Raw genomic sequence first — 241,102 nt, forward strand, 5'->3', positions numbered from 1 at the left:
TGACAGTTACATGTAATGTACTCTGCGTTCTGGGTTCAGTGAAACACGTGCTCTGTTGTAATAGGTGTGTGTGCTGCTGTAGATGAGGGTCCTGTTGTAAAATGTGTGAACAGCCACAATAGAAGCAGGACAGGTTTATCTTTTGTGCTATCTAGTGTCAAGTCAGTGCATACAAAGTTGGATATAATCTTAACCAGTCCATACAGTTTTTCACAACTGTTGCATCCATGTATTAAAAGTTTTCCTAATACTGTTAGCATGAAGCCATAAAAACCGCACTGCAATGGCCCAAACATAAAATAACTGCAAATCATGCTATTATACATACAAACTTTGCCTTGCTACAACTCCCTAAACACAGTTCGTTCCAAAGAAGGCCCAACACAGTTAAAGAGTCCGGAGGATCCAAAGGATCCAAACCAATTTATTAACAAAACCAACAGCTACTAACAAAAGCTTATGGGCTGGCTAAAAATAACAAAAAGAAGGGAAGACACGCAGACCAACCCACAAAGGGTCATAGGATCTAGACTCTCCCCTCTAATCTAAATCCACATGAAAACTAAACCTAACAGAAATAAAGCTGAGAAAACAGGATTACCGGACCCACCAAACAAACAAAATGTGTATTCTGCAGGAGAAAAAAACAAAGTTAACACACAAACAAAAAATTTACACTTGTCAGGATACACTGTTCAGAAACCAAGTGTTTCCAGGCACGACAATGCATCAGCCAGAACATTATCCCTGCCACGGATATGTCTGACTTCCACATTGAAGGCCTGCAGTCACGAACTCCAACTCATTAGATGCCTATTCTTGTTCCACATTCTATGTAGAAAGACGAGTGGATTATGATCCTTATACACAACCAGGCGAGCCAACAAAAACCTTGAAATGTTCTAGAGCCATGACAAGCACCAATGCTTCTTTTTCAATGGTCGAGTACCATGTCTGACGGGAATCAAGTTTTTTTGAAAAATAAGAAACCGGGTGCTCTACCCCATGAGAACCATCCTGTAGAAGGACAGCGCTGACGCCAGTGTCGCTTGCATCCACAGCTAACTGAAACGGCTGATCAAACCGAGTTGCTGCAAGGATGGGTGCATTTAACAGGAGACTTTTGGTTTGTTCAAAAGCAGACTGGCAGGCATAAGACCACATAAAGTTCACTTTCCGACTCAGCAGGTCAGTTAAGGGTGAGGCTACAGCAGAGAATTTTTTACAGAATCCCCTGTAAACGCCAACCATAGCTAAATAACGGTGAAGCTCAGTTCGAGTGGTTGGAACAGGAAATGCCATAATACACTCCACCTTCGCCTAAACAGGACGAACCTGACCTCCCCCCACCACCTTTCCAAGATAGGTCACTGTGGCCTGCCCAAAGTCACATTTAGACAGGTTCACAGTCAACCCGCCTCCTTCAGACGGCAAAACACTGCACGCAGATGCTCCAGATGTTCAACCCACGACTCAGAACAGACAACCAAATCATTGAGGTATGCCTCACAGAAAGACAGACCAGCGAGAACGACATTCACCAAATGGCCATAACTGTGTGTTGGAGAAAGTCATCACGCGTAATAAATGCAGAGATCTCCTTCACCCGCTCAGTCAACGGGAATTGCCAATATCCCTTCATTAGCTATAATTTAGTAACAAACCTGGTTCCCGATCTACACAATCCTCCATCCTTGGAAGAGGATAACAGTCATAAACTACCAAATAAACATGAGACACAGATGAGAGAAAAAGACACCGCTCTAAATGTTGTTTATTAATCAATAAATATAATCAATTTCACATTGCTACATCATGCAAGGATACAAGTACTACTCCAAAATACATCATTTTGAGTAAAGCCAATATATAATTTTGACTTTTTTTCCAATTTAGTGTAAAGTGAATTTACAGATATGAAAGCGTGAATGATTATGTCTTTCTCCAGTTGTGATACAACATACCTGAATTTTTTTAATATTTCTTAGTTGCAAAAACATGTACGGGTCAGTGATTTAATATGGTGATCGACTTGCATCGCCTGATCAAATATACAACTGAGATTTCTTAAGTTAGAATGAACAGCTGAGGAAAGAGACCCAATACTCTGAACAACCTTGGGAGCTATACTGTCTGAGGCTATAATAAGAACCTCTGTCTTGTCTGTATTAAGCTGTAAAAAGTTGTTAGACATCCAGTCCTTAAATGGCAGTCAGACAGAAGAAGCCCTCACATCTTTAACCATGTTGTTAAACTCAGTTAAAACGTCTTTGCAGTAAAGGCGGTGAACATGGAGTTTAGTGGATTTCCACAGACACTCTGACTTCCAACATTTGCGCTGGAAACAACGAATGGTGTCATTTACCCAAGGGGATGAATTTACGGAGGGGACAAAACGCATTTTACAAGGAGCCACTATATCCAAAACTGAGGATTAATGTGCATTAAAGGATTGAACTGGACAATATACGTCTGCATAAGAACACAACACTGTGCTTGGGTCAATAGCTCTAGAAAACTTTTCAGCTGTGAGATGATTTAAGATGAGAGAGGGCTTTAAACTTTTGCTGGGAAGAGAATCTAAGTTAAAGGACAGGTTGAACAAACACAATTATGGTCAGTAACAGGCAGCACCTTAGAGCAAATGGAGTCAGTAGTTAAGCCATGTGTAAAAACAAGGTCCAGAGTATGCCCCCTAATGTGTGTGGGACCAGACACGTGTTGAATAAAATTAAAAGACTCAGTGACATTAAGAAAATCAGCAGCAAAGCTGTGGACGCCATCCACATGAATATTAAAATCACCAACTATAATAACTCTGTCTAGCCTTATGATGGAGGATAAAAAATCACTGAATTCAGATATAAAAGAACTGTTAAAACCAGGGTGTCAGTAGATTAAAATACAATAAAACGGATTAGAATGACCAACTTTGGTTAACTGCAGTTCAAAAGAGGAGAAGAATCCAGTGCTCACTGATCGACTCTGAAAACAGTTCCTGAAGACTGATAATTGTCTGTATCAGTGGCGGCTGGTGACTCAAAACATTGGGGAGGACAGGAGGAAAACCAACATGGAATCTTACAACAAACCGCATCAAACTATATCATTGTCCCCCACCTGATGAAATTGGAGGGGTGGGGCCCAATTTTATATGCCAATAAAAGAATTTGCTTTTAAAAACAAAAACCCCTGAGTAGTGTAAAGGCTGCTTCTTTAAAGACATTTAACATATACATATTGTTTCTAAACAGAGACGTGTTCATTTTAGCCGTGCAGTGGTTCAGATCTGTCATTTTACCAGATCTAGCCAGTGATAGTATAACCACACTGATCTGAAAATGCTATTGAATGCTTATTTATTAACAAATAAAGACAATCGACTGTTCTGGGCTGCTTATGTACTCTGTGCATGCGCACACTTCAAGCTTATTCCAGTCTGGATAGACTTAGTGTTGACTAAACACAGCTAAGCTGCGTTAGTGGAGCCTCAAGTGAAAGTTGACGTTCATTCTAGTCAGGCTTTTTCAAGTAAGTGCAGCTTTCTTTAGCTGCGTTGATGGAACATCCCTCTGGTCTCAGTGTTCTTCCCCTGTCTGCTTTTACCTTCACACCTGTCCTGTATCAATCTCGTCAGCCCTGCCCTGCTCCCAGTGTCTTCCCAGCCTGCCCCTGTGTCTTGCCACCTGTTTCTTGTTGTCTAATTAGTTTAGTTTGTATTTAAGTCCTAGTTTTAGTTCAGTCTCGTTGGATCATTTGTTTGGTTTAGTTGCCTGCACACACTTCTGTGTCCTGTTCCTGTGTTAGTTAGTTATATTCTTCAGTTCCTTCTGCCTACTGAGTCTCTGCATTTGGGTCCACCTGCTCCGCATATCATGACAGTGCAGCAGTTTTAATTATGACATACATTAGAGTGGTTCAACTAATGCATGCCGATTATTGTCATGTACATGTATGATATGTATGTACATATATGATGTAGCTTCCACAATCTCAATCACACACACAAACAAAATGAAACTGATAAATTCAGCTTTTTATTTCTCACCGAGGCCTTTCATAGTGTTTGTCCTCACGTAGAATTCCCAGCATACAGATGCAACCACAGTCAACCAGGAGCCGCAATCATTTCCTCACACTCAATCAAGACTGAACTGCACCATACAAATACCATTTATTACATCATTACATTGCATTAAATCACATTATATTTAAAATACAAAAACTAAACCCAGCTTCTTGTTGTTTTACACTCATTTAAAAGATGTTAAATCAAAAAAAGGACCACAATCCAAATGTATTTTTATTCACTGCCATGTAGACACCATTATCCCTTATCAACATCTCATCTTATAAGACACATCTTTGAGTCTTTAAAATAACATTTACTGGTAATGTAAGCATGCTTGATTGATGTAAGCATAATGAAGCTTAATGAACTTATTTTCAAGCAAAAACAGTTTTGTATTTCTTATGATTCATTGCATGATTTGAAATAGGGTTAAATATTGTCAACCTGCTTGTCTATTCACCTGATATATGCAGATATGTTTTTACTGTTCCACTTTTGTATGCCGAGATTCATTTATTAAATGTTCACTGTTAATATGATGATCTGACTGTCAGGAATACAGAAAGGCTCAAAGTCTTTAACCACCATCCATTTTTAGTTTACATGTATTCAGTATTTGGGAACATTAAACTAACAGGATTGGAAACTTTTGTGTTTATGAGAATATACTGGAAAAGTTATTATAAAAGAAATACAGCCAAAATGGTGTGCAACAGTTTTAAATATGACATACATTTGCGTGGTTCAACGAATACGTGTCAAGCATTTGTTAGTACATGCTGTAGCTTACACAATCTCAATCACACATACACACATTTCATGTGTCACTGAGGCCTTTCATAGTGTCTGTCCTCACGTAGAACTACCAGCAGACCACACAGATGCAACCACAGTCAACCAGGAGCTGTTAGACCACTGCTTGAGTCATGTTCTCACACTCCATCAACACTGAACTGCACCATACAAATACCATTTATTACATCATTATTACATTGTTTTAAATCACATTATACTTAAGATACAAAAACTAAATCCAACCTCTTATTTTACACCCACTTAAAAGATGTAAAATCAGAAAAGTCTGAACCACAATTGAAACGTATGTTTATTCACTGCTGTGTAGACACCCTTGCAATTTCATGCACACAGACACATGAGTATTCATGTTGATACAACAGTTACCACCATCACATCTTATGAGACACATCTTTGAATCTTTTCAATTACATTTACTGGTAATGTAAGCATGCTTGATTGATGTAAGCATATTGATCAAGTCAAGTCCATTTTTATTGTATAGCCCAATATCACAAATCACAAATTTGTGTCAGGAGGCTTTTACAGTCTGTACAGCAATACAACATCCTCTGTCCTTAAACCCTCGATTCGAATACGGAAAAACTCCCTAAAAAAACTCTTTAACAGGGAGAAAAAAATGGAAGAAACCTCAGGAAGAGCAACAGAGGAGGGACCCCTCACAAAACCAACATTTCATTCTTCAAAGGATGCTATTTTTCTCCCAATAAAAATCTATCATAACATTAAATGCTCTAAGCAATACTATTTACCAAAGCTGTGATGTCATCAGCAAAGAGGTAAACAAACCAGGACATTACTGTTAGGAGCAGATGATGGGCTCCTTTATGTTTATGTCATAGTCTGTCTAAAGCAATGCCTGTTCCAATGGTTTCATCAGCTGATTTCTGTGCAGCCTTAAGAGCCTCTGAATGTTTTCTCTCTTAGAGGAATTATAAATAACTGTTCATTGTAAAGATGAATAACCTGATAACAGCCAAAGACAAACAGACTTGAGTATCACATCTTTTATTGTACATGTTCAGTGTAATATCTGTGGAACATTAAAAGCTGAATCTTCCAGATATACAGTAGATATTAGCTCTCATATAGCATAATCCATAAACAGGACATGTCAAACATGGCCGTCATATTCATTTTTGTCACATAACAGTGCAAGATGAAGATGTCTGATTAACTTTCACTTTTAAACCACATGAGACCTTTTAGTCTAGACGCACGTAGATCTTGTCTGGGCTACGCTTGAACCATGTTTTGTTTGGCCAAGATCTAAACACAGAGGGTTACTGAGGACAAATAACAACGGAAAATGAAAGGAAACACCTAAACAAGTGAGCACTTAAAAACCACAATACAAAAGAAAGAAGCGGGAAGGAGAAAACATCCTCTTATAACACTGAGCAATTGAAAGAGTTTCACTTGAAGTGATCAGTCCTCAAGAGGAATATTTTTCTGTTTGAACTTAAAGGTTGGTACATCTTACGTTCATGTTTATTCTGAATGCACAATTAGAAACTGGGAGACAGTTATAACTAATTTATTCCAGCTTATGTTAAATGTATAGGTTTGTATTGTGCACTCTTTGTGTGATACATAAATGGTTGTGTATACTACATTTGAAAATCATTGCATTGCATGGACATTACATTTGAAAATGATTATATTTTAAAATCATTTCACAACAGATTTACTGACACATTTAATAAATGAAAGTCTTTCTACATTAAAATATGTTTTTAATGCCATCATTATATTTAAAAATGTCACAATTATCTTCTCGATGTAAAGCCAAATTGCATTCACAAGTGTTGTATTATTTTTTAAATTAACAATTTCATTTTTAGATATCGAAATGATAAAAATGAGTTCAACTTCTTTTCTTTTGTTTTCTTTTCTTTGGACATGCCAAGGAATTTGGCATCAGAAATCAAATCAAAAATTGAAATGAACTACATCATGCCATTCTGAAATTGTGTTTTTGGCTCATAATTTTTCAGTAATTTCTTTAAAACACTAACAGAGCTTTCTGCTGCCACCTGCTGCAAATGATGTGAAAACTGACATGTGCAAAACAGAAACTTTTTAATCACTTCCTGTTCCATCAAATGTGCCTTGAAAGCCAGTCGAACCCTAACATATCTCCCTCCACTTTATCATTCTTCCTCTGCAACCTCTCAGAGTTAAAAACGGCCTAATGCAAAAAGTGCTAAGTGAACCTATGAACAAAAACACAATTGAAAAATCAAACAAGATTCATAAAAATACATGCCTGAATCATCCATAAATGTGCACTTTTTTCTTTTTGTGTAGAATTCATGATGAGCGATCCAACACAGCTGATCACAACACTCAAGAGTGAGTTTGGAACAAACCCTGTTGTGTCAAATGTGATTTTTGCCTTCCTCCTCGCTGGTGTGGAGAAGATGTTTGAGGTGGAATTTGCTTGCCCTTGCAGTCCTGGATGGAACCGCATGTTTGTTTTTCCATTTTTTTAAATTCCTGCTGTTACAGCGTCTCTGCTGATGATGCTGAGTCAGGAAAACACAAATACAATATGCAAGAAAGTCCTTTGTAGCTGTCTCCCTCCTATAGTGTGGATGGCCCTGATGTTGCTTGATGGCCATTACATGGTCTGTGCAGAGACTGAGTGGCCAGGCATATTTGTAACGGATGACGATACCTATCTTAAGTGGTGTAAACCAACCAACGCGACGACTAATTTTGAGGAGGAACAACTGCGCCGTTCACACAGATTGTATATTTGGTCTCAGGTAAGAACAGTATGATTGTGTTTGTTTTGGCAAATATCAGAAATTGATCTGTAACATGAGAGCACCAGCCTGTGATTTTTATGTGACCGTGTTGATGAATATTTTGTTTCTGTGTCTTACTGAATTATCTGTCAATTGTCCACACTACAGGGGGCTGGAAATGCTATGATCACTGTTTTACTCTTTTTACTCATTGTATACATTGTATATACAACAAAGAGCAGATGTCGTCAAAATGACGAAGAAGACTCTGATGCTGCATCTATGTCACTTTAGGATCAGAAATAACGCAAAACACAGGAGACTGAAGAACATACTGCTGTGTGAACATTATGTATACTTCAATATGCAAGCAAGTCTTGTAGTTAAATTCAGTGCTCTACTTTTGTAATAAAAAACATCTGTTGATTTTCTCTGTAAATTGACGTGCTTGTTGCACCTGGATAAGATGGATAAGAACAGTCAAGAATCTTTCACTCTTGAGATGAGTTGTGAGCTTTTTTTTTTTTTTTAAATCTACTCACTAAATCTCAATTTAATACAAATATATCTCAAAACAGAGGTCTTTGGTGGGAGGTGTTTCTCAAGTTATATTCTGTTTCTCCTATATCTTAACTTTTTTACTTTTACTTTTTTTTTTAATTCTTAAAAAAAATAGTTAAACCAGTATATATTTTTGTTTATACTTAGTATAGTATTTTTTTTAATAAATAGTAATTTTTTAAATATACAAAATATTTTCTATTTGTGTTGTACTGTATATATTTGTATCTGTGTTTACTCAAGTAAATCTTGTTCATTATCAGTCTTGATAGCAGCATGGTTTTAGGGATGGTCAGTCAATCAGTCGGTTGAATACTTTGGTCCAGAAATACCTAAAGAACTATTTGATGGATTGGCACAGTTAATTTTGTACAGACATTCATGGTTTTCATTATGAATTATAGTGACTTTGGTGATCTTCTGGCTTTTTCTCTAGCACCACCATGAGGCTGATATTTGTGGTTTTGAGTGAGATATCTCAGCAACTATTAGATGGATTGCCATGAAATTTGGTCCAGACATTCATGTTCCCCGCAGGATGAACTGTAAAAATTGTTGTGACTTTTAATCTAGCATCATCATTACATCCCGGTTTCATTTGTCCAATACTTTGGTTTATTACCAGGTTCCTGAAAAACAAATGACATGTTGAATCAGCTTCAGCTGTACTTTGTGTTTGGTGGTAATTACATGATTATCATTATACTTAACATCCACATGTTGTCATTGTGAGCATGTTAGCATGCGGATCATAGCTTTTAGTTCATAACACCACTGTACAGCCTCACAGATGCACTAGCATTAATCTTACAATAAAGTGTGTAACAGGCAAGAATTATTGTTTGGTCTAATTCCCAACACAAGCAAGGGTTTTAATGCTTGTAACACTTTAGTAAACTGTCTTCTTTGATACTGGTTATATAATTTTGAGTAAAAACTGGATAAAGGTTTCATTTTGTGCTGCATTGTTTTTTTCAGCAAGTTGTAAATTATGAGCCTGACTTTTAAAAAAAAATAAAACTTCATCTTATTTCTCTATAAACCTCCTGATTGTTATATGTCTGTTATGGTCTTAAATATTATATATCACCAGGCAGTATTATGTGTGTTAGGTGGCAAATACGTACTAAGGTGAAATTAATCACACTTGCTGATGTGGCAGTTACCAAATTTCTAGGCTACAACAGTCTCATCTCATAAGACTCATCTCTGAGTCTTTTACAGTAAATAGGATTGTAGTGAATATAAGTATGACTGGTCACACAAATATTCACTCTTCATGAATACTGTTGGTATACTGGGGTTATAAGCTTCAATCATGTCAATCAAGTTTATTTTTCAAATTTTATGAAACAAAAAAAAACTCACATTTTTGGTAATGCTTGGCACTTGGTGCATGTAATTTCTTTTGTTGTAAAGCACTTTGAGCTGCATTTCCTGTATGAAAGGTGCTATACAAATAAAATTATTGTTATTATTATTACCAAAGTTGTGATATGTCATGATATCATTACTCTAAGAGGAGATGATGGGCTCCTTTATGTATATGTCATAGTCTGTCTAAAGCACTTCCTGTTCCAGTAGTTTCATCAGCTGATTTCAGTGCAGCTTTAAGAGCCTCTGCATATTTTTGTCTAAGAGGAATTATAAATAATTTTTCATTGTAAAGAAGTCTTTGCTCTAATTCTTGAGAGTAGGGTCGGCTCTAGCCATTTTATGATTCAATATACTTTATTGCACTATTGTTACCATAATAATGCAAGTATGTAAGAAACCATTTAATAATCGGTTGCATTGGTATTTGACTTGAAACTTTCTTAAATGGACCCATAGTTCAGTGTAGGTCTAGCTCATTAGAATTTTTTGTTTTTGAAATAGGTCCAGTAGGTGGCGATACTGCTTCAAAAATAAATGAAAAAATTAATGAATGAATGAAAATGAAAGAAATGAAATCTTTGTGTGCAAGCTGCAATTCCCATGTCTTTCTGTCATTGTGAAGGATTAGAAAATAGTTTAAGGTTTAGCCAAAATACTGGCATAATAAAAATAGATTCCCTCACATCCATTTGTGGACAAATGAACAAAACAGACAAGACATTCCAGATGTACAGGCTGAGTTATGTATGTTATATTTTTTCATTCACCACGCACAAGCTTAACTCAGAGTGAACACGGTCAGATTTGATTGAACTGATGCTGATCAGCTGCTCTGGAGTTTTCCATCTCAGGATTCATCAACCCAAAGTTCAGGTTAGACTCAGAGTTTGTTAAACCTGCTTTCTGGAATGGACTCCTGTTGCAGCTGCTTGTCTGTGATTTGTGATTGTTTGGGGCCTATGCAGAAGGTCTGCTGGTTGGTCCTGAAAAATGTCAATAGTGTTGTAAGCCTTGAAGGATATTTTTTGCATGTCAAGCATATAAATGAGGGTGTGTAAGTCATGTATCTGATACATGCATTGATACCTTTTATGTGAACATAAGGTTTTAGATCTGCAAATTTAGAGCTCACACCTGCATCAGAGTTTAAACTTTGTTGGTCTGTAGCCTATATATTTTTGTTTGCTAAGTAATAAGAGAATTGTGAAATAGCCTACTTATTTTATGTGGATTGCACACTTGGTTGAAAGAATTTTCTGGATGAGTTGGCTACTGCTTCCCTCCTAACAACCCATTCCCCCAAATTATGTATGTGTGTCTGCAAGCACATCAGATCTTTCAGAGACGAATTTCAACACTTGATGAGATGTTCCATCATGTTTTGCTATGGGATGAAACTTCAGCTCTGTAGAAAGCAGAAACAGAAAAATAACATTAATTTACATTCTAAGCTCAGTTAAATATAGTATCCACACTATCTGACGACATTTCTATTACTTTTGTGATATGCATGTCTTCGGATTTAAAGCAATATCAGTGCAAAGACAGACTGGACAGGCACGTTTGTAACAGCTGACCAAACCTATCTTAAGTGGTGTAAACCAACCAACAAGAAAATGTACTTTTCAGAGGAACTACTGCACCGTTCACACAGGTTTTATATTTTGTCTCAGGTAAGAACTTTGATTCTGTTTATTTTGGTAAATGTCAGAAATTGATCTGTAACATGAGAGCACCAGTCTGTGATTTTTTTATGTAACAGTTTTGATGAACATTTTGATTCTGTGTCTTACTTAATTATCTGTCAATTGTCCATCTACAGGGACTTCGAAATGTTATGCTACTGCTTTTGCTCTTTTTACTCATTGTATGCATTATGTGTACAACAAGGAGCAGATACTGTCAAAATGAAGAACTGGTCACTGTTTTACTCTTTTTACTCGTTGTATACATTGTATATACAACAAAGAGCAGATATCGTCAAAATGACGAAGAAGATCCTGATGCTGCGTCTATGCCACTTTAGGATCAGAAATAACGCAAAACACAGGAGACTGAAGAACATACTGCTGTGTGAATATTATGTATACTTCAATATGCAAGCAAGTCTAGTAGTTAAATTCAGCGCTCTACTTTTATAATAAAAAACATCTGTTGATTTTCTCTGTAATTTGATGTGCTTGTAGCACCCGGCTAAGATGGATAAGGACAGTCAACCATCTTTCACTCTTGAGACGAGTTTGTGAGCTTTTTTTTTTAAAACATCTACCCACTAATATCAATTAGATTTTCATACAACTATATCTCAAAACAGAGGTCTTTGGTGGGATGTGTTTACCTAGTTATATTGTGTTTCTCCTGTATCTTAACCTTTTTTTTATTCTTAAAGTTAATGTCAAGTAAAAGTAAAAATTTTTTAAAAAAAAAATGTTTATAATTAATTTTTTTGGAATAAATAGTAATTATTTAAATATACAAAATATTTTGGTGGTAATTACATGGTAAACATTATACTTACTTAACATCTGCATGTTGTCATTGTGAGCATGTTAACGTGCTGATGATTGCTTTTAGCTCATAACACCACTGTACAGCCTCACAGATACACTAGCATTAATCTTATAATAGGAAAGTGTATAAGAGCCAAGAATTATTTTCTGATCTAATTCTAAATGCAAGCAAGGGTTTTAAACTTGTAATGGTTATGTTTAGTGTGGTAAACTGTCTTCTTTGATATTATTTCCTATATAATTTTAAGTAAAAACTAGATAAAGGTTTTTTTCAGCAAGTTCTTGTTTTTTTTAATAAAGCTTCATCTTCTCACTCTATAAACCTGCTCATTGCTCTGTAATATGTCTTTTATGGTCTTAAATATTATATAAAACCAGGCAGTATTATGTGTGTTTGAGTTGACAAATACATACTGAAGGGAAATCAATTACACTTGCTGACGTGTCAGTTAACAAATTCCTAGGCTACAACAGTCTCATCTCATAAGACTCATCTCTGAGTCTTATGAGATGAGACTGTTGACCACAGATGAGACTTGCAGCTAATAGGATTGTAGTGAATATAAGTATGACAGATTGTACTTGAACACATTTGTCATACAAATATTCACTCTTTATGGATACTGTTTGGGGTTATAAGCCTTATACCTGTAACGCCAAGTGAATCATATTTGATACATGAGTTTTTGAGACCATCATCAATGGGATATTTGTCCTGAAAAACCTGATGTATACAATCAGATACATGCAGTGCACAGATAATCCACTAGGGTGCAAAAGGCATGCAACAGAGGACCTTCAATTGAGACATCCAAAACAGACGTCATCAATCAGTGACCCACATGTGGTTTTGCATGGATATTTTTGCCAGTTTTGAAAAGCTTAAGGTAAGAAAAACATTCAATTAACTTCTACTTCAAAAGGAATATTTACTGGACTGATGCAACATATAATGGCTTAATATTTTGTTACTTGTTCTATAGTAAAATCACATTGGAAATGTGTGTATCAAATTATATACAGCATGTATATAAGGTAATTTATCTGCAAATCCATCAATTGTCATTATATCACATTTCATGCATTATGTATACCATAAAGCAACATACACTCTTAGCACAGGAAATGTAAAGTCCATCTTTTCCAGAACAAGTACAGAAGCTGTTTTCTCACCCACTAAAATGCAGAAAAAGAGGTTGTGAAACAAGCAATGAACCAAAACAACTGAAAGGTTCCTCTTTCACACTGTTGGCCCCATTGGTGGGTTTATCATTGCTGCATGATGAAGCTTCAATGTAGCAACTACAGAATATGTATGACATTGTCGTAAATATGGAAAAAATGTTCTTTTCTAAGTTTGAAATTACTTAAGGAAAAATTTCAAGGAAATTCAGAGTTTAAGGGGTTAAAAAGTGTTGTGTTCTGTATGATTTTGTTTGATTTAAAAAAAATGCTGTAAGCAATAAATTACAAAAAATTCTGGATGTATCAAATATGATACAAAACAAAACTCAAATGCAAAGAGTTATTTGATTTCTTTTTTTAAAAAAAAAAACTTGTCAGGAGATCCAATAAACTCTCCATTTTCAAATAATTAGTATTTTATGGCAATTATTTGATGGTTCAGGCTTTACAGGGTTAATCATGTCAAGAGGCAAAGTTTATTTTTTATATTTTATGAACCAAAAAAAATCTCTAGCACATTTTTGGTAATGCTTGGCTTTCATACACAAAACCAACATTTTATTCATATTTAACTTTTTTCCCAACAAAAATCATTCTTCACCATAACCTTATAATTGAAATGTAGGTGAATGTCACAAGCAAAACAACTCTCAGCAAAGCTGCGATGACATCAACAGAGTTGTAAACAAACCAGGACATTTTGTTGGACTGTAGCTGCAGTTGACGGGCCCCTTTATGTCTTACAACATATTCTATCCAAAACCTAGCCTGGTCCAGTGGTTTCATTGGCTGATCTCTGTACGTATGGCACATTTGAAAATCTATCAATTTCAGAAATCTTTTTAACATGTTACTGAAATGTTTTCACTCTAAAAAGTTTCAATTCTTCAATTCATTCTTTTATTTTTTATTTTTATTAATTTGTTAAAACATTTTTATTATCTAATAAAAATATCAATTTATTTAATATAATTATTTAATAAATACACAAATACATTGTCATAATTAAACATAATAATATTAGATTTATTTAGTTTAATCCATTTTAGTTTATAGTGGGGGGGGATTCAATGTTGTTATGTAAAAAGATGGTTGTCTCAGGGTATTTAAATAAATAGAGGTAGATATTACAAGACAAGACAAAGCACTGAGAAAAGGCACAATGTACAAATAAATACCATATAAATCAACATTAATAAGTTACAACATTTCTGCATTCTCGCCTACTAAAATGCAGAAAAAGAGGTTGTGAAACAAGCAATGAACCAAAACAACTGAAAGGTTCCTCTTTCACACTGTTGGCCCCATTGGTGGGTTTATCACTGCTGCATGATGAAGCTTCAATGTAGCAACTACAGAATATGTATGACATTGTCGTAAATATGGAAAAAATGTTCTTTTCTAAGTTTGAAATTACTTAAGGAAAATTTTCAAGGAAACTCAGACTTTAAGGGGTTAAAAAGTGTTGTGTTCTGTATGATTTTGTTTGATTTAAAAAAAATGCTGTGAGCAATAAATTACAAAAAATTCTGGATGTATCAAATATGATACAAAACAAAACTCATATGCAAAGAGTTATTTGATTTCTTTTTTTTTAAACTTGTCAGGAGATCCAATAAACTCTCCATTTTCAAATAATTAGTATTTTATGGCAATTATTTGATGGTTCAGGATTTATAGGGTTAATCATGTCAAGAGGCAAAGTTTATTTTTTATATTTTATGAACCAAAAAAAATCTCTAGCACATTTTTGGTAATGCTTGGCTTTCATACACAAAACCAACATTTTATTCATATTTAACTTTTTTCCCAACAAAAATCATTCTTCACCATAACCTTATAATTGAAATGCAGGTGAATATCACAAGCAAAACAACTGTCAGCAAAGCTGCGATGACATCAACAGAGTTGTAAACAAACCAGGACATTTTGTTGGACTGTGACTGCAGATGACGTGCCCCTTTATGTCTTACAACATATTCTATCCAAAACCTAGCCTGGTCCAGTGGTTTCATTGGCTGATCTCTGTATGTATGGCACATTTGAAAATCTATCAATTTCAGAAATCTTTTTAACATGTTACTGAAATGTTTTCACTCTAAAAAGTTTCAATTCTTCAATTCATTCTTTTATTTTTTATTTTTATTAATTTGTTAAAACATTTTTATTATCTAATAAAAATATCAATTTATTTAATATTATTTTAATAATGATAAAAATAGTTAAGATCTATTCCTCCTATTATGTATAATTATGTCTATAATTAGTCCTAATGATAAGAATTTCATAAGATGCAATGTCCGTCATTGATCTTATTCAACAAAGTCAGGCTTTGTCAATGGTGGGGAACAATCCTTGTTTGGATTTGGATGAACCCGTCTCCTAATAAACACAGCTCGAGAGATTCTGGCAATAGTTAACACAGCCACTCTCCAATAATGGGAGCAGATTAGCTGATCTCAAGAAGGAGTTTGGACTCAGCCCGGTTGTGGCAAATGTGGTTTTTGCCTTCCTCATGGCTTTCTTAAAGGAGATACTAGAGTTGGAATTTGCTTGCCCTTGTGATCCTAAGTGAAACGGTTTATTTGCGGCTTGTGATGGCCCCTGCCTAACCTACTTTGAGTATATTGCTTGAGACCTTCAATTGAGACTTTCAAAACAGACGTCATCAATCAGTGACCCACATGTGGTTTTGCATGGATATTTTTGCCAGTTTTGAAAAGCTTAAGGTAAGAAAAACATTCAATTTTTAACTTCTACTTCAAAAGGAATATTTACTGGACTGATGCAACATATAATTACTTAATATTTTGTTACTTGTTCTATAGTAAAATCACATTGGAAGTGTGTGTATCAAATTATATACAGCATGTATATAAGGTAATTTATCTGCAAATCCATCAATTGTCATTATATCACATTTCATGCATTATGTATACCATAAAGCAACATACACTCTTAGCACAGGAAATGTAAAGTCCATCTTTTCCAGAACAAGTACAGCAGCTAAAATGCAGAAAAAGAGGTTGTGAAACAAGCAATGAACCAAAACAACTGAAAGGTTCCTCTTTCACACTGTTGGCCCCATTGGTGGGTTTATCATTGCTGCATGATGAAGCTTCAATGTAGCAACTACAGAATATGTATGATATTGTCGTAAATATGGAAAAAAATGTTCTTTTCTAAGTTTGAAATTACTTAAGGAAAAATTTCAAGGAAACTCAGAGTTTAAGGGGTTAAAAAGTGTTGTGTTCTGTATGATTTTGTTTGATTAAAAAAAAAATGCTGTAAGCAATAAATTACAAAAAATTCTGGATGTATCAAATATGATACAAAACAAAACTCATATGCAAAGAGTTATTTGATTTCTTTTTTTAAAGAAACTTGTCAGGAGATCCAATAAACTCTCCATTTTCAAATAATTAGTATTTTATGGCAATTATTTGATGGTCTATAATTTACTCCCATCCGTTGTGCCCACATTTGTCATGGCCTAGGAGCCGGGTTATGACATGTTACATTTTTTATCATTCCTGCTATTACAGCATTTCTGCTGATGATGGTGATCCATAGATGTAGGAATCAAAATGATTCCCACAAAAGCTGGTACAGCCTTTCACCTCCTGTGATGTGGCAGGCCATCATTTTCCTTGATGGTCAGTACTTTGTGCAATGATGGACTGGCGTATCTGAAATGGTGTGAACCAACCAACACAACAAAATCATCAGAGGAACTCATGGCTCATTCATGCAGTGATCATGTTCTGTCTCAAGAGAGAAAAATATATTTTGTTTGTGCACAATGTCAGTTATTGATTTGTAAAATTGGAGAATCAGCTTTCTGCCAAATATGATTGGTTATATGACAATGATGATGAACATTTTGGTTCTGTGTCTTACTAAATTATGTCAATTCTCCACTTTTAAGGGAATCAGATTTGGTCTGCTCTCTTTGTTAACCTTGCTTCTTGCTAGATGTGTGTTGATGAAGTGCTGAAAGGAACCTGAAACAACGGCATCCTAATTCTCCATACATTTAACTTCACAAAGATCCACAAGTAACACAAAACACCAAAGAATGGAGGATGTTGAAGAAGCATTCATTAAATGTTCACTGTGAATATGATGATCTGACTGATGTCAGGGATACAGAAAGGCTCAAAGTCTTTAAGCACCATCTTTTTTCAATTTACATGTAATTAGTATTTGGGAACATTAAAATAACAGGATTGGAAACTTTTATGTATATGAGAATATAATGGAAAAGCTATTATTAAAGAAATACAGCCACAATGGTGTGCAACAGTTTTAAGTATGATGTACATTAGCTTGGTTCAACTAATGCATGCTGATCACTATCATGTACATGCTGTAGCTTACACAATCTCAATCTGTCAAAGTGAAACTGATGAATTCAGCTTTTTATATCCCACTGAGGTATTTCATAGTGTTTGTCCTCACGTAGAACTCCTGGCAGAGCACATAGATGCAACCACAGTCGACCAGCTGTTAGACTACTGCTGCAATAATTTCCTCCACAGTCAATCAAGACTGAACTGCACCCTATAAATACATTTTTTACATCATTGTTACATTGCATTAAATCACATTATATTTAAAATACAAAAACTAAATCCAACTTCTTGTTATTTTACACCCACTTAAAAGATGTTAAATCAAAAGAAATTTGAAAAAGGACCAAAATCCAAATGTATGTTTATTCACTGCCATGTAGACACCATTATCCCATATTATCAACATCTCATCTTTTGAGACACATCTTTGAGTTTTTTAAATAAGATTTATTGGTAATGTAAGCATGCTTGATTGATGTAAGCATATTGATTAAGTCAAATCATTTTTTACTTGAAAAGCCCAATATCACAAATCACAAATGTGTCTCAGGGGGCTTTACAGTCTGTACAGCAATACAACATCTTCTGTCCCTAAACTCTAAATTCGAATATGGAAAAACTCACTAAAAAGACCCTTTAACAGGAAAAAAATGGAAGAAACCTCAGGAAGAGCAACAGAGGAGGGATCCCTCTCAAAGGACAGACAGATGTGTAATAGATGTGTGTACAGAATATAACAAGAAAGACAAATTACAGAAATATAGTATGGAAAAGGGTAACAAAATTACAAAGGATTTATAACGTATATGAAGAATGTGATGAAGAGGACACTTGATGACAGGTTAATGTGTATTTGATTTGTAATATGTCTTCTGCATGTTTTTGTTCTGAGAGGAATTATAAATAATTGTTCATTGTAAATATGTCTTTGTTCTAATTCTTGAGAGGTTGGAATTAAATGGAAAATATCAGTATTTTACAGCATTTGACATGTCAAACATGGCCACCATATTCATTTTTGTCTGATTAACTTTCACTTTTAAACCACGAGACTTTTAAGTGTAGACATCTATATGCACGAAGATCTTGTCGGGTCCAGGATTGAACTTCGTTTTTTTACAAGATCTAATTAAGAGGGGCCATACTGAGGACAAATGACAAAAAAACAAATAAGCACGGATAAAAACCACAATACAAAAGGAAGTGGGAGGGGAAAAATAATCTTATAACACTGAGCAGTTGAGAGAGTTTCACTTAAAGTTAATCAGTCTTCAAGAGGAATATTTTTCTGTTTCATCCTAAAGGTTGGTACATCTTACTTTTATGGTTATTCTTAATGCACAATTACAAACTGTGAGACAGTTATAATTAATTTATTCCAGCTTAAGTTGAATGTATAGGTTTGTATTGTGCACTCTTTGTGTGACATATTAATGGTTGTGTATTTTGTTCTTGTATTTTTTTAATTAAAAATTTCATTTTTAGATATCAAAACAATAAAAATGAGTTCAATTTTTATTCTTTTCTTTTCTTTGGCGTGTCCAAAATTCAAAAAATTGAATCAAAAATTGAAATGAGCTACATGCCATTCTGAAGCTTGTAATTTTTCAGTACTTTCTTTAAAACACTAACAGAACTTTCTGCTGCCACCTACTGCAAACGTTGTGAAAACTGATATGTGGAAACAGGTTTATATTACCTATTCCTCAAAAATCCAATGGTTCTTTTACTATTGTATTTTATTTCACTTAAAACCCAACAAAGTGGAGAACTTCCTGTTCCATCAAACATGCCTTGAAAGGCAGAAAACTTTAGCTTGCGTTCAGCTCAACTGCAGGATTTATTCTGCTTCCTCAACATCAGAATACTTAACACTTGACTCCCTGAGGTGATCAACAAAATGTTTGTAGCATCAGGTAAGTTACTGTATCCTCAGGTGTGAGAGATATCCACAATATCTTCAGAAAATACCAACCCAATCGCCAGAATAAAACATTGGCATTGAACATTTCTGCAAACCACAGAAACGTTGAATATCTACGTTTCAACACGTGTAACATGTAGCATATTAACATTTCAACAATATGTATCATATCAACATTTCTACAAAACGTGGCATATTAATATTTCTATCCGTTGAATAATGATGTTTTATGGTGTGACAACGCTGTGGTTAAGGTCTGGTTAGGTTTAGACACAAAGACCACTTGGTTAGAGAAAGATTATGGTTTGGGTTAAAATAAAATAAAAAAATAAAATAAAAACGCCTGCAAACATCGTCTCACTAAAAACACCCACCCGCTTTTGTCGGTTGAAACAGGAAGCAGGCATTGGTTTCGAGGTGGTCTCAAACTGCTGATTTCCAACTTTCAACTTTCTGCCAAGAAACTTCCTAACCATTATATATAAACTTAGCACAAAAACTAAGGACATTTGTGTTTGGTAGATTATTTCTTTGTTGTAACAATGTTTCTTGGCAATAAGTCTTATACCGTTGGAAAGTCTGTTTATTTCCCTTTTAAATGGTGCCACATTTGTTAGGAACACGCATTTGTGGGATGAGCAGCAGAGCTGAGTATGTGGGTTGTGCCCATGAAAAAATTGCCAAATCTTCTCTGCCAATGCCAAACAGCTTATTCTGCCATTGACTCTTGTTTGGTGTTTGGTGGAATGGATGATTGAAGTTTGAAGAAACAAGACATATTGGCAATTTAACAATTTATTCATTTAACAAACAGGAGCCTCAGTAGCATGTGGAAGAACCATACACAGCCACAACAGCCTGGCACCTCCTCCTCATGCTGGTCACCAGCCTGGTCACACGCTGCTGTGGGATGGCATCTCATTCTTCAACCAGCATTTGTCGCAAGTCAGCCAACGTGGTTGTGTTGGTCACTCTGGCATGAACAGCATGCCCAAGCTGATCCCACAGTGTTCAATGGGGTTGAGGTCAGGACTGCTGGCAGGCTATTCCATCCTCTCCACTCCCAAATTCTGGAGGTAGTCTCTGATAAACCCCGCTCTGTGGGGTGAGCATTGTCATCTTGAGTTCGGTCCCAGACTGTGAAGATATGGGATTGCCACTGGTTGCAGAATCTCATCTCGATATCCCTCTGCATTGAGATTGCCTCCAATGATGACAAGCTTTGTTTTTCCAGTGAGGGAGATGCCGCCCCACACCATCACACTGCCTCCACCAAAAGATGTTACTCTATTGGTGCAGCAATCAGCATAGCATTCTCTGCGTCTTCTCCATACTTTGACCCTATGATCCAACTGCCGTAGGCAGAATCTGGACTCATCGCTGAACATAACGTTCCTCTACATGTTCAGGTTCCAGTGCACGTGTTGCTGACATCAGTGCAAACAGGCCTGACAGTGAAGGGCAGTCATGGCAGGCCTCCTGGCAGCCCTATGAGACCAGAGATTGGCTGCGTGCAGTCTGTTCCGGATTGTCTGGGCAGGGAGCTGTCGGCCATATGGTCCTGCAAACCTTGACTGCAAATCTGTAGAAGACAGCCTACGGTACCTAAGTGCTGACAGGGTGAGGAAACGGTCTTCTTGGGGTGTCGTCTTCTTGGGACACCCACTTTGCGGCCTGTCTTTGACATCCCCCATTATATGGAACTTGGCTTTCATTTTGGAGATGGTACTAGCGCTCACTCCAAATAATGCCGCAACTTGGTTTTAGCTTGAAGTTGCCCTATTGCACGGGCCCTATCCAGATGAGTCAAACGTGGCATGCCGATTCTTGGAGCAGACACCTACTGACCACTGTAGCAGGACCCATGCTCACAGCACCTGGGGGTACCAGAAGCTCAAAACAAGAGTCAATAGCAACGGCAAAATAAGCTGTTTAGCATTGGCAGAGAAGATTTGGCAAATTTTTCATGGGCACAACCACACACTCAGCTCCGCTGCTCATCCCACAAATGCATGTTCCTACAAATGTGGCACCATTTAAAAGGGAAATAAACAGGCTTTCCAACGGTATAAGATTTATTGCCAAGAAGCATTGTTACAACAAATAATCTACCAAACACAAATTTCCTTACTTTTTGTGCTAAGTTTAGATCGCATGTGATCTAGAAATGTTGATAGGATTCGTATTGTTGAATGTTAATATGTTATATTTTGTAGAAATGTTGAGATGTCACGTATTGTTGAAATGTTAATATGCTACGTATTACACATGTTGACTTGTAGATATTCAACGTTTCAGTGGTTTGCAGAAACATACAATGCCAATCTTTTATCCTGGCAACCAGGCTGGAAAACACATACATAACCATAGCATAGGTAAATAAATACATTGAAAACTGAAGCACTGTGAAATAACCAAAATGAATGTCCTTAAGTGTCCTTGTTCTTCAGTTGTGCTTGAATCACATATTAACCAGTAGAACAACAAAAACTATTTGTTCTCATTTGGTCACTGCAACTAACATTTTCCCACATTCAACACTTTCATCACATTACACATAAAACAATATTATACAACCTCACAGTGGGTAACTATTGAATTTACACCTCATATTACTCCTACTCCATTGTCAAACATTCACAAATTATGGTATTTACACCTCCTTTCAAGTCAGTAACAAACACACATATACAGGAAAACAGTTTAATAGACTGTGCACTATACATGCACTAGCACTTTCAGTATCTTCAGATCGGTTAACAAGCCAAAACAAACCCCTTTTGCGTGTCTCATTAGCATTTCTATTGTACTGTGTACCCATTAGCAACAGGTCCGCTAGCCTAGCATGACAATGTATAGCCAAACATCCCTGTTTCGACACATTACTGCAAAACCACTTTACTCTAAACATTGTACGTCATCACAAATGATTCACATTGATTGACAATGATTTGGAGGAATATCAACTCGCCTTTATGTAAAAACAAAGAGGTAGAAAACTTTAGCTTGCGTTCAGCTTGACTGCAGGATTTATTCTGCAGTGCTTGCCTCTACGGGGTTTTAGGTTCCTCCCGAGCGCTAAGCGCCATCTAGCGATCTGTTGAGTATCACACTGACACAGTGACAAGAAAAGTACAATTAAATTTGGAAATTAATCACTATTTGACACAATAAAATAAAAAAATATAGGGTGTCTATTTTTGAAACACATTTTATTATTTTTGCAATGAACTGTACTATAGTCTCAATGACTTTTTAATATCTTTTTATGCCATTTTTAATTCCCGTATATACATTTTTAACCCTTTACACTCTGCATATTTATGTCTGGCATACACATTTTTTTAACCCTTTACAAGCCATGATTCAAACCCTAACATATCTCTCCTATCTCTCCCTCCACTTGATCTTTCTTCCTCTGCAACCTCTCAGTGTTAAAAATGGCCTAAATGCAAAAATGCTAAGTGAACTTATGAACAAAAACACAAATGAAAAATCAAAGCAGATTCATAAAAATACATGCCTGAATCATCCATAAATGTGCACTTTTTTCTTTTTGTGTAGAATTCATGATGGAAGCAGAGATACATCTGATTGCAAGACTCAAGGATGAGCTTCGAAACAACCCTGTTGTGTCAAATGTGTTTTTTTCCTTTCTCCTTGCTGCTGTGAAGAAGATGTTGGATGTGGAATTTGTTTGCCCTTGCAATCCTACATGGAACCGCATATTTGTGCTTCCATTTTATGTAATTCCTGCTGTTGCAGCGTCTCTGCTGATGCAGCTGATTCATGGACAGAGTCTTTGTTGCTTTGTGCCTCTCATGGTATGGCAGGCCCTGATGTTGCTTGATGGCCAATACTCGGTCTGTGCACAGTCAGACTGGCCAGGCACATTTGTAACAGCTGACCAAACCTATCTTAAGTGGTGTAAACCAACCAAAACAACAATTTACTCTTCAGAGGAACTACTGCACCTTTCACACAGGTTTTATATTTTGTCTCAGGTAAGAATAAGTATGATTGTGTTTCTTTTGGCAAATGTCAGAAATTGATCTGTAACATGAGAGCACCAGCCTGTGATTTTTATGTGACAGTGTTGATGAACATTTTGGTTCTGTGTGTTACTGAATTATCTGTCAATTGTCCACACTACAGGGGAGTGGAATCGCTATGGTCACTGTTTTACTCTGTTTACTCGTTGGATCCATTATATGTACAAGACTGAACAGACAAAACAATGAAAACCATGAAAGATGACGTCAAAATGAAGAAGAAGTTGTTGATGCTGCATCTATGCCACTTCACACCACAGGTCCTGAAATAACACAAAGCACAGGAGACTGAAGAACATACTGCTGTGTGAATATTATGTATACTTCAATATGCAAGCAAGTCTAGTAGTTAAATTCAGCGCTCTACTTTTATAATAAAAAACATCTGTTGATTTTCTCTGTAAATTGATGTGCTTGTAGCACCTGAATAAGATGGATAAGGACAGTGAGGAATCTTTCACTCTTGAGATGAATTTGTGAGCTTTTAATTTTAAACATCTACCCACTAAATTTCAATTAGATACATTTTAATACAACTATATCTCAAGACAGAGGTCTTTGGTGGGAGGTGTTTCTCTAGTCATTCTCTGTTTTTCCTGTATCTTAATCTTATAACATTTTACTTAATTACTTAATTACTTACTTAACATCTACATGTTGTCATTGTGAGCATGTTAGTGTGCTGATGATTGCTTTTAGTTCATAACACCACTGTACAGCCTCACAGATGCACTAGCATTAATCTTATAATAGGCAAGTGTGTAACAGGCAAGAATTATTTTCTGATCTAATTCCCAAATGCAAGCAAGAGTTTTAACACTTGTAACAGTTATGATTAGTGTGGTAAACTGATTTGATATAGTTTCATATTAAGTAAAAACAGGATAAAGGTTTCATTTTGTGCTGCATTGTTTTTTTTCGGCAAGTTGTAAAGTATGAACCTGACATTTTTTTAAAAAGTAAAGATTCATGTTATTTCTCTATAAACCTGCTCATTGCTCTGTTATATGTCTGTGATGATCTTAAATATTATATATCTCCAGGCAAATATGTACTGAGGTGAAATCAATCACACTTGATGTGGCAATTACCAAATTTCTAGCATACTACAGTTTCATCTCATAAGACTCATCTCTGAGTCTTTCACAGTAAATAGGATTGTAATGAATATAAGTCTGACTGATTGCACTTGAATACATTTGTCACAGAAATATTCACTCCTCATGGATACTCTTTGGGTTCATAAGCCTTAATCATGTCAAGAGGCAAAGTTTATTTTTCATATTTTATGAATGAACAGTTCTCGAGATATGCGAAGGACAAACTTACATACATACATACAGACAGACAGACAGACAGACAGAGATTCCTTGCTTTATAGAGAGAAATTATATAGAGAGATGACCCCTGGTCTCTTTGGAAGAATGGCTTGGAGGAAGAAATTTTTTTTTTTTTTTTTCTTTTTTTAGTCTCACCACTCTCATCAACCTTGTATCAACCCGCAGCAGGCAGCTGTTTTCAGTGATAATCCTACCACTCAGTACCCTGTATGACTGGCTGGTGACAATAGTGACCACTGTAGCCACTATAAAATGCCAGAATTTACCATAAGAATTTATAGAAGACCAAAACAGAGCTAGAGGGAAAGATAAATTGGGCTTTTTGTTTATTTGTTCTTTAGATCACCAGAAACACAAATCCAAAAGAATTCTAATGTTTGTCTATGTCTGCTGGATGTTTAAAAAGGCACGTTGTGTTTGATGTTCAAATTGTTGTGGAGTTCTGTCCCCATGTGGCCAAAACAAAAAAACCCAAAATAAAAAAATGGATTACTGCCACTATAAAACATAATTTTCCTGTTTTGTTTCATATATTTGTGTGTGTGTGTGTGTGTGTGTGTGTTGTTTTTTATTGACACATTATTCATAGCAACATATAAACCACACAAAAATTAACACCACACGCGTACCTACGCGCTTACACACATACTGTCACATCCTGCCTGGACTTTGTTTGTTTTTTGGACTTTTTGTGTTTTTGTTCTTTTGATTTTCTCTGTTTCCCTTGAGTGTTCCTCTTGTGTTCATGTGCTCCTCCTCCCACCTGCCCTGCTCCTAGTGTCTTCCCCAGTCTATCAGCTCCCAGTCTGCCCTTGTGTTGTGTCACCTGTTCCTTGTCTGATTACTTTAGTTCCTGTTTTATTTTGAAATGTTTTCTCCTTGTGTTTTGTTACCTTTACTTCCTGTGTTTTCCCGTCTGAGTTTATGGTCAGTGTTCCTGGTTCCTGTGTTTCAGTGTCTCCTGAGTTATTCAGTAAACAATTTCTGCATCTGATCCTGCCTGCCTGCCATATCCTGCCTTTGGGTTCACCTGCTCCACTCACTCCATGACACACACACACACACACACACACACACACACACACACACACACACACACACACACACAAACACACAGGGAAAGAGGTATACAAGTAAGATAAGTAAGAAAAGTTCATCTTAAAAAAACAAACAGAGAAAGCAAAAAGCCCAATCTATATATACATACAAACACAGTCAAACTGAGTCCAGAGGTTGCAAAAATGGACCCCAAGATTCTTATTTATGTTGACCCTTTAAGTTTCTTCATGTGGATAACCACAAGAGGTTCATGCAACTTCATCCATAAAGCTGTTTGAATGTGTGAAGGGAGAATTAAAGAGCCCTCTTAGCATCCAAAGATGTCAGAGGACTGTCCCTGTCAGGCGAGAGAGTCCTGTGGTAAACCCCAGAAAAAAAAGAAAAAAATCTTGACCAGAATGGATTAATTAGTGGACAGTCCCAAAATAAACACAATGTACCATCATTTGATTTACTTTTATTACAGATTGGAGACACAGAATTTATGTAACATGACCTTAGAGCAGTGGTTCTCAGTCTTTTTGGGCCAGCGCCCCCTGTATTCATTATACAGGTCCCTTACTGCCCCCATCAATTAAAATGTAAGCTAATTAATATCAATGTCAATTATTATTTTGTTTTATATCATTAAAAAGCATGTCATTGGATGCAGTGGAGGCTGGTCCATAGAGGCAGATGAGGTTGCTCCTCCTCTACTTTTTGAGAGGCAAGAGGGAGATCAAAATATAAAAAAGAATATTTGGTTGAAATAGACCATTACCAAATCTCAATATTATTCATAAAATATTTTTTCTCTCTTCTTTGGAAAAAACCATCATTCAAATTCCGACTAAAATGCTTCAAAAGCGACACCTGCAGGGCAAGAGGAGAAAGAGCAGCGTGTGTGAAGTGGTGGTGAGGGGGAGTGGGGGACAGCAGGGCGGGATCTCCTACATCAATTTAATGTACTTCATTTTTTTTCATGCTAATCTATGATTGGCCAAGACATGTAAAATGACGCTCCAAGGGAGGACGTCCTCTCCAACCAATCAACAACCAGAATGCAATATTGACATCGCGTTGGTCCAATGATAGTTTTCAGATTTCATCTTCAGTTCTCTCCACTGTAATATACAGGAGTGTGACAAACTGTTGAGAGAAGAAGACCAGTAAGATATAGATAAATTATGTTTCACCTCTTTTATCTAGCATTAGATAGCTCCTTGTGTTAGCCAACGCAACAGTTAGCTCATTGTAGCAGCCTGAAGGACTCTTTATACATCCATGGAATGACTGTTAAGGACTGTTGTTAAGCTAACGGGATAATGGATCTGGATTGTGCGGTGCAGCAGCAGCAGGACGCTGCCGGGAGGCTGGAGAGAGAAGCAACCGGAGAAACAACCAGGAGAGTTAGCTTGTTTGTCATTGTTGCTAATGATATCAGACTGGTTAGCCAGCAGCCACAACGTTCTGTTAACTAACAAACAAGATGACCAACAGCCACAAATGGACGTTATGACATGAATACTTCATCTTCATGACAGAAAGAAGAAGACATCAGATAACGTGAGTCAGATACAGCTTTTCTCTCTCTCTGTCTCTTTGGTCACTGATTTCATCTCTGATGGTTAAATGTCTCTGTGTGGCTGTTGTGTGAATTTATCTCCTTAACAAGAATGCAGCAGAGATCATATAATGTGCTGTAGGTAGTTTACTTGTTGAAGTTACAGTGAGCTGTCTGGACTCACTCATTCATTTGGAATTGATCCAGTTTTTAATTGAGTGGTTGTTCAGTCAGCTGTTGATGTTGTGTGATTGGTGAATGAGTGTGCAGGAGGTCTGGCTGCTTGTTGTGACAATTTCTTCAGTTGGTTTTTAAGCTGAGTCTATATTGAGTAATAAGCTTAAAGTAACTAGAATAACAAGTGTTAGCATGTCAGCTTTGTAGACTATATTTTGTATGTCGTGCATATAGATAAGAGTGTGTAAGTCATGTATTTGATACATGCATTAATACTTTCTGATGTGAACCTTCACTTTTAGATCTGTGAATGTTTTTAGTGTTCAATCTTTCTAGTATTCAGCACATCTGTACCTGTATCACATTATTAACTTTGTGGTACTTTATATATTTCTGTATACTAAGAAAATACACAAGAAACACGTGTAAATCATGTGATATCTTGTCTGTTTTTGATGAGAATATAAATCTGTTGTCACAATAGAACAATACTGTAGATTTGAATTTAACTTTGTTGGTAAAATGAGACATTGTGAACCACTGCACGGCTAAAATGAGCACTTCTTTGTTTGGAAACAATATGTATATGCTAAATGTCTTTAAAGAAGCAGCCTGTGTTCAATCTCAACACCAGCAAAGACACCGACACCTTATTCCCCATTTCCAAAGGAAGTTTAAGACTGGAGATGAGATTTAAAGTACCCCTACGTCATATGACCACCCTTATTGTTTGAGCTTGTTATGTATCTATTTTGGAAAGAGAGCTTTTCTGCTCTCCAGAAAACTTTTCTGCAAAGGAAAAATTTGTTGAGCTAATATATTTATCTGTAACCTGTCTTGAGGGTTTTTAACAAGACCAGGTAACTGCTGTTCAAACTGATGGTCCGACTATGTTTACCCTGGTGAAACACATTTTGCGTTAACATCATGACGCTCATGCTCTTGTGGTGCCTGTATTGTCTGAAAATCTTGACTACTTCAGGATGGTCGGAGGCCTGAAAAATGACATCGTCCAGGATAATCAAGTAATTCTGATCAGGCGGAAACAGGTTTTCATCTTCAAAAGAATCAGATAGTCCCTCAATAAATTTAATATTTTTATTCTTCTTATGCAGTTCAGCTTTCAAGGCTTGACAGTTTCTTGACAGTTTTCCAACACATTTTTTACAAAAAAAGTTTTTCCACAACCACTTGGTCCCACAATCTGGCATGAAAAAGGTAGTTGCAATCCAGGATCGAAGTCAATTTCTTCAGTAACACCCTGGTGTGACATTTTCAATAACCAAAAGGTTTTTGACCTGTGGAAAGCAACCATCTCTTATCAAACACGACTCGAAACTTTATCTGAAATGATGAGTTTTTTAGAAGAAAACCCTTTTGATCATGCACAGTGTTGTGCTGAGGGGTTTCAATGATGCCCTCCGCAGTGCAGTTTTGCATGTAGCCCTCCACAAGCTCTTTGACGCTATCAAGTTGACCCATTCACAACATTCACTCGCCTGAATAATACCTTTCACACGCAACAGTATTTGTTTGTTTTTAGTCTGATAGGCATAACTTTTAGGTCTGGCAGCTGCAAGTTCTGTATGCTATCGCCACCCAATTTGTCCGTCAAATCCCCCAAATAATTTCCCAATATGAGTCGAGGTTATCCCTCTTTTGTGACATAGATCAAGCTGTCCATTGAATGGGAGCCGTTGTGTCGTTGGGGAAGGAAAAGTATTTGATTTTGTATTTTTCTGAAAACGTGTAACTGACAAATTCTTCAGGGTCACTGATTAAAGAGGTCTGGTTCAGGTTACTCCTCTGCGCAAACTTTCCCCAAAAGCTATTAAGACAGAGTTCAGACACTTGTCTTTTAGCCGGGGTTGGTTTGATTTTGTCGGCATCCAGCAAAATTCCGTGATTGGTCTTGTAATCCCTAATGTACTTTTCTCTACTTTCCTGATCTGTGGCTTCAGGGGGGTACCCTGATGCTTCCTGTTTACCCTTCAGAAAAGTGTGCATGTACTTGACAAAGATGTGAAGTACATGCACTCTGATGATCGCTCTGTCGATCAAAGTGCCACACCTCCGTGATCTTACCTAATTGATACCCCATCTCCAAGGCCTTGTTAAATTCAGGAGTGACCCAAACCCCCATCAACACTCTGGCGTCCTTGTCATGTGTACATGCACCGTCCTGAAAAAAGCTCAGTGCACGTACGACAGAGAACGAACAACAGTTTACCTGCAGCTGTTCTGTCAGGTGAGATGAGAACTCCAGCAACATTTGTGGTATGAAGAACAACTTTATTAGTGTAATAATAAATAATAAATAAAGTTGTTCTTGATACTACAAGTGTTGCTGGAGTTCTCATCTCTCTAGACTTTTTTCCCTTCTCCGTGCACCTTGGAAGTAGGTGAAGTTGTGCCAGAGACCTTTATCTACAGCTGTTCTGTCAGGTAAAATGGGGAAAAACAACCCTGAGGTGGGTAGACAACAGCCCTGATTGTCCCAAAGTAGTTTTGAGGCTCTTGGAAATCTGTGTAGATCATTTTAGGGTGTCCTCGAGGGTAAGGAAATGCACAGTTGACAAAGGGATACAAGGATGTCACATGTACTTACTGTACCTCAGCCTCACAGCACTTGTTCTACTGCCGTACAGAGCATCGCAGGGTGAGAGAGGTTGAGGAGCTTTGTAATGTTCGAGAAACTCCTTTAACCCCTGATGGGATTTTTTCACCTCAGCCCAACGATGCTGTCTTGTGACAATCACTTTGATGCCATGGGCAGACTGTATCGTCTGTAATTTCTCTTCGCAGACCACATGCAACTCTTCAAACAGTCTTTCGGTCAGAGGACAGGTCTCGTGAGGCTGAAAACAGGATGGACAACCGTGGTAAGAACAATCCAGAAACTCCCATGTATATTTCACACCTTGCACCTCTGCATAACCGTCTACAAAGTATCGTTTTTCGCCCTCGTTCAAGGCATGTTGAAAGAAGATGTTCTCTGTATGCACTACCCACTCTAACCATTGGATGCTGGCGTTTGAATAGGATTTGAATTGCCTTTGATAATTGTCAGGTGATGGAACAGCCAGGGTATTAAGAGGTACGAAATTTGTGCAAAACACTTTCATGCAAGCTGAAGCAATGATGACACAGCTGAATGCGCCCACACCTGTTTTGTCGGTGTAACCTTTTCTGAAAATGCAGCAAGCCTCCAAGAGAATATCCACATCATTTTGACAGTAACTGATAGCTTCTTTTTCAAAATTGAATGTGCCTTGATGCACCGCCTCATACCGTATGTCAAATTCTCTCTTTCCCTCTCTAATCATTTGCTCAACGCCGTAAGCCTCAGGTGGGGGGTAGGGGCCTACATAATTCAAATATTCTATGAGTTAAACCCATGAGGAAAAAAACCCTTGGTTTTATCGGAAAAACCTAAAGCTGGCATGGCCGATAGATGCATGGTGAGAAAGCTGAGAGAATCAACGTACTTGTGTTCGTAATCTGTGTCTGTGGAACAAATAACTTTGCTGCCTTGCATGATGAGACTGGGCTGCATATTCAGAGCAACCATGGCATTGATCACAATGTAGCTGTCAAATCCTTTAGCATTCAGCGCAAACCACACCCTGTGCGTTCCATCTTATACCGTCAAGTGTTTTTGTGCATATCAAAAAAGGGACGTGTACGCCTGATGAATCTACATACGTATCAAAATCATAGAATATCAATTTCTCGGTATGTTCTGTTGCTGTCGACAAAGGTTGTATGTAATACTGGTGCACCTCGTTCTCTTTTTCATTATTTTAACATCTGACAGTTGACATTTTGCATTTCTGGCATTTTTTAAACAACTCGCAGTTACTGACATATTTTTGAGCCCTGACTCTCTCTGTTGCTCCTCGTGTTTGGTAAAACATGAAAGTGAACGACATGTCATATTACAGTCAGTGCAGACTACGGCTTGGAGCGCTTGTTCAGTACAGGAAAGGTCTAAGCAAACGTTGCAATGACCTCTGCATCGGTGACTCAATAAGTTGTCATAACTCATGTAAAAATAATCGCACACATCCTGGGTGCCTAGAAAGGCTTTCACATTTATTACACTGTTGTAGTGGTTTTCGAACAGAAACATAAACTGTGTTTTTTGTCTTCTAGGGGTATTGGTCGTTAATTTAGAGAGTGTACATTTAGCATCAGTCCTGAAAAAAATACAATTTTGCAGTTCAAAACTCTTTCAAATTTTGGTATATCATTAAATGTTACCACAGCCTGATCAACATCGGTTGGATGTGTGTCAAGATGTCTGTCAGTTGTAGAGGCATCACAGAATATCACAGGATATTGTTAGGTTTTCATTCGATATCTGGAGACTACGATTTGCTGGGTTTTGTTTCTGAATTAGGTAGTTTCAGTTGGTGGTATGTCTGTGAGAGGAAATTGATATGTGTGTATGTCAGGGTAGTTGTCTGCTGTATGTGCATCACCTCACACAATACTGTCACTGAGAGGGAGTTGATATGTGTGTGCGTGTGTTATCCCTAATAGTATACATTTGTAAACTTTTAAGAAAAGAGTTGGGCTGCAGCTGGTCATCTAACCTGAATTCACATACCAACAAACCATATGGTTCTCTCATTACTCCTCTATGGACATAGCTGATGATGAAGAAGCTACAAACCTGTGTTAATTCTGACACAGCGCCTTATTTGCTCTGTTTTTAACTTTATCACCAGCCACAAAAACCATATGGTTCTGTCATTACTCCTTTATGGATCCTTAGCTGATTACATGAGCTGTAAACCTGTATTTGTCCTGCACACAGACTCTTATTTGCTCTGTCTTTAACCTAACCCTATCATACATACCACATCATCAAGACCCTTGTCGTCTGTTCTCTCATCAGTCCTGTAGAGATGCAGCTGCTGACCTGCGTCACTGATCTGTGTTTATCCTGCACACAGACTGTTATGGATCCAATTCAACACCAACCCACTTTCTCCCTGACTGGTGCATAGAAGGGCTGGAAGTGTTTTTCTTGTAAGAAAAAGAAAGGTGTTAAAATCCCATGAAACGCTTTGTAAAACTCAGCTCCAAACCCATCTGGTCCAGGACATTTACCTATGGGCAATGAGTTAATTTCTTCTACTAACTTAGCAACAGAAAACATTCTTTCCAGAAAACACTGATTCCTCACATCAAAGCTATTAAACATCAAAGCTCCACCACGGTGCGCCCCTAGGTACGCAAAGGGAGAGAGGGAGGTTCATGTTATCCACGGCCAAGCTGCTCACACCTGGATCATACCTCGACCACAGGCAGGGCTAACTGCTGCTCCCCATCCTCTGCCACCCTCCCTCCAGACTCGTGCTCCTCCGTCTTTCACTCCTGGTTCCGTCGTGTATTTCTCTCTTTTCCTCCATGCCACCATGTTGGTTTTCCCGGCCTTTATTTGCATCCCAAGTGTTAAGTCCCTCCTCTTGGCACATCTTTGGCTGGATTGGCTGCAGTCTCTTTTCCCATTGGGTTATTTCAAAGTCTTTCAAATACAAGGGCTCAAACAGGTGTAAAGTTTTATCAATCAGTGGCAGGAGGTAAATATTCTCAACACGGCAGGATTCAAACTAAAAACATGCAAACAACAAACAAAAGTAAGCACAATAATAAAAACTATTCTAAACACAATCGAAAATCATGCAAAATCAAAGCACAGCATACAAAAAAAATGTAAGGAATCAAATAAAACCAATACTTCTGCCGTGTGACATCAGCGGCCATCTGTCTTGACCGGTTGGGTTGAAAGAGAAAGAAGGAGGGGTAGACGGGGAGAGAGGCACAGAGAAACATAATAACAACAATAACAACAATAATAACAGAGATATGACTATTAATAGTAATAGCAATAACAGCCAGGGAATTTATTATAAATAATAAATAATCAGACACAATTTGATAATTGATTAATAATCTAAGTTTTCAAGTAAATTAAGCCATTATTTTATGTTTCTAGCTTCCCAAATGTGAGATTTTTCTTGCTTTTCGTTGTCTAATAAGTAAATTGAATATTTTGGGTTTTGGTGTGTTGGTAGGACAAACAAGGCATCTGATGATACTGTATCACCAAACTTTTAATCAAAAAAAAAAAAAAGAATCGTCAGCTTTATCGAAAATAGTCATTAGTTGCCCACCTAAAGTTTATTCACTCTTCATTTGTATTTGGGCAACCCAGTTAGTTTCATCCTTCCCAGAATGTAAACAATGAACCTGCTGTTCACTGTGGTCTTTGTGCACGCGGCACTGGGAGAGAGTGTGTATGTTTGCTCTCACCACTGGCTTAACAGACAAGCTGCACCTGCTGCACTGGGGTCAGGACACATATATGGTTTTGTCTTCAACGTAAGGTAACTTTGTCCTGTTATTTTATTACTGTTTGCATAAGTTATTGTTTGTCTTGCTGTTTGAATTGTAAAAGTGCATTGTGTGAATGCTTTAACGTGTTAGCTTAACATTAACGTTACTGAGTTGTACAAACTTTAGCCATAAGTTAGCTTGCAAGCAGGCCAATTCATGCTGTAGTGGTTCAGCAATAAAAGTTTCATAACGTTAAGATACTTGATAGTATCTTTGTATAGATCACTTGATAGCTGATGCTGAGTAATATTAGTTTGTTAAAGTTTTATGTTAAAAATATAACTGTTAGCTCACTAGCTAATATGCCCATACCTCTCAAGAGCCACTCAGCCAGTGTACTTTTTTTTAAATTCATAATTGTAGGAATGCTTGATCTGGATAAAGAGCTTAAAATTGAGTAGTTTCATATGGTATGCCTATTTGTCTAAAAGATGTTTGTAAAATCCAGTTTTACAATCTCACATTGCTTTCGTTTTCCATGCATCTCAACAGTGGATTTCACAGGATCACTAATCAAAATCTACCGTTTTCCTTCTTTGCTGAACTTGATAAATATACACCTCAGCTGCTCTATAAAAAGAGGAAGACAAGGTATCCCTATATGGATACCTTGTCTTTGTTTGTGCAACAGGATGAGAACATCAGTGCAGCTAGAACAGCAGCCCTGGCCAGCCTACTGCTGTACTTAAAGGATTCATCAGAGGTCTCCAAAACTTGCAAGGTATTTTTGTGTTCTCCTTTTCTCATATCCATAGCTCAATACCTCACAGATGAATATATAAATTGCCTTCTACGTTCTACTGTGTACCCTGTTGGCTGCCTTTAGCACACTTCTGTGCGTTACTTAATTTGTTCTGTGTAGTGGGTGTCACATTATCTAGCCCAGAAAATGCCGTATTCCCCCTTGCTTAACTGAATGTTGACTGTTAAATGTTATAATATTGTTGTATTAATTGCAAGACTGGTGTGAAGATGGTGCTTGTCTTTATTCTTTATTTTCATCACTAGCCCTTTTATAAACTCAACAATTTGTAGAATAACACTCACATGCACTGAACATGTATTCCCTTTTCAAGATGAGTTGCAGGCAACCTAAGAGGGAGCAGTGGCTCTGTTGGCAGTGGTCAATGAGGAGGTGCCAGCAGGAGTCCCTTTGAAACTCACCACGTGTCAGTCGTCCTCGAGGATCAGGTTGTAATGTCTCACAGATCTGGACAGATTCACTGGTGATTTTGTTGGACTGCTCTATGCTCTCCATTTGTGAGCTTTCCTGAGAAGCCAAGTCCTCTTTGAGTTCATCCACGTATTCTTCCTCTAATCTTCATGATGGGAGAAAGCAGCTCAAACCCAAGTTACAGGCCTTGAGAAATGAGCTGGAGTAAAGTTGTCAGCAGGTTTTGTTGTTGAAAGTCAGAAATGTCTTAAAATTATCATTTGGCTTGCATTCCAAAAACTGTTTTTAGTTCTGATTTTGTTGAAACAGGTACTTCAGTCACAAGTCACTAGTCACAAGAGTTCTAGTTTGATTTAATAGTTTTTACTACAATGTGTGTTTGCACTGTTTCTGTGGTGTCTTCACACTTTCTGCATTACCACATGAAAATAATATTTATTTGTACATTGTGCATTTGTACGTGTACATGAATTTATACATTTATTATCATATTTTGTTTGGTTATTTTTTTATTCACCAGCGTCATGGTATAAAATTATGGATATTGTTACTCCAGTGCACAAGGTATCAAAACATCAAATTGAACAAAATTTTCTGAATCAGGTTTAGAAGTGAAAACTGTCTTATGCACAATCATTGTTTTATGTCAATTTTATGTCAATGTTTTTCTTTTTTAAAGAAAAACAAAAGTGGAGAGGCGTAAACTACCTTTCGAGAACTGTGAACACTGAAATGTTTTACATTGAAATGTTATGTGTTCAGTTATGAGTGTTCAGCATTCAACTAAATAAATTGTTTAAGTTGTGTATGACATGTGTGTTTACATTGTTTTAATCCAATTTAAAAGGTTTAAGGCAATCGGTTTCCTCAAATGAATTGAGTAGCTACAAAGTTGTCACAACTGGAATATAATTTGCTTTAGTGGAAGATAACTGGGTAAAGGAAACTTAAGTGGTAACATTTGTGTAAAGAAGATCCATTTAAGTTAGTCTTACTTAATTCAGATAAATTCTATTAACACATTTTTAAGAAGTTTGGAGAAATGCTACATATGAGTCTAAAATACTTCTTAGTTTTAAGTTCAATGAACTCAGTGGAATCAGTACTATTAACTTAATTTACAATAAATACTTTAGTTACTTGTATGCAAATGAAAGAATTTTTCATGCTTAAATTGTTTGGAATTGTTAATAAACTTAAATGATTCAAGGCAATCGGTTTCCTCAAACAGTTTGAGTTGAACTAACTCATCGGGTTTTACAGTGTAAGAACACACAATTAATACTTCACAAGAAAAGATGATCCTTACCTTGTTTATCTTTTACTATGGCATTTGTTCTGTGTCACTCAGAAGTGTGGGGCAGATGCATTTAGATGAAAAAATCATAAATAATCAGTAAACAAAAAAGTAAGGTAAATGTATATTAAACAGTTTCATTTGAAATAAATGAAAAAAAATGTCATATTGTAATTGAATTAGCTCATTTTATGTATCTCAAGTTTGAGACCACAGTTGTGGGACATGAACAAAAGTGGTGTTTGGACCCATAAAATTCTTCATAAATTTTATTAAATCACATTATTTAGTAATTATTCTCAAGATGTGTAATAATACTGTGTATATGTTTATCAAGCAACATAGGACAACCTAAATTTCACTGCTGGGACTTGAAAATGCCAGTAGTTGCAGAAACACAAAGTGTCAGAACAGAAGATAACAAGGAAACACCCACACAGAAACACGTACTCAAAACCCAAAGACGGTGTTGGAAGTTTCACTTTGGCTCAGCCTTCTTCAACAGTACATCTCTCAAGGTTTGCTCAAAATCAGTCTAAAGGTTGGTTATTTTTATTTTTCTTAATGCACAAATACATACTGAGAGACAGTTAAAGCAGATTGATTGAAGTTTTTATTAAGTCTTAATGTTTTATATTACATCGTGTACTGTTTATCTTACAAGAGTGTGGCATTGTTGTCCATAACGCCTGGGACACTTGAAAATCTTTAAATTTCAGAAACCTTTTTAACATGTTACTGAAATGTTTTCTTTCTAAAAAGTTTTGATTTTTAACATTCTTTATTTTGTGTGTGTGTTTTTATTCATTCATTAAAATATATTAATCTAATAAAAATATCAATTTATTTAATATTATTTAACAAATACATGAGAACATAATTGTTAAACACAATAATATTAAATTTAATTTGTTCAGTCCATTTTGATATGATGTGAAATGCAATAATTCCATCATATTTACACTTTGTAAGTAATGCTGAAGGTGTGTTCAAGCTTTGTCAGAGTTTTTGTTATTTCTTCAATCCCTGCAGAGCATTCTGCTGCCACCTACTGCACAACCCATGATCTGTGCAAAAAGATTGATTTCACATAATTCAAAGTGGTAGAAAAAATCAATTTTGTAATGTAAAAAGATGGTTGTCTCAGGGTATTTAAATACCTATGAACACATAAAAGTAGATATTACAAGACAAGATAAAAAAACTGGGAAAGGGGGCACAAAGTACAAATAAATACCACATAAATCAACATAAATAAGTTGCAACATTTTAGCTATGAAAATAGTCAAGATCTTCATATTATGTATAATTATGTCTATAAATAGTCTTAATGATTAGAGATTCATAAGATGCAATGTCTGTCATTAATTTGAACCATTCAACAAAGTCAGGCGTTGTCAATGGTGGAGAACAACACTTGTTTGGATTTGGATGAACCCGTCTCCTAATAAACACAGCTAGGGAGATTCTGGCAATGGTTAACACAGCCACTCTCCAATACTTCTGATTACTCGTTTGATCCTCATAAATATTTACCACATAGATGTTTTCTCTCTTTTTACATCTGCGTTTTTCTCTTTGTAGAATTCATAATGGATGTAAAGCGGCTGTTCTCAAGACTCAAGGAGGGGCTTGGACACAGCCCTGTTGTGGCAAATGTGATTTTTGCCTTCCTCATGGCTCTCATAGAGAAGATACTGGGGGCAGCATTTGCTTGCCCTTGCGATCCTAAATGGAACAGTTTTTTTGCTGCTGCGTTTTTCATTATTCCTGCTTGTACAGCATTTCTGCTGATGATGGTGATATATAGATTCGGGGATAGAGATGATGAAGATGATTCTGACAAATGGTGGTCCTGCCTTTTACCCCCCGTGGTGTGGCAGGTTATCATTTTCCTTGATGGTCAATACTTTGTCTGTGCAATGACAGACTGGCCAGGCAAATTTGTTTCTGTTGACAAAACGTATCTGAAATGGTGTGAACCAACCAACATGACAAGATCAGAGGAACTCATGGATCATTCACACAGATATTATATTCTGTCTCAGGTGAGAAAAATATCTTTTGTTTGTGCACAATGTCAAAAAGTGATCATTTAAAAACTGAAGAATCAGCTTTCTACCAAATATGGTTGGTTGACAGTGATGATGAACATCTTGGTTCTGTGTCTTACTAAATTATGTCAATTCTCCACTCTGTAGGGAATCGGACTTTGTCTGCTCCTTCTTTTGACCGTGCTTCTCCTTGTTTATGTGATCATTAAGTACATGAAGAAACCTGACAAAAAGACTAAAGGAACACAGAGATCATCAGCTTCCTCTGCCTCCTCTCATCTAGTGTCCAAACAATCAGTTACAACATAAAGACAGACAATGTACATAGAAACAACTATCTTAGCATGGCCCATCTATATTTAAACATTTTTTAGTAGCTAACAAGTAAAAGAAATGAAATCATTAAAATAAGGATCAATTTTATTGATCCTAATTACATTAATTGTATGAAATGTTAAACAAATATAGTGTTTAGTGTTTTATATATTTTGTTGGTGAGTAAGAATTAAAAGAATATATATTCTTAACATTTCTAGATATCATCATGTATTTTAGATTACATGGTATGTTTTTTTACAACATTGTCAAAATTTACCATAAACATAGAACTGTAAATGTAATGCTTAATGTTGTGAACTTACAACAGAAAGGCTCAAACCAAGTTAACCACCATCCATTTTCAGTTTACATGTATTCAGTATTTGGGAACATTAAAATAACAGGATTGGAAACGTTTGTGTTTATGAGAATATAATGGAAAAGATATTATGAAAGAAATACAGCCACGATGGTGTGAAACATTTTTAAGTGTGACATACATTAGAGTGGTTCAGCTTCCTCAATCTCAGACACACACACAAAATGAAACTGATGAATTCAGCTTTTTATTAGCTGTTAGACCACTGCTGCAATCATTTCCTCCACAGTCAATCAAGACTGAAATGCACCATACAAATACCATTTATTACATTGTTTTAAATCACATTATATTTCACAATCCAAATATATGTTTATTCACTGCCACATAGACACCATTATCCCTAATATATGTGAAGAATGTGATGAAGAGGATGCTTGATGACAGCTTAATGTGTGTTTGATTTGTAATACATCTTTAAAATTACAATCCTGTTGGTATAATTTATTGTGGTTGTAACAACTAATCAGATGAATGTGTGCTGAATGTTGTCAATTTTAACAATTGCATACAGAATTGTAGCATTGATGTATTACTTGATTTTCACATACAAAACCTACATTTCATTCTTCAAATGATGTTATTTTTCTCCCAATAAAAATCTATCATAACATTAAATGCTCTAAGCAATACTATTTACCAAAGTTGTGATGTCATCAGCAAACAGGTAAACAAACCAGGACATTACTGTTAGGAGCAGATGATGGGCTCCTTTATGTATATGTCATAGTCTGTCTAAAGCACTGCTTGTTCCAGTGGTTTCATCAGCTGATTTCTGTGCAGCCTTAAGAGCCTCTGCATGTTTTCTTTCTGAGAGGAATTATAAATAATTGTCCATTGTAAAGTATCTTCGTTCTTATTCTTCAGAGGTTGGAATTAAATGGAAAATATCAGTATTTTACAACATTTGTAGTAAAAATGGTGATTGCATTTTGGCTCAGTAAACTGGTTTACTTACCTGATAACAGCCAAAGACCAACAGACTTGAGTGTCACATCTTTTATTGTACATGTTCAGGGTAATATCTGCACAACAATCAAAGATGAATCCTTCAGATATACAGTAGATGTTCGCTCTCATATAGCATAATCCATAAACAGGACATGTCAAACATGCCATATTCATTTTTGTAACAGTGCAAGATGAAAATGTCTAATTAACTTTCACTCTTAAAACTCACGAGACCTTTTAGTCTAGACCTCTATATGCACGTAGATCTTGTCAGGTATAGGTTTTGCTTGACCAAGATCTAATTAAAAGTGGGCTATATTGAGGACAAGTGACAAAAGAACAAATAAGCACAGATCAAAACCACAATACAAAAGAAAGAAGCTGAAGGGGGAAAAAACATCTTATAACACTGAGCAGTTGAAAGAGTTTCACTTTAAGTAATCAGTCCTCAAGAAGAATATTTTTCTGTTTGAACTTAAAGGTTGGTACATCTTACTTTAATGTTTATTCTGAATGCACAATTACAAACTGGGAGACAGTTAACAACTAATTTAGTGTATACGTTTGAAAATCTTCAAATTATTATATTTTAAAATTATTTTACAACAAATTTACTGACATATTTAATAAATGAAAGTCTTTATGAATTAAAATATATGTTTTTTAAATGTCGTATTTAAAAATGTGCCAATTATCTACTCAGTGTTAAGACAAATTACATTCACTATTTTATGCACTTTTTGAATTAACAATTTCATTTTTAGATATCAAAATAATCTTTTTCCTTTGGCATCCCCAAAATTCAGAAAATTGAAACAAAAAGTGAGATGAGCTACAAGCCATTCTGAAGCTTGTATTTTTTCAGTACTTCCTTTAAAACACTATAAGAGCTTTCTGCTGCCACCCACTGCAAACGTTGTGAAAACTGACACATGCAAAACAGATTTATTTTACCTATTCCCCAAAAATCCAAATGTTCTTTTACTATAGCGCTTATTTCACTTAAACCCCATCAAAGTGGAGAACTGTTCCATCAAACGTGCCTTGAAAGCCATGAATCAAACCTTAATATATCTTCTCTATCTCTCCCTCGACTTTATCTTCCTTCCTCTGCAACCTCTCAGGGTTAAAAATGGCCTAAGTGCAAAAATGCTAAATGAACCTATGAACAAAAAAACAAATGAGAAATCAAAGCAGATCCATGAAATACATTTCTGAATCATCCATAAATGTGGACTTTTTTCTTTTTGTCTAGAATTCTTGATGGGAGCAGAGATACATCTGATCACAACACTCAGGGATGAGCTTAGAAACAACCCTGTTGTGTCAAAGGTGGTTTTTGCCTTCATCCTTGCTGTTGTGGAGATGTTAGAGGTGGAATTTGCTTGCCCTTGCAGACACATTTGTAACAGCTGAACAAACCTATCTTAAGTGGTGTAAACCAACAAACACAACACAACCATTTACTCTTCAGGAACTACTGACCCGTTCACACAGGTTTTATACAGGAGACAGGTTTCTTCTGTATCTCTATTACATTTTACTTAATTACTTACTTAACATCCACATGTCATTGTGAGCATCTTAGCATGCTGATGATAGCTTTTAACTCATAACACCACTGTAAAGCCTCACAGATACACTAGCATTAATCTTAAAACAGGCATATGTGTAACAGGCAAGAATTATTTTCTGATCTAATTCCCAATGAAAGCAAGAGTTTTAACACTTGTAATTGTTATGTTTAGTGTGGTAAACTGTTTTTATTCGATATTGTTTCCTATATAATTTTAAGTAAAAACTAGAAAGTTTCATTTTGTGCTGCATTGTTTTTTTTTCAGCAAGTTGTAAAGTATGAACCTGACTTTTTTTTTCATCCTCTCACTCTATAAACCTGCTCATAGCTCTGTTATATGTCTGTCATGGTCTTAAATATTATATATCTCCAGGCAGTACTATGTGTGTTTTAGTTAGATGGCAATACATATAAAGGTGAAATCAATCACACTTGCTGACATGGCAGTTATTCTAGGCTACAACAGTCTCATCTCATAAGACTCATCTCTGAGTCTTTTACACTAAATAGGATTATAATGAATATAAGTATACTGATTGCACTTGAATACATTTGTCACTGAAATATTCACTCTTCATGGATACTGTTTTCGGGTTATAAGCATGTTTGGGGTTAATCTTGTCAAGAGACAAAGTTTATTTTTCATATCTTATGCACTCAAAAAAACAACAACACAGAACTGACATTTTATTCATGTTTAACTTTTTTCCCAACAAAAATCATTCTCCACAATAACCTTACAATTGAAATGCAGGTGAATGTCACAAGCAAAACAATTGTCAACAAAGCTGCAATGACATCAGCAGAGTTGTAAACAAACCAGGACATTTTGTTGGACTGTGACTGCAGATGACGTGCCCCTTTATGTCTTATAACATATTCTATCCAAAACACAGCCTGGTCCAGTGGTTTCATTGGCTGATCTCTGTGCAGCCTTGAGAGCGCCTGCATGTTTTCACTGTAAGAGGAATTGTAAAGAACTGTCATCAGCGCATCCTCAAAGATGTGTCTATCAAGCACGGAGATATCCACGTTCACAGCTGCTCCTTTTGCTCTGATTCTGGAGAGATTATCAGGCTGATCAAAGAATAAGGGAAGTCCAACTATTGGAACTCCGTGGTAAATAGCCTCCTGAACCCCATTAGTACCTCCATGGGTCACAAACACTCTAGTTTTGGGATGTCCTAAGAGGTCGTTCTGTGGTAGCCATTTGACCAGTAATGTATTATTGCCCAGGTTGGCTGGCCTTTGTCCCATATACCTCCATACAACCTTCTGAGGCATTTGAGCAAAGGCTGCAGCAATCTCCTCTGCAATGTCTTCAGGAAGCTTCCCGACTAAAGTTCCTAATGTCATCATAATGATCCCATGATCTCCAGAACTCTGGACAAACTCCTCCAAATCGGCAGGGAGCGGCTTAGGGGGCTTGCACTGAAATCCACCCATGTAGACTATGTTTGGCATTGTAGGACGTGGAAATTCAAAGATAAAATCATTTCTCATAAGCCATATGTCAGCATCCAGGAAAAACGTTGAGTAATCCACACCAGGACCAAAGTACTTCAAAACTACTGGTTTGTAATGAGGTTCTGTGATAGATGATAGTGTGTACATCCCAAGCATATAGCTCAAAACATTCTTGATTCTTTGAGAGAAAGTCATCTTATCTGTCAACTCTGTTGCAGTAAAAGGAATGTATGCCAGAGGTGAGGGGGCAATAAGGAAATGAGCTTCACCTTGAATGGTCCATCTGACATTGAAAACAAGAGGAACTTGAAGCTGACGTGCCAGCATTGTCCCTCCGCCAATGCTGGGGTCAGTCAAAACCACATCATATTTGGCATTGTGGAAGGAACGCATCAGGTTTTCATCTTCAAACATCTGAACAATCATCTCACTCATTGTCTTGTGGAACTGAGAGACCTGTTCGAAAACCATCCGCTCCCTCTGAATCTGAGTCCAGATGTGAGACCAAAAAGATGAAGGCTTACTCTGAAGCCGCATTTCCAGCTGTGGAGACAAAAAGGTTGAAAGGTTTTCCTTAAATCCACTAGGGTTGGGAAGGTTGACAGAGGTGTAGAAGGGAGACTTTTCACTGATGTACCAGCTATCAGACGCCCGAACCACAGTGATCTCATGGCCTTTGTCATGCAGCTCCTCTATGAGTACTTTCATGTTTACCCAATGGCTCCCATCAAGTGGGAACACCAGGATTTTGCCCCCAGATGCATAGCCAGATAGTTGAATCAACAGTAGAGTAAAGGTGACCAGAGACAAATGAGGCACCTTCATATTGATGTCAGTGAGAGACCCTGAAAATGTACAAAAACAAGTTAATAAGAGTTCTGTCTGTCTAGTTTGCACAGTGTTTTTTGTGGAATGTAAATCTTATATTAACTAGGTACAATCCATGATCCAAATGTAAACTTGAAAGTCACACAAAAAGCACAAAAAGCAAAATTTAAAACAGATCAGAAACCTCTATCACTCCCAAATTTATTGGCAAGTCTTTAAATACAGGACAAACTCTAGACAACAACTAATGAAACTGTGTTTTAAGCACAAGTTGATTGCAATGACTGTTAAAAAGCATTATCTTCTGTTATACTTCACACTTACAAGACATGATAGTAAGTATTACATCTAAACAATTCAGAAATTAAGATTTGCACAGAAAACGTTCAACATATTTCATGGCTGTTTTTATGTGCATAACATGTTTCACAAAGTTTTTTTTATTTGTAGGTTTTGAGTAATATTAACACTTACCCAAGTCCACTTACACAGGAAAGGTAATCCAACTTCAAAGTGCCAGTTCAGCAACAGTATTAGTTATGCAATAAGATGGCATGATTTGTGTGCCGTTGGAAAGAAAGAGTGGTGAATGCGCCTCCTAACCTGACTTTCTACAAAGTCATGACTGGCTGACATGTAGTTACATGTAAAGTACTCTGCGTTCTGGGTTCAGTGAAACACATGCTCTGTTGTAATAGGTGTGTGTGCTGCTGTAGATAAGGGTACTTTTGTAAAATGTGTGGGTGGCTACAATAGTCAATGTTTAGCTGGAAGCAGAACAGGTTTATCTGTTGTGCCATCTAGTGTCAAGTCAGTGCATAAAAAGTTGGATGTATTCTTAAACAGTGCATAGTTTTTCACAACTGCTGCATCAATGTATTAAAACAAAAGCAGTTTTCCTAAAACTGTTAGCAAAAAGCCATAAAAACCACATTGCAATGGCCAAATCTTTACATAAAATTGAATGGCAAATCATGCTAATATACATAGAAACTTTGCCTTCACATACACAAACGACCAAATAAACATGAGACACAGATGAGAGAAAAAGACACCATTGTAAATGTTGTTTATTAATTAATAAATATAATCATTTTCACATTGCTACATTATGCAAGCATGCAAATACTTATCTAAAATACCTCATTTTGCATAAAGCCAATATATAATTTTTTATTTTTTTTCCAATTTAGTGTAAAGTAAATTTACATCACTTCATCTACAAACATGTTGGAGATCCACAATAGATAGATAGACAGATAGATACATTGATAGTTTTTTGTATAGTGTGCTGTTGTATTTATACAAAATACTACAGACACACTATAAAAATATTATAGAAAGCCATCACAGAAATATGAGATGAGGGTTATATTTTCTTAAAGTAGAGCTATTCTGCTGCTCTGATTTAAATTGCTTTCCACATTTTACTTTACTTAATCTAATCTGTAACACAAAGGTGGAGAGATAAAAACAATATTGGGTTGGAGTTGCTTGGCAGATATTCAATATTAAAATATTTCTCTCTCTCTATATATATATATAGATATCTAAAAAGATCTATCTTACCCGCTGGACACAGACAGGTAGGACCACATTACAATCAGTAGAGACATTTTATAGACAGGCTTTGAAAGCAAAAGTCAAATTCATAACATCTTTGTAAAATTTCAACTAAATATGATTTCTTAAACTGGAAAAACATGATCAAATTTGCAGATATTTTACTAGTGAATAAAAAATTTTCATGGTCTGGCCCCCCTCTGCTCCATGAATTCATTAAACAAAATCAAAACTCGTCTACCAGAGGGGATTGTAAAATACCACATAGAAAAAATACCTCTGAGCAGTCAGCCTTTTCCTATCAATCAGCACATACCTGGAACGCTATTCAGAACTAATGAACATCACATCTCTCAACTCTGCCTTCAAATCTACTGGACAATCAAGCTGGCTGTCATAATCTGAAGTAGTGGTCATGTCATTGTTGTGCTTATGTGCTCTTGTATGTTTTCTTTTAATGTTTTTTATATGCCATCAACCTGTCAGGGACTGCAGATGAAAATTAGACTTTATGGCTAAATCTGGCACATTTACATGCTGGACCCAGGTGCTCATGTTAATTAAAGTGCATTGTCCCTTCTTAGATAAAATATACATAAACATGAATGTTTTCATTTTGTTTTACAGGTTCACTGCAATGAGATTAGTGCAAAATAAAACAAGCCTTGTAAAACTAATTACTTGATAATACAAATAAGAAGAAAGGAATAAAACAATTGTTGTATGATAACACTACAGCTGCAACTCCCAGTTCTTTTAAATCAAGGCTAAAGACTTTTTTTGTTTTTGTTCTTCTGTTTTCAACCTTTTATTAAATCAAATTTGAAGCGTTTGTTTCATGTCTTGCACCGCACCGTAACTTTTATCCTCGTATTTTATGTCTTATTCTATTTTAGCTTATTCTTTTATTTTCTCTTAATTCTTTAATGGCTATTTTAATTGTATTTAATTATCCTTTAATAATGGATTTCTTTTGCATTTTGTCTTAATGCTTTGAATGTTTAATGTGAAGCACTTTGAGTTGCCTTGTTGATGAAATGTGCTGTATAAATAAACTTGCCTTGCAACCCTCCAGCCCTTTGTTGTTGTTCTCACGCTAACATGCGAGATGATCCGTAGACTCGACTCCACTGCGCGGTCGCATTCCGCCCCGACTTCCCCTCTGCCAGCGGCCTGCTGCTTTGAGATGAGTTGAAGATGTCGGTTTCGGGGCTGAAGGCCGAATTGAAGTTTTTGGAGTCAATTTTTGACCCAAACCACGAACGATTCAGAATAATAGACTGGAAACCCGACGAACTCAGTTGCCAGTTCAATGTAACAGGAGAGAAGCTGCTGATCATTCACTGCAACATCACGGTGAGTCCAGGCCAGCTCTGCGCACAAGCTAACCCAAGCCACTGACTATCGACTGAAACCCAATCATTCCGCGGAGGGTTCCGTGTTTACAAATTAACTACGAATAAAGTGATCGTTTTCATTTTCCTTTTAGTGTTTGGCCATCAAGATTTAATCAGCCCCGTGGATTTAATAAAACAACACCGCACAAGTGTTAAATTCACTTTCAGAAAGTGTACAATAAAACGTCGATTAGTAACGACGCTGCGGTAGCTTTTGCTAGCCTCCCAACTGAAAGTAACGTTAACGCTAGCTTGTCTTGTTAGCCAAAATAACTGCGTTACTGTTTGCGGTACTTTAGCGTAAGCTTACGGCGGCTAACTTTCTAACTACGGAACCGTGTCTGGTTTAATCTTAACGTTATTTAGCCATGGCATAGTGGAACTTTTACTACATCACAGTTTTTTTTAAACCATATCGCGGAGAACATGTTTTTCTGAACCGACTCTGCCCCGTACACATCTTAAACGTTACACAGAGGCGGTTTAACGGAATGTTGTTTTTTTGGCTTTTCAGTAAATAGACTGATCCCTGTTGCGAACTTACTGGCCGGTGACGTTAGTGGTTCTTTATCAGGGCACCAAAACATGCAGAGAGATATGATGTAGATATGACGGAGTTGTTTTTTTCAAGCAGTAATGTGAGCGAAGGTGTCTACATGTTTTGTTAACGCAGATTACCTTAGACGGGCCTGGTAACGTTATTTTAATGCATTGCAACACCGACTGCTTGTCATGTAAATAATGTTGAATCTTGAGTAAAGCACATAATATTAAAGGACGGGTTCACAATTTTTCCAAGTCTTAAAAGAACAGTCAGGTGCCCATATGAACACTGAAAGAGGTTTTCCTCGCTGTAATCATTCCTCCTGTTTATACTGGACATTAAAAGATCCCCTTCAAATGTGCTTTCAATGTAAATGATGGAGGCCAAAATCCACAGTGTGTCTACACAGTCATTGTGTGCCAAAATGCATTTAAAAGTTTATTTGAAGCTTGTATGAGGCTTCAGCAGTCTGAGTTAGTCATATCAAGTGGATATCTGCCACATTTACAGTCTTTTTAGCATCCAATTCCCTCTTTGTGTTTCCCTGCTGAGCTACAGTGGAAGTATAGTAACAAAAAGAAGACTTTTGGCGCTGAAAAGACTGTAATGTTGAAAGATAATTACTTGATCTCACTAATTTGGACGGCTGAAGCTTCATATCAGCTTCAGATAAACTTTTAGATACATTTTGTACATGAGGAGGCTTGTGGATTTTGGCCCCCGTCACTTACATTGTAAGTTCATTATGAAGGGATCTTCTAATGGTCAGTATGAAGATGAAGGATGATTACGGCAAGAAAAGTCAGTTTCAATGTTCATTTGTGAATCTGACTATTGTTTTAAGAAAGACTTGGAAAAATTGTGAACCCATCCTTTAATCCAGTGGTTCCCCCTCAAGTGACACAAATTAGACCATGGACCCCCATCTGATAAGATTTTTGCTTTTAGATGATTTATTACAGATAGTGTATGAAACCCATGATCAAAATAGTCACATATTCTGTCATTATGTTACTTATGGATGGAAATATAGTGGAAAAAAATGATTCCCCTTTTTGCTGGAGACCCACTGGAGCCCTCTCCACGACCCCTGGGGATCCCAAGACCCCACTTTGAGAACCACTGCTTTAATTTACACAAAATGTAGGTGTTGTCATTAACAACAGAGGCTCACTCATGTCATGTCACTCATCTGCCTGGTATCCTGACCACATCCTCTTCTCTAAGCAGAAACATCCGCACAGTTTCACTTATGCTCATTTTTGGGGGCACAGACAGGCTCGTTAAAATGTTTTGATAGCTGTGTCATGTTGAAACTCAAGCTGAGTCAGTCTGCAACCCATCTGAGTCAGCTGAATCTCGAAAAAACCAGGGTACATTCAGCATCACAATCTTTCTACTAGAAAATGAGAAGTTAAAGGTGGTCCCTCCCCTTCGTCAGTCAATCCTGCTGCCTGTTACGCCAAGTGGTGAATATTTTCAATTTCTCCCTCCTTTACCTACATCTGATTAGCTGAATCAGGTGTGTTCACTTGTTCTAACTGGGAGAAACAGAAATACAATGAGCAGCATTCAGAAACAGTTCCTTGGTTATCTATATCAGTGATGATACTCTGATTTGATCCACTGAGCATCTACTTCACAAAAAGTTATGAAGAGACTCAAAATGTTGAAAGGCAGCTGTCATGGTTTATGACATGGATTTATATAATATCAGAGTTAGCATAATTACCATTTTCTAACTAAATAGTGTTTAAATAAACATCCAGGTCGTTATTGTGACAGCTCTGATGTATCTGGTGCTTCATAACACAAAAATGCTTAAAAACCAAACAAAATGAATGTGGTCAGTTAAGTCTGTCATTCAGGGTGATTAAACCCAAGTTGAATTAATATCGAGCTATATTTTGTATTTTTAAACCATTATATGACCAACGATGCCATCACACAACCATCTTGAGTTGTGTGATGGCATCAAGGTCCACAAGTTGATTCTCATCCTAATCTATCTATTGTAACTTCATACCTAATGACTATTGCTGTATAAAAATGTATCTTCCTTTCTGGAAATTGGACTGCTGAAAAATGATCACCAATAAATTAAATAGTAGTACCAAACACGATTTTACCTTCTGAGTTTGTTTGCTGAACTACACAACAGTTTGGCTGTAGTTTTTTTTTTTACCCCTCTATGCTAAGAGCCAGCTTTTTATAATTCAAAGTTGTCTCTCGCATCTTCAGTCATGTAAACTGAAGTTCACACATGATTTAACAACTGTATTAAGGCCTAATTGAAAGTTCAACACAGCGCTCAGCTACTTGCCAGCATCGGTACCGGAGATATTCGTGCAGCTCTGCAGCTGACGGTAGACAAATCATTTTGTTCAGTGGGTGGCTGCGTGGGCTGAGACGTTTGGTTTTAAGATCATTTTTTTAGCTTTGGTACAGACTTTAATATGTTTTTTATGTAGATAAAATGTCTGTGGGCAACATCAGTCATGTTTTTGTTTTCTTAAAAGAAGCAGTGTTCTCTGTAGTCTATAAAGCCATCAACACACAAGCAGGACTAAAGGCTAAATTTCCATGTCCTATTGTGGCCTCTGTTGCAGGAATCCTATCCTTCAACGCCTCCGATATGGTTTGTTGACTCTGATGATCCTAGTCTGGCTGAAGTGTTGGAGCGCTTAGAGGATGTGAGAAAAGGCAGCACATTGGTAAGTTGGCTTATGTCACACAGGTTCAGTGCTATGACTGTGGAAGCTTGGTTGAATTGTTTAACGACAGTTTGGTTTTCCTTTTTGACGTTTAAATCTGTCGATTTTGCTGACAGCTTCTTCAGCAGTTGAAGCGCCTCATTTGTGACCTCTGTCGGCTTTACAACCTGCCTCAACATCCAGATGTAGAAATGCTCGACCAGCCTCTACCTGCTGGCCCGATTACCCAAGAGCGAAAGGTAGGCGCTACCAGCGTGAGAAAATTCAATGTCTTTTATTCCAAAACTCAGTTTTTTAACTCACAATATTTCACCGCACTACAGCACGGACCATCAGATGAGGTGACGTCTGAAGAGGAGGAGGAGGAAGAAATGGGAGAGGTGCCTATGTATATTTCTTCTACTTCCGGAGATATATATTATTTATGTCCTAATGGTTCAATTTGTATTACATCCTGTATCTGAACATGATTAATACACTGTGGCAGCAGGACATCGACCTGGACCAAGACCTGGACCATTACGACATGAAAGAAGAGGAGCCAGCAGAAGGAAAAAAGTCAGAAGATGACGGAATAGAGAAAGAAAATCTGGCCATCTTGGAGAAGATTCGTAAAAACCAGAGACAGGATCACTTGAATGTAAGTGTTCACTCAGTTTGTGTTTTTCTCTATTGAGCATTGGTGACTGTAATAGAGCAGAGAAGTGAAGGAGCTGCTTGTCCCTGTAAATTCTAATTTGAACGTTAACTTTTGGCAGCAACCTCAAAATACGGAGTCTCCTGGGTGATTTTTCATTGCTACAGGATTATATCATGGCCACCAGATACAAATCCTTCCATTTTATTCCTTCAGCCAAGTCACTTTTTTTTTTCTGTCAGTTCAGCTACATTCAGACCGACAATAGCACTGTGTGAAAAATGGCAGACTTCCCACTCTTTTCAATGAGACTACTGCATTGGCGTAGCAGGTTAAGGGGTTACACTGTGCCTAGGGTGAGGTACTACTATGATTGGTCAGATTTCTGATGCAGTAGAGATATTTCAGCATGAATACAACATGAAGCAAGTTGAAAAAAAACACTCTTTGTCCTTTCAGTGACACACCTAGTAAAGTCATTTCCACTACGCTACTTGAGGCCAATTCATGGTTGGTCTGAGTGATATACATTTTGGCATCCGCCCATGTCCACCAGGGTCCACGTGGATCCCTGTGGGGATGGCCGTTGTACACAATACAAGCGCCCCAACTGTGGATGCACTAGAAAAGCAAACCAGACGCTTGTTTTGTTACAGTTTATTGTCCTTTTAAGTGTTAGTAATGCTCAAATGGCTGGTCATGTAACATTATCTTTGGCCTCACGATCTCTGGTTTCCTTCATGTAGCTCCACCCGCCTCTCCACTCAATATACTTCTCATTTGTCCAGGTGTCCTAACATGTGTGTGTAATGCATCTTTGTGATCGTCTGTCTGTTTCAGGGAGCAGTCTCTGGCTCCGTGCAAGCTTCAGACCGCCTAATGAAGGAACTCAGGGAGATCTACAGATCACAGAGTTACAAGACAGGTGACTACAGGGACACATCTCTCTATTGTGGTGGCTTTTATTCTTTTGACATTTCTAAGTAAAGCGTGTTTGTGTTTCTGTCACTAATTTCACAGGTATTTATTCAGTCGAACTAGTCAGTGACAGCCTTTATGAATGGCATGTCAAGTTAAGGACGTAAGTTGTTACTTTCAGTTGCTTTTAATATTTTCCAACTTTACAAATATCGTGTGTGTGTGTGTTTGTTTAGATTTGACCCTGCCGTTCTTCATTACAGGGTAGACCCAGATAGTCCATTACATAGTGACTTGCAGGTCTTAAAAGAAAAGGAAGGAGTGGACTACATTCTGCTCAATTTCTCTTATAAAGTGAGTTCTGTGATTTTAAAAAAAAATGTCAGATGTTCTTTTGGGTAAAGGATTTTCTCATGACTTTTCTTCTCTTTTCTTCATATGACAGGATAATTTTCCTTTTGACCCACCTTTTGTACGGGTTGTCTCACCTGTGCTCTCCGGAGGGTGAGTGTGTCGTGATTTCCCTCTGCTCAGTTTGCATATGTAATCCTCTAAAGAAAGTATTCACTTGGTGGAACTTTGTCCACGTTTGTTGTGCACAAACTTTTGAGATGGATTTTGTTGGGAGAGATTTACTGACAATATTTATTTGTCCCATTGTGGATTTAAATTGAAATGATACAAATGTATGATAATGTAATCGCTGTGTGCTTCTAGAGGCAGGGTTGACTTTATTATGCCATGTTATTACTGCGTAATGGAGGACATGTAGTTTGCTTATTGCTGGCTGCAAATTATTGCCTCTGAACTGAATGCAAATAAAAGCATCACCCATACAAACAGCATAATTGTGATTTTAAAGACTCCTTGGTAATTAATGCAATGCATTAATACTGGGATACAATTTCATCATGCATCATAAATCATGCAGATTCTTTAAAGGGTCCTGATGATAGGCTTAAGCAAATTCATTTCAAAATTACTACATGAATTTCTTGGTACATCCAAAAGTTTAATTTACAGCAGTTTAAATTCAAATTGCCTTCTTGCAAAAATCAAAAACATTTCTCTCCAACAAGGCATATCTAGACTCTGTGAAATCAATTTGAAGCACAACAAATCTGCAAAAAGTCAAGTGAACGCTTTCTTGATCAAATGTGCATTTGCCTACTTTTGAATATTTAATAGACATTCCTAATACTGTGTATTATTTCTTATTTCAGTTATGTTCTTGGAGGAGGGGCCTTGTGCATGGAACTTCTCACAAAACAGGTGTGTAAATGAGTTTGATACGTCTTAGACTTAATCTTAGACTTAAATTTCCTTAATTTAAACAACACAATATATGTTTTGTGTGTGTGGTTTCAGGGCTGGAGCAGTGCCTATTCCATAGAATCTGTCATTATGCAGATAAATGCAACCCTGGTGAAAGGAAAAGCCAGGGTGCAGTTTGGAGCCAATAAGGTAACTAATGTCATCATGAATTGTTACAGTCCTAATCTTGTAGCAGCCATGTTGTGATTCAGTAGAACAGGAATAATCTACAGCCATGTTAGCAGCTCTGTGAGGCTGTATTTAGACACAGTGCTGCTTTGAGCTAAATGCTCACAGGTATAATGTTTACCATATTTACTATCTTACATTCGCCTGTTAGCATGCTAATGTTTTCAAAGTACCACAAAGTAGTGCTGTAAAGTCATTAATTTTACACCTGTTCAGAAACCAAAGTATGAATTTTGATGAAATGGTAGCACTAGATTGGCCAGTCAGAGGATCATCACAGTCAGAAGATTTTATCCTCTGAAGATCTTCAAGTCAAATTCATTTATAAAGCCCTTTTAAAAACAGCTCATGTTGACCAAAGCACTGTACAGACCAGAGCAGGTAGCTAAAATCACAAATAGAAGAAACACTGACATAAACAACAAGGCACACAGCTCGTAGGCACAAATGGGCAACACATGGGCACAAGCCAGAAATCAGCCACGTCAGGAGGATTCAAACGCTAGTGAATAAAAGTAAGAATTGAGCCTGGACTTAAGAGTCGATGGAGGGGGCAGATCTGATAGGGAAGGGAATGCTCTTCCACCATCTAGGGGCTGCAACTGCAAAGGTGCAGCCACCCCTGAGTTTAAGTTTAGATCGCGGGACAGCCAGGAGCCCAAAGTCAGCTGACCTGGAGGACCTGGAGGTAGAATAAGGGGTTAGAAGGTCTGCAACCTTGAATATCTGCAGCACATTTCACAGAAATCCATCCAATAGTTGTGAGGCTATTTCGCTCATTAAAGTCAGAAACCATGAATGTCAGTTGGTGTGATATTTTAGTCTGGACCAAAGTGGTTTCTTTCATTGCCATAGTAATTGTTTATATATTTCATACTGTATATTTATATATCTCTATGCATCTAACAGAATATTCTTTGTCTCTTAGAACCAGTACAATCTTGCCAGAGCACAACAGTCATACAAATCCCTTGTGCAGATTCATGAAAAGAACGGTAAGTAAATACTTCTGAATGATTGGGGCTCAGTAAACACACAGTGGTACGAATCCATTGGCAAAGGGGTTTTTCTTTCTGTTCTTACAGGCTGGTACACACCACCAAAAGAGGACGGATAAGGAGCCACCACCACTATGCACTGGGAACATGTCTTTGGGTCAAAGTATCTTGTTTTCTTTGGAATATTTCCCCCCCTCTGACTTACTGGGAATATATCATCTTTCTCGCGGAAACCATCTCGTTGGCTCATCTGACAAGTATTCCTTCGCCCCGCTTCGGGAAAAAGACTTTGTTCTGGTGTCACTTTGCTTCTCCCCTCAGTGTTTTAGTGAGGAGGAAGATGTGAGGGTATCACTAGCCCTGTTTTCTAAATATGCTCATTTGTCTTTAAAAAAAAAACTTTTCTCCCTTTAAATGTGGGGAAATGCTTTTTTTTCTTTAGCTGCTTTGACAAAGTGGGCTTCACAAACAGTCAGTTACCCCTCTTTAAATGGGAATTTTAAAAGAAGATTGATACAGAAGCTCTTGAAGTGGCACCTCACCGCACCTGTTTTTATTGACTGCAATTCTTTTTCTTTTGGAAATTAACTGGTACACGAATGCAAGTATTGTTTTAGAAATATTCTTTGGCTATTGTTTTTATTCTTTGAGCATCCACAACAATAAATGAAACAATTTTTCATATTTTGGAAGCTTATCTTTAAATTGAATCGACCCACCACTCCGCATCTTTTTAGTTATTACATTTTAAAATGTGTAAAGCATATTGGGCCAAGCAGAAACAAAATGCTGCAACTAAGATCAACCGTTGTTGGTGAACAAATCCACCCCGTGGTCAATATTAAAACAGAAATGTCTCAGAATCTGCACATTTTTAAAGAGGGCATGAAACATTCTGACAAGAAGACGATAAGATGAACGTCATGGCGTCTGTTTAGGAAGTTCCAACAGACTTAATGTTAAAGCTGAAAAGCTCTTTGTCCCTCAGTTTAGCTATTAATCTTTCTTTTGAGTACAGCTGTAGAGGTTGATGGCTAGTTTGATGCTGAAATTAGGCTTCGCTGTGGTTAAGATAATTGGATTTGATTACAGTCACTTTGTTAAGCAGAACCGTGCTGGAATGAGCTTCACAGAGTAAAGAGATGAAGGGTGTTAGGATGTGTGATTTTTCATCATTTCTGCACATTTTTGCAACAATTTTTTTTTTTTTTAAATGTCATATCGTCCTGACATACATCGATCGTAGTGGTTTGCCCTTTCTCAGTTTAGATTTGAACCTGTTACATGATGTTACTTTCAGCTGGATTTATCCCCTCAGACTTTATTTGCAGGGCTTCCCTTCCCACCATGGACGTGTTTCGGTGTCGCTTTCGGTGTGCAACAAGAAAGATCATTTGTAGTTTAATAAGAACTGACCTGAAACTCAGAATATCTACTGTAGATGAAACTAAGTTTTTAACGTGACCACACAATACATCCTCACTACTGCTGTTCCCTCCCCCCCGTGCTACAGGAGACACACTGTATCTATCAATCTGTCGGCTCTTTTGCAGTTTATTTGTTAACACTGTCTGCAAAAGTATGTTTGAATGGCAACTCAGGTAACAAACAATACTTAAGGAGGGGAGTCTGATTATTTTGGAGGGTGGGGGGGATTCATTAATGCTCCGTACCTCTGACATTTAGGCTTACTCACCCACTGATCTGATGTCAAAAACAGAAAATGGAATTTGCTTTTACGTCGTTATGGGTCACGTTACTTTGAATTGAAGCGAAGCAAGAGGGAGGACATTTACAGAAGGATCACGTTTTTAACAGGATTACAGTAGCATGCATCATCTATACCCACTGTAGTATGTGTACTACTCTTTAAATATTCCTGATTAAAATCTTTGCACAGCTGGCAGTAATTTGCCTGGAGAGGTCAATTGTACAATAAAGTGAGCTAAATATTTTCAAATCAGGAAAAAAAAAATTACTTCTCAGCACACTGCTCCATATCCTGTTGTTACACGTCTGATATATCTGAGGGGGCAGAAGTTATCAGGTATCATTAACAAGAAGTGTCCCCACCTCTGAAGGGGCTGTGTTGTCTGAAAAGTTGGACCATACACTTGTGCATCCTTTTTTTTTTTTTTTTTAAGGGTTTAAGTTCAGCCTCCCCCTGCTGCAGAGCCTTTATCCACTTGTATGATTGCCTCCTTCCGAATGCCAAAACTCCGGTCAGAGGGGATATTACGAGGCGATTCAAGTTTGATAGTCATGCCGTGGTGAATAGACTTGCACGCTTCTCTAACTGGACTGTGTGTTGAAAAGATTAATCTATCTCAACTGTCAATTCATTTTCTGGCACCAACGAACAGATGACCACGTCTGGCGCTGTTGGCTTGCTTTGGTTTTATTTTATTTTTCATTTTCCATTTGAAGAAATTTTGACCATGTACAGTAATTTGTAAACTTGCATCAAGTTTATGAATAAAGAATTTTAAGATTATTGCTGTTTCACTGTTTTTTTTTCTGGGTATTCCTCAATTTAAACAACAGATATAGATCGATAGATATACTGGAAATGCTGTTCTCCATCTGTGCTGAAGTGTATACTTGCATGTACACAAATTCCACATTTTTGCATGTTGAGCTGACCTGCTGTGCACAAACACAGACTATTACTATTGGAATTGATTAATTGGAAGTGTACAAATTGCACATTGTGTTTGTTTTCATCATAATTAGTACCAAATTACATAATTTCTTTCCAGGAAATTTACTGAACATTTTCAGAGCCACAGTGGAAATTATGGAGTCCATATACTGTCTTGGTATGAGAGTTGTTGATGAGGCACTAGTTGCAACTTAATTTTATCCAACAATCCATAAGATGTATTTTCAGTGATGAAGGGTGAAAAAATTGGCATAGAGGCCCTTGAAAATAAAAAGAATATGATCGAAATTGTATAAAATCAACTCCACAATCACAAGAACAAAAAGCTGACCATTTTATCCAGTATTCTGGGAAGCCTATTAGTATCCATACTGTCTCTCAAATCTGTTTTAATATCAGCTGGTTCCATTCAGAGACTGTAGACGACAGTAACTAGCATCCAGCCACATTAGTCTTATGTCTTCTGAAGCAAAGATCGGCACTTCATTTTTGGACTGTTCATCCTCACTTTGTGTAAAATAAAGTGACTCAATACAATAAGAGTCTGGCTGGAATGATACAACAAAGGAATTTTACTACAATATGCAATACGTTCATCTTGAAAAAGCTTGAATTTTATCACCTCTTCTGTGACGCATCATTTAGTGCTCAAATGCAAAATATAAGAGGTCTTGACTTGTTGAAGTGAATTAAAATTCAATGTGTTTCCAGCTTTTTCAACCAGTAAATGAGAATTGAGTCTTTCAGGTCGTCTAAAAGCTCACAAATCTAATATATGTAGATTCATAGTGTTCAATGGACAGCAACACATGAGAGATATTCTAGCTTGTGTGTGTAGAAGGCCTGTGTGAACTCATCAAATAACAAAACAGGATGCAACAAGAACTGTTTAATATCTATTAGGGTAAGACCAAATAATACAAAAGTAATAGACAAAAAAAAAGTATTCTTCATTTACGCCCCTCATGGAGACACAGCCTCCTCAAACGTTTCATCCACCTAATTAGAGCATGTTCCTATTGAATGTGTTTATCCATGGCAAATATTTACCTCACCTCAAGTAACTATATATTTATATCTACTTATGATATAGTACATGATAATACATATCAAACAACATACAGTACATGTGGCAACACGGGGAGGTTGGGTCAGTAATGTGAAATGGCTCTCAGAAGCTTTGATACAGCGATGTGAAATGCAGAGTATCAGCTGTCCAATGGGCTGCAGTTCCTGCTACACGATAAATATACAGTTGTAATTTCTATAATCACACTAACTGTACTGTATGTACAAATGGCAAAAACGTTTGGACGGATCCAAAAGTTCACCAAAGACGGTGATAACTTACAGAGAAAAGTAGCTTCTTTGTTCATCTTTGTGCATAACTTTACACTTTAAATAGAACTGATCAGCTCAACCATCAGATGAGCATGTGAATAGTCCGCTTTCCAGGGTCATACTTCACTGTATGTGCATCTGCTGGTGAAAATGTTATGCAATTGTAAAATAATAGTAGTGATGTCCAACTTGAGAGCATAACAGTTTATATCATTATTTGAAGCCTGCACAACAGGACCCCACTTTAGTTCAACTGTTTAATAGATTTATACGTTAGTATTGCTCCGCTGTGATTCACTGTGAATTTGGTTTGCATTTGACTCCACCAACAGGTAACCAAGTGCAAACATTCCTTAAAATTTTCAAAAAGTTAAAATTAAAAAAAACCCAAAAAACTTCAAAATCTGTTACCCACAGCCATGGAAAGACACAACGAACATGTGCTTCAAACTCACCCACACGTCATCCGAAATACACAAAAAATACAACAGAAAAATAAAACAACAAACACCCTATTGAATACCACATCATCACAATCAGACAAGACGACTCACAGGTTTTCAAATAACGAGCATTCAGATACGTTATCTTTACATTTGTTTCAAGTCTAATACTGTGTTACTGTATTAACCATCTACTGAATCTTGAAGACGTTTTCAAAGAAGACTTGTAAGTCATGTGACACGAAAGGTTAAACAACCTTTTCTCACTGACAACAATATGACACAGTCTCTGACTGAACACATCGGGCAGTCCTCACGAGGGCGACACACATATATTCTCTCTTTCAGTTTCACTTCATCAAGAAATGATTGGATTGAATTTATATTCAGTTTTCTTTATATAAATATCATATTACACCTACTCATGGAATAACACCAACAGCCACGAAATGACACACTAAGGCCTGAAATCCAGAGCTTCAGAAACAAGTAGTCATTTAAGCATTTACATGTATTTATGGGTTAAAGGGAGAATTTGCCAAAGGGGGAAAACATCCATCACTTCATACAATGGTATGATCACCAACAACAAATGATTATTTATATTTTTCTACGTCCAATCACTTTTAACCTGTACAACGTTGATTTGGAATGTTTTATCCAATGAACTGCAATCCTAAATACTGCATGTGCTTCACTTTGACACGTAATAGTAATGTGTTTAACTGAAGTCAGCCTACTCAACACATGACCAGTGTGTAATGACAAAACCAAAACACCCTGAAGGGTTGAATAACAGCGATAAAGGAGACAAAAGCCTGACATGTTGACACTTTACAGGTAGAGTTTAAAACTAGCTATCACACCTTTCCTGAGAATGTAAAAAAAAAATGCTGAATTAAAACTGAAAAGTTTCACTGATGCTTCTCATCAGTGCCAAAAAATCACCAGAACATGACCTGTAAAAGGTCTTTTTCTGGAAGTTAAACTCTCCGAAATTCTGCCTGATAAATTTAGTGGATATTGCTTCTTGCTGATTTTAATCATGTTGGAGACAAATTATTTAATACTTTTTTAATATCTTCCCATCGAGTTTTTCTCTCTTTTTTTCATCTTTTGAAATGCTGATTCAATTGTTGAAATTATTCAAGAAATAATCCATTATTATTAATCATTATTTGCTTTCTTGCAGAGAGTTAGATGAGAAAATTGATACAACCAGAGTGGTATCGATCTTCTCATCTAACTTTTTGCAAGAGTCAATATTTTCCAAAATGTTGAACTATTCCTTTAATAGGAAATCATCCTATAAGTTCTCTTAAACATTTTGCACTTATAATCTGTCACCTGATGTGAAAGCAGTCATTATATCAACTGAGGGGCTATTTATTTTAGTGTTTGGTGACTTTGTAGCTTCAAGGCAAATGAAAGTAATGAAAGAAAAACACTCATAGTCATTACAGTACCTTAAAAAACACATTAAAGGTCAGTGTTGATGTTTTAAACGTGTGACTCAGGCAGAGAAGTCACTCTGTGTTGACCACAGATGAACCAACCTGAATAAACTGATGAAGCTCAGGGGACTAGTTTTAGCTATATTATGTGTCTCCGTTAAAAAGTAACACAAACACATTGATGAGCTAAATTTCAGCAGCATAAGAGATAAAAAAACAGCTTTTTTATAACTTGCTGTTGATTTAAATGTGAACTGACTAAAATCATTAACTTCCATATGTGCCAAAATTCAATAAAAGTACATTTCCACCGAAAACATGACTTTTCTCTACATTGTTCTTTTTGATTTCAGCTTGTACAGCGTTATAATGAAGGGCACCTAATTCTGAATTGTGTTCTTAATTGATCCCTTTTTATCTCTCCCACTTGACAGCCTGGGCCCCTCCTCTGTCCTACATCGGGTCGTCGTAGTTGTAGGTGGGAGCTGCTGAGTACTGGTTCTGGTTCTGCTGCATGGCTCCCTGGGCGGCTCCCATAGCCGCCTGCTGAGCTGCCTGCTGGACGTGCGGGTTCTTCCACGCCCCGGTGGCCCACTCCTCCTGGGCCTTACCCAGACTGCCACCACTGCCACGGTAGAAGTTATGAACCTGCGGAAGACAGTTTGTAAGAGTTCTGTTACTGAGTGCGTTTCAAGAAAAAATGTTTTGAAGTCAGACTGAAATTAAAATGTAGTTTTGCAAGGAAATCAGTATATATGTATCCTTGGTGTTTGTTATGACGACTTATTTTTCTGCTGTGATAGCGCCCCCCACATTAGTGCTCTACACGCGCCATGAATTCTTGGTATTACCGATGATGTCTGAACAGTCATTTAATTGGTGCAATATCTGTGCAGACAGGCACTAAAAATGGCAGCTCGAGATCTGGTGTTGTCAGCAGTTGCTTAGTCCCATCTGTGATTTCAGCACTCCATACTTAATCCGTGACTCCATACATTAGTTACTGCATCTCGTGTCGGGGAATACTGAGGGCACTTTCCAAATGGAGTTGAGACTTAACAGCACAAAAGGACCTTCCAAGTGTTGAATGTTGTAAAGGAGACGTCTTAAATCACTTAGGAATATGGGTAAATAATATACTGGGTGTGTGATAAGGTTGGGGTCAGGTTAAGCATCTCAGAAGACAACTGGTTGGGGTTAAAGATGGTTGGGTTCAGGTTAAGATACAGGGAAACACATATCAACAGGGAAACAGTCTTCAACACAAAACAAGTCCAAAAATATCAGTCAAATGCTGCTATGCTATGCTGCTGCTATGGGAAACGCCTACACAGAGGTTTGAATCCCAGATGCTGTTTTTACAAATGTGTCCAAAACAGTTTTATCCTCTTTTGAAAATTGGGAAATCATGCACAATATCTGCAGTAACATTATAGTTTATATTTCCCTACAGAAAAATTGAGGAGAAATCAAATTTAAATTTGGCTTTAAAGAGTCTTTTTTTTTTAACCAAATGAAAACTGCAAAATGCTCATTTCTGCCAGGAAAAGAAGCTTAAACAAACAAGTAGAAATGGATAAGTCACCTTTGTGAGAGCGATGAAAGAGAGCACAGCCACTGCAGTAAACATGATGGTGGGAATCAGCATGACCACAGCTGAGCCAACGTTGGTGCTGAAGAAAGTGATGGTAGCCAGCCAGCCACTGATGGGAACAACAGAGGAGTTAACATAATTGCACACAATGCATGAATACATGATGCATTATTGGTCATTTTCCTGTATTCTCCCAGCATTGTTTAAGGTAATATGAGACACTTTTTGAGAGCTTTAAAAAGGTAAAAGTCTGGTTTCTGATAACTCTTCTTTATATTCATGACTTTCTCTCTGATATTTAAAAGTTTTATCTACATTCTGGGTTTGGTGCAATACACTGATGTGACTTAATATTTATATTAAATATACTGACAATTTAAAGAAAAAAATTAACTAAATGAGGGGAGAAACATAACAAATGCAGATGCCTTCACAGTCACTAGATCTCAACCAACATCTCAAGGAGATTTGGAGTGACATGTTAAGGTGCCAGTATACTCCATCAGAATTACTTATTGGATGGTCAAATAGCTTCCGAAAGCCCCTTTTCCCCCAAACCTTTCTGACGTTGGAATTTGGGGGTTGTTGTGTCCGACAATTTCTGTAACTTTCTGAAACCACAAATCTGCCACTCACTCCTGTTTCACGCCATGATTGGCCAGCTGAGCAGAGATGAGAAAGGAGCTCAAGCTTTCATTCTTTACACAACTATTTATGTCACTTTTCATGTTTACAGATGAATGCAACACTATGAACGCCTTCCAGGAGAGACTGTCTGAAAATGTGCACAGTTATTCCCATATTTAAACAACATTTCATCCCACACCCTCACTTTTCACTCTGCCTTGATTGTGGCCATTCGAACCAGCTAAATACATTTTTTTCCACACGTGGTTGTACAACACGTCATACAAACTAGTTCTCTTCTAGTATAATCCAGCCTTTAGACAGTGCTCTCCACCACCATCATCACTATGCAAAGGATCAGCAACAGCTGCTCCAGTCACACGAGATCTTACTAAGGCACTTTATGTTGTTTTTCTTTTAATTTGTCACCCATCTGTATTTGCACTTCATGCTAAATATGTTAGATATCTGCCTAAGATTTAATAATCAATTAAAATCTCTTACCACACTCCCCATCCAGGAATGCCAACTGTCTGGATAATACTGATCACGACCTGGGCCATGAATACGAAGAAGAAAGCCATAAAATTGAAAGAGCTGTCAGTCCTGAGGAGAGAGAAAAATCAACATCAGAAATGATCCGATTCAGCAGAACAGCAGGTACACATGTTTTATACAGACAGAAGGGGGAACCTGCTTACTTGAAGGCCTTGTAGATGGGCCTGAACCAGCACACATAGGAGCAGGGGGTGAAGAGGATGAGCCACAGGATGGCCATGCCGAAGTTGGTCGCTCCGCCACCACCGCACATCCACGCCAGACAGCCAATCAGATTTACAGCCAGCGTGGCACTATTCACTGTCGACATCACAGACAGAGAGCAAACATGACAAAAAAATTTTCAAGACTGAACACGAAACGCCTCTGTGGTGATGTTATCCTTAACGCAACTAGACTGAATCACTATGAATCTCAAGAACTACTCAACACCAAAACTTCCAATTCTATATATATTAAAGCTACAATAATGTAACATAGACTGAACCTACAATTTATTTACAACAGCACACGGTTTCTATTCTATACCAAACACTATGTGTAAACTAATCTACTTTTTCACCAAACTTACATGCTTGTTTTCAAATGGCAGAACCTATGTGGTGAAAAAGATACCGTGCTCAGGTGAATATTACAATATGTCACAAAACCACAGTCTAGGAAAAGTATAATCATGATCATTCTGAACTCTGAGCACCTGTTTTAGATTTAAGATCATTTTGCCGCTCAAAACACAGAGATATTTCAATCTATACATAAAACTGCACACGAAAATGGAAAAAATATTCATCTGTCTTCGTGCCAGACAGTGAAACCGGTCGATCTGGTCTCACAGCTATACTGTGTCTTTGATGTTTTGGGTAAAACAGTGACAGAGCATGACAAAACAAAAGAAGTCATGCAAGCAACATAAAATGCTTAAAACTTGTACATGTAGCATTTACTTTACCCTCACCAACACACAAACTTAAACCGCGGGACACTGCACTCACAGATCCATAAGTAGTACAGCCTCTTGCACATGGTGCGACGCTGGTCTGGGATCTCATTGAAGTCTTGGTAAAAACATGGCTTGAGGGGGATGAATCGAGGCAGGGGAGGGAAGTTGTTTTCTAGGGATACAAAGACACAGTTCAACGCAGCTGCCCACACACCAAATTCATAAAGAAATCAAGACAGCTGCAAAAAAAAAAAAAAGGATTAGGCTTTGGCATTTAGCAGTGCTTTATAAATGGGTTGATTTTGCTTTAGTAGACATATATTTGCCTGGAAGAAGGGTGTTTTCTTGGCAAGCTGAAAGCTTTTTAGTTAAACAGTATGATATAATTATGCTACTTAAAAAAGCTTTAGTTGTTTCCCATAGGTTTGAGGGATCTATATATTCATTATCACTCTCCTGGATGAACATCTGTAGTTCCCTTTGGGCCATGGAACAAAAATCTGTGTCAGATAATATAGATCTATTGCATTTCCAGCTGTAACTCTTTGAATTGTTATTTGAAATGGACATCACTAATAAGACAGGAGCATGGTCTGATAAGTGATTAGAACCATTAAAACATTTTTCAACTAGTTCAACAGAGATTCGTGTAACGAAGATAAAAATCAGACACATATTTGCCTGGAAAGAAGGTGTTTCCTTAGCCAAGCTGAAAGCTTACCTGCCATGATGAGCGTTCAGTGATTTTCCTCCACTTGCAAACAGGCACACACAGACTTCAACCTCAGCTGCCTTGAAAACCAAACTGAAAAGAAGAGAAGCTGTTTCAAATAAGTGCAAAATCACTCACTCACACTGCTCTCCTTGCAGGCAACAGGCCACAATCCTCCATAGGCCTTCCTGTAGATCACTCCATTGGAATAAAAGACTTTCCACCCCCATAGGATTTTATTAGAGGTGGTTCCCAGTCCTTTCCAGTACATCCACCCATAATGGAGCATCGTTCATTGTATCGGGTGAGGTAAACATGTTTTCTTAACCACACATAACAGCTGTGTAATGCGCGCGGTGGGAAACAGTGTGGCCTAAAACGTATTCATACCCTATGGGCGCATAAAAAAGGCGTGTTACAGGCCTACAGAGTTTACAGATTGGACTATATACAGTAGAGCTGTGTGTTTAGCTCCTTATCCATCCAATAGGCTATAATCAACCGCCTTCCACATTATATGGCTATGTTTGTAAACCACGATTCAATTATGGTGGATGTGGAGGATGAAGGACATCTTTCTACCACAAAATAAAGCAATCTCTGCATGCACAATAGACGGATCCTTGTTGATTTGATATGTATTATGATGCTAACACTGTCTTAAATGTGCATATCCTTCGGCGGATGGCAGTGATGCTGCAGTAGGACACAGTGCATCGTGATCACACAGGCGATGGAGAAGCGTCCTTCAGCCTGAGCATCGGCGCTTCTTCATCCGGACGCCGCCGAGTAGGTCAAGCCCAAACTCTTCACCACAAAAACCGAAAAACAGGCTTCAATGTTTTTTTTACTGAAGCCAGAATCCGGTTTATTTTAACATATTAATCCCCCTCCCCCCTCCACCTCCTCACCTCCCCGTATCTGGAGTATAATGAATGAAAATGCGGTGATTTAAAAACGCCTTACCTTCCGTTTAGTGACGAGTGTGTCGCTAGAATCCCTGCGTCCGTTTAAATTGCATCATATGGATTAATCTGCATTAGAAACACATGGGTGACAGCCAGATCTGAGGGCTGGTGACACACAAATATGCAGCGCTATTCCTCAAATGATGGGGTTAGGGAGTAAGAGGCGGTCACGTGACGTAAGGTCTTTTCTTTACGCGCATAGGCCGGTCATTCCGATGGTTTTACCCGCCCGGGTAGGAGGGAGGAGGACCAAGCAGGGCCCAGGAGGAAGGAAAAAAAACGAAAAAACGGGATTTGTTGCTGGCCTGAATCGACCAATCAGAAAGCAGATGTATTTCATCTGACCCCGCCTCTTCCCGATGCTGTCCACAGTGCTGAAAACCAAGAGGAGGCATTACACAATCTCCTCTGATTGGCTGCTTCAGTGCTTAAATATACTACTATAATGATAATATCACAGAAAAAAAGATATCAAGATGTAAGCACCACCCTGACAGAATATTATTATTGTGATACCAAATATTCTTGTTTCAGAGTAAGTGAGTGTGGTGTGAAGATATTAGAATCATAAATTGGTTTATTGCCAAGTAGGTTTACACATACAAGGTATTAGCTTTGGTGTTGCGGTGCGTAACGGTCAAAAAATAGAAAGTAAAGAGACAAATACTTCAGTACTACGGAAATAGCGCGTTCGTGGTCTGACGTGCGTCTGCGTGGTCTCCACTCTTGAGCGGTGAGCAGTCAAAAGTAAGAGCGCTGGGAGAAATGCTGCAATTATGTGCTGCAAACAGACGAAACATTCAAAACAGGCACTGCAGGATTACTTTTCACAAGTAAGTGGCAATTTATATTGTATTTAATTATGTGGTATACACTACCATTTATGTATCACACAAAGAGTGTATAATACAAACCTATACATTTAAATTAAATTGGAATAAATTAGTTGTAACTGTCTCCCAGTTTGTATTTGTGCATTAAGAATAAACATAAAAGTGAGATGTACCAACCTTTAGGTTGAAACAGTAAAATATTCCTCTTGAGGACTGATCACTTCAAGTGAAACTCTTTCAACTGCTCAGTGTTATAGGAGGATTTTTTCTCCTTCCCACTTCTTTGTTTTGTATTGTCGTTTTTATCTGTGCTCACTTGTTTACGTGTTTCCTTTCACTTTCCTTTGTAACTTGTCGACTGTAGCCCTCTGTGGCCAAACAAAACATACTTCAAGCCTAGACCTGACAAGATCTATGTGTGTCTAGACTAAAAGGTTTCATGTGGTTTAAAAGTGAAAGTTAATCAGACATCTTCATCTTGCACTGTTATGTAACAAAAATGAATATGGTGGCCATGTTTGACATGTCCTGTTTATGGATTATGCTATATGAGAGCTAACATCTACTGTATATCTGGAGGATTCTGCAGATATTACACTGAACATGTACAATAAAAGATGTGACACTCAAGTCTGTTAGTCTTGGTTGTTATCAGGTAAGTAAACCAGTTTACTGAGCCAAAATGCAATCACCATTTTCAGTACAAATGCTGTAAAATACTGATATTTTCCATTTACTTCCAACCTCTAAAGAATAAGAACAAAGACATCTTTACAATGAACAATTATTTATAATTCCTCTCAGAAAGAAAACATGCAGAGGCTCTTAAGGCTGCACAGAAATCAGCTGATGAAACCATTGGAACAGGCAGTGCTTTAGACAGACTATGACATAAACATAAAGGAGCCCATCATCTGCTCCTGACAGTAATGTCCTGGTTTGTTTACCTCTTTGCTGATGACATCACAACTTTGGTAAATAGTTTTGCTTAGAGCATTTAATGTTATGATAGATTTTTAGTGGGGGAAAAAAATAACATCCTTGTCATCACATTCTCCATATACATTATAAATCCATCATAATTTTGTTATCCTGCTGTATTTCTGTAATTTATCTTTCTTGTTCTAATCTGTCCGTCCTTTGAGAGGGATCCCTCTGATTGACTGTGGAGGAAATGATTGCAGCAGTGGTCTAACAGCTCCTGGTCGACTGCGGTTGCATCTGTGTGGTCTGCTGGTAGTTCTACGTGAGGACAAACACTATGAAAGTCCTGACCTGAATTCATTAGTTTCACTTTGTGTGTGTGTGGTTGTGATTGTGCACGCTACAGCATATACTTGACAATGCTCAGCATGCATTAGTTGAACCACTCTAATGTATGTCATATTTAAGACTGTTTCACACCATCTTGGCTGTATTTCTTTAATAATAACTTTTCCAGGATGTTCTTTTATACACAAAAGTTTCCAATCCTGTTATTTTAATATTCCCAAATATATATTCTGTATTCCTGACATCAGTCAGATCATCATATTCACAGTGAAATAATTTGTATATTTCAGGTGAATAGACAAGCAGATTGACAGAATTTAACCTTATTTCAAATCATGCAATGAATCATGATAAATTCAAAACTGTTTTTGCTTGGAAATAAGTTCACAACATTAAGCATTACATTTACAGTTCTGTGTTAATTGTAATTCTTGACAATTTTCTTGTAAAAAATCAGCTAACATACCATATAATATAAAATACATGACAATATCTAGAAGTGTTAAAAATAAATATTCTCCTTATTATTCTTACACACTGACAAAATAATAAAACACTAAACACTATATTTGTTCAACAATATGAACAACATAAAATTGATCTCTATTTTATTGATTTAATTTCTTTCACTTGTGTGTGCCTGTTCATCTCCAGTCCTTCAATGATGGTTTGAGCAATGACCTTCAGAACCTGATCGTGGCACCAGCGATATCTCCCGTCTGTTACGGCTTTTGGGCAGCGACTCAGTGGGCCCAGTGGGCATGTTAGTGACTCTGTTTTGTTTCACATATGGAGGTGAGCTGGGTAGGATACAGAACATCCAACATTGTAATATCATCCCATTTGAGTTGTGTTTCTGGCCTCCTGATGCATGGAAGTCCAAGATTTTTGCTTTGGTCTCCAACTCAGTTCACCAGCTAGCCACTAAATAAGTTTGCCTGTTGTTTGATGCTGGGATAGGTTGTATTCAGTGGGTTTCTCTAAGAAAAGTTCACAGCTGGCAGAGGAAAAAGAAGCAGCTGATGATCCATGTATCATGAAGGTAGGGACACGTCTGTCTGTAGCCATTCCCAGTCTGGCCCAGTGCATAGAGATTTAGGCTTTCCATATTGGGAAGAAATTTTGGCGGAAAGAAATTGGAATTGAAGGATACAAGAGTGATGTCTCTTGAAAGCCTGACTTTGTTGAATGGTTAAGATTAATGACGGACATTGCATCTTATGAATCTCTAATCATTAGGACTAATTATTGACATAATTATACATAATAGGAAGTAAAGATCTTAACTGTTTTTATAGTTAAATGTTGTAACTCATTTATGTTGATTTATGTGGTATTTATTTGTACTTTGTATCCCCTTTTTCAGTTTGACACGCCTTCAGCATTGCTTACAAAGTGTCTTTCATTCATTCAAAATGTAAATATGATCGAATTATTGGATTTCACATACACCCAAATGGATTGAACTAATTCAATTTAATTATATTATGTTTAATAATGATGATGTCCTTATGTATTTGTTGAATAATATTATATTGACATTTTTATTAGATAAAAAAGATGAAGAAATATTTTCATAAATAACAAAAAGAAAGAATAAAAGAATATGAAAAATTGAAACTTTTTAGAATGAAAATATTTCAGTAATATGTTAAAAATGTTTCTGAAATTTTGAACAAACAATGCTACACCCTTGTAAGTAAGACAGTACACAATGTAATATAAAACCTAAAACCTGGCACCAATGTGCTATAACTGTCTCTCAGTATGTATTTATGCATTAAGAAAAAGAAAATAACCAACCTTCAGACTGACGTAGAGAGAAGTATTCCTCCTCTTGAAGAATGCTTAGCCAAAGTGAAACTTTCAACTGTTCAGATTTTTTAAAGATGGTTTTTTCTTTCCCCCTGCCTTTGGGTTTTATGTGCCAGTTTCCACTGTGGGTGTTTCCTTTTGTTAACCTCTGAAACTTTCTATGCTTATAAATAAAATCGATAAATGAGTACTAAAATAAGGCTACATGGGGGTAAAAGTGAAATTAAGAGTCTACGTGACAAATCCTTTAAATTATGCTACATTGCAGCTAAAACGTAGAAACAATTGGGGGATGGTATCTAATGCTCAATGGGCAGCCTTTCCAGTGGAAATATTATTAATTACAATGCAAATATTTATTTAATGGTGTCTTAACTTCAAATTCTTATGATCAGATACTTAAACCACACCAATGAATTTGGGAAGATTACACAAGTGTCATTCTTCTCCAGCTTTAATTGTTTAGCAGTTGTTACACTAGAGATGTGCCATGGAGAGAGGTCACTCAGCTGGCACACGTGTTAAGCCTTTGGTGTTCACCATTTTATTGTTTTATATGAATATGTCATAAGACATAACGGAGCGCATCAACTTTAACAACCCATCAACATATAAATTAGCCTAGTTAAAGCTATCACCTTGAGCAGATACATTTAAATGCTGCCTGTTTTTGAAGGTGGTCTTCCTGTTTCTCTGAATCATAAGGGACCTTTTGTGATATTGATCCAGCCATTGATACTTTTTCAACATTCTCCAGTCTTTGGTGTTTTGTCTTACTTGTGGACCTTTGAATGTTGAAGTTAAATGCATGGAGCATTAGGGCGCCATATGGTGCCATGAATGATGGTCATTGCATCTTATGAATCTCTAATCATTAGGAATAATTATAGACATACTTATACATAATAGGAAGTAAAGATCTTAACTGTTTTTATAGTTAAATGTTGTAACTCATTTATGTTGATTTATGTGGTATTTATTTGTACTTTGTGCCCCCTTTCTCCGTTTATGTCCTGTCTTGTAATAGCTGCTTTTATGTGTTCATAGGTATTGAAATACCCTGAGAAAACCATATTTTTACATATTTTTCTCCCTCTTTGATCTATGTGAAATCAATCTTTTTGCACAGACCATGGGTTGTACAGTAGGTGGAAGCAGAATGCTATGCAGGGTTTGAAGAAATAACACAAAAACTCTGACAAAGCTTGAACACACCTTCAGCGTTACTTACAAAGTGTCTTTCATTTGTTCAAATTGTAAATATGATGGAATTATTGGATTTCACATCACACCAATGGATTGAACTAATTAAATTGAATATTTCTATGTTTAACAATGACGATGTTCTTACGTATTTGTTGAATAATATTAAATTGATATTTTTATTAGATAATAAAGATTAAGAAATATTTTAATTAATTAAAAAAAAACAAAGAATAAAAGAATATGAAAAATTGAAACTTTTTAGAATTAAAACATTTCAGTAACATGCTAAAAATGTCTCCGAAATTTAAAGATTTTCAAGTGTGCCAGACATGTTATGGGCAACAATGCCACAGCCCTGTACGGAAGACAGTACACAATGTAATATAAACCCAAAGACTTAATAAAATCCTAAAACCAATCTACTATAACTCTCTCTCAGTATGTATTTGTGCATTAAGAAGAAGAAAATAACCAACCTTCAGACTGACGTTGAGAGCTCTCCTCCTCTTGAAGAATGCTTAGCCAAAGTGAAACTTTCAACTGTTCAGTTTTTTTAAAGAGGTTTTTTTCTTTCCCGCTGCCTTTGGGTTTTTTGTGCCAGTTTCCACAGTGCCTGTTTCCTGTTGTTCACAGTAAAATGATTGTTCATTTTTTGAAAACTCGAATCTGACAAGTAATTTGACACAGAAAGGGATCCATGCTTATGAATAAAATGGCTAAACGAGGACTAAAATAAGGCCACATGGGGGTTGAAGAGTCTATGTGACAAATGTTATAAATTATGCTACATGGGAACTAAAATGTAGAAACAATTGGGGGATGGTATCTAATGCTCAATGGGCAGCCTTTCCAGTGGAAATATTATTGATTACTTTTCAAATATTAATTTAATGGTGTCTGAACTTCAAATTCTTATGATCAGATACTTCAACCACACCAATGAATTTGGGAAGATTACACAAGTGTCATTCTTCTCCAGCTTTAATTGTTTAGCAGTTGTTACACTAGAGATGTGCCATGGAGAGAGGTCACTCAGGTAGGCGCACGTGTTTAGCCTTTGGCGTTCACCATTTTATTGTTTTATATGAATATGGCATAAGACATAACGGAGCGCATCATCTTCAAATACTGTCTGGTTGATGGATATCTCTGTTGTTGTCGTCACAACTTTGGTAACAATTGTATTGCTCATAGTAGTGTAACATTATTGTGGAAGATTTTTAGTAGAAAAATGGGCAATCCACTGATTGTCACAAAGTTCAGTCCACTTGTCATGAAGAGTAACACTCAGCCTGTAAAACATTTATATGTTTTGTGTAGCTCTGGAGGGACCTTTCCAAAGTTTGAAAAAAAACCAACACTGATAATGTCACAAAACAATTCTGTGTCATGTTGCTAAAGTGGATTATATATGGCAATATAGCGTAAAGCTTACTGTTTACAGTGAATCTGTGCTGTGGCTTTGTCAAAATATCAAAATGCTACGGAGACATTAGAGCCAGCGGTAAATTACAGATGAGCTGCACTGATCAGAAAGCAGTTGCACCACGGAGATAAGTTACAACATAACACTAAGTAACAACGAAATAGTTACACATGTCTAATATTGTGGGGGTCCAGACCACTGCATAGCAGCTCATTTTTGCCCTGTGATCTCCCAGCAGGTTATAGGTCAAGCTTAGATGGTGGATTTAATCTAGTGGAGAACAGTAACTGAGTAGATTGACATAATGTAAGTATTGTCCTTAAGAATTGTACAGTACTGAGGCACCTATACTTTACTTTTTATATGTATTCCTATTTCACGCCACTTTATTCATCCACCTCTCCACATTTGTAGTGAAACTTTGTACTTTTACTTCACCACATTTATTTGAGAGCTTTAGTTACAAGTTACATTATATCATCAACAAATTAGATATGATGCACTGTTATAGATTTAACAACCCAACAACATATAAATTAGCCTGGTTAAAGTTATCACCTTGAGCAGATACATTTAAATGCTGCCTGCTTGCACCAAAAATTATAATCCACATATACTGTATAAACATTTGATACTCTGAAAGGTACAATTCTGCACTAAAGATGCATTTACTTACAGTATTGTAAATATATTTTGCTGATAATACTTCTGTACTTTTATTTCTGTCAAATTTTGAATGCAGGACCTTTACTTGTAGCAGAGCATTTTTACATATTACTACTTGTACTTGAGTAGATAATCTGAATACTTCTTCCACCACTCTTTTTTATGCTGATGACAGTGATTTATTGTGACAAAAAAAGAATAACAGATGAAGTGTCACCAGATATCAGTAATTTTTACGTAATATGTAGGTTATTCTCAGTGATCACCAGTGGAATAAAGTTAATCAGGCTTAGGAGTAGTAGGTATTGACCTTTTTTGATTTGGATGTAAACTGCGTGATTTTCACACACTACCTGTATCGACCACTTGGCTGGAAATGTTCTAATGATACAGATGTTTCCACAAAGACATAGATAGCCAGGTAGTTGTGGCCTGGTTGTCCATTCTGTCAGTGTTTTTTTACGTCCCTGTACCTGGTAAAGTCTGTATATGGTTATGAGCAGAAGCTGTCAGTGAAAATTGTGCTATGTTGTGTCCGCTGTCGAAACTTACATGACTGGAATGCTGCGTTCAATGTCTAATTCAGGGCTCAGAATGGAAAAGCAGATATAATGCACACTGAAAATGTACTGACGTTTTTCACCAAATGTAGTTGCCTATAATTTATTTATATGGCTTCCACACTTTCATATTCCCTTATATATATGCTCGTTTCGGCTGCTTTGGAAACATGAACATTATTGCGAGTTTTAAAGTTGTAATTCCTCCGTGTCCATTTGCTTACATTTCGTGATTCTGACAGCACTTGAAGGCAGCAGCGCCTGGAGGCACCGTTAGCTCTTCCTGTAGTGTTATGAGTTGAGCACAACTGAAGGTAAAGCCAAATAATCATATGAAACTTCTGCCTGTCATGTGAAATAGGCCCTTTTGCTACAGAACTGTAGTCCTAATACCTTCAGGGTCACACCGTGAGCCGACAGTGTTGCATTTATCATTAATAACTTGGCGATAGCTATGTTAGCAGCTGTTCGTTTGTTGTAGCTCAGTTAGCTAACGTTAGCTAATGTTAACGTAGCTTCCTGTCTTAGTCAACAGGATTTGCATTCGTAACTAACCAAATACAGGAACTAAACAGTAGCTTTAAATGAAATAACATTAGCTATTTGTGAGCACACAACGTTGCACACAAGTGGGACTTCTCGTGTTGGGGTGTCAGTTTTTGTTTTTGACGTTAACCATAGAAGATAAAATAACAGCAGTGGTGCTCAAGTATTCAGGTCGTTTACCTAAGGAAACAAAGCAATGTGAAAATACTCCATTACAAGTGAAAGTCCTGCATGAAAAATCGTAGTGTTAACAGTAAAATGTAGTTCAAGTATGAGTAAAAGTAGTGGTTTGTCCCTCTGACTGACATTATTAGATTATTAATACTGAAGCATCAGTGTGTAAGCAGCATGTTACTGTCATAGCTGCTGGAGGTGGAACTAGTTTGAACTACTTTATATACAGTTAGCTAGTTTAGTCTAGTGGTTCCCAACCTAGGGGTCGGGCCCCTCTAAAGGGTCACCAGATAAATCTGAGGGGTCGTGAGATGATTAATGGGAGAGAAAAGGAGAAAAAACAAATTTCTGATACACAAATCTGTTTTTAGTTTTTGGACTTTGGAGAACAGAAGAAGGGAATTTTCATTTCTTCTTAAAAAATGACTCAAAACAATTAATGGATTATCAAAATAGCAGATTAATTGATATTGAAAATACTCATTACTTTCAACCCTCAATGAAATGGTCTGGGAAATAGAGGGAAACTGATTCTGATGGAAGTACTCAGCTGTTTCACAACTGTCTAGAGGTGCCTGTCTTCTGTTAACACCTAACTTAATTTTTGGCTGTGCTTCACTTGTGTCTAATCTTATCACCTTTGTCTGCAGTGCTGGGAATGCAGCCACCGCTCCCACCTGAAGCGGTCAGAGAGCTGGTGTGCTCCTGTCTGCACAGAGACCCAGTAGCAGCAGACCTCCGCTGCAGCCTGTTTGTTGCTGCTGCACAGAACTACAAGAGGGACTCTTTGCTTCGACCTTTCCCTCCCAGATACATAAGTGGTGACACTAAAGACTTTGAGGAGCTGGTAAGATATACAGTATAGTGACAGTCAAAAGCTTTTCAATACCTTATGTTGTAGAATTTATGCTTACATGTCAAGCACTGAAGTCATTTTAAGTACTCTAATTTTTGATATTATAACTATACAACACAGGCAGTAAGTGAATTGAGAAAAAAATCGTGACTTTTTACGTCTTTAGAAAGTACACACATTCATTCATCATGAGCGTGCATGTACACATGATGTACATACACTTGGTGGCAGTAATGTGCTGTGAAAGGTAGCGTTGTGTCAGTAAAAGAGGTGAAGAACAAGACTGCATACCAGTGTAAATGATGCAGATTAAAAACAATAAACATGACTTTGCAAATGGTTTAAGAGGCAGAAAGTGTTCGAGAAAATATTAAAAATGCCTTTGGTGAGAGATGTTTCAAGCACATCAAACATAACAGTTTGTTTACAACCAAAATGCTACAGACACATTTAATAAAGCACATATAGGAGTCCTATAAAGATTTGAGATCTCTTCAGTTAGCAGGTACTTAAAGACATACTAGGCAGGATTTCCTAAAAAAAAACAATGTATAGACTCATACAAAAGTAATCCCTCTCAATCATCACTTATGACCCACTAGAAGTGTGAGGTGGTGTATTTATCTACAGAGATCATAGACTCACAAGTCAGTCACTAAACACTTCACTCATCTAGAGACTGAGAACAATCTCCCAGCTTTTGTTGTTAAAACTGAGTGGAAACAATTTGAGAGTTAAAAAAAAATAATCGTGCATTGCAGAACCAATCCAAAGTCTTCAGGGCAGCCCTTCATATTGGGGCAGTGACATGCAGTTCACTATGGAGGAGAATGAGGGGAGAGCATCATTTTTGGTAAGGTTTGCCCGTCACACAATGTAAGGGGCGTAGGTTTGTTAGCAGCCGTTCTCACCGCTGTACAAGCAATTACCATGCATTGAGAAATCCCCAGACAATCGATAGGCGGGGAGATCTCTGATTGTCTGGTATCACAAGACTACAGAGACTCTGCCCTCTGCCTGTATTTTCTTATTATTTTACTGTGTTCGGGATGCATCTGGGTGCGTGTTGGTCTGGGTGTCTCCTTGACCAAGGGCGGAGTTGAGCTACACACATGCAGAGTCCACAGTGGACAAGATGAAGCTCTGCATTCACACAAAATCCAGCGATGCAACACCTTCCAATAGGGTTGTGCAGAGGTGTGGGTGTGTTTATTTGTGCTTTAGAATGTAACCACCATGTCAGAAAATAATATTTTATTTATCTGATTCACGGCTTTGTTCTCACCAGCGCCGCTCACTGTCTTCATTCTCTCTCTCGCATGTCAAGCCAGAGGGGAGGGGCCAACTTGTGCTGTGTGCTTACAAACACCAACCAACAAATCCTGCATAGTATACCTTTTAAAAACAAAGATTTATGTCTTTGGTAGGACCTTTAAAGTCACTCATCATTTATCATGGGAAGCATCAGCTTTTATACATTTCTTACACATACAGTAAACTCTAATTGTAGGTTATTTACAATGTGTGTGTCTCTAATGTTTGATCAGAAATGATAAAATGGTGTAAGAAGGTGTTCAAAACATTTCATTTGGTCATGTAAATTACAGATTTGTATCTTGGTTTCTGTGAGTATGGACATGATGTAGAATAACTTATATGGTCAGTTGTAACACAAGAATCTGTGATGGTGGCATTGATGAAGAGATGATAAAAACTCAGTGTCAAACTGACACATGGTGCAAAGACAATAAGGTTTTACATACTTTGAAAGGGAAAACAACCTTTTTTTTGTCTAGCTGGCAGATGTGAACTCTTTTCCTGGTGTGAGAGAGTTGGTGAGACTGCGACCTGGAGAGGGAGATCATCATCTGGCTCTCGCACACTGGATTCTCTCTTCAAAGAGCTTTGCTGTGAAGACCCTACAGAAAGACGAGGTAGGTCATGACAAGTGTAAATATATAAACCACAGCGTCTTTAACCGCTTCCTTATTTGCTCACGCTGTGCTTCTCCGATCCTCACCAGTATGCCAAACTTTGTAACTTGATGGAAAATGAAGGAGTTTCTGCGCCTGTGCCAGACTTCCTGTTTGAGCTGGAGTACTGTGACCAGATGAATGCGAGGTTTGAGAGAACGAGAGCAGGCAGAGACGTCTTCTATGCATTCCACGGGAGCCGCCTGGAGAACTTTCACTCAATCATTCACAACGGGCTGCACTGTCACCTCAACAAGGTCGGTGCAGTCGTCACAGCTTCGTCTCTTCTGTGGCAATGACAGGCTGTTTCAATATTGTGGAAAATACTAGAATGCTCCCTTGTAGGCCTTTATTATACAATATATTTCATGAGATATTATCCAGTTTGTTAAAGATTGGTGATTCTTCTACTGTTTATACCAGTTGTTTCTAATTGATATGGAAACTTACATCTAGTCGATCTGGTTTCCTTTTTTTGCATGTCGTGTGCAGAACTCAGTGTTTGGAGAGGGGACCTACCTCACCAGTGACCTCAGCATGGCTGTTCTTTACAGTCCCCACAGCAGCGGTTGGCGAGAAAGTCTCCTGGGTCCACTGCTCAGCTGTGTTGCCTTATGTGAAGTCATTGATCACCCAGATGTAAAGTGCCAGGTGAAGAAAAAAGGTGCGTTAACCATGTGTCACCCTGTTCACGCAGAATATAAATCCAGTAACACTGATGTTTAAATCGCTGCATAATATAATCACCCACTTATATCCCATTTCAGACTCTGAAATCATTGACCGGCAGCGCTCGAGGGCAAAAAACAGTGAAGGAGGCGACGTACCGCAGAAGTACTTTGTGGTCACCAACAATCAGCTTTTGCGAGTCAAGTACCTGCTTGTTTACTCTCAGAGGAGGCACCTGTCCAGGTAAGAATCTCCACTTTGGGCGAATGATACAAATACACAGAAATTATGTACAAGTAAAAAGCAAAGTTTATATAAAAAAGAATATTTGTGTGAATGTTTATAACTCCGCACAAGCTTTACAAGGTATAACTTCACTTTCACTGGCGTGCTGAGCTTAGTGTGATATAGTGAAGTACAGGGATGCTTATACATATAGCAATAGTGCTTATTGATACAGATGCTTCCCGTTATTTTTGGGCATTTTCTGCCTTTATTGGATAAAAGGCAGTAGAGAGCTGACAGGAAATGAGGGAAGGGAGAGAGGCTGGATTACATGTAACAATTGTCCCCGTCCAGATTTGAACCAGGGACATTTAAATTGATTCTTTTATAGGTAATTATTCATAGTTTTATAAATAAGATGGTTTTTTGGCTTTTAGTAGAAAAAAACAGTCTGAAATTTTTGTTGCTGCTTTACAACAAATAGAGCGAAATGGAATAAGAAAATAGTAGAAGTATAGCTTCCTGGAAGCTTAAAGAAATAGATAAATAACTTTAAAAAACAAACTGTAATATTGCTAGAATATACCAGAAATCAGACTAAAATCTAGGCCTGTTGTGTTTCAGGAAGGTGAATGAGTTAGTTTGGGTTGGTCATCGTTCTGGTTTTGTGTTTTTCCTCTCCAGACATTCCCGCAGCACCTCCTGGCTCCTCAGACACCATTTTGCTCTCATGATGAGTCTCTACCTTCTGCTACTCATATTTATCGGTGCCTTCAACTCCACCACCTTCATATCCTTTTGGAACAGGCTATTCAGGTGACAAGACAACGGGACAGACGGCCTGGATGTTTATCCACTGTGCCTTCCTGATCAGAGACTGACTGGAGGCCTGAGCAGCGATTTTATGCACCTTTTTATACTGTTTTCTCTCGACTATCTTTCCTTTCTTAATTTGTACAAATAGTTATAATTACTGTTATATCAAGATAACATACAGTACCTTTTCAAATAGCAGCTATGTGTTAATTTCATTGAAATGTGCAATGAGACATTTTTCATTTTAAAGATGTAATGCAATCTTTCAACTGTAATTGTTATGGTTTAGTAAACATCGTCATCATTTTGTAGATAAACTCTGTTGCTGTGTGGTTTTAGTCGTCTGAGGACAGTTTTATTACCCAAAGGGGGAAAAGAAAGAACTTTACATTAAAAATAATCTTGTTTAAATAAGTATGAGTGGTTGGGACAACATTGAGACGTCTTTTTTTTTGTTTGTTTGTAATGTCTTTCTAGCACATTAACTGATCATGCTGGGTGATTAGTGTAACTGGTACCTGATGGACAGTCTGTTGATCAGGCAATAATGACAATGTTCCTCTTTAAATGCTTGCTTTTTAATGGTATACTTTTGTATTTCTCAGTTTTTGGGAAATTAACGAGTAAGGACTTTTTATAACTCGTGATTTAAGTGTAACTTTATGGTATTTAACATAAAAGTTAGGTTTGATGAAGGAGAAATACATGAGTTGGCCATTCTGGTGATTCTAATATAGAGTAAATGTGTTGTAGGAAGGACAACCTAATTTATGATAATTTAGGATATGCTTTTATACTATTATAGCAGTCGAGAAGGTGAGCTGAAGAACGTCACAAAAGCAACGAGTTCTTAAAATTTGTTATCATTTTTTGACACTAATAAAAATGATTCTTTGTTGATTTTAAATTTGGCTGAAAAATCTTTTATGGGTTTGAGTGAAGTTAGTTTGTCCTGAAGTTGACTTACAAATCTAAATAAACTAACGGTTGATTCATGATCCCTTCAACATCACACACTCTATTGTTCTCAGGTTTTGTGTTGTTCATGCACATATATTCAAACTTTAACATAGGTCTCCTCCACATTTATTACAGCTGGCATGCAGACAGTCCTTTGATATCCGCTGTTTTTATCAGTTAAAAAAAGTGAGAAGGATATATGGGATTGATAACAGAGGCGGCCTGCTTTGATGACACATCCTGCTGCTCTAATAGACACCCGATATGCTGATGTGTAGCCACAGTTGAAAGCACAAGAAATCTAGAAGTGAAAGAAAAAACATCTTTTTTGCAATTTGACCAACATTGTAAAAGGACTAATTATTACTGAAATGATGGAGTACTGAATTTAGAAGCTGTGACACAAGTTGTAGCATTCAGTAGATATTTTCTGGTATGTACATCTATATCCAAAGTGCATATTATAGCCAGATTTGGAAAAAAAGTAGTAAACCTTTTATTTAACAAGAGAAGTGAATGATTTAATTCACTTCTCTTGCTCTTAAGCATAACTGCTTGTACAAAACTGCTTGACACTGATTCTTATCGATCAGTTTTGCTCACTGCCTTTAGAAACAAGTTGAAAAGGGAGCTGCACAATCCTCTCTTGTGTCTCATTAAACACCAGATATTATTTAGATATCGCTCTTCTAAAGTGATGCAACTGACTGACAAGTTCAGAGAGAAGATGAAAGAAAACCCAGGCCTTTGTTTTGGTATAAAAACTGCCCCCATCTTGCGAAATCCTCCAGATAAACGGCTTCTTCTTCAGAAACGGCTCACATTTGAAGGACACAGAACAAACTGCCCATTGTTGGTCCACACTTTATTCCCTTTCTGTACAGGCTTCATTATTGCTGCCTCATAAACTGTCTGTTATTCAATAACCATCGACTGTCGGGGGCAGCGATGTCTGAGGGGACTCAAGACATTTTCATGTGAACCAGAAAAACTCCTGAAAGCAGAAACCAGAGAAGACACGTGGTACTGATTTGACTGTCATTCACGATATTGTTGTACTCCCATTATCCTACCTCCTTTTTTAAAAAAATTTAAAAATAGTTTCTTCTTATTCTTCAAGTGTTGTTTCCAAAGTGGTTCAGTCAGTCATAGTTTCAAATTCACTATATCAGGATTTCTTTGTAGAAGACTCAGACGACAGAAAAACAGTAAAGCAGTATCTGACACTGCAGATCATGTGCAAAGCATCATGGTAGTACGTGATTGATTAATTATAATCACCTGTTCACTACTCTTTATGTTACAATGTGGCATCAATTGAGTCCCACCACAAACAGTGTGATTATTGTCAGTAGAAAACCTCTATAATCTCCAGTGAAAAGCTGATGTTTTTAGCTGCGCTCGCTCTAACGATGGATATGTCCGTCCAACACTTTGGTCTAAACTGAAATATCTCAACAACTACTGGATGGATTCACATGAAAGTTTTTACATATATTCATGTTCCCCAGAGGACGAAGCCATCTCACTTTGGTACTCATCTGACTTTTTCTCAGGCACCACCATGAGGTTGAAACTTTTATTGTTTAGTGATATGACTTTACAACTATTCCTGAAACACCATCATCAGATCAAAGACTTCGCTTAATCTGTGAAATATCTCAACATCTACTTGATGGATTGGCACAAGATTTTGTACAAACGTTCATGGTTATTAGATGACTTTGATGATCACCTGACTTTTCCTTTAGCACCACCATGAGGCTCACAGCTAAGGTTTTGGGTAAAAATGACTCAATAACTATTGGACGTATTGCCATGAAATTTGCTTTAGACATTCAAGTCATTCTCCAAATGAATTGTAATATCTTTGATGCTCCCTTGACTTTTCTTCTAGCTCCATCATCAGGTCCAAAATGATGAACGAACTGGTTTATGACTAAATATGTACGTGTTTAGTGCTATTCTGCGAATGTTGGCACGCTAACACGATAAACATTATACCTGCAAAACATCAGCATGCTAGTATTGATACTGAGAGCATGTTGCCTTGATGTTTTTAGCATTTAGCTCAAAGTACAGACTCACAGAGCTGCTATCATGACTGTAGACTCTTAGTCTTGTTATCTTTTACCCTCAGGTTCATTGTGATGAAAGAATTCATCAGCATACATACTGTATGTTTACTTTTCAAAGCAAATGGATTTTGTGCACAATACTGATCACATCAACTTTATTAAAATGAAATACATTATGACATGAAATTGTACATCTCACAATTTAAATTTCACATTTTTATTCAGATTTACAATGTATACAAAATATGATTGCTGGATACAATATTTTCCAGGTATGCACAAAGTTAAGTGATAGCTGCCTTTCTCCATTTTCCTACATGACCTATTTAACATTTCCTCTGGGTTTTCTTCTCACAAGGAATCACTTCGTGGAGTTCGGACAGTCCGGGACCAAACACACATAATGCCCCTCAGGATGACTCTAAAGAGAAAAAGACACAGTGACAGATTAATGGATGAAGCATTTGAGGCAGTACAGTATAGTAAATACTTTAGAAATACTTTTCTAAAGCCCCTCTTACCTTCAGGTTTTGGTTGCACACAGGACTTGGAGGTGCTGACAGGTGATTGTGCACACATTTCCCAAAGCGGCGTAGACAGGCAGAATCCGAGGAGGCGCAGGTCTGAGGGCACGATGGAGGCCTCAGCAGCAAACAGCTTGAACAGGAGGTGTGCTGGCAGGAGCCCTGGCACGTTTTCTTCTCCAGAGACACAAACCTACAGATCAGAAAATTCAGATTCCTGTTAAAAATGCAGCATGAAAAGACACTAAGAAGGTTTTATCGAGGACATTTTCATTCAGTCACCTGGCAGAGCAGATTTCAGAGGGGTTGGCCTGACAGTATTCCTTGGTGCACTCTGGCTGACAGCTCTCTGGATCCAGGGGTTCAATCACTGCACAAAACACATTTTAACACTGAATGACAGTCCAAAAGAAGTGCATTTTACATATTGATATATTGGTATTGAATATATGTTAAATGTATTATTTACATTTTTTTCCTGAGCAGCAACAAAACATAAAATTCTCTAATCTCATACTACAACTGATACTGTATCAATAACAGTGACAAGTCTTTTCACCATAGAGATAAGAGGTGTAATTATGGCTTAACTCACAGCAGAAACCCTTTGAATCAAAGGAAGCCTTGACACACTATCAGTTCTCACAGCTCATAAACAAAATTTACTACATTGGCACCATATAACTAAGTACTGTTTTCAATTATAAGATGTGTTTATTTCAATTTTATGGAGGGAAATGTTGTACTTTTTACCCCAGTATATTTATTTCACATGTGTAGTTTCGGATCTTTTGATGCTTAAAGTACTTTTCTCTCACAATACGTATGTACTTTTATTTGAAACACATTTTGACTGCAGGACTTGTACTTGTAATGAGTATTTTCATATTGAGTATTGCTATTTCTTTGTAAGTAAAGGATATGAACACTTCTTCCACCTCTGATGACTTATATCAGGGCTCCGAACTCGCATTTTGAGTCTATATTATTGACTGTTATTTGATGCAAAATTCAGACTTTTTTTGAATTGATTTGAGAAGCTCACCTGCTCTGCAGATCCCTTTGCGCTCTGCGTCTGGTTTGTCATTTGCTGCGTCCTCGTAAACACACACCAGCCCCTCGTCACAGTTCCCCAGATAGTCCCACATCCCTCCACAGGTCTCCCCCTCTGTTTTGGCACATACAGGGCAGCAGCCACAGACACCTGTCGTGACACCACCTTTGCACTGGAGCTTCAGCGCCCGCCGGGAGGAACAATGTATCTGCTCACAGGGCGGGCAGTGAAGGGTCTGAAGCTGCTGAGCTGCTCTGGTGGGCTGTGTCACTGACCCCAACGCCCCCAGCACAGCACTCAAGAAGAACAACATCCACATCCTTGATACTTGAGTTGATCAACCTAATGTTATCATGGGGTGAGAGCACCTGTCAGCACCTTTTATACAAGTAAGCCCCCAGGATAACACACCAGCAAGGCTTGATGGTTTATGAGCCTCAACCTCCACCCCCACCAGCAGCCAATAGATAAGGGCAGGGGGGCGCCGCACTGGGTGGATTTAGTCTAAATACACAGTTAATTATCCCCACATCTTATCTTTACGCTATCAACAGTGTGATTTTTTTTTTTTTTTAATGAACACTGTTAGATAAGTCTGATGAAGGTGGAAAGACTGGCCCCCTTTGTATTTGGAGTCACATGACCTCTGGGAGGAGCAATTCAGTGCGCGCCTACAATCAGGTAATGACCTATTTCTTGAAAGAACAAAAGGATTAAGACATCAGCAGGTTATCTGATCAGGACATAAGTTGCATATCTGAATAAAAACTCTGATTGTGTACATAACAATAAAATATGCCACCTGTGGCTGGATATCTGAAGGTTTCAATGCCATTAATTTCTTTTGATCTGGCTTCTTTTTAATAAGGAGCCAAACAGCTGAAGAGTGCAACGAGTCAAACTAAAGTATTTGAATTATTTTCAATTGATTTTAAGGTAGTCACATTACAGTATTATTAGCTTATTCAAGATCACAAAACAAGGTAAAAAAAAAAAAAAAAAAGTCTACAGCAGCTGAGACAAAAATAATATTCCAAAGTGGCAGCACTTACAATTGGTAATATTACAGTATTAGGAAATGTCCTGCTTAAAAACACAGAAAACATGAAAGAGGTAAATACATCAGATAAATAAAATCTGGTTTATTACAGTCACTGACATCAGTGTACTGTATGTTGTGGGTTTTTACATTAGAGAGGCGTTAAATAGACGCATTCATATCTTCTCAAATGTATTTTACTCCTCAAAGTCTTAATCCGAGATTGCAGCGGTGCACATGAAAGAGGCAGTTGAGCCACATGTGCCTTTGTTTACATACTGACTTACTATAGGATTATTATTCAGTCCCACTTATAATGTTCATAAAAAATGGCAAAATATGCAGCTGTACTGTTCCAGGAAACAGTTTTGTGTAATACAAGTCAAACTGTAAAATAATTAAACTGATTTTACCTTTAACTTTAATCCTACCAACTTTTAAAAATACCAATGTACTTGGGTCCTGGGGGACCCCAATCAAAAGCACCCAGTTCTGCCTCTGCAGTTTTAATAGATGGAACTATGTATTGAGTTCATGTTTGCTATGGGTCCTAATTTAAAGTATCACACACTATCAGGGGGAGTAGGGGCACTCTGTCAGTCATTTTGAAGACTTTGTAGAAAGATCATACTTGGGCTAAAAGCTGCAATTTGTATTTAAGAAAAGTATATATTTTCATTTTACACAATATGCAAATTAACTGTAACTTTCCTAAACTTTAATAATAATAATCTGGGGGGTTTTCAGAAGACTTTAATTACTTAACTAATAATGTTTTGAGAAGAAATAAGTTAACATTTACTATGATGGTTGTTTCTTACAGTAGTTCATTCTTGGGGTCCCCAGTCAGTAGTCCTTGTATGTTAAATGTGTTGGTAGGATGAGAGTTAAATAGCTAATTTGGAGTAATAATAATTACATATTCAGTTACTTTATTAGGAAACAGCGTGTTTTTACTCAACTTTCAACACTACAGGCAATCATTACTTTGGTACTTTAAAATATCTAAATCATCTCAGTGTTTTTAAAGTATTCAGTGTATTTTACAGTTATGTGTGTGGTTACGGTTTTATATGTTTCTCCATCTGTCTATTTAATATATCAGTGCAACCATCACAGACACACTGAAGGCTCTGACACAGCAATTCATCCAGGATGTTTTTTTTTTTTTAACTGGGTCTCCAAAGGTAATGAGTTTCATGAAGGATGTTGCAGTCCTCTATATTATGTGTTTGTCATGGTTTTAAAGTGTAGCTACTATAAATAAAACTATATATACAGTATTCACTCTGCTGGTACATCATGAAAGAATTTTGTTCTCCAAAATGAGGCAGGAACAAAAAGTACTTTGAAATTATTCAGTTTGCACTCAGATGCAAATGAGAAGAGTGACTCAGTATTACCAGAGACACTGTAAAGCAACATTAACTTAATTTAACCTAACATAACTTTTTTCTCCCATCATATGTAATGTTTCAATTTGAAAAGAAACTTAGGACCCAAACAAAAAATAAAAAGGTTAAAATGCTTCTCTAGACTCACAAACATGGAAGAATCTTTGGCTCGTCCCAACAAGAGAAAACTCTCCAGTGATTAAGTGGAACCTCTGTGTCGTCTATCAGTGAAAATGCTTCTGCTGATCCTTAAGATAAAAACACTTATATAAAGGATGTTACTGGTGGATCCCTCAATACTCAGATCTCAGTGAAACCTCTCAGGGAGATCCACTAATATGCAGTTGTTCTCACTGTTAATCTTTATAGGTTTTGACAGCAACTTGATTATAAGACTCACTGGATGTTCACAGATTATTTCAGAAAATCTTTGATAAAAAAATTATATAGGGAGAGTTCATTTTTAATCTGTATTTGAGACCCTTTACCTTAAAATATGTTACAGCTTTTCGGAGATACTTATAAAAGAAACCAACAATAAATAATAATAAATTGTGTAATGGAGGGTAATGAAACACAGAGAAACTTTAAAGTAGGAAAATACATCAGCTGTCTATTATAGTGTAATATTCGCTTGATTACCTCTGTTGTACTACATTAAATCCTCTGAGAGGTTTCTCTTGTATGTGTGTGTACTACATTGTTTAAACTAGATGTTACAAACCACCAGTGACCAATATTACCATGAATTTTCACCATTAAATCTATAAAAAAAAACACATAAAATATCCAAGATGATGTATTTAAATTATTAGCAGGAAACTTTGAGTCGTATAAAATGTATTTATTTTCAAGGAAACCATTGAGTAACACTGAATACAACAGGAGTGATCATTCAATAGTCAATAAAACTTGTGACTCCTACATCATAAAGATCCCACATATAAGACGTCTTGGAAAACAAGATTTCAAAGCAAACATGTTGGCAATTTGCTGGTGCTACAATTTCTTTTTTTCCTTTCTTTTTTTTTTTTTTTTTTTACCCCCACATAACAAACCAAGGTGATACACACCTGTGTAGAAAAGTGACAAGATTTTACATCAACTTACAAAGGGCTGGATGTCAAAGTGCAAGATGCCTGAAACCCCCGCCCCGCCCCTCATCAAAGAGGACGATCAAGGTGTCGAAATGGACTCTCAAATACAAATCTCCAAAATTATTATTCGGCCATTATGGCTTTTGTATTCAGCTGAGACCCTATTCTAGCTTACATTACAGAGCTTTAAAATATCGTTTTAGAAACATTTTCCTCCCAAAGATACATTTTTAAAACCGCACCTTATTACAGACAACTGCATGTAATGGAGTAAAGCATCACAGGAATAATGCAGGCATACAACAGAAAAGCAGCTGTTTATCAGCAACTTCAAACAGAACACACTAACATTTTGTTGGTTTTTATAAAAGCAACTGAATCAAAAGAATACATACTAAAATCTGAAAATAAAATGACTTAAAAACCTCAAAGAGAAAAAAGAAAAAAAAAAACATTATGTACATATATTTACAAGTAAATAGAGTGAATATTATACAGGTTTGACTGGTCGTTCGAGGTCAGGCTGAAGCCAACAAGGTCCATATCATCCAACACTGCATGACATTCAGTTTTGTCAATCCAAAATTGTTGTTAAAAGACAAAATACCTTCCAGGAGGCCGTCTTCAAGGTCGCACTTAGAAGAAGCGAGCAAAGAGTGAAGACCCTGCTGCAGCGAGCAGCTCTGTTTGTTCTGAGTCTAGTTTGAGCGTGTATGCATAAAAACATCCAGGGCTTTTCACTCAAACGTAGCTTTCAAATTTTTTGCATGATTTAAAAAAATAATAACAATAATAACAATAATAATAATGGCAATGTTTGCAAAGAGAGATCCATTGAATATATCCTTCTGGGGGGGTCAGTATTTTTCCAATTTTGATACCATCTTGAACTGAAAGAACATGAGATCCTCAATCTGGAGGCAAGAGGTCGTGCAAACGAAACCGCTCTCGGATGTGCGGCCTGACATCTTCATTCTGTGATTAAAAAAAAGAAAGAGACAGAAAAGGTAGAATTATTTCAGAGCTGCCCAAAAACCGACTTTGTGATTCTGTGTCAAGAGGCAAACGTTTTCAGTTAAAATACCTACCAGCTCCACGAGCTTCTCGAGGAAAGGAACAAGCTTTAGAAGCTCATTGTCATTTCTGTCCACAAACCAGCTCTCGATTGGGATTCCATTGGAAAGCTGAAAACGACACAAAAAGCTTTGATGAGCATCACCGCAACACAGCAACATTAATATAAACGCTTGAGGTTTACTTTTGAATTTATGTTTTACCTGGTAGGCAAAGGCTTGGGGTGAGTTGTCAATTATTATCGTCTTGGAAAGATCCCGTCCGAGAATGTTGAGGTCTTTAATATAGTTTCCTTGAACACACACACAGTGCTCCCGAAATAGCCTGTGTCTGAAAAATACAGAAGGAACGAATGTTCCTCAATTAAAACATCTTCTCAAGTTCATGAGATATACCCCTGACAATTAAAACCACAAAGCAACTACAAACCTAAATTAACTGGCAAAACTAATAAGCCTTAGTGAGTGTAAAAACAAAACTAAACTAAAAAAAGTGCTGCTTTAAGCACCGGTGTCTAGTTTGAGTGACAAATCCTTGAGTGTGAAGGTGCCAAAACCCTGAACACCATTATACTATTACATAGAAGGAATTTACAATTCTGGAAAGTTATCACAACAGCAATTATTTTATCTTTTGTTGTGATGATCTCAAGAAAAATGGTAGAAATTCAGTCTCTGTACAAAGTTATCTGGCAGGAATGTTTTTTGAAAGCATCTCATTGGCCACCGCATCATCTTGCCAGATGTTGCTTTGTATTGCAGCAAAAGTTGAGCCTGTTTCATCTTTTTTTGTGGATGTTCCTGCATTTAATTGCCCACTGTGTTGGTACCTGTGCCTACACAACGGCTGCATTCAAATGAATGAGGGGGCTGCTTTTTGTTTTTATTTCCACAGCGTTGATGAACACATCAACAATCTGTCTGAACACAGCCTTACAGAAAGGGAAGTGTGGAAAGTTGCCTGGTTAAATCCCCACCCACAGGTTCAGTGATTCAATGAATATAGTGGAATAAAAACACAATAAACATTTTTGACTTAAAGCAGGAAAAGCACAGGTATTACTAACAACATTAACAATAGCGTCCACGTAAGTCCTGATGAAGCAGCACAATACCAGGACCCTGAAACTGAAGCTGCTAACTGAAATTCAGTCATCATTTATGTTATTACCTGTGCCTGTGACATAACAGATTTTTGCTTTAAATGTTAAAGTGCAGTTGCACAACAAAATATGTTAAGTGACCAGAAATTCAAGTACAAACATACTGACAGGAAAAATGTTCAAAGCGGCCTACGCAAGCAGATAAATAGTGAATGTTTGCTATTCATTAGCAAAGCGGGTTCTTCCTCTTGATCATTCCCATCACAAGAGGGAAGAGGAAGTTACTGCTGCGTCCAACCAGACCATTTTACATACTGTATCTGTGGCTGAAGATCTTAACAAAATAAATAAGTATGAGGTGCGGTGGACCGGATCAGAAATGATGGGTGTGGAAGGAGGAATTTATATCAAATTATCAAATTAACTGTTTCTAACCCACTAAAGAACAAACTCTGCATCCATTACACAAAATGCCACAAAGCATGCAGGAAATTTGGGCGGCATGTTGTTAAGTAGCGGAGGTGGTGTATTGACATTCACCATTTATCAGTGAGATGAATTAAAAAAGGAGGGCAGAGTCGAGCCAGAGCCCTTCGTCGCTTGGAAAATCTTCATACAGTACAGGTTACAGGCTGAGTGTTAAATAAGGCTACTGATCGACATGACTCCTTTCACCTATTTCATCCTTATCAGTACGTCTAACTCACTGCACACATACCATCCCACAGGCACACTGCAATAAACTTGTCATTTGTTATAAAAGCTTCCTCAGAGTCTCATGTTTTCACTGACCTGACCAACTGTTTTTTGGGATCCAGGATGTTGAGCAACTTGTCGGCGTACACTTTCTTCGAAGCCGTGAAGAGGATAATCTGAAATATTATAGGATAGCAATAGATGAGTAATATATAAACTGACAACAGGTCAAGATATAAACACTCACATGGAAATGAACATCTTACCTCATACATTTGAGACATGCGCTCAAGAAACTCTCGGAAAAAGGGCCTCAACCGAACATAAACCTTAAGATTAAACAAACAAACAGGAGAAATTTAATCACAGCAACAACAAGAGGAGACATTTCAATGAGATAATGATAATTAACAATTAGTACCTGGTAAATTACATCCTGAAAGAGTACAGGGAATGTCAGAGCGGCATCTTCTAGCTCATTCAAACTACAGTGAACCAGAGTTTCATCCTGAAAACAGAAGAAGAGGAAAATCAACATGAAAATTTACTTTACAATATAAGATACAACACAAGAGATGTTTCATTGCTCACCAGATCCAAGACGAGGGAAAACTCTGGCGTGCTGCGTGTTTTTAAAGGTAACGCTGGTTTGCGTGTTAACTGCTCTTCTGTCAGCGGAGGCACGTGCTTGATGAAGAAGTACCTTAAAGCAGAGAAGCCATAAAAATAATCTCATTTAAGAAAGAAACTAAACAAAGACACTAAACAAACAAAGTGTTGGTGCTTCTTGCTGAAGAGTGACTGATAAGTATGTATAATTTGCATGTTTTCACTGTTTAATGAACAGAAAATCCCTTTTTAATCCTACAGCATCCTGTAAAGATCTAAAGATGTACTATATGCTGTGAGTCTTGTCAGTGTCAATCAGTAAAAACAGTGTTAGGTCCAGTGAAATACAGCAGTGGTGTAAACATGGAGTCACATGTAATACACAGGCTGAACATTGTGCTTTTGCTGCCATCTAGTGGTTGAAAGTTTCAAATTGCAGCAAGCCCTGTTCACACGCCAACACACAATGTCACCTTGGATGTGATTTCAAGTGGAGTCGGATAACACTTCTGATCACAAGCAGTGTGTGTTGTCAAATTTGCAGCACTGTAACAACAAGCAACAAAACTTTTTGCCCTGAAGATGTGCTGTTCAGTTATTCATCTCAGTATCTATTTATGCTCTTGTTATTTTACTTAACAGCTCATCAGTAAATTTGCTCTTATCGTTAGAAGTTCGATCTACTTACGGATCAAAAACTTCCCAGTCCTCATCGTATGAAGTCTCTGGAGGGGCTGAAGGTAACGTGTGCGGGTAACTGCCATCTGGCATACTACCGGGAGCTGATGGAGACAGAAAGAAGGAAAAGAAACATTATCGTTTGGAGGAATTATTCATTATTAAGCAGAGAATCTGGAAACAAATATGTTGATAGTTTTGCTGTTATGCTGTAAAAACTGGGATAGGTGTAGGTTTCTAACAAGTCTGTGACGCTCATAAATCTGCTTGTCCCCAAAAAATATTTGTTTTATTTGAATATCCTAATAAAATAACCCATCTGGACACCCAAGCAGGTTAAAACAAATGCTGTAAGTTGTTTACAGTAAGTTTTTGGCTCAGATCTGAATTGCTTGCACTGAAAAAAAAAAAACAAATACCTGAACTAACAGTTACATAATCTGTCCTTGCTTATACTTCTGTCAACAAAGAAATTATCACATTGTTTACAGAATGAAATGAGGTTTCAGGTTAGACCGGTCGTACCTGTTAACGGGGGCATGTCAGTTTCAGTGACAATCTCCCCTTCTTCTATGGTTGTATCAGAGCCTATCTGAAGCCTCTGTGGTAAGACTGGGGCAGTGTGACATGGAGTGATGCCCTCTGTGGATGTAAGAGTGCTGCTTGGCATTTCTTCCGCCTGCTCAATGTCCAGCTGCTTCATGATTTCCTCTGCCTCCATTGCTTGGCCGGGAGAGTCTGAGCCAGGAGTGGCTGAAAAGACGGATTACAAATACTTTTAGTCACATATCAAAGGTTGCCTCTAAAACAACCTACATGATGCTTAACCAATGATTTAAATCAATCCTAAATTATCCATTTTAGATGTCAAATATCAAAGTATCTTTTTTTTGTTTGTTTTACCAGTTTTAGTTGCTGGTGAGAAAAAGTTGAAGACTGGAGAGAAGATGGTTCCAAGCAGGGTGGTGCGTGGTGGGCTGCTCGCTGCCTCGACGGGAGCCTCTAGTTTACCGTTTGGTTTCATGGGTTTACTGTTGCATGTCATTGTGTCTAAGAGAGGACAACGACTCGTTAATAATAAAACTTATAAAGAAAACATCTACAAAGAGCAAACAGAAATATACTCACACAGACACACATATAATTTCCTGGTCACTAATGTCATCAGTATTGATTTAAAAATAAATATGTAACCTGGAAAAGGCAGAAGTTTTCCTTTATGAGATGAGACATTTCTTTTACAACACTTCATATTGGTTAAGATGTACCTTTATTTGGAGTTTTCCGGCAAACTCTGGAGACTGTTTTGTTGGAAAGGCCTCTAGTCTGTGGTGTTGAAGTAATAAGATCGCTTTCAGAATTACAATCAATACGACTTCTCTTGGCAGGGATATCCTGCTCCACCTGATGAAAATAAAAACACAGATAAAGAGACACTCAAGGTTACACACATCATTGAAGCTTTTCAGTAGGTTTTTGTTCTTTTAAAATCTGAAAATTTGCAAATTATTATGATGATAAATAGAATTAGTAGTCTTGTAAAATGAGTAAAATCCTATAGAGGCATATTTTCATAACAGAAATTAAATCATGACACCAGTCCACATTTAAAAGGACATATTCATTTTAGAAATTTTGCAAAACCCTTCAATTTGTGAAAACATGAACTGAATGGATGGACTTGAAACACATCTTCCAAAGTAACAAAATATCTGAGTATCAGTGACATGTCCTGAATTAAAAAGCATGTATATTAGTGGACAAAAGAAGTGATTGAGATGATGCCGACTTTAACAGTCAACGACCTGCCATATATCACCACACTAAATAACAACCACTTTAATTTTCTTCTGTACATAGTAGATGATAATTGAGTGAAAAATTTCTAGAGGAAAGGTAACGAGACGTGTTTAATTTCTCTCTGTGCATGTTTTACCTTGTGCCGCTGCAGCCTTTACGTTAATGTGATGGCAGTTAATTCTGAATTGTGTCATGTTGAAGTGTTACGGAAATGTTACGAACATTTGACCTAATAAGATTGCAGTCATGAGTACATCAAGTGACTTATTATTCATTTTTTTTGGTTCCACATCCTCTTATTCAGACCAAAAAGTTAAATTGCCAAGACATTTACATACAGAGGTGCATGTCTGGAAGGGGCTACAGAGAAAGCAGAATAATTTCCTAAGTGGTGATAAGGTATGCTTTTTAGAGAAATGCTCATGAGTTAAACTACTTTTTGGTGTTCATCAAATAAACATACAGTATGTGGTTTCACAGTTGGCTATTTTTCTTTACATTTATATCAGCTGTCAGAATTAAAATAGAGGATGTTAACAGAAACTGAATAAAAAGCCAGTAGGAAACCATATTGGCTGTGTTGAGACTTTATGTTAAGTCTCTTAAACACTATTTGCTGTTATGTACAAGACTCCTTTTCACATTAACAGAACAAAATGCAGCTAAGGCACTGCTGAAGAAAATAAGTGTATGTGCACCTGTAGTGCATTATTATGTTAAAGCAGCTAAATAAAGCAAAATAAAATAGTGAAACAGCAGCCGTGAATCCTGAAGCCCACCTTGACAGCATTTCCACGGATGAATTTCTTAATAGTGGAGAGCAGGCCTGTTTCATTCTTCTGCATTTTGCCTCGACCTCTCACCGGGGATGGTTCCACTTCACAGTGTTTCCGTTTGGCCTGGGACGGGTGGGTTCGACGGCCTACGTTCGGCTGCTGAGGAGCTTTACGCACTCTCAGCCTCATCATGCTCCAACGTCACATAGAAGAAGCTGACGAGGGAAGAAAAAAAAAAGAAGTGTAGAAAGTTTTATATAATAATGAAAACAATACATTCCTCAAATCTGACCACAAGATCGCAGGTGTTGGTTCGTGACAGTTTTTTTGACAACTTGCCATCCGTACCAAAAAGTAATGAAGTTTGATACCCAGTCCTGTGCAGTACATTGGGAATTGTGAATGTAGCGACTCATTTATCATGTAACTTGAACACAATTTGTCTTTAATGGATGAAATATGTTCTTTTGCAATAATATATCATTGGTAACTCAAATAGATGTTTTGGAAAAGTTTGGTTGGTTTATTTAATAAGTGGGACAAACCAATTAAACTGCTTAATTAGAAATATGCTATGACAACATCAAGGAAAAATGCGATTTACACCTAAGGACTTCTCTCCTGCAGTGCACCACCTAGTGATCATTCACATTTGTGTCTGCGCTGGTGATGAGACTCATCAAGTGACAGAAGACTTTAAGGCTGGCTTGTCAAATTCACTGATGTGGAAATATCCACACAATTTATCATTTACAGACAGAAAACAGAAGTTCAACACGGCAAGCTTTGCATGAGTATTTAGTGTCATTTCACTGGTTTGACACAAAGCATTAAGTGTGGATTGATTGTGTTGGTGTGGGAGCTTCTTTACTGCACTGCCTGTGTCTGAAGGTGTCAACTAATTAAATCTTAAAATGTAATTGTCTTAATCTTCATTTCTTTTACAATATTTAATGGCAAACAGTTGCAGTATGCACAGAAATTACTGAAATGATTATGTTTGTAGCTGAACATCTCTTGAGTACAGCCCAACTAGTCTGATACCGGTGTTTTTATTAGAGTGTTTCTCAAATCTGATAACAAAAAATGGACCAATAATGTATATATCTTACATAAACACAAAACATAAACAAAGATTTTTTTAATAAGGATCATTCAAATTTGATTACTAAGTATCGTGACCAAGATATTTTGTACTGAGCAGGACATTTTACAGATTGAAATTACACTTGGCGTAAATTTGACACCTTTTGGTTTGAGCTACTCCATTGACTTCAACACTGCAAAGACAGAAGTTCCCATTTTCTGTCATCATGTTATCATCTATTTATGTTTTCAACTTTTCAGTTCCTGATTCTGCCTCTATTGACGAGAAATTATATTTATAGATGTTGTCAGCGTCTTTATAGCCCGAGAGCAATCTTTTAGCAATCTGGTCTTGTGTGATTATGATTTATGGATTTTTTTTTTTTTTTAAATATAATGTAATACTTCTTTAAAGATATCAAGCTGTGGGCAACAGGGAAACAAGATAACAGGGTTAAGCAATGCAGCTGATGACAACAGTCTCTCACATTGTGATCACAGTGATATCAACACTGTCTCAATCAATTCAATGAAATTAGCACAGAAAGGCGAGCAGCTAGTTTTACCGCCTGAATGTGAGGATCAGCTGATCAGTTAAGATCAACTCCTGTTTCATCTTTAGTTGTCACGGTCACTTAACAAGATTATAAACAAAGTTAAGAGCTTATGTTCTGTCATCCAATGTATGTCAATGGAGTGGGCGGTGTATGGGATAAACATGCAGTTAAATCGGAAAGTCGAAGCCTTTAATATGTTTAATTTAAGCTGGTGTTTCGTGTAAACGCCGTCTATGTGTATGTTTAGTCACTTAATGTTATGTTGCAGCTAACTTAAAGGTTTCTAAATCATATCTGATAACATAACAGCACCGCTGACTGTCGTTATGTAACATCATACAGGCTGTATTAACACCAACGACGTCAGCTATCGCTAACGTTAGCCAGCTGCTGATATTCAGCTATCTTAATTAAAAACCCAACGTACATCCACCAGTGGTTTGATACTAGTGTCCCACACATGGTCGGACGAGACTATCCGTCTATGCGACCACAGCTGACACTTGTCGCCTTATTTTATCTGCTATCAATTAGTATTAATCTCAACGGAAACCAGATGCCGTCAGTTGGTTCCGTTGCTGACGTTAGAAGCTACAGTTAGCTTCCAGGCTAACAACACACGAAGGCCGTGACATTTTTCACTTCAGCTCCCACAGCATATCTCACATGTGTACCCGTTACCACGTCTATGTTTGACATGTAAACTGGTCGCCATTTCACCCATAAACAATAGCAACATATCTGCTTGCTATGCTCTGGCTAGCGCGTCATTTTGTTCACTTCCATAACTATTTCCAGCCATTAGACTACGCCCCCTTCGCTGGCTAACGTTAGCCGCTAGTTAGCAGCGGACGGGCTATCCGGGGGGACAAACCTTTTTTTTTTTGTTTACATGTTGACGTTGTTCGTTACTCACCGACTATATCAAGGAAGCTCTTCGAAACTTGCCGCAGCGTTGTCAGCTCTCGGCCGCGACCGTGACGGCCACCGATAGAGGTCGGGCCGTGCTCGGTGCTGCCAGCTGTGTCTGTCGCTCGGTAGCTAGTCACGGATCAACCATGTCTGTGTGGACGCCATTTCCCGCCTCATCACAAACATAACGCTGGTGGTGCGCAGGAGGAGAATGCGACACACACACACACACACGTAGAGGATCCAACGTGGCGGAGAGCGGAGTCAACAGGAAAATGGCTATAGTGTGAGCGCGCAGCTGGACTGACGCTCACTATCACACTTTTCCCTGCTGGTATTGTTGTGTGACTACAGGAAACATTCATGTTCAAACTGCTGCACGGTGATCTATGTGTTAAAATGTGGGCATTTTCTTTATTTCTTTAGCCACTCTCACATATTAAAGAACCGTGGTGTTTGGCAACTTTTTTTTTTGCCAGTCTTTGCCTAAAACATGTCCCAAGTTTTAAGAGTTTTGAATGCGTTTCTGCACCCACTGTTTCAACAACACAACAGTGTTAAATTTAGCTTGCAGAAACTAAAACTTGAGAATAACAATGCATCACAACAATAAACTTTCCCCCAGCTTAGTTTTTAGACAAAAGCAGCTGAAAGAGTTTCAAGCCCTTGTGAAAAGCTCTGTGAGATTGCTGAGCAGCAGTGCTCTTATTAAGTTTAAGCAATACAAACAAGCAAATGGTTTGAAAGAATAAACTTGATCTTCTTGCTAAGCAAGCTGGGATCAAGTCCTGGCTGTTAGCTGCTTCACACCAATAATGAAGATACTTGAAAACACTGTACTTTCAGCTGCATCACCATGAAAACTTTGACAACCAATAATTCAATAAACCAAGCAAGTTTCAGACTGCAGGTTGACAGTCATACCACACTGAGGTGAGGTGTTGGCTGACTGGAAGGTAGTAATAACTATCAATCAGCACACTCAATTTTGTTATGAATAGATGGGTGTTGAATTATGAGAGCCTAAATTAAAACTTATCAGCATGTTCAATATGCAAACTGGTAACAGACTATTGCCAACATTTTTGCATGAATAAATCATTTAATCAGAGTCTTGTCCTGGAAGGTAGGACAAAGGCACTGATCAATCTCAGTACAATGGTAAAACTATGAGAAATGGTTGGCATGTAAAGTGAAATAATATAATAATTATATAGTAAACATGGCTGAAATGTGAAAAAACATCAGAACAATGCTCCAAGATTAGAATCAATTTACATTTGCATCCCAAACTTCCTTTCTGCTTCAGCTTTATGGTCCAATAAACATGGTCAGATAGTCACGACCATTTTAGTAGATTGTAAAAGTTTCATATTTGAACACTAACCATGTGGACTCTTGTGCAGCAAGGGCTCTACTCAAATTGCAGAATGACAGTGATATTAATCATGGACTACAGGAAAGTACACAAGACACACACATTGCAGCAAAAATAAGACAATATGTACACTAGTAAATGCAACAAGTTTAAAAACTATATTGAAAATATATTTATGATCATATATTTGTCATCAGCAATGTCAGTTTGACCTCAGTAGCATAATAACAGAATATTTATAAGTGTACAGTCATTTTTTTGAATAAAAGGCAACAATAATGTTAGCACCGACTATCATCGAGATGTTAATCATTGATATAAAAAAATACAATCATTCCGTACAAAACTATCCCTGACATTGATTTTCACATTTAAGAAAAAGCACTCATGGTAAATTGAATGGTCAGTCATTCCCCAAAATAACTATTCATACAAGCCTTCTGGTAGCACAAATCCTCAACATCCTGCAAAAACAATCAATCGTAATCATACCAAAACAGAAGTGTATATCAACATTTTGCTTTGCTCATTTATACTTCAATTAGCACATAAAAGGCAAAGCGGTCACAATTTTTTTATAGCAATTTTGGGTCAGTTAATTGGATTAATGTGGGCAACATGGACTGTACACCCTGCAGAGAAGCTGAGTAAACATTGCAAGAGTCCAACTAACTCCAACTTGGCTGTGTGTTGTTTATGAAATCTACTGGCTTCTAAAAATATACTGGCACATGGAGTAATCTCCAGCAAAATTTCGTTCTAGGCTCCCATAAAATCCTCATTGCTGGGTGAATAATGGGTTTGAGGAAAGCAGCAAGACTTGAGTGTTAATTCTCAGCAGATTCTGCACTTTAAGCAACCCTTTATAATTACAAGGAGTCTTTTTATTCTACGGTAACATCAAAAGCGCCACTTGATCCATGCTCTGATCATATAACCAATGTAGTACCCACTTTGTGCTCCTACTCTTTTAGAGATTATGAAAGATTTAGGAAATTTAACTCTTAACATGCAAACTGATGGTGAGGTTTCATTTCATTCCGAGATGTAGGAGTTTCCTGTATGGTCCTGGTCCACCCCATAGGCCCCTGACCAAAGAAAAATAAAGAGAAATTAATAAAACGAGGGATGTGGAACAATTAATTACTACCAACCATTATCATGTTGTCAATATACATACGTGAGAAGACCATGCCAATAGAGGTGAGGCATCACATCAGCTTTCATGTAGTACATTATTCTTCTTTCCTTGGCTTGGTTGATGGGGAATGTTTCCAGTGGTTGTCCATTGTAGTCAAACTCTGCCAGAATGACTGTGTTGTAGCTTGTAACCAATGGACATGAGGTGTAGCCATCATACTATAAGTAAGAAGATTACTGATTATGTATTTGCATAGTTTTCATGGTATTTCAAACACAAGAGATCACATTCCTTAAAGAGTAACTTAACACCCCCTGAAAATCTTGTTTTTGCAGATATCCAGTGGTTTAACTTCTCACCTTGCTGCAGAGATGTACAGTTCAGGTGATTCCGGAGAGGGCAGTGAAACATTGTTTTTAAGCCTGGTGTTAAGTTACTCTTTAAAAGATGAATCATAGTTTACTTTTCATGGCCACTTACCTTCTTATCAGGCTTCTCATTTTTCAGAATTTTGCTGATGGTTCTGTTTAAGATAGCAGACTGTGCAGCTAAAAATGAGAAAACAAATATTACATTCCTTCTATAACTGTTTACGTTCTCTTTTTATTAACACAACTATAAGTTGTAGAGTTGCAAAGTCCATTACACACAAAAGAAAAATTGTTGGATGGATGAAAAATGGACATTGCTATTCTTAAAATGTGACCATTAATAGGGCAAATCTAGTGAAAACAAAGGTTTTAACCATCCATCCATCCATTTTATTAGCCTGCTTAAGGCAGGGTTACGCAAAAACAAACTAGTTTGTACGACACATCGTCTGGCCAGATGGAAAACCTGCTGTCATAGAAAGGGGTGAGACGCAATATTCATTTATATGGGGATTAGAGCACTTTTTTCCAACCATCTCTCCTATAGCCTTCCTAGGGTTGCACTCGTTTGTACACACAAAAAGTGACAGGTGTAATTGTGCGAAGAATGAAAAAACAGAGCTTGAGAGAGAATATCAAATGCTGCCTATTCTGTAACCCCCAAACACCTGGCCAGTCCCTGCGTGGATTGGGTGTGATTGTCAGCTTTCTGAAAGTTACAAATGTAGTTGGATGCAGCCCCCCATTTCTGAAACTAGAAAGGTGTGTGTGTGTGGTGGTTGGGCAGGGGGGCAGTGGTGTCAGACACAGTTTGACCATCTGACAAGCACCTTGGTTGAACCATACTGACACCTTTACCCTGTTCCAGGTTGCAGGGGTTTGGAGCCTATCCAGACATGAATAAAATTGAGAAAACACCCAAAAAACGGTCTACCTTACTGCTGGAATATTTATTAGTTTACGATCATGTCTGTTTAATCTTCATCAGATATAGCCTATCCAAACATGCATTGGGCAAGAGCTAGGACACACGTTAAACAGGTCATCAGTCTATCACTGAGTTGACACACAGACATTGACACTCATACAGGAGCAATTTAGAGTTGCCACCTCACAGGCATGAACAGGGCAAACATGCTGACTTAACACACAAAGGCCTCAGTTGGTCTGAGGATTTGAACTGAAGACCCTCTTGCTGTGAGGCAACAGTGCTAACTACTGTATCACCATGCCACCCCATCATGCTTTCACCTAATCAAAAGTGTCTGGCCTCTGTATGGTAGGAAGTTATCAGACTTTCGGTGGAATCAATTCCATAAAATCCATGTAAAATGTGTGCTTCTGGACATAATCTCCTCCTGAATCAAGGGGAAGATATTCAACATGTCTGTTAAAAAGACAAAGTGAACTTTGTCTTTATAAAGCATGAAGCATTTTTTTTAATATTTTAATTAGGAGAGGTTTGTTAAATCAGCACTTGTCAAAAAGTACAACACTAGTGGCTCACATGAGAGAACATAAAGGAAAGACAGTGTGCTAATCTGGAGCCAAATGTACAGCTGGCACAACCTTAATCAGCCTCAGCTACACTTGTGAGCTTTAAGGACCAGTGTGTAGGATTTAGTGGCATCTAGTGGTGAGGTTGCAGATTGCAACCAACTTTCCAAGTGTGTAGGAGAACTTAGAGGAGCCGTGAAACTCATGAAACACAAAAGTCCCTCTCTAGAGCCGGTGTTTGGTTTGTCCGTTATGGGCTACTGTCAAAACATATATTATATTCCATTTCTGCCAAGTCCGTTCCGCTAGATGTCACTAAATTCTACACACTGCACCTTTAAAGTAAGACTATTTAAAAGTGACATTGTTTCACTTTAATGCAAACATGGCATTCTGTGTTAGCATGTTAACATGCTTAAACTAAAATATTAACATGTATATGGTTAACATGTGAGCATACTACGACTAACATGTTAAAACACTGCCTTAAGCTCAAATTACAATTGAGACTGACAGGTTTTCAGTTATTTTTGGGGTATGTATGAATTAAAGCTTTGAACAAATGGAAATTTTGACATGCTGGTAGTGCTATATTAATAAAAAGTAATAAAAAAATCAGTGGATCAGCAAAGTCATTAGGATTTATCCTCTAGGGATCATGAACATGTGTGCCACATTTCATAGCAATACAGCCAATAATTGTTCAGATATTTCCCCCTGGATCAAAGTTGACTTAATGAGAGACGGATGGACTGACACGGTCAACCCTACAGCCACTAGTATGGCTAAAAATGGCATTGTTTGAAAACCCCCACCCCCCAAAATAACAGCAGTCACAGACACATTCAGCATGACTTATGACTTATATCAGCTTTACAGTTGTGCAGGAAGTGAAAGTGATAAGCACTGCTTTATTACTGGATGTCATCATCAATGATGCCAAGTTGCCAGGAACTTCCCATCATTTTCTCCAGTTAACAGACAGGCACAAATACGGGAAATTTAAATTAGCAAAGCACACAGGGTTTACACCATGTGTAAACAGGTCAATCAAATAAAACACAAAGGTAACTGAGGAAACTACACAACCTGTTAAATACTACCAAGAAGTATCCCTACAATGCAGGTCTAGTGGGGTATGGTGTATGATTTTATAATCTGGTGTAAATTATTTCACAATATTGTGGTTATTGTGCAAAACAGTTACTGAAGATTGCATTGATGCATTTCAAATTACATAAAGAAAAAGCCATTATTACGAGACAAAACCATATGAATCATATCCAGCAAGAGTGCTTTCCAGTATTGCGTTGATGCAAAGTTCATACTGTTGACACATTATCACTTACCGACAGCAGCAGCCGTTTTAGCTGTGGGCAGGTTGGTACAGTCTCCTATCCCAAACACGTTTGGATACTTCTTATGCTGTAGGTTGTCTTTGTTTACATCCAACCAGCCAGCCTCATCAGACAGTGGGCTGCCTTTTACCACCAAATTAGGTCCCATTGGTGGTGTGACATGAAGCATTTCATACTAAAGATAAAAAACAGAAAAGTTTAACAGTTATTCACTGGAATATCTTTCATTGATCTGGCATATATTTAGGTGCAAAGAGACAAAATGTATAGTGCATTAAGTTGTTGAGGCATTACAGACAAAAACTACATATTTTCAACATTTAAAGGGGAAGGAGATTACATCGCAAATGGTACAATACGTAAGTTGTCCACTGAACAAAGCAGCACAATACTATAGGTGAAAGTTATAGTGGAAGTACACTAAAACCATTACCTCAAACACCTTGGTTTCGCCTGGTTTATCAAGATTTTCAAACACAGCTTCTTTCTTGTCTGCCCGCACTTCAATCAGGTTATGTCTAAGGTTCACTTGTAGGTCGCGTTGTTTCACAATGTCCCAAAGAGAGTCAGCGTATCTCTTGATCCCAAAGAGTACAGGTAGGGATGTGTTGTAGATTAAATTGGCCTTTGCCCTTTTTCCTGTCTTAAATAGGAACATATAAAATATCTTCATTAAATTTGGAAAACAAAACCTACTAGTTCAAGAATGTACTAGTTCATTACAGTGAAACATTCAAGTACCTTTCTGAGAAAAGCATCTGAGAGGTACATGATCTTCTGAGGTGCTCCAGCACATTTCACAGGAGTATTTGGGAAAGAGAACACAGCGTTGCCTTCTTTGAAGTTCTGCAGTGCCTTCCATGTTTTCTCCACAGTTTGAACTGAGTAGTTTGACCCAATATTTGGATGTTCAAACCCCTGTGGTAGTCCTTTTATCTACATATCAGACAAGTGTAAGTTTCCTTGTATGTAACTGAGTTCATATACAAGAGCAAAAGGTTACTAGGTAGAAGTAGAGTTTTACAGACAAAGCATTACGTCACCTTCTCATAATGGAGTTGTAAACCAAGAGCCACAATCAAATACTCATAAGAGATCTGTAATGTGAAATAAAGTTTAAGTAGGGTTAGATGCACATTTCAAATCATCATATCATTTAAAAATTATCTATTTCATTTACAAATTGACACTCAATTCCAAGCCAGTAGATGGCACATTATTAAGCAGGTTTATAACTTAAATATACACTCTGTTATACAAGAGTTTCCTAAAGCAAACATACTTCAGTGCCATCATCTGTGCGGACAGTATTTGTATCTGGATTTATTTCCTGAACTTTAGATTTCACCCACTTCACCCCTGATGGCATAACATTTGCTGTTGGCCGACCTGATGAGCCGACAGTTTTCGCACCAGCACCAACCAGGGTCCATATCGGCTGATAGTAGTGCATCTACAAAAAGAAAAATTAAAAAAGTTGTTAAACACCAGCTTTGTATGACAGAAAATACTGTTATATATATATATATATGATGGAGTGAAAACTTATAAATATAATGCATTAATTCCATTTAATGAATGAAAGCCACCAATTTTCATAAATTACAATTTGTATCATTGTCCAGATAAAAGAGGCATTGCAAATAGTGATCATAAACTACTGGATCCTTGCCTCACTGGGCTCCACAACAGCCACGCTCTCAGCTCCCATCATCCTCTTCATTCGAGCAGCCATTGCAATTCCCCCACTCCCTCCTCCAAGCACTAGCATTTTGTAATGCTGTTTGGCAAAGACACGGCTGCTTGTGTGAAGTTGAGAGATAGTGATGCCCGCGGAGTGGCACTGCTTCAGACGACGCAGTGCAGCCATTCTGTGTCTGAAAAGTCATTTTGGTTAGCAACATTTGGGCTTCAAACAAAACAAAATCTGTCAACAAACCACACTCATATGTGCATACGTGCAGTTTAACCATTAGAGAAACTAGCTGTGGCTTTTTGTCACTTCTGTAAATAACCTAAATAAGGGTTCAGAATCAGGTCACTTTAGTGAGAAGGGTTTAGACATGTGAAGTTTAGCATCCAACAAAATATTTGGTGGTCTTCTGACATGTACTTGTGAGAACTATTTAATTATGGCAATACCACAAAGGTGGGAAATTAACTTTTTAAACCAGCCACTGACAGATAAATGTTCAAATTCACTAGCCACTCAATAGCAAATCATTATTTTGTGTCTGATATCTACCAGCCACTGTCATATTTTACCAGTATTTGACTGGTAGCTGGTGCTTATTTCCCACCCTGATTACCAGCCATAACTACTGTAAACAGAGACCATCCCAGGAAAATCCCCCTCACAAAAAAGAGCAGAATCATTGCTGGAGAAAATACCAAATGGTCAAAAGTTCTTTTACTCTCACTTGAGTAACTAGCTACTAAGTCTTGAGTGAGAGGTTATGACTTTGACTAGATGTTTATGTCTAACTTGATTAGTTTGACAGAGGTCATGACAACGTAAAAACAGTTTTTACTTTTATAAAAATGTAGACCCAGCCGATAACTACACACTTAATTATATATATATATTAATTTGGGGTGTTTACATTTGCTTCTATAACACCTGATCTGCGCTGAAACGTTACTGCTGCATGCTGCGTAATAACTGACTGTGCCTCCATTATAACACGCTTTCAGTGAGGACCTGATAACATGATCGCATGTACAGTGTAAGGTCGAATAATACAGACATGTAGTATACTTACTTTTACCAGCACTATAGATAAAAGCCCGCTTAACTGTCAGTTTTGTCAAAATCCTTAAGTGACCGAGCGTGACTCAGTCTGACTTGCTTTAGAGGAGTAGCGGTACCTGTGAGAAGCGCTTTACCCGATATGAACTTGAACGGACTTCAACGGACGTGAACGGAGCGGCAGTATATAACGTTCGTCCCGCCTCCTCCACCGTTCGACCAATCAGAACACGACATAAACAACTGCCAGTTCAAAGTAACACAACATTATATTTTATATTTCATTTAGCTAAACTTTATGCTTAGTAACGGGGCTGATTTTTATCACATTGGCAAAGATATCGAGAATGGACGTCTTTTGTACTGTTACTACTGATTGACACTGTTTCTCGCGTTACTAGATTGTCGAAATGTTGACAGTTATGCTTTTTAGAAACAAAATCTGGATGTAACTTGAAGGCACTTTATAGTGGGCGCGTCTGGATGGTAACAATGCGACCTGCCTACAGCCCTGTGAGACAGCACGAAGTCGTCTTGGTATGATAACTCTGATACACTGTGAAGTATGTTTACAAAATGAACTTGCCATTGCTTCCCATGTGTCTCCAAGCTGAGACAGTAGTGTGACGGACGGAGACAACAATTTGAATTTCCGATTTTTAAGTAGCGAACCTGAATGCAGCATTTGCTGTAAACAATGTAGTCTTGACTGATTTCCATAGAAACCATTATATAGATAGATAGATAGATAGATAGATAGATAGATAGATAGATAGATAGATAGATAGATAGATACTTTATTTATTCCAAAGGGAAATCAAAGTGTTACAACAGCCACTTGACATAGCCTACATCAAAATACAAAAACAATGAGGTAGGTAAAAGAAACAAAATTAAAAAAAAAAAATAAAAAACGATTAAAGTCTAAATTATATACAATAAGTAAATAGACTAAAATATGAAAAAAATAAATAGAATAACTAAAAATAGAATAGAGACTAGAGATATAACCATAACTATAATATATTATTTGCTGAGTATACACTGTTCAATGACATGTGTTTGCAGGAAAAACAGAAAACTGCAAGTTTTAATGTCACTATGATGGTAAGCATCAATCTATGAGGAAAATGTTGCCTCCTAAACCATCAGCCAACAAACCTACAGCTGCAGTATATATATGTTTATGAGTCATCAGTTTCCTAGACAAGCCAGGACAAATTTACAGTATACCATGGAAATAGTGCCGTAATAGACAATCTCTCATATAAAGGCTAAAACAAAATGTAGAAGGTCTGAGATTGTGGGAGAGAAGATGTTCAATTTATGTTCATAAAGGAATGTTCTAATAAATGTCATGCCATGATGATTTAATCTACAGGGCCTCTCTGGCCTTTAATGGTCTCTCACGCAAGATGTTTTATGTTCAGGGCGCCAGGATAGGAGATAAGGTGGCCTTGGATGGGTAACAAAGCTATCCTCATTATTTTGAATTGGACACTAATTCACTCTGACCCAGAGTTAAGAGTTCCGCATATTTCTCCCCTCCCAGGTGGCGTGATCTAAGATACTCTACAAGAACAAATAAAGTTTTTGGTGACTGTATCCATGTGTACACTGTGCCAAAAGGCATATCTGATATCAGATTCCGGTTTGTAATAAATCACATATATTCAAGTACGAACCAACTTGAGTCTGTGGAGTTTCTTCATCTTTATTCATCATCAAAGTGTTGGTAGACAGATATTAGCCAAAGTGTAAGTTTTCTTTATCAGAAATCCTCATGCCAATTAGTGCACATTAAAATTGTTAAATAAGTTACAACAAAATGTGCTACTTCATCATGACTTTGCTTGACTGTACTCATCAAACAACTGGTTCAGATGGTGTTTAGCCTTTATTTGCCCTGATAATTGTACATGCCTGGGTCTATAGTGTGAAATAGAGGTCTTAAGAGCTCCACTGTAAAACTAAACAGTCATATCCTTTGGAGCAGTGTAATCCCCTTGCAATGAGAACATCAGGTGATTTTATATTACCTACAGGCTCAGCCTTGCTCGCTGCACACCTGTTAATGTATTACACAGTAAAGAAACACCAGTTGTTTTAAATTGGTGTTGAGAGGAAAGGTGTGACTTATTTTATTAAGAAATACAGGTGCATCATTTTTCAGTTACAGTATAAGGGGGACTAGATGCTGGCCCACTTTTCATCCCACTGAGGAAAAGATTATTGTTAGAAATAGTTTCACAATCTTTTGAAAGGTGGATGCAGTGGTCAGAGACAGTTGAGTAGACAGAGAAGTGGATGTGTGGTCCTCATAAAAACACAAGCCAGGATGCACCTCTACGTTACCCACATTGTTATCTTCTAGTGGCTTAATCTAACAGAATCCGGGCAGCTGTTAAATTAGAACAACTCTCAGGCAGGGAGCCCGGAGGTAATTCAGTTTACAGCTTCTTTTGGACATATTACCTGGTTTAATTGTGATTGGAGTCTGGTCTATCTGATTTGGCTGCAGGACACATAACCTGCCCCACCCTGTGTCTCAGAAATTACATTTATATTATTCAAGGCTCCATGAAGGAAACTGAGACTGACTGACTGTGTGGATGTTCTTCATAAACAAAATCACCACTTATTACTAAATGGTCTGCCTCAGTTATTAATTTAATTTAATTTACATGAGAAAGCATAATAAAAAAAGCTTTGCAAACACCAAACTAGAATGTGTATTTCCTGAAAAAAATGCATGTGATTGCTGCTAGCTGATGAGACTGCCAGCTGCAGCTGCTGCTCGTGGAAACATGTTCAACATGTTGGAGTTAGAACCATGTTTCTAAGTGTGTTAGATTAGTTAGGCACCAAAGAAACATGACAGAATATGAATACTGCAGGTGCAGCAATCACACAATTATACAACAATGTGTTAACTTTGAAGTTGAGGTGATACAGAGGGATTATAGCAGTGGAGCTGGTTAAGATTTGACTCTTTCTTATAAGAAAATACTTTAATTTGTACAGTGATATCAGACAGTTTGTGCCCAGAAAAAAAAGCTTTTCCCATCCACAGATTCCTAAACACATATAGGTGATTTTTATGTTAAAAGGTAGCCCACAACCATCTCAAACATCAACTCTCTAGTCAACAATCAATTTAAGTAAAAAAAGAGTTTTCATATCTGTCCAGAAAAATATAGTAAGAAAAGTTTGTGACATGATGAAACAGGTCAGTATGAACTGACAAACATTGCCTCCATCTGCTTGATTTTTAATGAGATCATGCCTGAGAGTTGTGACTGTAGATGTCACAACCATATGATATTTTATAATTTCCCACAATGAATCAGCATATTTCTGGACTGTAAACAGCTCTGACCGTGTTGTGTTGTAGAGCTACTGTTCTGACCTTTGTCCTTTTCACCATCCCAAATAGGGAATTCACCAAGTGGCTGCAAGGGATCAACTTGCAAAATTTATATAACAGCACTCATGTAGATCTTCAAATACAAATAAGTACAAATCATAAGACCATTCTGAGTAAATTGTAAAGTCTAGATGATTAGATTTCAACAACAACATTTCTATAATACATGAAAATGTATCATATCTGAGTAAATCATATGTGCAGTACCTTATCTTCTGTGGTTCAACACGGACTTCGGACCTCCAAAATAGAAAATGGTTTGAAAGCCTCTAATCTCCATAATGATAGTTAATGACCATGTATGGCTCTTCAAAATGTGTTGGTATGTTGACTCTTGTTAATCACAAGCTATTATCAAATACTGATAAGATATCAAACACCAAAAGAGATATCAATATATTTATTGTTTTATTAGCCATGTAAATCAAGTATCCCCACAGTGTTCTTTACAAAACAACTGTTTAAAAAGTACTCCATACATTAAGCTGCCACTTTATAAGGTACATCTAACTAAAAATAATTCAGTCTGATGTAATTGTCATGTTCAGTTTTTGTTGATTCATCTTTATGGTCATTTTGGAGGCTGCAGTTTGCGGTTCTATTGAATTGTACTGCACAATAAGAGGAGAGGTGTTTCTAATATTTTGTCCACCCCCTTTTCATTAATTATGTTAGACTACATATTATGCTAAGTCCAACATTTTACATCTGTTGTTGTCATTAATACTTTATTGCAGTAGATACAAGTCTTTATAACAATTAAGGCTATACTGTAGAGTGGAAAGTTGATTATCAGTCAATAATGATGATAATTTATTTATCTAGACACTGACAAGTCTAGAAAGGTCCACAAGGAGGTCTGTGCTTATGCTTTTGTTCATTTTAACCACATTTTACAACTAGCCTATATGATGACAATGCAAATGCAACAGGTAATGTAACACTATCAGAACACGACACAACTTTTTCCAGAAAAGATTATATAACAATTGTATAGTAAATTGTGGCTTCAGACCAGACACTAGTAGCTCTTTATAACCTCAATAGTGAAACATGTGATAACAAATTACATATTATACTGTACTTTCCACTTCTCTGTTTATTTTTGCCTGGCTTTATTATTTATTTTTTTCTGGATTGCACTCACTTCACTCCAGATGGCAGCTGCAACACAGACAGGCCACCAGCAGCAGCCAGTATCAGTGTTGGCTGACAGAAATCATGACAACAGAGAAAAGCGGTACATTAGCTTCACATCATCGGATTTGTAGTGTGCTTTGGCTTTCACAGGGGCACCAGTTGGGGGCGCTATAATCACAGTTACAACTCAAGATGATATGCTGTGTGAAATTGAAAAACTGACAATAATGTATGTAAAAGATTATATGATGATATGATGATGTTGATGGACCTTTTTTAACAAACATTACAAATATATGTTGAGAATCATAAATCAAAAGTATCATCATACAGAAATCAATCAAAAGAAGCAGTCATAGGCTATAAAACAATATTAGCTGTAACTTTATTACAAATCTTATTTTTCTCATATTATTGTTTTTAATAATCTAACTGAATCAGAGCCAGCACTTTGAAAGATTGGTGCATCTTCCCACTGTTATGAAAATATAGAATAAGTCCTCACGGGGGCGAAATTGCACCATTTCAAACTAATAAAGCTTTTTTTTTTTCTTTACAACGCGTAACCTCGGAAACATTATTTGCTTATTTATTTGAATTACGTTCTCACAGTCCTAATTTAATGTTTGTTTGTTTTTTGTAGTTTTTTTTTAAAGTTATTGTTTTTTTTCATCTCTACTTGAGTTTCAGAATAGTGTAATTAGAGTCAGTTGAAAGTGTTCCAACATAATTATAATAAACGTGTGCTGGAGAGAGAGAGCATCACCATGAGTATGTTGTTTACATGAGAGAAACAGAGAGGGAGAGAGAGAGAGAGAGAGAGAGAGAGAGAGAGAGAGATGCTCATTGCACCCACACAAACACACACACACACACACACACACACACACCTCCCCAATGAAAGCTTCAGCCTCAGCTGCACGTCGTCGCTCTCGGTAAGTGATCAGCAGTTGATTCCTATCCAGACTCACTGTTTCTCCACAGATCTGTCTCTCAATAGCCGATTGATTATTATTGTCTGCCTGCACCGTCTGTAGTGCCTCCTCTTCCTCTTCTTCTTCTTTCTCCTCTTACTCACCGCAGCTGAAAAAGGCTTTGCTGTCCATCCATGCTTGATTTTTGGGTTTTTTCTTATAATTCAGGAGGAAGACAACGTTTGCTGCGGAGAAATCTGCGGAATGTGGTGCTTGAAATAAATGGTCGTCACTGAATGTCAGGATACATGGAGACAACACAAGCCTGCGCCTGTGACAAACTTGTGCAAGGTAAGGAAAGGGGGAGAAATGTTAGCAGACGTCAGCAAATTATGTGAATAAATATATGGCTGTATTAGCACTGCTATTAGACAGTAATCTGGAGAAAACTACATCAAATATATACAGTATATGCTGAAAAATAAGAAAATATACATGTTGTTTAGGGGATTACACTCCTAGCTTTGCTCACCTGGGATCTTTTAATAAGGAGACACATTTCACTGGGGATTTACCTGTTTGCTGCTGCTGCTGCTGCTTACTGTACACCAAGCGCTTCATTAAAGTTGCTTGTCTGAACAGAAAAGAAACAAGACCACCACATCACATTCACTCCCTGCACTGCAAAATTCTCTACAGCTCCACACTCTTCAGTGGAGTTAGTTGATGACGGTGTGTCTTTTATCAGGGAAACCCTTGGGAGGTCCCCGGAGAAGATGGCCTTCTGGAGGAGAAATACTTATGTTGGTAAGACAAATGTTCCTTGATTATATTTGGATCTGAAAAGATGTAGACGAGACTGATGTGAATTGGTTTGGTGTGGAAGGTAACAAATAAATATCACAGGCTCATCTTTGGTTTGTCTTTCAAAAGAAGGTGACAGCTCTTGTCGATGTTCCTCTCTCAGGCAAATATACAGTAATTTCTCATTGTCTCTGGTTTAGAGGGATACAATTACACAGTGTAGAGCAGCCTCTCTCTCCCTCTCTAAGTGTGTCTATGTGGTCTGTGTTTTTCATGTGTTGGTTGTCTGTCTGTAGCATCCTGTAATCAGTATCTGCCTCACACACACACACACACACACAGATGCAACAGGATAGACCTCCTCACACAACAGTCAGGCCTCATCCTGCTATCAGTTACTATGAAAATGAATTATTAAGAAAGGCTTTTGTTGTTCAAAGGTCTGTTTAAACATTTAATTAGAAGATGTTTTGCTTTTCTACTACAGCACAGTGTTCAGTCTCCACTTTGTATACGCTTCTTCCTGGAGGAGTTTCTCTTTTCTACTTCAGCAGCCTGCAAGTCCGAGCAAGCAGCTTATACAAGTCATTGTTTATTAGAGTGAAATGATTCACAAAAGCTCCTGGAAATAATTCAGACCATATTTCTCCTGAGAAGAATGTCAATACAGGAAGCTTTTAGATGATTTTCAGTAGCTTTTCAGACATCTTTCTTCCCAAAAGGATGACATGACAATACCTGTACCTGGCAGTTCTCACTTTCTCTTCTTTAGAAAGGGGACAAATTTCAGACTTAGGACTAGTTGATTGGGGACGGCTTGTCCAAGCAGGGACAAAAGCCGTGTCCCCAAGTGGGAAAAAGCTGATTTTTGGGTCATTGGTTAAGGTTAGGGTAAGTCTCCAGGAAATTGATACAAGCCTATGTAATGTCCACATAAAATCATCTGTGTGTGTGTGTGTGTGTGTGTGTGTGTGTGTGTGTGTGTGTGTGTGTGTGTGTGTGTGTGTGTGTGTGCTGTTGGTCTCTCGGGTGATTTATGCATAATTCAATTTAATCTTGTTTGGAAACAACAGATCTATCTGCGTGCTCCTTCAGCCACTGCTCTGTGAAAGTTAAAGAGCTTTGATGAATCGTTTCATTGTCTTGCGGGTGTCTGGTATTTATCTTGTTGTTTGTGAGCGAATATATCTCCCGTTAAGACTGTTTAAAAAGCATGACTTGGCACGATAATGACCCTTAACGCATCACCTTCATGTATGAGCCATGAGATGAACGGGAAAATTGTAATTGTGGATAAAATCTTCAGTTCTTGGGTAACAGGGCGTGCTCAGACAGCGTCCGCATGCCACAGGCAGTATTACAGTTGTACATTATCAAAACCCATTAGGCAGATTCACCAAAGAGCCTTACTTTTCTGCATCAACTGTAGTGAGGCGTCATGGTGAATTCATGTCTATGGCTCACCAACCATAACAAAGCCATAAAACTTTGTCTCTTTCATAGTACTGTGTGAAAGAGAATGAAGGAAACAGCAGAGTAGTGAGTGTCATGATAGTAAACAAGAGAAATAGCTTACATGGAGAAGTGGGACCAAAATATGAGACAAAGACATACAAATGTCAAAAAGGTGTGTGTAGTTATAATATTTTAATGATTGCAAACAAGGGATAAATAAATTTTGAATGTGTCTTTCAACCAGTGGTGGAAAGTAACTAAGTACATTAAATATTGTACTTAAGTACAGATTTGAGGTAATAGTACTTTATGCTTCTACTTCACTACATTTCAGAGTGAAAGGTTGTACTTTTGCTCATTTATTTTGCTGCACAATAAGATTTTACAACATTACAAAGTGACTGTATGATGAGTATATAAAAAATGATGTAAATTACTATTAGATTCTCATATATGTCTTATTAAACATCACTGCAGTATGTAAAGTAGTTTAACTGAGCTCCACCTCAACCAGCCACAACATTAAAATGCTGTTAGTATCAATAATAATATAATAAAGTGGCCACTCTTAATAATGAGTACTTTTACTTTTTATACTTCAAGTACAGTTAGTTGTTAATGCTTCTGTACTTTTACTTAAGTAAAATTCTAAATGCAGGACCCTCCCTTGTAATGGAGTATATTTATATTGCAGTATTGCTACTTTTACTTAAACAAAGAATCTGAATATTTATTCCACCACTGATTTCAACAAAGTTAAAGGAAATGTCGGATATAAGGTAATACGTCTGAAATAATTAACACTAATTAGAAGTATTTATTCATTAGATCAGGAGGAATATGGGCTAATATTCTGCGCTAATATTCTGCTTAAAACAATGATGACAATTTTTTTCTCGTAGCAGTTAAACTGAGAGTTGGTATCACATCGTAATGGCTCAGTAAAACAGGATGTTGTGCAAAGCAGATAATTCAAGTTGTCCTAGTAGGAAAAGCACAGGTGGCACTAATAACATAAACGATGACTCTGCTCTGTTCAAATGTCCTAGTGAGCCACGACAGTGAGTCAGCATGCACAATAGCAGCACCCTGAAACTGAAGCAGCTATCTTAATAATTAATATTATTTAATTATTTACACAATACATGCACAATACATTTATTGTACCAGATATAGCTAAAAGTTATTTATTATTTATTATGTTATTTATTTTAGTGGAGGCTACCAGTGATGCTCTGACAGTGCATCACTGGTAGTGACCAGTGACTGACAACAGGGCAAAAGGGATGCAAAAACATGCTGACTGGCACCTCATAGGTTAAACTAACAACTCAGTTATTCAGTTTGATCTAAAGTCACTTCTATTTGTATAAAAAATGATATATTTCCATTTTGTGTGGATGTGTCTGTTAACAGATACTGGAAATTATATAAAATGAGCTTGATACCATCTTCTTCCATATGGAAAACAACATCTACTTCAACCTACGTTTCCTCTGTTCATCCTCCCTTCTGAGGGCTTTGACTTCACCCCTGGACAGCGCTGAATACTTTAATATCAAAGCTGCTACTTCTGGCAAGATGACACATTCTGTTTCAGTGCATTAAAGAAAAGCCTCGGCGTATAATGCAGTGGTAGAGAAATGTTCTCCCAGTGGAAAGTCTCACTGCTTGGGAAATAAAAACACCTGACAGCTAGTCTTATGTAGCCAGCAAACATTTTTGATTTAATAGCAAGTGGTAGACCAACCTTTTAGTGTGAGCTCATCTAACAAAATAAAATGAAAAAATAATGTATTGATCCCTTGATTGTGCCTCTACAATTCTCTACAGGACAAAACTAAACTGTGCTACTATTTTATAACATTATTATGTTTACTCTATTTGTGTATAATTGCATAATTTGACTCTTTATAATAACCAAAAATCCTCTATATGCAGAGAAGGAACGCCGTGTGAAAGCCAATGCACGGGACTACAATGACAAGTTCTCTTATGCTGTAAGTAGGACTCAAAATTACGTCAGGTTTTTAGCTACAATGTTAGGCTGTGTTATTTTAATATTGAGAGTATTAATGCTTTTTGTATATGTTCTTCTTCAGGACAATCACATCAAAACCTCAAAGTACAACATCTTCACCTTCCTGCCCATTAATTTGTTTGAACAGTTCCAGAGGGTTGCGAATGCTTACTTCTTAGTGCTGTTGATACTGCAGGTAGGAGAAATATCTGCGTTCATACATAGTTTTTATGATTGTTGTTTTAAGGAAACATCAGATTAAACCATGTTGGCTAACATAGACTTTTCTTCTCGTGTAGTTAATTCCAGAAATATCCTCTCTGTCCTGGTTCACAACCATCGTGCCTTTGGTGATGGTGCTGGTAATCACCGCTGTGAAGGACGCCACAGATGATTACGTTTGTTCAACTATTCTCTATTCTTACAGCTCCTCTGAATGCTCCTTTGTTACATCTCCTGCTGTTTAAGACTTGTTTATGCCATTTTTATTTCTAAAATTTCAGTTCCGTCATAAGAGTGACCAGCAAGTCAACAACCGTCAGTCTCAGGTTCTCATCAGGGGAAGGTAAGACCACGTTTGTCTGTGTTTCACAGTGAGATGCTTTGTAAAACTGCTGAAATGATTTTATACTGTTCAATGACATCTATATGGTTATTTCAGATTTTTTTTTTTGTCTTTAAAATCCAAGTTTGCAGAATGAGAAATGGATGAACGTTCGTGTGGGAGATATCATCAAACTAGAGAATAATCAGTTTGTTGCTGTGAGTAAACTCAGCTACAGTTTGCTGCAGGTTATTCTGTAAACTAAATGATCTTGTGCTGGTGATTCATTCAGAGTTTGAGTTTATTAGAGGATGTTCCATTCTGTCTATTATGTTCAGATATAAAAGAGAAAATAGTGAATAGACAACAATTAAGGATTTATTTTGGGAGATTCAGAAGACGCTGAGTGCTCTTGCAGGTTCAGTGGTGCAGAGATTGATTTTTTTTTGCCTTTTCTGTGTTTTACATCGGTTTTACACACAGGCAGACATTCTTCTTCTCTGCAGTAGTGAGCCCTGTGGACTGTGCTATGTCGAGACTGCAGAGTTAGATGGGTAAGTGCTGCACAGCACTTGAAATGAATTTGATTGGTACTGTTCTGTTTTTTACATTTCTATAGCACCATAAAAAGACAAAGCTTTGTAAATTTGGTATTTGCATTTCTCCACGTACAGAGAGACAAACCTGAAAGTCCGTCAGGCTTTGAAAGTCACCTCAGATTTGGGAGATATTACAAAACTGATAGACTTTGACGGTGAGATGACATGTTTATTTATTTTGCTGGCTTGTGACACTCTTCGATATAACTATTTGTATTTTGTGCATATCCATGAATTTCTTCTTTGAATCAGAATCAGACTTAAACTAAAATACCAATCTGCGATTACTGTCTTCCTCAGGAGAAGTCATCTGTGAGCCACCAAACAACAAGCTGGATAAATTTATAGGAACGTTATTCTGGAGAGACAATAAATACCCTCTGGATAATGAGAAAATGTTGCTACGAGGTTGTGTGCTCAGAAACACTGAGTGGTGCTTTGGAATGGTCATCTTCGCTGGTCTGATTTTCTCTTTTCTCCAGCTCATAAACGCTCCTGCTGTGAATGTTTCTCTAGAACTGACAGTTATTTTGCCCTCCAACAGGATTACAAACGAAATTGATGCAGAACTGCGGAAGGACGAAATTTAAAAGGACGAGTATTGACAAACTGATGAACACTCTGGTTTTGTGGGTAAGTTGTTTTTACATGGCAACAAACAAAGTGCACTTCAGCTATTTTGGTACAGGAAATGTTTTGCACTCTAGCAGATGATTTAATCAATCAAAAAACATTTAGGTTAAGTGCCTAAAAATATTCCATGAAATGAAAGATCACTCACTGTATTTGACACATCTTTCAAACTGAACATACATGCTGATTTTATATTGCAGATCTTTGCCTTCCTCATTTGTATGGGAGTTATTTTGGCCATTGGAAACACTATTTGGGAGAGTTTCGTTGGCAGAAACTTCCAGGTTTTTTTGCCTTGGGATAAGTTTCAGAGCAGTGCTGTTTTCTCTGGCTTCCTCACCTTCTGGTCCTACATCATCATCCTCAACACTGTTGTGCCCATCTCACTGTATGTCAGGTAAGGAGACAAAGGCATCAGATTTATTTATTTTTTTTGTAAATGGCTATGTATCCACTCTTACAAGTGTTTTTTCCCAATCACTAAAACAAGGCATTATTTCCCAGCAGTGAATTGCCACTTTTTTCAGGCAACGGACATATCATTATACTGTACAGCAGAATGTGTGGTCAGTGCTAAATACTCTTTCAGTGTGGAGGTTCTGCGGCTCGGCCACAGCTACTTCATTAACTGGGACCAGAAGATGTACTACAGTCAGACGGACACCGCAGCTGAAGCTCGTACAACCACCCTGAATGAGGAGCTGGGCCAAGTGGAGTTCATCTTCTCTGACAAGACCGGAACCCTCACCCAGAACATCATGGTCTTCAGCAAGTGCTCCATCAACGGACAGACATATGGTAGGGAGCTTTATGAAACTCTTCTCCAAAAAGTGATATTATAATGTTAAAGATGCTGTGTGGAGAATTTAGTGGCATCTAGCAGAACAGACTTGGCAGAAATGGAATATAATATTCTATTATAAGTCTGTTTTCATTAGTGTAATCACCTGAAAATAAGAATTTTTGTGTTTACGTTACCTTAGAATGAGCCCTTTATATCTACATAGGGAGTGGGTCCTCTTCCACAGAGCCCGCCATGCTGCACCGCCATGTTTCTACAGTAGCCCAGAATGGACAAACCAAACACTGGTTCTAGAGAAGGTCTTTCGTGCTTTTCACGAGTTTAGTGGCCACCGTAGGAGGGCGAGGGGAGGTGTATTCATGCAATCTGCAACCTCACCGCCAGATATCACTAAATTTTACACACTGCACTTTTAAATTGATACCTTATGTGATACACAATATCATTGGCTCATATCATTCTCTTATTAAATATGGAACAATGTTAAATGAAAAAATAATTCATACAAACATTTAACAAATTCCAATAGTGTTTTATTGCACATTTTCCAACCTTTATTGTACATTGCATTTTATCACATTGCCTAGCAGTTATCCAAAAATGTATTGCAGGCTTCACCAAAGAATAACTCTTGAATTCTTACCTAAAAGTGCTGCCAACTCATCCAAAACAATTGCATCTATTAGTTTTAGTGAACAGTTTTAGGACAGTCGGATAATTCTCCAATGATTAAAATACTGTTTCAGAAGTTTGTCCGTCCAGTTTTGTAAATGATTTTAAATTGTCTACTTGTCATTTGTCAGAAGTATGACTATTAGCAACTTCATTCTTAAAAGATGCATGTCACTGACCTCAGAAACACTGATATCATTCGATCACCAGTGTCAAAGCAATATTTTTGTAGCTACTTTACTACATCTACATCTCATACCGTAGGTGATGTCTATGATGACTTTGACCAGAAGGTGGAAATTACAGAGGTATGTACAGTAGATCTGAGCCAGCATGAATTCTTCACTCACTAACAACACAATTATAACACAATAACCATGTCGGTGGTCCATGTGCCTTCAGAAAACAGCCTGCGTGGACTTTTCCTTCAACCCTCTCTGTGACACAAAGTTTAAGTTTTATGACGGCAGCCTGGTTGAAGCCATTAAACTGGAGGATTCTGCAGTGCAGGAGTTCTTCAGACTGCTGGCTTTATGCCACACTGTCATGCCAGAGGAGAAGAGTGAAGGTAAACTAAACACACATGATCCAGTCGTTCACGTCAGAACAGAAATTACTCAATATATTAAAGCGTTTTCTGATCGATGTTTCTGTTAACATGAAGGAAATTTGGTGTACCAGGCCCAGTCACCTGACGAGGGAGCCCTGGTCACCGCAGCGAGAAACTTTGGGTTTGTCTTCCGGGCCCGAACCCCAGAGACCATCACGTTGTGTGAAATGGGACGAGCCGTCACCTACCAGCTGCTGGCCATACTGGACTTCAACAACGTGCGCAAGAGAATGAGTGTCATTGGTTAGGTCTTCTCTCCTAACAGCACAAGTAGTCAACACAACATTATTTGCACATGAATAGTTTAAATCGACAGCAGTTCTGTTTTTCTAATAGAATCATAATTAATCTGACTTCCTATTTAGAGCATTTACAATACATTGTACACACAATACAATACGTCTTTATTGGTAAGGTGATTCTGTTTGCAGTCAACAATCTTGCTATTTGTTCTGTGTATATTAATAAGATTCACCTTTGACTAAAAGGTAATGTTGTGTTTTTTGCTGTGTTTTAGTGAGAAATCCACAAGGCCAGATTAAACTGTACTGCAAAGGAGCTGACACTATTATCTTTGACCGCCTAGACCCCTCCAGTCAAGATCTCATGTGCGCTACCTCAGAACATCTCAGTGTGAGTGTTATTAGAACATATAACATTACTCAACAAGCATAAATACTGTAGATGCACTATACATCTTTATTTTTAGTGATCCAAATCAATAAATCAGACAAAGTTACCAAGCACATCAATGTGCTTACATACAGTAAGATTGATGTTTCTCGCAGCAGTTTGTGCTGAGAGGATCTGCTGTGGCAGGTCGTTTTAAGGTTCAAAGCTTTTATTTCTCATATGCTCATACAATATGTGCGCAGACACGCAGGGTGGCATACTCTAAAAGCTGTGTGCAATAAAGAATAATAATTAGAAAAAGAGTACATGTAAGAATTTTCAAGGATAAAAAATATAAATATGTGTAAAGTAAGTGTAAGTGTATCTTGGCCACAAGGTATGTAGGAGGGCTGTGAAATCTTTCAGTATTTAAATGTTAAATTGTACTTATGTCACACTTTTAACTATGCAACAAAAGTTTTTTTGGCAATATTCACACTATGCTTGTGTCTGTCCTGAAAAATATGCAATTTAAGTGATTGAAGTAGATAAAAAAAAATGTGTGTACTCTGGATTATGTCTGGTTTGATTATAGAAACTGCTATATTCAGTGAGTCACAACACCACACCACAACTGTTGTATGTATTTTTTCTGTTGTCACGTTATTTTCCCTGCAGGAATTTGCTGGAGACGGACTTCGGACATTAGCTCTGGCCTACAAAAATCTCGACGAAGATTATTTTGATGTTTGGATGAAGAAGCTCCTGTTTGCCAGCACTGTAATTGAGAACCGCGAGGAACAGCTGGCGGTCCTGTACGAGGAGATCGAGCGGGACTTGAAGGTAAAATTGACATCCTTTTGTTTACAACCTTGAAGCGATCAAACTCATCTAGCCCCTGCAGACTGACTGCTGTCCTGGTTGAAGCTTCTAGGAGCCACAGCAATCGAGGACAAACTTCAGGAAGGAGTCCCTGAAACAATTGCCCTTCTAAATCTATCAGACATCAAGATCTGGGTCCTCACAGGAGACAAACTAGGTAATTACAGCATTACAACATCTTCACAGGAATGACTGATACTTTGATAAATGGTTACCTACAGTATCTAGTTGTAAACTGTGTATGATTTTGCAGAGACAGCAATGAACATTGGCTACTCCTGCAACATGCTGCGAGACGACATGAATGAGGTGTTCGTTATCTCCGGCCACACACTGCTGGAGGTGCAACAGCAGCTCAGGTGACACACTCAACCTCTAACTCCTCCATAAGAGGTTTATATTCTCAAAATAACTGCAAGTCCCAGAAGAAATACATAAATCTCTGTGTTTACTGGAAAATCATGCTGTCCAATTTTGTGAAAATTAAGTACCTTTAAGTAATATTAGTTTATCAATCTATCCTTGTTGAGTGAGAGACTTTTTTTGTTCGGTACATAGGAGAAGAATGAATTTTCCATGAATGAATATTTACAGGTTACCTCTCTCCTCAGGAATGCTAAAGAGCACATCCTTGGTCTGAGTCGAGTTAGCAGTTCAGGAGATGTTGAGAAGACAGACATGTTTGCAGATGACTCTGTGTTTGAAGAAGCCATTATTGCAGAATATGCCTTAGTCATCAATGGACACAGTCTGGTAAGATACTCAAATGTCCGTTGTTGGAATGATAACTCTATCCTCTTTTGTGATCGTTTTTTTCATGCTTGTTTTTATTTTGGGACTGGCGCCTGCAGGTGTTACTTTGTTTGTTAAACATGATCATGTTGCTGTCTGCTGAGTCTGGCACCTCTGTGCCTGCTGCTGACTGTGCCGAGTCTGTAATGAGCAGAGAGCTGCTGTGCTGCTGAGGCCCCTCGGCTCTATTACACGTTTTCATTAACATCCGTTTCCTCACAGAGGAGCTGCTCCCTTGCTGTGCCTTGAGCAGTGTGCATGATGCACACAGCTTGGTGGAAATGTTACATTGAGCTGTTGTTTGGTGTTGCCTCCGCAGGGGGTTGACGTTACAGAAAGGTAATGATAGGTTTAACAGGTGCAATGTCGTTGTGTTCCCTGCTGCAGGCTCACGCTCTGGAGCCACAGCTGGAACATGTGTTGTTGGATTTGGCCTGCTTGTGTAAAACAGTCATCTGCTGCCGGGTCACTCCGATGCAGAAAGCTCAGGCGGTGGAGCTGGTGAAGAGGCACAAGAGGTCTGTCACCCTGGCCATAGGAGATGGAGCCAATGATGTCAGCATGATCAAGAGTAAGTGTCAGGATCGATATGACACTGAAACAGCCTGTTCGGGAACAGCAGCATGAAACAGTGCTGCAGTGAGTAGAGCTTACGTTTTTGGACTTTAGTGAGCCACTGAATCCTTGATGAAGGGCTACTGCAGAAACTCTGGTGGTCAATAACTGTCACACAGCTGAAGGAAGAGTGTTTTTTCTTTAGTAGTCAGCAGCTTGCTGCCTTTTATCAACCCGAGGGATGTTCCTCTCTAGCTGAATCTGACTTTCCTCTGCAGAAAGGCAAACACTAACAAAATTTCCTCCTGCAAAAGCCCCAATCTGCAATTTTGTAACTGTGTAGTATACATGTTTGAAAAGTTTGAGTTTGAGTATTTGATATCCCACAGCAGAGAGACGACAGGAAATTAGGGAGAGGGGGTACAATATGCAATAAAGCATACAGAAAATGGGGGGATGTTGCGGTTAATGGTCGGTGCCTTAACCCCATCTCACCAGGGCATCGTGATTTTTTTTTTTAAATTGTAACCCCTGGTATTTGAAGATATGTCAACTAATTTTAAAGTGGCATTCGGATCACAGATCATAACATAAATGTGAAACTGTGTTTTTCCTCTTCAGCCGCTCACATCGGTGTTGGCATCAGCGGTCAGGAGGGGATGCAGGCTGTTCTGGCGTCAGACTACTCCTTCGCTCAGTTTCGTTACCTGCAGCGGCTCTTGCTGGTGCACGGGCGCTGGTCCTACTTCCGCATGTGTAATTTCCTGTGCTACTTCTTCTACAAGAACTTTGCCTTCACCCTGGTACACTTTTGGTATGGTTTCTTCTGTGGTTTCTCAGCTCAGGTAAGAAGACTGTTATACATCATGAAGCTTTTGAAAGTGTCTTCTTTTTGTGCAGAATTAATGATGCATGTAACTGTCTTCTTTCCACAGACTGTGTATGACCAGTGGTTCATTACCCTTTTCAATATAGTCTATACGTCTTTGCCAGTCCTCGCAATGGGACTTTTTGATCAGGTAATACTGTTAAATATGTGATCATAATACAGCACTGACTTATATAGTAATCTAAAACTTTTTTTTCAAGATACTCCTTAATTTTTACATTTGCACTTAAGTCCATTTATTTTTCTTATACTTTTCTGTTTGTTTTTCTTTCAAGATACTGTCAAGTCATACAGGTGAATATGTTATAACTGTAGACCTCCCTTACTGTCTCATAATTAATGAACTTCCCAAAGGCACCTAAATATCTAATCCCACGTACCTCACTAAATGTAACTAATGTGTGACTGGCTCCCCCAAACTAATCAACCCATATTAATATACAACAATATTGTATATTGTTCATCTATCATCTTCTATTGATCATCTTCCACATCACTACCAGCACTTCCCGTCCCTACCATCACATATACCATATTTATTATTTAGTAACACATATCACGTGACACTCATGATTTCTCTGTTTTCCTAAAGGATGTGAATGACAGGAACAGCCTCCGTTACCCGAGTCTGTACAAACCGGGCCAACAAAACCTTCTCTTCAACAAACGACAGTTCTTCCTGTGCACACTTCAGGGGCTGGCCACATCTTTCCTGCTCTTCTTTATTCCTTATGGAGCCTTCTCTGTCATGGTGAGAGAGGATGGCTCCCACTTTTCAGACCAACAAGCCTTTGCCGTCACCATAGCAACATCCTTGGTCATTGTTGTCAGTGTTCAGGTAAGAGTGTAAACAGAAAGAGACAGGCTGAAAATAGCACTGTTGAAAGTTAATATATAATTATGTTTATGATTCATGTGTTTCTTTGTAGATTGGACTTGACACTCACTACTGGACAGCTGTCAATTGCTTCTTCATATGGGGGAGCCTGTGTGTGTACTTTGCCATTTTATTTGCAATGCAAAGTGATGGCATATTTGGCATCTTTTCAAGTAATTTCCCATTCATTGGTGAGTTTTACTCAGTGTGAAACATGTGAGGGAATAATATTGATGCATGGAAATTGAGCACAAATGAATTCGGGTTTGTGTATCCTCAGGGACGGCTCGCAACTGTCTGTCAGAGAAGAGTGTGTGGTTGGTTATTCTGCTCACCACGGTGGTGTGTGTCGTCCCTGGCTTAGCATTCAGCTTTCTGAGAGTGGACCTCTTCCCGACTCTAACAGACAAGGTACAACAACATTCATTCATGAAGTGCTTGTCTAAATGTTCATTACTTCATTAACATTCCTCCCATTGCTGTATTTCAACAGGTATGTCATCTGCAACAGTCCAGAAAGAAGCAAGGACCTCAGGAGCAGAGTCTGAGGCGAGTACGCAGGACGAGCTCCCGCCGCTCCGCCTATGCCTTCTCCCACCAACAGGGCTATGGAGAGCTGATCACCTCAGGCAAAAACATGAGGATGAGCACAGTCTCTTCTGCTCACTCCCCTGGAAGAACAGCACAAAGCCCCACCTGGATAGAAAACATGTTAAAGAGAAAGAATGAAGTTTCTTGCATCTCTGACGAAAGCACCGGAGCACCAGAGGGCAGCACCAGAGAGACACAAACTCCAAAGCAGCAGCACACAGACTGAACTCCACCTCGGACTAAAAGGTACCATATACAGGATACCATACACATGGATCCCAAAGACCAAGCACAAATTATGAGTGTCCTTCATTTGGGCGAGTTTATGCTCAAATTCCACAACACAGACGTACCTCATTTTTTTATTAGAGGGAATCATGTGAACTCTCTTGAAGCTGAATGTTAAAGGCCAATCAAAACATGATTATCTGGAGGAACCATTTCCAAAAAAAGCCAGCCTCTATAAAACAGACAATGGACAATGTTTTAATCTTGATCATGCAAAACATTTGTTTAATTTGTAAACTCTTGGCTTGACAACAGCAGGTATATTTTATTATGCATGAGTTGCCAAATTGAAATAAATCTTTATGGTCCTGCGTCCAAACCAATTTGATCCTTTCATGGTTGGTTCTTTTATTCAATATTCTTTTCTGATGAATAAAGAAAGGTTGGGAAGTTTCATTTGGAAATTTGTCACAAACAACTGCGTTATACATAAATGACAAAAGGTAAAGGTGGCTCCATGCATCTGTACAAAAAGTACCAGTAAAGGGTTTATTAATAGACTTCCATCTGTAACGCCTATGCACTGAAACTCTCTCAACCTACACCCAAAGTGCTAAAATACAAGTGTTCCTGTAAATACCTAAGTAAAGCTGCTAAATATGATGATAAACACAACTGAATTATTGATTTGAAACTTTTATTATATTTTACTGACTGTACATTTTTGCCAGTATATATCAAACTGAAACCTCGGATATATGGGATTTGTAATGCTAAGTCATTCTGAGATCTGATTTCTCTGTGCTGTGCCTTGTATGGTTCCTGTTAAAGATAATAAACCTTTTTTTATTTGATATTAAATGGTCCTTTGGCTCGTGTGTGCTCAAAGAAATGTGTGAAACCGGAATGCATGGCTTGAATCTGATATCCTCTGAAATGGTTTCTGCCTACTGATAACCGATACCCCCTACCGGTGTGGATAAGGCACCGACAGACGGCTGTCCTCTACCTCTGACCAAGTATCGAAATTAGTTCCGAAAATCTACAGACGCACAACCATCCTAGCCTTGCTTAGGGAACCAAATTCAGCCTGGCTTCTATAATCACCAGCTGTTGTTGAACCACTACCAACAGGCTTATATAGTCTGGGTCACAACGAAGTGTGTTGGTGCAAATAGGTGTTAGAGGTTTGAAAGTACTCCAAGATGGCCTGCTAACAGGTCATCTCTGGAGGAGGCCCACTCTGTCGGTCAAGGGCACTCACCTAGTTTTACAGGGCAGCTTCAGAGCTCTGGCCCTAACAGTTTAGCCAATTAGTTCCCTAATTATAAATCACTCAACCTAATTTTAGACTGAAATCACACCTCTATCACATGTACAGCAATATATATTAACCTCACTGAACCTGAACCATTTACCACTCTGTTATTCAATAAACAGCATTTTTACCTTTACAAAATTCAACAATTTGTAATCTAAACAATTTCAAAACTAATCAGCCTATCCCAAGGGGACGTCTTAGGAGAACACCAGAGGACCTCAGAGATGAGCATGAGTCAGGAACTTTGGTTGGAGTGTATAAAAATACAAACCAGTTTTATTTGGTTCTACAAAACAAGCTATCTAAGAAAGTAAATACAAAAACTTAAACAAAAAATTAATAAGCAAAAATTAAAAGATTAAAGAGAGTCTCAAAGAGATCCCTCAAAAGGCCCTAAAGAAAAAAGAGGTCCTGCAAAAACTCCCCTGAGCCTCTCTTGGCTTTACTTTTTATAACTCTACAACTTCCTCTTGTTTGTGTTACCACATATCGTCTATCTTCAAGATATCTAACAGTTTCATGACTTCATGTGACAGTTACATGACTTTACACAAAAAAGTGAGCTTTTCTTTATCTGACACTTACATCAGAGTACATCGAACCTTTGAGCCTCTTCTTATCAACATTTTGAGATTGTAATCAAGGGATGTCTGATAGATGCAGAAACACAGCTCCTCTATTGCCTCAGAATATCTGGTGGTTGCCTCAGTTTTTGATGTTTGTTTCTGTTCGTTATAGTCATCCTTGAAGGTCCAGCTCTAGTTCAGTACACGTTGCACAAATTGTGTAAATTCCTCAGAAATGGTGCAAGACATTAAGTTATGTTAATTTGTCTCCAATGAAATTAAATAAAATAGTTTGAAGTAGGCTTGAATAGACTTTGTTTCGGCCACATATAGTGGAACTTTCAACACTTCTTTAAAATAAACAGTAACTGTACAACATATGTGTGAACTATTAGACCTCAAACATGATGTCTATTTCTATTTAGTTCATAGCCTAGTCGCACAGGCCTGCTCCCCAAAATGAGGAGAATGAGTGAGACAGAAAAGAAAAGTTAAAAAAAACAATCTATTAAAACCTTAAGTATTCAAACAAACAACTCTTTTTTTCCACATTAAATTGGCCGTTGACCAGGGAGAGCAACAAGAGGTACTGCTGGGTTGGGGATACTATGTGATAAAGGTCCCTGAACAGATGTGAATGCAGAGTACTGCAGTATATGTACAGTACAGTACCATGTGCCTTACACCACACCTCCACCTCCACCATCACTGCTCTCTAATAAAGTAAAATTGATCTTGTGCAGAGCTCAAGCTCATAGTGGGATCCTGTAATCAGGACTTTCTACCCTGATTTCCCAGTGGGCCACATAGCTTTACCACAACATAAACATGACACACTGCAACAGCAGAAAAAAACATGTGTAAGCGATGCTTTTCCAATTATGACAAGTGCACATGTAAAGCCTGAAAATATTCAGCATATTTAATTCTTCCTGTTGTTTTTGCCCTTGTTAATTACATGATGTTGATATCGGAAATGTTAATAACAGATGGATGGATGGATTTTATACAGTACAAATTAAACGTGATTGTTATTTGTCATCTTTTGTTGTTTACAAGAACATAATCTATAATGAACAGTATCACTGAGTTAGCTGTACAAAATCATTTTATTACAAAAACATTCATGATTTATTTTGAAAAGCATATTTTAAACACAAAAATCAAGTTCCCTTTGTAAGAAATAACACACCCCTGATGTCAATTTTTGGCCCTTCAAGAATAATCTTGAATTAAGAGGTAAAATGAAACACAGAAGTAAGTTTTACCATTTGTTTTACATTGTAATTTGTAAAAGCCCATAAAGTGTAAAAAAGAAAAAAGTAATTTATTTCCCTGCAGCTGTGTAAACAGACATGGATGATATGTTTCACTCCTCGAGGAAAACTGCAGCTCCTCCACCCGGCTTTGATACGAACAAACTTTGTTTTTCCATCGCTGCTCTGCGTGAATCGGGGAGGTAGAAAGCTTCTCTCACTGCTTGTAAGAAAGACTCCACTTTCTCACTGGGAACCATGGAGACAGCACAGCCGCCCCAACCTGCTCCTGTCAGCCGAGAGCCCACTGCCCCCGACTTCCTGTAACCAAGAGAAACAAGAAAAAGCTATTTATGACTAATGTATGTTTCAGTACACTGTTTCAACCTCAGTACGGAGCATAAAGAGTTAGTTAGCTGATAGGTATAGAACATGGAAGAGGTAAAGTGTGATCGTATGATGGTAAAGCAGCACTAAATATACAGCACACAGGATGAGAGGTCCAGATAACACATTTCCTTTAAAAGTTTTTATTTATTTATTAAATTTGTTTACATTTTTCAACTGTATAAAATAAAGTGGACATTTTTGAGTGAATGTGGAGCCGAGAGTTCTTCTCATAATAAAGACTGATCATTGATTGATTTAGTTTTGTAATGTACTACAACTTAGAAGCATTTGAAGCTCTATTATTCATTAGTTTAACACTTAAGTACTGTTCATAATCTGACCCTTGACAGTATCCCCTCATAATTAATCTTCATATCAAACTTCTGAACTGCACATCTATTTTTTCATTCATAAATACTGTATCAGCCATTAATAAATGGGTGATTAATCCTTAATTGAGTTTTCAGGGAGCAGAGAGTAAATTCTTTAGGTTTTACACTATTTGTTCATGGAGAAAAAACTCTATATGGTCTTATGTTACATAAAACAGGACAACATAACAGCCATCAGGATTTCAATGAATGTTATTGATTGATATTGTGTATCAGCTACCAAAAAATATTTTAAAAATTTGAAATATTTCCACTTTTGTATATTCTGGGTCACTTTAGGAAGAGTCTTAAAATTGTGACATTTAGTGTGTTTTTACTGATCTCATATGTAAAAATGGGTCAAAGTTAACTTGAACAGTATGTAAGAGTTAAGGATGTACAGTATATGGCACAATATTGGCCTGTAAACACTGCGTAACTGTGAATGTAAATAGACATTTTTTAATAGCAGTCTTGTCATAGTAGGAAAAGGTATTACTATTAATATTAACGATGGCTCTGATTCACTTAAGTGTCCCGGTAAGCAATGACAGTGAGCCAGCATGCTCAATACCAGGACCCTGAAACTGAAGCAGCTCGATGGAACTCAGCCATCATGAGTTTTATTATTTACACCTTTGTTTTTGCAGAGATTACAAAGCAGATATCACTACACCACACAACTAAAAAACTACGTCACTTCACCTAAAGTTAGATGTTCTTAAAGACCTACTTCTTGTTTTAAGAGTCAAATCTCTAAAACTACATTGGCTACAAAAAGCCCGACATCAGCTGTAATACAAAATGTAAATGTATCTCATTTTATTTCATTCTGTCTTGTATTGCAGTGAGTGAAATGAGACTAATTTGCTGCACTCACAGACAGATGTCCACCAGTTGGTCCAGTTCGGGGCAGCTGCACTCGTACAGGTCTCTGCAGCTTGCATGGCTCTGGTTCATCAGGTCTCCTAGTAGCTGTACGGATTCAGTGGGTTCAGAGTCACATACGCTCTTGAACCGCAGCACCCGCGCAGCTTCACCGTACACGTGCTTGGCTCGCTGGTACAGCTTGAAGTGCGTCACTGAGAGAGAGAGGAGAGAAAGCATGTGCTGTTTTGTAAAATCTGTCTGCTATTCATCTGAATGGAGACTCTGATCCTGCCAAACTTTCTTCTTGGTTGTGATGATGTCGACATAGCTGAGCCAAACTGACATATTTAAATATTTTGACGAAATACCTCAATATCAATAGAATATGATGATATTTTCAGGATCATCTGCAGCTTTTTAGAAGATATTTACACACAAGAATGTTTTTGAAAAAGAAAACTATTAGTAATGGCTGGTCACTATTCATTTGTTTAAGCTAGAACAGATATGCAGATATGCTTGAAATTTATGATGTATAAATGTAATGTCATTAAGTCCAGGAATATATAGATATCACACTACACTGATAACATACAACCCATGTAACTATTTTGATATATACACACTGTATGTGCAAATAATTAGGGCTACAGCTACTGCTGACCAATCTGTTGATATGTTTTTTAATTAGTTTAGTCTATAAATTGCCATAAATAATGATAAATGTCTATCACAACTTAACAGAATCTAAAATGCAGTCCAAAAACTCCAAGACCTTAAATTTACAGTGATAGTAAAAGAAGAAATTCAAGTTCTCACATTTCAGAAGTTAATATTTGGGATTTTCACTAGATAACTGACTAGATTACTGAACATTCAATTAATGTTTTAATCTATAATCAATTATTCAACTATTTGTTCCAGCGTTAGATATAATCCAGATATAAAAATACATAGATGAAGCTATTTGCCATTTCTCACCATGCTGAGTGTTAGCGCTCAGCAGCTCAGTGGAAAACAGCTCAGAGGTGATGCCCAGAGCCTTGCAGATCTCCTCTCGGCTGTACGGCTCAGGGTGCAGCACCTCGTCCACCAGATCCAGCATCTCCTCCAGAGACACCTTCAGCTCCGTCTGAACCTGCGCCAGCTTCAACAACCTGCCCGAGTCCAGACCCCGCGCCTGGGCCAGCATCTGAGTTCACACCAGCCAAGATATTTTGTATAAAGTTTGATGGAATATTACACACATCATCCATCCTGTTCAAATGCCAATCATGTTCTTCACTTTTGCCTTACAAATATTTACATATTGCTCAGAATCAGACCCAACACAGGTGCAGCTCGACTACGTCTTCAAGTGCAACACGTAAGTTCCAAGATAATCAGTTTTAAAACACATCTTTCTGTACATTTTAATGATTTCCTCCATTCTCTGTAAGTCAAATGTCATTAAGCCTGTGATTGTAATTTTTTTAGAGCAGAAGTTGATTGGTCTTTGGTTACATTATAAATCCTGCATTAAGTCATGGAACAGGCTGAATATCTCTTTAAAATACATTTTCGAACTCTGCAACAAAGGACGACTGAAATATAACTGTCAGTGTTCAATTGTACCTGAACACTACAATATGTAAAATAAACATATACACCTATAATATGTAATGGAGTACATACTATATGTCACTGAAAGACACTGTCCCTTTACAAGTATTATGTTTAACAAATCAACCCACTCTTTTTGTTTAAAAATATTTTAAAAAATAAATAACCCTGCAAAATGCATTAAAAAGTCTGGTGAATGGAGATTTCTTCTCATTTTTATGGACACAATATTTATGCTCATGGGTGCTAGTAAGAGGACTAACAGTACCGGGCCCTACAAAACTTTTTTAACTTGTGTCCCCTTAAAACAAAGTGATGCTTGTTCAAAACTCAAATCAAAAGCTGCACATGCAAAGTAAAACCTTTTTTTTCTTCATCTTTTCAAGTTGTCATTATTTTACCTGTATCTAAATTAACAGACACGATAATAAACTTATAGTGTATAATTTGTTAAATCATCCTTTGACCCCCCAGAATCAGTTCGAGAACCACTGATCGGGATAAATGTACCTTTGTGGCGATCCGACACTCCACCACACGGATGTTGAAGTGAGAAGAGGCAGCTTTGTTCATCTCCTCGCAGCAGTTGGAAATCACAAACACGGCTCCATCTGGGAGTTTGACATCAGTGGCCCGCAGAGGCTGAAACTCTATCAGCTTTGCCTGATGGAGGGCAGAAAATTCAAAAGGTTTAACTGCTGACTAGATAGAAAATATTAAACAACAAACCAGATCATTACTTATATGGTGGGGACTTTGCACCAAACATACATTCATTACGCATCTTTTTAGACAATTATATAGTGTATTAATGCTTTATAGTGAAGTGGAGCTATTCAACAAGCACAACATACAGTTCCTCTTTCTGCCAGGAATGAGATGGACTGGTCCATGCCCCCTCCCTCTGTGCCAATGTAGCGCTCACATTTGGCACATATCTCAGCCAGCGCCACCTGGAGGAACACAGAGCAGAACGAGGAACAGATTAAACAGACCAGTCGAGAAGGACAAACACTCTCTTACATTGACTGACGGCATGAAAGTGAAGCACATTATGGGATCATTTTGAAGTTAGGAGTCATGTTTGCTTGTAGAAGAGTTCCTCTACCTCTTCAGCCTGGATTTTGATTAAAATATTTTATGACCATTATTTATTTTACTTACTTATTTATTTTATTGTACTTATGTTTTATAATGTTTAAGTCCATCTTACTTATTTTAACATCATTGTCTTTTTCAGTTTTATCTAATTCTTATTTTATTTGAGATCTATTTTACTTATTTTTATTATTATTCACATGCATTAGTCTTTGTACTGCCTGCATTTGTTCTCATTGTTGGCTTGTCAGTCATCTGTAAAGCATTTTAAATTGCTCTAACTTGTACAAAAAGTGCTATACAAGTAAAGTTTGATCGATCGATTGATCTTTTGCAGATTGAATCCCTTATATTTGTCAATTTCTGCCTAAAAAAATTGTTTTTCTTTAAAAAAAAAAAAAGATTATATAGTGTCTACATAAAATGCCTCAATTATAAAGCATTTTACCTTGGAGAGGGACTTCTGATTTGCCTCCATTGTAACGAGCCCGGCACAACAAACTAAGGCACTAGAACTGGACAGGCCAGAGCTGGGAGGAATGGTCCCATCGACGACACACGACATCCCTGATAAAGGAGCAATCCCAAACTTCTCCTGTAATAAAAACATAGCAAACGTAACCAACATTATGTGAACATTTTACCATCATGTATGCAGTATTACAGACTGGATACTATATTCTATCCTTGATGTGAATGAAGAAGCATCAGTGCAAAATCTTACCTGAATACCTTTAACTCCACAGAGAAAATAATAATACCACTTTGGATTGTCTCTGTCTATGGCAATGTCACCTGAACACGACACAGTGAAATCGCTGCAAAGAGACAAACAACAAGCATCCTGAATACAGATGAGGATACTGTTTCATGCATTTTAAGCTCCTGAATTAATTACAAAATCAAATGTAAAAGTTCAGCAATGATCACGAGTGTTAAAGTCTTACTTGTATTGAGGATTTGTGTTGGCAAGTTGGATTGTCCCTGAATTGTTCACTGAGACGGCTGCAAGGATATTCTGTTCAATAGCCATTGGGAGCACAGAATAGCCACAGTAATCGATGTGCTCTCCTGTTAAATGTGAGAAATGTGAAAAAAATATGAGAAGGAGTCGACTGCTGAATAGACTAAAATAATTTATCTGACCAATATTGTTGGATGAAAGCTTAAATTTGATTATTTTCCTTTCATAAAATTACATATATCTCATTTTTTTCCTAATGAGGGTGTTGATCCACTTTATGCACAACACACACAGACAGAGATTAAGATCCTCCACTGAAACTATGAGTTAAATTCCTTCAGGAGGCAGGAGGGATTTTTTAATATTAGGAGCCTTTCATCTAACAAATAATACAATTTTTTTAGCAGTTGAGTAAATAATAAAAGTGAAATGAAGCCTACCTATGAGATTAACCCTGCCTGGTGCACATGCGTAGAAAAGAGGAGATTTTCCATACTTTGTTTCAAATGTATTTTTTAAGTTTTGCAGCCTGTAAAGAATAAGAAATGAACAATGAAATGAGGGAGCATCAGACACAGAAATCATCTGTTTTCTTCACCTCTCTGTCTCTCTTTCAATCAACACATCTTACATCTACTCACCTCTCATTGGCACTGATCGCAGTTTTTAACTTGGGCGGATTTGTGGCCATCTCTCCCTGATTAAAACGACTATGAACTTGTGGCTGTCAGACAGCTGCACTCACAGCTTTTGCAGATCCTGGTCGAGATCAGCTGACTGTCACAAGGGGATCGCGGACACCAAAACCACTGAACTGGGATCAGCTCTAAAACACGAGTTCAAGATTAGTTCTGTGTCGGTAACTTGGTGTTAGTAACAGAGGAGCTGACTCTGAAACAGCTGACGGTGCAGCGGCACAAACACGGAAGAGGCTGGAGGGGAGGGGGCGGAGTCAATTTACGTACAGCGATACGTAGCGATGACGTCACAATATACCTATTGTAGTTATCATTGAGGACAAAATTCACCGGACTGTCTCCAAACTCACCTTTAAACGTTTTATTGTCAAACCCCAGCAGTCTGGCACTTTAGTTAAAATTGTAAAGAAAGATCTAAAAAAAAAAAATTTAAAATTAAAAAGATTTTCAATAGCCTATTTTGGTTTGATTTGAACTGTAACCCCTTAATAATTTCCTGATTGTGCTTTTTGCAAGTCAGGGCGTTTATTTCACCAAGAAACTACTGTATTTTTGTATGACTTATGTTAAAAAATCTAAACAATTTTATTGTCCACGTTTGTTGAACAAAACTAGAAATTCGTCTTCAGCTTGCATAACAATCAACATATATCACATCATTCACATAATACGTTACATTAATTATAAGAATAATAACACGTTATAGAGATGTTAACAACACATTTTCACTTTTTATTTTTCTATTTGACTTGTACTTTAGATTAAAATTATGCAACGTATTTGATTTTCACTTACATGTTTTTGTGCCATTACAATTCCGCCTCTCTGAATCTCTAAATAATAAGCATTTCTTTTTGATGCAATTATACCACACGTCAGGCGTACAACTGCCAAGATGAGAACATAACATTTTAAAATGCCAGAGATCAAGAGCCAGCAACCTAATTTGCATAAAGTGACCTAGTCAGATGCTTTTTCCATATGCGGTAAACTAAAAAAAAGCAAAGCAATGTGATAGATGTCCCTCTTATTAGAGGACACAGAGTAGCCTACATACCGCCTCAGATTCTGTTAAAGATTTGTTCACATGTGTAATGTTTGTTAACTTATTTCAATTTCCAGTATGATTAATGCACAAAATGTTTATCTTTAGTAGACAAACTATATGATTACATAGCCTATAGGTATACCTGAAAAAACCAAGGCAGCAAATGTTTACAGTTTACTGCAATCTTTTGCGTGCTAAGCAATAAAGTATATGCTTTTTTGCGCTTTTTCTATTATTCAATGTCAAAAGAGTTTGTATAAGGTAAAATAAGTGACGAGAGACATCGCCTTGTTTCATAGACTTGTTTCCAGGGAAACACGGTGACTACACTACCCAGAATTCTAACAACTCTGTTACCATGGAGACGTAGTTAGCTTCGCAGTTGCTGGCTTGGCAGTAAGATGAATAGTGTGTATAAAGTAGCTACTACCATGCATTTTTTGTTAGGGAGAATGAATATTAGACAGATGTACGAGTCTGTTTGTGAAATAACGTCAGTCATGACGATATAAGAAGCTCTGTTCAGTCAGTGTTTATGTGCTCTGCCAATAAGATCCGGAGCGGTTTGGCGCTGCTGCTGCGCGCGAGTTTTCAAAGTGGGCGAGACTGCAGCTTAAAGAGGAAGGGCAGCCGGCTAACGTTAGCTTGTGTTAGCTTTGTATCTCACGAAGTTTACTGCTTGGACAAATAGTAACCAAAGTGGCGTTAAACTTCTGAACGGACCCGTGAATCTGTACGTTTGATTAAACGTAGCTAGCATAGGTTTTTCTTAGCATGGCCAGGTCGTTTTTTATGTCTGTCCGGTTCGTTGTTGCAAAGACAAGCTAGCATGGCCAGGGTAACGATAGTTAGCTAGCTTAGCGTCGCTGCTTTGTAATGTAAACAGCAATGCGGCTGGCAGTTAATAAACATTAGCGACAGTACTTCAATAAAGGAATAAGCAGCTCACCAAAGGAAGCAACAGCCCTATTTTGCAAGAGGTAAGCTATGTGTCTGTTTGACTCGTTGATATCAATGCGGCAGTCACATAACTTTTAGCCAGATTATACCGTTATCTTCGGTAACTCATTTACTCATATTTAACGCCAACATCAAACGTAATAAATGACGTCTCCTGGCTCTTTGTAACTTCCCCTCTTACGTTTGTTTGTTTTTCCACCTCTTTTCCCAGCGCACCGTACACCAACAGGCTGTGCATTATGTCTATTGATTTTGACAGTGCTGCTCTTCAAACCCAGCATGATGAGGAAGAATACGATCAAGAGGACTATGCAAGAGAGCAAGAGGTGCAACACACATAGTTATTATATTGTAAAACTGTTTTTGCCACTTCCCAGTTGTTGGATTTGGTTTTGTCACTTGCCAGAGTGATTTTGTTAAAGGTACTCTGATTGAGCTATGTTGGTTTCTGTATTGAGCTATGTTGGTTTCTCTATTGTTCATATGAATTCAAACATCTATTAATCAACACATCAGATTATAGAAAATATTTAGGGTACACTAAAATTATATAAAAAAGTAGCTTGTAATGTGGAGTGCTCCATGCATTACTTGTCTCTGCTTCAACACAATAACTACCAGCTTTACCTCACTGATAGTGCATAATGTTAACAGTCATGTTGGTATGTTAACCTAATTATTACTATCCCTTTTGAGCTGTTGTGAACATTAAAATTGTGAGGTTCTGATTTGTTCTGCTCTGAGTTAGTATTGTTGTTTGGGGTAGCATTTGAGGGTGTGCACTGTTTGAATATTACAAGCACCGGCAGCTTCACAGTTAGATAGGTATGTTGTGTGTTTGTACTCACGCCTACAATCTGTTGCACCATGAACCTGTGCTATTATTGGCTCAAGGAAAAATCCTCCTTTCAGGTGTGTCACACTGAAACTAGTGCTGCCCTGTAGTTTCCCTACTTTCTCTCTATTTAGGTTACCTTGATTCTGTGCTTGGCGCCACTTGTACTTGAATAGAGTGAGCATGAAGAAACTCGCTGAATGTCTTTCCAGTGGGCTAAAACAATCAGAAGAATTGGACTTTGGAAGAATATAAATCTGGAAATTGATTTTTTTTTTGTAGAGTAGCCTATGTATTACACACAAGCTGGTCAAGTGGACAATGTTTGCCACCAGTAATTGGAATGTTTCTGCTCCAGTTAACCATGCTATATGTTTTGTCTAAACAATGGAGTTCTTTCTGAGCAAAACACGGCAATACTGCAGGGAGTCGACCACATGCCAGGCACATTTTGGATGTTTCACACAGAAGGTCTTTTCTGCAGAGAGATTGGACTAGGAGGTTATCATGTTGCTTCACAGCTGATGCAGAAGTGCCTCTTTAAAACTTTGTTAAATGTGTAAGTGGGATAATATGGGTCCTTCGGTTGTGGACACAGTGGAGGATTTGAGGAATATTCAACAGTCCTTGTGGGAAGTAAGTCCAGCTGGCTCTGCTTGTTCCATCACTCATGGCTGGTTGCAAAGCAAGACTGGTCAGTCTGTTACTGACGTAGAGTAGAATTTGCTTTGTTGTTTTTGTGACATAAAGTGCTAAGCTGTTTCGACGTGAAGACAAAACATTGTTGTTTGTCAGTTTTTTGTTTGTGTTTGTCTTCACCAAAAGCATACTAAGTGTATTTTACAAATACAGTAGAGCTTTATTCCAATGTGAGATGTACACATATGCTAAATGACACATAAAATACCCATGTTTGTGAATACTAAAACTTATAGAAAATGTTTCTTTATCTATTCTGAGCTTTATTCATCACTGGGCAATAGAATTTTGGTTTAACCTATTTTCAAAATACTGAGTGCTGAATTTTATTGAAAATTAAATTGTTTCTCAAAATTGATGTTTTAGATCTCTTTGAAGCAAAATTATAAAAATGTACCTTCTGACATATTTTGTCTGCCTAGCAGTGATTGCTGCTCCTCTCTGCTGTTTTTTTCTGTGTTCCTTTTATAACTTGGTTGCAGAGCAACCTTGGTGACTCATTTCCATGTGCTATTTTTCTACAGCTGCACAAACTGCTCACAGACCTGCCTGATGACATGCTGGATGACAGTATCGACTCCTCCTCCCCAGAGCTGGAGTACTCTACCTGCAGCAATAAAAACACTGGCAACAGGTAACACATACTGTATGTGGTTGTTGACACATTAATAATCTGCATAAGTATGAGTGACGTTCAAAACAAGTGAGACATACCATGAGTACATTCACTGTGATAAAATTATGCTTTTTCTTTGCCCTCTCAGCCCACGGTCCACATGGACTCAGCAATGGTCAGACCATCCAAGGCCAAACTCTCATGAACAGGTATAGTGTTAGTTTGTTCTCACAGATTTTGGTTTTCTAAACTTCTAATTTAAAAAAAAAAAAATGAATCACTGTTATTGTCAACGTCTCTCTAAAGAACTATGAAGTTGACTATGATCAAGGCTCTCATGAGTACGCTTATGAGGATGGAGAAGTTCAGATCAATGGACATCAGTGTCATCCTCAAACTCAACCTCTGCCTCGCACCTGGAACCAGCAGTCACAGGATCACCATTTCACACAAGATTATATGCACACCAGCATGGGAACAGAAAACTCCACAGAGACCAATGATTTTTCCACAGATGAAATGTCTAACCCATACCCTCAAGCCACTAATAACCCCGTGGAATATAACGGAGAAGGAGGACGCAGGGACAACCACATCTACGGGGAACACAACAATGCCAGAAATCATTTTCAAGTCAGTGGAGTTTTTTATTTGGTCTATTTCATCATTGCAGAATAAAGTAACAGCACATGCATTGATGGTTCATTACCATTATTGTTGCTCTTGTCACATAAAGTCTCTTAGAGCTTATAAAATAGCTGTCTAATTTCAATTATTTTTCCCTTTATGTATATTATACATTTTATTTCAAACATGAAATATATACGTGTGCCTTACCTTTTCCTTAAATAACTGTCAACGAACATTTTGTTATTGTGCAGTCTGCACGTTGTGTAATGTCATTGTGGGTTATAAGAGTGATACTGTAGTTTAATTTTGCTACTTCGAGTTTGTTCAATCTTGAGTTGCTGAAGACAATAATATTTTAATTTCAACATGATGTGTTTCTTGTGTTTTATCATCAGAATTTGAAGTCTGGAGCAGCAGACAGAGTTGTGGATCAGTACAAGGCCAGCTACAATCCTCACCATCCTGCCCGTCAGCCAAAGATGTTTAACTCACAGGCTGCACACCAAGAACGTCAGTTTGACCATCTACAGAGAGAATTCCTTGACTCGACACAACGTAAGTCTCACAACCTTGATTAAGCCCTTGGATTAATAACACAGGAGTAGAGTGATGTAAATCACAGTACTGTAGCTAAAAAAGTGATCTTGTCTCAGCCTCCAGACAAAAATCACATTTACTGGAGCTTTACAATAGTTTGAGTAGAAACACTGGGTTCAATATTTAGTTTTTATAAAGTGGTTTATTTTAAGAGTTTTATTTCCTCTTTTAGAAATAAAAATTATGCTTGAAATTATGCCTATTATATATCATGAAGTCAGAAAGGATTCATTTGGTTATTCAGCCTGCATGAAAGTGTAATTTCTCATGCAATTGGTAAGTTGCTTTAATAGCCTTAATTAGTCAATGTTTTTTGGATTCTCCACCCAGGATGTAAAAACAGGGAGTTGTCAGCTGATTACATCAGTTTAAGGCGTCAGTGATTGATGTGTTGAATATCAATTTTGTGCTGCGTTTCAGAAACTGCTGATAGGGAGCAGCTTGCCCAGCTGCAGATTTTAAACAAGGCTCAGCAAAGACAAATTGAAGACCTGGAGCAAAAACTGGAGGATTCAAGGCGTAACATGAGATATCTCGAGCATCAGTTTGCTATCGTCAAAGGTATGTTTCGCAATGTTTTAACTTTCAAAATAAGGGGTGAAAATTGTATCTCACTTTATTACAATACTTAACCAGTGAAAAGTAATGTGATTTGACTGATTTTGTTATACATCAAGGATTAAATGTCATGCTACTGCATGTTATTATTTATTGTTTTTATGTTTTCCTGCAAACATTTCAAAGCATTTGTGTTTGGCACTTTTATATTTCAAATGTGTCTGGTTGTGGCATAAAGACATATTATAGGATGTCTCTTCATACATATCTGTCCCCTTGTGGCTGTTAAGAAGCATTGCAGTGTCTACAGACACAGAGGGACAGGATCCTATGTTGGCCTTATGTGTCCGTATTTTCTTGCTTGACTCTTATGGGAACATAACATAATATTTTTAATTATCAATAGATGAAAAGGATGGTCTAGCCGTGAGTCTCAAGGAATCAAGTCGTCTGGTTGAAGAGGCCAAGGAGCGAGAGGTTCAAATGCAGAGTAAATTTAAGACAATGGAGCAGCAAGTACAGGCCCTGAATGAGAGAGACCAGGAGGTAAGTTCTGTTCTGACACATCCTTCTTTTATTCCAATCCTCTTGATTGTTTAAAGCAAAATACATACAGGTTGTATAACCAGTGGTGCAGGAATTGATCCTGTCACAATATTTTGCCCATGATAATAAACAATGGTATTGATAGTATCGCCGTACAGATAATTGACAGTCAACTGCAGTACATTAGATTATCTGTAATTGGAGAAACTTGTAAAAAGCAAAATAATTGTTGAAAAGCAATCAGACATACAAGGTTTAATTAATGGATTTTAAGGCTGTGTCAGCTTTACAGAATCTAATATGAAACACCTCACTGAAATGTTTCATAATGCATCACTGAAACAGAAGCAACGCAGACAGTATGAATATCTTCATAGAAAGGTTTCATACAAGATGCTTGTTTGTTTTTAGTTTTCAGTTGTTGAGGCAGTATTTTTACTTTGACTGCAGAACATGAAGAAGCAGAGGGTGGCAGAGGCTGCAGTAGACAGTATGAAGCAGCAGATGTTGGAGCTGTGTCGCTCCGACACCCTGTCCAGAGCACGGGAGCAGCATGATCGAGACCTTGCTGTCATAAAGGAGCAGCATGAGGTTGCACTCTTGGCCATAGAGCAGAAACTTGACTCTACCTCTCAGGCTCTGAGTGAACAGGTCTGTAGTTTTACTGTTACAGGATGCAGCAGTGAAACATAAGATTAATGTGTAAACTTGTTAACAATTATTTTAAATTCAGATAAATATCCAGACATTTTCGTAGTCCAAGTCACTTGAAGAAATACAATTGTAAACGTATGAGTATGTTAACAGTTGTTTGTTGCTTTCAGATTGCTTTAAGTCAGAGGTTACGAGAGCAGGTGAAGCAGCTGGAGCGCCAGAGAGAAGAAGAGCAACTGGAGAGAGCCAGAGTTGTCAATGCCCTCACTCAGCGTCTGGAGGAGAGTCAAAAACAATGTGCCAAGCTTCTGCAGACAAGTGAGTGAACACCTCTGCATGTAGACTGTAACCACATTTTTAACATGACTGAGCAACTTTGATGTACATGCTCTTATTTTTCTCTGTTGTGGTTCTGTTTTCTCAAGGTTCAGTGCAGGAGACGAGTCAATTGCAAATCAAACTACAGCAGGCTCAATCAGCCAAGGCACTGAGTGAAAATATGAACAAAGTCTTACAGGTTTGCTCTCCTATTTTCTGTGTCAGGATGGAATCATCCTCAAAATGTTATTACTCAAAAAAAGGTGCTTAAACTTGGTTGACTGAACTCTTTTTCTTTTATTTTACATTTTATCCTGAAGGAGGATCTGGCCGATTTGAAGGAGCAGATTACCCTGTATGAATCTGCTGTTAAACATGGTGTTATTGCATTAGACCTGAATGGTGACTGGGAGAACCAACTGTCTGAATCCTGTGTGGATTTAGGATTAAAGAAAACCAACAGGAAAAATGGCACTCTTCACAGGTACAACATGATAATAGAGTCATCATGACTATGAGTCTTGGACTTCTTGAATTGTCTGTGTCCTTTTGTCTTTGTACCGTGAATGCAAAGTGTTTACTGTGAAACTTTATGAACAGACAATATTTCTACCACTCTCACTAATATTAATAATAATCCTTTATTCCTACGCTATGGTCAGTACTGCCCTGGCTAACCTGTCAGACTCTAAGCTGCCAAAGGATGAAGCTTTGCGGCTGCTGCGAGTGGAGATGCAGCGCTGTCTGGGTAGTTTAAAGGGGAAGCGGCAGAAGATCAGCCATCTACAGGAGGAGCTCCAGCACTGTCAGGCTAGAGTGAACGAGCTGCAGACCCAGTTAGATGAAGCCAAGCTCAGCTCTTCGGTGAGGACTCTTTATGACCAGACATGATGTTAAATGCAGAAAAAGGGAAAAACATGCAAACTGTTTAGGCAAGATGATGAACGTTTAAAAACAGGGACCTGAAAGGTTTAAAGAATTATATTATTGTACGTTTTTCACTAACACTATTCAGTTGTGCTGGCAAAAAAAAACTAATGATATCAGATCTGTCCTAAATGGTAGATGGATAATACAATTCATGAATAACAGGTAAGAGATTAAATGGCTCTGATGCAGACAGTGATCATAAAAAATGCATTTATGTCCACAGGTCAGAGAGACCAGCCCCATCAAACATCTAGACATGACTAGAGAGTCTAAGAAAGAGTTAATTAGACTACAGGAAGACAAACGACACTTGCAAGAACAAGTGGAGGTTGGTTATCACCAAATGAGTCATGTGTTAATATTTTGTTTGTGTTTTGATTAAACAACAAAAGGTTGTTGTTCTGTTCCACTTCTAGGTGCTAGAAAATAAGATTAAGGAGCTGAAACTGAGTGAGGACAAGGTGAAGTCTGCCAACTTGGAGCTGTGCACCAAGATGAGGGAGATGATCCAGGACATGGACCAAGAGAAGCAGGAGGCTGCGGAGCGGTAAGACACAGTCGGAAATTTCTTTTTAACCTCCTCATGAGGTGTTTGTATGTATTTATATGTATGGTTTCTGTTTCTTCATGGAGATCTGAGCGGATCAACCAGCAGTATAGGGACGACGTGGTGAACCGAGTCAAAACAGAGCTCATGCTGGAACATGACGCTCATGTTGAACAGCTGACCGCACAACACCAGCAGCAGCTCCAACAACTGCAGTAAGTCTACAGTATGTAACTGAGAATTTGAGTGGTCCGGAAACTTTTGCAACTTGTTTACATTAATTATTGTTTCCTACACAGGACCCAGCTGTCTGAGGTCAATGATAAGATGTTGGCAGTGCAAGAGTGTTACATATCTGTCTGCAAGGAGAAGGACATGCTGGAAGAAAGAATACGAGACAGGGAGAAGGAGGAGGCTTTGATGAGAGAAAATGAGGTATGCAAGATTCAGAAATGTGTATAAAATATTAATTATGGTTGTTGTGAAACGTTTAGTTATTCATTTATCAAAATTGTTGGTGATTAGTTTTCTGTCAAACATTAAGGTCATTTATCAAATGGCTCATTTTTGCCTCTCAAATTTAGTTTGTTTTTATGTTTATCATTGTAAATTCATTATTTCACTATACATTTTTTAAACTATTTATTCCCATGACTGTTGCTATAAGTTGTATTTCACAAAACTGTTGCTGAGCAAATAATTTGCCTCTAGATTGTCTGAAGAAAGGAAATTATTTCTGATTGATCGGTTCTCATTTTCAGCAAAAGATGAGAGGGGAGAACAGTACTGTGAAGAAACTGAGAGCTGAGCTTGAGGCTCAGCATCAGGCCTCAATAAACCAGCTGAAAGCTCTGTGGTCCAAAGAGAAAGAGACTGAGATCCAGCAGCAGGTGAACTCTCACGTAACCTCAGCCAAGGCTGCTTGGAAGGAGGAACTGCAAGAGGTATGTTTTCCACAAATTACTGTCCATCTCCCTCAAATCAGTGATGACAGTGTCACATCAGACTTGAGGTTTTGTTCTGGTTCTGTGCAGATGGAGAGGACCTGGACCCAGAGGCTGGAGGAGGCTAGTAGAGAGAAACACAGACAGACTGCTGAAGGAACCTGTCAGACAGATAAGACTGAGGCCAGCAGTGTGACAATCACTGTTGAGGAGCTGGACTCCAGGCTCAGTGCCCAGAAACTGCAGCTGCAACTGGAAACTGACAAAGTCAAACGCAAAGCTGTGGAGGAAGCCAGGAAACAAGCCCAGAGAGAGCTTCACGAGAAACACCTGGAGGACATGGCCAAACAGGTCAGTGGGCTTTATACAATACTTATGCTAGTTAGTCAAAATGTTTTACTCCATGTTTTGTATGTGTGGTACCAATTGGAATTAGGATGTGGATGTATACCACTAGACTTGGTGAAGCATACAGTTGTTTTTAGATTTTGTTTCACACACTTTCAGATTTTCATGAAGATTCATCTGGTTCATCCCTTTATTATTATTATTATTATTATTATTATTATTATTATTATTATTATTATTATTATAAAAAGGTCACATTTAGTAGTAAACGTGTGTGTGACATTGTTACAGGTTGAAGGCGCAGTGACCAGAGCCTATAATCGCTGGATTGAAGATTTGACTTCATTACCAGAATACCAAGCTTGTCTCCAGACAGAGAAGGAGAAATGGGAGGAACAACAGGAACAACACACAGAACAACAGGTATGACCTGATGGTTTTCATCTTTGTGAACTAAAAAAGTGTCACTGTTGTTATCTGGCTTTTCTTTTCTGATTACACATCTTTCTTTAAATGTGTCAGGTAACCCAGGCCCTGAAGGAGGCAGAGGAGCGGTGGCTTAAGCAGCACAGGAACCAGCTGGAGGAGCAGAGCTCTGAAGCGCAGAGGGTGGAGGAGCTCCAAGAGGAGGTGGCAACTCTCCAGAGCCAGCTGGAACAAGGGAGGAGAGAGCAAGGTGCCCTGCTGAAGGCTGAGCTGGCCGGAGCTAGAGCGGCCTGGAACCGAGACAAACAACAGGAGATCTCTGTTATCCAGGTTCACAGTGAGCAGGTGTACCAAACCAAGCTGCAAGAGCAGCGCAAGAAGCTGGAGCAGGCTCTGCAGCAGGCTAGACAGGATGCCAATCTCCAGAAGAAGGAGCTGCTCCTGCAGATGGAGGCCAAGCTGCAGCAGACTCTGAGGGCCAGGGAGGAGGAGTGGAGATGTCAGCAGGCAGAGAAGGAGCAGGCCCAGACACAGCAGATGAGGGGGGATTTACTTGCAGAGCTTCAGACTGGGCTGGCCGAGGTCCAGGGACAACTTCTCAGGGATCCCATAACAGATCAGCAGGGCACTGAAGAAACCAGGAGGACCAGCGGCGCCACGTCAGAGGGCACAATAACACACATCATCCAAACTTCCTGCAAAGACATAGTCAACAGAGCAGTATCCCAGGCCAAGAAGGAGTGGAAAAGAGTGAGCGTTATTAGATTATCTGTTGTTTAAAGATGAAACAAGTGATTGTATCTGTTAATTATATAAGAGGACTGGCTTTGTTCAATGATTGATTTACTGAGTCAACAGCCTACGAAGGTTAGAGTGTTGAACCACAAGAAGTACTGCCATGATTAAAGGTTGCAGCATTGAATTATACCAATTTTTGAATGTGCTGTCTTTATGATGTTGTGTTTCTGATGTGGTACAATGTTTATAAGTTGCTTTTTCCTTTAATGGCTTCATTTTTTCCCTCCTATAGATAAGTGAGGAGCGGTTGAGCCGGGTATTAAAAGAAACGCAGGAACAGCACGAAAAAGAAATCGACAAAATGCAAAGTATGTGACATAAAGTATCAATTAATTTCATGAAACTGAAGTTGAGTGACTATCAACAGTTAATATGATGTTATCATCCACTATATCACCCACTGTTTCCAGGCTCCTTGTCCCAGAGGAGAGAGCAGGCTCGTTGCAGTAAGGATTGTGTTGAGACTGCAAGTAAGCTGCAGAAGAAGAACCAGGAGCTCCAGAGACACTTAGAAAAAGCGTGTCGTCAACTCCAGCACAGCGTTCGAGAGCACAAAACTGCTATACAGCATCTCAAAGGTATTTTATTGCATTTAAAATGTGTGTCTAAATGACATATAAATAGATTTACTCAACTGTATCTGTGCATCTGTGTTAATGAGATACACTAATGTTTATTGTAGATGAACATGAAAGCAGCTTACAAAAAGCAAAGGCGGAGCATCTGCAGCAGCTAGAGGATGTGAAAAAAGCCAAAGAATCCTCAGGGTTTGTATTGTTTTTTTCATTTCTACTCTTTATTTCAAAGGTCATAGAAATTAATTATTGTTTCTTAAGCTGTATTGTTACATTGTCTATTGTCACATGCAAAGTGTGTCAAAAAAATGTATTTTTTCCTTTCAAGATAAGTTTGTTTAACCATATCAGATCTGGTTGCATATTTAAATATTCCACCAAATTAAGTCACAACTCAGTGAACCTCCCCGATTTACATAAATAAATGAATAAAAGCCAGTCAACATTCAGCCTTATGATAACTAGCTTGACAAATGGGATTATGTTGATTATGTTTGCTTGATGTGTTTGACTTTTTACTTTTGAAGTGTAAGTAATCAAATCAGTTATTCCTTCTAGATATTACGTCCCTCCCTGACATCCATGCAGAAACAAGAAAGGAAATTAAAGCTCTAAAAGTAATTTCATGAAAAGTAATTTCATGAAGACCCAATTCAGAGTTGAAGTTTGACAGAACAGCGCTTAGCCTACTGCTGTTTTTATATCTATTTGATTGAAAATCATTTAGACTTTGCGTAGCCATGAGTGAATAAATGTAATAATTTGCAGAAGGCCAGAAAATAGTTTTACAGGATTCATGAAACCTGACTTGTGGAAATTAGTCATGTAGGTTCTGCTCAGTATTCAAACAATAAATAATACATACTGTATTAATGTAGCTTTTACTTGATATGTGGATTTATTGTCTTCTTTTAAGCCACATGATGAGCATGGTGGTAGTAGCATTGATAACATGAATTTCAATAAAATGATGACAACACATTTAATGTTCTTTCTTACAGGACTTCTGATCAACTTTCTGACCAACAAAATCTTCAGCAGGGCCTCGAGGAGATGAAGCAGCAATACCTGCAGACTGTAGAAAAGATCAGAGGTTGGTAATGATGACCTTCAAAAATATTACATCTTTGATGAAAGGAGTCGGTGCAGACAAAAGTAGACACTATTTCCGCACTACATGCAATGTCCTGTACCGCATGTGGATCTCCTCACCATGTGTGGATTTGATGCAGGTTTGCATGTTTATATGTACATGCCTAGAACCTCACCAAGTCACTCACAGACTGTAATTGTGTTTGTGTGGCAGGAGACATGCTTCGTTATCTCCAGGAGAGTCGGGAGAGAGCAGCAGAGATGATCCGCGTGGAGGTGCAGAGGGAGCGGCAGGACACTGCCAGAAAGATGCGGCGCTATTATCTGACCTGTCTGCAAGAGTTACTGGAGGACGGAGGAAAGACGACAGGGTAAGAGGCCATAATTGTCCTAAACTTGTTTGCGTGTTTCATCATGGTTCCTTGGGCTAATTGTATTGATCTTCCTGTCTGCTGCAGGGCTGAAAAGAAAATAATGAATGCTGCAAGCAAGCTGGCAGCTATGGCTAAAGTGCTAGAGACACCTTTCAAAAGTAAATCTGGAAAGAACTACAGTTTACCAAGTGAGTCCTCTTGTATAGAACTGCTTTACTGTTGATTTTTTTTTTTTCCTCAATCTGATTGTGTTGTTGATATGTGTTATTGTATTGACAGGTTGTCCGACAGCTGTGTCCACCACTGGCTGCCCTCCAGGTTTCAATAAGAACCCATCGACACTAACTGAGCTTCTTGACGTAAGACCAGAGGAGAGATCCCACAGGGGAAAGACTTCTGCTGATTCAGAGCAGAAACTAACCGCTGCAGTGAGGACTAAACCTTTGAGCCACCAGGACATTTCTGCATCTAGGAAGGATGAGGCCTCAGCGGATGCAGGGATTAAGCTCCAGGCGGCTGGCAACACACAACTCCACTCTCATAAACCTTCTCAACAGATGGCCTCTCCGTCCCAGGTGGATTTCGCCTGTGTGTCTGTGAGGAGTAAGAACAGGGAGCTGTACCTGCAGGGAGGTGAATGTGTCATAGCAGACAACCGCCTATACTCAGAGCGACAGAGCAAACCCCCCCTCTGCCAGGAGGCTCCTGTCAGAGATGAGAAACGGACCGACTGGAGCATGACCAGCAGTGACTCGGACATGGACTTCCAAGTCCCCAGACTATCCTACTCAGGAAGGAGAGTAGAGCCGGTGAGGCCGTTTTCTGTGTCTGCTGCATCAGCCACTGACTTCAAAGAGTTTGGTAGTCTTACCCCGGACGCATCTGACCTGACAGTTTATAATGAGATCGCTAAGAAGACACCTCACACCCAAACGTTGAACCATCCCAAAGCGAAGATGAGCGCACACAGACAGCCCACTCCTGGCTCTGAGGGTGAGAAGCAGCATGGCGTTGGTTCCAGGCCTCTGTTCTCTGAGTTGAGACAGTGTCAGCAGGACAGCGGCTTTGACAGTCCTTTCTTCCAACAGAAATGATAAAAGTGAAGAACAAGTCTGAGGTGAAGTAGGGAGATGAGTTTGAAACTCATTTGATGATTTAAATAAGTTTACCAAATTGTGCCTTTTAGTACTGTGTTTTAAGGGTTACATTTTATAGAACCTTCATGGATGTGTGCAGTGTGTTCATGTGTAGCATGTTGCATTAAAATTAAAGGAAATAGTTCAACATTTTTGGAAATACACTTATTTGCACTTCTACTTATTTGCTTTCTAGCCAAGTTTTGGATGAGAGGATCGACACCATCTCATGTCTGTACTCTCAATATGAAGCTACAGCCGGTTAACTTAGCTTAGCACAAAGACTGAAAACAGATGGAAACTGCTAGCATTGCTCTGTCCAAAGATAACAAAATCGCTAATTAACACATCACTGTATTGCTTGTTTGTTTAGTCTGCACAAAAACCAAAGTGTAACAATGAAAAATTTGGGTTTTACAAGGGGGGTTATGTGCCAGTGAATACAGCAAGTCACTGCTCCAAGCCAAGAAATAATAAACAAATGAGATATAACATTTGATGACAGTTTCTTGGCCAGGGGGAGATTGAAATAAGATTAAATGAGATCGAAACAGACTGGATGTAGTCTTTTCGCTATGCTACGCTAACCCACTGCTGGCCGTATCTTCACGTTTACCACACAGACATGAGAGTGGTATTTATCTGCTCATCTAGCTTGACCAGAAAACAAATATGTGTATTTCCCAAAGATGTCGAACTATGACTTTAATTCATAGCTTGTTCCAGTGTAAAAAAAAAAAAACGCTGGTTACATTTTATACCTCTCTGTTGTGGCCTAGATTATGTGTCACATCAGGCAACAGCAAAACATTTAGAGTTCTGTAAATACTTGTTTATTTTGGCCTTTCATAATCCTGTTTGCATTTCAGTCTAGCTTTCAAAATGCAGCTGCGGGTCTTTGCCTCACTGAGATTTAGGTCAGTTTGAGGAGCACAAAGCCAAAACATAAACTTGCTGTCAGAATATTTGCAGTGCTCAGTCTGGATTTTACAGTGTTGGTGCTCACTGTTACCCTGAGAGGTCTGATGAATACAGCCTCGATAACTAGAAACCCACAAAACTTTTCTACATTTTCACTGTGACGGTGTTAAAGTTCATAGTGATATTTCACTGTAACAAACATCCTCTTTTTTTTGACGAATACCACAATGTTTGCTCATGAAAGCGAATGTCTTACATCACTTACCCGTGATGCAAAAATATCTCCAGGTCGAAAGTCGTGGTTCTGCCCATGCTGTAACTTTAACCTTTGATATCCTGAAGAGATACCGGCTGCACACCGAGTACCAGATAAGCTGCTGGTTTAGACAAATTGTGTCGTTGTTTTCTCTCTCTGTGGGATCAGAAGGATTAAGATTCCAGTGTGTTTGTGTTTTTATATTTTAAAATATTTTATATCAAGTTAATGAGATATGCTGTGCATAGATAATACATGTTTTTTTTTATATATTGTTTTAATTTCATTTTAATAAATCTAATGACCTTGCCACACATTCAGAAGTGATAATTGATTTGTATTTGTAAGAGCTGATAGATCTAGAGGTAAAACGATGAAGAGATTACTCGATAGACAGAAAATTTATCGGGAACAATTTTGATAATCAATAAACCTTGAATCATTTTATTAGTGAGTGATGACAACATGCTCGTTCCACCATTTGGGTTCAAACTAAAATATCTCAACAACTACGGGACAGATTTAGATTGAATTTGGTGCCGATATCCATGGTGCCCAGAGAATGAACCCTGATGAGTTTGGACGTCTTCTGTATCACCAACAGCAGGTCAAACATTCATGGTGCCCCGATGATGTGACCTACTGACCTTGGTGATCTGATTTGAATTTTCCTCTTGTGCCACCATGAGGTTCACATTTGTGGTATTGAGTGAAATGTCTTGACAGCTATTGGATGAATTGTCATGAAATCTGGTGCCGACACCCTTAAGACATCACATCACAGATTTCAGTTTGTCCACTGACTTTGGTTTATGACTAAATATCTGCCAAACTAATCACATTCCCATCATCCTCAGCTGTACTTTGTGTTTAGAGCTAATTGGCAAATATTCACATCGTGTTTAACTCAAATCACCTGCTGTGCCTAAATACAACCTCACAGCTGATGCCGACAGAATTAACAAGCTCATTAAGAGGGCTGGTTCTGTTCTGGGAGTCAAACTAGAGACTCTGGTGGGTGTCTGAGAGGATGAAGCTGCAGAAACTTCTCAGCGTCATGGACCCTGCATGCCTCCCTAGAAGGACATCAGAGCCCACGCAGCAGGAGACTCATTACTCCTCGGAGCAGGAGGAGATCCTTTCTGTTGCTTTAACTCCTCACTTTGCAGGGAGATCACCTAAAAACCCTTTCAGTAAGAACAATAATTTGTAACATTCGACGAGCTTAAACCAAATATGTGCAATAAGTAACTTACTATGTACTTTGAGTGCAATATAGGGTGCAGTATCTTCACCCCATCTGTTTCTGCTTCTATCACTACTGTGGCCTTCATTCTATTATTTCAATATTAATAGACTGAAAAACAATGAAAACTGGGTCACTGGGGGGGGGGGGGGGGGGGGGGGGGGGGGGGGTGTTGTGTAACATGCCGTTAGGGTATCAACATGAGAAGGTGTGTGTCCTGTAGAAAAGTGGGTGTGTCGTGCAGGGTGAGTCTGCAAGACTACAGCTAGGCCCTTCTCCTCCTCCTCCTCCCATCTTTTAGCCTCCAGCACTTTTTTCTGCACAAGTTTGAAACTTGACAGAATCACACAGGCTGAGTGTTTGACAGATAAACATGTTTGTCTGGTTGATATTTGCAGCTGCTTTGTTTGGCCTTTTATTCCGCTATGCTTACTTCTTCCAGGATCTCCAAGACGTCCTAAATAAATTCAAAACAGGGCGTCATATCTTCAAGTACATGAAGACTAATTACACCGTCCTCGACCGGTTTTTAGACTTGGTGCAGACGCAGCCACACAAGCCTTTGATCCATTTCAAAGATGAGATTTATTCCTACCAGGACGCAGATGAGCTCAGTAACAAAGCCGCCAGAGTCCTCCTGCAGACTGGACGCGTCAAAGAAGGAGACACGGTCGCGCTGTTCGTCGGGAATGAGCCGATATTTTTCTGGCTCTGGTTGGGTTTGGTGAAGCTCGGATGTTCTGCAGCTTTTCTCAACTCCAACATCAGATCCAAGTCGCTGTTACACTGTTTCAACTGCAGCGGAGCGAAGACTCTGGTGGCAGCTGAAGGTAAGATTTCATTCATGTTTTCAGAGGTGGAAGAAGAGTTGAGAGGATTTATGGAGCAATACTTCTAAAATACTCTGTTACAAGTAAACGTCCTGCATTCAAAGTACATTTAGCTGATAATACTTTTATTTAATTATGAAAATTGAAACTTTTCTCTATGCATAAGGCTCTATTATTGTTGCAGTACTTGTAATGTTGCCGCTGGTTGAGGTGGAGTTTATACTATATACTGTTAGTAATTTAATCTATATCAATACATTATATTTTATGAGCTGATATGTGTTTTATGTAAAATCTTAAAAAGTTAAAAGTGCAATATTTCCCTCTGATATAGTGGAGCATAAGTACAAAGTAATATGGAAGTAGTCAATATGTTTATACTGAAGTAAAGTACAGGGTGTCCTCAGTTACTTTCCACCACTGATGAGATCTAACATAAAGGTCTGTAATAAGGGTTTCAAGGCTGGACTCATGTTATGCAACCTGAAAGTAACAACTCAAAATACAATTTACTATTTTGATCAATGTTATGGCAGTCCTCAGATTAAAGGATGGGTCTGCAATTTTTCAAGTCTCTCTTAAGACAACAGTGAACACCGACTGGGATTTCAATGTTGATTTCTAGTTGAAAACTGGGTGATATTTGATCTGAACGTCTTCTCAACCAGCTAAAATGTGGTTACAACATTGCATATCACAAAACACACATTTGTTTAATCATTTTGATCATTTCTTCAGGTATTTCTCCAAAGTCATATTGCACTGGATGGTGAATTGTGGCCTACACGAAGACGTGATTTCAATGCATTTAATCTTTCATATAAAATGTCATAAATATAGACCCATATATTAGGGGTGGAGCCAAATCCGAATACGGTATTTGGAAAAACACAAATAGTGGGTTTTTATGAATATTAATTTCATACAAATAGTTTTATCATTTGTTTTCATCATGTTGCCATCATTTACCAGAGGCAAACTTCAGGAATGTGTGATTATTCTGTCGATGACATTAGATGAGGACAAGTGCATTTGGTGCAAGAAAGAAATGCAGCAAGGATTAATCAAAACATTAGGAGGAGAATACAGATTGAGAATACAGCATGCCCTCTTTGGTCATTCTTTATCTTTGTAAGTCCTTCATTTGCGGAGAACATGTTCTTTGGGTTTTATTTCCAGAGTTACAAGACGCTGTGGAGGAGGTCCTCCCCAGTCTGTTGGAGCAGCAGGTCACTGTTTTCATCCTGGCTGACAGATGCAGAACAGCAGGTGTGGAGAGCTTCAAAGACAAAATGAGCCAGGTCTCTTCTGAGCCTCTGCCCAAGGATTTAAGATCACATTTAACCTTGCAGAGTCTGGCACTCTATGTGTACACATCAGGGACGACAGGTAAACTGCATCGGCTGTTAATGTTCAGGATACCACGGTAAAAGGAAGCTGTTTCTACACTTCATGCACCTTTTTAACTTCTCTTCAACAGGTCTCCCTAAGGCAGCGGTGATCACTCATAGAAAACTGTGGGCCATGTCTTTTCTTCAGTCTACAGCAGGAGTGAACAACAAAGATGTGGTTTATGTAAGCCTCCCTCTCTATCACGTCGCCGGCTTCGTTGGACTCACCGGAGCCCTCCAGAGGGGTACGCACACATTTGGGTTTACATTAGACAAGCGGTGAAACAAAAGTTTTAACAGCATCAGTGATTAAGGTTGTGTTAAAGTGGACAAAACATGTTTGTCGTGATTTGTTTTCTTGTCATTTATATACTGTTATAATGTCGGATGTCTATGTTAAACATAGTCAAAGTTCCAGGTGAATGTATGTAAAAATGCTTCCTGCAAGTCAAAAGTCAGGGTTTCAGCCTGCTCTGAACCTCTACTTCTCCATCAAACTGATGTCAGATCGTTCATGCATGCCCACAAACAGCCGTCTGTTCCACAGTTGCTAAGGTTGTTCCACGGCTGTTCATGTTGTTGCTCGCATATTTCAGATCCGATTCTGGCTCAAGCATGTACGGATATATAATTGAGAAGTTTATTATTTATATTATATATGTATATATTTATATACATTGTTTAACTTTGTTAAAATAACAAAGGTTTAAATTTCTGATAGCATTGCTGTAGTGGATGCCGATTGGTGTCTTGATATGAAAATAAACTCCAGGAACATGCTTCATTTTTTCAGGATCTGTACAAAAGGTGCAGACTTTGACTACACAGGCGATACTTATTAGTAGGATCAATCATTATTGGTATAAGGATCAATCATTATTGGTATAAGGATCAATCATTATTGGTATTTTCATGGGATTTGTTGACAAGAAAAAATTAAAATATTACCAGTTTTATCCTTTAAGGTTGTTATTTGTCATCTTATTGCTGTGTGTAGGTATCACTATTGTTTTGAGGAGTAAATTTTCGGCATCTCAGTTCTGGGACGACTGCAGGAAATACAACGTCACCGTCATACTGTACATTGGTGAAATTATGCGTTATCTCTGCAACACACCAAAGGTACGCACTGCATGTCACAACACTAATATTAAAGGTACTGTCTCTCTGAAGATCACCAGGAATTAAAAAGTTCCCATGTTTCTTACAATTTTCTTCAATGACAGAACGTCAATGATCGAAACCACAAAGTGAGACTTGCAGTAGGCAACGGGATCAGGTCAGATGTCTGGAGGGAATTCTTACGCAGGTTTGGAAACATTCAAATCAAAGAGTTTTACGCTGCAACAGAGGGGAATTTTGCTCTGATGAATTACATCGGCAAGATTGGAGCCATTGGTCGAGACACCTTTTTCCACAGGGTAAAGTCCATGTTTCATTTCATGTCATGAAGTAAAAACTGTTAATCAATAAGCAATGTTTGGATTTTTTTTTTGTTTTGTTTTTTTTGTCTTGCAGAGGTTTTTTCCATATGCTGTGATCAAATATGACGTGGACAAAGAAGAACCTTTGAGGGATTCATCTGGTTTCTGCATTGAGGCTGCCAAAGGTGCATTAGTACCAGAGCTGTAGATTCTTATGGGTTTATGGGCACCTGAAGTGCACTTTACATTTATAATTAAAATTTACACATAGTGAGTTTGTAAAATATGAATGCCAATATTTTTTAAGACTCAATATCCTTATATTTGACATTTTTTAGGATCAGAAAAATTAACAAACACATCAAGAAATAGAACAGGTTAAAATTTATCCCCCGTGGAGTAGAGAAAAATATTAAAGAAACCACTTTTAGACTGTAATTTAGAGAAACTCCAGGACATAAAACTGTTTTAAATGAACAAAGAATTTTACAAACAAAAAAAGTGCTGATCATGAAAAAAATATCCAAAGTAATAGATGATTTTACATTATTTCCAGGTATGAAAATGTGGCCTGTAGGGGCTGCTTGGACCTTTTTTATCAATATTTCTAAAATCCTGCCCATAGTCCTAATATGTGCTTTTCAGTACAGTATTCAGTGTCTCTAAAAAAATACTTAAAGATCCCCTTCAGACATGTTTTAAACATTACTATTATTTATTTATTTTTCCCACAAAAAAGCTCAGTCAAGTTGATACATCACACATCTTTAAGTTGAATACTGGACCAAGACTGGCTTCAAAAACTTGTTGTGATGTCTGAAAACTGTGTTTAACTTGGTTAAACTTGATTTTCGGTGAGCAGATGGAAATTTTCCACCTCCAGTAGATGAACGTAAAAACATCCAAGTAAAGTAACAATAAGCTTTAAATCAATTATTATACCTTTTTATATCTTGCATCATCATGCACAGGGAATGTTTTCAAAACGTAGTAGTTTGTTACACTGTAGTGTTGTAAAGATCTTGTATATTACACCACAAAAGAAGTGGTTTATTTTTTTTTAATTATGCTTAAAAATAGTGTGATCACACACACACTCTCACACTGGTTCCAGAGTGAGTACAGGATCGCCCTACATTTAACTTCCCTCAAAGTTTAGCTTCCTTGTATTAACTTTCCTCAGGTGAGCCTGGACTTCTGGTGTCTGAAATATCAGTGAGAGCTCCGTTCTCTGGTTACGCAAGAGACCTGCAGCAGACTGAGAAGAAGAGGCTGCATAACGTCTTGAAGCAAGGAGACGTGTACTTCAACACGGGCGACCTGGTTCTCATTGACAAAGATAATTTCATTTACTTTCAGGATCGTGTTGGAGACACTTTCAGGTGAGTCCATCGTTTGTTTCAGTCAAATGTAGCTTATTAACCCGATTGCGCACAGCCTGGATGTTTGTTTTTGTTATTGTCAACAGATGGAAAGGAGAGAACGTGGCTACGACTGAGGTGGCGGATGTCATCACACTGGCTGACTGCATTAAAGAAGCCAGCGTGTACGGAGTTGAGGTGCCAGGTAACTTTCACTGTTTATCTTTTTTTTTTTTTGGTCACAGGTGCATCAGCAAAGAGTCTTAGCAGGAATAGTGAAGGTAACTTTACTTCAGAAACATGGACAACCTCAGCTTTCACTAAAAAGTCATCTTTGTTAGAAATGATTTAGCTGTTGACATCTACTAACACACAAACCCACTTTCAGCTGAAACTTCCCTCTGAAGCTCTGTGCAAATAAACAGGTCCAAACTGAACACTATGTTGCTGATGCAGTTAACATTGATGTGGAGTATCTTTTTAATGTACTATGATTATAATTTTAATTAAGGGTAGATTAGCGCGGAGAAGCTAAAACACCTCATTCCTTGTTTATTCCAGGATCCAAACCCTGAATCTGTCACAACAGACTGATGAGGACAGTCCAGTTTCTGAAGCAAAGAATATGCAGCCTTTTTATCCCAAACGTGAAAGACACAAAAAGTCTTTCCTCTGCAGCTCAGTATCATATATTCTATTGTGCATCAGTTAGTTGTTTAATGGAGCATTCAAGCTATATCTGTCAAATTTAAAGTCAGTAAATATCTTATGACCGCCTCATATTTACCAGGTATTTGCACTGAGGTGGTCAGTCAGTTGAACTAGACCAATAAAAATACAACTACAGGGTGTAGATGGTTAATGATAGATGTAGACTGTCCAGTTCCAACTTGCACTATAAACTTGGGTATAATGGAGGTTGCCTCCCAGTGTTGTTTACACTTCTTAAGTCAATTGAGGTCAATTTCTTCATCATAAACTTTGACCACAATATTTAACAAATCTATTACTCAGTGAGACCAATCTGGGGAGAAGGAGCATAAGGTTCATCCTGGCTCTCCCTTTGTTGACTGTGTCTCTCAGCGAATCCCACCCCCTGAACTGGGACATAGTTTATGTAAAGTTCCAAAGGACAGTGGGGCAACACAGAGGATGAAGTTCAAAAAAGTGAACTGTGACCTGGATGGGATGGACAACATGGCTAGACATGTAGATTGCAGCATGTTAGGACACACAACTCCATTCAGAGGGAACCTAAACTGAATTGACAACAATGAAAGCAAACACTTAACAGCATTGACAGAACAATTAACCTGAACAAAAGCAGCTAATTATAGCAGGTATCAGCGACACCATGTGTGTTCAGTCTGGCTGAAACCCGACACTGATGCCCATGTGACCACCAGTTTGCCCAGTACCACCAGCACTGTGACTCTATCTAGATTAAAAGGGCACTCCAGCATTTTAGTAGTAAAGATCCCCTCCAGACATGTTATTAAGCATAAAATAACAATTTGTGTCCTATATGGTTGTACTACAAAAAAAATACAATTACCTCATTAAAATCCTTAAAATGACACCTACTCTACTCCTTAACTGCGCAAGATGTCTCCTACTTCACTGCCAGGTCCATTCTGTGTTTATGCACTGAAGGCTTCAGTTTTCCACATCACACTTGTGTAAGTTACATACCGGACCACAACTGGCTCAAAATTATGTTAATTAAGAAAGGAGGTTTTTTTAGTTAAGACCTCCTTTCTTCTCTTTGTTAATTAAGAAAGGAGGTCTTAACTAAATAAGGAGGACTTGTGAGAGACAGATTAATAGAAGAGCGGACAGAATCTGTGCAACAGAGGGTGAGATTTTGTGCAGATTACGGGTCAAACTCTGGAAACTCTGGATCCTACATTTCCCATAATGCAACGCAATGGCATCTTTCATTAGACCCGCCTACCTGGTCAAAACAAAACAAAACAAACAAACCCCACAAATGTCCCCAGTTTGTCATGCAAGCTTTCTGTTATAAAATTGTCTAAGCCCAAGCAGAAGTAACCCTGATGACATCACTATGACATCATTCGGGTTATTTTCCCCATTTGAAGTTCCTCCAGAGCCACAAAAGATACACATACACATTATACAACTGGTATCACAGGCTGAGTAGTGCTCGTCATGTTAACTAACTTCATGTGTCAAATTGGTGTAGTGGCCCTTTAAGAGGAAGTCTTCAACAAATCTGGATGAACATTTAATCAAAAATGCTTTGCCTCAGTAAGTTAACGTCCCCTGATATTTTTCTTTTTTTTAATTTTCACAGGTCAGGAGGGGAGGACTGGAATGGCTGCTGTAATTTTAAGAGATGGACAGATGTTTGACTCCGCAGATGTTTTTAAACATATTGAAAACTTCCTGCCAGCCTACGCAAGGCCACGTTTCATGAGGATTCAGGTATGTTTACTGCAATTATCTTATTTTCACAAAGCATTCTGACAATTTCAGCCGTGGTATTGAGAGCCATATTTGATTTTTAAATGTAAAAAAAACAAAAAAACAATACTTAATAATACTGTGATTGGTTACAGAGTTCCTTGGAAGTTACAGGCACATTCAAGCATTTGAAAGTGAAGCTGATCGAAGAGGGCTTCAACCCCGATAAAATAAAGGACCCAGTCTATTTTCTGGATGAAAAGGAAAAGAACTATGTCCCACTCACACTGGATATATTCAACGCAGTTACATCAGGGAAAATGAAAATTTAAAGTGGTTTTTGTTGCCCCTTTGGTCCCTCTGTTAAAGGAAAAATCCACCTGCTCGCACATCACTGTAACACATCACTCATCGGTGACGTTCAGTGCATTTGAGGGTTTATTTTGTGATGAAGGGTTATAATTTATCATTGTGAAGCTAATGTCTGTATTTGCACTAAAGCAGTGATTTCATACATATATCTAAATAACTTAAATTCTGCTTTACAGAGATCATGGTTGACTCATCTCATTACTGTTAATGTTTAGAAACATTTGTAACACATTGGATTTAATAGTAGTTTACTTAACCGACTGGTTTGTTATTGTATAATGGTGCATAGTGATGCATAAAAACTGTATTTTTCATGTACCTCAATAAACATTAATCAGTGTCCTTTCAAAGCACAGTTAAGTTTTTCAGATCGATATGACCCACCAGCTCCCAGAGTAGAAATTGCTTTTTGACTCTCTGGTCGGCTGCAGGGTGACCCAGGTTGTGGTGCCTCTGGAGCCGACAGAGGATCAGACCTTGACAGCTAAAGACACACACAGGGGACTGAAGTCGGGCAGCTCAGACAGTGGGAACAACCTCATTAACCACACGATCACAGATGTTAAAAAGGGGATCAGGAAGAGGAAATGATCTTAATTCATTCAACTTTTATTATAATGCAAACGAACCGTCCACCATATCACAAATAATTTTAATGAACAATCTGTGATCCCTTTCCTGAGGGGTTTTCTTGACAGGACGAGACCTGACCTGTAGAGACTGTCAGAGGTGTTGATTTAACTTTATGGTCATTTCAAGACAGTAGTTTGTGATTTTAGCTAAACATCTACCAGTTTCAGCATTGTTGAGTGTCTATATGTGTGAAGCTTTATGACTAAGATGATCCTTTGACTTTTCTTCTAATGCCACAGATTGTGCAACACAATCCTTGACAAAATTCACCAAACACACTTTCCCCCTTCACCACAATATACACATCAAAATGTAATGCAGTGTTTGTCAGTGACACAATGTCAATTTAGGCAGCGAATGCATGAAACCACAGTAACAAACACAGCTGCACACGGACATGTCATACAAGTGTATAATTGAAAACCACCTACAGCTTTGTGTGTCAGCTTTTGAAATCCACCATCATTACAAGTGAGATTTCGGCAGTGGTGGAAAATAACTAAGTACATTTACTCAAGTGCTTTACTTAAATAGAATTTTGAGGTACTTGTACTTTATTTAATTATTTCCATTTTATGCTACTTTATACTTCCACATCAGCACATTTCAGAGAATGAATGTTCTTCCTGTTTTCAATAGTGTGTGAGTCAGCCTGATTTGGTGCCTCTATCCTTTATAGATATTTTTCAGACACATTCAATGATCCACACATATAACACCATTTGTGTTAATAATTTGCATCCTCGAAAATGTAGAACAACTCTTTGTCAATGTTTTACAGACAAATTGAAGATTAGAGCTCATTTAGTGAATTAAACTAAGTTGTATTTTGTATGTTGTGTTGTCGCTATTTTTGTTATCAGCAATTGGCATGTGTTTATTTTATTGTTGGCGCATAATAATTCAGTTACTCTTTTCCGTTCTTGTCTTTTTCTATTTTCTTCTTCATATAAATAAATTAGAATTTTAGATGTTTTTAGTGAGATGTCTTTAAAAGCCCTTTTGGGTTTTGTTTTTTTTAAAATCTCACCAGCACAAATTTTTTTGTGTCTTGTTATTTGTGCAAAAAAAAAAAAAAAAAAAAAAAAAAAACTGCTGCATTTATCCTGTTGGATAAATAAAACCTCTGGCAGTCTCACAAAAACCGAATATCATGATCATCATTTGCGTTTTGGCAGCACAACAATATCGTCAGGTGTTTGTGTTATTTAAGAGTGTGTGTAATTTAACCACTCCCCCTAATGACCCCCCTTATCTATCAGCAGACAAATACGCTTCAGCCTCAGGAGTAAACGCCCAACTCCTGCTCAGATTGCGGATTTTTGACGAGGGTTGCCATTTGCAGAGTTTCTGGAATGGTTAAATGACTTTTATTATTACTGTGCATGAGTGAATTTCAGTCCTTTTGTTGCTTTTGGCACTTTATGCCAGCTTGAACATGAATTAAGAGGAAATTAAGTGCAGTGAACTATCAGAACCTGCAGGTGTCACAACTGTAAATCAGTCTGACAGGTATTATTAAGTGCTTCTCTCTTCATATTTACTTACTCTTCACACTCTTAAAGACCTTACACCCCCAAAAAATCATGTTTTAGAGAATGATGGAGGAATAATACAACATGAGAGCAACATAAATATGGATAGAAATGAGTGTAAAAATCAGTCCAGAGTGGATGTGGAAACACAGGATCTGGCAACCAGAGAACACCCGGAATGTGGGAGGGTCGACTGTGAGTGAACTTTGTCACAAATTTCTCCGAGCTGAGTTATTGTAAATTTCTCTGACTCCCACTGACGGATGAATCAGTGCACTCTGCAAAAATGTATATCTGGTTCACAGTTTTAGCCGGATTGGCTATTCTGTCCTTTTCATTCCTGAAAACATTTTTCCCATATTTCAGCCAGGACTGCGCGTACATCCTAAGGAGCATTAAACTTGGCATCAGGCTCGTTAAATATAAGAAGAGCAAACCTTTTTACAGCATCTTAGACTGCTTCTTGGATGCAGTGAAGCGGCATCCAGACAAGATCCTTCTGCACTTTGAAGGTCGACAGTATACTTATGGCGAGGCGGATAAACAGAGCAACAAGGTCGCCAGAGCTCTGCAGGCTGAAGCCCGGTTGAAGGAGGGGGACACGGTCGCCCTCTTTCTGGCCAACGAGCCCAACTTCGTGTGGACTTGGCTCGGCTTGTCCAAGCTCGGCTGCCCGGCTGCTTTGCTCAACTTTAACATCAGATCTAAGTCTCTCCTGCACTGTTTCTCCTGCTGCGGAGCCAAAGTGCTCATCGCCTCCCCAGGTAAGATTCAGGGGCGCAGAAAACAGGGGTCCACCATTACTCCACATGCATGCTTGTAGTCCAATGTACAATTAGGCCTCTGAGTCACATTTCAGTACTTCCAGAACTTTCAGCAACTTTACACTTGCAACAAAAAAAAAACACTGTTCAGGTTGGATTTTTGTTGCTTTTTGTTTTTACAGTTGTTTTATCTTCTAGGTAGACGTGCAATTTACACACAGACCATTTGATAAGCTGATAACATGAGTCAATATCAGGGATGGAGTAATCTGCTTGGGTCCCCAAATATGAGCTGTTGCCCCAGTTGACCCCAGTTCTGTTTACCTACTCACCTTCAAATCCAATCAAATCAAATCAAATCAAAACAAATTAAATCAAATCTTCATTGTTATATACACAGAGTCAGCTGCACTGTGCAATGAAATTCTTACTTTTCTCCCTCTTCCAGCCACCGTAGATCATTAAACAGAGTTAGAATTAAATATAACACTATGAACATTTAAACTATAAGCACAATAAATATAAATATTACAAGATACATTTACAAAATTGGATATAAGCAGGGTGCAATCAGGTACAGAGCAAACCAACTGCCCTTGAAATACGCCAGTCCAGATATTCTTTTGCATTATTCTGCCCTGTAATGTGATTATAAGTGTATTCATTAATATGCATCATGTTAACACATTATAAAGTGAAATAATAAAGGCGCCTCAAGATCAGTGAAAACTGCAGAAACTTGCCTTAAGGCGCTAATCATTTCAGTTTATATTCTGCTTTAATTTAATTCATATTACCACAGAAATGTGCAAATTACTTCATGCACATTTGTCGCACAGTAAACCAAAGGTCATTAGTGACCATGCAGTAGTTTGAAAGAATATCCATGAGTTATTGATTAGTTATTTATCACCACTTAAACCAGCTATAACATTAAAAGGCATTGGCACAGCTGTTATTCATAAGGGCTGCTACTTTAACTTCATGAACAGATCTGAGTTGATCCTCCACCGCTAGATTACGACGCAAACAAACTAGAGATTCACTGATACTGATATCAGACATCAAATGAAGTACTATATTGATATCAGTATCACTTTAAGGGTACTGGTATTGGTACTGGTATGGTCATTTTTTAAATGATAACCAGACAATTAATGAGTCACAGCAGTTTCCCAGCAAATTATATCAGGAACAAAAGTTTTATTCACTTTTTCTCCTCATGGTCGCAGTCAGTCCACATTCAGTTCTGGTGATATAGTTCGTGTGAGGCAACACTGCACCCTGAAAATCTCTCCACGCTCCCATTTTGGCGCTAGCCTCACTACTGAGAAATGTATACATTTGAGTTGACCTGCCTGCACCATGTGCTCGTATCCCGGTGGGATGTGAGGTAACATGATACAGGCCGACATGTGCAGCATTGCACAACAGAGCACTCCTCATATTGTGTTGAGCTGAAAGCCTGTGTGTTGTGGTGTGTTTTTGCAGAGCTGCAGGACGCTGTGGAGGAAGTTTTGCCTACACTGAGAGAGCAGGGAATCAGCGTCTACCTCCTGTCAGAGACATGCAAAATCCAGGGCATCAACACATTGTCCGACAAGATCTCACAGGCCTCAGACCAGCCTCTGTCCCCGCAGCTCAGAGCCAACATCAATATCAAGAGCACTGCTCTCTACATCTACACGTCAGGCACTACAGGTACAACAGGAGACGCCTCGAGAACAAACACTGATAAATGAAAAGAAAAGGTGTCATCTGACAGCCATTGAAATTACATTCAGTTGCCAATTTATTAGGAACACTCAGATAAAACTAAAGCAGTTTAATACAACAACACTGCAATAACTCCTCCTTTCATGAGGGTTCAAATGTTCAGGTTCAGTTTAAACTGTTTTGTAGAGGTGTTGATTCAACTTTATTATTCTGGAGGCTGTAGTTTGTGATGCTGTTGAATTGTGCTGCATTATATTGAGAAGTGTTTCTAATATTTTAGGGGTACAGCAGTAAATCATTAATAAAGGGTCTTAAGAGTCTCAATTTCTAATAAGCCATCAGGAAAACATCGTCAGTCACCTGCAATTATAAATGTTAATAAATCATTAAAAAAGGGTTCTTATAGTAATCCATCAAGTCTGCAGTGATTATGCGGTTGTAAATGTTAATAAATGGATTTTAGTCCAGATGTCCTGCAGCACTTCATAGGAAGTAAGTGGTCAAACAGTTTCTCTGATGAACTAAAGAGCTAAAAAACTAGTCTGACGCTGGTAGAGGATTTTCTAAAAACCTGGCGATCCAAAAGTTTTTCTTATGGCTTATAAATGCTGAGCATTTACCTAGAAATGGACATTCCTGCTCTCTGCTTTTGCATTCAAGACATGTATTATTGAATCAGTACATCAAACCTACATGTCCCTACAGATCCTCTGATTTGATCTGAGTTTTTCAGTTTTATATTAAGATTCCTTTATAGAGTCTGTGGGGACAAACACGTTAGTCTGTGATTATTCTGCTGATGTTCAAGTGATGCATCACACAAAATCTTTTGAATTTGAAACACTCACTTCTTGTAGACTTGAAATGTTTCTTTAAAACTTTACAACAAACAGTGGCTGTGGTTCAGCTCAGAGTTTAATGAATTTGCTTGTGAGGTTGGCAGGGTTGTGTGTGAGAACTGTGGCTAGATTTCAAACCAGCTTTAATTGGTTTTTTTTGGCCTCCTGGGTGCAGCACGGCAAGCTGTAAACACAACACCTTATAAAGTTAATATGGTGGGCTTGTTAGCAGACAGTTGCCTGTTTACTCACCCGGCAGACACAGAGCGACATTATCATTCATTAGTCGTTTTTCTGGAGATCTGATTCTCCTTTTAGCTCTGTTTTAGTCTCCACCAGCTCCCGAGAGAAATATCGATCCCTTAAGCTGCTGATGCTTCATTATGTCATCTGTGCTGTTTTGTGCTGGCCAGGTAGTTTACAGTCTGTTTATGAGAGCTTTTTCACCGAAAACAGCTGCCTGCCGCTGGAAACGACGCTGATGAGAGCGGTGAGAGTGAACCAAAAAAATAAACAGCTGGAAAACCAAAACAAATGAGCTGAAAGATGCTAAAATGCTCTGCAAATCTGAGAGGAACTGCAGAGTCAGGTGATATTCTCACTATGAGCGACTCCTTTCATAGACATTTCGTTATTGTTAATATAAAAATTTTGATTAGTAGGGCTGCAACTGATGATTATTTTCATTATCGATTAATCTGCCAATAATTTTCCCAATTCATCGATTAATCGTTTTGTCTATAAAATGTTAGAAATTAGTGAAAAATGACTAATAATTTGAAACGTGACTTCTTCAGATGTCTTGTTTTGTCCGACCAACAGTCCAAAACCCCCAAATATTCAGTTTACTAACATGTACGACAAAGGAAAGCATCACATTTGAGAAGCTGAAACCACCTGATTTTTTTTGGTTATAAAAATAATTTTGTCAACTAATCGTTGCAGCTCTGTGGATTAGTGCAGCTTTAAAGAAAAAACGCCTGTTGGAACATATAGAGCATGTGAATGGAAAGCTGAGAAGTGGATTATGTGGCAAGAATGGGTTGATGTGTGGGTGTTTAAGTACCTTTTTTTCCCCTGTGAAAACTCGGGAGGCACAGACTCTGTGTACCTGATACTAACTGTACCTGCTTTATTCAAGAACCTGAGATGCATAATCTTTCTTTGACCTTGGAAGGTTTGCCTAAAGCAGCCATTGTCACCCATGAGAGGATGTGGGCCGCCTCCTTCGTCCAGGCTGCGTGTGGATCCACAGCAGACGACATCTTCTACGTCAATCTGCCTCTGTATCACAGCGCAGGCTTCCTCATTGGGTTGGCTGGAAGCATCGAGAGAGGTAATGATCCCCGTAAACCTCTCATGAAAGTAAGAATGAAAGCATGTACACACCCGATTAGGGCACTTAAGAATGTGATGTAGAAGGTTGTGTAATTTGATCTTAATTGCAGGTAACACCATTATTTTAAGGAGAAAGTTCTCCGCCTCTCAGTTCTGGGACGACTGCAGGAAGTATAATGTGACGGTAATGCAGTACATCGGTGAAACAATGCGCTACCTCTGCAACATGCCCAAGGTAATCCAAAACTGATAGCCGTTTAAATTTATAATATTGTTCTGATGCATGCTTGGATGTTTTGAATCAGAGTTGATCTCCTTCTTTGCAGAAGGACAATGAGAAGGACCACAAAGTGAGGATCGCCATTGGCAACGGAGTCCGGACAGACATTTGGTCAGAGTTTCTGAGACGGTTCGGTGACATTAAAGTCAAGGAGCTGTACGCTGCAACGGAGGGAAACATCGGCTTCATCAATTACACATCCAAGATCGGTGCAGTTGGACGAGTCAATCCCGTCCACAGGGTAGGTGGAGGAACATGTGTGGTGTTCTTAGTCACGGTGGTAACGTGGCTGTAGGTACGGCAGTGTTGGTCAGTTGGTCGACCACTTTAGTCCAGACTTGAGTTACTCAGCTGTTGGATGGATGAAATTTTGTACAGACATTTATGGTTTCCAGAGGATGAATCTTACTGGTGAACTTCTAGTAACCTCTAGTGCCATGATGAGGTTCACACATGAGGTTTTGAGTGAAATGTCTTGACTACTGTTAGATTGCCGTGGTAATCTTTAAATTCCATGTTTTACAAATTAATAAACTTCAGGTTATTCAGTTTATTTATCATTGTTTCAATAACACTAATATTTCAGTGATTATATTATATGATAATATAATATCATTATATTTCAACGATTATTTCAGTATATTTAGCATCATTCACGACTATGAAACCAGGAATAATCATCAGCTTCAGTCTGTATTTTCAAGAACTTTAAATGCCCAATATAGAATTTCTAATAGCGGTCCTGGAATCTTCAATTCAGTTTCCAGTAATTTTGTAAACTTTTCCTCAGATGTTTTTTTTAATGTTAAGAAATTCCTCATTGTTAACTTTTAGTGCCTTTCTATTTTGAACAATTTGTAGATTCTGGTTCGCACTGATAAGTGCGTGAATGTTGATTGTAGATATTTTGCTCCTGAAACATGTTGTTGTGATGATAAAATATGAAAACACACAATAAGGCTTTTGGCTTTTTGGCTCCACCGCATCTCTCGTGATTGTATTAATCTTTCCTTGTGGCTTAACCTGGTTTTTAATTTTTTTTTTCTGTTTCGATATTGTGTAAATAAACAAACTTTTCCTCCAGTGCCATCATCAGATCAAAATTTACCTGTAAAACTAATGACATTCCCATCAGCCTCAGCTGTACCTTATGTTTTGTGCTAATTAGCATTAGCATGTAGTTCAAAGCACCGCAGCCTCACAGAGCTGAGCTTCATCACATGTTGACTGTTAAAAGTGTCCACAAACTGTGCGCCTTTTAACTGATAAACCTTTTATTTCTTCCTCCTAGTTTTTCTTCCCCTACACTTTGATCAAGTTTGACATTGAGAAGGAGGAACCTGTCAGAAACTCTGAGGGTCTGTGCATCGAGGCAGCCAGAGGTGAGTCAGTATTACAAGTGGATACATTTGTCTTTGCTCTTTCTTTGACACAAGCAGTAGTGCCTCATTTGTTGTCTTATAACTATTAATTAGTCAACTGAAATAAATGAAACAACAATGTTCATAATCAATTAATTATTCAAGTCATTTATTAAGCAAAAAAACAAAAGTCTCTCTTGTTCCGGCCTCTCAAACGTGAAGATTTGCTGCTTTTCTCTGTTTTAAATCATTGTATATTAAATATTTTTAGGTTTTAGACTCTCAGACAAAACCAGCTGTTTAAAAACATTACTTTGGGCTCTGAGAAACTGTGATGACCTTTCTTCACTCATTTCTTTATCTCTTTTGTCAGGTGAGACTGGACTTTTGGTGGGAAGGATCACTCAGAGGTCTCCCTTCGTCGGCTACGCCGGCAACAAGCAACAGACTGAGAAGAAGAGGCTTCGTGATGTCATGAAAAAAGGCGACCTGTTCTTCAACACCGGCGATTTGCTTCGGTTTGACCACGAGAACTTTGTGTACTTCCAGGATCGAGTTGGTGACACTTTCAGGCAAGTTGTGGCTCATTTTGTGTTGACTTGTGTCAGTTTTGCTGTTTTTTTTATTCTCTCATGGGGTTGATCCATTAATCTAGTTTTGGCTACATCACTATTTTATGCTTGTGTAAAAAAAACTATGTAAATGAGAGCGACTGAATAGTGAGTTCGGCTGTTGCAGTGATGCAAAATTTTTTTTTTCCCTGTACAAAAGATAACCAAAAGGAAGCCATTAAGCTGTTTTCCTGTTGTTTAGGTGTTTCAATGTGGATGGAGATATTTATGAAAATAATTGGATTAGATTGGCTTTTTTCAGATTTAGACGGCCTAGTGTGGCAATTTTAAGTGACAATTCATCTTGTTACTATTTTCACCTTCAAAAAACACCAGCAGGATGAAGCAGTTACAATTAAAAGTCAAAATATCTAACTTTGGAGGCTTCACGCATCATAAGATCAGTTCTGTAAAAACACTTAAAGATATTTTTACAGTTTTGAATTTGGTGCCGATTAGTGAATCAAAAAACCTTTCTTTTTATGCTTGACTTATATTTGTTTATTTCTTGCTTCATTTAAAAAAAAAAACAACCTGTCTTTTATTAAAGATGGAAAGGAGAGAACGTCGCCACGTCGGAGGTTGCAGATATTCTCTCAATGGCTCACTGCATTTTGGAGGCAAATGTCTACGGAGTTAAAGTTGAAGGTAAAGACACTGAAGTCATAAACACCTTCAGACATGTTTCACAGAAGTTTTCGAAAGTTTTCTATACAGTAGTGTGTGTTTTTAATATCATCTGTTTGTGAATCAAATGCTCTGATAAGGTCATGAGGGGCGGATCGGCATGGCGGCTGTCACTCTGAAAGAAGGGGAAGATTTTGACTGTTCAGACGCCTACAACAAGGTTGCTAACTACCTCCCAGCATACGCACGACCCCGATTCATCAGGATTCAGGTAATGCTGACTGTTCATTTGTAGGATCATACATTTTATACGCTTGCATGGAACTCATCACGACCATTTTTATGCAAGAGAAGAGAGATTATAATATAATTTGTCACACCGATCTGATGGATAGTTTGTTGTTTCTCTGTCATGTTGCAGTTTTAAAACTTAAGTTGGCAAACAAGTTGTTTCAAAATTTCTAAAATGTGTTTTTGCAGCCCTGCCTGGAGATGACGGGAACATTCAAGATGAAGAAAGTGAAGCTGGTGGAGGAAGGATTCAATCCAGCGCTCATCGAAGACCCTTTATACTTCCTTGAAGCTGAGAAAAAGACGTACGTTCCCCTGACTGAGGAGATTTACAAATCAATAGCTGCTAGGGAAATCAAACTCTAACACAGAAAACTGAAATAACCCATTTGTTTACAAAGATGTAACAGCTCACTGACGGACCTCTTTAACACAATCAACTAATCTCAGGGACAGACGGGACTTTTCATCGCGTTTGAAGAGACTTCTTTATTATTAACAGCTACTGTGCATCTCTACAGTTTGTGTAAATGTATTCCTGACAGTATGTAACATACAGGTCTGTCTCACTTTTAATAATTACTGTTTTTTTTTTTCATAATGTCTGATTGGCCAGATAAATTGTAGCGTTTACATTTTTTGTTTTAAGCCAAAATCTTTTATTATCTAAAGCATTTTGCATTAGATTTAAGATACAGTAAGTTTTTGTTGTAAAATTCTGATCAATGTAAATTAACTTTGTACAACTTTGGGTATTAAACCTTTAAAACCTACTTATGTCACATATTGTACAATCTGTTGCAGGTTTATCAGTGAACCTTTGCTCTGACGTTACGTACAGGCAGATCGTTTGTGTAATAATGTCACTCAACGATTAACTACAGCTTTATCGTGTAATACGTAACAAAAGCGAGTGAGGAAATGTTTGGATCTTTAGGTTATTCTGTCCAAAAGTGCTCTAGAAGAGTTCATCTAAAAGCCTCTGATGTGTTCTTGTAACAACTTTTATGGGCAGAGCAACTGATTGACCCTTGAACGACAAACACAACATTGACCCCTGACTTTGCTGCAAGATTAGTCATTTTACAAACGTCGAGATCAAGGGTTATCTGCAGGTTTCAGAAAGTCAAAGTAAAGACAGTTTTAAAACTGAAATTAAGTTCCCTTTTTCTTAAATCATATTCCTGATCTTATTTCAGCGATTAACAAGAAGAAACCTGAAATACTTTTTCTAGTTTTCAGTAAACCAACTGCGTACATGTTACTAACTGTGAGTCTGCACTGTCTGACTGCTCAGTTCATTGAATGTCAAATACAAGTCTGCAGTTTACATGTGAAATATGAAGCAGCTGTGAACGATAAAAAGCTTAAATCAGGCGTTGCGTGCTGTAAATACATTCGCCAACTTCACAATCCTCCACAATCTAAAAAAAAACAAACCATCTGGACGTTTGGAGCAACACATAAGACTTGAATCCACGGAGCAGTTACTTTAAAAATGAATTTATTTATTAATACAGTGGTATACTTAGAAATGTGTCGCAAAGGAAAAAAAAAAAAAAAAAGTTGAACCGAAGAGAAATCAAAATAAATAAAAAGAATGTCAGCCACACAGGAAAATAAACTAGTGTTGGGTTGAAGCAGTGTTATCATATCAAAAGAAAATAGTACTGATGTGCCATAATAAATTGTCTATTAGTACAAAAATACATTTCAGGGCACACAATACAGCATCCAGTATCACAAATAAAGGAAGGGACCACTCTTCACAGCAGACCCCCTCAAGTACATCTTTTAAAATCATTTAAACCAAGCACTTCTCTATTTTGTAAATAAGAATAAAAAGTTTTTCTGACTGTTAAAAATGCCTAAGTAGTGTGTTTATATGTTGGTAGAAAAGTCGGACTTATTACTGCTTATGTCAGTTCCAAGGCTCAGGGGTATAACCAGAATACAAACATAACCAATGTAACCGCTTTCTCTTTTTTAACAAACATTTTCTCTTTTATACAAAATAACAAAGATGTACAAAAGTTCATTTACAGAGAACCAAGGCCATATGCTAGCAATATGTACAGCCACAATTTTAAACATCTTCTAGCTTTTTGTATTTCCTCAGACTTCATATGCATAGCAGTAAAAGAAAGCATACCTTTTCATCAGCCTCGATTATTCTCGTGTGCTAAATCCGAGTTTCACTGTTTATGAGAAAATGCAGAGACAACTTTTTCTTCCGTAGTGATCGCGATAAACTGAAGGATCCGATGTTTTTAAAGTTTCACTGAAAAGTTAATATGCAGATAAGGCATCACTGCTTGCAGTGTAACGATGGGATTTTCATGTGTTGAACTTAGTAGTAGCAGGCTTGTGGACCTGAGTCATAGCACATGCATAGATCTCTAGACAGCAGGAGTTTGTAAAATCAAGTCAGTATATTTATCTACGGTAAAACAGTGCTACAAAACATCAGTTTTAAACAGAGATTGCCCGGTCAGAACAAACAGGCGTCTGATACTAATACTTAACCTTCATTTTTATTATTATTTTTTTTTTAATCTTTATGATGCCTACGTCTTCCTTCATGAGTCAGGCTCAGCATTTCTCAAGTCCTCAGAGATCCTTCGTGAGTGAAACGCATGACCACAGAACTCACAAACAAAAGTTTTGCATATACCAACTTTGCTGTTTGTGAGTGCTTTTTTTTTTTTTTTTAAAGTTTTTTTTTTTTTAAACAGTACGCAAAAATCCCGTTGCAATATTAAACAAGTTTTCCAAAATTCTCCTTTTTCTTTGCACCGCTCTGACCTTTTTATAAAATTAGCTTAAAAATGTCAAAATGAGATTATTCAGTCTGTGGCACTGGTCATGCATTCCAACTTCAGTTCCACTGTTTAAATAACTTGTTTTAATCTTTATTTTTTGCAAGCCTTGAAAGCACCGAAAAAAATGAAAGAAAAGAACAAGAGTACAGCCGTGGGGATGCTGGACTCCTCCGACTCTCCTTGTGTGTGTGTTTCTTGTTTTTTTTCTCTTTTTTCCTTAAATTTTTGGGCACAGTAAACAACGTGAGAGTATCAAATTCATACTTCATCGAGTGTTATGCACCCCGTCGCTGTGGAAGGAGCACAGCAGGGGCAAACTGAGGTCCCCTGTTTATCACATTCAGTAACAGGCCAGCTGTTGCCCTCTTCAGAAGTGGTCAATGAGCACAGACACACAGTTTGCACCCACCAGGTAGTTTGGATCTCCGGGGAGAGATTTGTTCTGCCAGGTTTTGGGATCACCTGCAGGAAACAGAGACATGATGTCAGCTGCTAATGAACATCCCTTCCTCTTTAAAATACAGGAAACAAAAACAAGACAGATGCTCAAAACAAGAACGATTTTTATCAATAAAAAACATTAAATAAGAACATTGTACATCTGATACCACATTTGATCATTTATTGCATCAATTAATGCAGGATGTATCATGAATTCCTGTTATGTGATTAGTTGAAGCTTAATGGATCCTAAATTTAATGAATGTCAACTCAGTTACTTCTTACATTCATTTATATGTCACCAAATTAACAGGAATCAAGTTACATAGAAGATGGCGTTTCAGCCTCTATGAGAGCACAAGGAACTGCTTTTATCAAACTGGTAGAGTTTTTGTTTTGATTTTTTAATTTTATCATATTTATTTGTTGTTGTTGAAAGAAGTGGAGCGCAGCACAGAAGAGGAATGGTGCATGAAAACCCCAAAAACATCAAACTGGTTGAAGGAGTCAGTACAGTGACTGCTGAGTGTTGACTTGTGTCATGATACTAATTTGCAAATGAAAACTTAATGTACACTAGAACAAAAATGATATCTACTTGATATCTACTAAATAAATACTGTGCTGCTTTCATAGAGGCTGATCAGATGCATGAGTCTCATCTATGTAACTTGATTCCAGCTAATGTATGAAGTCACTGTGAGTTAATCATTAACTGATGATTCACTGAGTGTGAACTAATCACATAAACTCACAGCGACTTGATCATTTATTAATGGGGAGCAGCAGAAGTTCATAATACATCCTGCATTCATTTATGCATTAAATTATATAATCTGTTAAGCTGCATTACCTAAGCATAATGTTTTGTAACTTCACATTAAAGTGTTATCTTACATCTTAAATAAAAGTCATGATCACAGCACAGAAAACATAACTGCAGGTAAAGAAAGGTCAAGCTTTGTTAAAGAGAAATGTTTTCTAAAAACTGAACTCAAAACTGACAGAAAATAAACTGCATGCTCTCTATAACACCGTCTTCTCTGTTCAAAACACTGGATTGGCATGATAAATAAAGCAATTAAAGAAAAGGGTGGCATTTTTAACGATTATTTTCACCATCAATTAATCTACAGATTGTTTTCTTAATTAACTGATTAAGTGTTTGGTCTGTAAAATGTCAGAAAAGAGTGATAAACTAAAAATTGCTTGTTTTGTTCAACCTACAGTCCAAAACTGAAAGATATTCAGATCATTATCAGCTGGTATACAGTCGTGTTTGGCAGTTTTTCTTGGAAAATTACTTAAAAAGATTCTGATTCTGATTCTGTCAATGGACTCAATCAATTAATCGACTAATAGCTTCAGCTCTGGTGACATTGTATTGTGTCTTTTTATTTTATTTATCTTGTTGTAAAGAAGCTCAAGATTTGAATAAAATCTTGAAAATTCATTAAAGTAAGAAAATAACTCAAATCTCCAAACAGCACATGCATGATGAAGAAGTGAGGGGAAAGCAGATGAGATGATTAAAACTATTAAGACACCGATTAACTCTCTCCTATAATCACCAAAGCCAGCCCAAAGACCCCAAAAGGACAGAGAGAGGACAGCGTACCCGACGAGGAGTCGGAGGATTTTAGAGCAAAAGACCAACCATCAGGGGTCATAGACGCACAGTGAGGTAAGCGCAGCTCCACCGGCTTCAGGAACTTGAGTCCGTGAGGGCCGCACATCACCAGCGGACTTAGCAGCGTTTCTCCTGCGTGGACACACAACAAGAATTTGATTCCAGAAATCAAAACATGCAGGAATGAACAAACACAAACGCAGGATTATTTATTACAACAGTCTGTTGTCAGGCCTTCATAGTGAGAGAATATTAACTGTTGACCGACTTGCCAGGTTAATTAAAGTACTGCACTCCTCTGGTGCTAAATGTTCATTAAAAATACTCTAAATATAGCTGCTGACATTATGGATTTATTTTATGTGCGAACAGATTTGTAACTCTACTTTCTGTACATATAACCACATGTCACACATCAGCCATTTTTTATATATATATCTATTCATACACCTCATAATAAAGACAAGTAGTGTTCTTTGTTTACAGTAACACAAATGTCAAAGTATAAACTATAATTGTTCACAAACGTAATGTAGACGTCATATTTTCAATTATCTGACGAAGGTACTGCTGAAACTTTATCTATTTAAATGCATATCTGCAGTTAAATCCTAAATTAGCACTAAAACAAAAAAAACCTTCCTGTTTACCGTAAATACTTTTCATCTACTTTTTTCTCAGATTTAGTGACTTCTTGTTTTTTGACCTTTTTAGGACAGAAACAGCAGCGTGGGACTGACCTTTCTCCTTGTCGAGGGGGGGCAGGATGCTGTTGTCCCGGCACACCTTGAAGTAAATCTCCTGCTCCACGCTCTCGGGGATGGCACCCTGGGGGATGATGATGCTGACGCCCGTCTCAATGGAGCTCAGGACCCCTCCGTTACAGTTGAAGATCCCCCGGGCGGTGGCCACCACCGTGTGCCCTTCATCCTCGTCGTCATCTTCCAACGCGCTGGGGCTGAGGGACGGAGGCACAGAAGTCGGTATCATCAGTCAAAGCAGTGCAGGCAGAGAATAATGTACAGCAGAGGACACAAGAGTAAACCCCCTGTGAACAAACACGTCTCGTTCTGCCTCAGTAACTTTTCTCCAAGAACTTACTGCTCGTCCTGCTGCTGATTGATTTGAGTAAAATTTATGAGCGTCTTACCTTACGGGGATGGCCTTGGGGATGGCGTTGATGTTATTGTGCTGGTACTTGGGCCTGTTGTCCATAGTGCGTGTGAAGGTGTCCAGGCCGCTGTCGTGATCCAGGGGCTGTGGTGACAGTTGAGGCTTTCCGCCGCTGTTGCTCACCACACCGGGCTTGCTGAGGAGGTCCGTCTTCACCTGTGTGTCGTTGGGCAGCAGGTTGTGGTTGAACTTTGGGCTCTCAAACTTGCGCTCAAAGGGCCGGGCTGAGCTGGTGTAAGGCTTCGGGACGTAGCGGTTGTAGCTAGTGGGAGCACCAAGGGTCTTTGGGGCCGCTGTGTCAGTGCCGTTGACGGGGGACTTGTCGGGGAGACCCCTCGGGGGCAGGTAGCCACTTGGTGCGGGTTCGTCCCTGCTGGCCGGCCTGAGAGCTGCCAGCTCAGGTTTAGGATTGGGCGAGCTCAACGGCTCAGGTATGGAGTTCGCTGCAAATATTGAAGAAGGAAACGATCACTGAAATGCAGTCTAGATAATTCTCTCTTTTGATTTAGTGGGCACAATAAAACAATAAAATGGTTACTACTAGACTGACAACATTATATACACAATATATAACATTAGAGCTGAAACAATTAGTTGATTAATTGATTATCAGAATAATGGTGGGTTAATTTTCTAAAGATTGACTAATCAATTGATTAATTGCTTCATTTTTTCCAGCTTTTTCCAGCTCAAATGTGAGAAAGTGTGGCATTTATTTGTCTTATCCGACAGTAAACTAAATATCTTTGGGTTTTAGACTATAATAAAACATAAGTAATTTGAAGATGTGACTGAATCGACAGATTAATTAATAATGAAAACGATGCTTAGTTGCAGCCCAAAACTACAACGCTGAAGAGCGGAGATGACACATTATTGCATATTTATGTACACTAGATAAGTACTAAATGAAATATAAGAGCCAGACAGGAAGAGTTAGAGAGCTCACCGTCACTGGGGCTGAGTTTGGGCAGCGTGTTGGGTGGGATGGCGGAGGCAGGTGGCCCATACTGAGAGGAGGGGCTGATTTGAGGCAGGGGTTCATATCTTTTCTCCACTGGACTTACTTTCTCTACTGACTCAACTCTGCAGTAAGTTGACACAAACAATGCAGTTAGGAAAAACAACTGTGATTCTGCAGCAGGTGTGAGTACAGAGCTCAGGACAGTACTGCTGGTCTTAGGTGTGTGGTTGTACCTGTTGTATGGGTAGGACAGCTGCGCTGGTTTGGGCAGATCATGGAAGCGATTGATGCCAGGACTGGGCTGGCCCATGGCTTTGCTGTCGAAGCTACGGCGATCAAAGTAGGACAACTGCTTCCTGTAGTACTCCTCGTCCTCATCTGGGTCGTAGTGGTTGGAACGCACTACATCATCCAGAGGTTTAGTATGAGGCTTCTGTGGCTCAGGAGCTCTGCGGAGAAAGCCAAGGAGAACAAGTGAAACAGCTGCAAAGTATGACAGCATGATGGAAAGGGACAATATGACCTGGACCCAGATAAACTGTAGAAAATGGGTGGACAGATTTACTGATTAAAAATTATTAATTAATTTAGCTTCCGAGCTGCTGTTGCTAGCAGTAGTGACAGTGTTAGCTACTGATCTGATGGTGCTGACTGAAACTCCACAAAAAAGGATAAAACAGCTTCCTGCAGCACAATCCATTGTCAAAACAATCCCACTTTTAGTTTGTAGGTGTATAACGTATCCTCACAGTCAGCAATCAGATACAAAAACTAACTTACTTTCTACTACAGGCAAGAAAAAATAAGACACTCTAATTTGCACTCTGCAATCTGCACTCTAGTATTTTTATTTTTAATACTTTAAGTACATTTTGCAGCTAATACTTTCGTTCCTAATGTTCCTAATAACTTTTGAGTCTTTGCACACCACATACTGTAAGTCTGGCTTGCAGCAAAGTGACTTAGCTCCACTAGGTGGAGCTCAAACAACAATGAATGAATTCAAAGACGCCTTTTGCAAGGTTCTTTGAGTTGTCCTTCACCCACCTATTCTGCAACTTGGAGTGCTGTAATGAGGACTACATACCTATAGGTGGACTTCTCCTGCTCCAAGTTGCTAAGGGAATTGGCTTTGAGGACTGGGCCAGGTGCACTCACAGGTTTCGGAACATCTGCAGGCTGAAAAGCAGAGAGAGGATGTCTTTAGTGCTTGCTTGCATCTTACTCCTGTCTCACTTTACGGCAGAAAATGTTTGACCCAACTTACCCTGAGTGCTGGCGACTCTCCTTCTTTAGCCCTGTCCATAGAAACAGACCGTTTATTCTCAAACATCTTGACTCTGTTAAGCACTGACTGCGGTTTCATGGCCGGGTCCTCATCCAGGTCTTCCCGGGGTGGTGGGGGCAGCGGTTTGGAGCCCGGGGTGAGCGCTGGCTCACCTGGGGAGGGAAGGGTCTCTGGTTTAGGAGGGGGAATGGTAGGTTCAGAGTTCACCATAGGCTCATGCATCCCTGGCTTGTAGCCCCGGTTTGGAGGCCCAGGAATGTAGGCGGGCCTCAGACCAGAGTCACCGTAATACTGCTTTGGGGGCTCCGGTGATCGAGGTGAATTTATGGGGAAGCAGTGAGGTTCTGCCTCATAAGGAGAGCGGGCATCATAGCCTGTTGGGGGTGGAGGTGGAGGCTCATCATAACGAATGGGTCCAGGTTTACTGTGGCGTGGTCTGCCATCATACCCCACAGGTGGGGCCTCATCGTAGCGTGGCTGAGGGGGGCTGTAGTCCCTCCCTGGTCCATCCTCGTAAGGGGACCGGGGGTTGTAGCCCATGGGTTGCTGGTGGCCCGGCTGGTAACCTGCGGGCTGGGAAGATGAGGTCTGCTGGTCGTAGGGGGGCCACTGTTCGTTGTAATGAGGCACACGGTTGTCGTAGTGCAGGTGAGAGTCAGTGTTGTGAGGCTTTGGTTCTGTGTAGCCGCCTCCATCGTAACCGTAAGGCGGGTGGTCGTATTCACGGTATGGCTGTTTGTCCTGGTACGGCGGCTGGTGACTGTAGCTCATCGACTGCTTCAGGCCATGGTTGATTCGCATGGGTTCGTCCATATTGTACAGATCTTTCTTGTACATCTGTGAAGAAACGATACTGAATAAATACATCTGTCACATCATCATTATTCTGAGCTTCTAACAACCACCATGTTGAACGACAGAAAGTCAGGGAAAAAGGATTTCCCAACACCAGATTAAGAATAACTTTTTCAATAATTCAATTCAATTCATGACTGGGAAATTAACTGAAATCTTAAGGAAATTAACACATAACATGTTAACCAAACTATAAAAAAAAAAATCCCTCATCATTTAATTAAACATCAAGTCAAAGTGCAAATTACACAAGCAAACATTTGTCCATTATTCAAAAACAGTTCTGAATGCCTGTTTGACAAGATGCCTTTCAAGAATGATGATAATATTCACAAGTGGATCTTACACATTAACATGTTTTATAAATAGTGGACTAACAAGCAATTTGTACATTTCTGAAAGGCCTCGTTTCAAACATATGATGTGTAGCCTGTAGACAGCAAATCTAGTTACAGTACTTCCTATGGAAGAAGGTTGGTTTGTTGGCATCTACTCAGGACAAAACTATGAAACAGAAGACATTATGCAGTGTGTTGATGTAGGTTTGTCTTTCCATAGGGAGAATTGCTTGATGGAAATCATTACCAATAGTACTGTCTGCAGGTTAGCTTTCATCATGCAACCAACATTCAGTTTGCATCTAATGCAATGTCAAACTACTGGCACTACAACAGACGACACATCTACCATTACAATGCCACTGTAAGTGCTACTATTGTTCATCTACAGAGGAAAGTTAAAGCTGAAAGGAACCCAAAAAACATTAGGAGCCATGCAAAGGAAGTAAGAGGCAACAGTTAGGGCTGGTTGTGGATGTCTTCACCCTGGTCAAAGACTTAGATGTACCAGTCCTTCTGGTCTCCCAGCCCACTGTGGTGCATGTGGACTAGTCTGTCACACATTTTCTCTGGGAGCCAGAGGCACACAGTGGGCTCAGTGAGTCACACAGTGTGGGCATGTCATGCAGAGAGCGAGTGGAAAGCATGTGCGAGAAGACAGGCAGTTAAAACAGCAGGCTGGGGCCCAGGCCCGGTCCGAGTGGCTGGTGAAACAGCGGGTACCTTTGGTTCTGGACCAGGCGGTCCAGACGGGTGGGGTTCATGTGGTGGTGGTGGGGGCTGAATAAGCTCAGGGGCAGGGCTGGGACTGCTAAGTGAATCAGCCTGAGGAGCTGCGGCTGCAGCAGACGGCTCCTCTAGGTGCATACCCTCTAGCTGTACAGGCTGCTCAACAGCAGGGGGTGCTACCACCGTCGGAGGCAACGAGGGCATGGGCAGAGCAGCCTCATCTTGCTGTGAAGTATTGTTAAAAGACATTTATAACACAGCCTGCCAAGGGCACACAAAGTACAGCTCACCCCAACACCATGATCTTCTTCCTTATACTGAATCAGTTTTACACCAGCCAGAGAATGCACTTGCAAAAATGTGGTTTGATTAGATAACATACTAGTAGCTTCTAAAACATGTTTATTACTTAGCAAAGGACATTTAATTTTAACAAAGGTCAGGAAATGACACTGAACACAAAGGAGCTATTCCTCTGCTCTGCAGTCATATACTTTTAACCATACATCCATCTCTGACAGGCACAGCCTGCAGTGGCTTGCCTGCAAAGCGAGATATGAACTTTACCTGCTGCGGAGCGGCCATCTTGAAACCAGCAGGGTCTATACGACTGGCTGGATCAGGCTGCACTGGGTGCTGGTATCCAGGGTAACCAGGAGTGTCCTGAATTACAGGTGGGTCTTCTCGCACAGGTTCGGAAGAGCGGGTGATGGCGGGCTCCGTGGGCAGACCCACCTCGTCGTTCAAAGTCTCATCTAGCTCCTGGTCTGTGTACGCTCCACCCTCTGTGTCAGTGTCCTCATAGTCTGAAGTGTGCCGGCTGTCTGTGCTGTACATGGAGTATTCGCTACCTGGCGCCGACAGGTAGGACAGACGGTCATCATGGATATCCAAGTCATCCTCTGTAGTGCCATCCGCCTGAGGAGAGCAGTGAAACCATTAACCCATGGCTCCGACAGACCAACAGAACTCATAACGCTGTTCTATGATATGGATTTACAAAACCTAGATGGCCCGTTTCTCACCTTGCCCTCCGACACCCACACCAACTGGTTCTGCTGCTGCTGGATGGTCTCTTTAAGAGCTCCGTACCAACCGTCATTCATGTTGTTCAAGTTTATGGTGGCTAAGAAAGAAATTTCATCAAGTTAATACATGTAAAAGAAAACAACAGACAATTCATATTTTTCCTGTCTTTCAACATTTTGAGCCCACTCACTGGTGAACAGGTGGTGATTATTCTTCCTCAGTTTGATGGCACGCTCATAGAGCTTCCTGGCGCTCTTCCTGGACTCTGGACACAGTCTGGTCCTCATGTTCTTCACGCCCTGCTTATTATCAGGATTTAGGAAGACTACAATCGGATACCACTGAGCATAGTTCAGCCTATCCACAGCATTCGGGGTGATGTCCAGCACAGCGTGTTTGTCCTTCATGAAATAAAGAGAAGGAAGGATGAAGAACAAATTTGTGATGAAATAATCTAAAAATCAATCTATGACACATTTTAAATAAAAAGGAGGCATGCTCACTCTGTCAATGATCTGCTTGATGGTATGAAGACGAATGATTCCTGAACTACGCTGGTCGGTTCCTGCATCTCTCGGTTCACTCTCTGAAAAACAAGACAGAAGAGATTTACATCAAAAAAAAGAGAGAAGAAGCTATGATTATGTTTTGTGTCAGTTGTAATTATATTTACAAACTTACTTGCAAGCTCAAAAAGATCTGGCTCTTCTCTGGAGAGTTTTTCTCGAGCAACATCAGCGATGGGCCCAAATATCACAACAGGTCTCAAGAAACCAGCTGTTATAAAAAATAATGAAAATAAAATCACACTAAGAATGCAGTGTTAGTCTCATATTGATATATACAGGCAAGCAGATACAGCCAGATTTCTCACCTTCTCTCAGTACAACCCTTTCATATGCTGGGAACTTTGTCTGAACTGGCTGGGAGGAAAGGTCCTCTCTGCTTTTCCTCAGGTTCCTCTTCGAGCTGCGAAGACCGCGGAACCTCCAGAAGTCCGCCCTGTCGCCCCCTGCTGTTTTAGGGAGTGTGTATTGCACGCTGGAGAGCTGCTCCGCTCTGTTGACAAATAGCGGGAAGAGGGATAGTTCATAATGTCACACAAGCTAATGGATGTGTCATAAACTTGGCACTGCTCACCTCAACACTGCCAGCGACTGAGGACATTTCATGGCAATGAAAATCATAACGCGTTTAATACAAATAAGGTGAATGACTGTCCACTGTTGTGACAAAACATTCATCCAGCATGTCATTCTTTGAGAAAACTGACATACGATTAAAGCCAAAGCACACACACATCTGTGAGCATGTTGTCACCTGTTTTTGTTGGGGATGATGCCCCTCTCCACCTCCTGGTGGTTCTTGCCGATGCGAATAGCCAGCCAGGAGCCCAGCTTGCCATTGTAGAGGGTGTCCACAACACGGAACACCTCGCCCTTGTTAAAGCTTAACCCATACGGAGATTCCTTCTCATACTCAAAGTGGGTCCGGATGTAGAAGGAGTCGCCAACATCAGACTCCACGATCCGCCGATACACTGAACAGGACAGAGCAGAGAGTCAGATCCACTGGACCAATGAGACCAGTCGAAATCAATGTCTTGTCATATTCCCTTACTCACTTCACTTACCATCTTTCTTCTTCTGGGCAAGAATTGTGACCTCTTCACCCTTAGGAAGGTCAAGGAGGAACAGCACCGCCTCCTCTCGGATTATATTTGCAAAATCTACATTATTTACCTGGAATTTGGGAAAACAGAGATTACTGTTTCATGCTTTTTACAGAATAACTTCCCTGCTATCTCGTACTTTTAAGTGTAAGTTAAGACTTCATTGTACATTGAGTGCAAAACAAAAAGTGTAAATCTCTATTTAAATTTAGGTTTACATAGCGCTTCCTGTTCTCAGCAGTGCCTGGGAAACTGCAGGTTTTACTGCACTGCAAAAACTCAAGCCATTCCTCATTATACTTGGAGAAAGGAGGAGGAGGTACAAACAGTGAGATATATGGCTGTGAGGAAATAGGACAAACACAGTGAGAGGAAACACAGTTTTTTGTGTCTGTGTGCTCCCTCGGGGCCATTGCTAAGAGACCGGCCTGGAGGTACAGGAATTTTGGAGCAGCCAGCGTGTAAAACCATGAAAAAAGGGAAAGCTTGAGACACATACCCCATAAAACATGGCTGTTTACAGACACTATCAGATACCCATTGTAAAAACAAATGGAATAGAAAAAAGATCAATTGCAACACACAGTTTTTGATATATAACTTTATGCAATAAATTTTTTTCACCAACTCTAAACTAAAAAAGAAACAACCACATTAATTCTTAAAACTGCGGTCAGCTCATACACTGGACTGTGTAAAAAATAAATGATCTACCCTGAGAATTTGGTCACCCTCCTCCAGTCCCTCCTTAGCAGCCGGGCTATCCTCCAGCACTCCGGCAACGAAGATGCCCACGTCATTCCCCCCAGCCAGCCGCAGCCCCACACTCTCCCCCTTCTTGAACTTCACCAGCTTCATGCTCGGCCTGAGGATGGGGGATGAAGACAATAGTTAGGCTGCTTTTCTTTGACATGGCACCATTTGATGGCATTTCCTTTTCTCCGATGCAAACTACACTTTATGAATAGTAAGTGAATCTTGGCTGCTAGCCAGGTTTTTCTTCTGTTGAGAGACTGTTTACTCTTTAGTGAACTTTCAAAAGCAAAGATGTAAAATTGTTCTTTAGAAAAGGAAATATACAATCCTAAAGAACGTTCGTATATTTTTCAACGTTTTAGCTATAGACCAAAATAACCACAGACGAGTGTTTGTCTCATGCAGAAGCACTGACAGTTGTGCATTCAGTCATATTCAAAGCTGCTTATTCAACTTGCCAGCAAACAAGTACGTGCAACATTTTTCACAGCACTGAGTTCTAAGCCTTGTGATGTGCCAAAATGCCCCTGCTTTGTATAGATAATTCAGGGCACAGGAGCATTTCAAAAACTTTCAAGATGTGCTGTCGCTATGTGAACTGCAGGTTAAAACTTTCCCCTCACAGTCGCCTTCCCATCTGATTAAGTGAACTGAGAGCTAATGCTCAGGGGAGTTGCTCGTAACATAGTAGCTGTGGCTTTGTAGTTCTTCAGGAGACTTGTATATTTCATTGGATGGTTTATGATACTGTTGATTTTACCGTAGGATGCTATCGTCATGGGCAGCGCTTGGCACAGGGGCATCAGAGGGACTGACTGGCAGGTCTACATCTGGCTGTCCAGGCTGAGCATACACCGGCTTGGGCTCTGAAAACACACACACAATGACATGTTATCAATGAACAGATAGGTACATGTACAGGTACATGTTTTAAAAAAGGAAAATAACCAAAACACTGTAACAAATGAACAATACCGCAGTTACATACTGAGAACATACATACAACCGAGAACAAGTGCACTAATGAAAAACACAACTGCACAAAAACACACAGGCAAAATATTATCACATTGACACTTGTGCACACACGCACACACACGTACGCACGCACACAAACACACACACAAGGCACACAGCGGCGTCCTGAGCAGGGAGGTCAAACAGAAAGGCAGCAGAGTGCTGCAGGCTGGGGAGGAACGTCAGACTCGATCAGCTCATACGGTTTATTGTCACTTGGCTCCAGGCAAACTCAGCCAGGCTCAGCAGGCGTCTGGATCTAACTTTTTTTGGTATTTGTGCTTTTCAAAAGGGCAAGAATGACTAGTTCAAACAGGATTTCATTTTACTATTATGAAGCCATCTTAATTTCTGCTGTTAATGACAGACAGGGAAATACTTGCTGTTTCATTGGCTTACAAGTACAGATGTTGATATAGAGACACAAATTAAAATCACTGATTTTCACTTAAACATATTCACAAAAATCTGGTTTAATGACTGGGTGTTGTATATCTAACCTGGGAGCGGTGGGAGTTGTTTCTCCTCTCTGGCAATAGCCGACTCCTTGGGCTTGGGCAGAGGAACTTCCTCTGGTAGCTTCGCTGGTGTTGAAGCCGCCTTCGAGACCCGTTCGTCGTCACGACTTCTGTGACTGCAGACAAAAATGGACATTTTTGTACAATTTATCTTAAGAAATGGAAGACATATCATTATAAATAATGTATTCTGGAGATGTAGAGCTTGGAGGCAACAGGAGAGCTTTAAAGATACAACATCTGGACTACACGCAACAACAACAAGGCTGTACTACTCTCAATACAAAACAGAGACAGTATTTAATTTTCTCCTGACTGCAGTGGGCACGCACTAGCCGAGAAAAGAAAAAAAAAAGCGGCATCTTAGTCTTGAAGGTCACAACTTTGTGTTTCCTTTCTTTTGTGCTCTATTTTTAGAGCAGCTTATCGAAGGTGTCAGAGTGGATTCTGTCCTCCAGGTGAATTTCACTGTGTGGCTCTGGCTATAGACCAGAAGGGGTTTAACTTCAATGCCAGTTTTTAAACAGTAAGGCTGGGTAAACAGATACACAGTGACTCTGGCCAATTATGATTGTAAATGATGACAGAATGTCCTTGTGTTTTTGATAAATGGTGACAATACCAATGTGTTTCTCAAAGAGGATTCAGAAGAGAACAGGAGGAAGCTAAGCCAGCTGCCCAGTGGTAGGGCTTCCTGGCACAATTTTACTGGCAAAGTATTGCTTTATTCACAGGGTGAGGGACAAAGTAACCAAGAAGGACACTGTTTGAACAGACTGCAGTGGAACAAACTTCTTTTTCAAACCATCCTGGAGGAGGCCCTACTTTCAACTGCCAACTTCCTGGAGTGAGAGAAAAGGTCACAGGTCACAAATCAGGTTACGATAAACAATAGCGCTCTCTCTCAACATCTCCTTCTTGCTAATTAAAATATTTCCTTTAATGAATTATTCAAACGCTTCAGTGGCTTAGATATTTCATCAGGAAATCATTACAAAACATTTTTGGTTTTTGTGAAAACTGCCTTACAGACAATCTTTTCAACATAAAGAGTGAGTATTATCAAGCCAGACGTCCACAGATATGAAGACAGGAGCCCTGACAAAAGCTCAGCCGCATGTAAAAAGGGGAGACAGTTGACACTGATAGCTGGTGACGTCCTTTTGTTCCCTCACTGTTGGAGCCATATTGTCCTTGTGCCAAACATGCGGTTTGTCCACCAAAATATTCAAGAGACACAGAGATTATGTGACACTCTCACAGGACGCTGTCATCTCAAGTCAAAACAAGATGCGTCACTGAATAATTGATGCCACGTAACGGCCCTTCAACAATATTTCATCAGGTATAGTTTGCTGTTGCCTAAAACACTGATTTCCCAGTCGAGATCCCAAAATTTCTCTGTTGTTATGACGGCCACGAGGTTACTGTTTGTCACAATATCTACAACAAGATCTACTTCTCTAGTAATGCGCTTTAAATCTATTTGGGGTTTACTACTAAACTATTACTACTAATAGTACCTAGTCACACTTTTCAAGGATAACAAACTTACGGTATTCTCCAACTGGTGGCGTATCAAGGGGATAAAAAGGACAATATTTAAAACAAGACAAATCTTTTTAAGTGTCTTTCTGTCACTGTTGGTGAGACTCCACTTTCGACACTTTATATAATTTTGCAGTGTTTGCAACTGACGCATCAAAAATGCTTTGTTGAAAATAGAAGATGACATTTTATCCCAGAGACACAGTAATATGGGTCAAAGCACTGAACTTTGAGTAACTTGATTATTTTGCAGCTTTTATTTTTCTCGGGTCGCTAAGTGGTTTGAAAAGGCAACAATTGTGGTGCTCTGCTGTGTTTAAATGAAGAATTAATGAGGTGCTTTCAAACAAGGTTACAGTCAAAGAAGTGCTGAATGGGCTGATGGCTGGTATTAACCCAAACATAAAATCGAAGGTCCTTCACAACTCAAAAAACCCCGACAACAACAAAAAAACAAGCCGGGTTTAATTAACTTTGACAGATGGAAGCTCAGATCTTAGAACAAGATCAGTTAGGGTCAGAGTAATGACATCTTTGGTGGTAAGTGGTCACTGCGTGTGTGTTTCAGATCAATTTGAAGTCAAATAATGTGGCCTCTATTGAATTTGTTTGTTGAAATGTGAATTAATGTTGGTACTGAGTCACTATTGTTTTATATGAAACACAGAGAGTGAGTAGCAAGACTGAATGTATCCACATGAAAATAACACAGATTATTATTCAACACTTATCCCCAGGTTGCAATTTGTGGATGGATGGTCCCTCACCTGCCGTTGCTGATTTGTGGTGGGGAGTGTCTGGAGTGGTCCGAGGGTTCAGATCGTCTGTCTGGAGAGCGGGAGCGGCTGCTACGATGTCTGTCATGCGATCGATTGGAATGGTCGGATGCCAGAGAATGGATATCTGAAATGTCTGATCAAACAAGAGCCACTGTTCAACAACTGTAGCCTGATAAACACACTGACAAGTCTGGCTTTTAAACTGCACCCCCGTGTCAGCTGAATCCAACACTTAACACCAGTCTCACCATCTCTGTCAGAGGCGTTGGCTGAAGGAATGCTGTCATCGAGGTCAGGGATGTTCAGCAGGGTCGCCCTCTCGTCCCTCTGAACAACCATTTTTAGCTTGCCCTTTGACCTTTCTATCAGCTTCTTGGCATCTATCAAGGAGAGGTTCTCTGTCACTGTGCCATTAATCTGAGGGAAGCAGAAAAAAAGACTTTTAGTCATGACATGACAAAGAACATTTTTTCCACAGCCAATGAATTTGAAACAATGTCTTTGTTGCACATTTTAATGCGATAGCATGGTCATGCTTGGACGACAAATGGATTGTCATCTGAACAGCAAGAGATCAGATGCAAATTAGCTGCAACACTGCTCCTCTTTGTCAGGGTGAAATCAAATTAGAAAGCTATGAGAGGCAGCCTAGACAAGGAAAAATGACATGCAGCCAAGGCTCAGATACAGAATAGGCAAATTCTGCCCAGTGTCCATTTTATTAACCATTCATCTCTTAAGCACTGGCATAAAAAGAGAGTAACATGACACATGTGAGAAGGCTGGATGTGAGAAATGATTGATTCAGTTCAAAAAGTACCCGTTATGCACATGGAGCTACTTTATGTGTACTCCAACAAGAGCTGACCTTCATCAAGCAGATCAAACTGCAACTGTGAGTGCTGTTATGCAACATTAGATAGCACAAAACATACAGTAGTAAAGAAGCACAGTGTGGCAGTATAGTGAGTACTTTTCTCAATTTCTATCAATACAAAAATGAAGAAATGCCAAATTCGTATTGTTTTATAATGACGCTCTCCCTCACCTTCAGTACGACGTCCCCTTCCTGGATGTTGCCGTCCCTGGCTGCCAGGCTCTCAGGGGAGATGTCCTTGACAAAGATGTGGCTGGCCAGGCGCAGGCCATATTCTGCTTACAAAGTGAACGACAGCAACAAAGACCATGTTAGCACAGAGTTCACGTGACAACAGCACACTGACCACACTTTGCTGTCAGCCGTTGCTCCCGCTGGGATTAACAGTACTGATTAAAGAAGATTAATTGCTCTTTCACTTAGATTTACTTGAGTTTACTTGGATTTTGCTGTGGCTGGCAAGTTTTGTTTACTCTGGCAGTTCACCAGTGCTGATTTGGAGGTCTAATTCTCTTCTAAAAGTCAGGCTGTCTCGGGCAAACAAAATGGCAGGTGATTTCCTGGATTACCAGCAACTGCAACTTGTTCAAAAACAGAACATTTTCTTTCTTCCCTCCGTTTGTATCCCCGACTTTGTGAGCCTCACCTTCATTCTTGCGGGATTTGACAAGTGTGACCTTGGCAGGGCGTGGGGGTAGGTTGTGCGAGCGGCGGTCTGACCGTGGGGAGAGACTCCTCTCCCGCGAGCCGCTGCGTTCACGTTCCCTGTCCCTTCGCCCGCTGCTTCGCCCGCTGCGCCTGCCCATGGCTCCGCCCACACCGCTGTAAGCACCGCTGCGTCCACTCCGCGTCTCGTATATCTCTTCATCATAGCTGTCCTCCTCCTCGTCGTGCTCTGACATAGTTTCCCGCTCCCCAAGGCGACCCATGGGGACATGCACCTTCCTCTTCCGTCTGATTGTCTGCCCGAAGGAAATGAGATATAAGAACAGCCCGACAACACATCACTTACAGTAAGAGGAATCAATCACTCCCCTAATCAAGCACGATCAATTGTGAAATATGAGGAAAAGCAAGGACAAGTCCTTAAACATGTCATTCAGATTAATATAAATACAACATCTCTTTTTCTGACCCATTGTACTTCCTGATTTTAATTTTCAGCAACTGATCACAAAATACTCTGCAGGAATTCATAAAAGGGATTTTGACACTCACAATTTTGGCAATTTTTCCACTTTTACGAAGCTGCTGGACTGCATATGCGTGCTCCACATTATCCATGGAGACAGCATTGACCATGACGACTCTGTCATTTTCCCTAGAGAGAGGACACAGAGAACAGACGTGCTGGAGTCCTTCTGGAGCAGGCAGGGTAATTTAATACTAATAACTAGCAATCTGACCGGGCTGCCGATAACAGAATAAAATCTTACTGTAGTAGGCCTTCTGCTGGGCCGCCTTTCAGCACATCCGAGATGACAATGGAGGTCTCGCCACTCTGAAAATGAGGGTTATCCCGACCTCCTGATATGGCTATCCCGAAGCCAAACCCTGGTGCCTGCACACAGAGGAACAAATACATTAAGATGTTAGGTGGATGAAAAAAAAGACACCAGTATCACCTGCTTGTGGATTTGACCAAATAAGTATTTCTTCCCTGGTTGTTTGTGGACCCAAACTACTTTACTTAACAGCCACGGATGTAGGAGAAAATCAAAAGCTCTGTGATAACTCCTCCATTTTGTCTTATCTCTTCCTGCAACTGTGTACACACAGAGCCCACTTTTGACAAGATAGTGCAGTGGAGATAAGAAGGAAATCAAAACAGAAGGATGGGGACAAAGATAGCCAGACAGACAGCAGGACAGACCGATATCTAGACCAGGACCAGGATTCAACAGATACCTATGTAGAGAGAGCATCTGAAGGAGGATACCAAATACTCACCCTGTGTAGTGTTACTGTGTGCTGTTCCCAAATGACAGTCTCCTCCATTGCTGCACTCTAGAAAACAGAGATACAGAAGACAGTGTGAACACGACGGATCAAACAATTTCCAAGTCTAAAGAAAAAGAAGTTCTGCTGGACTGATAATCTTTTGGCGAAAGGGACACGTGTTGAGTCACCAGAAAGATAAACGTGTCCTGCTGAAGTTTTCTTGAACAAAACTCCAAACACTCTTTTTCTTTGTCATTTTACATCTTAGCTACAGCCGGAAAATATCAATTTGACGCTTATCGTTTTGCCAAAGAACATGTTAAGTGACTAAAAATTATCAAGTTGACAACAGTAAAAGTGCAGATATTTCATTGTTCAAGCCAGTTTGTCCCTAAAATAGAATAGATGTGCACAGCATCTCTACCAACAGTGAATTTAACCTTTAACACAGTCTGCAGAAAGGTCAATTATCATCATTTTTTAATGAACTGTGTCAGTGTTATCCGTGCGATATAATTGGCTGTATAATATGCAAACTTGTGCTTCTAGGCACATATGTCCATTTAACACGTCTGCAGCAAACCTTGTATTATACAGAGTCAAGAAAATTTAAAGTAATTATTTGGATGGTTTCTTTTTTTTTTTTTAAACAATAGCCTGAGGTATTTTTGTTTTATTATTTGCATCACGCCTGCATTGTAAATAAAGCATGTAAGGAATATACTAACACATACTGCTACATACTGAACCCAAATACAGTGAACTGAACTATCAAATAACAAAAGAACAGAGAGACTTCAGTAAAAATGACAAACAGGGACCAGTCTAAAACCATACACATTTTGAAAGGCAATAGTATTTTAGTGAAGCCCGTGTCATTCTTTCTACTAAGAGTTTCTACTAAAAAGGAGAATCTCAGTGTTTCTGGATTATTTCAGACACAAAATGTAATAAGGACACAAACTGTCTCTGAACACATTGTACCCAGCAGGCTATTGAGTTTGTTTCAACTTTTACTCTGTTGCTTATTTACAGTGATACAGATAGCGCTGTGCTGCACTCACACGCTGCCAATCAAACAGACCACACACACTCTCAACATGTAGGTGTCAGTCAGGAAACACTCTTCTTTATAATGGCTCCACAGTATGCAGTCCCATGTTTACAGTGTATTGAATACAATAGGTACAATGATTAAAAAAACAAAACCCTGCTAGATACAAGAAGGCCACACTGACAGACGGTCTTTGAAATTAAAGCACATCCTCCGTCACATTAACAACCAGAGAGGATAAGATGAAGGTCGACTCCTTCAGCTGTTAGGTCAGCGTTGTCCTCTGCGCCCCACAGCTCGCTTCTTATCTCTGCTTCTATATCATTTCACCTCCACCACAATCTCACGACACATTAGACATTCAATGACTGCGTATAAAATACTATCAGGTCCATCCATTTGGGGCAAATTACAACCTACATCACAGCACCTAATGCAATAACCCCCATTTGTCATGTAAATTGATCCTAGGTCTGTGACCTTAATAGGTGAAACTATCACACATTTCCCTCCTGCTTTGCTGGTAATTTCTTTGACACCTCTAACACTTACAGTACGACTACCTCGGCAGAAAACACATTGAGGAAGAATGATCTCATGTTGCGGCACATTAAAGTGCTATGAGAGATGAGGGAGGGGAGCTGAATCTTACATTAAAAGCATCTGACATCATCGCCACTCTGCTGGCAGCTCCGAAACCCAAAACATCTAGCAGGTGTCAGTCCAGCTTCGTGTGGAGGATGAGTAAGCACCCATATTAACATGAAAACCTGCTAATGGCGTCGCTATCAAGTTCCTAGAAGTGATAATGATGCATAAATCTTGGAGGAGCCACAGGCGAAATATTCAAAAACCAAAATTTGAATAAACATCTTCTAAGTTTGAAGAAAAACAGCGCGGTCCTACTTTGTTTTTGTCTGTTAGAGAAGCACAGCCTGAGGTAGTAATTTAACCGACTGACACTGTTGCTGCCCTGTTTATTTTTTTTTTTTACCACGCAGGCTTCAACACATCGTCCTGTCTGTCGTGAACTGTCGGCCAAATGCCAAACATTAGCCAGCGTCTGGGAATACAGGCAGCTGAATAAATCGCCACAAGTGGCCCCAGACGTTCTCGGCTTGGCAGCAACAGTCACAAACCCCTCAAGCAGCTTATGGTGGGACTCGCATAAGGTGGTTGAAAAAAAAAAAAAAAAGGTTGAACAAGGACACTCCCCCTTGTCTTTTACATTGAATACACTGCAGCACTTGAGAGAGAGAGAGAGAGAGAAAAAAGACATCAGAATATTAACAAGACTGCTGAAAACAGAAGCATGAATTCTCTGGAAAGTTTGCTCTTTAGGGAGGAGGATTTATGCCCGTGTCTTCTTGATCAGCACTGTGGAAACGCTGATGCAAAGAAGTCTAACATTTAGTGTGAATTTATAGAGAGGTTTGGCACTAAACTGAAAAGTTATGGTAGGCACTTGTTTCCAGTTGACATTTCTACTTTCAGAAATGTTTATAGGCTTTAATGCAGCATAACACAAACATGCACACAAACAAACGTATAATATTTAAGGCCCCGTGTTGCAGTGAGGTTGCGAGAAATGTGATTTTGTTGTCTGGAAAATATGATTAAAGAATGCTTACTACGCCTGATCCAATACAAATAAATCACCATAAAATTAATGGAATGTAAAATCCTAAATGGAGCAAAACAGGAGGAATCTAAATGGAGTAAAAACTAAACACAATTTAGGAGGAAAAAAAACAAAACAAAAACAGATTTAGCAGGGTCCTGCAGTGTGCATCTCTCCCCCCCCCCCCCCCCCTCCTCCCCCCCCACACACATACACACACACGCACACCTTTCATTTTGAAGGGATGTAATTTTGCTTTCTCCTCCTGCAGAGCTTGTTGCTCTGGTAACAGAGGGGGAACAGTGTGGTGTTGTTCAAGTGGCCTGACATTTTCAGGCCGTGTCTGAAGGTTCCTCTCAACTGTGGGAGGTTTAAAAAAGACACGACTGAATTAATTTGCAAACAAAAGCCTTTTTCTTTTTTTTTTAGCTTTTAGATGAGCATTGCTAAACTGTTGATACATGCACATCTAAACACAGTCTGCACTAATGGCCCAACGTTGGTCTAAAACAAACATATTACCATTTCTTTTGATCCCCTCAAAAGTGCTGTGCTTTGTAGGATTTCACAAAGACGCAGACACAGACACTTTGCAAAATGATAAAGCAAAAGAATAACAGTGTTTACATGGCATTTCATATTTAGTCCCACAACCAAACTAACATCTTAGTGCCCTATTAAAAGCTGAAGACACTAATCTCGTGCAAGTAAACAGAAGAAAGACAGAAAAAGGAGCCGTTGAGACTCGGCACTACTCCTATATCTGTGCATATTGTGACGAAGTCGCATCAGCATCCAGTGACTTATGAGTTTTTGTGGCACTGTTGTGTACGCCCTTTATGGCCACAAACAACTGGTGCCAACAGAAGCTTCATGCCACAAGCCAGAGCCAGAGCTGGCAGCCGCTCCACAGTGGAGACACACCATGTTGGTTGGGTCATGCTTGGGGGATTACAACCAGGCAACTTGGGAGCCAACACTACGACACAGATGGACTATAACACAGATGGATCGCACAGCTGAGAGTTGAGGAAGACAGAAAAACTGTGGTCAAAATGGTCAATACACAAATGTAAAATGAAACAATTATCCATTATGCATTTCTGTCAAATAATGATCTATCAACAGCCTGTTCCGCTATTAATTTCCACATGTAAATCAATTGAGGGCTAAAAGTAATGATTAGTTTCATCATTAATCAATTAATCACTAAATGCAAAAAGAATTAGTAGTAATACCAATCAACATTTACTGACATATTTATGTCCAACCAACAGTCCAGAAGAAAACCAACAAATAATTCACCTTTTTTTACAAAGCTGGAACAAATGAATTCTTTGCATTTGCTGCTTAATGAAATTAAACAATTAATCAATTATTAAAATAGCTGCTGATTATTGTCCTGTCAACTAAACGTTTCAGCACTAAATCAATTAACTGTATTTGCAAGTTCAGCAACACATATGGCCAAGGTTAATGGTATTTGACGCGGGCGTTTGTAGCTATTTATAAATCTATAGCCATCTATGTTTATCTGAGTTTTTATTTTGCATGTTGAGCTTGTCTACTTTGAACTTTGGAGGAAATTTTAGCAATAACAACCCCTACACATCTGCGATCTGGTGGCCCAGTCTGAAGCCAGTACAATGAATATGACCAAATTTTGGCAACTGTTGGCATGCTCACCAGCCATTTTGGCAAGGTATCTGTCTTTTGACGGTTCTTTTCAAATTCAAAAATCTATTTGGCTGGTAAAATGGTGAAAGGAGCTGATCATTGCGGTATTATTCCAAGTCATGCCTCACATCTCTGCCTTTTTCACTTCCCAGACTCTGTCCTGTAGCCACCACAAAAACAGAGAAAAGTCAAATGACACTCCTCTAAAATGTAAATTTCCTCGGCGTAGCAAACATCATTGCTATATTATAAATAGTGGTACAGTTTAGATTAATCCACACATCGTGTAAGTAAATCTGAACCCAAAAATAAAAGAATGTCTGTCTCGCCTTGCAGACAAAAATCCTTTATGTACAATGAGTCATCACAATACTAACCTAACACGACCCACGACGAGGGAGGCTAAGATGGTGTTTCATTTTAGATTCCCTTTGGAGTATCATTAAAATTAAAGAGTGCAGGTTCCCTGACTCTCTATTCAGCAGAAAAATAAAATCATATTTCATCCAAAAGAAAGAACTGAGGCAATATGGCGGGGTGTTCAATTCTCTGACTAAGGGAACAGATTTTGTGCTGTAGTACAGTTTGGGGATGAGGCAGAACCTTATTCAATTCTGACCACTCTGGGACCAGAGTAGCTAAAAATAGCTCTCATTAATTCTGCCGTTGTGATGCTGCAACAGAGTGATTTTAGGGAAACTTGCAGCACGAACACTGGAGAACATTTAATAACCTCTTGTTATATTAAATGCCACGGATCGACTGAAACAAATGATGCAATACAGAAAAGAAAATGAATTAACTTTCTCTCTAGTGCCCATTTGTCGGTTTTTGTCTGCAGTGTCTGAGGAAAACAAAGAGAGGTAGATCATTTTCACAAGTCCTTTACGGTGCCAGGGCAGAAAACGTGGCTATTTTAAAAAAGATTTACAATGCAGAACGCTTAATGTTGGTGCTGGGATACTCATGTGTTACACAGTGTGGTAGTAAAGTACTAAATTTAGCTGATAATTTGGCAGATTAACTGAAACAATTTCCTGGGGACAATTACTCTGGAGTTTTGAGGATGCAGACAACCACAACTCTCCTTTTTCTAGTATCAGTCTGAGATTGGATACCACTCTTTTTCTGGAGAATCCTTATTTTAAGACCCAAATGAGCTTCTCCACTCCAACTACGGTTGAGTTCTCACATGATGAGAGCAGCACTAAAGCTCTCTGAGTCTCCTGCAGGAAAACAAAAAAAAAATCTCTTAATTTGTCCAAGAGGTTTTCCGCAATCAGAATCCTGTAACTGTTAAATCAAATTAGGAATGAAATTGACGAAATGACTAGCACGTCAGCGAATGAACAAATTGCTATGTCCAAAGAAGCATACTTTCAGAACATTGTGCAAGTTGCACTGCGGCCAAAGACAGAAAACAACAACAGGATCACACTCCACTGTGGCTGCTGGCAGTGAAGCAGCAAACAAGTAGAATAAGATGATTGATCACTTTAGAAATTGAAAACGATGTGCCGGGGAGTGCTGACAACTGCTAAAACTCCCATGCCTCAGAAAACGTATTCAAATGCAAATGAGGGCCCATGCCTTAGCACCAGTCAGGGGGGTCCCCTGAGAGTTAAGTGACACTCAGCACATACAACATGGTTAGACACTGTACTGCAGATCTCTAATGGAGGGCAGAGAGGGAGAGATGCAGCATTGAAAGAGCGATAAGAAGGTCAAAAGATGAAACCTATTAACTCTGACATAAAACTTAATCACCAGCCATTACAGCCATGAAAGACACACACTTGCATTATTTAAAAGCTACAGTTAAACAGACTTCCACCTCATCTTTGGTTTGTTGCTTGCGTATGTAGACAAAACTGGAAGCATGACGGTTAAAATAGAAGATCAGAGGTACTTACATCAGTTCATTCTGCTCACTACAGAGGATACAGACAAAAGCGTCTCCAGCCTCCAGCTACTGCTTAGTAAATCCAGCAGGAGATTCCAGCAGACGCACATCAGCAGCCTCAGTGCATGACCGCACCAATCAGTGCTGGGAGGGACTTGCCCCCACCTTCCTTTCCCCTTCTATTTTCTTAGCTCTGAAACAACTGAAATTACGACCACAGGTGAGGGGTTATGAAAGACTCCCTGCAGCTACACCCTAACGCTTCCTCTGTCCCGCAAGGGTTCGTGTCCTCTCTCATCATCTTACTTCAATTCATTCAAATTTATCCCTCCCTCCAACTCTCTCCTTACACGCTCATGGGATCGAAGCAAATCCCCTCTGGCTTGGCAGCGATCTGTGTGGGATCTGCAGTTCCGCTACAGCATGGGACTCCTCTGTACTAGCGAACATCCATCCGCAGTGTAAACTGCTGTATCGGACTTAACCCTCAAGCTGCCGCACTGAACCAGAGCAGAATCCATCAATTCTCTCAGCATGTGGGACATTATTACGCCCTTCCTCCCCAGGTGTGCTGCATTACATGCATAAATTATGCTAAACGTGTCAGTCACGTAGCACAGAGGATGACCAGCCATCAAACAGACAGTTAAGCATAAACAATACACGAAGACGTAATATTTAGTTGTTGTTGTTTTTTTTACTGCAGCTGATCACGTAAAGACAACAAAAACATAATCTCCATTGAATTTTACCACCAACAGAAATTAACATTGCAAACAAAGCAGATAAAAATAAAACCAAACACAACAGCCCTAGAAAAGGAGGCTGAGAGGAAAACAAGAAGGCACATGAGACTTGTATAACATCCCACATACACAAGGATGGTTGCCCGGGGAATTTCTGACATCTGAACAAATGGATATTAGGGCAACATGATGTGTTTAACAGTCATTTGCTATGCACTAGTGCAGTGCCCGTTCAAAACGTGCGTGTTTGAAATGGGCCGATTGCCCGCCTCCGGTATTGCTGCTTCAACACATATAAAGATTAATACTGTTGATGTGAGGTATGTTTGAGTACAAGTATAAACTTTTCTCTGACTCACCGTATAGCTCTGATCGCCAGCTGTGCTATCCTTTTATTATTATGGAGTACAAAAAAATAAAATAAATCAGCAACATAAATATTTTTTGGTCAAAAAAAAATGTATGCAGGGACTTAAGGGTTTAATGAACACACACACTCAATATTTTCAGTACTTTTTTCGTTATTTGACTATTATACACGTCATCTAGCCACTTTCAGTTAGGCCCTATGCAATTTCCATATTATCAAATTTTATCCTGAGTAAGAATATCCACTCACACTAATCCAAATTCATTTCCTGATTCAGAGACAAGCTCCGGACCTTCATCACTTCAACACCCTGCTCTTTTTACTCCTAGACGTCAAACTCCGCACTCAGACACAGAGCTGAGCAGCTCACTGTTCATTCAAAGTTTATTAATAGTAAACATGTCACGTGTCAGCGCACACCATGTGAAAATACTTTCCTCTGACTCGCTGTACAGCTCTGATCTCCACCTGTGCTCATGACATGCAGTTGCAGAGCCCTGAAGCCCCGCCCCGCTGCTGCAGAGCTGAGCCGCTCTTTGATCGCTGGTTTATTCAAAGTTTATTAATATTGAACGTGTCACGTGTCCAAATTGCACCAAATTTGACACCGCACTTCTTTGGGTCCCCAGCAATACAGCCACCAAGTGTGAAGTAGATCGGATGAACAGTTCTCGAGATATGCAAAGGACACACATACATACGGACAGAGTCCTTGTTCTAGTTAGATTCCCTGATTCAATTTTCATCATGCTAAAATGTCACTGCCCTTGTTATTTTGTTTACGTAGCATTAAAAGCAGTTCAATAAGATGTTTTATGGGAAATGAAGATGATGAACTTGACAGCGTGTGCAAATGTGTGAACATGTAGTTTCATGACATCATTAATAACAAGTGACAGCCACTAACTTGCCATTATTCAGAGAACAGCTCTACCATGCAGCTTCCAGCGAAAAGGCAAATAAAAAGCAAGGACACTGTTCTGTCCAGTGGAAAACATCTTTGTATCCAATCAAGTGGCATTTAGAGGACAGGGTATGACAACTGGTCAAGAATGTTTATATTTGTTCTAGCAGTTGAGACATTTTTCCCCAACACTGTTAGGACTTGTGTGTTTTCTGTGTAGGAACATACTGCATGGTTGCACAAACATTCAAATTCATCCTAAGGCTAACTTCAAGCATCTGCAGAATGTGCCAACCACATATACTGAAGCATTCCTTGTTGTCTATGAAGGACTGCAGTTTCCCTCATCACCAATAGGAAACACATGGTATACTGCATGGTGTAGCTGTTATGAAGGTTGGAGTTATCGTCCTCTTTACAATGCAGCTATTTTTCCAGGTCACGTTGGGAGGACAGATGTGACTACAGCCACGGAAACCAACTCCTGTACCATTTAGTTCTTTTATACTGTATCAGTGTGTAATGTAGCAATATTTCATTTCTCAACATCAATTCTTGAAACTCTTTTGTAAAGGACTGTTTGTTCCTTCACAAATTTCTAAGGATCAAGATTACCAAATACTGCTGTATGTAAAGGCATCATTTGCACTTTGCCTTTGACATGCTCTTTTTAATCAGGTTAACCAAACCATAATCACTGCCATGAATCCTGTGCATCCAGACACTGTGTCATTACAGATTTGTTTGTGACTGTGAGAGAAGGAATGCATTACATTGAAAATAATAAAAATACACACAATGCAATGACAAGGTAATGGCACATGGACTGCACTTATATTGCGCCTTTCTAGTCTCCTGACCACTCAAAGCACTACAATACATGTCAACATTCACCCATTCACACACACATTCATACGCTGATGGTAGAGGCTGCCATGCAACCTGCTCATCAGGATCTAATCTAATGCACATTCACACACTTTGGGGTTCAGTATCTTGCCCACACTTCGACATGTGGACTGTACACCAAACAAGGACTTGCTACGTTCTGCAGGTAGGTGCTGACCCCACCTGAAAATCAACATATTTGACAAACAATGTAAAAATCTTTCTTGGCCTCCAATCTTCCGATTAGTGGAGCCACAGCCGCCCCCAAAGGAGGAAGCAGAAACTCTTCAAAAGGCAATATGGCGCCAATGTAGCTGGCGGTGTGCAGCTTTGAAGCAGCAACAAAGAAAAGGAAATCTCCATGCTGTAGGCTAAATCAAACGATAAGATCGCTATATCAAGCACTCTGTATCTGAAGGACTTAAGCTCAGTTGACTATAATGCTGATTCCTTTATTGGCTCGTTTGTTTATCTGCTAACGGACGGCATGGCTTCTCCCTCGCCTTGTAATCCAGGTACAAGTACACCTGTAGAGAAAACCGATCTGAATACTTTTGCAAGAGGGGAAGCCCAAGTCAATCAGGAAAGAAAGATTGTCTAGCCATGAACTGCAACAAAGACCTGAGCCTAAAGACACAGAATATAGTCTCATATTGCTGCGTGAGGAGATTTATTGAGTTTATTGATAAACTCAATAAATTGGACATTCTGGATGCAAACAGAGATAAAGGATCTGAAAGAAATAATCAATGCCATGAAGTTTGAAAATGAGGAACCAAGAAATGGTTATTGGGACGTGGAAAAAGAAATCATATGCCTCAAAAAGGAAAATGGAAATCTGAGGGAAACCATGACGGATCTTCAGTACAGATCGATAAGTGATAATCTAATTATCACTGGCATACCTGAAGTCCTCGGTGAACATGTGGAAGGTTAAAACATTCTTCCAAAAGAAGCTCAACCTTTCAGAGGAGACAACAAAGGAGATCATCTTTGCCCGAACACATCGTCTGGGAAAGACAAGACCGTTTGCAGACGTGGCTGCTCCAAAAACTCCAACGCCAATTGTTATCAAGTTTGAACACTTCAAGCAGCGACAGCAAATTAAAAAAATCTGGGCCCAAGGCTTAAAGGTAAGCCTTTCAGAATCTCTGAACTGTTTCCAAGAGTGTTAATGGAGAGGCGCAAAGTGCTTCTACCACTTTATCACCAAATAAAAAAGAAGAGGCAAAAAGGCAAACTTGACTACCGATAGGTTATATGTGACTGATAAAGTGTATATGGATCCAGACTCTACTCTCTGGCTTAAATCACGGTTCTGAGCTCACCTGCCCACCTTTCCGTTAATACAATGAATTTAATGATATGGCCAGGCCTGTTATTTCATTAACAGTGGAATTCCTCAGTTTCTAAATGGACTAATCTGGTTATGATGCTCGCCAACGTATGTGTGTAAAGGAAAATATTGGCTGCTGTACATGTGCTGCCAAACTTGCCAAAACATAAAAGTATTTGTTTTTGTTGGTGGTTTTTATACTGAAGCTCTAATATGTCCAAGTTATAAATGTCAAGCATAAATTGTAACGGTTTAGCTGATAGGAAGAAAAGGGGAGACATCTTTACTTGGCTTACAGATAAAAACTATTATATATTTTGTTTACAAGAGACTCACTTTACCCAACTGGATGAGATTAAATGTAAAAAGTAGATATTGTGGATACAATAATACATCACGCAGGCAGATTCATTATACAAGATACATTAGTGGATAGCATAGGATTTGTATTAATAAATCTGTGCGCACCTAATTCCAACGATCCACTCTTCTTTGAAGACATTTTCAAAATGTTGCAAGAAAAAAAGGCTACAAATTTGATAACAACAGGAGACTACAATACTGTACCGGATGAAGATTTGGATCAAAAAGACATACAAACTAAGAGCCTATAATGCTATTTCTAGCATCATTATAAGTCCTCATTAGACTTAATTGACATATGGAGATTGCAGAATCCGAAGCAAACAAGATATACATGGAGACGAGGAAATCAGGCAAGCAGAATAGATTAGGCTATTTCATTTTCATTGACTCCAAAAATTAACAAAGTTTGGATTAAAGAGAGATTTAGGTCAGATCATCATCTTATAATTTTGAGCATTACAGCGTTTCATAGGGGCCCAGGATACTGGAAGTTAAATCAGCAGTTATTGAAGGATAAAGAACAGCATCCCTTGTACCTAAATTTATTTTAAATCCACAGTGGTTCTCAGCAAAGTTTTTGATGTCTGTTCATCCTCTGTATCACAAAGAACTCAATCCTTACCTTCAGTTAACTGCTTTTCAGTTTACTATTTTAAAGCAAGTCATTTAAATATTTATTAGGTTTTTTGGAAGAGGTCCTAGTCAGTTGGTTTCAATACCGATATCATCAACCAGAATCCTGTTATGAAATCCAAAGGAGTGTTAATGGTACAAGAGAAATATTTTGATTAAGGATAAGCCTTTGTTTATGAGTGTTTGGAAAAGGAATATTATTTATAAATGATCACTTGAACAGTGATAGATAGATAGAAGTCATGTCTTATCTTACAGTTGTATAAGGTAATATTTATGACCCAGCAGCTATACCACAAACGTGGAAAAGGAAACTATCGTTATGTACAAAACCAATGGCATGTTACCTCTACATTAAGGATACAACATGGATAAACAAGAGAAAAATAAACAATATATCAGTAGCTATCAGCAGTAGCTATTCAGTCAAAATGGGAGGATTTGTTAGACAAATGCTGTTAATGTCTACAACTAAATCTAATCTACGGGTACTTGCCTACAAAGAAAATGCTTAAATATGGGGCATCCAAGTATGTGACTTGTGTAGATTTTGTGAGAAGTAAGAAAAGTCAGATTTGATTTTATTTTGCTATTGTAAGGAAGTTGCATTAGTTTGGATTAAAGTTCAAGACTGGATCTCAGTTGTCCTTTAACTACAATGTTTAGTGATTTAAGGGATGATGACGGAAAAGACTTAAACAACATCATCATTACGATGGGAAAAGCATTTAAATTTAAAGCTAGAAAAAAGACAGCAATCAAACGCTGAACGTTTCAAAATGTTTTTGAAGTTGGCTCTAGAAAAGGATGTTAATAGGAATAAAGAACAGAATTTATTTTTTGGACGCTTTGAGTCATGGTGAAGGCTGGAGTTAAAAAAAAAACATTGGAATGTCAATAAATGTCAACTATAGGCATGTAAATATGTTCATTTTTTGGCTGTATAATCGAACAAATAATTATGAATAGGTGTGTGTATGTGGATATGTATATGAATATGTGTGTGTGTGGTATATGCGATGTGATTATGGTTGTGTGTAGCTATAGTTTCTTCTTTCTTTTTATTTTCTAATCTGTTGTTGGTGGTGTTACTGTTATTATGTTTCTTTACATGTATGTGTATGTATTCCTTTGACATTGTGTAATTAAAGAGAAAAAGCTCTTCAAACCCTGCAGGTTTGCCAAACTGTGACAGGGTGAAATCTGACAAAGAGAAGCATTCAAGGTTCAAAAGAATTCAACAGAGAAATAGATTTACACATTTTTACAAAGATTTAGCCCAGATTCATCAGCACTATACACCTGACACCAAACCAAGGCCGTGTTGGTCATTACAACACACACATCAGTCAGGATAATGATCGAGTTGGACAAACCTGACAGACACCGAGTCACCGCTGGCAAAGGGGACGAGTTAAATTTACATCCCTCTGAGCAGAGCCAGAGAGCGAGGTGACAGATTCCACTCATAGTTTGCTCTCCCCACTACCTTCTGCCTACCAGCCTCAAAATTAATTATTTCCACATCAACCAAAAGAGGCACATAGAGAAGCGGAGCTGCTAATCGCTACAAGTCAGCAGTTCAGCCACTGCGACTTGTTTTATTTTATGATACTTGATTCATGACTGCAATGGAGAGGTGGGATTACACTCCGCAAGATAAATACACTCCTCTTATTAAACACTCCAAAAACACAAATTTATCCATACAAGTAAACCACAGTTCTATGTCTAATAACTGGAAATAGGGAAAAAATTAAGCTAGTGATTACAGAATGACAACTTTGGCAGCAGCATTTTGTTGTTGCATTTTACAGAGTTGTAGCATTTTTTTTAAAGGAAGAAAATCCAATTCTGTTGACTACTATTATACTACTGTATACTATAACAAATCTCTATCCTGATGTTATATGTATACTCAAAATAGTGCCAATAACTAGTGTGAAAAAAAGTATCTCTTATCAAAATAAATAAATGTACACATAGGGCTTTTCAAGTCAAACAATTACGCCCCACACTTAAAGTGGTCATGTCTGGGGGAAAAAAGTCTAGACACAAAGTTACTTGAGCAGCAAAAATTTCTGTGTGGGATGTGTCTCTCAGGCAGCATGTGGCCAGTGGCCATAAAACATTGAATAAACTCTGTTGGCCCCACACACACACACACACACGCACACACACGCACACACCTTATGAAACCTGTCAAAACCACACTTGTCTTCCAAGTTCCAATGGAGGAAGCTAGCAGGCATTTAAGCTGGCTGTCAACACTGTAATTAACAACTGATCAGATTAGATTTGTGTTTAGACGGTATGATAATTTGCTGTTACAACAACATAGTTTTTCTGTCCGACAGTATAGTAACATGGAAGTTCTGCGATATCTTTTCCGACTGTTTTTAGGATGATTGGTTGCTCTCTGCACTTTTTGTCATAACACGTAATATAAACCATGTCATGTGGTGCAGGAAAAAGCTAAAATACTTAAAATCAAGTCTGAGTGGTCAGGCTGAGTTGTTTCCCTCCTAAAATATGATATTAATCCCACAGACTGAAGCATTTTGAATCTAAACTAAACTAACTCTTTTTTTTGCTGAAATTCAAATGTGTAAAATGACACTAAATTATCGTTTACCTGTTAAGAAGAGGAAATTCTTTCTTGGCTATCTTTAATTTTTATTTGTTGGGTTTATTTGTATTTGATAACTTTTTACTGGTGTTTAATTAACATGTCACAGACTATCGACAAATAAAGTAATTTTTTAGATTTTTTTCCCCTACCTTTCCTTCCCAGGAAATATGACCTGTATAATATGTTCATGCCACTTTATTCTTACTCTTTTCTATTGTGTTTTCATTTGAGCAAAGAGTGTTGCATCTTCACACCAATAAATTGTTTGTATCTGATCTGATTGTGTCGACAACACAACAAAAGGAGAACAGCAGAGTCTATGTCGGGGCTCCACAGCTGGAGTCGTAACCAGCAGCCTGTTGCACCAGCTGTGTGTGAGTTCAAACTAGTTATAAATGCAAATTATTACTAAGTTGTGATTTGCGCATTACTAAAATAAAAGCAGTTGCACCATAGAGATAAATTACAAACTACAACTCTAAGTAACAACTACATAGTTACACATGTCTCTCGGGTAGGTGTAAATCATAAAATGTCAGAATTATTCTCACTGATGGTAAAACAGCAGTTTTTCTGCCACACGGTATCATTTTTTCATTAACTGCATGCCATTTTGAAACACAGTAATCCAGTGGAGACCCAATTTATTGATATGTTATTTCAATATCGATCTAGCTTACTACGATGCCAAGTGACTCATGCCAGCCAGAAAGCTAATGCACACGGTAACCATGACAGTGGAACTCTATCTTTGACCGCTGATTGACGACTTGCCTTAGTTATGACTTTACGTCCAAACTAGTTAGGTTATGGCCCAAGTAATCGTGGTGCAACCAATTTTAGTAGCTGATTTAGTTACAAACTAACTAGTAGTTACGAAGTCTCTAGTGTCGACTCCCTACCTTAGGAGAGGACTTACATATAGCTGATATAGCCCAGTGCGGAGCTTGAGTGTGTCCTGAACACACGGACCAGGAAATCAGCTCCTGAACTGAATCAGCCCGGTGGAACTTATCAGTGCCCCACACAGAGCACACAAGAGGGCAGGAATGTGCTGATAAGCTGAGCTACTGACCTGAACCCCTCCTCCTCTCCGTCACCGTGATTGAAATGAGGACAACGGAGCCAATGAAAAACAGTAATGATATGGGATGTTTCTGCGCCATTAGAAAAAGGAGGTTCATGTTGAAATGTGATTGATGAGAGATTTTGCAAGCCTCTTCATCCTGATAATTCCACGCCTCTTTCAAACAGGGATTTACGACGGCCTTGATTTATACAAGTGAGCTTCTGTATAACTGGAGCCATGGCCATAATGTAAACGTGCCATTTGTTAGAGAGACTTGCTGTACTATAGGAACATGGACTTTAATGTCGTATTTTTATTCGATGTTTGCTAGGAAGTTGTAGCACGGCCATATATCAGAGCAATGACCTTTTAATGCCCACAGCAAGGATTAATCAACTTCCCAACTCCACACCTTTTCTCCAAAAAGTAGCCTAAAATCTGAGTTGCATAAAATAAGTAAGGAACAAAAGATAGTGCACCAACCATTTAAAGCCTGACCCACAAAATATCATTGATGAGACCTATCAGTAAATGTAGTGCAATTTACATATGAACTGGGCTATATTTTATCCAGAATACAGTTGAGATGTGTAACTTTTTTTGTTAGCATGTTAGCTAAATTTGCAACCCAATGGTACCCGTTGCATTAGAATTCATCTTGTACCAATCAAGCCACACTGAAGAACATGCAGAGTAACATTTGAGTGGACATAAAGAGGGAGAAGGCATTAGACTGGCCTGCAAAAAACCTCCTAAACTGGAAAAAAAAGATTGTAATGGAAGTATAAGCTCAGGAAGGGTGAAACAATGGGTGAGAAATGAGTCCATCTCAGTCTCAAGTCACACCTCTCAGTGAGTGAAAATCTCACACTTGATAGTGATGCCAACTATACAAAATAATCCATGGTATGAGCATGGATACAATACTTCAAGATAGTGCGGGGTAAATAATTTTCCTTTTCATTCTAATGGCACCTCTGGGTTACTGCTAACACTGTTTCCACAGTTTCCAAACATTTCTTGGCATTGTTTTCCAGCACCCTGTCTCTACACAGTTGGAGCATTATTCTCTTCAAAGAAGCACCAGAGGCCATCTACCCTTTTATATTCATAACATAAACCATTTGTGTGCACATTAACTTACATACAAACCTGAATTTAAACAAGGTTTAATTTCTCAGAGGCGCTCCTTGTGTTAACACGTCATACAAAATAAAAACAGTAATGAAGTCTCATTAGTGTGTCTGTTTGTAACATAGGTATGTTATAAGCAACATCTGGACGAGCGTCTTGTTTCAGACAGTTTCTAAAAATACACAGAACCACGAGACTGCAGTCAAATTCGACTTAAGTAGGCAAAATATCAGACACATTTGACCTTCCAAAACCACGATGACTCAGATGACTGCTGTTCCTATGACAGCTTAGGGCAACATGATTTAAAGGCCAACATTTATGGCTGCCCTTGAGCAGCTAGATACTCTCTTCATGTCAGGCCACATGCTTGCCAGAGGCATCCCCTGCTCAGCACTATAATTTGAATTATTTAAAAAGAACACACTGAATTAAACTGTGCAATGAAACCTCTAATGGCTAAGACAAATATAGTCTGCATTTTGCCTCCCCCACTTAAATTTGGAAAATCTGTTGCCCTGCCAAGCTGCCATTTATATAACTTTGCAACGCTATCGTGAGGCCAGTGATGACATATTCAGTCAAAAACCTAAAGGTAATCCCTTCTTACAGATTCTAATACTGAGATGTGCAGAAATTAATCATACTTCCATTGAAAGATAAAACTATACATGTTATAGTTGAGAAATGTAATATTACCGCATGCTTTAAATAGTATTTTGGTAGCTTCCTTTGAATTCAAAGCCTATTATCCATTTTTCAAACTAAACAAATAAATCTATGACATCTTCTCTGCCTTGTAGCATTCTCAAAAATAAGAAAAAAAACAACCTAAAAAGTAGAGCTGAGCCATAATGGCTACATTAAAGATATATTTAATATAATACCAAATTTTGGCCATTATAGAAGATGTGTTCATACAATAAGTACTCTACATTAGGGTTGTGGGATATATTTTGGAAAGCTGGCAGACGCATTCACTGAACTTGAACAGTTAAATTAGTTCAGTTAACTGTTTCATCCATATAAAGCAACTGGCTGAGGTTAATGCATTAATGCCAAATCGCATTTACCGGGATCCCGGATAAATTGAACACTAAAAGAAATAATAACATGTTCGTCTCCTCACTATCGTTACATATTTAGTACACCAGTCAGATGATGAGAGTGGACAGTGTACCAACAAGATAACGTCATCAGCTCCGTCTAACGGCAGTTAACGGCAAACGAAAAAAACGGACAAAACAAGCGATACTGTCCATCAATACTCAACAGGTGACGACTGGTGCTTTATTATTCATGTTAGCCGCAGTCTGTCCGTTTGTGCGGACACGAAAACAGTCAGATAGTTCGCCTAGATGTGTTAAGCGAAACCAAACACAGACTGCAGCCCCCCGACACACAGCTGACATGACAGTGCGTTATTATGACAGCTGGTTTAACATCGTGTACATGCAGGCAAGTATCTCTCGGTGTCACCAAAACTAATGCCAGCTAACAAGCTAACATTAGCCAACTGCTACCTAGCTTCGCCCACTTTGCTTTTACTAACCGGCCATCAAAACAAGGTGAGCCACCGCCTGACCTTCCCCTTTAATTTTGAAAAACCGATGTCATATTTCTAGCTGCGGACCTCACGTCACCACTCACTCTTTGCCTCCTGCAGTCTGACGCTTCATAAATCTTGTGCCCCCTTAATACCCCTCTTGGTCAAATCAACCCCCTAGCTGGCCGACATTTTGTTACAGCAGCTAGGCTAGCTGTACCCAGCTAATGTTACCTGGAAGCTCCGCCCGGTGACAGCTCGACCGCAGGGCAGTTTGTGACTCAGTATTACAGCTTATGCAAGCTCCACAAAAAATAATGCAATTGACATCATTATTCGTGCGCTCAATAAAAAGATAACGCTAGCATGTTGGGTAACTAGCTTACCGCTTAGCATAGCGCGTACATGCAGTTCGCTAGCAGTGAGGTAGCTAAGTTTACCTCCGCTTGTACCGTTATCGCTCGCTTGTGCCCGCAGGGGGGACACACACATCCACTCAGCTCCTGCTTATGGAGCAAAAAATATATACTCTCTGAAATAACGTACTCACGGATAAATCAAGAAAACCCATTCACCTTCGCAAAAGCAATGGTCCTCACGGCGTGCTTGTTAAAAATGTTACAGAAAAAGAGAAAGGTCTTCCTGGTGTGGCTCCAGAGCAGCAGCCGCCGCACTGCAATGGCAGGCAGTGGATGAAGCCTTCCCTTCCTCTCTTCCCCCCTCCCCGCCCCCCCTTCTGCTCTCACACTTCGGCTGCCTTCACCGCCGCTTCACCGGTGACAGTGACAGGTTCGCCTGGAAGAAACCATTTCGGTTTGTCCGCGGGGGGGGGAGGAGAGGAGAGGAGAGTAGAGGAGACGAGAGGAGGGGGAGAGCAGGGATGCAGAGAGGCTGTCCACAGCAGCCGCAGCAGCAGCAGCAGCAGCAGCATCATCCAGCGCCATTCCGGCGTGAGAACAAACGAACGGTCGACGATGAGGATGAAAATGCTCTAGTGAAGCTTTCAGCGCCTGGTAACCACATCAGTACCCACAATGTATGAATTAATGGATGCGACTGTTATTAATATGTCGTGTATTGCAAATTTATTGATTAATAAGGAGAATACCCCTACTCAAAAAACAGCATACTAATCCTAAAAAATACTCCAGATTAGAGCTACTGCACTTTTATCACGGAAAGGTCCCAATATATGAGTATTATCAACAATGATGGCAATTAATTTAGAAAATTCAGTATTAGACTATAACAATAATATAATGGTATAATTATATCCTATTTATATTTATATTATATATTATATATTATATCCTATTTTTATGGGATATAATTTAGACAAAATGACAACCTACTTTAAACTTACGGATTGATGACAGGAATCATGAATTAACTATATTGCAGATAAATAGATGTTTATTTTAGTCTTTTTCATCAGCCCATTTTTTTTGCTTCTACAAAAACAAAACAAAAACCAGGCTACTGCTTTTATGTTAGTGTCTAGTTGATCAGAAAAGAACTGACAGCTCTCAAAATGGATAATGAGATTAGCAAGGTCTAACAGTTTTTATGTAGAAATAGCCAACTGTATGTGTCCATAAAAACTTCTCTAGGATATGTTTAACAAAATAAAATTATATGAGATAACCTGGTAATGCAGTAAAGAAATGCAACAAAAAACAGTTACAGTGTCTGCTTAGAAACAGTTAATATCCCTGTCTGAACTTCATACAGGCAACTGAAAACTTCCTCTTCCAGGTGATATGATTTGCCTATTGCACCAGTGGTACAGACATCTACGGGAAGACTGCCGTAGGCCTAACAAGTCATTGTGCACACAGAGCATTGTAAGCTTTGCCTTTGCCACATGTGACACAAGGAGTTACATCTTATCTTTAAAGAGCCTTTAACACGCATCCTGATCACACAGAAAGCTAATAAATCGACGTAAGGGTGAGACAGCTATTCAGTTTGCAGTGAGGGTGCAGCTATATTGCCCTCATGCACCTAAAGAGAGAGGTGATTAAAATTTGTCTTTATATTGTACTTTTAGCTTTATTTGATGATGCAAAAAGACTATTTGCACAGCACATTTCAACCAAGTGCTGAGCAGTATTTGAGTTTCAGTGTTCAAGACTTGCCAAAAAAGTTTTTAAATTGCTTATGCATACAACAACAGGAATTTTTTTTTTACACCTGTTATGTAAACAGCCAACAGCAAGATGCAATAGATATCTGGTAGTTAACACCTCTACAGCCAGAACATCTGGATGCATAATCTCTGTATACCAATGTAAAAGAAAAAAAAGGAGACATGGACTTTCTTATGTTAAGTAGGTGTTAATATTTATGGTCAGATTTGACAGATCAAATTTTAAAAAATGAGTGGTTTGATTGATTGGGACACCTTTGAAACAAAGGACTGAACAAGGACAAGATGGCCCATCCCTTATGCCTTTCCGTGTGTGTGTGTGTGTGTGTGTGCATAATCAGGAAAGACTGTAATTTATTTCAAAATGTTAGCTCTCTGCAGGATGAAAATTAGAGGCTTTCTGCATGAATGCTTTAATATATTAAGTGAAAAAGGCAGTGTGAAGAAATCTATTTGGATATCAGCTTTGACTACAGCAAACATAAACTCTTTATAGGGAAAGCTGAGGTAGGCTACTTAAGTAGTAATGACATGCTGCATAAAGCCATTTAAAATTCAGAGGATAGAACTAAAATCCACCCTACAGTCACGATGCTCAATACTCCTTCCCATGGGGTATACAGATTTAATCAATATACAGTAGAATGTAAATTGTGCACTGCACCAAACCCCACTCTTAAGACTCTATCACATGCACTTTAGTTTTTTTGTGCTGGCCTTCTAGAAGTACCTAATTCTCTGCAGCACCTTCTGTTGTGCATTTTATCACTTTGAGATTGTGTGACCGTTCTTGTCACTTCTACCTCTGGCGCTAATGAGCGCAGGAGAAGATAGGGGCTGAATATAATGCTGGAGGAGCACAGAGGTCCCGCAATGTTGCTGACGTAAGGAGACTTGCCGCAGATTCCATTGGAGGATCGTAAGGAGAGGGGGGCGGGGGCATCTTGAATGGAAGAATGCGAGTTGGTCAAGGTCATAAGAATAAGATAAACAAGGGCAGTCATAGATATCCTGTGGAAAAACAAAACATGATGAACAGCAGGATATGGCGTTAAAAAAACTCTGTTAAAACTCCACAATAAACATATTTGTGACCTGCACTTCTACAGTTGTTTTTTGTTGAGTGTCCATTGGTTGTGATAATAGACAAACCTTTAGCAACATGTTAGGACAGTATGTCACTGAGTATGAATGATGGTTAGATGATAGCAGTTGTTATCATGAGTTAACATCATGCAGTATTAAAGCTGACTAAAGTAATGAGGCGGAAATATATAATCAAGCTATCAAACCTCTCTGGAAATGCATGAATGTAAACTTTTTTTACAGTCAGTATGTGACTGACTGGGCTTTGATGTGAGCTTATGCTGCTTAATCTATCTCTGTTGAAGCCCTTGAAATACCCTCTGTTAATGCTACGACAGTGTTTGCATCACTGGCTCCAACAGCACAGAGGGAGTTTCACATGCCGTGCAACAGAATTATGCAGACCCTCTCTCCCCATCAGCACATTTAGACACAGAGGCAGAATCCAAAGCGGAGTATGACTGCAGGAAAGAAAAAAAAAATCACACGAGTGGAAAAGCAAATTAGAAATTCACAGCAGGTTGGCTTTTAGAGTGCACTGCCCCTGACGGTGAGCGAGTCACCTCTCAGCTGTACAGGTCAGGAAAACAGCCTACTAAGCAAAGGTTGGCATGGCTATCTATGAGCTTTAATGACTGCAGCTATCAAATGACATGACAGACGTTAAACATAGCACTGCAGCAGAGGAAAATAAATGCTTTTGTCCAATAGCGGAGTGAGAGTTAAAAAAAAAAGAAAGATATTATGTGACACCATGCTGCCAAAGCTGCAAGATGATATACAAAACTTTATGCTTCTTATCTTGTTATCCAGTCTTTGGTTTTACAAATTGGAGTATATCAATGTAATCCCATAATGGAGTGCGCTGGCTATTGTACAGAGGCTTGTATTTTTGTGACTTCTGTGTTGTCCTCTGTCAATATCACTGACCTCTAGTACGAGAAAGCAGCACACTGACTTGACGGCCAGCCCATTAGTTCAGCATAGAAATTCCTTACACGAGGCTTCGTAATGCCACACGAGCTGAGAGACAGACAGAGGTCCATGATCTAGAAAGCTTGAGCTACCTTGTAAAGTCAGCAGTAAAAAAAAAGACACTTATCAAAAGGTGCTTTATAGAGGAGTAAAGTGTGACCTTGGTGAAGAAGAGTTGAGGATGTGCAGCAGTAAAATGCAGCTGAAACATGCTGGAGTTTGGCTGCAGCCTCCTGTTCTAAGTCCAGCTTATTAGCAGCTGATTTTACAGTATGTGATTGCACCACCTGTCTCACAAAAGAAGAAATATCTCATCATTCATCCGGAGTATAACATTTAGATCCTCAATGAGTATACAGATAGATTTTTTTAAGATAATGATCCAGCCGGCTTTGCTCTTTTGGCTTTTGTGTACTCAGCTTTTATACAGGGACTAACGAAATCAATAAAACAATAGATTTTGCAGAGGACTAATTTAGCTCTTTTGTGTTTTTCTTATAGCCTGCTGCATGTTAAGAGATGCATTTTGGTGTTTAACTGGCTGCAGTGGAAATGCAGCAATGAAACAAATTTGTATAAATCATGACATTAATAAATATCATTCTGCTAACTATGTGCATAGATGACTTATCTGTAAAAAAAAAAAAAGAAAAAAAAGACTGTGCTTGCATTCATTTGCAGTACTGCAGGGTGATCGTGATAGTGACTTTTACAAACACTTCTGCTTTGAAGTCAGGTATTTCATGCAGTGTGACATAACGTTGAGCCACAGGCAGCATGAGAAAGAGGCAAACACCATCTGACACCGTGAACATACAGGATGTGATTGACAAAGGCACCAATCTGGATTTACTGACTCATACATTTCAAGCCTAAAACCAGAAATCCATGTACAGAGAGGAAATACATATTTTCCAAGATTCCCCAAATGAACCTATAATCTCCATCTCATTTTTCCCACCAACAGCTGAGAGCTCAGACATATCAAGTGACATGAAATGACCTCACATCCCCAGCCGGCAGATCATGTGACAACAGGCGTGCTGTCAATGCGGGCCCACCAACATCCAAATCCCCTCTGGATCAAACTACAGCATCATGTACAGTAGCAAAGAAGCAATCACCTAAAGTATGTTTATCCCAGGAGGGGAGCACAAATGCTAATAAAGATGAACAATTCCAATCAGTTAATGTGGATGCATGTATGACAGCAGCAAAATGGTGAGTTATTTTGCTTTTGAACACACACCCAGATCATAGATTGCAGTGCTAACCATGACGCTGAATTCCTTGGGGGAATTAAAGCTTTTAAGGCAGCAGGATACTGATCAATCCAATTGTGATTTCACAGACAGACAGCTGGAAATGGCGACGGCAGATTAATTATCTATAATAATTAACCAGAAGTACTCTGAGGCTCTTATCACATGAGTCCAGGGAGACTTGCTGGTTAAACCTACAATGTTTCTCAGAAATACACAATGCAAACAAAACACTCCTGCAATTAGAGTGGAATCACCTTACACGCTGTTTGACATGTGACATGAACTATCAGTTCAATTATTAATGAAGTGGCTGTATTATTTTATTTTCCTTCAAACTGACCTTTAAATTGGTTTGGATTCATAAGAGGTTGTCTATTCATGTTTTTTTTTTTTTTTTCCCCGGAGAGAGCAGCCTCGCTCAGGATGAGAGTAAAGCAATTAAAGGCCTTGGTGGTGTGGGATCAGGTGCTCCCCTCAGACCAGACCGAAGGGGTATTGTGGAGGGCAGGTGATGGGGGTAACAGAGACAGGAAGGAAAAAGGGAGAAAAATCACCCTGGGGTAATTTACCGCACTGCGGAAAGAAGACAATACTATAAATCTTCACCGCTTCTCAATTCATCTGGAAATTAATTTTATCACAGGCTTTATCACAGGGGTTTTCTTTACCAATAAGGTAAAGAAAAAATCAAACTGCAATTATTTTTTACAGAGCAAAGAGTGCTTGTGCAATACATCAGATTAATGGGAGGTCAAACTGTATGTTTGCCTGCTTGACTTCACCAACCACATGAGCAGCAATAGATCTTAAACCAACAACTCTCCCCCTTCTTGTGGCTGCACTGCCCACTGTTTTTAATAATACAATGTATCTTGGCAAACACTAAAGCACTTGCTTGAAAGCTAAACATTCATCCAAATCCAATATCCCAACTGCACACCCAACCCCTCCTTTCACTATTGCATCAGCTGTGCAAACATGGATGTTTCAGTGTGTTCCTGTACATTTAGGTAGTAAAAGCCTGCCCTCTGCAGGACTTCAGCTGAACACTATTTATCTGCGTCAAGCCTGACCCTGTGGAGCGTTGCATGAGGAAATCTATATGAAGAATTATTTTACGGTGACGTGAAAACAAGCGTGAGGAGAGTGGAGCTGCGTGACTTCAACCCCTGCTGGCTGATGATGCACGCGTGAACTGATGGAGGGAGACACAAGAAAGAGCTGGGATTGTTCACCCACGGGTCCACCGTGATGGGATGCTCCTGAGTCTAAACAGCATATGGTGCCTCCCTGGGCATCAACACACATCCTACAAGTCCAGCAACACAGCAGGCTGCGTGATGACACACATCACACATACACACACACATTGACACAGCAGAAACCCACTTCACTTCCTCCTTTCATTCATTCTCCAACCCAGCGTAAACATTTTGGCTTGATGTAGGAAATGAAGCCTGTGGTAATAAAACAAATTATTTTTGGTTCAGGTGTTTATTTTGTGTTTGTGTATCTTTTTTGTTGTCCTTTTCACCATTAATGGTCCTCTATTGTCACATGCTATATGATTTGACACCAATTATAGGCTTTCATACGTTCCAGTGCATGTTGCTTGTTTTAACCGATCAATGAATGAAGGATCGATTGGCCCTGAATTATGGTGTTATTGCTGCTGATAATAAATAATTCATATTCTTTTAACAACACACTTCTTCAGCGATTCTCATAACAAAGATGTGTCCATTTCGATTTTGATATTTTGTTACAGAGGCAGATAAACACGAGTATATCCAGAGTGTATTTGCTGCCTGTGAAATCTCAATTTCGCTGCAGTGGACAAACACAAAATATTGCCTCCAGAAAAAAACAGTATGTGTTCATCTCATGATAATCAATCAACAGACAGTGTACAGTGCAATCTACAAAGCATCCACAACTGTGAGCATCAAACCCAGTGATTGATTAGGTTGTCTTAGGACAACCTTCCCAGTGTTTCATTCTTCATGCTTGACTTCCCCACCATGGCCACCATCTTGATTCCTACAAACATTACATCATCCTGCTGGTTGTCCTTCACTTGACCCCACGCTCAAGTACTCAAATGAACATCAAGCCCTCCTTGAAAATAATCCAAAATTACGGCAAGAGGCTGTTATAAATAGATATAGACTGTATTTTTGAAATGGAAAATATTGCATGTGATGTTGGTTTAGTGCTACATTTTCACTAATCCTTGGGCCGCTGATAGTGCTTACTGTCCAGGTCTCTCTCTCCTCTTGTCATAAATCATGTGGGGAAGTCAATAGAGTTGTTGGGATTTATGTGGGTTTGAGTCTTCTCTCTTGAAATGATTTGTTGTAGATGAAGGACATGAGCCCGACCATAAAAACAATTCAGAAGCATGAGTCATTTTCTTCAGATCTACCTCTGACAACTGAGGACTCTGCTGTTAATAATCTTTACCCCGAATCCTTTAAGGAATGAACAAGAGGGTATTTTGATCCAATTGTACAAGAAATCAATTTTAAGGATCTTAGCTTCTGGGTGTAAGATAAAACTGAACAATTACAATGAAACACATTTAATAAACACAAATTATATAGTAACAATACATGATCAACATTGTAATAACCAAGATTTATATGTGTTCTTTTTTAAAGGCTGTAATTTCAGAAACAAGTGCTGAAAATGTTAGAAATTGCTGCTGCAGAGGCTGTGAAGTCAATATGTTGCTACAAGATGTGTGACATGATGGTAGTAGATGCACACAGTGCCTACAGTGACCTGCCATATGTCCCATCATAGGTCGCATAGGCAGGCCTCGCTCCTGAGACACAGCCTCCAGAAATGCACCCAACATCTGCCATCCCCTCCACGCAGCCTGTAGGATCACACACGCAACCTTCACATGCATCACGCATGGCTCCACCTCAGTGTCACATACAAACCCTCCATCACCCCCAACCATCCTCCAGTGCTCATCACCTATAGAACAAAGAAAAATATATATCCATTCGACTCTGTTCTTACGTAACAGACCTGTCTCACCTAAAGAAAATCAGCTGCTGCTCCAATCACAGTGCCTCCCCTCATCCCCCCTCTCCTCCCTCCAATAAGGCCTCCTACAGTGTTAGTCGTGATAAATCTCCTGCGCCCACCCCCTGTGCACAGCTCCTCCTTCTCTCTGTCACTTTCCACAGGCCTTGTGGTGTGTCTCACTCAGGTCCAGCCCTCCGCGCCAACCCTCGTGCACCTCCACGCCTTCATCACATGGGAACAATCTCCCTCTAACAGGCCCTGAATATGCAGATTGGTTAATTCAGCTGCAGTTGCTCTCTCCGTAAATGCATCTGCAGCACTTTCCGAAGACTGAGCAGCGAATAAATGCTTACGCCGGGGCTTTTTTGGTGGTGGTTAGGGGGGAGTGCCTCTCTCCATGGCAGACTGCAGCCAAGGATGGGATTTTAGGAGTGGGATGGGGCAAGCAGAACTAATAAGAGATTAAGACTTTGACCAAGGCAAAGCTCAGGCCCAGTTGGTGACTGATCCTGATCTGTTAAGGAGTAATTAATTTAATTGCGCTTTTCATCTTGGCTTATTTGCATCTGCTCCTGCTGATACACGCTTAGTTTCTCTGCAACTCACCTGGTTATAACCTCTGCAGCAAACATTCCTTTAACATTTCCCAAAAACAGCTGAGAAGGCAGGAAAAATGCTGCATTAAAAAAACAGATCTTTCCCTAAAATCAAGGCACATGAAATGTTTCCAGAAACAGCAACCTCAGTTTAGCATCCACACTGCACCAGTGCTACAGTGCAAGTTTTATGGGTGTGAAAGATGATTCCCCCTGTTGTCATGTTGAAAAATAATATAACACATATAAGGATAATCTGAACATTCAGAATAATCTCAACGTTAATTTATATATACAAACACACTAACACATGGAGGGGAAAAAAAACAAATCTGCTTTAAAAGGTGGCAGTTTTGTGTTTCTTCTCATTTTTGAGGTTGTCTTTTTTTTTAAGCAACACACAAGAGTCACAAAGAGAGGCTGTATTAGTGGCATAAATGAAGAGAGTAAGATTGTGTGTAGAACAGATGGACTTATGCATCTCCCTGAAGCATTAAGAAATACTGTAAATGCTGCTGCTTTGAAATGGGACGAGGTGTTGTTGATGAACGCAGAAAAATAACTCCTGGTGTACACAAAGGCATCGGGTGCATAAAAGACTGTAGTTTCCCCCCCTCTCCATCTCTGTTGTGCTTTCTGCAGCCTTAGCACTAAAATCTGATTCAAGCTTTCTGTGAACAAGTGCGCTGCTTGCCAACACAAATGACAGCGGGAGTGGGCCAAGCGCCAAAGTCCTCCCCTGACTATCAAGAGAGAAAAGCAATCAAAAGAAGCAATCGATATAAACAAAGTCTTAACTACTATTGATTATTTAGCTCTACGCTGATGGGCAATGATAGTTATGGACCTAAATTCATACACTCAGTTGATTAATATCTTCATTTTTCTCTTTAAACACCCAATCAGGTGAGATTTCTGTTCGAAAAATGACTGCAGATCATCCAGCAGCTCAGCTGTAGTGTTGTGTCTGTTGTGACATTTCAGTAGGATGCAATGGAAACTGCTCCTCAGCTCAGCATCCTGCAATCTCATCACTCACTGTAAGGCGGGCCGTTACTTCCATCAGCTGCATTTGAGTTTGGGCAAGTCAGCAAGTTTTCCTCTAGTGCACACACAGCCTGTACAAAAGAAATATACCATGGAAAGGCCAGGAGCCCTTTAGCTGAGCTCTCAGTCTCTGGTGAGATAGTGGCCTCTTGAGCCATTTGAAGCTTCCTCTGAGTGGCAGGCCATAAAGACAAATGACCGCAATGTGGTAAGTCACTCTCTCTATGACTTACAGAGCAGGAGAGGATACGAGAACACAGTGACACTATACACCGCCTTTTCCATTCAGATGAAGGCTTATGTTTGCTGTGTATGCCTCAAAATCAAGGCCAGCACTAATCTGTCAATTACAGCTTAAAAGCATCCACCTCCAACATATCACTGTTATGTTTGCTGGATGGGAATTGAATGGTGGTTTTTGTAATTACTTTTGAAATCTAGGTCTTTCTGTTCAATAAATCATGACAATTTGTTTTTTTTACCTTGACAATGTCTGATAACTGTTGCCAAATTCTGTGTGTTGTAATATTTTCACCGTTTTTTAATAAATCAGCCTTTCAGAAAGAAGCCTTGTGACTGTGACACAAAGCACCACTAAGCTGAGAGTCTTTACTTATACAGGAGTCGGAGATAAACTCTCAAGGCACATTAAATGGTATTACAAATAACTTTTCATGTTTTTTTTAAATATAAAATCTGGTTCAACACAGTTTACAAATCAGCAAATGCACCTTGCAAATTTTCTTTTTTTCTTTTTGATACATGTACTTTAACATTCAAATGCTCCCTTAAGCCTATGTACTGTTGCTGACCAGTACTTCAACCAGCTCAGTGGGTTTGTGGTATCCTTTAATGAGATGGAGCGTTCGAGCTGAATTCACAGTCGGGTCATAGCGTAGCTGTCAACACGATATAACTCCCCTGAGGCTAAGGCCCTCCGGCAGTCTACTGCTCTGTCTGGAAACAACAAGGTACGTGTATTACAACTGTCTCTGCTTTGATTTATGCACGTAAGAGCTCCGAATCTAAAACACTGCTTTGTGAATTATAATGCCTTATGTATCTAAAAAACACTTGTGCAAAGGTATTTCATGATAATTCACTGTGACAATAAAAAACTGAAATACAAGTATTTCAAACTGAGCATCTGAGAACATTTTGAGGCATTTAAGAGTTGAGACACCTGTTTGTATGTCTGGGAATAGAATAGTAACCTTGATTGAATCTTAAACAAGTATTATTATAATATATTTGGCATAAAAAGTGGAACAAAGTGCAGAATTTAATCAGCCTCTTCAATTATCTTCATCAAAGAATATTCAATTGAAACAAGAAACATTAAAGTCCCCTCCAGTCAAAAATATGTTTTGTTTATTGTTTTTTCGGTTTAATGTTTCAGTTTCACTGTGCAGTATGACACAAGAAGGCTGTTTTCATATTCATCTGCTGAAGGTGGAAAGTTTCTCTGTGCTCATCCTAAATCAGAGTTTAAGGCGTGTATCTACAAACACGATTTGTGACACCAGAATTAGTTTGGAGCCAATTATGGTCCAATATTCAACTTACACAAGTGTGATGTGGAAACCTGAAGCCTGCAGTGCACAGACATTCAGAATGGACTTTACAGTGAAGTAGGAGACATCTTGTGTCCAGTAATTAAACTTTTAAAATGAACAATATTTGTATATTCATAGATTCTGTATTCTGGAAGGAGAAGGAGTTTATGTGATTTTGTGAATTTTTAACAAAGTAATTGTACTTTTTGTTGTAGAAATACCATATCAGAGACAAATAATTATTCAAAGCAGAGTATTTTTATGTCTTAAACATGTCTGGAGGAGATATATATACATATATATAAATATCACACTCAGGAAATTCAGGATCTTCTACTTGACTTAAATGTGGACGTATGTGCTCCACATTAGTCAAGGAAACGTATTTACATAAAAAAGGAGCACCATGCAATGCAGACACCAATATCCCATTCGTGGATAGTGATGCCACAAAACCATTTCAGGACTCAAAAAAATGAAAAAATTCAAAAAAAAATGTCCACAACCACTTGAAGATGAATATTGTGTGATGATCTTCTCTAAGTAAGGTAGGTAATATTAATCAGGGGCCCCTTTCACCAAATTTGCAACATGAGATCAATTCCTTATGCATGAACTTTGACAAATTTCACTAATAAAAACCAACGCCACATTTGCTTGCAATGCAAGAGCCCTGTAGGACTTTGAAATTCATCTGCAATTTGCAAGAAACAATCATTTGTGAAAAGTTACTCTTTGCAATCTGCATGAGAGCAATACTCGCAAATTGCTTTTGTGCAACGGGCCCCTGATGCCAATCCAAAATATGTTGCATCTCTTTTTTGAGTGGTGAGTTTGTTGTTTATGTTGTTTTTTCCTAAGACAAAAAGATCCTAAATATGTATGTGCAACCTTGTTTGACTGCAAATTGCCTCAGAAGAACTGTGAAGTAGCAGTTTAGTTTAGTTTTGATTAGTGGTTGGACTAATATTTTGGATGTTTAAACAATGCATTTTCAGGATTTTTTAAGTCACATCCCAATGAAATATAGAGCGATTATCTGTCAGTATATATATATATACTGTATGTATATTATGTGTTGTCAGCCATGGCCAAATCTATCACAATGTTAGGTTTTTGACTTGTTTGTTCTGTATGTTTTGGTCATACATTATAGTATTTGTGGTTAGGTGATACAGCTCATTACTACATTAACTTAGCTGTTTAGCCAGTTTACTTACATTGGAGTCAAGGAGATCAATGCTGTCGAGGCTCTTGCTCCTGTGAATGCGGCCCTTGATGCGGCGGAGTGATGGCTTGCCCTGAATGGTGCTCACTGACGAAGCTGCTGTGATGGAGCCAGCGGTCGGGCTGGGGTGTATCCTAAGGGTCAGCATGGAGGGGGCAGGAGGAAGACAAAGAAAAACAACAGCACTACATCAGGACAAGGAAGAACACACCCAGCATGGTTGCATCACAGCAGGACACAGCACCACAGGCCAGACTGAAGAAGAGGAGGAAGAACACCACGGTCACATGCTTTTCAAAAGGCCATAGTACCCCGCTGGATAAAATGGCATTTAAAGAAATCTATAATTGGATTTAATGTCACAGAGGCCCTGTAGGGGGAACAGTTCATGCTCAGGAAGCACTGCAGCTTCAAACACAGAGGGCCTGTGCAGCTCTGTAGGCCACAGCAGTCAGACTGAAGCTCGGTCATGGTGAGATGTGGAGATGAAGCACACTTGGCTGACCTATCCCCAATACTCTCAGGAAATGTTTTACCCTTCACAAATGACATAATTAATCAGCACTGTTGGAGCCTCGCTGACCACACTGAAACCCTCCGCCTCTCATTCCCTTTGTGTCTCCCATGTTCCTTGCTTAATTGCTGTGTAATGTGTGAAATTAACTATCCCTGTGGGGATAAATAAAACTGACATTGTGATGAACTGAATCCATCTTGTGCAGGGTTAACTTCAGAGACCAGCTATATCTATCTTCTATACTCTAAGTGTATATATAGTATAATATCGACATCACTATTTAATAAGGCCTCTTTTATAAAGGGTTTATAGGTTGTAATGCAACCAATGGCTTTATTAATGGTTAAGAAATCAATGTAGATAATTTATAAGCCATTTATAAAAGCAACTTTTGGGTTGCCAGGTTGTGAAAATCTTTCTGGCTGGTGTTTATCTTTTCGATATGGTAAGCATGCAGCAATAAATGTTGGTAATGTGTTCATAAATGCTTGCGGATTTCACGCTTTCTAATGAGCCATCAAGTTTAGAGTTGTAAATGTTAATGAGTTGTTAGTAAATGTATTTTGATCCAGATAATCTGCAGTTTTTTCCACAGGGGAAGGGGGTCCATAAGAGTATCTACCTGATTAACTAAATAACAGGTTAAAAAAGATAAAACAAGCGTCTGCCGGAGGAAGATAAACACCAGCTGGTAACCCAAAAGTTATTCTCATTAATGGCTTTTAACTAAAGCATCAGTAAAGGCTTTATTAACCATGAATGAGGCCATTAGTTACAGCTTATAAACCATTTTATAGAGGGTGATGTACCATCATATCTACAGGACTGTGCGCCTGCCACGGCGCTCTCCAGGGTGCTGATCCTGCTGCTGGGAGCAGCTAGGGAGCTACCCGGAGTGCTCTTTTTCTTCCCCGCCCACAGTAGTGGGGGGGCTCCCGCCAGCAGGAATTTCCAGCCAATACCTTCATTGTCTAATCATTGTCCTCACCTGTTTCCTAACACACACACACATATATATATATTAGTGTGTTCTGGTGTCCTGAATCTGTTTTCATGTGTCACAGAAGAGTTTATCTTAGTTCTGTTTGTTATTTTCTGCTCTGTAGTTTGACAGTCGTCTAGTGACGTAGTTAGATAGCCTTGTTGGTTGTAGTGGGTTTTTTTGTATTTTGCTAAGAGAATAAATCTCCTAAGATCCTCAGTGTCCTGCCTCTCATTTGCACTTGGGTCCTCACTCATTGCATTCTGATACCACATCAATAGTTAAACCAGCAACCAGAATTTTGCAGCAGAGCTTTACTGTTACTGTTGCTCAATTTAGTTTTTATTATGAATGCACAGTGCTCATACACCACATTGTAGCTCAAATTGATCCTATTGTTACTGCTTCTCTTCTCTTTTCCTCTACATTACCCCAGTCCTTTTTCTCAGCGTCATTGAAGACAGTTGTTTTTAATGAGGATTTAACACAATATTCAATGAGGAAAAATCCTGTCAACACAGTGTGGCTCAGAGACAGTAGATATCCATTAGCGTTCTCAGCACAAGGCCCCGAGGAGCTCCTGAGGCTTGGAGACTCAGCAGGGGAAATTATGAGAGAAAGGAATGAACAAAGATGGGGGACAGGGAACATCACCTTCCACTTTCTCTCTGCATTAATTCGATTGTTGCCTGAAGCGGAGTGAGGTGCTTACTGGATGGAAATGCAAGGTAAAAGCATTCGACAATACACGCAGTCAATTACAGGCGACCTCAGATTGTTCTCATAAACAATACAGCAAACATGACTAATGAGAAAAGCTGCTTGGACTGTATCACAGGCCCGGCGCAGTCCTGCGCATTCAGAGGCTCATTTCTTGGATGTTGAATCTGAAATGGAGTTCAGCCAAAACACTTCAGGCCACAAAGGCAGAATGTAACATAGTGCCAGCAACTGTGCCGAGTCAGATATAATGTGCAGTGAATGATTTCACATTGCCATTTGATGGATTCTTCTTCTCTATCAAATATGCAGGTCTAATGTGTTTCACTTCAGGTTTGAGAGAAAGTATAAAACCGTAAGATATAATGTTAATGTCTCCTCTCTTTATCATGTTTATGGGTACAGTTTAAACTATACATGGATGAACGACACTTGGCATATGGCATCAAAAAATATTGCACAAGTTATGGAAAGTCAAAAGACCATTTACCGTTTTACTTTTTATGCACATACTCAGAAAATATGACATAATTTTAAAGGAATAGAAATTATTCATCTTCTTGATGTGAGTTAGATGAGAAGATTGACACTCTCATGTCCATATGTTGAGTATAAAACTACAGCCAGGAGGTTGTAGGTTGACTTAGCTTAGCATAAGGACTGGAAATAAGGGGAAACAGCAACAAGTCCTCCAAATTAAATGACCAAATACGTTGTTTGATCATGCACCCCAGGAAGACACATAGGAGCGTTTTCTAGTAATCAGCAGGACAACATCATGTCTGTCTGTGCTTTCCAAAATTGTCACAAAATAATGATGTTTTATGATGTGATAACACACACAAGTCTGGTTGGGTTTACGCACAAAAACCACTTGGTTAGGTTCGGGGAAAGATGATGGTTTGGGTTAAAATTATCACTAAATTAAGGTTAGAGAAACATGTAGTGTGGATTAAAGTTATTACTTCCTTAGGCGACCTTCGTTGTCATGGTTACAATAATAACCATGGGGTTAAGGTTAGGGGATGATCGTAGTTAGACTACATTCTTTTTTAAAACTCCACCACCTCCGAATGAGGAAATTTGTCAACTTATACAGACGTCATCTGTACCACACCACTGTTACAGGTCATAATTACTATGTCCGCTACATGGCATCTGTCACATATGCTGTTTTTGGGTGACTGACATTACAACCTATTGTGTTGTTTTTCTTGGGAGGAAAGTCTCAGTAACAATTAGTTTGGTTCTATCTAAGAGTAATAAAATCCACCGACCAGCACTTCTAATGTCCATTAATTAATGCAATATATGTTGTTTGTTTAATCTGTACAAAGCAAAAGTGTAAAACTGACAAATTGCATTTCTACAAGGGCTTATGTGTGGGACTGTTTCTTGGCCAAGTGCAGTGACTTTCTAGTTTTTTTGTCATCACAGTCGTCACTGCTTCCAGCCAGGAAACGTCTCCAACAGTAACTCTCTGTAAAACCACAACTCGTCGTTTTGTAAACTTTTTTTTTCTATTTTTTTTTTTTTTTTACATTTTTTATAACATGTTAATCAGTGAGCTTTAGAGGTGCTGGTAGACAGATTTTGTTACCTTTTTACAGAGCTAGGCTAGCTGTTTCCCCCTGCTTCCAGTCTTTATGCTAACCTAAGCTAAACGGTTGTTGGTGGTAGCTTCATATTTACTGTACAGACATGAGATTGGTCCCAATCTTCTCATCTAACTGTCAGCAAGAAAGCAAATAAGCATATTTCCAAATACACCACTATTTCTTTAATTACTTGAATGTGATCTGCTCTGTGACCGAGCTTACTTATAACCCTGTATAATATCACTGAAACTGCAAAATATGATTTTTTAAATTTTTGTACTCTTGTATTCTGGTGTCAGATGGTAGTGTAAGGACTGAAAAAATAGATAATCTTTATCAGTAATTGGCTAAATTGTGGCCTCAAATCTTTATCTTTGCCTTGTTTTTTAGCAAATAGGGTTCGCAACACAATAAGTGTCTGTTTGGCCCTGATATAATGACTGTATTGGAGTCTTGGACCTTTTGGTGACTATGAGAACAAAGAAGAATCCACTTCAAAAGAAAATGGAATAAGATCAATGACAAGACCCCTGATGGTCCGCTCCATCCACCACAGAGCGTGATAATGTAGTTCACAGATAAGGTCAAGCAGATGCCTGATGCTATTACAAAGAAAGGACGAGGGACACACACATTAATCAGTTGCAGGACTTTATGCAGTCCCTCTGTTCCCCCTCTCTCAGTCTGCCTCGAGGAGCCATCAAGTTCGAACAGTAACGGCTACTGCTTAATCAGCAGGTCAATAGGCAATGTTACGCTTCATTCTTCCCATCTTGGCCAGGGCTAATATAACACTTAACAAGGAGAGCATTCCTGACCAATGTCTGGTACATACACACACACACACACACAATACAACAGATACACAGTAAGAGACACACAATCATACTCAGCTAATTCAACAACAGACTGTATCTGACAAGCCTAAATGAGTTAGCTCTGTGCTGTAACCACACTATCTGTCTGCTTTTGTTTTTGGTTTTTTGGAGAAAAGGTAGAGGTTAAAAATAAGAGGAAACATTACATAAACACAATAGACTTGTTGTATTATCCCTCCAGGCTTGCAACAGAGTGTAAAGTTCATTAAGTCAGGTTAATGCTAATCTTTGGCTGTGCGCAGGGAGGAATGGGTTCTTAAGACTGCAGGCAAGAGGAACATCTGTTTGCAGAGACTAATCCTAATTTAGCACTGCTGCTATTCAGTCTTTATCAAAGGCAAGCGGAGCTGTGCCTCCTCTAATTTTGGGAGGATGTGATGCACATACTGCACACAGTCGCTGCAGGGTGGATGGTATAAGTGTTTCAGGCAGAGTGGTGTGTAATCTCACCGCCACATGCTGTGGGATCAGCTGAACAGGAAGCCGCTCTGACCATTTGACCAGAGATGGGACAGAATTAACGTTGCAATTATGTAAAAACCTTAAAAATGGGATACTTCGATGATATTATGCGCTTCATTCAAAGTACTGTGTCTGTCAGTGACATCACATCTTGTCATACATCTGCACATTAAATGTGTTCATGAATGACAGAAATTATCCAACGGCATGTTTCCTATAGCGCCTCTCCAAATCCTGAATGTGGTGTTATATACAGCTGACAATACAACATAATAATATTATTCATTGAGATGAATAATGATTGTTTTTCATCATCGGTCAATCTATTGATTTTTAAAATTTGATCAAATAATAGTTTATTCTAAAAAGCCAAAAAGAATGAGAAAAAAAATTATTAGAGCAACGTGATGTCTACAAATTGGATAAAATTTACATTAAAGAGAAAAACAGCAAATCCTCACATCTGAGTAGATTTAACCTGAAAATGTTTGTTATATTCACTTATTAAATGATAAATTTGAGCTGATATTACCATAACTGCCACAGATTCATTCTATGTCAATCAACATATCAGTTTATCTAGAGTTTCAGCTCTAGTGAGGTGTTTGTGCAGTATTTTCTTACATCTCTGAGTATGGACTCAGTGTTAATAAGAATAGAGCGGTATTGATCTAAAAGGTCACTTTAATCAAAATAGCAATATGATTTGTGGAAAAAGGTTAAACCAATAGAGCATTTTCTCCAAAATGTTGGTAAAAACAAGATGAAGGATGTTTCTTCACATATTGTGCCAGGTGTTATGTAGGAATATGAAAAGAACACAGCATAAAATATGAAGAATTATATAAAATGTATTTTACACTTGACACAACATTTCTCACTATAATAATCTTGCTCTGTACAGAACATCATTCTTGTACTGTGCTACACGTCTGATGCTTATTAGAAGAATTGTGTGCTTATTGGCTTATTGTGAAAACTGGATGCAGGATTCATTGAGTGTTTATGATTCATGAGGTGTCCAAACTTCAGCTGAAACTAATCTATTCTAGTAACCAGGTTTAGATATTTACTTGACAATGACACCAAGCTTTGTTTCAATCAGTGGGACAAAGATAACATGTTTTACAAAGTCTTTTACTATCCCAAAATTTCACAGAATACAAAGCTATCATTTTTTAAAACTCATTTTTTAGGACACCAGGCACACTTTGTAAAGCAAACAGCAAAGACAGAGGAGAAAAGGAGTAAAATATATCAAACTCACACATGTTGTGTAAATAGTGAATGTCAGCTTGAGCCACAAGAAAGACAGCAATTGTACTGGCTACAAATAGCTACAACTCCTACCACTAGTAATAATAAATGTGTACTGAAGGTGTTTAATCTGCGCTATTTCATATTATTTCAACTTTAGAAACATCAGGTTAACAGGATATAAAACAAACTCATACTATTCAACAGTCAATATTAGCTCTCAGGGTATAATGTTTAGCTTTTAATTAGCTTTTCCTTTTTGCATATAGAGAAGATGCTCTTATTATCAAGCTTAAAGGACTATACCACTGTTTTTGCAAGTTTTATCTCCCTATCTGCAAATCACTTTACATTCCGGTTGACAAATCCATCTATTATGTAGATTTTTTTTAATGAATTCTTACATTACAACTAAACAAACAAATCACAAGTCACTGTGTTTATTTTTTAATGTATTTTCCCACATTCCAAACTGCCTTTCATTTCCATTCATTAAGGTTTCTGTATGATATAAAGATTTAGCGAATTAGTGAATTAGCACAAATACAAATTAGCAGTCTTCTCAGTGACTGTCACATCTGCAATTGTTTTTTTGGTCAAAGATCAATAACGGTAATGAACTTTAAATGCAGATTGTTTTGAAAAGTCTGCACTGCATTGCCTTAAAACAAATGTGACTTTGACAAAAATGAATGGAGACATGACTGTGATGAATTACATGACTAATGCAAATTTCAAGAGCCAGATAATTATTTTTTAATGCAGGAGTTAATGGAAAATGACAAAGGTAGAAAAAATGGGTTCAAAAATATAAAACACAGCAATGCCATTTACAGAATGGTTAGTTGCCATGAAGAGTTGTTATGTTCGGTAAATGGAGTGAAACATGCAGAATTCCTGCTATGGTCCTTTAAATGTCAAATAATTATAGAAAGTTCAAAAACAAAAATACAAATGTTAAGTAGTTCATTGTTTCTGAGGTCTTATTAGGCGTAAATGAGCTACAAGAGCTCAGCATTTTCACTTCACCTCACAATACTCGAGTCTACTGTTCTTCACTCTAGCTGTAAAAAAATAATAATTTAACAAGGTCAGATCTCACTCTAAGAGTTACGTAACTAGTTTAGTCTTTTGTATCAGTGCACATGCTGTAGATGAGACCAGAAGCTCCTTACAAAATCTACTTGAATATGGAGATGTAAGTATTAAAACAACAATAACAGAAGAAACATTAAAGGTCTCAGCGAAAATCCTTTATCTTCTCCTAGGGGGGCAACGGGATAATAAGAGGATGACTAAGGAATATGATTAGCCAAAGAGATAAAAAGCTGCATGTGATAAGCTTCTGACCCCTGCTGAGGTTACAGCAGCACTTTGACTTCGGTGACACCTTTTCTCTGAGTGTTTACATGAGGATTGTGGTCAAGTCTTGTAAATGTTTGAATAAAACCTGAAAACCTGTTGTACACATACTATTTACACCATGTACAGTCGTTTTATTCTTTTCATTCACAAATTCTGAAACAAAGGCTATTTGTGCGTCTTTGTAAACCTCCTTTGATCATGATAATCTACCACAAGACAATATGGAGGATTGATGTTTTGTCCTTGGTTTAGGTTGGTTATAAAGAGGTGATGATAAGCCTCTCACACACTGGAGCCACGCCAATGTAACTGCATTATGGAGAGGAAAATGATCCACACAGCACGAAACATTTTGAGTCTGTTGGAGACACTTGCTATCAGAGTGCCATTGAGCCTATTGACTCCTAATTAACAGTCTTTGCTTTCAAAGAAGATGGTAATCCGGCTATAATTAGGGATACTATGTCACACAAGTTGCAGCCTCGGCAGTGATCTGCTTACAGCCAGAAAAAGGGAAACGAAAAGGAGGACTGTCTTAAAGTAAACAAATGAAGAAGGCCGCAGCAGGAGAAATAGAGAGAGAGAGAGAGAGAGCGAGTGAGAGGTGGTCACTGCAATTTACTGTAGCATACAGGCACACAGAGTAATGAGGACACTGAAGAGGTGGGTAGACAAGACACAGACACACATGCTGAGAGCAGAGTATGGGTAGAAAATGTTTAATAGACATGGTTATGAGAGGTGTACACAGGCCTGGCTGCAGCACGGGAAATAAAAACAGGAGAGGACCATATTTCATGCTTTACATTTTATTCATTAGTTACAACACAGCAGTGGGGAGGAAGAGTGGGGTTGAGGAAGGGAGGATGATGGGTTTTTTTTTTTTAACCACATGGTTAGCTCGATGAGGACATTTCCAGTGACAGCAGGCGGTGCAGTGAAGGCCATATACGTTAAAGCACATGAAGTTAGAGGCAAAGAAACAGTGATGAGGCAATGACATCATCCTACGCATTCAACTTTACAAACTGATGTGAAGGAAGGACATAGCTAGAGCCACTGGACTTTGTGTCATACACACACACACACACGCACGCGCACGCGCATACCACGCACGCAGGCACGCACGCATACAAACTCCCAGCATGCGGAGTAGTTACCTTACCTACTGTGTATCGACCACAGTAGGTTTGTGATGCTTGCAAACATGGTGCAGACTGGCTGCAGTGACTGAGAAGGAATATGTCTTTTTTTTTTTTTGGGGAGAGTGAGCGGGCGCACCGTGGCTCCGTGACCCGCTCATCATTTGACGAGATGTGGGAGGCGACAGCTCGACTCATCGCAGCCCCCCTCTTTTTCTCCCAACCTGCATCACATCATCATCATCATCATCACCATCATCCGCACCAAGATTCATACTCACCACATACGCTTCCTGGGTGGAAGACAATGTTCTTTGTTGGAGGCGGTCACCCCCAGAGCCAGCTGCATAACAGTAATGTATTTCTGGTAATTCACCATGGTACTGTCCACCGCTACTAAAAATCCAACCCAAAGAAAAGCACAGGTGATCATATATTTCTTTATTCCCTGGCATCCGCCTCCGCTGCGTCTTCCATGCTCAGCATCACAACGCCATTTCCAGCGCTGAAGGACTGACAGTGAAAACACTCCCCAAGGAGCTGAGCGAAAGGTGCCGTACCGCTGCGACCCATGTCTGCAATGACACTCTGACCGTGTTTTAGCGCTCGCAAACAAATCGCAGATCCATCCGATTTGTTTTGTTTTGTTTTGTTTTGCCTTTTTTTTTTTTTTTTTTTTTTTTTTTTTTTTAAATAACGGTCAGGATTTGGACATTATCTCCTTCCTGCTGCCTCCTCCCTCCTATCCAGGGCTGGAAACACTCTTAAAAACGCTGCAGCGTCCAGGCGTCAGTGTGTGTGAGGTAGGGGAGAGAGTGTGTGTACAGTGTAGTCAGAGGGGAGCGACTGGGAGGGAAGGGAGGAGGGAGAAGAGAGGGGGAAGAGGAGGAGGAGGAAGAGGAGGAGGGAGAGGAGGAGGGGGGGGAGGCAAGGGACCGATTCATTTGGAGATGCTCAGTTGTAGCATCTGTTTAGGAAGTCTAAAGTTTGTCTACGGTTGCTTATTATTGTAGAAAGTCATGTGTCTCTGTGTTATACAACACTTCCTGGAAGCAGTGATGACTTACAAAGACAGAAATTCTGAGCCCCCCTGAAAGCCTCAGAGGATCTCTCTGCATTTTTCAGAGGTGGATCGGAGGGCATATTTTTCCTACAATTAACAATTCATACAATTAGCACACACACACCGACACACACACACACACACCCACAAACCATACAGGTCTCGTTTGATGAAAAAATTAGCTCAACATCTACTTACTGGAAAGTTTCAGGAGCTTTCAGCCACATCTTTTGGCTTTCATCAGCAAATGAAGCAAACTCGGAATATCAGAGAATATGTCAGATATTCTACATGTCTCTCTCAGCGATTGGACTAACCCCCGTCTGCTGATGAAGGCCATGATGTGGCTGAACGCTCCTGAAAATTTCCAGTAAGTGGAGCATTCAGCTGCGTCTCATGGCTTTCCTCAGCAAATTTCCAGTTAAGAGAGGTTTTTTCTGTCACACTGCTACTTCCAAAGTCAATAACGAACCCTAAAGCTCATACTATAGTCTCTCTATACTATCATACAAGTACAGCAAATGTAAAATGAAAGTACTGTGAATGTAACTGAGGAGATTATCAAAGGTCTTGGTGATTATTTTTAACGTACAAAATCTGACTTGATTAGCTGTCTTGCAAATGAGCAGAAGCAACAGAAGCAACCAACCATCATGGATTTCTTCTTCTTATGTTACTGTACATTCTGCATATTTGATTGATATAAAACACATACAAAACTCCTCCTCTCACAGAAATTAAACCTTTCTGGCTTTTCTGTCAGCTTTGTGATGATAACCATTAATGTTTGACACAAAATGGCAGATGTTAACAGGAGGGTAATTAAACTTCATTAATGCACAATAAAATTTGGGTGGGGGACTACGGATACTGGTCAAGGGTCATGCTTCAGTTTATCTGGTGTGTTTAATACAAAATATGTCACATTTTCTTGAAGCATAAGAGAAAAATATGTCCAATAGGGGTTTAATTCTAATCATCATACACGCACACACACACGCACACAATACACACATAATACATCCAGTGTTACTAACTACTGAATTTCATCCATCCACCCTTCATTATCTTTATCTACATCCTGTACAAGGTTGCAGGGCAGAGAGCACTCTGGACACGGTTGGCAGTCGATTACAGTGTTAACAAGTATGCACAGACAACCGTTCACACTCACATTCACACCTATTTGAGTCACAAACTCATCTAATCGGAGGAAACTGGAGGAACTCACACACTCACAAGGGAGAAAATGCAAACTCCACACAGGACTGTTTTTTTCTGCACACTGTTTGGATTTGTTTGTATGTCACGTACTGTACAGCATCTTGACCACCACTGGTGCATTTTAATTTCATTTCCCGTTGCATCCCATTGCAACATTGCAACATAGACATTTTTCACACTCAGTATATTAATTTTAAATGATCTGAAACAATGAGCTGCATCGTCTTCTATGTGTTCAAACGTCGCCAATGACAGTAACTGAGATTGTCATGACAGATATTATTGATGTCCAATGTTACTGCATAATTGTCCTTTTTGGATACTTACATTATTATTAGACCTGTTACAAACATTATTTTTCCCAGTTCTGAACTATTTTATGAGTTATCTTTGAAGTTTTACTGGTAATGCTGTACATATTTCTCACTACGTCAGAAAGAACGAAAGAGTCGTTTAAGTCTCTTGAGATAATTGTTTAAACTTTTTTGCATCACATTCATGCTGAAACATTTATGACTTGATTCTAAATGCAATTTAATATTAAAGAAACACATTTTGCTGCTTGAAACAACATACTTCTCAGTTTTGCTGCAGAATATTGTGGCTCGTGTCTGTCAAATCCATGAAAGGTGCAGCACCCAGCAGCTCTGTCTTAGTGGACTGCGCCTACACCACCTGTGATTAGCAGCAAACAGATGCTGGCATGGGTTGTTTTTCAGTCAATAGACTGACACGCTGGTGCTGTTCTAAGCTTGAGTTGAGAGTAAGTCGATTAGTCTAGACTTTGAAGTCTTAGAGGAGAGAGACGCCCTCTCACCTGTGTAGAGAAGTGCACGTTTCACTCTCACTAGACCAAACAGACTTAAACGCTGATGTCAAACTACACAAGAGGTCCGAGGAGGCCAAATCAATGGAAACTGAAGAACTTACATTTATCTGTTTTGGAGCAGTACAATAGAGGTAATAGCTGATATAAGCATTATGCGATAAAAGGATTATCTGGTTGGTTAATTAGGAAAAAATCAGATTGATGCACATGCTGAAAATGAGCTCGAGCAACTGTTTTGTCCTACAGAAGCTTTCCACCATACAGATAAACAGGCAGAGCATGGCACTAACACTGCCAGTGTCAGGGGAGCAAATCCCTCTGTGGCCGGCGTTGCTAAAAATGTATGCACCCATGACACTGTAGTGCTCTGTGGATGAAAGTATCCTCCACATGGTGTGCATTATGCTAACCTACAGTAATGACAGCGTCATAAACCTCTCTGTATGTAGGCTAAACACATAGACCTGCATGTTTAAATACACTATGTAAAATGAAACATTTGATTAAGCAAGCTGAATGGAGATGAAACTATGATAAACATCGAATGCTGCATAGCGTCAAGTCTTTTTGAGATGATAACGTGCACAACAAAGCTTGTATAACACACACAGAAAATGAGCATCAGGCCTATTCTGAAAATTAAACAGCCCTTTCTGTGGTTGCCAGTTCGTTAGTTCTGGGTGACTGGAAGCAGAAAACCCTTCAGGGCATTGAGGGAACCTAAATTCATCTAGTGCTCATATGTCCTAATATTCCTCCATGCAGTACCTGCTGGTGAGTACAGTAAGTGATTCAGTTTTCACATACTGTACAGACTGTACTTTATGATGGTTCAATAAAAAAACAAAACAATATTTAATACACTTGTATATACACTAGAGCTGAAATAATTAGCTAGCTAATCGATTAGTTGATCAATAGAAAATTAATTAACAATTTATCAAGAAAAAGTTCTCACCATTTGCTATTCTCAGCTTTTCAAAATGTGAGTATGTGCTGCTTTTCACTGTTTTATATCATTGTTAATTGAAGATCATTGGTTTTAGACTGTTGGTCGGGTAAAACAAACAATTTAAAGTAACACTGGACTAAAAGAAATTATGACTTTTTTTTAACAATAAAATGATTAATCTTAACAATTATCCACAGATGTTAACATTATTTAGTTGCAGCCCTAATATACTTTAAATACACTTTGTATACTAAACAAGCCTGGATGCCACATGGGTTTCTATAGTAAGTTATAGTGACATGAAATAATGATGATTTGAAGCTAAATGGGACTTACATTTATTTTTGAAAGAATTTGTCCTAAATTGGGTGTAATAACAAAATATTTGGCACTAGCAGAAAATAGTTTCAGTAGCATGATAGTACAGCATAGGATGATTCAGTTTTCACATACTGTACATATAATGTCTACACTGAGTCCTGGCTGCATGCTGGCAGTGATGTCACAGCTTCCTGTTCGTAGCCTCTTGAATCCAGTCAACACTCAACTAATACACCACTAATGGAATCATCAGAGCAGAGCTCCGCTTGGACAAACCTACCAGCAATGCACTCTGTCACCTCCCATTGACTAGGACGCCATTCACATAACTATCGGGATTAATCAGACACCACGGATCGTCATTATCAGACATGTAAGACACAGCAGTCATTAGTGAATGGGGGGAACTGCTGCGGACACACGCACACACTTATACACACATATTACTCAGGCCTCTCTCCTTCCCTCTTTGTCTTTTATGGACATACACTCACATTACGTGCAGTGTGCATGGGAACCAGTAGTAGTGTGTCAGTGGGGAAGCATTGAGACAGCAGTGGGTCAGTGGTTGTGCTGCAGTCTGAAGCCCACTGCATACCCATGCACACTCCACTGCAGCACTTTGATTTCACATTGGCATCCCCCCTCTGCATCTCCACAGTAACGGCTCAGAGCAGCCTGCCCCATCATTACCCTTCTCACATGAGAACCCACTGCTGACATCTTTTATTGTACGCGCAGAGACGTACAAGCACACGTGTGCGTCAATAACACACTGAAGTGCTGGGGGTTTTTTTCCAGTGAGTAAATAGGACAGACAGGGTTGCCCTTCTTTCTTGTGTCCTTAGACTCTTTTGTCTACTTTATTCTGAACAGCAAAATCAAAGCTGGTTTGTAGGACTCAGAGTCTGCTCCCAGAGGAGACAAACCTGGACGAAAGCCCTAAGAACCACTACCGCTGTAACACCGTGATTTATTACTTTTGCACCGAACAAAGAGGAGAAGTTCACAGAGAAAGTCCTCTTCACATGAATGCACTGCACCACGAAGAACAAGAGTAATGAAACACACGCGCACACACACACACACACTTACACACAGTCACACCTCAGCGCTGTCGCAGTGCTTTCTCTCTATGTGCTGTGAGGTGAGTCATCAGCACAGAGAAGCATAACCTCACAGCTTCAGCTAATCTCTCCTCTTCCTCCACCTCCTCCTCAACCTGCCAGCATCTCATTTTCTCCACTTATGGATGAAGGCACGGTGACTTATATCATTGCTGTGGACTCACATATACACATAAGGCCACAAATCTAACCACATGGCCAACACATCCCGGTGAATCACACACACACATCCTCTGTAGGAGAAAGTGATATGTCTTGTAGTTAAAAAAAAGCCAGTTATCCAATCAATATTTCTGTGTAATCATGTGTTTAAGCACATTAATTTCTGCTCAGACTGAGATGAAAGTTTAACATGTCAGTTTAAAAAGAAGTACAATATTGCAGTTGGAGCCCTTAAGCTGGATTCAGTCAGCTTCACATCAGTTCCCGCGCTGCTCTTCCAGTGATACACAGGTCCTCAGCCTCTGTGCCCTTTAAGACAGAAGCCCAGAGATGTGATTAAATGCTGCATGTTCACTCTCAGTCAGCAGGATACTGACCAGAGGCGGACACGAAAAGCCAAACTAATAAACACAGTGTCTCTTTGAACCTACAGAGCTGACAATCAATCTGCTCTTCTAGCGTGGATCAGAGAAAGTGTACAATAAACACACAACCTCGTGCAAAGGTACAGTTCACCGTGAGGAACATATACTCCCAGGTTGTTTCCACATTTATAACAAGCGCGGCATGCAGACATGCTTCACTCTGTCACACAGGGACACACGCTGGCACACGAATTCTGAAGCCAAGCATCCATGACTTGAGGCACTTTCTGTCCTACTTCTCCTATGAGAGAACAAACAAAAGATTATGCCATTTTCATCGCGATATACATGCAGTCAATCGTGCCCGACACTTGACTCGTTCACTCTGAATCTGCCTGTATTGACAAGTGATGCAAGAGCAGCATTTCAAGGTCAGAAAACACAACAAGAGCGATGAAAACATCCCCTCTAAGTTCTGTCTCTCCTAAGTTATTTGTGGGAGATGTCACTATCCAAGGAGCATCATCACATACAGGTGCACTCAGGAGTCTTTGGCAGTCAGTACGTACAAATAAATTTTATATTTGACTCTAAAACAAAATTTCAAGAGGACTTACATTGCCTTGTTAGCGTACTGCGTCTCCTGTGGAGGCTCTGTGATCATTCTGGCTGTGTGTGCTGCTATGAAGCTGTGTTGTGTGTGTTGGTCTGTTTCTGTCAGCCTGTGTTTGTGTGTGTGTGTGTGTCTGTGTGTCTGTGTGTGTGTCTGTGTATGTGTGAGTGTGTGTGTGGGTGTCTGTGAGTGTGTCACAGTGCCCAGGGCCAGACCATTGGGATAGCTGTCTCCATGCTGACTTAGCTGTCATACATTAAAGAGGCCTCCTTAACGGTCTAGGGAGCATATCAGCTTGTCTGTCCCGTCACTTCAGGCATCACATCCGAGCAAAAACCCCCACCGACTCAACCTCTCATGCACACACACACACATATATATATATATACACACACTGTCAACTGTTTGCTGCCTCTCCCCTCCCCCTGCTGTGTTAGCTGGGCCAAGGGTACTCTCCAGGGGTCCACACACACCCAGAAAGACACCATCACTCAGCCATGACGCATTCACAAGGCCTGACACACAGTGACAAAAGCAGCCTCACAGGACTCTGCGCCAGTGTACCGGACTGCTCATATACCAAAGAATAGCACAGCAGATGTCATTTTATGCTCCTCTTTTCAGTAATTTAATTTATATCCACAGTTAAGTGTCACCATTTAAAGACATGAATATAGTGCTGCAATAGTCTTCACTTGTGTGTGATCATCTCTGCCAAATTAGTCAAATAACAGATGGGTGACAAGTTAAAGAAAAAAACAACATAGTGTGTCTTGGGCCACCACAACTTCATTGGCACACATTCTACAAGTGTGTGGACATGTTCTTCCAAACACTCATTTGGTGTTTTGATGATGGCACTGGAGAGCACTATGTAACACGCTGGTCTAAAATCTACTATAGGTGTTTAATTGGGTTGAGATCTAGTCACTGCAAAGACCATAACATCATTAGTCCGCCATTCAGACACCCCTCTTACCCTGTATTTCAAGCATCTGGATCCATTATGTAGCTCCACACATTTATTCAGGTTTATATTTTAATATGTAGCCCATCAGTATGTTAAAGTATAACATAATTGATCAGAAAAGAAGAGATCAGCGACAGTGGTTTGGAAACTGCAGGTCAGATATAGATGCCTCCATTCATAAGAATGGGGGGAAAAAAACGGTTTAAAAAAAAACATCTATATCGCAATGATCCTTAAGTGGAATAGAAACAAATTGTCTGGCACTATTTGGATTTCCAGATGCAAGCATAATTTGAAGCAGGCCTCATGACCATGTACAGTTAGAGTCAAAGACTTTTTTTATAAATGCTAATGAGTTTTGTATATTTTAAAGGAAAACATTCATACTTTTAGGAGAAAACTCGGCTCAGCTCTCCAACCTTTTAGATTCTAACAATTGGATTGAAAACAATAAAAACACTGCAGGCACAACACCAGCGAAGTGTGAAGTGGAACGCTTACCTGGAGTCAAACACAGGGTCGGTGTACGTGGGAGGGGAGCACAGAGGTTGCTCTCCTGCTCTTTTGAGGGGCACAGGGAGACCTCCTTTCCTGTTCCATCTTGCAGAACCATCTGTAAGAGCACATTAATACTATATATCAACCACTGTTTATAATGCTGTTAATTCACACTTCTTCCCCGCTTACTGAGCCTGTGAGCAGGTGGATTCACAAGTTCTTAATTGTGAGATATTACATAAAGATAAAGCAGAGGCTCACTGAGCTGTAAATGCGAGTCATTTTCTGCAGGGTACTGAGTATTATGTAAATGCAAGTAAATCATATTGGTTTGGAGTAGTGCACCACACACGAGGCCCTGCACACTGCAGCCACGTTGAGGCCATAAGTTGTCAGTGGCTGGTTAGGAGCACTGGTGGCTCAGTAATCCCCTCAGCCATCCAGATTTAAGAAGCTATTTTTGCTGGCTCTTAGTCTGTGGTGTTGGCTTACTGCAAAGTGGTTTCCTTATCTTAATATTGTTTTTTTTTTGTTTATGTTGTTTTTAATTTGTCACAGAAAATTAAATGCAACACAAGATAAGTGAAAATACACAGAAAATACAAATAAATAGAGAGCTGCTACAGATTGATGAGCTGAAACTCTGTTCTGTTCTTCTGAAATGCACACTGAAATGGTTTTCAAAGAAAACCATAGCGCAGCAGCACGCTGCCCTCTATCTAACCTCAGTTTTTGTGTTAGTCAGAGTTGCTGATGTAATTATTGGCTAATTAATGGTTGTACCTTCTCCATCCAACAGAAAGCAGGTTAGCAGGTGGGGACACACTTCCTCCAAAACAGAGCAGAATGAGCAGAATGCAGCAGGCCCCTTCGAGGACAGATGGTCCAGGAATATCTCTGTCCGTTTCTTGCTGGAGTCCTGTCCCAGTATTTCCTTGTACTCCCCCAGTGAAAAAACCTTATCATACACCAAGTAGGGGAGCACGGTGTTGACATCCAGCTCACTCAGGATCTTTTGTCGGTGCTGTTTGAGGATCTTAGCCCATCTCTTCTTCTTCCTGGCGCATGGCCTCCTGCCAGACCTTTGCTGCTGCCTCCTCTGCTTCCTCACAAACCACCTCTTTGTGCCGCTGCCAAACATCTTCAAGTTGAGGAGACCCACCAAAACTTCTTCCACAGCTCTGTCAACACAGTTCCCAAAGGAGGGGAGGTGCATATTTCATGCTGGTGAAGCTACCATGCCACATATTTCCTCGAGCCTCCCTTTGTTGTTGTCTGAGTCGTTTATCTGGGGCAGGAAGAGACAATCTGGACAGTAGCTGATTTCTAGCCGGGTACTTACCGACGCTAAGAAGATTACCAGACTCTTAAGTACGCCAATGCAAACTGCTCACCACTGCGCAGACATCCTCACCATATTTTACATTATTTTGTCTGTCCTGTTGGATGACTAAATATTTGAGCTACTTAAGTGGTCATTTAATCACCATATGCCCCCCTTTAATTAAAAATGTGTCTAACTGGTCTCTCCTTTCTGTTAGCTCCTTGAAGACCAGGCTCTACACTTATTTGGGGTAATGCTGACTAGCCTAAAAATCATCAGGGAGTTATTGAAGACGACTTGTGAGGTCCAAAACCTCTACCCATCGTGGCAAATCTGTGCAAAGTTAATGAGACTATTAAGTTGCCCCTGAGCAAGGCACTTAACCTCCAGCTGCTCCTCTGATCATCGTCCCAGTTATTGCTGAGAATGTGACACCTGATTAAACTAAGATTAAAACATTTTGTCATGTGCATTGACCCGTTACACTGAGATGTCAGGCCTGCATTGAGGAGAAACATTAACATATAATAGAAAGGAACAAGGACATTTAAAGGGGAGGTTAATGCATTGTACTGACAATCTAAAAAAAAAAAAAAAGTAATGCAGCACAAACCAGCATGACCTTGAATCACATTTTATCCAGCTGCTGTGTAGAAAGATAGAGAACAGCTTTACTCTTTACCAGAAGATGGTGCCATTTGTCAGTGAGTATCGAAAAGTATAAGGAATACAAATGAAATAGTACCACCAGTCGGCCTCAGAACTATAGACCAGTGACATCCATCAAAGCCTTTGAAAAAACCCTAAAAGAAGAGTATTATGCTCAATGGAGAGAAGAAAACAAATCACACAGCCAAATGAGCTGCTACCAAGTCCCTCAGCAGAGAAATTCAACTGGCAGAAGAAAAAAGAAAATATTAGAATGAAATCTTAACTTAATAAAGAGTAAGTCACAAACTGCAGATCAAAAAGAGGTCGCTATGTGAAGTAACAGAAACCAGCATCTGTAACTACTGTCACTTAGACATTTAAACAGAAAAACCCTTCCTCTGCATTTGTCCAAATTATAAAACCTTTGGAAATAAACATTTTGAAAAAGCTCAGTCCTTTTCTGTTAGGGGGCGACAGAAAAGCCAGAAGACCAGCAGCTCAGTTTGTCACCTGCTGCCACAGGGAAAGAGATAAATAACCTGTCAACTGACATCTGCTTTTATGACATATGTACTATATGCAAAATGTATATTGAATAAACATATATGGAGCTGCTGACTCTACAGACTGGATGTTCATCTTATAAACATAACACACACATGATACACAAGATATACAGCACAATGATGTTCTTTAATGTTCACAGTTGAAAATCTTTTTTTACATAACCAGTTTGTATCTTAATTATTGTATCCACTATTTTAAGTGCTTTGGCAACACAAATGTCTTTACATCATGTTGATTGAAGTCAATTGAAATTGGATTGTTAAACAGAAAATGGCTGCTCAGGCTGTATAGATCACTATTGGGATTACTGCATAAGAGCTCCAAATACATGAAACATTTCAAAGACAAACAAAAAACGCTATTTCTTATACAATATAACAATTCATGTTCATGTATAATATTTTCACTATTCTCTAGTTTCCTGAAGTATGAACTGATGCAAATTATAGGATGAGTGTTTTTTGGACAAAATAATCACTGCTTCGCTTGCTCTTTTAGCTGTACGTCTTGGAAGTACATTTGTTATTATTTGCGTGATAAACACATTTGCTGAATGAAGTTGATTCTGATTCTGTAATTTCCTCTTTGGAAAGTCCTTACGCACAGTGTTTCTTTGCTGTGCTGCAGTGCACAAATAGTAACACAAAGAGTGAATTTACCAAAAAGATTGTAATTTTGTAAAATACCGCCTCATTTGACTACTTATGACTATGTAAGTCCAACATTATCCCTAGATGCTGAAGTTCAGAATGCCAGTGATCCCCATGTTTTACATTGAAGTCTCTCTATGAAGGGATCATTTTATGGCCAGTATGATTAACGACAGCGAACCATAACTCAGACATATTGGCATGAGAATATTGTTAGATAGACATTAAAAATATCTGAATCAATTTTTTAACATTTTACTTTTGCTAAACTTGATTAGAGAGCATTTTAAATAATCTGCACAATGGTGATTACAGCATCAGTAATCCACATTGCATCAGGTAAATGTCCTAAGAATTGTAGAATCACAGAAGAAGCCTATATACAAATAAACCAAACAAAAAAGATATGATTTGTCTTCTATGTCAGTTTAAACCAAAGCTCTTTATCTTATCACCCAATAAATCATTATTGCACCTAAAGAAAAACAGTGGTTTGATATAAAAGGTGAAATATATCAGGCTACTGAGTGCACCTGTCTGGTTCAGTGTGTCAAAGGTCACAGAGATGAGATGAGCCTGACAGCAACAGATTATCTGTAAGAAAAGCCACCAATAAAACCTGTGATACTGTAAAATTTGTAAGATTTGCTTATTTTCCAGTTCAACTATTCACCGCTTAATGTATGTGGCAGTATTTATGAAATCACATAAAAAGATATCTTTAAATCTGTATTGATCCAAGACCAATGTGTCATTTCTGACACATTGGTCCAGTACTTCTATAGCAACCAGACTGTCTGCAGTGTGATGCATACAACATCGAGACGACTTTCAGCTTTATAGCATTTACTATAAGTTGTCTTTTCTCTCTTCTCCCTCTGCTGTGTGCACTAGCTGTGCCAAGTTGAAGAGGATTGTGGCCAATTAAGAAAACAAAATAGGAAAACTGAATTGATGCTTATTCTACAAAGACATTCTAAAATAGCCTGGACAAAATTATTGGTACCCTTTAGAAGTTGTAAGAAATAATTGTAGTGATACTTTAGGCAGACTGTTGTGTTTTATTTAGTATCATAGGTGTTTTCAATCTTATAATCACTCATGCAGACATTTTAAAAGGAGAAAATTACTCACTCTGCTGTGTGCAACTGTGTGTATCACAACATGTAAAACAGAAGGAAAACTATAGAGTGGTCTGAAGACATTAGAAAAAAGGTAATAGCCAAGTATGGTCAATGTAAAGGTTACAAGACCATCTCCAAAGAGCTTGATGTTCCTGTGAGCACTGCTGCCAATATTATTAAGAAGTTTAAGGCCCATGAAACTGTAGCCGACATCTCTGGTTGCAAGAGGAAAATTGCCCTGAGATTGAACAGACGGATTGCTCGGATGGTTGAAAAAGAACCAAGGAAAACTTAAAAAAGGATCAAAGCTGAACTTCAAGTCCAAGGTACAATAGTTTCAATTCACACCATCCGTCGCTGTCTGAATGAAAATGGGCTCCATGGTAGAAGACACAAAAAAGCCTGACTGGACCTTACTTTAATGCATGTTGACAAGCCACAGTCCTTCTGGGAGAATGTGCTTTGGACAGATGAACAAAATTAGAGCTTTTTGGTAAATCACACCAACCCTATGACTACAGAAGAAAAAATGAGGCCTTCAAAGAAAAGAACACCTACTGTGAAACTTTGAGGAGACTCAGTGATGTTTTGGGGTTGCTTTGCTGCCTCAGGCACTGGGTGCCTTGAATCTGTGCAGGGCAAAATTAAATCAGAAGACTATCAAGGCATTTTGACGCAAAACATGCAGGCCAGTGTCAGAATTCTGTGTCTTAGTCGCAGGTGAAGGGTCTTGCAGCAGGATAATGACCCCAAGGACCCAAGAGTGGATAAGAAGAAAACGTTGGACCATTC

General features: G+C 38.7%; 15 protein-coding genes across 31 annotated transcripts; 8 read left to right on the forward strand and 7 right to left on the reverse strand.

Annotated features, from left to right (window-relative positions):
* Positions 1–38,060: 38,060 nt before the first annotated feature.
* LOC121897057 lies at positions 38,061–40,894 on the forward strand. Its single transcript, XM_042411318.1, has 2 exons — positions 38,061–38,651; positions 38,805–40,894. The coding sequence occupies exons 1-2, from the start codon at positions 38,196–38,198 to the stop codon at positions 38,964–38,966; spliced, it is 618 nt and encodes a 205-aa protein (XP_042267252.1). The 5' UTR covers positions 38,061–38,195; the 3' UTR covers positions 38,967–40,894.
* A 92-nt stretch (positions 40,895–40,986) lies between these two features.
* Positions 40,987–46,883, reverse strand: LOC121897054 (UDP-glucuronosyltransferase 2C1-like). 3 transcript variants are annotated; one of them, XM_042411313.1, is made up of 2 exons: positions 46,800–46,883; positions 40,987–44,193 (listed from the first exon to the last, which is right to left on the reverse strand). In XM_042411313.1, exon 2 carries the CDS (start codon positions 44,171–44,173, stop codon positions 42,569–42,571), a length of 1,605 nt encoding a protein of 534 aa, XP_042267247.1. In that variant the 5' UTR covers positions 44,174–44,193; positions 46,800–46,883; the 3' UTR covers positions 40,987–42,568. The 3 variants fall into 3 exon arrangements, with proteins under 3 accessions (XP_042267247.1, XP_042267248.1, XP_042267249.1); XM_042411314.1 differs by lacking the exon at positions 46,800–46,883 and adding an exon at positions 44,651–45,245; XM_042411315.1 differs by lacking the exon at positions 46,800–46,883 and having other exon boundaries at positions 40,987–43,891; positions 43,986–44,067.
* On the forward strand, positions 46,838–56,944 carry LOC121897056 (ubiquitin-conjugating enzyme E2 Q2-like). 2 transcript variants are annotated; one of them, XM_042411316.1, is made up of 13 exons: positions 46,838–47,095; positions 50,290–50,394; positions 50,511–50,633; positions 50,718–50,774; positions 50,882–51,034; positions 51,872–51,956; positions 52,052–52,112; positions 52,213–52,303; positions 52,395–52,453; positions 53,173–53,221; positions 53,318–53,413; positions 54,381–54,447; positions 54,538–56,944. In XM_042411316.1, exons 1-13 carry the CDS (start codon positions 46,937–46,939, stop codon positions 54,567–54,569), a joined length of 1,137 nt encoding a protein of 378 aa, XP_042267250.1. In that variant the 5' UTR covers positions 46,838–46,936; the 3' UTR covers positions 54,570–56,944. The 2 variants fall into 2 exon arrangements, with proteins under 2 accessions (XP_042267250.1, XP_042267251.1); XM_042411317.1 differs by having other exon boundaries at positions 50,885–51,034.
* Positions 56,945–57,997: 1,053 nt separating this feature from the next.
* scamp5a (secretory carrier membrane protein 5a) lies at positions 57,998–65,974 on the reverse strand. Its single transcript, XM_042411926.1, has 7 exons — positions 65,748–65,974; positions 64,791–64,874; positions 64,122–64,241; positions 63,273–63,429; positions 63,076–63,177; positions 61,936–62,053; positions 57,998–60,998 (listed from the first exon to the last, which is right to left on the reverse strand). Exons 2-7 carry the CDS (start codon positions 64,795–64,797, stop codon positions 60,804–60,806), a joined length of 699 nt encoding a protein of 232 aa, XP_042267860.1. The 5' UTR covers positions 64,798–64,874; positions 65,748–65,974; the 3' UTR covers positions 57,998–60,803.
* A 7,786-nt stretch (positions 65,975–73,760) lies between these two features.
* parp16 (poly (ADP-ribose) polymerase family, member 16) lies at positions 73,761–79,693 on the forward strand. Its single transcript, XM_042411959.1, has 7 exons — positions 73,761–73,841; positions 74,898–75,094; positions 76,900–77,037; positions 77,127–77,333; positions 77,569–77,740; positions 77,844–77,988; positions 78,655–79,693. Exons 2-7 carry the CDS (start codon positions 74,906–74,908, stop codon positions 78,788–78,790), a joined length of 987 nt encoding a protein of 328 aa, XP_042267893.1. The 5' UTR covers positions 73,761–73,841; positions 74,898–74,905; the 3' UTR covers positions 78,791–79,693.
* Positions 79,694–82,099: 2,406 nt separating this feature from the next.
* On the reverse strand, positions 82,100–83,721 carry si:ch73-330k17.3 (IGFBP domain-containing protein). The gene is made up of 4 exons (XM_042411725.1): positions 83,394–83,721; positions 82,631–82,718; positions 82,346–82,541; positions 82,100–82,245 (listed from the first exon to the last, which is right to left on the reverse strand). Exons 1-4 carry the CDS (start codon positions 83,719–83,721, stop codon positions 82,186–82,188), a joined length of 672 nt encoding a protein of 223 aa, XP_042267659.1. The 3' UTR covers positions 82,100–82,185.
* A 2,943-nt stretch (positions 83,722–86,664) lies between these two features.
* Positions 86,665–96,540, reverse strand: ctdspl2a (CTD (carboxy-terminal domain, RNA polymerase II, polypeptide A) small phosphatase like 2a). Its single transcript, XM_042411988.1, has 13 exons — positions 96,227–96,540; positions 93,671–93,882; positions 92,360–92,495; positions 91,995–92,141; positions 91,617–91,844; positions 91,102–91,195; positions 90,396–90,507; positions 90,226–90,312; positions 90,071–90,133; positions 89,901–89,980; positions 88,210–88,336; positions 88,021–88,116; positions 86,665–87,907 (listed from the first exon to the last, which is right to left on the reverse strand). Exons 2-13 carry the CDS (start codon positions 93,857–93,859, stop codon positions 87,842–87,844), a joined length of 1,425 nt encoding a protein of 474 aa, XP_042267922.1. The 5' UTR covers positions 93,860–93,882; positions 96,227–96,540; the 3' UTR covers positions 86,665–87,841.
* A 1,216-nt stretch (positions 96,541–97,756) lies between these two features.
* sqor (sulfide quinone oxidoreductase) lies at positions 97,757–104,881 on the reverse strand. Of its 2 annotated transcripts, none has more exons than XM_042411989.1 (10): positions 104,730–104,881; positions 103,640–103,844; positions 103,250–103,420; positions 103,011–103,064; positions 102,709–102,903; positions 102,401–102,610; positions 101,959–102,142; positions 99,222–99,289; positions 98,781–98,959; positions 97,757–98,688 (listed from the first exon to the last, which is right to left on the reverse strand). In XM_042411989.1, exons 2-10 carry the CDS (start codon positions 103,835–103,837, stop codon positions 98,631–98,633), a joined length of 1,317 nt encoding a protein of 438 aa, XP_042267923.1. In that variant the 5' UTR covers positions 103,838–103,844; positions 104,730–104,881; the 3' UTR covers positions 97,757–98,630. The 2 variants fall into 2 exon arrangements, with proteins under 2 accessions (XP_042267923.1, XP_042267924.1); XM_042411990.1 differs by having other exon boundaries at positions 104,836–104,861.
* Positions 104,882–110,181: 5,300 nt separating this feature from the next.
* On the forward strand, positions 110,182–124,623 carry atp8b4 (ATPase phospholipid transporting 8B4). Of its 2 annotated transcripts, XM_042413052.1 has the most exons (29): positions 110,182–110,218; positions 110,426–110,548; positions 110,946–111,004; positions 114,398–114,456; positions 114,559–114,672; positions 114,776–114,874; positions 114,980–115,041; positions 115,166–115,238; positions 115,504–115,574; positions 115,695–115,774; positions 115,920–116,078; positions 116,164–116,252; positions 116,453–116,649; positions 116,842–117,050; positions 117,991–118,034; positions 118,129–118,294; positions 118,391–118,579; positions 118,854–118,969; positions 119,627–119,791; positions 119,876–119,987; positions 120,084–120,189; positions 120,442–120,583; positions 121,010–121,193; positions 121,799–122,022; positions 122,113–122,196; positions 122,659–122,904; positions 122,996–123,134; positions 123,224–123,354; positions 123,437–124,623. In XM_042413052.1, exons 3-29 carry the CDS (start codon positions 110,974–110,976, stop codon positions 123,758–123,760), a joined length of 3,615 nt encoding a protein of 1,204 aa, XP_042268986.1. In that variant the 5' UTR covers positions 110,182–110,218; positions 110,426–110,548; positions 110,946–110,973; the 3' UTR covers positions 123,761–124,623. The 2 variants fall into 2 exon arrangements, with proteins under 2 accessions (XP_042268986.1, XP_042268987.1); XM_042413053.1 differs by lacking the exons at positions 122,996–123,134; positions 123,224–123,354; positions 123,437–124,623 and adding an exon at positions 122,342–122,360 and having other exon boundaries at positions 122,659–122,749.
* A 1,923-nt stretch (positions 124,624–126,546) lies between these two features.
* galk2 (galactokinase 2) lies at positions 126,547–135,164 on the reverse strand. 3 transcript variants are annotated; one of them, XM_042411110.1, is made up of 11 exons: positions 135,088–135,164; positions 132,842–133,026; positions 132,641–132,729; positions 132,184–132,307; positions 131,961–132,054; positions 131,685–131,831; positions 130,993–131,091; positions 130,649–130,801; positions 129,518–129,728; positions 128,547–128,748; positions 126,547–127,226 (listed from the first exon to the last, which is right to left on the reverse strand). In XM_042411110.1, exons 2-11 carry the CDS (start codon positions 132,889–132,891, stop codon positions 127,019–127,021), a joined length of 1,377 nt encoding a protein of 458 aa, XP_042267044.1. In that variant the 5' UTR covers positions 132,892–133,026; positions 135,088–135,164; the 3' UTR covers positions 126,547–127,018. The 3 variants fall into 3 exon arrangements, with proteins under 3 accessions (XP_042267044.1, XP_042267042.1, XP_042267041.1); XM_042411108.1 differs by lacking the exon at positions 135,088–135,164 and adding an exon at positions 134,896–135,077; XM_042411107.1 differs by lacking the exon at positions 135,088–135,164 and having other exon boundaries at positions 132,842–133,631.
* On the forward strand, positions 134,248–148,720 carry cep152 (centrosomal protein 152). The gene is made up of 28 exons (XM_042411106.1): positions 134,248–134,926; positions 135,118–135,232; positions 136,965–137,074; positions 137,205–137,265; positions 137,363–137,689; positions 138,082–138,241; positions 138,704–138,844; positions 139,248–139,387; positions 139,838–140,038; positions 140,212–140,359; positions 140,467–140,558; positions 140,680–140,843; positions 141,022–141,223; positions 141,513–141,617; positions 141,706–141,836; positions 141,923–142,051; positions 142,136–142,271; positions 142,598–142,780; positions 142,871–143,131; positions 143,420–143,551; positions 143,651–144,304; positions 144,585–144,660; positions 144,763–144,930; positions 145,035–145,119; positions 145,929–146,020; positions 146,234–146,390; positions 146,478–146,581; positions 146,673–148,720. The coding sequence occupies exons 2-28, from the start codon at positions 135,146–135,148 to the stop codon at positions 147,485–147,487; spliced, it is 5,061 nt and encodes a 1,686-aa protein (XP_042267040.1). The 5' UTR covers positions 134,248–134,926; positions 135,118–135,145; the 3' UTR covers positions 147,488–148,720.
* An 817-nt stretch (positions 148,721–149,537) lies between these two features.
* Positions 149,538–150,850, forward strand: LOC121897320 (very long-chain acyl-CoA synthetase-like). The gene is made up of 2 exons (XM_042411726.1): positions 149,538–149,899; positions 150,486–150,850. Exons 1-2 carry the CDS (start codon positions 149,737–149,739, stop codon positions 150,848–150,850), a joined length of 528 nt encoding a protein of 175 aa, XP_042267660.1. The 5' UTR covers positions 149,538–149,736.
* Positions 150,851–151,885: 1,035 nt separating this feature from the next.
* LOC121897329 (very long-chain acyl-CoA synthetase-like) lies at positions 151,886–158,107 on the forward strand. Its single transcript, XM_042411734.1, has 9 exons — positions 151,886–152,171; positions 152,263–152,418; positions 153,171–153,295; positions 153,400–153,594; positions 153,692–153,782; positions 154,781–154,979; positions 155,066–155,163; positions 157,276–157,406; positions 157,541–158,107. The coding sequence occupies exons 1-9, from the start codon at positions 151,886–151,888 to the stop codon at positions 157,715–157,717; spliced, it is 1,458 nt and encodes a 485-aa protein (XP_042267668.1). The 3' UTR covers positions 157,718–158,107.
* Positions 158,108–160,094: 1,987 nt separating this feature from the next.
* Positions 160,095–168,525, forward strand: zgc:101540 (hsFATP2a_ACSVL_like domain-containing protein). The gene is made up of 10 exons (XM_042411743.1): positions 160,095–160,689; positions 162,181–162,390; positions 164,422–164,580; positions 164,693–164,817; positions 164,909–165,103; positions 166,154–166,244; positions 166,597–166,795; positions 167,385–167,482; positions 167,602–167,732; positions 167,942–168,525. Exons 1-10 carry the CDS (start codon positions 160,212–160,214, stop codon positions 168,116–168,118), a joined length of 1,863 nt encoding a protein of 620 aa, XP_042267677.1. The 5' UTR covers positions 160,095–160,211; the 3' UTR covers positions 168,119–168,525.
* A 714-nt stretch (positions 168,526–169,239) lies between these two features.
* On the reverse strand, positions 169,240–206,692 carry tjp1b (tight junction protein 1b). 10 transcript variants are annotated; one of them, XM_042411157.1, is made up of 28 exons: positions 206,559–206,692; positions 188,139–188,195; positions 187,625–187,749; positions 187,407–187,509; positions 186,835–187,150; positions 186,360–186,463; positions 185,560–185,728; positions 185,300–185,444; positions 182,967–183,100; positions 182,210–182,315; positions 181,408–181,558; positions 180,655–180,763; positions 180,342–180,561; positions 179,896–180,080; positions 179,703–179,798; positions 179,525–179,607; positions 179,212–179,422; positions 179,018–179,118; positions 178,560–178,910; positions 177,987–178,217; positions 176,050–176,907; positions 175,870–175,961; positions 175,016–175,231; positions 174,768–174,904; positions 173,796–174,261; positions 173,386–173,603; positions 172,694–172,777; positions 169,240–171,036 (listed from the first exon to the last, which is right to left on the reverse strand). In XM_042411157.1, the coding sequence occupies exons 1-28, from the start codon at positions 206,577–206,579 to the stop codon at positions 170,942–170,944; spliced, it is 5,184 nt and encodes a 1,727-aa protein (XP_042267091.1). In that variant the 5' UTR covers positions 206,580–206,692; the 3' UTR covers positions 169,240–170,941. The 10 variants fall into 10 exon arrangements, with proteins under 10 accessions (XP_042267091.1, XP_042267090.1, XP_042267082.1 ...); XM_042411156.1 differs by having other exon boundaries at positions 172,673–172,777; XM_042411148.1 differs by having other exon boundaries at positions 172,634–172,777.
* Between the last annotated feature and the right edge of the window lie 34,410 nt (positions 206,693–241,102).

This window comes from Thunnus maccoyii, chromosome 5, assembly GCF_910596095.1.
Source record: "Thunnus maccoyii chromosome 5, fThuMac1.1, whole genome shotgun sequence".
Classification (NCBI taxonomy): domain Eukaryota; kingdom Metazoa; phylum Chordata; class Actinopteri; order Scombriformes; family Scombridae; genus Thunnus; species Thunnus maccoyii.

Excerpts from the sequence above, each read along its gene's own strand:
- sqor (XM_042411989.1), bottom strand. The coding sequence starts at position 103,837 with ATGGCTGCACTGCGTCGTCTGAAGCAGTGCCACTCCGCGGGCATCACT. Across the intron at positions 103,065-103,249 it reads GCACAGATGATGGCACTGAA|ATCTCTTATGAGTATTTGAT; the intron begins GTATGTTTGCTT and ends TTCACATTACAG. Across the intron at positions 102,611-102,708 it reads CAGATGCTTTTCTCAGAAAG|ACAGGAAAAAGGGCAAAGGC; the intron begins GTACTTGAATGT and ends TTCCTATTTAAG.
- LOC121897054 (XM_042411313.1), bottom strand. The coding sequence starts at position 44,173 with ATGAAGGTGCCTCATTTGTCTCTGGTCACCTTTACTCTACTGTTGATT.
- galk2 (XM_042411110.1), bottom strand. The coding sequence starts at position 132,891 with ATGGCCACAAATCCGCCCAAGTTAAAAACTGCGATCAGTGCCAATGAG. Across the intron at positions 131,832-131,960 it reads GTGGAGTTAAAGGTATTCAG|GAGAAGTTTGGGATTGCTCC; the intron begins GTAAGATTTTGC and ends TTTTTATTACAG. Across the intron at positions 131,092-131,684 it reads ATCAGAAGTCCCTCTCCAAG|GTGGCGCTGGCTGAGATATG; the intron begins GTAAAATGCTTT and ends GTGTTCCTCCAG.
- LOC121897057 (XM_042411318.1), top strand. The coding sequence starts at position 38,196 with ATGGATGTAAAGCGGCTGTTCTCAAGACTCAAGGAGGGGCTTGGACAC. Across the intron at positions 38,652-38,804 it reads GATATTATATTCTGTCTCAG|GGAATCGGACTTTGTCTGCT; the intron begins GTGAGAAAAATA and ends TCCACTCTGTAG.
- si:ch73-330k17.3 (XM_042411725.1), bottom strand. The coding sequence starts at position 83,721 with ATGTGGATGTTGTTCTTCTTGAGTGCTGTGCTGGGGGCGTTGGGGTCA. Across the intron at positions 82,719-83,393 it reads CAAAGGGATCTGCAGAGCAG|TGATTGAACCCCTGGATCCA; the intron begins GTGAGCTTCTCA and ends TGTTTTGTGCAG. Across the intron at positions 82,542-82,630 it reads TCTGAAATCTGCTCTGCCAG|GTTTGTGTCTCTGGAGAAGA; the intron begins GTGACTGAATGA and ends TCTGATCTGTAG.
- cep152 (XM_042411106.1), top strand. The coding sequence starts at position 135,146 with ATGTCTATTGATTTTGACAGTGCTGCTCTTCAAACCCAGCATGATGAG. Across the intron at positions 139,388-139,837 it reads TGAATGAGAGAGACCAGGAG|AACATGAAGAAGCAGAGGGT; the intron begins GTAAGTTCTGTT and ends CTTTGACTGCAG. Across the intron at positions 140,360-140,466 it reads TGCCAAGCTTCTGCAGACAA|GTTCAGTGCAGGAGACGAGT; the intron begins GTGAGTGAACAC and ends TGTTTTCTCAAG.
- LOC121897056 (XM_042411316.1), top strand. The coding sequence starts at position 46,937 with ATGTCGGTTTCGGGGCTGAAGGCCGAATTGAAGTTTTTGGAGTCAATT. Across the intron at positions 47,096-50,289 it reads TCATTCACTGCAACATCACG|GAATCCTATCCTTCAACGCC; the intron begins GTGAGTCCAGGC and ends CCTCTGTTGCAG. Across the intron at positions 53,222-53,317 it reads TGGAACTTCTCACAAAACAG|GGCTGGAGCAGTGCCTATTC; the intron begins GTGTGTAAATGA and ends GTGTGGTTTCAG.
- tjp1b (XM_042411147.1), bottom strand. The coding sequence starts at position 206,579 with ATGGGTTTTCTTGATTTATCC. Across the intron at positions 180,764-181,407 it reads AGGGTGACCAAATTCTCAGG|GTAAATAATGTAGATTTTGC; the intron begins GTAGATCATTTA and ends CCCAAATTCCAG. Across the intron at positions 179,119-179,211 it reads TAATCACCACCTGTTCACCA|CCACCATAAACTTGAACAAC; the intron begins GTGAGTGGGCTC and ends TTTCTTTCTTAG.
- LOC121897329 (XM_042411734.1), top strand. The coding sequence starts at position 151,886 with ATGCCCTCTTTGGTCATTCTTTATCTTTGTAAGTCCTTCATTTGCGGA. Across the intron at positions 152,419-153,170 it reads CACCGGAGCCCTCCAGAGGG|GTATCACTATTGTTTTGAGG; the intron begins GTACGCACACAT and ends TGCTGTGTGTAG. Across the intron at positions 155,164-157,275 it reads GTACGGAGTTGAGGTGCCAG|GTCAGGAGGGGAGGACTGGA; the intron begins GTAACTTTCACT and ends TAATTTTCACAG.
- zgc:101540 (XM_042411743.1), top strand. The coding sequence starts at position 160,212 with ATGTATATCTGGTTCACAGTTTTAGCCGGATTGGCTATTCTGTCCTTT. Across the intron at positions 164,581-164,692 it reads GGCTGGAAGCATCGAGAGAG|GTAACACCATTATTTTAAGG; the intron begins GTAATGATCCCC and ends TCTTAATTGCAG. Across the intron at positions 164,818-164,908 it reads ACCTCTGCAACATGCCCAAG|AAGGACAATGAGAAGGACCA; the intron begins GTAATCCAAAAC and ends CCTTCTTTGCAG.
- parp16 (XM_042411959.1), top strand. The coding sequence starts at position 74,906 with ATGCAGCCACCGCTCCCACCTGAAGCGGTCAGAGAGCTGGTGTGCTCC. Across the intron at positions 77,038-77,126 it reads AGACCCTACAGAAAGACGAG|TATGCCAAACTTTGTAACTT; the intron begins GTAGGTCATGAC and ends GATCCTCACCAG. Across the intron at positions 77,334-77,568 it reads TGCACTGTCACCTCAACAAG|AACTCAGTGTTTGGAGAGGG; the intron begins GTCGGTGCAGTC and ends TGTCGTGTGCAG.
- scamp5a (XM_042411926.1), bottom strand. Across the intron at positions 63,178-63,272 it reads CCCATCTACAAGGCCTTCAA|GACTGACAGCTCTTTCAATT; the intron begins GTAAGCAGGTTC and ends CTCTCTCCTCAG. Across the intron at positions 60,999-61,935 it reads CTTTCATCGCTCTCACAAAG|GTTCATAACTTCTACCGTGG; the intron begins GTGACTTATCCA and ends TGTCTTCCGCAG.
- atp8b4 (XM_042413052.1), top strand. The coding sequence starts at position 110,974 with ATGGCCTTCTGGAGGAGAAATACTTATGTTG. Across the intron at positions 114,673-114,775 it reads TAGTGCTGTTGATACTGCAG|TTAATTCCAGAAATATCCTC; the intron begins GTAGGAGAAATA and ends CTTCTCGTGTAG. Across the intron at positions 118,035-118,128 it reads AGAAGGTGGAAATTACAGAG|AAAACAGCCTGCGTGGACTT; the intron begins GTATGTACAGTA and ends ATGTGCCTTCAG.
- LOC121897320 (XM_042411726.1), top strand. The coding sequence starts at position 149,737 with ATGAAGCTGCAGAAACTTCTCAGCGTCATGGACCCTGCATGCCTCCCT. Across the intron at positions 149,900-150,485 it reads ATCACCTAAAAACCCTTTCA|ACTTGGTGCAGACGCAGCCA; the intron begins GTAAGAACAATA and ends ACCGGTTTTTAG.
- ctdspl2a (XM_042411988.1), bottom strand. The coding sequence starts at position 93,859 with ATGATGAGGCTGAGAGTGCGTAAAGCTCCTCAGCAGCCGAACGTAGGC. Across the intron at positions 92,496-93,670 it reads TCCGTGGAAATGCTGTCAAG|GTGGAGCAGGATATCCCTGC; the intron begins GTGGGCTTCAGG and ends TATTTTCATCAG. Across the intron at positions 88,117-88,209 it reads CCCAAGCCTTTGCCTACCAG|CTTTCCAATGGAATCCCAAT; the intron begins GTAAAACATAAA and ends TGTCGTTTTCAG.